We start from the raw sequence: 288,358 nt of genomic DNA on the forward strand, positions 1-288,358 counted from the left end.
CAGGGCTGCTGTCACTGGGTCTGTTCTTAGAAGGCATGCTTGGCTTAAGGAGCAAAATTTGTCAGATCATGTTAAAGCTAAATTACTGAATGCTCCCTTAAACCATGACCACCTGTTTGGCAACAAAGCAGAAGAAGTACTTAAAAAGATGGAGGAAAAAGCTAAATCTCTGCAAACTGTTAAAGATTTCCTGCAAGTACAGCCTCCCAGATTTAGTAGGCATTGGCCTTCTAAGAATTGGTCCTTTCCTGCCTCTTCCAGGCCTTCTCAGTCCAAACCCAGGAACAGCAGACCACCTAGGCTACAGTCTCAAGGTACTCACAGGTCTAAGCAGTGGGAGGCTCCCACTTCCAAAGCTGAAAGTACTAAGACACCCCCTATGGAAAACTGTCGCAATGACTTAACCTTAAACCTTCCAAGCCCTGCTCATCTGACTACTCCATTACAGGGAAAGATCACCTTGCATGCAAAAAACTGGGAACTCATTACTCAGGACAAATGGGTTTTAAATATAGTTTCCCAAGGATACAGATTACACTTTCACACCTTACCAACCCCAAATGCTTGGCCAGACCTACCCCCAAATCAGTGGGCAGAGGCTCAACAACAGATTCTTTCTCTTCTAAGTATCAGGGCTATTCAACCTGTCCCAGCAGAAAAAAAGGGGACAAGGTTTTTACTCAAGACTTTTCCTGGTACCCAGAAAAGATGGCTCCTGGTGTTCTATCCTGGACCTCTCTATTCTAAACACCTTTTTGGTAATCCCAAAATTCAAAATGCTAACTCTTCATCAGCTGCTTTATATGCTAGCAAAGATGCCTGGTTGGCAAACTTGGAATTAAAGGAAACATACCTGCACATTCCAAAAAGGGAATCTTGCAGGAAATAATTACGCTTCAGAGCAGGCTACAGGCACTATCGGTTCTCTGTACTTCCCTTTGGCTTATCTACTGCGGCCAGGGTATTCACAAAGTGCCTAGCTCCAGTCATTGCATTTTGCAGGCAAAGAAATATTCAAATATACCCATACCTGGACGATTGTCTAATTCAGACAGAAAGCCAGGACATGCTACTAAATCATCTGGCATTTGTAAATAAACTGCTAACCTCACTGGGGTACACCATAAATGAAAATAAATCTCATCTAGTACCCTGCCAACAAATTGTATTCCTGGGAGCAAGCTTGAATACAACTTCCCAGATATCTTACCTCACGCCAGAGAAACAAGTTTATTTGACAGTCTGCTTCAAACTTCTGGCCGCAAAGACCCAGCTATCTGAATATACCCAGGAAAATCCTGCAAGCCCAGGGGTTCATCGGCCTCTTGCATCCTACTAATTCAATATGCAAGACTGCATATGAGGAAACTACAATGGTATCTAAAAAGCCTATGGTGTCAACATTCTCATAACCTGGAATCAATGATTCCTATCATTCCTTGTATAAAGACAGAATTCCTTTGGTGGGCAGAGGCCTGCTACCACAACAAGGGACTGCCATTCACTCTACCCCCTGCCCCCCAAACCCTAACAACAGACACATCAGATTATGCATGGGGAACTCACTTGGCAGGGCAGTGCATTCAGGGCAAATGGAACCTGACTCAAATGCACCAGCATATCAATCAAAAAGAAATGTTAGCTGTACAGAATTCTCTGACAACCTTCAAGGACCACATTCTTCCAGGACAATTATTCATAAAAACAGACAACACCACTGTTATGTGGTACATAAACAAGCAGGGGGGGACCCACTCGTACCCTCTCTGCAAACTAGCCATGGCTCTGTGGAACACAGACTCTACCAAGTGAACCTACAAGCTCAAGTCCTGCCAGGCAAGCTAAATTCACTGGCAGATGACCTAAGCAGACATCTCATGGACCCACATGAGTGGAAATTGGAACCAAAGATATTTAACATTTTGAGAAACAAATGGGGGAACCCAGAGATATACCTGTTTGCATGACCTCACAACTACCAATTGAACAAATTCTGCACAAGGACTCCCCACAGAAGAGCTTGGAAAGTGGATGCCCTGTCCTTCACCGGGGAAAGCCTCTCAGTTTATGCCTTTCCCCCTCTGCCTCTCCTCTCGAAAGTTCTGCTAAAGATCAAACAGGACAAACCAAGGACAATACTGATTGCACCAGACTGGCTACACCAGCACTGGTACTCCATCTTGCACAGTATGTCACTGCTGGAACCATGGCACCTGCCTCAGACCCCTTCCCTGCTGTCCCAGCAGGAGGGCCAGATTCTGCACCCCCAGCTTCAAACCCTGAACCTTGCAGCCTGGCTAATTACCTGAGCTCTCCGAAAGCACCCCTCAGTAAGCAGGTGCTAGATGTCATTCTGCAGTGAAGGAGGCCTAGTACTAGAAAACCCTATGCTGAAAAGTGGAAAAGATACTGTTCCTGGAGCCAGACTCAGGGGATGGGCACAACAGTGCCCAGCTTACCGCATATTCTTCAACACTTAACAGAGATGCTCTACAAGGGCCTTTCCTTCTCAACAATTAAAATTCATGCCTCAGCCATTTCAGCACATTATAATACTGAGCCACACCTCTTCTCTCACCCCCTGCTGAAACGATTCCTCAGAGGGGCCAAAAATTTAAGACTACCCAGGAGAGCCTGGGACCTTAACTTTGTATTGGAAAAGATCACTCTACCTCATTTTGAGCCAGCTGCAACTGCAGAGTTGAAATTCCTTTCCAGGAAAACAGCCTTCCTTCTAGCCATCACTTCAGCAAGAAGAGTGTCTGAATTACAGGCCCTCATGGCAATGGAGCCCTTCATCATCTTCCATGCTGACAGGGTGTCCCTCAGGACCAATCTTTCATTTATGCCCAAGGTGGTATCCAGTGTAGCCCTTAATCAGTCCATTCATTTGCCAACCTTCTTTCCTAATCCACAGAACAAAGGAGAATGAATACTGCACTCTTTGGATGTGCACAGACAACTTAGATTTTATTTGGACAGGACTAAGCCTCTCAGAAAAACTGAACAGCTGCTGGTTGCCTTTGCTGCAGGGGTAGAGGGGAAGGCCATTTCAAATCAAACCATTTCTAAGTGGATAGGCCATTGCATTAATTTCTGCTATAAGCACCATGGAAAACCTGCCCCACAGGGGATAAGATCACATTCCACCAGGGCTACTCTACTTCTACAGCCTTTCTCAGAGGTGTCCCTACCAGGGACATCCTAGAAGCTACTACCTGAAGCTCTGTACATACCTTCACCAAACATTACCACTTGCCTATTTTTTCTAAACCCAAAGCTGGTTTTGCCACTGCAGCCTTGCAGGGCTTAATAGCTGGTCCTAATGCTCTCTAACTGCCTCCTCCCTTCCTTAGCTTTGAGAATCTACCCAAATGTAATGACTGCAACAGTGAAACACGAAGAACATAGTACAGTTGTATACACTTACTATAAATGTAGATGTTCAAGTGTATTCATGGTTGCAGTCCTAGTTAACTTCCCTCCAGCCCCCTGACTTATCATGGCTATACCTTTCTTCCATTTTGGTGTATTTCAGCTTTCTGGTGTATTTGCTTTTTGTTGGAGGTGTAACCTTATATATAATTGCTTCTCATTATGAGGGCACCTGACATCTGGGGCAAGAAAAACTGATGTAATGGCGTCGGTTGCATGCTTTATACCCCTGACGACCTGAAATCATGGAAGAAGAAACAGCATCCAACGCAGGACTCGACTTTGGTATTCAAGCCGGCTGAGGGCTACCTGCAGGCAGATAACCCAAATGTAATGACTGCAACAGTAAATATACTCAAACATCTACATTTATAGTAAGTGTACACAACTTTACTTTCTCTGATGCCCCACCCAAATTTCCCCTAGTAGCACAAGTACCACCTCGGGTCTCCACTGAAAACAGGTTACTAGCCTAGTGAGACTAACCCCATCAACAAAGGATAAAATAAAATGAATAAAAGAGGGCAATTGCCAAGTATTAAGTGTTTTTAAAGTAAAAATGATTAATGTTAGTATAACCTAACTTTTCACAGATATCCATCTGTAGGCTTTCAGACAGTTGCAGTAGTGAGCCCTACTATTTATTAGTATCATGAGTCTGAATATTTTATTTTCTTTCACCTGGAGGTTTTGAGTGTTAGAACCTGACTGCAAACATAGGAGAAGGAAAGCATATTCTATTTTTGACATCAGAGCATTTCTGACAGTGAATTGATGTAGTGAGATAAGAGGTGGGAAATTTTGTAAAAGAGCTTTAGCAGGAATAGCATTTTGCTAATAATTGTGTCTGGGCAATGTAAAAGGTAAGGTGGGGACAAGAAGCACTACAAAGCATTTTTCTGGGTGACACTTGGAATAATGTCATTATTGTTTTCTATTAATATAATTGGTAGGAGATTTCTGAGTTTATGAGGAAGCCTGCAAAGCATTACACTTGATTTATTTGAATTCATTATTAGCCTGTTGTTTGTAATCTAGCTATAGGGAGAGTGGTGTTGGTTTGCAAAGTTTTCTGCAGTATGGAATATTTTTTATTGCATTGTAACACAACTATGTCATCAGCACATATTATAAAATTAAGTTCAGGAAGTTTGTAATTGATGTAATTTATGAAAACTGAGAACATCAGTGGTCTTAGGGCAGAACCTTGAGGTAAGCCAATATTCAGAGGTACCTGAGGTTGAGTAAAACTTGTTGGTGTATACTTGGAATGTCCTGCATTGCAGAACCACCGGATGGTGTTTGGACTGAAGTTAAGTTTTTGTAATTTTCAAAGGTTTTTGTCTTATTTATGAATAATTCCACTGTGATAAGTCCTTTGTTCAAGTAAAAGAGCCATTCTGGAAGCCATGTTGTTGGTCTCAAAGAAAGCCATGGAATTTATTTATTTATTTGATATTTGGTAACCAGGAAAGTATGATAAGGTGCAGAATACCCATTTTCAGCGGAGGCCTGGGGAGCAAAGCTCCACACAAAGAATGACAAAGAAAAATGTAAAAATACAAGACATTAAACAGTGAGAAGGAAGAAAAAATGATATGCTCAAATAATGTTGATGGAGGGTATACTTTGAAAATCAATTCATAATTATTGCATGATTTGGGGAAGGGGACTTTTGTTAAGGGGATAATGACAGCATGTCAGAGAGGTGCAAGGACTATACCAGAGGTAAGTGAGAGGTTATAACTATGAATCAGAGGTCTGGCAATGTGAGAGGCGGCCATCTTTAGGAAAACAGAGGGTAATATGCTGAACTTATCCTCAGTGCTGGTATTTAACTTCAGTAGTTGCATCTAGAATACTTTGGCAGATATCTGTCTAAACAGAAAGCCAGCTGTAAGGTCAGAATACAAGGATGGTGATGTGGTCAGTGAGGGAACAGAGCTTTTAGGTTGTGGATGGTCTGAAGCAGGAATTGTCTGTATTTTAAGGTGAATGATACACTGTTGTTATCTGCGATATCTGAAACGTTTGCACATTTCCTGTTTGCAATTTGCAATTTTTTGGGAGCCCATACGGGTTTTTATTGTTTTCTAGCTAGATGGCCTTTGCTGAGGTTGTAGCCATCCTAGTTTACTTCTTTAGCATACGTTTGAAGCAAAGTTTCATCATTGGGAGTTTTGCTTCCAGATTTTACACCTTTGTTTTATTTGGTTCTTTAAGTCAGTCATCAACCAGGGACAAAACTGTCCTGTAAACCTGTGGCTGGTTAGGAGGAAGAGACCATCCTGTGTAGATCTGAGCTTGTTCATAAATCAGTCAAGGGCTATATTAGAAGCAATTTATGTATAGAGAGGGGAACCGGTCTAATGTCTAATATCAGGGGTATCCTGCTTAAATTAAAGTAGCTGTGATGATCTGAGGTGGCTTTTTGCATATTTGAAACACCACAAGAAGATTACAAGAGAGTGGTCACTAAGGTTGTTAAGAAGGATATTGATTTGAAGACATATTTGCTTTATGTTTATTAACATGAGGTCCAGAATGTTAGTGTTGTGTGTAAAAGGGTTAAGTCTTGTTGGTTGCTTAACAAATTTGTTCGGTCTGTGTAGTTGAGATTTTGCTGTAAGATGGGCCTTGCCACATTTCTGCTGAAATCTCCTAATATACTGGAATGTTTTGGTATCCCAGAGGGATGGATATTATATATGGATTATGAAAACCAGCTAATGAGGACTGGAGGAATGTAAAGTAAAGAAACAAGGAAGATAAGTATGGCCACTCAGCAGAATAGGAACATACACTCAGTTTGGACCTCTACCGTTTGCACATTTTGAAGTATTTTTCTTAGAAGGAATGTTTTATTTTTATCAGTACAAGTGTATTCCATCTGATCCTAGCCTAGGTCTGTCATCAAGTAAGCATGGTATAGCTGGCTGAAATGAAATGTGATGGGCAGAGATTCTCCTTCAGCCAAGTTTCTGTTAAAGGTATAATGCATGGCTGTTGTATAAGTAACCATGTTTCCACGGTGGTCTATTATTCATGCATGCAGTGGTGGCACAAGCATCCTTTATATATGAACATGTGGTTTAATTGTGGCTGTAGAGTTATGGGTTAAAGTCTGAGGTTCTGAAGTGGTGTGAAGATCACCATTTTTAAGACTCCTGAGTTGTATATGTGATATATCTTTACAGATAACATTTGCTAGGTGCAGCATTTTATTTGTTTTTCTTTCAACATTATTTATGTCTACTATTATTTGGTATTGGTGTGTGTTAATGTGAATGTGTAGTCTTTGAAGAGTGTTCACGGATTTATAAGATATTCAGTAGTAACATTGGCTGGTGATGTTTAGTGGTAAGATGTCTGCGAGAAGTAGACCGAATATTAATAAAGTAAATGTGGTTAATTTGGGAAATATCTATTGAAACTGGCCACATTGATTGTTAAATATAGTAGGGCAGTATAAGGTATAAGAACATGTACAGGACAGGTAGCAGGGAAAGGCTAATGTGATTGCCTGGGTAATGATATCTTGCATTTCGTTGGTTGAGAAATGGAAGGAAGTTAGAGTGTCCAGATGAGAAGGCTGCATGTCAGGAATAAATGCAATTGATTTAAAGGAAATGATACAGGGTGGGTGAAAATGGGGTTACGGTGGGGAATGAAGCAAAGCCACACATAGTGTAGTTAAGCAGAATGGGAATTGATTCTGTCAGTGTTCTTACAAAAAAAAATCTGTAAGTGGGAGAAATTTGAATTTTGCTTTGTTGAGAGTTGACTGATATAATAATTGCAGTAAAAATGCCTAAGGTACAGAGAACATTGAGTTTAGTTAAAACCTATTTCTAAGGCTTAATTAAATATTTGGGGAAGTGTCCTGGCATACCTAATTAAAGAAGTGAAAAACAAGAAGTAGAAACTGAATGCAGCTGCAGCTGTTGCACCTTAAAAGGATGCCTAAGAGGTGACAGTTGCAAGTACAAGTGGTCAGTCATCAGGATGTCAGGGAATACTACCACTTGTAAATTACTAACCAGAGCAGCGGACATGATGGGCACTTGACAGGGTGAAACATTTACAAATATATTTGCAAACTGACGACATGCTAAAGCAGCACATTTCAGACATAAATGGTTGAAAAATAAAGCATGAGAAGGACTTTTATTTGATAACGCCTACTGGTTCCATGGCAGCACACCCATATTGCTTCAAAAAGACCATTTGTGAATTCTGTACTCCTAATCCACATGGATGCATACAGCAAATGGATGGAGACAATTTTATGGCTCAACTACCTCTGAAATGACGATTGCACTATTGTGAACAGCAGGTAATATGAATGTTCTGCCAGAAGAGATCGTTAATAATCTGCTACACCGCTGTGATCAATATTTAAAATGAATGGCCTATAAATAGGATACTTGTGATAACACATTGCAGTTTAGCTCAGAACAACTCAAATCCTTGATCGGTAACTCAACTGTTGCAGAGGAATAAATCTATGCTGTACCACACTCACCCTGTGTTCAAAAAGCAGGTCCTTTCACAGAAGACAATTGTTAGGAAAGAATAAGAGTGAGTGGTCAATATTACCAGTCCTCACATGCATATACACACCTCGCACATGCATATGCATGCCTCACACAAGCATACACATACCTCACACATGTATGCCCATACCTCGCACATGCATACACATGCCTCACACAAGCATACATATACCTCACACACACATTAACATACCTCACACATACATACATATGCCATATACACGTCTACACATAGGACACACTCGCATACACATACCTCACACACACAAACACATATCTCACACTCATACACATACCTCACACACAAACACATAGGTTCATAGGTTCATAGATGGGTACTGGGCTATCTGCCCGAAGGCAGATGGCCCAGAATTTGTAATTATTGGCCGTTTGGGCGGTCTTCCATCTCTCTCAACTTTCTGATTTGAAGGCCTGCATTCACACTTGTTTCTGTCCTGTAACTCCTGGGCCTATCTCATTTGCTCACTCAAAAAAAAAAAAAATGTTATCTGCTTTTACTGTATTTGTGTTTCTTCCTACTTTATTTTGCTTTTGCATCATCTTAAAAGTACTCAATTGTATTTATTACTGCTTGGTGTAACTCATTCTAAGCCTATTAATTTAAGCACTTGGGCTTCAGACCAGTTGTTTTACATTAAGAAGGTTCGTGGTCTGCACTGTAGTGGCAGAACAGGTAGCTTACATCCTTCTAAGTTGGGAACTGCTGATTGAGGGCTCAGTGTCTGTTATTCTAAAAGTGTATTAATTCTGGTTTAAGCACTTGGGCTTCAGGCCAGTTATTTTACATTAAGAGGGTTTGTGGTCTGCACTCTTGTGGGAGGAGGGGCTGGACTCTGCCCTTCCGAGCTGGGAATTTCTGGTTAAAGGCTTATAGTGCCTGCATATTTGTACTGCTTCTTACTGAAATTGGTACACCTTGTTTGCTGTAGCATAGACTAGATCCAGGCCTGGTGAATCTAGCTTTGTTTGCATAACTTGAGCACTAATCCAGACATTCTTTAAAGTATTTAATTGTATTTATTACTGCTTGGTAGTAACTTGATTAAAGTGTAGCTATCATTCTAAGTCTTCTGGATTAAGCACTTGGGCTTCAGACCAGTTGTTTTACATTAGGAAGGTTTGTGGCCTGCACTGTGGTGGCAGGACAGGTAGCTTACATCCTTCTAAGTTGGGAACTGCTGATTGAGGGCTCAGTGTCTATTATTCTAAAAGTGTATTCATTCTGGTTTAAGCACTTGGGCTTCAGGCCAGTTATTTTACATTAAGAAGGTTTGTGGTCTGCACTCTTGCGGGAGGAGAGGCTGGACTCTGCCCTTCTGAGCTGGGAATTTCTGGTTAAAGGCTTATAGTGCCTGCATATTTGAACTGTTTCTTACTGAAATTGGTACACCTTGTTTGCTGTAGCATAGACTAGATCCAGGCTTGCTGAATCTAGCTTTGTTTGTATGCTTGTTGTTTGTTTGCTTATTATTTCCCTGAAACGCTAACTCAACCTAAAACGCGGCTTTTCAGCGCTTCTGTGGATCCCTAGTGATATCTGTATTGCTTACTGTACTTATTTCCTTTTTTCACTTGAAAGAAAGTTACTGTTTGTCATTTTTACATTTAAGTTACGGGCGGCACAGTGGTGCAGCGGTTAACATTGTCACCTCACAGCAAAAGGTTCACCGGTTCGATTCTCGGCTGGGGTGCCTTCTGTGTGAAGTTTGCATGTTCTCCCTGTGTTCGCGTGGGTTTCCTCCGGGTATTCCGGTTTCCTCCCACATTCCAAAGACATGCATCTGGAGCATTTTTCCCCGGGCCTCCACTGAAAACAGGCTCTGTGGAACCTAGTTGGACTTTCCCGGTCAACAAATGATAAATAAAAAAAAATAAAAAATAAAAAAAGTTACCTGTAATACATTGCATTTAAGTTACCTGGCACTTACTCACTAAAGCAATTATATAAGTCAGCACTAAAAAATTAAAAGCACTACACCCTCACAAACTCCCCTTGAGTACCTTGTTCCCCATTGGCCCTTTTTTTCAATTATAAAGGAATTCCCAATACTATTCTAGCATGTCCAAAAGTCAGTTGTCAATCTCCTCTCCCGTCCAGCTGGTGAATCTGGGAATCTTGAGGCAATGTTACAACTGCCTCATGTACACAGGCAACCCTCTCCCCCTCCCAACAAATTCCAACACATGTGAGAGATGCAACCATATAGCCAAACTGGAGGCTAAGCTCTCTCAACTCAGTACTGGTGTAACCAGTCAGAAGAAGAAGGAAACCACACTCACTACAATTCCAGTCTCACATAGACCTACCACGACAGCAAACCAAACACATAAACACACAAAAACATATTCGGAGGCTCTAAATAAAAATCTGCCTAAGCAGCAGAGACCTCCAAAGCAGACACCCAAGCAACCGCTACCCCAAAACAAAACACATGCAACACATAGCTCACAAAGCCAGTGTGCTGAACAGTCACAGCCCTTAAGGCTAAACAACACACCTGATACACTTGTAATAGGTGACTCTATCGTCAGGCACACTGACGTCCCGCTCACCAGGCTGAACAAAGAGAAGGTCATGGTGAGCTGCCTGTCGGGTGCTAGGATCCGCCACATAACACAAGCACTCAACTCCAAGGCAAGTACAAATATGACTCCGTCATTGTCCATGCTGGTGTGAATGACCTGAGATGTGCCTCTCTGGATTACATGAAAAGAGACATAGAGGAGCTCTCTGAGCATTTAGCCCAGGCAGGTATGACCCTGACCTTGAGTAGCATCTTACCCTCACCAAGAATGATGCCACAATATGAAGACAAGATGATCAATTTCAACAATTGGCTTAAGTATTGGTGTCATTCAAAGGGGATCCAATGCCTGTCAGCCTGGGATGACATGCTCGACAAGCCACGATGCTTCGCTAGGGATGGCTTGCACCTGTCACCCTTGGGCTTTTGGATATTGGCAAAGGCTCTTGCTACCCCCATAGTGCCTTTTTTAGGCAAGGCTCAAAAGACAAACCCACCTCCATAGGTATCACAAGGGATAAGAAACTAAGAGTAATGCTACTCAATGCACTTTATTATTCTCCTTAGCATGGAGAACATCGATATCTGTGCAGTAACAGAAACCTGGTTCAAGGCTCCCGAGAGCACCCCAGCACTACCAGGTTATACCTCATACCATGCTTTTTGGCCCCAAAACTTGGACCGAACCACAAAAGGAGGGGAGTATCAATATTTGTCAAAGATACCCACACCTCCAGGTTGGTGGCACAGCACGAAGCATCGGAGACTATCCATGTGCAACTAACAGTGGGTGAAACTGCCTTCCAGTTTATAGCCTGCTACAGACCACCCTCCCAAACCCAGGAACCCCACTCGGCCTTTCTGAGAACACTGGAAAATATGAAGGTCTCTCCAAACACCATTATATTAGGCGACTTCAACTACCCAAACATAGACTGGGAGCATTACTCTAGCTCCAACACCCTAGCCCAAAGGTTCCTAGAATTTATAAACTCAAATGCTATGGAACAACTTGTTACCACTCCCACAAGAGGGAAAACATACTGGACCTGATCATCACCAACATGGGGACTCTATGCTCCAGACCAGAAGTGTATCCCTCACTGGTAAGATCAGACCATAAACTAATCTCACTGGATATTCACATCCCGACCGCACCCTCTGCCCACAAAACCACAGTGAAAAACTTCTCTAAAGCAAATTTCACACTCCTCAAAACTGAGGTGGAATCCTTCAAAGCCCCCGGGCCTGTGGAAAATACGGCCCAGACTGCAGAATCCTTTATAAACGCATTCTATGAACACCTTCAGGAATGCATGGATCATGCAATCCCAAACAAAACCAAGACCCAATCCTCCAAAGTCTGGTGGACCCCAGCCATAAACAAACTATACAATAGAAGGAGTAATCTACTACATGATAGAGCAAAATCCCAAAAAGGGAAGGCATCTGTGATCAGTATTAGCAAAAATCTACGGGCACTCATAAAATCGTCTAAGGCCAGCTTCGAGAGATAAATTGCACAGGACACTAAGGATAATCACAAGGCTTTCTTTAGTTATGTTAGGAACCTGGGTGGGAATTCCCAGATATGCTCAGAATTAGTCCAAAATGACAAAAAATACACCAAACCCACAGACATTGCCAACATCCTAGTTGACAGGTTCAGCGCAAACTCCCCCCCCCCACCAAAAGGGCAAATATCTATCCCAGCAGAGTGCTGCCCCCCTGACATCTCAGATGCTCAGGTAAGAGCCGCCCTCTCCAAAGCAAAAAACAGCATCAATGGGACCAGACGGTGTCCCGGGCTGCATCCTACATGAACTCCAAGAAGAGCTAAACCCAAACATAAAACTACTGTTCAATCTCAGCCTTACTACAGGATATGTACCCAAAGAGTGGCGTACAGCAACAGTGGTCACTCTTCACAAAGGTGGTGCCTCAACAGATCCTGGAAACTATCGCCCCATAAGCCTGACTAGCTTGGTCTGCAAAGCTATGGAAAGGATCATCATGGACCTCATAAATAAAGATATTGGGGACCTACAGACACTGGATCCTACCCAGTTTGGCTTTGTTAAGGGCAGATCCTGTCTATTAAACCTGGTCGATTTCTTTGAAACAGTCACCAAGGCCATTGACGAGGGGAAGGTGGTCCACACAGCCTACCTGGACCTTGCAAAAGCCTTCGATACAATACCCCACTCTGGCATTATAGATAAGCTCACCAGCTTAAATATAAACCCCTATGTCACTAGATGGGTTGCAAACTGGCTCAAGGACAGAACCCACATGGTTAGAATTGCTGGAGCCATGTCAGACTCCAAACCAGTTACAAGTGGCATCCCACAAGGCTCAGTCCTGGGACCTCTCTTGTTCGGTATATATTTCTCGGAGGTACAGGCCAACATGGAAGGACTGTGGCTGACCAAGTTCGCAGATGACTGCAAACTGGGCACCATAATCGACTCTCCAGCCGACACAAGCATCCTCCAAAAGGGCCTCATAGAAACAGACAACTGGTGCCAGAGCCATGGCCTCAAGCTAAACGCCAAAAGTGTATAGTCATCCCCTTTGGCAAAAACAAAGTGCCCACAAATTACCACATAGGTGGTAATCCATTAAGTACAGAAGAAGTAATTAGGGACCTGGGGACCCAAGTTGATAGCAATCTCTCATTTGACAACCACGTGGCCAAAGTGGTTAGAAAAACTTTTTATATAGCCCACCTAATCATGAAGGGATTCACATCTAGATCAGGGGAGGTCATAGTGCCTCTTTACTCATCCCTCATCAGGCCCATAATTGAGTACAATGCTCCTTTTGGGATGTACCTTACCAGACACCTGCAGCAACTGGAAAGGCCCCAAAAGTACCTCACCAAGAGGATCAAAGGGCTCAAACAGATGCCATATGCTGCCCGGTTAAAGAAACTCCAGCTCTACTCAGTGGCATACCGCCTGCTCAGAGGCGATCTGTGCCTGACGTATAAAGCCATGTCCAACCTGGAATTAATGGACATGCTGCACCTCAGAAAATCCAAATCCCATTGAGCTACGCTTGAGAGACTTGAACCTCAGCACTGAAATAAATAGGACATGCTGGAGGGACAGATTCATAACCCAGAGGCTCCCTTCACTCTGGAATAAAATCCCAGTCCAGGTTAGGCAGAGTCCCTCATTGACTCTCTTCAAGAGGAATCTTGATGAGTGGATGGGAGATCATAGGTTTACCCCGGGTATCACTTCTGTGTCACTGTTAGACAGAGGCACAGTATACTAACCTCGAAAAAGGGCATAGCAAAATTAATTTAAAATGGGTGGCGAAAGCCAAACACACTCTGGCTAGGCTTATAAATTCCCTAAGGCAGATAGCCTAGTATGAACCTATGAACCTATTAGCCCAGCCACATTGTGCGCTATTCACCTCCCCTTTAGTAGTTCCCTAGATCCTTGTACTAGCAGCTAGTACCCTTGGCCGCTATCTAGTAGTGCTGTTGGTGTGATCCCCGGTGTGAAATTTCTGTTACCCATCCACTCATCTAGGTTCCTCTTGAAGAGTGATAGTGAGGGGCTCTGTCTTATGTAGATCGGGACCCTGTTCTATAGTAAGGGAAGTCTCTGCAAAGGGAATCTATCCCTCCAGCATGTTCTATTCATTGTTGTGCTGAGGTTTATATCCCTAGAGAGTGTAGCTCAAGTAGATTTGGTTTTGCTAAGATGGAGCATGTTCAACAATTCTGGGTTGGACATGGCTCTGTACGTTAGACAGAGATTGCCTCTGAGAAGGCGGTATGCAACAGAGAACAGTTTTAGCTTTTTCAATCATGCTGCATAGGGCAACTGTTTGAGGCCAGTAATCCTCTTGGTTAGGTACCTCTGTGGTCTCTCCAGCTGCTGGTGATGTTTAGCCAGGTACATTCCAATTGGTGCTTTGTACTCAATAATGGGTCTGATGAGGGAAGAGTAGAGGGGCACCATTACATCCTTAGATCTTGATGTGAACCCTTTCGTGATCAGATGGGTCACATACCTCACACATGCATACACATACCTCAAACACACACATTAACATACTTCACGCATGCATACATATACCATACTGTAACAGCTACAAACAAATGCAATCTGAGAGTCATGCTGCTCAACACTAGAAGTCTAAATCTCAAAATGCACTCGATCAAAGCACTTCTTAAAATGGAGAACATCAACATTTGTGCTGTAACAGAGACCTGGTTCAAGGCAGCAGAAAGCACCCCTGCGCTACCAGGCTATAACACATTCCACACCTTTTGGCCCCAGAACTTGGACCAAAGCTCCAAAGGCAGTGGTGTTTCCATATTCATAAAGGATGTGCACACCACCAGACTGGTAGCCCAACATAATGCATCAGAGATACTCCAGGTGCAGCTAACATTGGGTAAGACAGCGATTCAGGTCGTAGACTGCTATAGGTCCCCAACCATGTCCCAAGACTCACACTCCATGTTCCTAAGCACCCTGGAGAATATTAGGGTCCAACCTAACACTCTCATTTTGGATGACTTCAACTACCCCTTCATTAACTGGGAAAACTACTCATGTACCAATACACTTGCCCAACGTTTCCTGTAATTCTTGAGTATAACGTCCCATTTGGTATGTACCTCTCCAAACATCTGCACCAACTTGAAATGCCACAGAAATACCTTACAAAGAGACTCCATGGCCTCCAACACCTGTCCTATGTGGACAGGTTCAAATCACTATTACTCTACTCAGTATCATACAGGTTGCTCAGAGGTGATCTGTGTCTCACCTACAAGGCAATCTTGGACCCTGCCCTACTAGAAATGCTCCCATATCCATAAGTCTAACTCCTCACACATTACCTGTTCAAAAGGCCTGAATCTAATATGCGACATAAACAAAACCTGCTGGAGAGACAGGTTTGTCTCCCAGAGCTGCCCTGTCTCTGGAATAGAGTTTCCATACATGTCAAATAGAGTACCTTGCTGACTCTCTTCAAGCACAACCTTGCCCCAGGGTTTCCACATGTGTCCCTTAATGACAGGGGAGGGCAGGCGCTGACTGAGGTTTCTTTTTGGAATAAACTCTTGGCAAGGCTTGTAAGGGCCCCATGGCCATTAGCCTAGTAACCTCCTAGGATCCTATGATCCCAATAGTAAGTTCCTTGAAATGAAATAGCTTATTACTTTGGAAAGTGTCAAATGCATTATACTCTGTCTGAACCTTTCATTTTTACCAGTGTTCCCAAAGCATGTACACAAAAACTGAAGTTGTTAAAATGATTTAATATAATGGAGAGACAATGCAGTCCACTGTATGAACATTAAAATAAAACTTGATAACAGTGTTGCAACATACGTTCAGTTACTAGTACTCTAATGTCCCAGTATATATTTGTCTATAAGGGTCTATTGTGAAACCTTAATCCACACAGACAGTAGCTCATGGCTCATGGCTGCTAGACTGCAGGCCCCCTATTAAAAATACATTTTATGTATTTATTTTTTCATTAAAAAATAATACCAAACTCTGGGATATGGAATTCCTGCTCATGCTAATGCCCATAAGCAGAGTTCTGAGGAGTTCTGAGTTCTGTTAAAAAATAAATAAATAAATGGAATTGGCTTACTTTGTTCAGTAAGCTGTTTTCTACACAGTTTAACATTAGACCTACACCAAATACAACATAAAGTAATTACATTGTATTTCATAGGTTCATATGTAGGTACTAGGCTGTTGGCCCAAGGGCCTAATTAACCCTAGTCAACAAGGTTCCCTGGCTTACGCCACCCAAGAAAGTTATTTTTCTGTGCCACTATCGAGCAAAGCCACAAAAGTGATCCCTGGGGTGTATTTCCTATTTCCCATCCAATCATCAAGATTTTTCTTGAAGAGTAATAATAAGGAACTTTGCTTGATAAAGATGGGTAGTTTGTTCTAGAGTATAGGAAGTCTCTGGGACAGGAATTTATCCCTCCAGCATGTTTATGGTGGTGACAAGGTTTAGGTCCCTAGAGCGTGTAACTCAGAGAGATTGGGATTTCTTTAGATGTAGCATGTCCAGCAGCTCTGGGTTTGATATAGCTTTATATGTTAGGCAGAGATCACCTCGGAGTAGGTGATATGCTATGGAGTAAAGCTGGAGTTTTTTAAGATGGTCAGTGGTGGGCATCTGTTTGAGGCCAGTAATCTTCTTTGTGAGATACTTCTTTGGCCTTTCCAGATGCTGCAGATGTCTTGTGAGGTACATTCCAAAAGGGGCATTGTACTCTATAATGAGTCTAATGAGTGCCGAGTAGAGGGGAACAATTACCTCTTTTTTCCTGGATGAGAACCCTTTTGTGATGAGGTGTGCCATGTAGAAGAACTTCCTGACTACTGTGGCAATGTGATTATCAAAGGAGGGACTACTGTCCATCTGGGTCCCCAAGGTCTCTTATCACACATTCAGTGTTAAGTAGGCTGCTGCCTATGTGGTAGTTCATGGGTACAGAGTTTTTACCAAAGGGGATGACAATACACTTTTTGGCATTGAGCTTGAATCCATGGCTCTGACACCAGGCATCTGTCTCACTGAGGCCCTTCTGTAGGATGTCCACATCATTTGAGGACTCAACTATGGCTCCTAGTTTGCAGTCATCTGCAAACGTCATTAGCCAGAGGCCTTCTGTGTTAGCCTGTACTTCAGAGAAGTAGATACCAAACAGGAGAGGTACCAGGACTGAACCTTGTGGTACTCCACTTGTCACTGGTTTGAGTCAGATTTGGAGTGTGCAACCTTTACAGTGTGGGTTCTGTCAGTGAGCCATTTGGCAACCCATCTTGTGATGTAGGGACTTATACCTAGTTTAGCGAGTTTAGCTATAATTCCAGAATGGGGGATGGTGTCGAAAGCCTTGGCAAGGTCAAGGTAGGCTGTGTGAACCACCTTACCCTCATCTACAGCTTTGTTGACTGCCTCAAAGAAGTCGATCAGGTTCAGGAAGTATGATCTGCCTTTCACAAACTCGAACTAGGTAGTTCCAGAGTTTGGAGATTGCCAATGTCTTTATTTATGTGTTCCATGATGATACATTCCATGGCCTTGCAGACCATCCCATACCTCCCAACTGTCCCGAATTACTTGTTTTTTACTGAGTTTTGGGGTCCCAATAATGAGGTGCCACGATTCATGAATGGCACCCCTTCAGTTCCGATTTTTTTCATCTAGTTTTTACACTTTTTAATTTCTGTGCTTTTGGAGCTGACGTTATCACGTGCATGATGATGTCAGCTCCATCAGCCTGTTGGAATTAAGCTCAAGGGACATGCAAACATGTGCAGGAGCATGTCTGTTTGAATACTGGGACTGGGGTTGGGTCCAGAGTTCGTTATGGATTTATTTAAGATTACTACTGAGACTGCCGTTGGGTCCGTGCAGAATGCGGATTATGGAGTTGAGTTATTAAGTCATTTCAGTTTCACCCAGAACTGCAGAGTGAGCCAGCCCAAGATGATATCTGGAGCTGCTTTAAGGTACCTGTGTGTGTGTATGCGTGTGTGTGTGTGTGTGTGTGTGTGTGTGTGTGTGTGTGTGTGTGTGTGTGTGTGTGTGTGTGTGTGTAATGGTGCATGTATGTTGGTGTGTAGCACTTTGGTGTTCAGAGACGCTTTTATCTGTATACATTTGTCATGGTTTGTCCACACTGTTCCCATGGTAATGCTTAAGGACCGCAAATTACCACCTCTACATACTGTCCCCCGATAGAGGTGAAGTGATGCCTCCGTGTATCCAAGTCAAGAGAGATGACAGCGAAGGCGAAGCACAAAAGGTACAAAAGTATAATTTTCATGTCTTAAAGAGAAGTAGTTGCTATCGCAGTTCTAGCGGTACCCCAGGCAGACACAGAAGGTCCGGCATCTTGCATTTACATCTTCATGGCCGTCTTTTTGCAACTGTTGATGTGTTAGAAACCCATGGTGGCACTAATAGGGTACTGGGGTCGAGTTTACTGTTTAAGCATAATTACACATTCATTTTGTGCAAATTATTCTCATTATGATTTGCCCTTTTTCAGTTTGGTGAAGATGTTGCGCATTTGAATGGTATTATTAGCATGTGCATAACAAATCCTTCTGTGCAGGCATAAATGTCAGGTATTGTTTACTCCTTTTCTCTTGTTTTTGAGTAAGCTTTTTGCCATTAGGTAGATGAGCCACCTTCCTGAGTTTATATTTTTTGCAGACAGTCTCTTGAAGTGATGAAGTTCATAACCAAGAGCATCATTAGTCGACTTTGTCTTGCTGTCTCAGAAGCGAATTTTATTGATAAAATGTAGGTTTCTTATACATTATGCATTTATCCCCTAAAACATGAAGATTGAAAAATGGTTCAAGTGGGTACTTAAGGGGGTGGGTCCTCCATTATTGTGTGGTGGAGTAGGTATTGTAATGTGTATTTGCAAATAACTTTGCTGCCAGTACTGAACAGTTACTTAGTCGCTTTACAGTTCAGATGTGGTGTAGATATGCTCTGTCTGTTTTCAGTGGGTTTGTCATATGCCATTTTGTTGTCTTTTTGTGGTGGATAACAAACTTGTAGGTCTAGAGGTACCTAATCTTTAACCCGCCTCAGCAAACAGGCTCAGTATTGTTGCCTGTTTTTTGTTTAATTCAAGTCTAGTAACGCACTTTCTTGATGACCAGGTCTCACTGCTGCAGTAATGGTATCCGTGTGATACATCTGTAAGACTTGTCAGAAAGTATTAGAAGTTTAATGTATTAAGATTCCTTAACCATTGAGACGTGTGACAGTTTTTTTGCGACTATTATTGGTCCTTGTTGAAAACAATTTTGCCAGAGGCTTACTCTTGATGTTTTTATTTAGGAGCAATTAGCAGCTTATGTTGTGTTGTATTTAACGTATTTAGTTTTGGACAGCATTTTCCCTAGTGGCTGTGCTGTGCCTGATCTATAGCTAGATACTTTTCAAGAGTTGTTTGGTCTATTATATTTATTTTTATTGATAATCTATTCTTCTTCTTTGAATCTGCAGTATTTATTAAATTAATCCGTGTTTGTTGTGTAGTACTTTTGTTTATTGGGGAATTGTGTACCCTTTTATGATTCTTGCAATTTATAATAAATAAGAGGCTTTCTGGTTTAACTTTCAGCTGAGGTGCCTTCTGTGTGGAGTCTGCATATCCTCCCTGTGTTTGCATGGACTTTCTCCTGGTGCACCCATTTTCTTCCTCCTTTCAAATGCATGCAGAAGACAGAATTGGACGCTAACTGGCCATAAGTGTGCATATGTGTGGTATGGGAGAACTGTAGCAGTGCCAGCTGCCTGGCAGTTTGAACATTGGTTCTAGATGATTGTCACTGTTGAATTAACATCCTCCAGACCTTGTGCAAAAATAGGGAAAAATGAATGAATGTGAGTTTCAAGGGCAGAGAAGTTTTAATGCCAAGTTTATTTCCATTGTGAGACAGTATTGCATTGTTTAGCAGATACCTATTCATGTTTGTGCATTGTGCTATAAAATGTAAAAATAAATCCATATAATCATTGTAGAAGTAAAGCAGTATACACATATTAGTGTTTATGGTAAATGGGGTGAAATAGCCAGGTAATGAGACATTGGAATGGCTGCAAGGAGACTGGTGCCATATTTTGGTCGTCTGTTCTTCAGTTTGCGTTTAAAAGTTATCCCACAATCCCATTGGAGTGGGAGGGGTTATGTAATATGTATGCAAATTTTACGCTAATCAGTGTACAGATTTGTACCTATTCTTCATGGGCCTTGTCGAGATTTTTGATGATTCCAGGTTGAGAGGTATGGACCATCCCTGTCAGGCTAATAGGGCGATAGTTCCCAGGATCAGTGGTGGCTCCCCCCTTTGTGGAGTGGGATAACTGTTACTGTGTGCCATTCAGTGGGCACAAAGCCTGATGTGAGGCTACGATTGAACATGGTGCTTAGGTGGGGAGCCAGTCCATTCTGAAGTTCATGTAAAATGCAGCCTGGGATGTTGTCTGGTCCCATGGATGCTGTGTTTTTGGCTTTAGAGAGTGCAGCTTTTACCTGCATAGTGATTACAGGGTCTCTGCATTCTTCCTGTATATATATGAGCCTTTTAGGGGGTGAGAGAGTGGTAAAGTTGGCACTGAACCTATCTGTCAGGATGTTGGCAATATAAGTTGGTTCTGTAATTTTTGTGCTATTGTATTGTAACTCAGAACAGATGTGGGTGTTGCCATTGTGATTCTTGACATAGCAATAGAATGCTTTGTAGTTGTCCTTAGAATCAGTGGCAATTTTGTTTTTGCAGCTAGCTTTAGAAGATCTTATAAGGGATCTCAGCTTCTTACTGAGGCTGACCAGGGAGCTCCTCCACTCATGGAATTTTACTCTCTTTTGCAACAGTTTCTTCCTTCTGTTGTAAAGTATGTTTATGGCAGGGGACCACCAGATTGGCTTCCTTTTTTTGGAGGATAGTGTCTTGCTTCTGTTTGGGATAGCATGATCCATGCACTCGTGTAAGTGCTTATAGAGTGCATTTGTGTAGGATTCAGCAGTTGTAATTGTATTGTCCAGCTGCATAGGTGTTATGAAGTTCACCACTTTTGTCTTAAGAAGCATGAAGTTGGCTTTGGAGAAATATTTTTACCGTGGTTTCCTTAATAGGGGGTGGGATGTGGATATCTAGGGTGATTAGCTTATGGTCAGATCAGACCAACGAGGAGTTGACTTCAGGTGTGGAACACTGGTCACTCATGTCGGTAATGAATAGGTCTAGGATACTGTTGCCCCTGGTGGGGGTGTGGATAAGTTGATCCAGAATTCCAGAAAGCATTGAGTGAAGGAGTTGGTACATGAGTAGTTTTTGCAGTTAATGGTGGGGTAGTTGAAATCGCCCATTATTAGATTGTTTGGTTGAACCCTAATATTTTCCAGTATATCAAGAAAAAAGGAGTGGTAATCCTGGGGCATCATGGGGGATCTGTAGCAAGCTACAATTTGGATTGCAGTTTTGCCCAAAGTTAGTTGCACTTGGATAACCTCGAATGCATTATGCTGAGCAACTAGCCTGGAGGTGTGGGTATCCTTAATGAATATGGACACACCTCCACCTTTGGTGTTCCGGTCCAGGTTACATGGAGACTGGATATATGAAGAGTCAGCAAATTTGTATTTAATTGATGGCTATGGATAGATTCATAGGTATGTACTAAGCTATTTGCTCTCGGGCCTATATAAGCCTAGCCAAAAAGGTACCCTGGCTTTCGCCACCCAAGGAAATTATTTTCCTGTGCCCCTGTCAAGCAGAGGCACAGAAGTGATCCCCAGGGTGAATTTCCTACTTCCCATCCAATCATCAAGATTTTTTTGAAGAGTGCTAATGAGGAGCTTTGTTTGATATAGATATGTAGTTTGTTCCAGAGTATGGGAAGTCTCTGGGACAAGAATATATCCCTCCAGCATGCTCTGTTTATTGTGGTGACAAGGTTTAGGTCCCTAGAGAATGTAGCTCAGGGGGATTGGGATTTCCTTAAGTGGAGCATGTCCAACAGCTCTGGGTGTGACATAACTTTGTATGTTAGGCAGAGATCATCTCTGAGTAGGCGATATGCAACTGAGTAAAGCTGGAGTTTTTTGAGACTGGCTGTGTAGGTCATCTGTTTGAGGCCAGAAATCCTCTTTGTGAGGTATTTCTGTCGCCTTTCCAGTTGTTGTAGCTGTCTTGTGAGGTACATACCAAAAGGGACATTGTACTCTATAATGGGTCTAATGAGTGATGAGTAGAGTGGAACAATGACCTCTTTTTTCCTGGCTGAAAAATGTTTTGTGATGAGGTGTGCCACATAGAAGGATTTCCTGACTACTGCGGCAATGTGATTATCAAAGGAGAGACTACTGTCCACCTGTGTCCCAAGTTCTCTTATCATACTTTCAGTGTTACGTAGATTACCGCCTATGTGGTAGTTCATGGGTACAGAGTTTTTACCAAAGAGGGTGACAATTCACTTTTTGGCATTGAGCCTGAGGCAATGGCTTTGACACCAGGCATTTGTCTCAGTGAGGCCCTTTTGTAGGATTTCCACATTGTTAGGAGTTTCGATTATGGCTCCTAGTTTGCAGTCATCTGCAAACTTCATTAGTCAGAGACCGTCTGTGTTAGTCTGTACTTTAGAGAAGTAGATATCAAACAGGAGTGGGCCCAGGACTGAACTCTATGATACTCCACTTGTCACTGGTCTGAAGTAAGATTTGGAGTCTGCTACTTTCACAGTGTGAATTCTGTCAGTGAGCCAGTTTGCAACCCATCTTGTGACATAGGGATTTATACCTATTTTAGTGAGTTTATCTATAATTCCAGAGTGGGGGATGCTGTCAAAAGCCTTGGCGAGATCTATATAGGCAGTGTGAACCACCTTATCCTCGTCTACGTCTTTGGTGACTGCTTCAAAGAAGTCTATCAGGTTTAGGAAACATGATTTGCCTTTTACAAACCCGAACTGGATGGAGTCTAGAGTTTGGAGATTACCAATGTCTTTGTTTATAAGTTCCATGATGATACGTTCCATGGCCTTGCAGACCAGGCTCATCAGGCTAATGAGGCGGTAGTTCCCGGGTTCCATGGTGGCTCCCCCTTTGTGGAGTGGGATAACTGTCACTTTGTGCCATTCAGTGTGCACAAAGCCTGAGGTGAGGCTATGACTGAACGTGGTACTTAGGTGGGGTGCCAGTTCATTCTGTAGTTCATGTAGAACGCAGCCAGGGATGTTGTCAGGTCCCATGGATGCTGTGTTCTTGGCTTTGGAGAATGTAGTTTTTACCTGTGCAGCCATGATTACAGGAAATTTGCATTCTTCCAGTATATAGATGGGCCCTTTAGGGGGTGAGAGAGGGGTAAAGTTAGCACTGAACCTTTCTGCCAGGATGTTGGCAATATCAATTGGTTCTGTATATCTAGTGCCATTGTACTGTAACTCAGAGCAGATCTGAGTGTTGCCATTGAGATTCTTGACATAGCTATAGAATGTTTTGTGGTTGTATTTAGAATCAGTGGTGATTTTGTTATTGTAACTAGCTTTGGAGGATTTTATGAGGGATCTCAGTTTCTTACTGAAGCTGACCAGGGAGTTCCTCCAATCATGAGATTTTACTCTTTTTTGCAAAAGTTTCTTTCTTCTTTTGTAGAGTTTTTTTATGGCAGGGGAACCACCAGATTGGCTTCCTTTTTTTTGGAGGATATGATCTTGGTTCTGTTAGGGATAGCATGATCCATGCACTCGTGTAAGTGCTTATAAAGTGCATTTGTGTAGGTTTCAACAGTTGTACCTCTATTGTCTGTCTGCATGGGTGCCATGAAGTTTGCCACTTCTGTCTTAAGAAGCGTGAAGTTGGCTTTGGAGAAATTTTTGACGGTGGTTTCATTAATGGGGAGTGAGGGCTGGATGTGGATGTCTAGGGTGATTAGCTTGTGGTCAGATCTGACCAACAAGGAATTGACCTCTGGTGTGGAACACCAGTCGCCCATGTTGGTAATGACCAGGTCTAGGATACTGCTTCCCCTGGTGAGGGTGTGGATAAGGTGATCCAAGGCACTGGAATTTATGAATTCAAAAAAATGTTGAGCAAAAGAGTTGGTACATGAGTAGTTTTCCCATTCAATGGTGGGGTAGTTGAAATTGCCAATTATTAGGGTGTTGGGTTGTACCCTAATATTTTCCAGTGTATCAAGAAATAAGGAATGGGAATCCTGAGGCATGGTGGGGGATCTGTGGCAAGCTACAATTCAGACTGCGGTCTTGCCCAGAGTTAGTTGCACTTGGATAATCTCAGATACATTATGCTGAACAACTAGCCTCGAGGTGTGGATATCCTTAATGAATATGGACATGCCTCCACATTTAGTGTTTCAGTCCAGGTAAGGTGGCCGAAAGGTATGGTATGAATTATAGCGTGGTAATGCAGGGGTGCTCTCTGGAGGCTTGAATCAGGTCTCTGTCACTGCATAGATGTCAATGTTCTCCATTTTAAGGAGTGCCTCGAGTGAGTGCATTTTGAGGTTTAGACTTCTAGCATTGAGTAACATTACCCTCAGATTTTGCTTGCTTGTACTTGTTACGGTGGTGAATTTATCATTTGAACCTTGCCTAAAAAAGGCACTATAGGGGTGGCAAGAGCCTTAGCCAGTATCCGGAATTCCAAAGGCAACAGGTGCAGGCCATCTCTGGCAAAGCATCGTGGTCTGCCGATCATGTCATCCCAGGCAGACAGATACTTGATCCCCTAAGAATGACACCAGAAGCTTAGCCAATTGTTGAAGTCAATCATTTTGTCCTTGCACTGTGGTATCATTCTGGGTGATGTCAGGATGCTATTCAGGGCTAGGCTCATACCTGCCTGGGCTACAAGATCGGAGAGCTCCTCCATGTCTCTTTTTTCATGTAGTCCAGGGAGGTACATCTCAGGACATTCACACCAACATGGGCAATGACAGAGTCATATTTGTACTTGCTGTGGAGTGAAGTGAGTTTGTGCATTATGTGGTGGATCCTGGCACCCGACAGGCAGCTGAAAGTAACTTTCTCCATGTTTAGCCTGGTGATTGGAACATCAGTGTGCCTGACTATAGAGTTAATTGTTGGGTACGTTGTTATGCCTTATGGGCTGTGGTTGAGTGGCACACTGAGTCTGTGGGCTATGTGTCATTTGGGTTGTGTTGGTGTCTCTTTGCTTGAGCAGATTATTATTGAGAGCCTCTGTGATTGTAGGTATGTGTTTTGTGTTTCTATGTGTTTGCTTTGGTGGTGTAGGTTTTGAGGGAGTATGTGATGAGTGTGGTGTGGTGCAAGTGTTTAGCTTCTCCTCTTGACTGTCTAGTCCAGTCTTGGGTGAAGAGAGCATTGCTTCCAGTTTGGCTATATAAGTGCATCTCTCACAGGTTGTAGTGTTGGGTGGTAGGAGGAGAAGGTTGTCTGTGTACATGAGGCAATTGCTGCATTGCCCCAAGATGCCCAGATTCATCAGGTAGACAGGAGAAAACACCAGGAGCTGACCCTTAGACATGCCTGGATAGATGCTTATTTATTAAGTACTAAAATATGTTTTTCTCTAGACAAATGAGGAAAGTTGAGTGCTGTAGTAATTTATAGCTTATTTAGTGCTTACAATGAGTTCTGAACAAGTGGTGAGCTCAAAGAAACAGATTTGAGTGCTAAAACTAAAAAACTGGCTAGTTCTAAGGAAAAATTTGAAGACCAGACTTTATGGTGCTGGGAATGGTTTAACCCTACCTAAGCGGCAATGCATAAAGTGTATTTTTTTAATATAGCAGTAGCAATTGAGCAAACTGAGTTAAACAAATTAACCAATTAACCAATAAAAAGCTAAAAACTGAGCCCCATTCCAACAGTCTTTGATCAGACATGTTCTAACTGCACACTCCTGCCACTAGGGTGCAGGGGAACCTTCTCCAAAAAATATGTCCTGGATTAGTCCTCTAGTTATACAAACAAAACTAGTTTCAGCAGGTCTGAATCTAGTCTATGCTGCATCAAAAAGGTGTACCAATTTCAGAAAGGAACAGTTCAAATAAGCAGGCACAATAAGCCTTTAACCAGAAACACCCAGCTCAGAAGGGCAGAATCTACCCTCTCCTCCCACAAGAGTGCAAAACACACCTTCTTAATGTAAAATAACTGTCCCGTAGCCCAAGTGCTTAAACCAGAACTAATACACTTTTAGAATAACAGACACTAAGCCTTCAATCAGCAACTCCCAACTTAGAAGGATGTAAGCTACCTGTCCTGCCACAACAGTGCAGACCACAAACCTTCTTAATGTAAAACAACTGGTCTGAAGCCCAAGTGCTTAAACCAAAGGCTTAGAATAACAGTTACAATTTAATCAGGCTACTAACAAGCAGTAATAAATACAGCAGAATAAATGCAATTAAGTACTTTTAAGAACAGGCAGAAAAAGCAAAGTAATAAAGTAGGAAGAAGCACCAATACAGTAAAAGCAGATGAATAACATGCATTTTTTATATAACAAAAGAAAACGAGCAAACTGATTTAAACAAATTACCCAATTAACCAGTAAAAAAGCTCAAAACTGAGCCCTGTTCCAGCAGTCCTCAATCAGACAAGTTCTAATTGCACATTCCTTCCACTAGGGTACAGGGGAACCCTCTCCAAAAAAGATGGCCTGGATTAGTGCTCAAGTTATACAAACAAAGCTAGATTCAGCAGGCCTGAATCTAGTCTATGGTACAGCAAAAAAGGCACACCAATTTTGTAAAGAAACAATTCAAATAAGCAGGCACAATAAGCCTTTAACCAGACATTTCCAGCTCAGAAGGGTAGAATCTAGCCTATCCTCCCACAAAAGTGCAGACGACAAACCTTCTTAATGTAAAATAACTGTCCTGAAGCCCAAGTGCTTAAACCAGAACTAATAGACTTTTAGAATAACAGACACTGAGCCTTCAATCAGCAGTTCCCAACTTAGAAGGATGCACACTACCTGTCCTGCCATAACAGTGCAGACCACAAACCTTCTTAATGTAAAATAACTGGCCTGAAGCCCAAGTGCTTAAACCAGAACTAATAGACTTTTAGAATAACAGACAACTGAGCCTTCAATCAGCAACTCCCAACTTAGAAGGATGTAAGCTACCTGTCTTGCCACAACAGTGCAGACCACAAACCTTCTTAATGTAAAAGACTGGTCTGAAGCCCAAGTGCTTAAACCAAAAGGCTTAGAATAACAGTTACAATTTAATCAGGCTACTACCAAGCAGTAATAAATGCAGCTGAATAAATACAACTGAGTACTTTTAAGAAGAGGCAAAAGCAAAATACAGTAAAATAAAGTAAAATAAAGTAGGAATAAATAGAAATACAGCAAAAGCAGATGAATAATGTGCATTTTTTTTTGTTAGTAAAGTGCAAGGAGAGAGGAAGGAGGAGCAGAAGATAATTCAAGGATAAGAACCTAAGTGGGGTGGCCTTCTCAAACGTCCTCTCTGTATTAAATAGAGTGAACACTAGACTGGGAGGGGTGTCCCAGATAAAATGTACAGTAAGGGCGGGCAACTGCAAAGCCACCAGTTATAACAAAACCACAAGAATAGGGTGGGAGGGAGGTAAAAATAGTGTCAGAACAGATGAGAAACAGAAAACAATGCCAGAAAATATATAAAATAACTCAGACAGGCAAAAAAATAATTCAGTCAAGCAAAATTAAGACAAAGCAGAACTCTGAAAGGTTAAAATGCCAAGAAATATACTTATCAATCAGTGATATATTTCCAGATTGTTTGAGAATCATACTTCAGCCAGAACACCAGGAGTTCAGAACAGTGTATATGATTGAAAGTGACTGATACTGTAGTTATTTGCTGAGTTAAATGGTCATTGTTCAAGTTTGCAGAACTAATGTGTATTTCAGTGAAACAATACTTTAGTGTGGCCACTGTTTGAAACAAAGTGGTATACATTACTCTGGCTATATTTTATTACAATTAAACATCTAAGTTGTACACAATCAACAGTGGTTATAATTGCTATGTATTAGGATCATATGTGGATGAAAGTAACTGACCCTGTTGTCACTTGTGAAAGTTAGTTATTATTCTGGCTTTGTAGTACTAATGTATGTTTGTATGAAACAACACCATACTGGGAAATAAAGTGAATTACTCTATTGTGGCTATTTTAGCACAATCAGACATCTGAGGTATACAAAATCAGCTAAGTGGCTATACTTGCTAGGTAGGGATGATTTCTGTAGAAGAAAGTGACTTACACTGCTACCATTTGCTCAGTCTGTGGGCAGTATGTAATTATACCACAATCAGACATCCAAGGTATGCACAGTTAACAAATTTTGCATCACTTTCTAGAAATGGGAGTAATTGGTGAATACAAATAATTAACCATCCTGTCTTTTGCTGATTGTAAGCAATATATATATATATATATATATATATATATATATATATATATATATGTATGTATATATATATATATATATATATATATATATATATATATATATATATATATATAGGTCCACTGCATAATCTCAAATTTTGAAATACAGAATTTCAAAATCTCAAGACTATATAGCCGAAAGCCCTAAATACCAAAAGACCAGAAGTGTCACATTTAAAATCCCGATGTACGGAGATATTGAAGTAGTACTTCTGGTGTTGCGGTTTGTGGATTGATAGGTGGAATTCAGATAAGTATCTATGTGTAAGTGTGTTGGTTAGGGGCTTTAGTGTGTTAGTGTGTATTGTGACTGTGATATGTGTGTGTGTGTGTGTGTATATGAAGGACTGTAAAAGGTGTGGGTGTGAGTTTCCCTTGTGTGTCTGTTTGTGCGATCTCAGAGTTAGTATATTTAAGTAGGGGAGTGTGGGGTGCGTAGGGGGGCTTGCCCCCTGCTAATCTGTAGTGTAGGATATGTTTGATTGTGGGGGTAAGTTGTGTGTATGTGTATGTGTGTTCTGTATGTGTGTTGTATGTTCGGGATTTCGAATTTTGCGCTTCTGGTCTTTTGGCATTTAGGGCTTTTGGCTATATAGTCTCGAGATTTTGAAATTCGGTATTTCAAACTTTCAAGATTATGTAGTGAACCCATGTATATATATATATATATATATATATATATATATATATATATATAATATAGATATGATTTATGTGTTCTTAAGTTGTCATTTGCATATGAGTCTCTTTCAAAGGAGATTTAAGGAATTACACAGTGAAGTCACTGGCTTGTGGGGGACTTTTCAGGGTTTTGCCTTTGTTTTTTTGTGCGTGACGTTTTCACATGTTGTTTTGTTTTTACTTTTTTCTTGAATATTATTAGCACTATGAAAACTATTTTCTCTTTCATCTTTCAGGAATAAGAATCTTTTGCAATGAAGATTACACCCATCATTTTCTGCAGGTTGAAGGGGACATCAGGAGTCTGTGGCTATTAATATTCAGCTAATTAAAAAATCTTACCATAAAAGTCAAGGTAATAATGACAGCCAAAAAGATCTTACCCATAATTATGAGTTCAAATGTTTGTTGACATTCTACAGTGTAAAACTTTTATATAAGAGTAAATTAGAGCTAGTGTTCAGCAGAGCCCTGTAAGTACACAATTCATTAATTATCCACATGCGCATAGCCTCCCTGTTTCCTTCTACACACTTTAATCATATCCGTGAGAACATGTACATCTTCTCTCCTCTCCTGACTTGTCAACTATGAAGAGTCTGCAATGAGCCTAGCAGTAGCTGCTCTGAGAGACTGGCTATCTGACCACCTACTTTCATCTAACTCTTGGCACTGGGACCAGTAGTGCCCCTGGGCAGGAACAAAGGGGTCATAAGGCTCTCACCTAGCCCAGGGATACCAAGCTCCTACACCAAAAAATAAATGGGAAGCTGGGTTCAGCAAGAGAAACCATCAGGTAGAATCACTCAGAAGTGGAGAGGAATAAGATTAAAAAAACAGAAATTTAACATTTCCGGGTTTGACTACATGGTCTAATGGACCAAAAAAAACAATCATAGAAAAAGTTGTAAAGATGCATCAATGTTTTATTTTTATTTTATTTACTATTTGTTTACAAGGATACTCAAGTTGAGATGACATTCATTCCCATTTTTAGCAGTGGTCCAGGGAGACAAACTCCACATACACATATAAGCAAAAACATGAGAGTATAGACATATATAGATATATATATATATATATATATATATATATATATATATATATATATATATATATGTAACAGGTTTGTAAGTACAATATTAATATATTAAGTTTTAAATTTCAGTATTTATATTAGCAGTAAGCGTCAAGGTGAAATAGTTTTTGACTTGGTTGTATATTTTTTACAGTGTTAGACAACAATGTGGAACATTTTGGTATAAGTACTATAATATTTTGTGATGAATCTAAGTAAGGTCTAAACCTATTAGTACGAGAGTGGGAGGAGCAGAGGTGGAGTCTTAACAGAAAATTTTAGAGAAAAGTCAAGGTATTGGTGCAGGTGCCAGCATGTATTCCAAGTAACACAAAGTGATAGGAATGCTATACAAATACAAAAAAAGAACAAATGCATACAGCAATACAGAAAAAGCATGCAATAAGTACACTACTGAACATTAGATAGTAAAAATGTAAATGTATTTATTTATCTATGCATACATGTATTTATGTCTTGAGTACCAAGTTAGTCCTACTTGGAAGAAGCTCATTTTCAGAGGAGGCCCAGGGAGAGCTCCCTCAATTATTTATAAAATACAAAATATTCATGAATGCAACATTAGTAAGATAAAGCACTGCAGTCATTACAAAAACAATAAATCAAGAGTGCCTATCTTTCCATAGTTAATGAAAAGTCAGCATTTTCTTTGAAAAGTGGCTAATATATTTAGTTTGCACTACTTTTAAGAATTAACTACTTATTATGTCACATTAATTCTGGTGGTAGAGATAGGAGTGCTGCCTTATTCATATTAAATATAGTAAATATGTGAGTTACTAATGAATGGTAGATCCTTTGTCAGTACTAGACCCTTTTGTTAATTTTTGGATCATGCGCAAGGCATGTGCTAAGGCTTTACAAGGCATTTTACATTAGTTTATATCCTGAATTGTTTTTAGCTGCAGATTTTATGTGAGGTTGTACCTTGCTACACTGTCTCCAATGCTTTTGTCAACTTTGCTGATATTGGTTGGAGGATATTATGATTCTTCTTGGAATATACCATTTGAGGATATTTATCAGGCTGGGACACATTGAATAATATAGAACATTGATTGTGAAAATGGCATATATAGATTTCAGCATAGTTTTAAATAACATCCAGCTAAGAATGTGTAATACTCAACAGTGGTGAGGGCACACAACATGGTTTCAGACCAGGCCACAGCATCAGCGTAGCCCTCCTTTCATTCCTTGACAATATCAACCAGGCGCGTGACTCTGGTAACATTGTATCCTCCCTTTTCTTAGACTTATCCAAGGCCTTTGATACCATCTCCCACTCTTTACTACTAGAAAAGCTCTCTGACTTCTGCCTCTCTCCTTCAACCATCAACTGGTTCTCAAGCTACCTCTCAAATAGGCAACAGGCTGTTAAATGGAAGAATTCTACCTCCTCCTATTTAGACACCCTTACAGGCATTCCTCAAGGCTCAATACTGGGTCCTTTACTTCCTAACATCTTTATAAACAATTTCTATCTTTGAATTCCCAATACTAAACTCGTCCAATATGCTGATGACTGGACTATCACCTGCTCTTGTCCATCTCTCCCCTCCCTCCTGCAAGCTACTCAGGCAGCCAATTCTAGCACTAAGGCTTGGATGCATAACAATCATCTTGCCCTTAATCCATCCATATCCAAAATTATGCTATTCACCTCTACACCAAAATAGATAAAAACTCCTTCATAATAACAAGTCATAATCTGACTCCAATTGAAGTAGTCTCCCATACCAAGCTTCTCTGAGTCATTATTGATGAACAACTCAAGTTTGGTATACACCTTCAAAGTAGCATTAAAAAAATCTCACCAGAAGCTTGGTATGCTTTACCGCCACAGTTGCTTTCTGACCCCCTCCTCTAAGCTTACTCTCTCCACAACCTATCTTCTCCCCTCTCTTATGCATGGTGCTCCCATCCTTATCAATCTCCAAACCTCCCTCAAAGCTAAACTGCCATCCTGCTACAATAAAATTACAAAGTTTGCCATAGGCGCCAAATCATCGTCACATCCCTGCAACTCTCTACACTCTTTAAACTGGCTAGGGCTTCCCCACTATATCAACTATATTCAAATCGCTACCACCCACAACCTCATTTTCAAGCCCTCACACTGCCCATCTCTAGCTTCTACCTTCACTGTGCATCTTCCTGACAGATCCCTCAGATCTAACAATCAAAACCTTCTCAAAGTATACAAACCATTACGCACTCCTGGCCAACTTCTATTGTCTTACTCCCTAGCACAAAAATGGAACTCCCTTCTTCCCCACATTCAAACTACAAAATCCCCCTCTACCTTTGAAAGCCTGCTTCACTCTTAGCTCTCTACCAAATGGGAGTGCTCCTGCTCCCACCTCGCCTAATCTTCATGCCACACCTTCCACTTCCCACTCTACCTTTTACTTCCACCTTCCACTTTTCCACTCCACCTTCATCTTGTATTACTTCTACTGTCCTCCTCACTCTAACTCACCCCCCCTTTCTCACTTTCTCTCATCGCTTTTATCTCCTATTATTTCCTTTTCCATTGACTTTAACAACCTACATAAAGCATGTATCGTTACCCCAAACTAAGTTGTTGTATCACCTCCAGGGTTTTTACAGTCATAATACTCTGTAAATTTCATAAGCAACTTTATAAGCAATTGTACATTGTATTGATTCTTTAAACATTGTTTGTGTAATTGGTTTCTGTAGCTTTCTATATGTATTCACATGGAGCTTTTCTTCCCGGGCATCCATTGAAAAAGGGCTCAGTCTGGCCCAATGGACAATCCCAGTTAGCAAACTGCAAATATAAATAAATAAATAAAGTGGTGAATGTAGGATTTTACAATGGCTACAGATCTGACTATTTTGTGGTTCCTTGTATGCAGCATCCCACAGAACGTTTTGGGATATGCACAGCTTCATAAATGTTTTTCTTTCTTTTTTTTTTTTTTGCAGGTTTGACATTTTGCCTCAGTTGGTATATGGTATGCATCTTAAGAATACCAAAGAGAATATAATTAAGGGGCAATTGATTAAAGTTAGCAAGTTAACAGAGAATGAAAAAAGTGTTTTTGAAAGAAGGTACTAAATTGTGTAGCATGTTTTTGGCAAGAGGGTACCCCGAAAATATTGTGAAGCAAAGTTTAAAAGAAGTTATCAATATTAGAGAAAATAGTTCTAAAAATGAAGGAAGAATAGAAAAGAAAAAATTAAATTGAATAATAATAACATAAATAGCTTCAGGACAAGGATGGTAGTGCAATGTTCTCTAGAAGGGACAAATATTAGAAATATTGTTAGAGAAACTTGGGAAAAATGAAGTAGTTTCTCTGAGGTTAAAACTGATTTAGGGGAGGGGTCAACTTTTGTTAATAAAAGCGGAAGAAAGCTGAAAGACATTTTTCAGTCAAAGTTAGGTTATGTTCATAGGTTCATGGGTTCATAGGATTTTACTAGTCTATTAACCCGAGGGTCTTCACAAGCCAAGCTGTTAAATCCCAATATAATGCTAGATGAAAGATATCATCTCTGTGCATGTTTTTTTTCTAGTAAGGATTACCCATATCCAGGAGTGAAGCCAGAGCAATCCCTGGCAGAACTGTATGATTTCCAGTGTAAATATGAATAAAGCTAAGAAAGGAATGCAGAAATGCTATAATTGAAATTATAGCAGTATTTGAAAGTTGTACAACAGATGTAGTTATTAAAAACAGAAAAAACAATATTTCAGGGCATTTCACTTGCAAATCCAAGTTTGTAGTTTATTTAGTTATTTTGTTTATCTTGCCTTGAAAATTATGTTGGTAGGACCACAAAGGAACTGCGCCATAATATATATGCGAATGTATATGCTATTGAAACAGGGAATGTAAATAATGCATTTCAGAAGCATTACTATACAGGTAAATGCAAGGTTTCCCACAGGTTTTTGGTTCTTGACCAAGTATATGATTTCTTAAGTAGGTCTGATGCAGAAGATGAGATGGACTGGAGGGAGTGTTGCTGGTAAATCAGATTGGATGTCTGCAAACCTCCAGGGCTAAATGATAAAGAGAATTTTAAGATTTATTTAAAAAGAAGTAAGCTTAGGCATTAGTTAGTTAATTATGTAATTGATGTGAGAAGTTTAAATCATGTGGTTGTATAAAAAGGTTTGTAAGTTTTGAATACATTCAATCTGAAGAAGTATTGCTGAAGACAAAAGCACTTCCTGAATGTGTTTTTATGGTCATTAAATTTATTTGTTCTCATTATTTTTTTTGGTTGTTTTTTGGTATTGTTTTTATATATTTTATGACCAGAGAGTTCCATCTGCTGAGAGATATGGTATCAAGCTATTTATTTCTTTTGCTGTGGTACATAAATATTGTTGAAAATTAGAGTTATGTTGACTCCAATATTTCCATTATGATACTATTTCAATATCAGCTTTTAATTCTTTTATGAGGTATCCATTACTTTTCGAGTTACTGTATACAGATGAGATTATTTTAGTCCTTTTTTGTATTTATTGTAAAGTTATTATCATTATTATTTTAGGATAAAAAAACTGTTTATAATACCACCTGTTGATTCTGTGGATGGGTGCTGATTGACCAGAATAAAATTTATTCCACTTGAATGTTTGTTCAAGTTATTTCTGAATATGGAGAATTTATTTTTTTATTATTTATTTATTATTTGTTTACTGGGAAAGTCTGACTTGGAACAAAGTGAATTTTCAGCAAAGGCCCAGGGAGAAACGCTCCAGACACATGTCTTTGCAATGTAGGAGTAAACCGGAGCACCCAGAGGAAATCCACACAAACACAGGGAGAACATGCAGACTCCACACAGAAGGCACTCTAACCAAGAATTGAACTAGAGAACCTCTTGTTGTGAGGTGACAATGCTACCACTGCACCACTGTGCCATCCATCATAGAAGTGGTCATAATATTAATCATTGAGGTGTTTGTACTGTAAGCAGTAGAAAGTACATTTTCCAACTGTCTGCCTGTTTTCTGTCCTACTGGTAAGTCTTGAAACATTTTGAAGTGTCAATAGCTCAACAAATACCTCATTTGCCTTTGATACTGGAAAACCAGAAGGCTTTGGGTTCTGTTCCCACTCCTGGTGATTTGATTGCTGACACTGCACTGCAGCATTAGGAGAGTACTGCATTCCTTGAGTGTGTCATCCTTTGGATTACATGATGAACTGAGGCCCCATCTGCTAGAATTGGTGGTAGCTCAAGTGGATGAAAAACATTCCATGGCACCAATAAAAACGAGTAGGGAAATTTCTCTGATGCCCTTACCCAATTTTGTCTAGTAGTAGAAATACAACCTCAGTTCTCCCTTGAATAAAGGTCACTAGCCTAATTGGATTAATCCACTCAAAGGCTAAATAAATAAAAAAAAAATGTTAACTTGCTATTATTGTACAAGATAATGCATTTTTAATTAGTAGCTGATGGTGGATGATGCCAAAAGCTTTAGAAAAGTCTGGGAATATGGCTGCAGTTGGTTTTCCTGATTTGCAGCTGGATGTGATGCTTTGTAAAAGTTTTAAATTAGCTGCATGTGTATTGCAACCTTTTCTGTAACCTTTCTGAGTTGATCTAATCAAATTGTGTTCATTAAGAGATACTGTAAGTTGATTTTTAATGAGCATCTGAAGAGTTTTAGAAGGTGAGCTTTAAATGTTGATTGGTCTCTGGTTCTCCATGTTTTGGGAATTCCCATCTTTAAAAAGATCTCAGCCTCTTTAGAACCTTAATGTTGGGAAATAGGTCCATTTTTGATACTTAAGAGTGCTGCCTTTTAATTTATATATCACCAGGCCAAAACCAAATGCATGCAGAAGATCTAAACAAATGATCTACTATTGCTTAGTCCAATACAAAAAAAAAGAAAAAAAAACAAGAAAAGCCTATAATCTGGTATTATTTAATTTAGAAAGGTGCTTTCATCCGAAGACTTCCTATATATAAATCACATCTTCCAAAAGAAATGATGAATGAGTATATTAGTTTTGCAACAATACCACTGTCTAGTTATAACAACAAATTTAACACTTTTGAGCTACACATGCCCAAGATAATATACCTCCCTTCTTGCAGGAGGATACACTCAAATGTATCTCCAGACTAACCTCAAAGGTGAATCCAACATAGGGAATGTATTTCTGTTGTTTGAATCAGCTCAGAAAATACTGAATTATAGAGCTGCTATAAGATTTAAATGTTTAAAATAAACATTATATAGCATAACTCCACACAGTTTCAAAATATTAATTTGGAGAGTCAGAGTTGAAGTAGATGACCTACCTCTGCTATAATATGACAGAAAAGGCTATACTACTGAGGATATTTTCCATTCCTCTGAAGGACATGCAAGTGACTAACTGTTGAGTCTCCCCAAAATTAATGATACATGACAAGTATTCTAAGTACATTAACAATTCTTAACCTTGATAAAATTTAATTTGGTAATACTAAACTCTTTATTCACTTGAGGAATTATAGGAAACTAGTTAATTTCTTTAGCAAAAGTATCGGAATAGCCTGATTCCTATAAGAAATGTTACAATTAATGAGCAGTCATTCCTTATTAGTTTTTGGGGATATTTCGGATTGTCATTATGTCACCAGTTAGTTCTGTATGACAGAGATTTTGACCATATTAATACCTCAGAGGGCATGGGTTCAGATAACATAATTGGTGCTAAAGTTACTGTCTAGTAACAAGATCAAGTAATTGAGGCTGGTACATCCATTCCAGGGGACGGAAATTCCCAAAACCCATTGAGATCCTTTGTTATGTGATAATTGTCAAGCAAGTGTAAAATAAGTAAATAAGTAAATAATTCCCATCTATTTTTAACCGTAAATATAATATTAACATGACTATGCTATCAGATTAAATATTTTAAACCAAGCCTTTCACATCTGAAGCAAACAGGTTTCATTATGACATAAGATGGTCTGAACAGCTAAGGCATATTTCATGTTAGTTTATTTCTTACATCGTGATGTAAGTAATACAAACTCATATAAATATTTTTTCCTAAAGGGATCATGACATCACATTGAAGGTAGTTTCAGCGAATACAAAGAATTCAAAGGCAGTTTGACTAAACCACTTTCTCTGACAGTGGAGATTGCCTTTTCCTTCACTATTGTGTAACCTCACAGTTTGATATATAAAAATTAAGGGGGTATCCCCAACATGAAAGGGGTCTATGTTTACCCATCAAACAAAATCTTCATTGAACGGCTACCTGTCAAACACTAAACATAAAACGTCCTGTTTATTGAACAGGCATATCATCATACGTAAAATCACTGACTATTTGTAGTTGGCCAACATCGTAAATGTCCGATGATGCTGCGAAGTAAAACTAAAGAAAAACAATGTTCGTAAACACACATTCTCATGTGCACACTGCATGACATAAACTAAACAAAACCTTTAATAAATTTTCCCTTTTCCCTACTGTAGTGTGATCTCAGAGTTGGTATATTTAATTAGGAGGGTGGGGGTGCACCCCCCACATCAGGGGCTATGAGGAGAGCCCCCCACTTGGGGGTTATATAGCAGGTTTCTATACAGGACAATAATGCGGCAAATGTGTATTAATAATATCAGCCCATTAAGTGTCACATTTACTCATACTAAGGGTTCTTTCCTTCTGGTTGGCCAAGTATGATAGTTTGTTGATTTTACTTACGATTATATGCCTTTTCGAAAAACAGGGCATTTGATGTTTAGTGTTTGACAAATAGCTGTTCAATGAAGATTTCATTTGATGGTTAAACACAGACCCACAAGACAGGTGCAGAAGGGCTTGCCCCTGCAAAAAAACATTTTAATTTAATTTTTACTGAAAGTGGTTTCTGCAAACTGCTTTTGAGTTGTTTTGTGTTTGTTGAATCTGCCCTCAGAGAATCAGCATGAATCCTTTCAAACCAGCTAGAAAATAAATACAAAATTAGTTGAAAAAGACAGAATCTGAGTGATCTGCACAAACCTCTTGATCACTAGACCAATGGATTGTAGGTTATTGGGCTAAGTGTGGATGGATTGCATGAAGTTGGTGGCAAGAAAGACAATCAAAGAGATAAGAACATTTGTTTATAAAAGTATCAGTTTGGGAAATGGCTTTTTCCTGCTTAATACAATCATGGGTAAGTCCTGAGCAAATCATTCTGCTCTCCTAGTCATTGCAGGAAGATATGATGAGATGGAAATTAAATTGGATAAAAAGAGAGGGCAGCATTACTAATTCAGGATGAGATAGCCTCTTGGGAGGCTTGGTAGGTATTAAAATGCCAGTATGGAATGTTTGAATTAAGCTGGCTTTTATGCATGGGGGAGACATGTCCTAAGTACTGAGTTGAGTAAGAGTATGTGTCTCTAGCATATCTCATCAGAAGAGTTTACTTTAGGTGGTGAGCAGACCGAAGAGGGCCTTATATGTATAGGAAATAATCCATAGGTTCATAGGTGTGTACTAGGCTAATAGCCCTGAAGCATTTACAAACCTAGCCCATAGAAGAGTCCTGGCATCATGCCGCCTGATGTTTGTTCCCGGTGCCTCTATCAAGTAGAGCCACTGGAGTGATCCCCGGGGTGAACTTTCTATTACCCATCCACTCATCGAGATTTCTCTTGAAGAGGGCCAGTGACGTGCTCTTCTTAACATGTATGGAAAGTCTGTTCCAGAGCATGGGCAGTCTCTGGGTGAAAAACCTGTCCCTCCAGCATGTTCTGTTGATTGCAGTAATGAGGTTGAGGTCTCTGAAGCGTGTGGTGCGGAGGGATTGGTATTTCTTTAGATGTAGCATTTCTAACAGAGCTGGGTTAGACATGGCTTTGTAAGTCAAGCAGAGATCACCTCTAAGTAGGCGATAAGAGAGAGAATAGCTGGAGTCTTTTGAGTCTGTACGTGTAGGACATATGATTAATGCCTAGGATCCTCTTTGTGAAGTATTGCTGTAGCCTCTGCAGCTGTTGCAGGTGTCTAGTGAGGTACATGCCACATGAGGCATTATACTCAATGATTGATCTAATGAGGGAAGAGTAGAGAGAGACGATGACCTCTTTCTTCCTGGATGCAAAACTCTTGATAATGAGATGTGCCACATAGAAGGACTTTCTGATCACAGTGGCAATGTGGTAGTCAAAGGAGAGATTGCTGTCAACCTGCATCCCCAGATCTCTTATAACACCTTCAGTGTTCAGTGGGCTCCCATCAATGTGGTAATTAGTGGGACCTGAGTTTTTACCAAAGGGGATGATGCATTTTTTGGTGTTAAGCTTAAGGCCATGATTTAGACACCAGTCATTGGTCTCAGTGAGGCCTTTCTGTAGAATGTCTGCATCACTTGGGGAGTTAATAATGTCTCCCAGCTTGCAGTCATCTGTGAACTTGGTCAGCCAGAGTCCCTTTGTGTTGGCCTGGACTTCTGAGAAGTAGGTGCCGAAGAGGAGAGGACCCAAAACCAATCCCTGTGAGACTCCACCCATGACTGATTGGCAGTCTGACTTGAAATCTACTACTTTCACACTGTGTGTTCTATCTGTGAGCTAATTTGCAACCCACCTAGTGATATAGGGGTTGATGCCTAGTCTGGTAAATTTATCAATAATTCCCGAGTGAGAAATGGTATCAAAGGCCTTGGCCAAATCAAGGTAGGCTATATACACTGCATTACCTTCATCCACAGTCCTGGTGACTGACTCAAAGAAGTCAACCAGGTTGAGCAGACATGATCTTCCTTTCACAAAGCCAAATTGCATGGGGTCTAGAGTTTGGAGATTCCCTATATCCTTCTTAATCAGGTCTGTGATGATGCACTCCATAGCTTTACATATCAGACTCATCAGGCTAATGGGGCAATAATTCCTAGGGTATCTAGTCTCTCCCCCTTTATCAAGAGGGATGACTGTAACAGTGTGCCATTTGGTATGGACAAAGCCTGAGGTGAGGCTGTGACTGAACAGGGCACACATATGTGGTGCCAGTTCACTTTGTAGTTCATGTAGAACACAGCCAGGGATATTATCGGGTCCCATGGAAGCTGTATTCTTGGCCTTGGACAATGCAGCTTTAACCTGTGCTGCAGTAATGCTGGGTGGCTGGCATTCTTCTGGTATTGTGATTGGTCCTTTGGGGGGAGAGGGGTAAAGATGGCACTGAATCTGTCGGGCAGTATGTTGGCAATATCTGTTGGCTCAGTATAGGAGGTACCATTGTGCACTAACTCAGAGCAAATCTGGGTATTGCTGTGGAGGTTCTTGATATAGCTATAGAAGGCTTTGTGATTGTTTTTAGTGTCTGCCACAATTCTGCCTTTATAGCTGGCTTTGGAGGATTTGATGAGGGATCTCAACTTTTTGTTGAGGCTAATAAAGGAATTTTTCCAGTCTTGGGGCTTCACCTTTTTCTGCAACAGTTTCCTCCTTCTGTTGTAGAGTTTATTAATGGCAGGGGACCACCAGATTGGCTTCCTTTTTCTTGGGGTGAGCATCTTGGTTCTGTTGGGTTTGACTAGTTCCATGCATTTTTGTAAATGTTTGACCAGTGCATTGGTGTATGATTCGGCAGTCATGCAGCTATTTTCTATTGGCATAGGTGCCGTGAAGTTAGTCACCTCTGTTTTTAGGAGCCCAAAGTCAGCTTTGAAGAAGTTTTTCAATGTGGTTACCTTTGCCGGGGGTGTGGGTGAGATGTGGATTTCCATAGTGATTAGTTTATGGTTGGATCTGACCAGGGATGGATTCACTACTGGTATAGAGCAATAGTTGCCCATGCTAGTAATAACCAGGTCAAGGATGCTGCTTTCTCTAGTGGGGGTCAGAATGAGCTGGTCCAGGGCATTGGAAGTGACAAATTCCAGGAAGCGTTGGGCCAGTGTATTGGTGTTGAGTAGTTTAGTTGATGGAGGGTTAGTTGAAGTATCCTAGTATGAGAGTGTTGGGTTGTACCTTGATAGATTCCAGGGTGCTTAGGAATGTGGAGTGAGAGTCTAGGGACATGGTTGGGGACCTATAGCAGACTATGACCTGGATCGCCGTCATACCCAATGTTAGTTGTACCTGAAGTATCTCAGATGCATTATGCTGGGCTACTAGTTTGAAGGCGTGCATATCCTTTATGAATATGGAGACACCACGGCCTTTGGAGCTTTGGTCTATGTTTCAGGGCAGAAAGGTGTGGAATGAGTTATAGCCTGGTAGTGTAGGGGTACTTTCTGATGCTTTAAACCAGGTCTCCATTACAGCAAAAATGTCGATGTTCTCCATTTTGAGGAGTGCTTTGAGTGCATCTTGAGATTTAGACTTCTAGCATTGAGCAACATGAATCTCAGATTGCATTTATTTATAGCTGTTACTGTGGTAATTTGGTCTTTAGAACACTGCCTAAAAAGGCACTATAGGGGTGGCAAGAACCTTAGCCAGTATCTGGAAACCCAGGGTTGACAGATGCAGGCCATCTCTGGCAAAGCATCGAGGTCTTGTCAATCATGTCATCCCAAGCAGACAGATACTGGATCCCCTTGGAATGACACAAGAAACTTAGCCAATTTTGAAGTCAATCATTTTTTGTGTGTACTGCGGTATTATTCTGGGTGACGGTAGGATACTGCTCAGGGCTAGGGTCACACCTGCCTGGGGCACATAATCCAAGAGCTCCACCATGTCTCTTTTCATGTAATTCAGGGAGGTGCATCTCAGGTCATTCACACCCAGATGGACAATGACAGAGTCATACTTGTACTTGTTGTGGACTGACCTGAGTGCATGTGTTATGTGTTGGATTCTGGCACCTGATAGGCAGCTGTTACCTTCTCCTTATTCAACCTAGTGAGTGGGACATCTGTGTGCCTCACTATTGAGTCACCTATGATTAGTGTATTGGGCAAGGTGTTTAGTCTTAAGGGATTAGGTTAAGGGTCACACTGTGGAGGTGAGCTATGTGTCCTGCGGTTTGTGCGGTGTTGCGGTGATTGAGTGCATTTCTGTCTTGGAGGTCTCTGCTGTTTGGGTAAATTTCTATTGAGAGCCTCCATGAAGGTGGATGTGTGGCTTCTGTTTTTATGTGAGAACTGCAATGGTGGGTGTTCTGGAGGGCTATGTGTTCCACGTGGTGTGGTGCAGGTGTTGACCTTCTCCTCTTGACCAGTCTTGGCTGGAGACTGCATAGCTTCCAATATGGTGATATAAGTGCATCTTTCACAAAGGTCTGAGTGTTGGGAGGTAAGAGGAGAGGGTTGTCTGTGTACATGAAGCAGTTGCTACACTGCCTTAGAATGGCCAAGTGCACCAGGTTAATAGGGGAAAGCACAGGGAACTGCCCTTTAATCATGCCAGGAGAGGTGGTTGTAACTACTAAGTACTGGAGCTATTTCCTTGAAGAATGACTAGTGCTGATGGCACTTAGGTGTGCTACAATAATTGCTACAAAAACCTGTTGAAGTGCAAAACTATTAAGTTATTTGAAGTGCAAGAGAGAGAGAGAAAGAACTAGCAAGATCTAAGGGAAAAACTAAAGAGCAGACATTCTGGCACCATTAATAGTTTACCTCAGTTCGGCGCCGCTGCACAGAACTTAAACAAGCACAAACTCGCGCTAACACGGGCTTTTAAACCAGAAAGTTGAAAGGGATGGAAAAACTGCCCAAACGGACAATAAACTGCAATTTCTGGGCCAGAAACCACTCTTCTTATGGTAGATAGGCTACCAACCTAGTGCTTACCACGCCCACTGATAAACTAAAAGGCTTCCCTCCAACACAGAAAGGCTTGGGAGGCGCAGAAGTTTACAAACAATCCTGGATACAGCAAACCTGTATCTGGACTAGACTAGTTACTGGAAAGGCGGGAAACAAGCTTTGAACTTTTTTTTGTTTGTTTTTTTAACAGAAAAGCAGCTAAAACAGCAGTAAAAACATTTCAAATGCAGTCCAAGATAGCACACTTGAGTGTGTAGCAATATAAAAGCAAATACAGTTTAAATAAATGAAATGAAATTAAAAAACAACTAAAAACAAGTGCAGAAAGCAGTAAATTAGGAAAAAATTACCAGTACGTTTTCCCATGTTTAAGAAAGAATTGTACTTCTTTACCTTAATCTCCTTCATCTTTTTGAAAATTAATTATATAGCCACTGATAACCTCAATCCCACAGATAGGTCAGTTCCTCTCTCTACTCCAGTACAAGACAAAACATCTTTGTTTTCCTGCTGCAGTCTTCACTTCTGTTATTGACATAGGAACAAGCAAGTGATCACATGAGCCATGCAATGTATAACCATATACATTTTTGCATATACTCACTAAACACTTCTTGCCTTCCTTTTCAAGGACTTTACTCATTACAGCCTAGTGACGTCAGCACTTATTTCTGTGGTTAGATCCTACTGATGCCTCTAGTCTTCAAATATAGATTTCTTATATTTGCATTAATAATTCCAAAACCATGCTACATACAAGGTATTAGAATGTTTCATCTTAAAGCTTACATGATGACAAACACAACTATACTGATGTTTGACCTCTATCTAGTGTAGCTAAGGATATATTGCATATTATTTGTATAATGTTTATTTGTATTGTAATAATGCTCATATTTCTCTAAATACCTCAATGACTAAGTGATATAGACAAAACTATTTAGCCTTATATGAAAGCTCACAGCTGTGTGAAGAAAATGCTGTTAGCAGTATGAATGTCATTTAAATTATTCATTCTTCTGTTTGCCCAGCTCTAAACACCATTCTATACAGCTATGTTCCCAGTCGGTTATTACAATCCAATGACCAAAAACTCCTGTCTGTCGACAAACCTAGCAAATCTGCGGCATTATCTATAACTCCACCGTGCTGCTAAGGCCTGGGCATCCTTTCCTGTATCCATCAGGTCAATACCTTCCCTCACATCCTTTAAACCATTCTGAAAGACTTCCTAGCCAAAAATCTGTCTCTATTTTTGGTCACTTCAGGATAACCTATATCAATAAATGTGAAGAAATGACTTTTTATAACTTATACCTCCTTACTGTCCCTTTTTTACCCACTTACTTACTTCTATCAATTTCTCTCACCTGGATTTCTCTCTAAATATACTATACTCCTGCTTTTCTCTCACTTCATATTGCAATTCCTGTTTGTATTATACTAACTTACCTTTACTTTCTGTGTAAACTGCCTAAAATTTCTCTAAATATTAAATAATCGTCATATAAATTGTATCTATTCTTAATCAATGTTTACATATTATGTCTAATTTGGTATAATTATTTAAACTGTAGTTGTTTTTGTGTTATTTTTGAAGATTGTAAAATTATTGTTCTTAAAACATTTTGACATACTTTGGAGCGTTTCTTTCCAGGCCTCCACTGAAAATGGTTTCCTGTACAGTAGGACTTTCCCAGTAATCAAACATCAATGAAGGTCAATAAATACATATATAAATGCATAAATAAATGGTTGCTGAGATATTGTATGGTGTTTATATAACAATACAAAATTAATATTTACAGTGTTCATTGTGGCTTATGAAATCCTAGAATCAAATGGATGCAACCACTGTAAAGATTACTCTGTACTGAATAGTTTGCCATTTACAGTTTTATGATATCACTTAAGGTTCTAGAGATATGAGCATTTGTTTGAACTGTGAGGTAATGACTTCATTTTTTAAAGTCTAGGCCATGCCATTGGAATTTACAGTACAAACTCAAAAGAGCTTCATTGGAGGGAATGAGTTAATGAACAATTCTAACGTAATTATATTTGCTAAAATATCTTCTGCTGCATTATGTTCTTTGTAGTATCTGGGTAGTTACTGAAAAGGGTCAACAGACCAGTTCACCTACCCATTCATCAAACAGCAACCCCATGTACACAAAAATGAGAAAAGGTGTTGTGGATGGATGTATGGAAATACACAAATAATTAACTAACTAAATAAAAACGTGCATACATACATAAATAAATAAATAAATAAACCATGCTGAAAAATTGTACCTATTCATCCATTTATCAGGACGACCCTTAAAGGTAGGAAAAGTAATACGTCTCCCAGTAGTGATAACTTATTTCATAGGCTGGGAATGCTTGGAGTTAGGAATCTATCCCTCCAGCAAGTCTTGTTTATTTGTTTAGGTAGATATGGGTCACCAGTCTAGGTATTTTGGTCCAGATGACATACCTGTGGAAGCATGGAGGTGTTTAGGTGAAATGGCAGTGGAGTTTTTAACTAGATTGTTTAATGAATTTTTGGAAAGTGAGAGGATGCCTGAGGAATGGAGAAAAGTGTTTTGGTGCCGATTTTTAAGAATAAGGATGATGTGCAGAGCAGTAGTAACTACAGAGGGAATAAATTGATCAGTCACAGCATGACATTATGGGAAAGAGTAGTGGAAGCTAGGTTAAGAAGGGAGGTGATGATTAGTGATCAGCAGTATGGTTTCATGCCAGGAAGGAGCACTACAGATGCAATGTTTGCTCTGAGAGTGTTGATGGAGAAGTACAGAGAAGGTCAAAAGGAGCTGCATTGTGTTTTTGTGGACTTAGAGAAAGCATATGATGAGGTGCCTAGAGAGGAGTTGTGGTATTGTATGAGGAAGTCGGCAGTGTCAGAGAAGTATATAAGAGTGGTACAGGATATGTACGAGGGTAGTGTGACAGCAGTGAGGTCTGCGGTGGGAGTGACGGATGCGTTTAAGGTGGAGGTGGGATTACATCAAGGATCAGCTCTGAACCCTTTCTTATTTGCAATGGTGATGGACAGATTGACAGACGAGATCAGACAGGAGTCCCCATGGACTATGATGTTTGCAGATGACATTGTAATCTGTAGTGAGAGTAGGGAACAGGTGGAGGAGACCCTGGAGAGGTGGAGATATGCTCTAGAGAGAAGAGGAATGAAGGTCAGCAGGACTAAGACAGAATATATGTGTGTGAATGAGAGGGAGGGTAGAAGAATGGTGAAGATGCAGGGAGTAGAGGTGGCGAAGGTGGATGAGTTTAAATACTTGGGATCAACAGTTCAGAGTAATGGTGAATGTGGAAGAGAGTTGAAGAAGAGAGTACAGGCAGGATGGAGTGGGTAGAGAAGAGTGTCAGGAGTGATTTGTGACAGGCGAGTACCAGTAAGAGTGAAAGGGAAGGTCTACAATTTATTTTATTTTATTTATTTTACATTTGTTGACCGGGCTGGTCTAGCTGGATATATTTCCATTTTCAGTAGAGGCCCGGGTAGAAAAGCTCCAAACAGTAAAAACATGAAATACAAACAATGAAAGAATCATAATTGTTACATAGTACATAAACATAGTAGAAATAAAGTATGCATCTTTTTTTTTTTTTTTTTTTGTCAACCAGTATGTATCATTGTGATCACCAGTTCAGTTCCTCATAAGAGAAATAATGAGGAAAAAAACTTAGTATGGAATAGACAAATATGAGCACAGGCAAGGAAGGGTTAGTCTGGTTTACTGCATGGGCATAACCAGTGTATTTTAAAGTGTGTTTTGAGCTTTTGTTTAAAGAGAGGCAAAGAAGGGAGTGATGTTAGTTCTTTGGGAAGTAGGTTCCAGTCTAAGAAGGGAGTGATGTTAGTTCTTTGGGAAGTAGGTTCCAGTCTAAGAAGGAGTGATGTTAGTTCTTTGGGAAGTAGGTTCCAGTCAAAGAAGGGAGTGATGTTAGTTCTTTGGGAAGTAGGTTCCAGTCTAAGAAGGGAGTGATGTTAGTTCTTTGGGAAGTAGGTTCCAGTCTAAGAAGGGAGTGATGTTAGTTCTTTGGGAAGTAGGTTCCAGTCTAAGAAGGGAGTGATGTTAGTTCTTTGGGAAGTAGGTTCCAGTCTAAGAAGGGAGTGATGTTAGTTCTTTGGGAAGTAGGTTCCAGTCTAAGAAGGGAGTGATGTTAGTTCTTTGGGAAGTAGGTTCCAGTCTTTTCCCACAGTGTTAGAAAACAGGGAGTTTCCAGCCAAATTGTTAGTTTTTGTTATGCTAGCTAGAAGCTTGTTAGAGGAGCGTAGTATATCTAGGTTTTTATAGGGGATTATGAGATAGTATAGGAGTTCTATTAGGTTGATAAAATATCTTGTGGGCCATGGTTAGTTGGGAGATTTTTAGAAGGTTTTGAATTTCTAGCCAGCCCAGCTGCATGAGATTTAGGCAGTGGTGGGTACGGAAAGGATTACCCGTGGCAAATCTGGCGATGTTGTTATAGGCATGCTCTAGTTTGACAAGGTTATTCTTTTTGAGGTTAGTATATATGGGAGAGGCATAAAGAAGAGTAGAAATTAAATGGGAGTGTGCAATTTGGGTTTTAGCTGTTGGAGTTAAGAAGGATTTGATTCGATATAAGGAACCAATTTTCTTGTTGATAGTTTTAATGGTGTTATTTATGTGATTATCAAATGTAAGGTTGTTATCAATAGTAATTCCTAACAACTTGGTTGTGCAGTCAGGGTGTATGATAGTATCATTATTGGAAGTGATAGAGAAAGCTATTGGGGTGGACTTATTGGTTGGTGTAAAAAGAAGGAGCTTGGTTTTCTTAGCATTAAGAAGGAGACAACGTTTAGTGAACCAAGTTTCAACTGAATTGAATACTTTCTGTGTCAGGGAATGTAGTGCAGATGGTGAGCTTGCTGAACAGATTAATGCTGAATCGTCTGCATATTGAATGCAGGTGGCATTTGGGATTGTTACATGCAGGTCATTAATAAAAAGAGAGAAGTGGACCTAGAATAGAGCCCTGAGGGACTCCCAGGGTGACAGGTAGAAGAGATGATATATTATCTGCCCAAAGAACTGCTTGTTGTCTATTGGTTAGGTAGGACCCGAACCATTTAATTGCTAAAGAGTCAAGGGCAAAGGATTCAAGAATGTTGATAAGAAGGGCATGGTTAACCATGTCGAAAGCTTTGGAGAGGTCAATAAAGAGAGCAGATGAGAGGTTGTTGTTATTGCGATTTCTATTTATAACATCTGTAAAGGATAGCAGGGCTATTGGCCGATAGTTAGAGTAGTTGTTTGAGTTTCCGCCTTTGTGAAGGGGAATGATATGGGAGATTTTCCAGATGTTAGGAACATTCCCTTCCTTAATGGTTCTATTTATGAGGATGGATATAGGATAAGAAATTACTTTGGCTGCTTTTTGGAGGTATTCAGAAGGTAGCTGGTCAGCAGAAGGGGTACAGGGCTTAAGTTTTTGGATGAGTTTGAAGATAAGAGTGGTAGAGACTGGTTGTATTGAGAAAGCAGGTAGAGTACTAGGTGTGGAAGTGGCAAGGTTTGAGCTGTCTAGAGGAAGTTGTCTTGCTAGTGTTTGTATGGTTTCCGTAAAGAAGGAATTAAAGGCATTGGCTGTTTGCTGGGGGGTGTTTGGGTCTGCTGGAAGTGAGGCTGGCGTCTGAGAGTGCCCTGGGGAAAGGAGTTTATTTATACTAGACCAAAACTTCTGGGGGTTATTTTTGTGGTTTTGTTGTAGTTTATAGTTGTAGTTTTTTTTGTCGGATAGTATTGCCTTTTTTGTACTATTTCTCAGTTGCTTAAACAGTAGTTGCTCAGAAGTATTTTTGTTAGCTCTCCACTTTGCCCAGGATTTATTTCTAAGTAAGATTTTTTGTTTGGTTTCTTTGGAAAGCCAGGGGGCTGGTTTGGCTTTCATTTTGATGGTCCTTTTGGGTGCATGCTTATCAAGGATAGATAGAAATTTAGAGTTTAGATAGTCAATGGCTTGTTCAAGTGGTAGAAATTTTAAAGGGTTCCAGTCACAAGCATTTAGTTCATTTTGGAATAATGTTGGGTTGAAATGTTTGTTGGTACGTATGATTCTATAAATGGGGGGATTTGAGATATCATTTTTATGCCTAAGGATATAGGTTAAAGTATGATCACTAATATCATCGGGTAGAGTTCCAACATTGTACCTTTGTTGTTGTCTATTTATAAGAATCCAGTCTAGTATGCTCTCTTTTTTGTTTGGTTTGTTGATTCTGGTAGTGGAGGTTATAGTTTGACTGAATCCATGAAGGTTGATTAGGGAGTAGTGATTAGAGGGTAGTGAGACCAGCTATGTTATATGGGTTGGAGACAGTGGCATTGACAAAAAGGCAGGAGTCAGAGCTTGACATGTCAGAGTTGAAGATGTTAAGATTTGCACTGGGTGTGACTAGGATGGACAGGATTAGGAATAAGTATATTAAAGCCAGAGGCAAGATTACGTTAGTTTGGACATGTGCTGAGAAGGGATGCGGAGTATATTGGGAAAAAGATGCTAAGGATGAAGCTGCCAGGTAACAGGAAAAGAGGAAGGCCTAAGATAAGGTTGATGGATGTGGTGAGAGAGGATATGCAGGTGGTTGGTGTGACAGAGCAAGATGCAGAGGTCAGGAAGAAATGTAAACAGTTGATTCACTGTGGTGAACCCTAACGGGAGCAGCCGAAAGAAGAAGAAGAAGAAGTGTAGGTATTTTTAGAGCCAGTAGTATTGTGAAAATATAGCAGGCAAAATACAAACGGCAATTCATAGCTCAAAAAGTAAGACATGTCTCTTTCAATCGGCCAATAGGCTACTGCATGTAAGAAGATCTATCAAGATATTGAAATGATTAAAGGCCTTTACTTTTCTTGGTTAGAAATCTTTGGGGCATTTCTAGATGAGTGATATACTTGGATCTCTACATACCAAAGGGAACAAAATAACAGAACTTTCTGTATAACCCTTATATCAACATCATGCTTTGCTTTCCTGCAGACATTTCTAATAAAAACAAAGGATGTAACTAAAATAGCTAAGGTGTAGGAAAAAATGCCAATGAGTTATTCAAATCCTTTCAGGTATTTTATCTCTTTCCATTCATTACATTCTGTTTTAGAATGCAGACATCATTATTAATTCACTTTTGTTTCACAAAGAACTTCCTCAGATCATTTCTAAGTGTGCTAACAGTTTTCAGGTTTATAAACCCTAAGTGTGCTTTGATTGTTGTGAAGCAGGGATGGGTTAGTATTGTTATTTAAATCCAGTACCAGAGTTAAGTTAGGAAAGTTTAGTTGATTTCCAATCAGGAGTTGGAAGGGTAAAAGTTGTGGAGGTGCCCACTCAGAGCCAACATATCGTGGACTGATGGGGTTCAGAAGGGGCATGTCTTGGGGCAGTGGACTGGTACTTGAGTATAGCTTGGTGATATGTGGAGAGGGTGCTCCCTGACTTACTATTGGCTACAACTGGATGTGAGTTTACGACGGTGATAGATGGAGGGGTTGGTGGTGGTCTAATGCCCACTGTACAGTAATCCTCAGTGATTTACCAGAAAATGAAATATTTTATGAATGATAGGGCAAAAATATGAGGGAAAATCAGGCACATTTTGCAAAATCAATGATTGTTAAGAATTGTGATCTGGTTTCATGGCACTGCCTGCATGGGAGCTTATCTTCACTATGTGCCTTAAAAGAGAATCCCTAGGGATGAAAATTAGTAATGCCAAGAAATATGATTATTGAGTTCTCCACAGATATCTCTGTCGGGATTTAGGGAACACCATTTTCAGGTGCTATCTTAAGCTTCCTTGCAAAGGATCATTCATACCTTGGGAAAGCCATTTGCAAAAAATACTTTACTGTGGGCTAAAAACTCTATTAATTGTATAAAAAGTAGTTCTAGTTTTCTTTGCATGTTGAATTGTAACATTCCAGTACTGGAGTTAGTTCTATGAAAACTACTGGAACAAGATTGATATATGGCAGTTTGCCTTTGAAAGCATGAAACGCACATTGACATTCGCTCATTGCAGATTCTGCATTTTGGGTGCAGAGTGCACTATAGTGGGGATTGGGAAGTGGACCCTTTCCCCACTGTAGTGCGACCTCAGAGTTAAAATAATAAAGTAGGGGGAGTGCGGGGGGTGCAGGGGGGCTTGCCCCCTGCATTACAATATGTATTTGAAATTGTAGTTTGAAAATCAGTGAATCTGCTTTTCGATTTGTGATTTTCAAACTTCAGTGCAGTTCGGAATGACAGTTTTCGTCATTTCGGTTCGCACATAGGGTTGTTCGGCAGGTTGATTTTTAACCTTTCAAAGGTAAACCTATATGGCATGTTTGTGCAATCACAATGTAAAAACAAAAAGAATGTTATTTTACAGACCAACTTTTAAAATAACTGAACCACACAGTGCACTAAAACAATAGCTCTTTGGTAGAGAGATGTAACTGCTGAGTGTAATCCAGTAGCTCAGGAACTGGATGACCACAAACGGGAGTGCGAGTAAGTAGAAGTTGTCAGCTTACACATTTTGGGAAGGGGGACAGGAGCTTCTGGTGGTGAAGGACTGGAGCTTGCTGAAGTTGTATGCAGTGATGCATGTAATATTCAGATGCATCACTGCATGAATATGCATGTGACTTTCATATGATTGGCCAGTTGCGGTTCTGTTCCTCTTATTATTCTAGTTGCTAAATATCACTGTACTGAGTCATGCTGATCTCCTCCGCCCAAACTACTTACACTCTGCATTTCTTCCACTTATGACGGCTGCTTCTACTACAAATTGCTGACTTCCACAGAGAGAACGATTCACAAATATCAAAGAAAAAAGCCTAAAAAAATAGAAAGGCAGAAAACTTAATTTCAAATATTTTTTGCAAGGGGTGTAACTCCACCTCACCCCACTGTATATGGGCACTCCCGGATTTGTATATAACAACTTTGTGGTCACACCCACTAGAAAGAAGAATGAAATCATCCAAAAGAAGTGAATCTTTGCCTGTACACACTTAGGAAATTTACTGGCAATGATTTCCTTTGGAAAACAGTGACTGAGGTTCTGCCTTTTGGTGCTTTTTTTTTCTTGCAGGAAACTGAAGCTCAAGGAATTTCACTTCAAACAACTGTAGAAAAGCCATGAGGGCCCCAAAATAAAATCATACTCATACAGATGATGGGAAAGGAAGGTACAGAGGAATGAGGGAGGGGCTATGAGACATGGCAAAGTGGCAATCACACGGAACCCCCCAAAAAAAACCTGTCTATATGGACAGCCAACATGCATATAGATATTAAATGTATTATTTGTTCCTACACTGTTATGGTTTCATCTGTGAGTCATATGATTTCATAAAGACCATTTGTGTAACTAATGAATACTTACAGCTGATTGTATACTCTTTCACCAAATCTACTGCATCCTCATGATGCAGAGATTTCAGACCTGATTCTATTGGTTGGGTTCCATGGGTTTCCCCTTGTATGGAGGTATTAAAACCATCTCAGAAAAAAATGGAAAGTAAGATATTGTGAGATTGTGAAAATGTCCTTTCAGACAGTCCACTGTCTGGCTTTTACAAGACTTGCATATAGATTCATAGGTAAGTGCTAGGCTAGCTGCCCTTGCAGGCCATTTTAAGCCTAAACAAGTTCCCTTTCAGTGTTTAAATTAAGCTATCCCATTTGGAGTTAGATCAGTCTTACATATCACATGGTTGATAATTATATATTACCCTAGTGAGAATAACTGGCACCGTACCATAGATAATCTGAGGTGACCCATGCATGAGATAAAGTAGTATATATCTGTCGTGACTATATTTACCACTTGTAGCCTCCCTACCCCTTCCCTGTAATTTTATTTTGTTTTGAATAGCAGTTTGTTGAAACAAATATAATGCAAGTTTATTACATCACATTTTTATGGTATGCAACAAATTTTTAGTTCTTATTGTTTTTTATAAATGTAGGGTCAGTGGCAGACGTTATGGCTATAATATCAAACCAAAACAGAAATGTAGTCTTAAGAAATACAGGTTTAGACAGTCATTAATAATATTCCTGAACTAAAATAAGTGTTAAACTGGTAAGTTCAAAATATCTTGTTATTTGCAGTCTCACTAAGCTACATGATATATCAGAGTGCTAGTTGTTCAGCATGTTGGATACTTTGTTTTGAAACTGGCAGATCTGAAAACTGTGGGTTCTAGCCAGTCTCCCAGTTTCTTGTTCACTTTTTAATACTACAGTGTAGTGCAGGAAGATGGAATGGGTGCCACACTTCCAGTGCTGCCTTGAAATAAATGTTAGACTAAGTTTTTTGCTAACTCACTGGTAATAGTATGCATTGCTAAGACTTATCCTCTGAACCCTAGCCTGAAACTGCAGATCTTTAGGGTAAAAACAAGTTACTTTAGTGCAGCACAGCAAATTCTTTCATGTAAGGAATATGAGGCACAAGTTTTGCAGTGAGAGGTCTATTCCAGAATATTCTAGCCTTGCATAGGAAGCTATATATCACAATAACATAGTTTTTGCTGAATTCATTACAACTACTTTTTATAGGCTTACAGAGAGCCTTTCCTGTTTAGTTTGCAGTTCATCAGCCTGGTAGCTTGAAACTATTGCCTTTGCACATAGAAATCCTGGAAGAAGGTGCAGGTTATATTGCAGCCCACATTAAAAAGAAATTATTCCAAAATTATATCAGTCTGATGGCAGAGGGTCAGTTCTATACTTATGACTTTCTAGCAAGTCAGTAAGGGGTCTTGTGGGACATGAGTGTTTTCCTGCCATGGGTACCCATGGTGTTTGCTCCTTTCAGTAAAAAGACTGAAGCTCGGTGTTAAGTTAGCAAGCACAAACACTGAAAATGTTCAATACTGTCTTGAAATACATACATTGTGCTATTGACTGTGTGGAAAATTTCAATTCATAGTTTAAAAAATTGGCTGCATTGCAGGGACTTTTCAGGAAACAGATACCTTAGGCTAAATTATGGTAGCACACTAAAGAAAAATCATATTGCTGCTCTCAAACTTTATCTGTTCAGGGTTGATTTATAGTAGAACACAAGTACTATATAGAGTTTTGAATGCTGCAAAGATTGCGGATAAATACCACTCCTGCCTTATCCTTTTAATTTGATATCCATCACCTCACAGGGAGTTAGATAAAAAAAAAGTTATCGAGAGGCCAACTTTTAATAAATCAAGTTTCCTCATAGTGACAGCACAACTGAAAATAAGAAAAAATACTGAGCAATTAATCCCTCCACACACGCATTTAAATGCTATACCATTAAGCTGCTGTTGTTTCATAGCTCAAAAGTTCAGCAAGGTTATAACATTATTGCAGCTGCAAACTTTTATGTGGTTTAGAAAAGACAGCAGAGTGATCCCCTCTGGAGCTTACGCAATGCAGCAGATGACACACTATCTGGTTATGAGACTCATTTGTCAGGGATGGTTTGGTTTATCTGATTTTAATTAATGCAAATTGCATTTATTCACATTAAACATGTATTCTACTTGCTTATTTTAAATATATGAAATGCCAGTGAAATGCCTGTTGTGAAAGGGTGAACCGTTTAATTTATCAGAATAAAAACTGTAGAAGTTACCAATGAAGTGTCATTTTGTAAAACGCATTGAAGTGTTTAAGTAAGAAAATATCATAATTACTAATAAAAGACCCTAAAGTGCTTGAAGAATACTGGGTCTATCATTTCTCATTTGCAGTCTGTACTTTAATTATGCTTAATTTACAGAATATGAAATAATTGCTCTCTGTATTATCAGTTTTATATTACAATGCCATTATTAAGACAATTCATATTAGTAAAAAATATTTCTTCATTGAGAATTTATAATTAATCACACAGGTCAGGCCAACATAAAGCATGATTCAGATTTAGTTATTTTAGATCCATTTGAATTATACATTCTTTAAAGTACACACAATGTTAATTTAAGGATTTTGTAATATATCTGGTATCTTTGTTATCTGTGTTGGTATAGAATTTCAAATACATGAACAGAGCATCAGTGGATTTGCTAGTTAGAGTTTAAACTTATTAAGTAATTAATAACATGCCACATTTGATTAGAGTCAGTAAAGACACATAAATATTTAACTCCCAAAAAAAGTTATGCAAAAAAGATTTCTAGGAGTGCTGATGTGCTTTGGAAAAATTCCTTTGGATCTTTGAATGTTAAAGGATAAAAAATGTCAGATATGGACCTATGTACAGTGGTTACAGTTTAGTCTGATAATGTGTACCTATTGGAAATCTGCCATAAAAGAACTCCATTAAGTAGGTAAAACCATAGAACATCCACTTGTTGATCAGGGTAGCAGAGGAGAAAAAGATGGCAAAACCTACCATTTTAGCAACTTTTTTAAAGGATAGTTTTTCTTTCGGCTTTTCCCGGTTAGGGGTCGCCACAGCGGAAATCCGGTCTGCTAATGATTGGCAGTAGATTTTTTTACAGGTGCCAGCTCGATGCCCAACCTTCAACAAAGGCAAGCCCATTCTACGCATGTCCTTTGAATGCCACTCAACTGCATGGAGGACATGCAGACTCCACACAGAAGGCACTCCAGCTGAGAATCGAACAGGAGAACCTCTTGCTGTAAGGCAACAACGCTACCGCTGCACCACAACAGATCAACTTTTTTAAATGTATAAGAGCAATTGTTTAAAATCTATCCCTGATTTTGGGCCTTTGTTCGTGTACCATTATTTTTGACTTTTGTCCAGATTTCTTGCACCAAGATATTGAGAGGTATGCCCAAAAAGGATTATAGCTTCATTCTGGCCTCAGAACACTTGGGAATCCCCCAGGATGCTGGAATCTGTGTATCTGGAAAAAATGTATGTTCTGCTGTGTGATTGTGTTACCACTGTAAATCTCACAAGGATAAGTGGCACAGGGTGAAATATTATATGTAAATATCACTAAGATAAGTGGCACAGGGTGAAATATTACATGTAAATCTCATTAGGATAAGTGGCACATGGTGAAATATTACACGTAAATCTCACTAGGATAAGTGGCACATGGTGAAATATTAAATGTGAATCTCACTAGGATAAGTGGCACAGGGTGAAATATTACATGTAACTCTCACTAGAATAAGTAGCAACAGGGTAAAGTATTACATGTTAATCTCACTAGGATAAGTGCAGCAGGGTGAAATATTAAATATAAATCTTAATAGGATAAGTGCACAGGGTGAAATATTACATGTAAATCTCACTAGGATAAGTGGCACAGGGTGAAATATTACATGTAAATCTCACTAGGATAAGTGGCAGCAGCGTTAAATATTACATGTAAATCTCACTAGGATAAGTGCACAGGGTGAAATATTACATGTAAATCTCACTAGGATAAGTGGCACAGGGTGAAATATTACATGTAAATCTCACTAGGATAAGTGGTACAGGGTGAAATATTACATGCAAATCCCACTAGGATAAGTGGCACACAATGAAATACTACATGTAAATCTCACTAGGATAAGTGGCAGCAGGGTGTAAATCTCACTAGGATAAGTGGCACAGGGTGAAATATTACATGTAAATCTCACTAGGATAAGTGGCACAGGGTGAAATATTACATGTAAATCTCACTAGCATAAGTGGCAGTAGGGTGAAATATTACATGTAAATCTCACTAGGATGAGTGGCACATGGTGAAATATTACATGTAAATTTTATTAGGATAAGTGGCAGCAGGGTGAAATATTACATGTAAATCTCACTAGGATAAGTGGCACATGGTGAAATATTACATGTAAATCACACTAGGATAAGTGGCACATGGTGAAATATTACATGTAAATCTTACTAGGATACGTGGCAGCAGGGTGAAATATTACATGTAAATCTCACCACGATAAGTGGCAACAGGGTGAAATATTAATTATAAATCTCACTAGGATAAGTAGAAGCAGGGTGAAATATTACATGTAAATTTTATTAGGATAAGTGGCAGCAGGGTGAAATATTACATGTAAATCTCACTAGGATAAGTGGCACATGGTGAAATATTACATGTAAATCTCACTAGGATAGGTGGCACAGGGTTAAATATTACATGTAAATCTCACTAGGATAAGTGGCAGCAGCGTTAAATATTACATGTAAATCTCACTAGGATAAGTGGCACAGGGTGAAATATTACATGTAAATCTCAATAGGATAAGTGGTACAGGGTGAAATATTACATGCAAATCTCACTAGGATAAGTGGCACACAATGAAATACTACATGTAAATCTCACTAGGATAAGTGGCAGCAGGGTGTAAATCTCACTAGGATAAGTGGCACAGGGTGAAATATTACATGTAAATCTCACTAGGATAAGTAGCAACAGGGTAAAGTATTACATGTCAATCTCACTAGGATAAGTGCAGCAGGGTGAAATATCACATGTAAATCTCACTAGGATAAGTGGCACAGGGTGAAATATTACATGTAAATCTCACTAGGATAAGTGGTACAGGGTGAAATATTACATGCAAATCTCACTAGGATAAGTGGCACACAATGAAATACTACATGTAAATCTCACTAGGATAAGTGGCAGCAGGGTGTAAATCTCACTAGGATAAGTGACACAGGGTGAAATATTACATGTAAATCTCACTAGGATAGGTGGCACAGGGTGAAATATCACATGTAAATCTCACTAGGATAAGTGGCACAGGGTGAAATATTACATGTAAATCTCACTAGGATAAGTGGCACAGGGTGAAATATTACATGTAAATCTCACTAGCATAAGTGGCAGTAGGGTGAAATATTACATGTAAATCTCACTAGGATAAGTGGCACTGGGTGAAATATTTCATGTAAATCTTACTAGGATACGTGGCAGCAGGGTGAAATATTACATGTAAATCTCACCACGATAAGTGGCAACAGGGTGAAATATTAATTATAAATCTCTCTAGGATAAGTAGATGCAGGGTGATATTCTTAATTCCCTGCATTTCATATCAGTCAAGCAATTTATCTGATTACAATGAAGTGGACACATTTCCAATGTTGCTAGATAGTCACTACGACTGATCTCCAGTAGACCATTGAGGAGCCGAGCCCAGTTCCATAACTGCCCCAGAGTACTTACTGTCTGGTTAAGTGACTTGTAAGTAAATGAAGACCAACAGAATCAAACACTGGACTACAGAAATTAGTTTATAATCTTAATCCTCTGTGTTAACATCCATACTACATGTATAATTTATCTTTTCCTTTCTCTCCTGTATCACATATGTGTAACCAGCAGCTCAGTGTAGAATTTTAATTTGTTTGGCTTGGTCATGCTTTATAATTCCAATAACAGATCCTGAATTTACTAAGTTACCCTTAAATCCCTACTCCTACTTTTTTAACCTCTAAGACATATATCTAACTATGTTTCTCTAATATTATGTTCTTTGTACGTAAGTGTGATGTTTCTCAAATTGTATGATGTTCTTTATAACACATTTATGATTATTATTAACCAAAGGAGCTAAAGTTGTTCATCTCATCATATGTTTTGTATTTTTCTTATATTACATACGTATTCTTTGTAACGTATGGGACTTTTTTGAAGTTCTCAACTTAAGTTTCCATTTTCTTATATTATGTATAGTCTGTGGGGTTATTCCTGTTGTCTCATCGTATGTTTATAATTTCTTAGATTAAGTTTTCGTGGAGCTTTTCCCCCAGGGCATCCATTTAAAATGGGTTACTCACCCAGTTGGACTGTCCTGGTAAACTAACATAAAATAAAATAAAATAATAAATAATTGAAGGATGTATGTGGCCAGAGTAAGGGGTCACTGTCACTTCATCTTTGTTAAACTAACATTCCTTCTTTTGGCCTCAGCAATGTACAAACATGAATAAGGTTACACATTAATCTATACACAGTTTAGTAGTTGCAAACAATGACAAAGAAAAGAAATTACAATCTGATTAGTCCAATAAAATGGAGATTTAAAGCAACCATATGGGACTGCTGCCCATTAATATGTTACGTGTGACCAGGCATGCCCATATGTACATATATATACATATATATACTATGAAAAAAACGGGTCTACTTCTTTTGACCAACTCCCATTTGCCCGACACTCATTTGCCTGAGACCAAATGACTGAATTCACAATTGCCTGAAACTTCAATTGCCTGACACTTCATTTGACTGACAAGTATTATTAGCAAGAAAATGGAATATGCCTCCTTCCCCACTGTAGTTCGACCCTGGAGTTAGAATATATAGTTAGGGGGGGTGTGGGGGGCACAGCCCCCCACAAGGGGGGTGTGGGGGGTGAAGCCCCCCACTTCATTTCATATGATATTGTTAACTTTTGATGTAATGTTGCTTAGTAAAAGGAAAAGAAATTGGGGGGCTTCACCCCCACACCCCCCCCCTTACTTTTTACTACACTCCCTTGAGAGGTAGTTTATAGGTGACTCCCATTAATGGTACACGTTTATTTTCCAATGTGTTAGAGTGCTAGCCTTAGCAGTGTAGCATTACTGTAATTCAAAGTGAGCTTCTGTAGAACTTTTGGTGTGTACGCTAAGAGAATTCTATGTTAATGATGCACGTTTATTCTCCAATGTGTTAGAGTGCTAGCCTTAGCAGTGTAGCATTATTGTAATTCAAAGTGAGCTTCTGTGGAACATTTGGTGCGTACGCTAAGAGACTTCTATGTTTCTTAAGCAAAGCAATATTATCTGGTTGCTGTAGTGTACAAAAATTTGACCAACATGCAATCCTGTTAATGTGGCACTGAGAAGCCGCGTAAAGGGTATCTCACATCTCATTTTAAGAACAGTCTAAACCTAGGCTTCTCAAACTGCGCCACGTGGAGAGTCCTTAGCGACCAAACCGACTTAAGGAACTTGGAAGAACTAAAAAGCTTCTAAACCTACGATGCCCTACCTCTAAGAACCCCATTAGGAAGTACTTTATTACACTTTCTCTTCAGTTTTGACTTTATCATTTAAAGGAACTTGTCGTAATCTCCACCTTTTGTAAGACACCCCACTATATCAGTATATCTGATATGGTACTACCTTAAGGTACACGTAGAGTTTGTACAATTGTGCTCAGCCACAGCTGTTTCCCACACTATTATTTTTTCCCTAACTCACGCTACTCTAAACGTAAGAACCTTATTTAAACAGCATCTTACTAAACCTGGTCTCTGTATTGTTGTCTTCACAATAAGACCAATTTGGTGTAACTTCCACATACGTTTAGAGAACGCAGTAGCAGAGCAGTATCGGGGCTGGGATACCTGTGCAAAGTCATAATTTGGCTCTTACTTATATCTTCACCACAGATTAGCAGAGTGTCCGGAAAGTCATAATGGAATACTCTAGCCAATATAGTTTAAAAGCAGACTAAGAAATAAATGAGGAGGCGTACTTGCCTACATTTAAGATTGCATCTAGAGTAATAGGTGCTTATGGTAATCACTAACCACACCTCTGCTAGCTAATTAAATGTGAAACGTACGAACGTGGCTGATTTTTACACAAGTAGCATTTGTAAATTTCAATAAGGATAAGAGGTATATGGGAGAACACTAGGACTGCACCGCAACTAGCCAATATAGACAACAATAAAAGAAAAAATGAATGGAGAGGCTAACTCTAAACTTGAGCTTTGCCTTAGCTAAATATCCAAACCTACAGCTTCTACATTAGAATTCAAGTTTGTCCTCAATGAATTAGTGTACCATTAGACATACTGACTTTAGGTATTACTAAGTGAATTCGTTTTTACAGTACACTACCTGAAGGGTGTTCTTAAGTCTTAAACATTGATGTAAAATTTGCACCACCTTAAATCAGATACCCCATATGAGTGGTCATTTAATGTAGTATTTTTAATGCTTGAGTCTTTACTTTTCTTAAGGCTCCCACATATTTACTACGTCCAAGGTCCCTGCATTAAGTTAGAGGAATCTACTTCCCTGCAATATCCACCTAAGGTTATTGTTTCAGGTCTATGATTAAAAACATTGGGAGTGCTGTAACAATTGTAAATGTTTTGGCAGATAGCATTCATACAGGAATAATTGTATATGCTTATTTAACCATGCTATGCTTTTACAATACTTATGTTCATTAAGCACATATAGGCTTACATATATAGTTACTATCTGCATTATTTATTTATATATATAAGCTGTTAATAAAAAGTGTGGACTACATTATTAATGTAAGCTATAGTTAAGCTATAGTTATAGTTATTGCTCTATAGTGTTAGCGCTAATGATACCTTTACAGCTATCATTGTTACCTAACTGGATATTTTCCTTGTAGTTTCCTATGGTCTTGTTCCTAGCCTAGTTAGAATAATAAGATTTGACCAGAATTTTGCTGACTTACTTTTGATAAGGACTTGCTATAATACTGATTAGAGGACTTGTAAGGAGTGATGCATCTTTCTAGACAGCTTGAGAACTTGATAGCCTGAACTACATTTTTTTTACAGTTCTACGTGATTATATGCTTGTAATATTCTGTTTAATTACAATGCCTTTGATACTAAACTAAATATATTGTTTCTACTATTTTTCTCTCTCTCTTTTCCTCCTAAAACAATCCCAGCTCTCCAGTCTGAGTACACTGCTCTAGGACACAGAAACTAAAACCTGAAGAACAAGAACCCTGTCCAAACTCCCTTCAGTCTCCACAGTTGAGCAACCTATCCCTGTACTTTCTCAGTAAAGGGAGCATGAAAGGATGTGTCTAAACTATCACGGCCAGTATAGCCTATAACTTATTAAGTCTAGGTGGCTATGAAGCACTAGCCAGGAAAACCAGCAGCTTTACTCCCTCCTCATTCTGTAACCAATCTAATCTACTTTTTCCACCATTTAAAGACACTCGGAACCACTACTCCTTTTCTTGCATTAGGAACCTAAACTCCTTCCTTTTTTACCCTGCTTACAATACATTAATTTGGGCCACCAGGTGGCAGACTTGTCCCTTCCAAGACTTGAAGCCTTCTCCTGACCTGTACTATACCTTTGCTATATACTGATTATCCACAGACTTGCTATTAAACTGTAGCCCCTAACATCTATTTATTTTTATGGTTAGCTCTCATACACCCTCCAAATATCTCTATTATTTACTCTTTTAACTTTATTCCAGTATTTAGGGTTACCTACCTACTGTAATCCCTGCTTCAGGGTGTTGCTATCCTCTATAAAGAAGGGCTACAAATATCTATACTAGATCTTGGTTCTTCTTCTGAAAACAATCATTAGCACCAAACTTCAACTTAATCCCAGCAAATCCCTAAATATAATATGTATCTACTTGCCCCCTGGTAACAACATCACCACTCTGGAATGTATCCTTGCTGAACTCTCCACAAAAATTCTTCAAGAGACAATAATTCTTGGAGACTTTAATATAGACTGGAAGGACTGCTCTACCGAATCACCAACCTCCCATATTAACCTTAATGGCTTCTCACAAACAGTTAACTCCCCAACCAGAATTAATAAACCCACTAACAAAGAATCCATCATAGACTGGATTCTAATAAATAATCACCAACAACTCTATAATGTAGGGACCCTCCCTGATGAAGTGACCATTCACTCACTTACATAATCAGGCAAAGGTCGAGCTCACACACCCAACCATATATAAAACAATAAGAAGCAACAGAAACTTTAACTCCAATAACGTCCAAGCTGAACTAAAAGAATGTGATTGGTCACCTATAAAATACCTCCCACTTGACGAAGCAACAAACTACTTTATCTCAAAATTCTTAACAATCTGTAACCACCATGCACCAAAGCATTCCATCAAAATTAAATCTAAACCCACCTCATGGCTTACAAAGAAAACCAGGCAGAAAATTCAACAGAGAAATAAAGTTTGGGCACTATGGAGAATGACTAAAAACCCTGTAGACCAACAACAATTCAGGCAAAAAAGAAATGAGACTAAGAAAGCTATACTTGAAGATAAAAAAAAAACTTTTACTTCCACCTCCAACAGAACAACCAAAATAATCCAAATTCTCACAGGGGGTAATTGGCTAGGCTTAAAAATGGCCCACAGGGGCAGTTAGTCTAGTACCAATCTATGAACCTAAAGTTCTAGGCTACCATAAACAGACTACTTCAACCAGGCCAATCCACAACACCACCCCCTATAGGATCAAATTCCGACAATCCAAAGCAAACTGCTAATGCTTTTAATACCTTCTTCACTGAGACCATCCAAACACTTGCTAATCAACTAACAGCCGATAGCTCTGCCCTTCCAACTAATACTACTAACTCTCTCCCAACTCTAAACCTGCAACCTGTCCCAACTTCCCTCATCTGCAGCCTCTTAAGTAAACTAAAACCTACTACCTCCTCAGCTGACCAACTACCTGCTGAATACCTGCAAAAGGCAGCCAAAGTCATAGCTTATCCTGTATCATTGCTGATAAATAGAACCATACAAGAAAGCACTATTCCCACCATCTGGAAAATCTCCTACATTATCCCCCTACACAAGGGTGGAAACTCCAAAGAATATTCTAACTATCGCCCCATAGCACTACTTTCCCCATTAACTAAAATAATGGAAAAGTGCATCCACAGACAGTTACTAGACCACCTACTCCAGAACAATGTACTGGCTAAATCTCAACATGGCTTCGGGCTTTTCCACAGTACAACAACTTCACTCCTATCCTTCACTGACAGCATCAATAAAAACCGTAATAACAATCTTCCCTCTTCAGCACTTTTCATCGCCCTTTCAAAAGCATTCGACATGGTCAACCACCACTTACTTCTCAATATTCTAAAATCCTTCTCTCTGGACACAAAGACTATAAAATGGTTCCAGTCCTACCTTGATAATAGACAGCAGGCAGTGCTATGGGACAACAGCCTCTCATCCCATCTCCCAGTTACCCTAGGTGTTCCTCAGGGCTCTATTTTGGGCTCCCTCCTTTTCTCAATATTTATCAATGACCTCAACCTAGCTATTCCTTTAACTAACTGTGTACAATATGCAGACGATTCGACAGTAATTTGCTCAGCTAAATCTCAATCCCAGCTACAGACTCTAACTCAGACAATGTTCAATAAAACAGAAAATTGGTTTCTAGAATGCTGCCTCCTCTTGGACCCCAAAAAAAACAAACTCCTCTTCACTCCTTCCCGTAACTCACTCCCAATGAACTTTTCAGTCTTATCCAATAATGGTACACTCATATCTCCCGATCCAACAATTAAACTTCTAGGGGTAACCATTGATAACAACCTGAACTTTGAAACCCATATCAACAATACCATAAAAACTGTCAACAGGAAACTAGGCTCCCTCTATAGGATAAAACCCTTTCTCTCCCCACTAGCCAGAACCACTATTGCCTAATCCCACCTTATCTCCACACTTCTCTATGCTTCTTCCATATATACTAATTTGTCAAAAAATAACCTTAACAAGCTAGCCAACGCTTACAATAGCATTGCCAGATTTGCTACTCCTTCCTCCTTTAGGACCCATCAGTGCCATAACCTGAAACAATTAGGCTGGTTAGAGCTTCTGAATCAGATTCACTTTAAACAACTCACCATTGCGCACAAAACCCTTTTCCAACCTACCAATACCCCAATACTTGCTAGTCTCATTACCCAATATAAGAAACTTTCAACTTTACGCTCATCTAATAAACTACTTGTATCAACATGTAAATCTAATAACATGGCAGGAGATGCTCTGTTCTCAAATGCAGTTGGAAAGTATTGGAACCAACTCCCCCATGAACTTACATCACCATCTTCATTTACACTTTTTAAACTCAATCTGAAACTCTGTCTTAAAACCCATTGGTTATGTCCCTGTACAAATCCAAACTAATCTCATACTGTATCCAAATACCCTCTCTTAAGACCTAATTTCCTGCTCTATCTGTGTCTTTTTACATCAAGGCCTATCCTTGGCAAAAACATATCTTATCCTAATAGAGATAATTTAAAATATCTAGTTAAATTCTTCTGCATATAATTCTAAAGCATCCTACCTCAGGCACGCAACAAGTATTGTTTAAACTGTGAGTATTCCTGAACTGTTGAAATTTGAAGTATGTATTTGTTTAACAATTGTTTTCTAGTTACTTATGAAGTCTTGTACATAAAGTCTAAAATATCTTATCTAATGCTTGTAACATGTTTTTTTGTATAAACTGTGAAGATTCCTGAACTGTTTAATATTTGTAGTATTTAACTGTATAACAACTAGTACCTGTATGTAGTAGTCTAGTAATTTCCTGGTGCTTATCTCCCCGGGACTCTACTGAAAATGGACATAAATCCAGTTAACTATCCCGGTCAACAAATGTAAAATAAAGAAAATAAATATTTCTTGCACATCTCATAAGGATTTGCACAATAAGGAGCTTTTTAGAATGAGTCTGTGATTCAGAAATATCCCTTTTCCTGAAATGTAAATCCAATATTCTCCCTTATGCAAGTCAGACAATGTGTAGATCTTAATTAGTCAGAGGCGAGAAAGAAAATTGTTTCTTCCGGAATAATATTCCTGGCTTATGCAAATGATGTCTTGCATAGTAGAGGAACCCACTACACACACACACACACACACACACACACACACACACACACACACACACACACACACACACACACACACACTTTCCATATCTGAACCCTGCGACGTACAAAGCACAGAAGAGAGCCGTGAAAAGACTAGTTATCAATCTCAAAAGCAAATAATGTAGGACTCGTTGATCAGTACAATAACCTGTATTATATAACAAATTAACCATTGATAGATCTTTTCTACTGTCAAGAGTGCACTCAAACACAGTCATTGAAATCAACATAGCATATTTTTTCCATCATATCTCTGACAAACATTATTGCTCAAAAAGCCCAGAACATCTAAGACTGTCTAAATTAATGTCTACTGCACAGATCATTGCAAAACATGTTTACAGGTAGGGGCACTCCCGCAACACTCAAATGTTTATTGATGTAAGTACAACAAAGGAAATAAAGGGTACATTTTAAGTGTATAAAGGCAACATTTAGAGAAACAAATTTAACACCTACGTGGGAGACTTAAAACAATGAATTATAACGTTCAAGCTACTTAATTGCCTAATAATCTAAAGTTAATAATATATCCTATGAGTGGCTTCCCCACAAATGCTCAAGTTGAAATTGTTTGAACATCAGTAGCCCACAGGTAAAAAAAAGATGAATGGCATAATGCCAAACACTTTTCTCCACTGGAAATCACTGCTGGTGCCATTTCTAATTGTGTGCCAGCAAAGATTCACTTATTTAGGGAGATTTCTCCCTCCTTTGAGTTGGTATATAAGTTTCCTGCAAAAAACAAGAAAAAAATGAGTCGTTTTGCCCTTTTGGTTTTTGGCATATTTTCTTTTTTATTCTTTTGGAAAATTGACTTTCAGGAAGCCTGTGTTTCATAGCAGAACCTTATGCAGTTATTAATAATAGGTGTCAACTGGTATTTATTCATTTATTTATTTGTCAGTTTGTATATTTATGGTATATGTAAAAGACATTTTTAGCCAAAAAGACCAAAGATGCAAAACAGTTCACAGCAATATGTATATACCATGCAAGACCAGCTGGGTAACAACAGCACACATCAAAAACTCTGCTACGTATACAGATAGTGTTTAAATGATGGATGTGAATAACAAAGTTAAAACATTGTACTCAGCTTATTCTTTCTTAAGAGATGGGAAAAGTTAAACTTAAACTAGCATAAGATACTTATAGCTGGTTCATTGAAAATGTCTTACCTAATCTATACACACAATAATTTAAACATTTTGATGTTAACATGCCCATGATATGTTCTGTCATACCCTCTCACCACTTGGCCCAGCCATATGTTAGAAATTGAAAGGACGTTATGGTCTGCAACTAGAAGGAAAAGACCCCTCCCAATCTTCAATGTTAGATAAATGATCTTAATGCTGATGTATCCTATGCAACCCTGGTTTCCACATCAGCATTTCATTCAAGTACACGCACACACATGTGCGCGCACACACACACACAGACACACACACACACACAATTCTGTTACTAGCAAGTGTTAGTTTCCCACCCAGGTCTTGGCTCTTTCCCATATCACTGCCACAGTTGCCACATTATGCATAATAAATTATTTGGCACATTAAGAAGCAAACTAATATCTTGTCTGTACAGAGAATGTCTGCAGAGCTGGATTGCAACATTTATATTACCAAATACATTGCCAGATTATGTTATTCCAAGTTTTATTATACAAATTGCTACCAGCACATTTTGAAGACTACAGTGAACTTTTGAGCTGTTATTAATGGCACCTATAAACCAAATATCAGATCATATTCTTTGAAACAAATTGTGAAGTTTAATGCATATCACATCTGGAATGTTCCATTCAATCAATACAGCAAAGGATGATAGAAGCTTAATCATGCTCTAGGGAGACATTTGTGAAGACCTATCAGGGCTTCAAGTTTAAGACCATACAATCAAACTGCGTTTTAATCTCTTATTCTGCAATAATGCCTGCGATCTATTAAAAAGATAAAGTCTGCCAAAATATCTCATTATTATTGTCTAAGTTTGGAGAAATGACAACTGTGACAGTTGTTTTCCACCCAAAATGAACTTTCCAGAACCTGGAATAATTGTTTTCCTGAATGACTTTGTCACACATTGTGGCACAAATATAAAGAAACAGGCTGGCAAGACATTGTAAGGTTAATGTTTTGGATGGCTGTTACTAAGAAATACCACAAACACAGCAAACAGTATTCTCTCTTCTTAGGCACGAGTCTTGCCATCCTTACTGGAAGTAACCAGATGAAGTAATATTTAAGAGTGCCAGATACAAACATATTATCTACTTGCTACATTTTCTTATTAATTTATTTATTTATGTAGTTTGTTTAAAGGGGTAGTACACTGATCACAACAGATCATTTGCAGGGACAGCCCAGGTTGTAGGCAAGTAATAATTCCCAATAGATGTGTATGTTACAGTGTAAATAACACCCACTCATGGGGTGTTATGAGGCCTGATACCACAGGAAGAGGGCCTCTACATACCTGGAAGGGCATTACTTACACAGTAATACACTCCCTGGAGGGTATTATTGGGGTTGGAAGGGTGGCCTACTGGTTAAGGTGTTTGCCTTATAAACACAAGGTGCAGGATTTGAGTCTCACAAGAGATAATTGGCTAGGCTTAAAATGGGACACAAGGGCACTTAGTCTGTTATTAATCTATGAACCTGCTGTGCTTAAAGAATGGGCTGTCTGTAAAAGTGTTCTACTTATTTATTTTATTATTATTTTTCATATACTTTTGATCTAAAATAGTTCCTCTGCCAAATGTTTCAAACTTGCTGTAGTATATTTAAATGGTGTTGGAGGAAGTATTTTATTTCAAAAGATATCCATATATTTATTTCATTTTTTTGGTCCCTTATTCTTAAAATGTGTGGTTTGTTGCCAGTCATTAAGGATTGAAGTCACTAAATAATGACATACATTTGAGTTTCAGACTTTATTTCCTTCAAAAAATTCATGCTAACACAAATCCTGTTATTAAATCAACTTTGCAATTTTATAAGAGCAATATTTAATATCCATTCCTATTTGTGAGCCCTTGTTCCCCTTTATTTCAGGCTTTATCCAGATTTCGTGAGTTAAGAGATTGAGGGGTATGCAAACTATTAACTGCTGCTACCACTTGTCAATTGCTCTGACTGTCTCGCTCTCTCTCCCACACACATACACACATACACACAGACACACACACACACACACACACACACACACACACACACACACACACACACATACATACATCGCACCCCCCACCACACACACACACACACACACACACACACACACACACACACACATACATACACACCCCCCACACACACACACACACACACACACACACACACACACACACACACACACACACACACACACACACACACACACACACACTTCCACTTCAGAAAATGCATGATAACAGAAATCTTGTTATTCGAGCAGCATTGTAATTTTACAAGAGCAAAATCTGTTCCTATTCTTGAACTTTTATTCCCCATTTAACTTGTTGAGATTTCTTGAGCTATGAGGTTGAGAGGTATGCAGACCTATTAACTGCTGCTGCCGCTACCACTTTTCATTCACTCACACTCTTCACACACACACACACACACACACACACACACACACACACACACACACACACACACACACACACACACAATTCCGCTTTCATGCATGAAACCACACATATACACACACACAGAAACATAAACAAACATACACACACATGCACACAGACTTTTCTTTCTTTTTTATGTTTCTTTTATTTTTACAATCACTAAACAGCAAAAGCACTGCTTAGTGAGTGCAAAATAATGGCTAGATTGATCTCACTTTCACTTCCATGAGTGCATATATTCACACAACGCAGACATAAACACACACACTTTTCAATTTTTTTTTAATTTTACAATCGCTAAACAGAAAAAGCGATGCTTAGTGAATGTAAAATAGCGGTTATTAGCTTTCTTTCAATCCGCGCTCCATGGCAGCTTAATATGCTACCATGAAGTGACAAACTCATTTTTCAGTGTGCATTACCAGTAGATCAACACCCTACTGGAGAACATTCGTTCTCAAGTCAGAATGCCAATGTACAGGTCAGCCATTCTCTAATATCATTTAAAATTGTTGAAGTGCTCATTTACACCTATGTGGTATAAAGTGTCACACCTCTAGCAACCTACATACCTGCTGCATTCCATAGCTTTTCTGAAAAATAAACTTAAAATGTATAAGATAAGCAAATGTAAGTATTCCGGGAACAATAAAAGCTATTAAACTGTGCAAATAGCAATGTTATAAGTGAGAAGTATTCTTTACTGCAATAATAGTCAGTTCAATCATATTTTTTTCCATAAATACTATAATATATAGCACACAACCCCCAAGTTTTGTTTTTGTAAACTTTCATAATTTTCCATATTTTGAAAACTGTACAACCTAGTCATATATTGTTAGGACATTTTTGTTAACAAGACATAAGCTTTCACGTGACAGCAAGAAATTCATCTATAAGTGCATGTTTACTGAGATATTCACAGAACTATGAAAACATATGCTTAATTGTATAATTATCAAAACAAATAATATTTATCACAAGATGTGCTACTTACAGTGAAAATATCATAGAGTTTTCTTCAACATCTAAGATTTCATTTAATGTCACGTGAGTCACTCAGCTTTTGAAGTATTAAGTACATATTTCAATATTGCTTATGTTCATAATCACTAGCTAACAACTAACAATATTTCCAGTATAGTGTTATATAAAGTAGCACTAACATTAAATTGTCGTGTCTCCCACATTGGTATTTCACATCATATATCTCAATAACATGAAGGTATCTTAGTTATGAAAACAGAACAAATCTTGATGTTGGGAGGGTGGCCTAATGGTTAAGGTGCTTGCTTTACAAACACAAAGTGCAGGGTTTGAGTCTCACAAGGGGTAATTGGCTAAGCTTAAAATGGCTCACAAGGGCAGTTAGCTAAGTACTAACCTATGTCTCCACTGCAGGACCTCCTAGACTAACAATCTTAGTGTCATTTTGTTAATAACTCATTTCCCTTTCTAATACTGCCTATTATCAGCTGGTAAGTTACTTAGGTAAAGAGGCCATGCCCAAAAAAGTTCTGGAAACTATAAAGGAAGTAAGGGTGTGAACTGAAAGGATACAAAAAAAGGCATTATAGGCTTGAGCGAGTTATTTCATAGTACAGCTGAATGCTCTACAAAAACACAATGAAAGAAGTTGCCAAACTTTTAAATAGCATATCAACATTTAGGGAAAATACAATGGTATCTCTATAATAAAGCATTTGCTGTTGCAGATCATGAACAACTGTTTCATTTATTTATTGACATTTGATTACTGGGAAAATCTGACTGAGTAGAAATCCATTTTCAGCGGAGGCCTTGGGAGAAAAGCTCCAAATTATTACCTAACATTTTAAGAACAATAATTTTGCAGTCTTCAAAAATAAAGCAAAAACATCCATAGTTTAAATAATTATAATAAATTAAACATAATATCAAAACATTGGTTAAGAATTGATGCAAGATGTTTGCATAAATTGATCGACTGCATAAATTCAAAAGATGAATAATAGAGCTCTGATAAAACTGGAAGAAAATTAGATGGATAGTGGAAAATAAGATTTGCATGTAAAAAAGGACAATGGATGAAGCTAGGTCATGCTGGCTGCATGGTTCCCTATTAGGACAACTTTTACTTAAACATTACATAAGAGAACCTATGTAACCAGACGACACCATAGGTTCATAGGTTCATACTAGGCTATCTGCCCAAGGACATTTATAAGCCTAGCCCAGAGTTTTGTGGCTTTCGCCACCCCTTTAGTTTGAAGGATACTATGCCCATTATTTTGCTGCGCGTCTGTCAAGCAGTGACACTGAGGTAATCCCTGGGGTATATCTGCGATCTCCCATCCATTGGTCAAGATTTCTCTTGAACAAAGCCAGCGAGGTGCTCTGCCTCACATGTACCGGGATTTTGTTCCACAGCATAGGGAGTCTCTGGGTGATGAATCTGTCCCTCCAGCACATCAAAAGTATGTATACAAGCTAGGAGAAATGTTAGCTCCTTATAATCTTTATATCCTGTTATAGTCCTGGCATAATTTCTACTCTGTTTACATTCTTTAATACATTCATTATCCAGATAAGCCCACTGTCCCCAATTGTCCCTTTTCAAGAAGACTTGCTCAGACTCACACAGTAAGCAAAACTGGAGGTAAAATGAATTTACAACAGCTACAGTATTTTTAGTGAAGATAATCTAATGCAGGTGAAGACGATTTTATTGATTTTATTTTGTTTGTCCATAGAAAATAGTTTGAAGATAAATCTATATCTGTGGTGTCAGTGTCCAAAAACAGATATCCAATTTTTACCTTTTTTAGGGGTGGGTTTGGCATAATAGTTAAGATCTTTACCTCATAGACACAAGCTACAGAGTTTGGTTCTGACCCCAGGTTATTGGCTAGGTTTACAACAGCCCATCAGGACAGATAATCTAGTATTGACCTATGGAGCCAGTGATAACTTTAAGATGGCCAGCTAACATACTAACTTAGGCATCTTGAGAGACAATAAGGTTACATTTAACAAAAAAGTATGTATGCAAGCTAGGAGAAATGTTAGTTCCTTTTATTCTTTATCTCCTGTTGCATTCTTGGCATAATTTCTCCCATTTACATTATTTAATACATTCATCATCCAAGCAACACATAGCCCTTCTAAACCCACACCACCAACACCCACACATAGCAACACTAAATCTACATATGTGGAGACCCTTAATAGTAACCTGCCCAAGCAACAAGGACCTCCGAAGCTGAAACACAAACACCAATCACAACCAAAGTGTCACATAGCTCACAACATCAGTGTTCCACCCAGCAACAGCCCCTAAGGCAAGACAACGTACCCAACACTTTAGTCATAGGTGACTCTATAGTCAGGCACACTGATGTCCCACTCACCAGGCTGAACAAGGAGAAAATTACAGTCAGCTGCCTGTCTGGTGCCAGGATCAGCCACATAACGCATGCATTTAAGTCACTCCACAACAAGTACAAATATGATTCTGTCATTGTGCATGTTGGAGTGAATGACTTGAGACATACCTCCCTGGACTACATGAAAAGAGACATGGAAGAGCTCTCAGATCATGTGGCCCAGGCAGGTATGACCCTAGCCTGAGTAGCATCCTGCCTTTGCCCAGAATGATACCACAGTATAAGGACAAAATGATTGACTTCAACAACTGGCTAAGCTTCTGTCTGCCTGGGATGACATGATCGGCAGACCATGATGCTTTGCCAGAGATGGTCTGCACCTGTCGCCCCTCAGATTCAGGTTACTGGCTAAGGCTGTTGCCACCCCTATAATGCCTTTTTTAGGCAAAGTTCAAAGGACAAAACCACCACCTTAACAGGTACAAGCATGCAAAATCTGAAGGTAATGCTACTCAATGTTAGAAGTCTAAACCTCAAAATGCACTCTGTCGAGGCACTCCTAAAAATGGAGAACATCGATATCTGTGCAGTAACTGAGACCTGGTTCAAGGCTCCAGAGGGCATCCCTGCAATACCAGGCTATAACTCTTACCACACTTTTCGGCTAACAAACCAGGACCGAAACACTAAAGGTGGAGGAGTGTCCATATTCACCAAGGATATTCACAACACCAGGCTAGTTGCCCAACACAATCTGTCTGAAATTCTCCAGGTGCAACTAACACTAGGTAAGACTGCAATCCAAACTGGAGCTTGCTACAGATCCCCCACCATGCCCCAAGATTCTCACTACACCTTTCTAAACATACTGGAAAATATTAAGATACAACTAAACACCCTAATACTGGGTGATTTCAACTACCTTGCCATTAACTGGGAAAACTACTCTTGTACCAACACCTTTGCCCAATGGTTCTTGGAATTCATAAATTCCAAGGCTCTGGGTCAACTAATCCTTAGTCCCACCAGGGGCTCCAATATCCTAGACCTGGTCATTACCAACATGGGAAATCGATGCCACACACCTATGGTCACCCCCTCGTTGGTCAGGTCTGACCATAAGCTAATCACCTTTGACATCCACATGCCACCCCCCACCCCCCAGTAAGGAAACCTCTGTAAAAAAACCTCTCCAAAGCCAACTTCATGCTACTCAAGTCAGAAGTGGCAAACTTCATGACACCCATGCTGATGGGAACTGAAAGTTCAACTGCTGAATCCTACACTAAGACACTGTACGAGTAAATCCACTTGTGCATGAATTGTGGTATCCCCAATAGAACCAAGATGCTCTCCTCCAAAAAAACGAAGCCAATCTGGTGGTCTTTTGTCATAAACAAACTTTACAACAAAAGGAAGAAACTGTTGCAGAAAAGAGGAAAATCCCAGGATGCAAAAAACTCCACACCAGCCTCAGAAAGAAACTGAGATCCCTCATAAAATCCTCCAAAGCTAGTTACGAAAATAAAATTGGCAAAGATTCCAAAGACAACCACAAGGCATTCTAGAGCTATGTCAAGAATCTAAATGGCAATGCTCAGATCTGCTCTGAGCTACAACAGAATGGCATTAATTATACTGATCCCAAGGATATTGCCAATATCCTGGCAGATGAATTCAGTGCAAACTTCACTCCCCTCTCACCCCTAAAGGGCCCATCTCAATACCAAAAGATTGCAAAATTCCAGTAATAATGGCCACACAGGTAAAAAACACACTCTCCAAAGCTAAGAATAGAGCATCCATGGGACCAGACGACATCCCAGGCTGTGTACTATATGAACTACAAAATGAACTGGCACTTCACCTAAGTGTCATGTTTAATCATAGCCTCACCTCAGACTTCATGCCCACTGAGTGGTGCACAGCTACAGTTATCCCAATCCACAAGGGGGGATCCACCTTGGATCCCGGGAACTACCGCCCCATTAGTCTGACAAGCCTGATCTGCAAGGCCATAGAATGCATTATCATGGGACTTATAAACAAAGACATTGGCAAACTTCAAACACTGGAACCCAAGCATTTTGGGTTCATGAAGGGCCGATCTTGTCTTCTGAACCTGATTGACTTCTCTGAATCGGTCTCCAGAGCCATGTACAAGGGTAAGGTGGTCTACACAGCCTATCTGGACCTTGCCAAGGCCTTTGACACCATCCCACACTCTGGAACCATAGATAAATTTACTAAGCTGGGCATTAATCCCTACGTCACTCGATGGGTTGCCAGCTGGCTTACTGACATAACCCATACTGTAAAAGTAGCCGACTCCAAATCCAGCTCCAGATAAGTGGCAAGTGAAGTACCTCAGGGTTCAGTCCTGGGACCACTCTTGTTTGGCATCTGCTTCTTTGAAGTACAGGCCCACACTAAGGGACTCTGGCTAACAAAGTTCGCAGATGACTGCAAACTGGGAGCCATTATTGAATCCCCAAATGATGTGGATATTCTACAAAAGGGCCTTACAGAAACAGATGCTTGGTGCCAGAGCCACGGGCTCAAGCTCAATGGCAAGAAATGTATAGTTATCCCCTTTGGGAAAAAACATGTACCCATGAATTACCACATAGGTGGCAGTACACTAAACACTGAAAGTGTGATAAGAGACTTAAGGACACAGGTGGACAGTGGGCTCACCTTTGATAACCACATTGCCACAACAGTCAGGAAATCCTTCTATGTGGCACAACTCATCACTAAGGACTTTTCATCCAGAAAAAAGGAGGTCATTGTCCCACTGTACTCATCCCTCATTAGACCCATCATAGAATACAATGGCCCATTTGGTATGTACCTCTCAAGACATTTGCAACAACTAGAAAGGCCGCAGAAATACCTCACTAAAAGAATCACAGGCCTAAAGCAGATGCCCTATGCTGATCATCTAAAAAAACTCCAATCATCTAAAATATACTCTGTTGCATATCGTCTACTCAGAGGCGATCTCTGCTTAACATACTAGGCCATGTCAAACCCAGAGCTGTTGGACATGCTACACTTAAAGAAATCCCAATCCCTCAGAGACACATGCTCCAGGGATCTAAACCTTGTCATCATAATGAATAAAACATGCTGGAGGGATAGGTTCCTGATCCAGAGACTCCCCAGACTCTGGAATAGACTGCCCATGCTTGTCAAGCAGAGCGCCTCTTTGGCCCACTTTAAAAGGAACCTTGATGATTGGATGGGAGATAGGAAATTCACCCCGGGGATCACATCAGTCACCTTGCTAGATAGGCGTCCAGGGAAGTAAATACTGTGGGAAGAAATAGCCAGGGAATTGTTATGGCTAGACTTGTATAGGCCCTAGGACCGATAGCCTAGTACCAACCTATGAACCTATAAGCCCACTGTCCCCAATTGTCCCTTTTCAAGAAGACTTGCTCAGACTCGCACAGTAAACAACTGGAGGTGAAATGAATAAAACTGTTAACCCTTGACTACAGTATTCAGTTCACTGCCTTAGTCCTCTGCACTAACTGCCAGATGATAATCATTTATTTATTCATTCCTTCAAATTAGATGGGCCTCAATGGGAACTGAATCAGCAAACAGTCATATTCATTCATTCTGCAGTTACTTGCTTAATCTGTTTTAGGGTATTGATCAGACTAATTCTGGAATATAGTACTAATAATAGGTTCATAGGTAAATCTTAGGGTATCAGTCTTCAGGCTATTACAAGTGTAGCCAGTAATAAGAGGTCAGAACCAAACCCTCTACCTTGAATCTATCAGGTAAACACTGTAACTGTTATGTCAACCCTTCTCTCCCTTTAAACTCCTTTAAAAATATAATATTGTCAGAGCAAAATGTATACGATGATAAATGCAGTATGTAGGGTGGCTTGAAAGAAACCAGTGTCTGAAGTTAGCTTTGTGACTTAGAATCATATTTTATTAAAAAATAAATGAAGTTCAGGAAAGAAATGCAAATCGTCAAGTTCCAGCATAAATAATTCATCATTTGGGCATATTTTTTTAATAGTACTGCAAACCTTTAAACTTAGATGAAGTGTTTCTTTATAAATAGGACTCTGGCAGAGTACTTGGCAAAAATAAAATAGTATTTATAGAGGCATATAGCTAGTGGGTTACTTTTCAATCCTAGAAATATGTAGCAAAAACAAAACAAAACAAAAACTTTACCTTCTGCCCACAGACTAATGAGCCCAGACGGCTTTTCCTTTCGAGGATCAGGCCCCTTGTTTTACAAGTGTAACCTCTGGATCGCCTTCTTTCTTCCTTCTTTCTTCTTCCTTCTGGTCTGCATACATCTAGTTAAAGTCCACCCCAGATATTTCTCAGACCCAAAGGTTATAAGCCTTTTGTGCATTAGGGCACTGTGCATTAAATACCCCTCCCTGTAGCTGTCCCGGTTTACTATCATAAGTGCGAATGGCACTCCTGCGACTGTCATATATTCGAACATGGAAGGTCGTAATCGGTAATGTCGAAGGCAAAATAATCAATCTAGGAATGGTTTAACATGGGTCGAGGTAGGTGTTCAGTAATATTCCAAACTACAAACATGTCCCCTACCTCGACCCATGTTAAAACCATTCCTAGATTGATTATTTTGCCTTCGACATTACCGATTACGACCTTCCATGTTCGAATATATGACAGTCGCAGGAGTGCCGTTCGCACTTATGATAGTAAACCGCTGTCCCTCATGTGCTTTAAATACCCTTCTGTGCAGCTGTCCTACTATTGAGGTGGACTGTGATTAAATAAACACAGCTGAACTGAACTGTTGGATTGGACCATAAAACGGATCCCACAAAACCCAGGAAGTGACTTTTATTTATTTATTTTGTACTTAGACTACAGCAGTGCTGGTCACTGGTCAGCATTACATAGGTTCATAGGTAGGTACTAGGCTATCGGCCCAAGGGCCTAAGTAAGCCTAGCCAACAAGGTTCCCTGGCTTACATCACCCAAGAAAGTTATTTTCCTGTGCCCCTGTCAAGCAGAGCCACAGAAGAGATCTCCGGGGTGTATTTCCTATTTCCCATCCACTCATCAAGATGTTTCTTGAAGAGTGCTAATGAGGAACTTTGCTTGACATAGATGGGTAGCTTGTTACAGAATATAGGAAGTCTCTGGGACAGTAATCTATCCCTCCAGCATGTCCTGATTATTGTAGTGACAAGGTTTAGGTCCCTAGAGCGTGTAGCTCAGAGGGATTTGGATTTCTTATGGTGTAGCATGTCCAACAGCTCTGGGTTTATATGTTAGGCAGAGAGCTCCTCGGAGTAGGTGGTATGCTACAGAGTAAACCTGGAGTTTTTTGAGACGGTCAGTACAGGGCATCTGTTTGAGGTCAGTAATCCTCTTTGTGAGGTACTTCTGTGGCCTTTCCAGCTGCTGCAGATGTCTTGTGAGGTACATTCCAAAAGGGGTGTTGTACTCTATAATGGCTCTAATGAGTGCCTAGTAGAGGGGAACAATGACCTCTTTTTTCCTGGATGGGAACCTTTTTGTGATGAGGTGTGCCACGTAGAAGGATTTCCTGACTGCTGTGGCGATGTGATTATCAAAGGAGAGACTACTGTCCACCTGGATCCCAAGGTTTCTTATCACACATTCGGTATTATGTAGAATACCATTTATGTTGTAGTTCATGGGTACAGAGTTTTTACCAAAGGGGATGACAATGCACTTTTTGACATTCAGCTTGAGGCCATGCCTCTGACACCAGACATCTGTCTTAGTGAGGCCCTTCTGTAGGATGTCCACATCATTTGAGGACTCTACTATGGCTCCTTGTTTTCAGTCATCTGCGGATTTCGTTAGCCAGAAGCCTTCTGTGTTAGCCTGTACTTCAGAGAAGTAGATGCCAAACAGGAGAGTTCCCAGGACTGAACCCTGTGGTACTTCATTTGTCACTGGTTTGAAGTCAGATTTGGAGTCTGCAGCTTTTACAGTGTGGGTTCTGTCAGTGAGCCAGTTGGCAACCCATCTTGTGACATAGGGATTTATACCTAGTTTTGTGAGTTTAGCTATAATTCCAGAATGGGGGATGGTGTCAAAAGCCTTGGCGAGGTCAAGATAGGCTGTGTGAACCACCTTACCCTCGTCTACGGCTTTGGTGACTGCCTCAAAGAAGTTAATCAAGTTCAGAAGGCATGATTTGCCTTTCACAAACCTGAACTGGGTGGGGTCCAGAGTTTGGAGGTTACCAATGTCTTTGTTTATGAGTTCCATAATGATACATTCCATGGCCTTGCAGACCAGGCTTGTCAGGCTAATAGGGCGATAGTTCCCAGAATCAGTGGTGGCTCCCCCTTTGTGAAGTGGGATAACTGTTGCTGTGTGCCATTCAGTGGGCACAAAGCCTGACGTGAGACTATGATTGAACATAGTGCTTAGGCAGGGGCCAGTTTGTTCTAAAGTTCATGTAAAACACAGCCTGGGATGTTGTCTGGTCCCATGGATGCTGTGTTTTGGATTTTAGAGAGTGCAGCTTTTACCTGCATAGATGTGATTACATTCTTCCTATATAGATATGGGCCCTTTAGGGGGTGAAAGGGGGGTAAAGTTAGCACTGAACCTATCTGCTAGGATGTTAGTAATATCAGTTGGTTCTGTAATTATCATGCCATTGTGCTGTAACTCAGAGAAGATCTGGCTGTTGCCATTGAGATTCTTGACATAGCTATAGAATGCTTTGTGGTTGCCCTAAGAATCAGTGGTGATTTTGTTTTTGTAGCTAGCTTTGGAGGATCTTATAAGGGATTTCAGCTTCTTACTGAGGCTGACCAGGCAGCTCCTCCACTCATGGGATTTTACTCTCTTTTGCAATAGTTTCTTCCTTCTGTTGTTGACTTTGTTTATGGCAGGGGACCACCAGATTGGCTTCCTTTTTTTGGAGGACTGCGTCTTGGTTCTATTTGGGATAGCATGATCCATGCACTAGTGTAAGTGCTTATAGAGTGCATTTCTGTAGGATTCAGCAGTCGTAACTGTATTGTCCATCTGCATGGGTGTCATGAAGTTCACCACTTCTGAAGCATGAAGTTGGCTTTGGAGAAATTTTTTACTGTGGTTTCCTTAATGGTGGGTGGGGGTGGGATGCGAATATGTAGGGTGATTAGCTTATGGTCGGATCTGACCAATGAGGAGTTGATTTCAGGTGTGGAACACCGGTTGCTCATGTTGGTAATGACTAGGTCTAGGATATTGTTTCCCTGGTGGGGGTGTGGATAAGTTGATCCAGGGCACTGGAATTTATGAATTCCAAAAAGCGTTGAATGAAGGAGTTGGTACATGAGTAGTTTTCCCAGTTAATAGTGGGGTAGTTGAAATCGCCCATTCTTAGGGTGTTTGGTTGAACCCTAATATTTTCCAGTATATCAAGAAAAGAGGAGTGGGAATCCTGGGGCATGGTGGGGGATCTGTAGCAAGCTACAATTTGGATTGCAGTTTTGCCCAGAGTTAGTTGCACTTGGATAACCTCAGTTGCATTATGCTGCGCAACTAGCCTGGAGGTGTGGATATCCTTAATGAATATGGACACACCTCTGCCTTTGGTGTTCTGGTCCAGGTTAGATGGCCAAAAAGTGTGGCATGAGTTATAGCCTGGCAATGCAGGGGTGCTCTCTAGAGCCTTGAACCAGGTCTCAATCACTGCACAGATATCGATGTTCTCCATTTTAAGGAGTGCCTTGAGTGAGTGCATTTTGAGATTTAGTCTTCTAGCATTGAGTAGCATTACCTTCAGTTTTTGCTTGCCTGTTCCTATTATGGTGGTGAATTTGTCATTTGAACCTTGCCTAAAAAAGGCACTATAGGGGCAGCAAGAGCCTTAGCCAGTATCCGGAATCCCAGGGGCGACAGGTGCAGGACATCTCTGGCAAAGCATCGTGGTCTGTCGACCATGTCGTCCCAGGCAGAGAGATACTGGATCCAGTTTGATTGACACCAGAAGCTTAGCCAGTTGTTGAAGTCAATCATTTTGCCATCCATTGTCAGCCCGTTAGCACTAGGCACCCAAAAGCAGTTTACTGACTGCCTTATGTTTACTGACAACAACTTACTCATATCACAAACTAAATCTGCCTGTGAGAGGTATAAACATTTACTAAATCTAGAGGCCAGAATCTCACCAATCCATATTACCAGCACCCACTAGGTTGTCAGTACTGACACCCACCTCATATTAGCATGCCACCTGTCAATGTAAAATAATATCCTCCTGCGCTGAGGTACTTAAGAAGTCTCGCCCTAAACCACAAAGGCCCCAATATGTAAGACGAGAAAAGAAATTCCACACCTACATGCCCAGTATACATGCAAGACCATCCAGCACTAACAATGCAATAAGGGGTCATTCAGCAAGCAAACACAGATGCACCACTCACCAAGTGAGCAAGAAAAAAGTGATAGTAATCTGCCTCTCTGGTGCTAGGATTTAACAGGTCTGAAGAGCACGCTAGACTTTTCTCCCCAGGAACACATGACATGGTTGTTGCACACATGTAAGTGAATAGTTTGAGGCACACATCCTTGGATTATATGAAGAAAAAGACATGATGGAGAGCTCTGACTATGTATCTGAAATTGGTATGAAACAAGTATTGGTAATCATTTTAAATCCCCAAAATGATACCACCGTATAAACAAAAGATAATTAACTTAGTTAATGGTGTCATTTTAGGGTTGGTCCAGTAAGCCTAAGCCTGAAAGGAGATAATTGAGAGTCCTTCCTGTTTTACTGGAGATGGTCTGCATCTCTCTCCTCAGGGCTTTTGTACATTGGCCAAAAACTTTAACCATCACATTGTGCCTTTTTATGCAATGTTAGTCTCCATCTACCATTCCAGTCAGACAAAATCAGGAAGCCTGACTAAGAAATTGCAGTCATTAAAAGTCTTCCTGACCATAGAAGATTTTGTCATTCATATAATAGGTTCATAGGAGTGTAGTAGGCTAATGGCTAGAAGGGCCTTAAAACCTAGGTTCACTAGCCATGCATCCCAAATCTCTGGCAAGTTCTGGTACCCTTGATATGTCTATGTAGGGGCTTCAGACATGAAACATTTACAACCAGGAGCCTGGGAGATGAACTATTTACAGACTGCCTGAGCCCATTAGAGATAAGGTACCAAAGCAGGGATTAATTTCATGTTTCTCATCTAAATTGTCCAAATTACACTTGAACTGAATTAGGAAGAAACTCTGCTTCACATGGATGGGGAGCCTGTTATAGAGAAGGGGTAGTCTCTGGAATACATACTTGTCTCTCCAGCAGGTCCTATTTATATCACAGACAAGGTTTAAGGCTTTAGAATGGGAATAATCACACAAAAGGTGGTTCTAGTTCAAAAATGGCACACTCTACCAGGGTTCAATGCTTACAACTGACTGTGGTATAATTGGTGGTCTGTCCATATTCCAGTGAAATCCCATTACTTCAAGACCTTGAGCTCCTCTATATCATAATTACTATCAATAAGATCTCTTACTGTATTCTAGCCAACTACAGAATCCCCCATCTATGACACCCACAACCCAAAATGCATAATTAAACAAACTATTGTCCTTTTTCCATCAAATTTAACACTATTGTTTTAAAGACTTCAACTATCTATCCATAAACGCCTTATTTAAATTAATATTGTACACATCTCTTGCTCATAATAGCTTGCTGCAATCTGTTGTTTTTGCATACTATTACACACTTTGTATATTGTTAGTACCTGCTAAGGGGCTTTGTAAATATGTTTGACTCGTATCTGCTATTCTATCTGTGTTATCTGGAGCTTTTCTCCCTGTGCCTCAGCTGCAAATGGACATATATCCAGTCAGACTATCCCGGTCTACAAATGTAAAATAAATAAATAAACTGATAAGCTTTCAATGAGACAATTAGGTACATGCAGCACTTCCTAAATTTCATTAGTGCAATCTCGCTAGATCAGATACTGCACTCCCCAAGTAGGGGGGTCAACACCGGATCTGGTTCCTAGAAATATAGCTCCATTACTGTATAGAATCTACATGTCCTCCCCGCGGTTGGGTGGGCTTTCAAAAGACATGCATAAATGGGCGTGCCTTCGTTGAAGGTTGAACATCGAGCTGGCACCTCGGTGCTCGTGAAAAACTACTGCCAATCATTAGAGGACTGGAGTTCCGCTGTGGCAACCCCTAACCAGGAAAAGCCGAAAGACAACAACATGATATACACCCATAGTTACCCCATCACTTATTAAATCTGATTTCTGTTGAGGAGTATTTACCCTGAGGACCATACCAAACCAAATCCGCCCACAAATTCTAAGGTCTTCAGAGACTTTCCAAAGGTAAATTTCCTACAGTTAACTAATGACCTGATGAAATTTAAGGATCCAACTCCCCTTGAAAACCCAGTAGCAAACACTACTGCAGTTATAGAAAATTTCTTTCCATACCTTCATGCACTCAGAGACAATGACCCTTTTTGAATACAACTACACTGCTAAGTTTAGGAGTAAACCCCCTAAGGTAGAAACTTACAATAAACTAATTATATAACAAAAAGAAAAACAATTACCTTACCCTGAGAAATAAACCAAGCACCTCTCACTTCAAAAGTGAATATATAAGAGGTTAAACAAATAATATAGCCAAAAAAATAAAATCCTTCAAATATACATATGAAAGTGCCACCCCTATAAAGGATGATCATAAGCGTGTAGGTACAAATTGATTAAGCCTAGTATACTTTTTGTTCATAGGTGTATCTTCATATGTAAGCACTAGGCTAGCTGCCCTTATCAGCTATTCAGCTATTTTAAACCTAGCCAATTTCCTCCTCAAAGGGCAGAATCAAACTGTGTACCTTGTGTCTGTGAGGTAAACACCTTAGCCATTATATCAAACCACATCAGAACGTATCTCTATGAGAGGTCCAGCTGCTACATGTGTCTGAACAGATACATGCCAATGGGGGTATTATACTAAATGATTAGCCTTATGAGGGCAAAAAAAGGGCAAAATGACATCCTTAGACCTAGAAATAATCCCGTTGTTAATTAGCTGTGTTACAGAGGATTTCTTCATCACAGCAGACACATGTTGGTCAAAAGATAGATCACTGTCCACATAAGTCCTCAAATCCCAAACAATGAGGTTAACTCTCAGGGGGATATTATCAACATGGTAGTTCCCTGGAGAAGATTTTATCTATTTATTTATTTAACATTTATTTACTGGGAAAGTCCAACTTGGAACAAAGTCAATTTTCAACAGAGGCTTGGGGAGAAACACTCCAAATGTATGTCTTTGTAATGTGGGAGGAAACCGGCGCACCGGAGAAAACCCACACAAATGCAGGGAGGACATGCAGACTCTACACAGAAGACACCCCAGCTGAGAATTGAACTGGAGAACTGCTTTCTGTGAGGTGACAATGCTACCACTGCACCACTGTGCCATCCAAAAAGATGACTTCTCAAAGGAAATGATAATGCATTTTGGGGGGGGGATTTAGCATTAGTACATGATTCTGGTACCAGTTATTTGTTTGAGGCATACCATACAGCAGGATGGCTAAACCTTTTGCGGATTCAATAATTCTACCTAGCTTACTGTCATATGCAAACATGGTCAGCCAGAACCCTTTAGTATTGGCTTTAACCTACAACAAGTAGATGCCAAATGGGGCATGGGTGTGGTTAATTGTGCTTCGTACTATTTAAGATGCAGCCAGAGATATTGTCAGGACCCATTGATGCAGTACCTTTTACTTTCTATAGCAGTTTTAGGACTTGTCTTGTATGATAACTGAAGGGTAGACAGTTTCAGGTATATTACAGTACATTACAGATGAAGGTGTATGAAGCACACTGTCACCAACTCACTACTAAATCTGTTCAGCCTCAGCGTTAAAGGTGTCTTTGTGATAGAGGAAAGCCATAATAACCCCCCTTTCACAAAGGTGGACCCATTACTGATGCTGGCAACTAAAACCCAGAAGATGTATTTATTAACCTTATATGAAAATTAATAGAACACATCATTATGGAACTCATAAACAGAAATATCAGCAGCTTACAATCCTTGAACCCAATACAGTTTTGGCTTTGTAAAACCTTGACCTGCCAAATGTCTTTGATACCATTCTACATTCCAGCATTATCAGCAAACTAATCAAATTAAACATAAACCCTTATATAACCTACTGAGTATCAAACTTGATTACTAATAGAACCCAATCAATCAGGATTGGGGGATTGATCTCCTGTAAAAAGATCGTTACTAGGGGGATCCCCCAGAGATCAGTGCTGCTACTGCTTCTGTTTGGTATTTACTTTACTGAGAATAAAGCTAAAATTAAGGGTCTGAGGCTGACCAAGTCTGCAGATGTTTGTAAACTTGAAAGTATCCTCAGCTGACTAGAGTACTCTCAGATCCTCCAAGAGGGCCTGACATTTACCTTTGGTGCAAGAACCATGGCCTAAAGCTAAATGCCAAAAAGTCTAGCATTGTGTTCTTTGGGAAACATGATTGCCAATACGCAAACCACATAAGTGAGAGCCTTCACGTCTTACATGGTCATTAGGTACATGGGCACTTTTGTAGAAAATAAACTCTGCCTTGATTACTATTATATCTACTGTTGTCAAGACAGGCCTTCTGCCTGGCACTGCTAATTATCAACGGTATACCTTCTAAGTCCAAGGAGGTTATTATTTCTGTTTACTCCTCTCCCAGTACGCTGATAATAAAATATAATATTCCCTTTGGTGTGTATCTGTCCAAGTATATAATTCAACTTAAAAAACTGCAGTGCTTTCTCACCACCGAATCAAGGGCATGATAATCAGATTGTCTCAAAGTGTCATCTCTTTTGTCCGTCTTGTACAGACAACTAAGGAACTGACCTCACATGATGCAGGCTTATGTGACCTCCTACACACTTCCAAAACCAACAACATGAAACCTACTTAAAACACCTAGACCTTCACCATAACATAAACAAAACTTGCTAGCAGGATAGATGCCATTCTCAAAATTTTTTCTTCCTCTAGAACAGACTTCTTCTTCAATATCAGCAGTCCTTGCCAAATATTTAATAATGACTTTGATATGCACTATCAACATTTACACTTGGAAAGGTCAGTGTCTGCTGAACAACTTTCGTGTTTACATTTTTAGTGTAGCTCTTATAGTTAAAGAGTTATGAACATTTGTTTTCTGTATAGTATTACAAATGGATTTTCTGAAAATGAGCTCAGGCTGCACTGTCCTATGGTAGAATTAAGCAGGCAGCTTTTTCTGAGCTGCTGCGGAGTGAATGAGTTAAGCAAAGTAGCTACTTTATATTCTTTAAGCACAACCTAAATGAGTCGCTAGATAACCATAAATGCCATCCTTCATCTCTTAATCTCATCAACAAGGAATAATCAATAATTTTTTACTTTACATTCCATCATACTTCACACAGGTGTTGGTGGTACCATCTTGACTGACATCCCAACTGGGACTGTCAGTTAAGGTTTTGGCATGTTTTTAAATGTTGTAATAATTCCGTACTTTTTGAACATTAAAAGTTTAAGACCCTGACTGCCAGCCTGTCTAGTCTATGTTCCCTTCCAGCTGGACAGAAAATCATAAAGCTGACCCTTTGACAATGCACTACATAATTTCCTTTGTAACCCATTGCAAAAGAACCACAATGATTGCATTTTACAGGCATGGTTGGCAGCACACTATCTCAGTGGTGAAGATCACTTCTCATAGGTCTGGAGTTCAGTCCTGATTTCTGCTTACTGCCTGTGTGGAGTCTGTATTTTCTCCATATGTCTGCATACTTTTACTCTGGGTACTCCAGTTTTTCCCAACTCCAAAAAGCATAGCATGCTGGTTGTTTCTCTACTGCAATTTGTCCATGTGTATTTAATTTGCTCTTGTTGTTGTGGCTCAAGTAATGGCCAAAGGAGAAGGTTATAGTATAACAAAAATTGAAATGTCAGGCATTACTGGCTTAATGTTATTGAAAGATGGCTACAAACATCCTGAAAAGGTGCTGCCCCTCCCCACATCCATCTGATAAATAGAGTTTTAAGTGTCTTATAGTCCTTTTGGGGTTGTGGGGGGGGGGCTGGTTAATTGATATTACACCGACTGTTTTCTTTAAGTCTCATATTCTTACAAAATTAGATTCACATATTTATTTATTGAAAATAAGAGATATGACATTATATTGTCATCCCACATCAGACTGGGAGGCAGTGCTTGACTCTGGGCATCCTGGGGTAGGGTATTAGCATTTAAAGACATTCCTGTGGTGTGTCACTGACCACTCCACTGATGCATAGTCCAGAATCCTGAGAGCTCAGGCCATAACAAATGGCCACCAGGCAATCTATCCTGTCAGGGAAACACTGAATATCTCTCTGATGCAGCTATATGGAGCATGAACAGCATCTATGCTGTGTAGTCCTGCACAGATCAGGTACCACTGAGCCATGTCACTGCCATTGCACAGAGCTTGTCTTTGCAGTACTGCACAGATCAGGTACCACTGAGCCACATCGCTGCCCTTGCACAGAGCTTGTCTTTGCAGTGCTGCACAGATCAAGTACCACTGAGCCATGTTGCTGCCATTGCACAGAGCTTGTCTATGCAGTGATGTTCATGTTGTGTCATGCAAGTGCTTATCAGCATCTGCCAAGTCATCTCTTTCAGCACATCCTTACTGCTGTCCTGCCTAAACCATGCCATGCATTATCGCTTGTCAGTGTAGCTGCTGAAAATGCACTGTCAGATGGGCATAAGCAGCATGCATTGCCTCTGGTAAGTCCAGACCTCTCCTGTTCTGTCTGTCTTGCTGCTGATGTGTTTCAGTGTACTTGACAGTGTAACCTACCACCTGATGTTAACTAAATGTAATAAATATGCCTAATGATAATCTCCAGTGCTGTCAGGTGTCATGAACAGCCACTGACATTTATTTTTTTATTTTACTTATTTGTTGACCAGACAAGCCCACTGGACTAGAAGTCCCTTTTCATGGGCAACCTGGGAACACCATCAGATTAAGTGACTTGCAAGTCACACAGTAACCATACACTCTGTACCAAGTCTGTGCAGATGCTATTCATTCTTTTTACAGTTACATCAAAGGAAATATCAATGTTTCCCTGATGGAATGTATCACCTGCCTGCAATCTGACATTTTTAGTGGCATCTAAAATTATGTTCCATCTTGTCTGCCTACTTCTCATCATGATAACTGACTGGCATGGTTCCACACTCTGATGTTGATCAATGTGGTTGTCTGTCCATTGTGGTGCCCTGTCACCATGAGCTGCTTTATTGACTGTGGTGTGTTCAGTTTTCCCAGCTTAAAATCTATATTTTTATTTATTATTGATTATTTTTTATTTAAGTCTAACTGGGACAGAGCCCATTTTCAGCGGAGGCCCAGAGAGAAATGTTCCAGATGTATATCTTTTGGAACAAATGTTTCCAAGCACTGGGTTACACTCCTTCCCATCTCCTCTCTGAGTTAAGCATTCTATTACAACATTCAGTGAGGATAATCCTACATTATTGATATAGGTTCACAGGTTTATAAGCACTTACTAGGCTATTTATCTGGGATAATCTTAAAAACCTTAGCCTTACACTTCCATGTTTGTTTTAGCCCTCGTATTTTGCATATGACTAATTCAGACATGGGATAAACAATGATATGTTGGAATGGTTCCCTGTAGTATGGCCAAACTGCCATAATATGGAACGGCAGAGCCTCAAAGTACAGAAGATCGAACCAGCTTGTTATCAGAAAGATGGCACTTTTGGGATCAGCTGTTTGCCTTTTTCCACCATGTGGAGCAATTTTGGAGTTGGTATATATAATGTGCAAGGGATAGAGGGGTGCACAGGGACTTGCCCCCCTGCAAAAATATTGTTGTTTGTGTTACTGGCATTCAATATTCTGTACTTCAAGGTTCTACCATTCAATGTTATGGCAGTTCGGTCATATGATATAGACCTGTTGCTGCATATACATGTTCTGATACAATACCCTTAGGCATGTGAAGATTAGATTTGTACAATGCTTGTCCAGCTGTGATTCTCTGATGTACAGTCTCTCAGGTTTACTATAACAGATGGTGGATATTCTATGCCAACGCTATGTTCTTTGGAGTGGTTTGTAACCAGCAGTGAAAGCTTTCTACATTTCTTTTGCCAGCTTGTCATACTTCCATTAAAATGCAACATTTAAGAGCACTTAAAAATGTGTGGAAAACAATTATTCATTTGCTGTTTACACAACCTAAGTTTATATTTTTTAAAATAGTCTAGTTTTCATAATGCACCTATTGCACAAACATGTTCAGTTCTGAAGATAAGCATCTGATTTAAAAATATATCTCCATGGAACACACAGCATGGGAGTCCAAAAGTATTTCAAAATGAGCAGCCTGTTTAAAATGGCTCATGAAGGAAGCATATTTTTTAAATTGAAGAATGTTTAAAAAATCACAGAAGCGTCTACTTCAACTTGCAAAGGTTTCCATAGCAAATATAAATCATAGATTAGCACATGTTTCACAGCAAAGACTTGGCCTACTTATCATGTATCTGGAACGATTCCTGCCAGAAAGGCCCAACTTATTTATTGCACATCTTAAACTGCTCTTGCCAGAAGGCTTATGGCTGTGTACTAGTACAGACATATTACATATTTTAGAAGTTCCCACAGGATTCAGTTGAATTGTTTTGAAAGAACCTCTGCCTGTTTTTGTGGCGTACAGCTTTGTATAATTAAGCCAAAGAAGCCCAAAGCAACAAAGCAAGCATGTCTTTGTAAGAATTTTTAGTAAATCTACACCAACTCAATTTGTGTACTTATGTTTCTGCAGCTGAGTCTGGAAGACTTCAGATATTACTGCCATAGTGTCATTTAGCAGGTTGTTTCCACAGCATCCTACATAAGTAGTTCACACAACCAAGATGTAATATTAAGAAAAGCATTTTTTTCATCCTTATTCACTTTTTTCTTTTTAATTTCTTTAATGTTTTCTTTCCCCAGTCCCTGCTTCCAACACCTCCAAACATTGGGGGTATTACCCTCACACCCTTAAGTTATATATATACCAACTTAATGGTCACAGATGTGCTAAGGCAGGAGAAATGACCACCCACAGTAAATCATTGCCAACATGTTGTAAAACAATGCTATGACTGATGAAGACATCTTCTATAATGGCATATTATGATGATACAAGCACTGGATAATTAAACATTCCTCACTTAGCACTCAACAAACTGATTGTTCAACAATGCAATGACAGGCAAAAAACACACATAAATACATGAAAACATACTCAGAGGCTCTAAATAAAAATCTGCAAAAGCAACAGAGACCTCCAAAGCAGACATCCAAGCAACCTCCTCCCCCAACACAAACCATGAAACACATACTTCACAAAACCAGTGTGCCCCGCAATCGCAGCCCTTAAGGCAAAATAACATACCCAACATACTAGTAATAGGTGACTCTATAGTCAGGCACACTGACGTCCCACTCACTAGGCTGAATAAGGATAAGATAAGATAAGAGCTCTCTTATCACATAGCCCAGGCCGGTATGACCCTGACCCTGAGTAGCATCCTGCTTTCACCAAGAATGATACCACGGTATAAATAAAAAATTATCAGTTTCAACAATTTGCTAAGTTTCTGGTGTCATTCAAAGGGGATCCAGTGTCTGTCCACCTGGGATGACATGCTCAACAAGCCACGTTGCTTCACTAGAGACAGCTTGCACCTGTCACCCTTAGGCTTTCGAATACTGGCCAAGGCTCTTGCCACCCCCATAGTGACTTTTTTAGGCAAGGCTCAAAAGACAAACCCACCACCATAAACAGCACAAGTAACAAAAATCTGAGGGTAATGCTACTCAATGCCAGAAGTCTAAACCTCAAAATGCACACACTCGAGGCACTCCTCAGTATGGAGAAAATCGATATATGTGCAGTAACACAAACCTGGTTTAAGGCTCCAGAGAGCACCCCAGCACTACCAGGCTACAACTAATACCATACATTTCAGCCACAGAACCCGGACTGAAATACAAAAGGTGGGGGAGTATCCATATTCATCAAGGATACCCACACCTCCAAGTTAGTGGCACAGCATGATGCTTCAGAGATCATCCACATGCAACTAACAACGGGCAAAACTGCAATTCAAATTGTAGTTTGCTACAGATCACCCACCATGTCCCAGGACCCCCATTCCACATTTCTGGAAACACTGGGAAACATAAAGGTCCTACCAAACACCCTAATATTGGATGTATTTAACTACCCAAACATTTACTGGGAGAACTACTCAAGTACTAGCTCCCTTGTCCAACATTTCCTAGAATTTATAAACTCAAATGCCCTGGATCAACTGGTCAACACTCCCACCACAGGTGACAACATATTGGACCTGGTCATCACCAACATAGGCGACAGGTGTTCCACACCGGAGGTCACCCTCTCGCTTGTTAGATCTGACCATAAGCAAATCACTTTGGATATCCACATTCCGTCGTCACCCCCAGACAAGGAAACCACCATGAAAAACTTTTCAAAAGCAAACTTCACGTTACTTAAGACCGAGGTGGAAAGTTTCAAAGCCCCCATGCTAAAAGATAACACTGTCCAAGCTGCAAAATCCTTTACTAATGGATTCTACAGGCACCTACAAGATTGCATGTATCGTGCTATCCCAAGCAAAACCGACTCACTCCTCCAAGAAAAGGAAACCAGTCTGGTGGACCCCTGCCATGAACAAGCTATACAATAGAAGGAGGAAACTAGTACAGAAAAGAGTAAAACCCCAAGAAGGGAAGACATCCCTGATCAGTATCAGCAAGAAACTACGATCCCTCATAAAATCATCCAAGGCAAGCTTCGAACAAAAAATTGCCAAGGACTCCAAAGATAACCACAAGGCATTCAAGAATATAAGTGGCAAGGCTCAGATCTGCTCAGAGTTAGTGCAGAATGGCACAAAATACACTGAACCAACTGATATTGCCAACACCCTGGCAGACAGGTTCAGTGCAAACTTCACCCCCCTCTCACTCCCAAAAGGGACCATAACCATACCAGAAGAATGTAGAGCCCTTGAAATCACAGACACTCAGGTTAAAACAGCCCTCTTCAAAGCCAAAAACACAGCATCAGTGGGACCGGACGGTGTCCCAGACTGCTTCCTACATGAGCTCAAAGTCGAACTAACCCCTCACCTAAACACACTGTTCAAACAGCCTCTCCACAGGATACATATCCATAGAGTGGCTCACAGCAATGGTTATTCCATTCCACAAAGGTGGAGCCACAACAGACCCCGGGAACTATTGCCCTATAAGCCTTACTAGCTTGGTCTGCAAGGCTATGGAGTGCATCATCATGGAACTCATTAACAGAGACATTGGGAACCTCCAAACACAGGACCCTACCCAGTTTTGCTTTGTTAAGGGCAGATCATGCCTCCTAAACCTGGTGGACTTCTTTGAGACAGTTACCAAGGGTATAGATAAGGGAAAGGTGGTACACACAGCCTACCTAGACCTCGTAAAGGCCTTCAACACCATTCCCTATTCTGGTATTATAGACAAGCTCACCAGCCTGAACATAAACCCCTATGATACAAGATTCGTTGCCAATTGGCTCACGGACAGAACCCACATGGTGAGAGTTGCAGGAGCTAGGTTTGACACTAAACCGGTTACAAGTGGCATTCCCCAGGGCTCAGTCCTAGGACCCCTCCTGTTCGGCATATACTTCTTTGAGGTACAAGCAAGCACAGCAGGACTATGGCTGACCAAGTTCGCAGATGACTGCAAACTAGGGGCTATAACTGACTCTCCGGCTGACACAGACATCTTCCAAAAGGGTCTTACTGAGACAGATAACTGGTGTCAAAATCATGGCCTCAAGCTAAATTCCAAAAAGTGCATAGTCATCCCCATTGGAAAAAACAAAGTATCCATAAACTACCACATAAGTGGTAGTCTCCTAAATACGTAAAACGTAATAAAGGATCTGGGGACCCAAGTAGATAGTAATCTCTCCTTTGATAATCACATTGCCAAAGTGGTTAGAAAATCCTTCTATGTGGCCCACCTAATCACAAAAGGGTTTGCATCCAGATCAAAAGATGTCATTGTGCCTCTCTACTCATCACTCATCAGACCCATCATAGAGTACAATGCCCCATTTGGGATGTTCCTTACAAGGCACCTGCAACAGCTGGAAAGACCACAGAAGTACCTCACCAAGAGGATCACTGGCCTCAAACATATGCCCTATGCAGCTCGACTGAAGAACCTCCAGATGTACTCAGTTGCATACCGCCTACTCAGAGCTGATCTCTGCCTGACATACAAGGCCATGTCCAACCCAGAATTTATGGATATGCTCCACCTAAAGAAAACCTTATCCCCTCAAGCCATATGCTCTAGGGATATAAACCTCACCACAAAAAATAAATAGGATGTGCTGGAGGGATATATTCCTGTCCCAGAGACTTCCCATGCTTTGGAACAAGATTCCAATCTACATTAGGCAGAGCTCCTCGCTAACACTCCTCAAGAGAAACCTTAATGAGTAGATGGGAAACAGAAAGTTTACTCCGGGGATCACTTCGGTGGTACTGCTGGACAGAGGCACAGGGAACTAATCTAAGGGGGTGGCGAAAGCCAACACATTCTGGCTAGGCTTATCAATGCCTTCTGGTAGATAGCCTAGTACCTACCTATGAACCTATAAAGTCGAATTTATGAAACATAGAAAACTCAGAAGCGCGAAATTCAAACTCTCGCACACCGGAGATTTTGAATTTTGCGCTACTACTGCGCACACACACACACACACACACACACACACACACACACACACACACACACACACACACACACACACACACACCATCCTCCCCACACACAAGTACAAGTTCTCTACTACAATAAAGCAGGGGGACAAGCCCCCTTGCATCCCCACACCACCCGTACTACAAACAAACACACACACAACACCTCCACACAAGCTACATTCTGCTCGCACACACACACATCACAGCAAGAAAACACACTAACACACACCACAGCCCCTATCCAAAACCCTTACCACGTACACACACTTACTTGAATCTGTAACCACAGTGGAGCATCAGAAGTGTGAAATTCAAAACCTCCGGTATTTGAGGTTTTGAAATTCCCGCTTCTGAGCTTTCACTCTTTTCAGGATTCCACTTTATGGGTTTGAAATACTGAATTTTGACACTTCAGTATTTGGAGCTTCTAAAGTGAATCCATATCTATCTATCTATCTATATATATATATATATATATATATATATATATATGTGTGTGTGTGTGTGTGTGTGTGTGTGTGTGTGTGTGTGTGTGTGTATATAAAGAAAGAAATAGATATATACATATACATATATGGGAGCCCTGCCATTGGTTTATTTGAGTTTTAGTTGACCTCTGTTGTTGATGGTGCAGGATCGACAATTCCCCAGGCTGGGGAATATGCCCTTTACCCAGAGATTGTCTGATCTCAGAGATAGCCTATATTAATAATAAGGAATGTGGGTGATACAGCCTCCTACATGGGAGGTCCAAGGAGTCAGTCTTCTTACCAATTTAAAGTCTGAGAATAGGTTGAGATCATTTTGACCCCAAAACCTCTAATCATTCGCTTTACCAGATAAAACTGCATCTGCCAAGTACCAGCTATCCTGAGGGAAATTCAGTGGAAATCAGCTATTAGATGATTTCATTACTCTTTCTTTCCTGTATGCAGGTTGGATGACCAGTTTGCATGTCAGGACTGCTATGGACCTCCACAAGAGTTTTTTTTGGCTTTGCCCTGCCCAGGCATAGTTCACCATCTTTCGGGTCCCACCAGGTTTGCTCAACACTCCTCCTCCAGGACAGGCTGGGTGAGATGGGCCTGTGGTGTGTCCCATGCACAGGCTGGAGAGATCCCACCTCATCCAGCACATGACAGCCCTTCTCCCTAAGAATGGACTCAGTGGTGAGAGATCTGGACATTCAGATAGATAGTAATCTGAACTTTGACCATCCGGTGTCCTCAATGGTGAGGAAATCCTTCTATGTGGCTCAGTTTATAAGTAAGGGCATGACATCCAGATCTAAGGATGTCAGTATTATTGTACATGGCCCTCATCCAACCAGTAATCAAGAACAATACACCCTTTGGCATATACCTCACCAAACACATGCAACAGTTGGAGCATCCTCAGAGGTTTCTCGGCAAATAATACAATGTATAACTAACATGTCATATGTATACTGATTAAAAACCCTAGCACTGTATTTATTTTCTAACAGATTACTAAGGGGTGACCTATACATGACCTACAAGGTAGTCTCTGACCCAGACCTGATAGAAATGTTGCATATTCACAAAACTAACAGCACAAGGGTTACCCACTCCAAGGATCTAAACCTGATCTCTGAAGTGAATCGATCATGCTGGAGAGACAGATATGTGCCCCAGAGATTGCTCCTCCTCTGGAATAGGCTTCCTATCATGAGAAATAGAGACCTTCCCTGTCATTTTCAAACACAACCTGGACCAATGGATGGGAAATCACAGATTCACCCCTGACGTGGCACCTATCTCCATTATGGACAGAGGCAGTCAGTAAAAATTGTCAAAACTAACTCTTGTTATTTTTCCTCTAGGGACAGAAAATTGGGTAAAATCTGAGTAAATCTGGCTAGGATTAGAAGGGTTCTTGAGTCATTAGCCTAGTAATCTTCAATGAACCTATGAACCTATAAACAACTATGAACTCACAAACCAGTGTGAAGCAAACCATGAGATGCCAGATATACATTTGGTAAAAGCATGAGCCTGGCCATGCATGATATTATAACAAATATCTGCAAATATTGTGGAATGCCACACTGGTGTCATCGGCAGTGGCACCCTGGAATATAGTGTCTCACCTGAAATATATATCTTCATTTTTGGGGAGATTACTACACATCAGGCAAAGGTAAGTATATTTATGCATTAATAGGTCAGTCATACATTTACAAGCTAAATGCCCCTCTGGAAAATTTCCCTACCACAGTGGAGATGGACACTGTATGTGTGCCGTGTCCTAGGATCATGCACACTTTCAATGTGCCAAAAAATGCATATTTATTATAAGGCTATCTGCATTGTAGTCCACAGTCAGTTCAAGGAATTATATGCCTTCCTGTTGATTGAATATTAACTGACTTAAATATATTAATATCTTGCTACAAGAAGATAGCATGTCTTGTGATATGCAGTTCTTCTAGAAGAAAGTCTAAAAAACACCTCATGGAGGCTAGTCACTAGCCAAAATGTTTCTGTGCTACAGTGCATTCTGACAAATATCCAGATGTTATACTTCTCAGAACATGGGGTCTATATATCAGCAGAAATGGAGTAAATATATTTGAGTTAATTAATTTCTGTGGTTGGAAATACAGAAACACAAATTATACTGAAAGATTCCATGACTTCAAAATCAAGAATTCCTTCAGCGCAAGGCAAGATGGCAGAAATCTGAAAGTGATGGCTGCAGAAGTTTCACTTACTCCTAACTGTAAGTGAAATGGCCAGGAATTCTGTAAGTATACAGGGTCCCAAATTCTTGCATGCTAGTGAAGAATTTTTCTGAAATATATAACTGCCTTACTTTTCATGAAGAAAAAGAAAACAAAATAGAATCAGTAAGGCAGAACATCAATAATCATTGTGAACCTTGAGAGAACATTTATTCAACACTTCTTTGCAAGGTTACAAGGTCCTATAGAGACCTTAAAAAGTTATGTTACTCTGCTAAATAACTGAAACTGATGCAGTGAATTTGGGTAATTTTATGATTCACTAATAAGAATCAGAATATGCTGTAGTAAAAGAAGCTAAAACACGTAGAGAGAATTACAAATAGGTAAGCTGTGCTTGTGGGCCATTTTAAGCATAGCCCATTTCCCTTTGTAAGAATCAAACCCTGTATCTCTTATGTGGGAGGCAGATACCTTAACCATTAAACCAACCCCAACTCGACAAATAAATGGCCAATGTTCAAAAAAGTGTGCCAAAAATTTAATTAAAAAACAAGAAAAACACACCAATGCAGGTATTCTCTCCTCTAGTGCCTTGGCTGTAAGGCTTTAACAGAATATTAATTAATTACTTAGTGATGTATAAATATGCAGTGGGGTTGGAAATTGTATTCTGGTAAAGGCTTACAGCTGAGCCACTAGGGGAGAGAATACTGCGTTGGTGTGTTTTTCTTGTTTTGTGAAATGGGGGTTGACTTGTCTCAAAGGTCAATTGAAAGGTTTTTAATACAGACCAGTGATGGTGGAGGGGCTGCAGGCCCCTCTGATGGTTGTGAAATTTATCTTTTCATTAGAAGATATCGTGTCCTGTCCAAATGGGAAGAAAAGAGGAGAATTCCTGATTCTAATCCTTTTGCAGTGATCGGAAAGGTGACCAAGATTGCACCTACCTAAGAAGTTCAGGTACTTTTCGATAAGATCGAAAAATGTTTAAGGAGACATCTGCCTTTTTAAATTTGCAGAGTCTCCAAGGATATGTAGAGTTGAATATTACACAGAGGGGGTTAAGGGCAGTAAAAAGTCCTTCAATCACTTTTGACATCTCAGTGGAAGAAGATAAACAGTTCCATGCTAGATGGGTAGCTGCAGCTCTCAAATGTAGTTCAGAATGGGTGGCCTTTCTGATAGAAAGAGATGCACTTAAAAGGTTTAAGTAGAAGGAAGTAACCAAAAGTTTGTGTAAAGAAGTACTTCAGCAGGCTAATGTTGATAATTTGGAATAGTTTCTAAGAAATATAAATGAGAAACTGTCCACTTATGAGAAAGAGGGTATTGAAAGAAATAAACGTAAATTAATCCGTGATGTGGGTGATTATGAATGCAGTCAAGCATTCTTATTGGTCTCTAAGCAATGCAACCAAAAATGGAAAGTGAGATTCCAAAGAGGACAGGAAGTAAAACATCGTCATGATGTAAGGCAAATGGAAAGTACAGTTTCATCAACGGACTATGATAGCAAAGACTATCAAGAGTTTCCTCACTTGCCTCAAGCTCAAAATAGTAATTATTTAAATAGAACTTTTCATGACAAACATGGGCAAGGAGGGAACTGTAAATGTTTATGACAAGGAGTAGAGACCAACAGAGAGAGCCCTCACTCATATAACCGTGGTAAATAGATTTGACTATGGGGAAAATGTGGGGCATGTAAGCAATAGTTGTTTTGATGGTGTTGATCAATATGTTATGAACTTATCTGGCTATGCTTTCTCTAATTGTGAGTTAGATGTTTTAAACAAATGTTTAAAATGTGTTCCAACCTCTTTTCCTAGGTTATATGAGATGAAAATTGAAGTATTTAGATTCATTCGTAAATTACATTTGATGCACTATTTTCACGTGAATGATTTAAATGTACAATATTGCTTGCTTGATTTTAATTCTGAAATTAATGAAAGTGGGGCAAGTTTTTATTCTTGTGATTCTGATGTAGCTATCAATGCTTATAGTAAGTTTTATACAGGACAAGTACCATATAAAAGCAAGTTTATTCCCTTCAGGAATGAGACCATTCAATATTTCTCTACTTCATGAAAATATAGTATAGAAAAGGAATTTGATAAAGTTTGTAGGAAAAGAAATAATGTGTCTTATAATTTAACAAAAGAAGAATGGGAAGCCTTGTTAAAACTCAGCCGTATGAAGGATTTAATATCCAAGCCTTCTGATAAAGGGAGCAAGTTAGTTCTTCTCCATTATTCCCAATATTTATGTATGTTCTACAAACATCAAAATGATGGAAATGTATATAAGCAAACTGATTTAAATGTATATGTTAATGCATTGGACAAATATAGGGATTTATTACATAAAGGGTTAAGGTTGAATTATTTTTCTTTACATGATATACAAAATGTGTTTAATAGTAAAGATTGTAATATGGCACATTTCTTTTATCTGCCTAAGGTTCATAAGAATTTTTCTGACCCTCCAGGACGTCCAATTGTATCGGCATGTCGATACTTCACACATAATATTTCATGTTTTCTTCATAGCTTTGTAATGTTTTATGCTAAAAAGTTACCTTCTTATTTTGAAAATTCATATGATCTCATCAAAAAACTGAAAGAAATAAAATGGCAGGAAGATTGCTATTTTATAGTCTTAGAATTGGTAAGCCTGTATACTATTATTCTACATACTCATGGTCTAGAAGCAGTATTACATTTTCTAGGAGATGTTCCTAGCACACATTATATTTTAGATCTAATACTTTTTTTGTTTGCAGAACAATATTTTTGAGTTTAATGGTGTTTTGTATAAGCAATTGAAAGGTACAGCCATAGGGGCAAATTTTCCCTATATGTATGTAAACGTCTTTATGGGTTATTTTGAGAAAATCTATATATATCAGAATATTTTATATAAAGTTCATGTATTGAAATACTTTAGCTATATAGATGATCTGATTTTTGTGTGCAAGGGGACTAGAAAAGGTTAATAGTTTTGTAGAAAGTTTACATGAAAATAGGTTTAATATTTGTTTCGATGGGTTACAGGTGGGTCCACAGGTGGTTTATTTGGACATGTTACTGGAAGGTAAAAGTAATGGTCTTATTAAGACAAAGATTCATAGAAAATTTGATTATATTTTCCATGGCAGTAGTTGTCACCCTCCCCGTATAAAAGAGTCTGTTCCAAAAGGGGAATTCTTAAGGCTACAAAGATTGTATAGTAATATAAATGAATGTAAGGAAGAAATAGAAAAAAACTGCAAGGATGTTTTTTTGAGAGGTGGTTATAGTCCAGTGTTAATTAATGAAACAAAAAATAAAATTTGGGGGTATGATGGAGTTAAAGATTTTTCTAAGTCTATGAATGTGTGGGTAAGACATAGAAATGTAGAAAAAGAAGTTGATCAAAATAAGTTCTTATTTTTTTTGTTACAAAATTTCCATGTTTGCTTAGCAATTAGTAGAACTGATTAGATATTATTGGGAAATGTTAGAGAAAAATGATAGGTTAAGTTTTTTGAGAGGTAAACAGTTAAAAATTTCATATAAGAGGGGTAGGAATTTAAGGGACTTTTTGGTGCATGGTAGATTTTGTTTTGCCAGCATCTTCTATTGATGTAAGTATAAGAACTGTAGGAACTTTTCCTTGTGGTGGCTGCACAGTATTTAAATATGTGAGAGATACTTTTCCAATTATTAATGGAAAACATTTTCAAGTGCAAAATAATTTTAGTTGCAATAATGAGGGAGTTATTTATTGTATAAGGTGCCCCTGTGATAAATTTTATATTGGGGAAACTAAAAGAAGTCTTGCAACTAGAATAAAAGACCATGTAAGAGATATAAAAAAGAAAAATGAAATAAGTCCAGTTGCTTTACATTTTCATTGTATACATAAAGGTGATTTTACTGATTTTAGAGTAATAGTTTTAGAACAAATGCATTTTCCTGGTGAAGGTGTTAATAATATTACAAATGAGCTGAGAAGAAAAGAATCTGTATTATTTTTAAAGTTTGATACCTTAGTTCTAAGGACATGAATAGAGAATGTAACTGGAGATATTTTTTGTGAAATATCTCCTTAAAATAATTTGTTTAATTAATTGTAATTGTAATTCTTGTAATAATGTCTCCATATTTTTTTCTGTTCTTAGAAGACTTATTCATCTTGTGTATATCATCTTCTACTAATTTTGTAAAAGCATCCAATAATGGATGAAAATTTGGAGTTTATGTACCAGGCACCCGAAAGATAGGCCTTTCTATATTATTCATCCTGCTGCCAAATTCTAACTTCAGTTGGACATTTCGTGAGAACGTTTTAATGTCTATAATAGTAATCTTACATTTAAACAAAGGACAGCACTGAATGATTTATGTAATGATGATTCCATTATTATTAGACCAGCGGATAAAGGCGGTCCTATTGTGATCATAGACAGAGACAATTATAGACAACGTATGGTGACATTATTACAAGAAGAGAGGTTCTATTCTAGAATTAATATAAAGGAAGTGGAAAATAGAGTGTTTAAAATTTATGATATGTTAGATGATGTGCTGAAGAGTAGATATATCAATTTAGACTTATTTAAATTCTTGAGGGTGAATAATCCCTTATTACCGATTATTCAAGGACTCCCCAAAGTACACAAGTCTCTCAACAATCCCCCTGTGAGGCCCATTGTAGCAGGGAGAGGTTGAGTAACCGAGCCCTTATCAATTTATATAGAATATCATCTTAGACCAGTGGTGAATGCCAACACTCACATTTTGAAGGATAGTAAACAATTTTTATTAGAGCTTTATGATTACATGAGAAACATAACGGATGATACACCATATATTTTAGTTACATTGGATGTGAAAAGTCTTTTCACTGTTATACCCAACGACCAGGGTGTAGAGAAAATACAGATATATGTCGATACACACAACCAATGAAGCACATTTTATAGATTTATTGACCCTTTTCTTAGAAACCATATTGTATAATAATATCTTTACGTGCAATGAGGAAATATACATATAGAATGATGACGTAGCAATGGGCACTTCTTGTGCCAACAGCTACGCCAACATTGTCATGGCCAGTTGGGAAGAGGAGAAACTTTTTCCTCTAGAAAGTTATAAGGCACATGTAGGGTTTTACAGACGTTTTGTGGATGACTTGTTTTTAATTTGGACAGGCGATGAAATACATCTACATGATTTCATGTTATAGGTAAATGGTCTTACTGAGTACCTGGATTTTACAATGGAACACTCACGACACAGTATATCATTCCTAGATGTACATATTGAGAGACTGGAGAATGGTATACTGAATACAGGGATCCAAAGGAAAGCATGCTACAGAAATACATTGTTACACAGGAAGAGCATGCACCCAGGGTATGTTTTCAGGAATGTAGTGAAAGGCCAAGCCATGAGAGCATCTAGGTTAACTCCAACACAGGAGGGGTATGAACACGAGCTAGAGGACCTGAAGACAAGACTTTTAGATAGGAATTATAAAATGAATGAAATTAATACTGGTCTTGAAGAAGCCAGTTCAATACGGGCAACCAGAGCCTGTCCATACTTCTCCAGTGCAAATATTTCAATGGGTGAAGTGCTGAGAGAAGAAATAAGTGATCAGGTGAAAATTCCAATGTTTTACACCTTAGACACCAATAATTTGAGAGACATTATACAGAAACATTGGGATATTTGAACCCTAGATGAGGATATCAAAGAGATAGTAGGAGAACGACCAAGTTTCCTTTTTAAAAACAGAAGGAATTTGAAACAGATCCTGTGCCATCCAAGGATTATGGGGAAGAAAAATACTGATAACATGACATCTGGGATGAAACCCTGCAATAGATGTAATTTTTGCAATCACATAGACACCAGAACTCTTTTTATACACCCAGTTACACTACAAGAACACAATTTTTATATAAATGCAGACTCAGACAGAACATGTGGTTTACCTTGCTCGGTACACAGTCTGGGATGCATTTTATGTTGGTAAAACTGACAGGAAATTGAGAGAGAGAGAATGAGGGAACATTTTTGCCACATACGCCTTAAATCTGAACATAATACATTAGCCAGACATACACTAGAAGCGGGCGCACTTCACTGTTTTAAGTTTACTGTCATACAAGTTATTACTCCAAGTTATAGAGGAGGAGATGTAAAAAAACTTTACAGAAGGCTGTGAGACTAAATGGATCATAAAGCTTAGAGCAGATAAGAGACCGGGACTCAATGATAAAGTATCCCTCAAACCGGTCCTACAAAATAGAAGACTCAAGTCTTTTAAATAATATACCCCCCCCTTTTTTTACGCACACACACACACACACACACACACACACACACACACACACACACACACATATTTTATAAACATTTTTTACTCATACATAGATTTTATATATGTATATTTATCAGATTTATTTTGAGTTATATATATATATATATATATATATATATATATATATATATATGTATGAACTGTTATTTATTTATTCAACATATTTGGTCTGTATTTATATACAATGCATCATTCTTGAAAGTGCTTTCATTGTTTTTATATATTGCTATGATCAGCTTCTTAACAGTGAGAGATGTTTTAAGGATTGTTTTAACATGGAAGAATTTTGTAAGAACATGAATTACTATAGAAGTATTATCTCATGTAACTATATATTTAGTCATACATTTTTATAGCCCAGGAAATGATGTCAGCATGAATAATTTTACTGGATTAATGAATAATACATGAGGAGGCCTATATAAGAGAGGCTGAATGTTTGTTTACATTTATTTGGTCTGAAGAAGCCTTATAGGTGAAAGCGCTTGCCATTTTTGTTAATAAAAGTGTTTTATTCGACTACATGGTGTGATTAACAGAATTGTGTTTGCACCAGGAGATTTATACTACAACAGTGGAGAGACTTCTTACTACAGAAAGATTTTTTGTCAGCTGTGGTTTGTTCCTGTGGATGTTCTATACCTTCTACAATTTAAAAGAATTGTTAAATATGACTTTATCTAATGTTCCACAGGAGTCTGTTGCTGTTTTTGCATGTGGTCATTGTAAGGTTTGTAGTTGTGTTAAGAATATTTGGAGCAGTTGTATTAATGGTAAAGAATTTGTTTGTAGAAGTAGATTTAATTGTAATTCATGTGGTGTAGTTTATATTGTGGGTTGTGGTTGTGAAGACATTAAATGGTATATTGGGCAAACAAAAAGAGCTGCTAATGTTAGAATTATGGAACATTTGAGGGACATCCATAATAAGAATATGAAAAGTCCAGTTGCTGAACACTTTGTGAATATACACAGGGACAAGGTTGCTTCTTTTTTCTTTAGTATATTAGCAGAGCCTTTTCTGTCTAGAGGGGGAGATGTATTTAAGTTAAATGAATTAGAAAGTAAATTTATTCTAAATTATAGGACTTTATTTCCTAGGGGCCTTAATCTTGAAGTAAATTTGGTGAATTAATAAGCTTGTAAAGAAGTTAAAAATGTTAAAATATTGTAATTTTTAAGTATTAGAAATAATTCATTAATTTATTATTTAGGTTTAACATTTTTTAAATGTACTTATTTAAGATGTGTGTATTTAGTGCTTAATGTATATATGTTAGGATATGGTGTTAGCACTTTAAAAGATTTAAAAATTTAAAAATGAATTGTTTGAAGTTAATTGAGTGTAATTAGTAGGGGGTTGAACCTGTGTATAAAAGATGGCTGGTTTGCACTGTGTTTTATCCATTGAAAGCAAAAAGCCAAAGTACCAGTGTGTATTAAAAAAACTGAACAGATCTTTACAGTGTGGCTTCTGCTTCTTTGGATTATTGTTTTTTTTTTGTATAACACTACTTTAGTCTGGCTTGAAGCTTCCAAACACCTGTAATCTCATCACACATGCTTGGGAGAACAACATGAATGGCTCTCTCCTTCTCTGTGGAGGGTGTACCTGTTTTTAGTGCATAATATGATCACAACAGTAAGTATGCAGTTTGCCAAACTCATAATTTTGATTTTTTTTAACCCTTAGTCCATAGCCATATGTAAGTTATTCAGAAACTTGCTTTCACTCTTTAAAATAATAACCTATCAATACATTACCACAAGCTTTTTGCTTTCAACTGAACTGCAATGCCAAACCCAGAAAGTATTTATCATAGTTGAAACATGGTTCTTAAAGAGCTGCCTCCTATTGAATCCCAAAAAAAACAAAGCTCCTGCTCTTTACTCCTACTTGTAGGTCCACACCAATAGATTTTTCAGTCATTTCTAACAATGGTACCCTCATATACCCAGACTCTCCTACCAAACTCCTTGGGATTACAATAGACAACAACCTTAACTTCGACACTCATATTAACAACACTATAAAATCAGTTAACAGAAAAATGGGCTCCCTGTACAGAGTCAAACCCTTCCTTACATCAATGGCAAGAACTACCATTGCCCAGTTCCATCTAATTTCTACTCTACTCTATGCCTCACCAATATATACTAACCTATCCAAAAAGAATCTTCTCAAACTTGCTACCTCATAATAATATTGCCAGATTTGCTACTGGTAAACCCTTCAGAACCCATCACTGTCAGAATCTCAAACAACTCGGATGGCTTGAACTTCAAAATCAGCTTCAATTCAACCAATGTACGATTGCCCATATGATCCTTTACCAGTCAAACAATAGTCCAATGCTGTCAGACCTCATAACCCCCTATAAAAGTCTTAATGCCTTGTGTTTATCAAATAAACTCCTAGTTAACATCAAGAAGTCTCACAACATGGCAGGGGACTCTCTATTCTCAAACACAACTGGGAAAAACTGGAACCTTGTACCTAATGAACTTCCTTCCCTTCCTTCCTTACCACTATTCAAACAAAAACTTAAAACCTTCCTCAAAACACACTGGCTGTGCTCTTGTAGAAACCCTGACTAACCTATCATTACTGCTACTAATATCTTTTCTAACTGTACTCTCTCCACTAAATTAATCTTCTGTAGTGCAATGGTAAGCATGTAGTAAGAACCTGGATACTATTTTAGCCACTAGCACATGTATATATCTTGCTCTAAACTTTGTATATAGTTTTATGAAATGTACTGTTAAATGCATTGAAATATCTTCTATTTCTATTTTAGTTTTTTGTAACAAAACTTATTATCTGTTTGTATCTGTCTTGGGGCTTTTCTCCCCGGGCATCTAGTGAAAATGGACATATATCCAGCTAGACTAGCCTGTTCAATAAATGTAAAAAAAATAAAAATAAAATTCAAATTATTGAGTAAATTTCCAATTAGTTTTCTGAAAAACAAATGGTGTGATGCATATACTTAGTGGCAATCTGTCACATACAACAGACCTCTATGTGTATAGACTGTCACATACTTTTCATAGTCATTTTCAAGCAATGCTCTTTCCTAAGCACTGCTAAATCTGGTTCCAGTATGAGCACCTGAGTCACAGGCACTTAGAGACCACTGTCTCAAAGCCAGAGACATGAGCATCTTGTAGCTCATGTGCACTACTGCACACGCACAAAGTCAAATATGAGGTTGTGCAAGCAACTGCCGCACCTTACCCAAATACATTATTTGAGTTTGAGCAAGGTAAGTGCGGCAGCCATGTGGTGAGAGTTAAATGGGGTGAGGGTAAATATTTTGATTTTACGCAGTGACTGTAAGGGGATTTAGGTTTATTTTAGGGAGTAAGAGAAAAGTGTTTAAGGTTAAGGAGTGTGAGGGAAGTTTAGGGTTAGGGAAGGGGAGATGAGTTTTAAGGTTGCAAAGCTGCAGATTAGTGATTGGATGGAGGAATGAGGGTTAGAGTTAGGGCCCTGCCAGGGCTATACCATTTCACAGGGTCAGTGGTTGGGACAGTTAAGTACTTAAGGACGTTCAGGGTAATGAAAGTTAGTGCACCTGCATTTTTGAGCAAGTGACATTGGGAAAGTATGTTATGCACAACTAGTAAGCGAGCACTTGTAATAGACCTACTGAAGTTACCTTAGAAAACACATGTCAACCATTAGAATTACTATCAATTCTTTCACTCAAGGGAGAAAAAAATGTTCATTGTTTTTGTTAATTTATAATCATCATAAGCCTGGTAGTTTGCACAGAGAGATAACTCTTTGGGCTGTTAACAAGTTACTTCCCGTGCAACAGAGTTTTATTTCCTCAGTCTTCATTTGCCTGTTGTGTGACCATAAGCCAGTCACTCATCCTAACTGTGCAAGTGGCAACTAGAAATTTGGGCTAGGCTGCTTAATAGTCTCTTAAACCACATCACTAATAATGTTCAATGAACTTAAAGGGTCTAGGACTCTGGTAATACAGTGCATTATACTGCTACATCTGTTATGTAACCTGTGGAGTTTTTCTCCCTAGGCCTCCACTAAAAATGGAATCTAACACAGTCAGTCTAACCACTTATATACTAAATACATAAATAAATGAATTTACATCCACAAAACAAAAGAAAGTATGCAAATAAAAAAATATTGGATGACTTTTCCACAGGTTTTTCCAGGCAAGATATAGTGGATTATGATCAAGCCATTGACCATAATTAGTTTATTATGTGCTCAAGCCCTACCTTTGAGAGGATTTCTGTCTATACACACTGAGCTGAGTGGAGGAGGGGCACTGACTGCAAGTATGATCTGTTCTTTTGCTTATTCTTACTAGTTATTGCTTATTTTAGCTATTTATAGCACATTTTTATTGTCTGATGCATACATTTTACTGTATTTTATTGCTATAAACTAACCTGCATGGTTGTACTAAAATTGTCTGCCCAGGGGCTGTTAAATCACATTTGTTACTGTCACACTGTTTGTAAAGCTTTTTTAGCTAGCTTCACTGTGTGAAAGGTATTAACTGGAATTTTTCTCCATTTGTTATGCATCTGTGTGTTTGTTCTGATTTCCTGCCAAGGAGTGTATCATATAACTGATTTGCTTGCGGTTAAAAGCATTCTCTAGTGTTTCCTTGCTCCTTTATCTGTTTAAAACTGTCATTTAATGCCTAACTGCTATTTTTCTGCTGTGATAAACATTTCTGTAGTGTTTTCTGCCTAAAATAGTGTAGCTAGTAGCTGTAGTACAGCCCAGTTCAGGTTTGCTGCCTCTGGAGCCTGGTTGTTTGTTTGCAGTGTTTGTTCTGAGCAGATGTTCCAGGCCATCTTGGCTTAGCAGAAGCCTTTCTTCATTTTAGTGAGAGTAATTGTTGTTGATTGGCTACTGGATGTGGCTGGTAAAGATTGGCTGGTCTAGGGCTTGGAGTAAGCACTCGTTGGTTCTTTTGAGCTTTTTTAAAGTTGTTTCAGGTTGTACCTTCTGCAAGTTAAGCCCTACCTTTGAGAGGATTTCTGTCTATACACACTGAGCTGAGCGAAGGAGGGGCACTAACCACAACTCTGATCTGTGATATATAACAATAAGTATTCTGTTTTTTTTTTTGCTTATTTTTACTAGTTATTCCTTATTCTAGCCATTTATAGCACTTTTTTATTGTCTGCTGCATACTTTTTACTGTATTTTATTGCTATAAACTAATCTGCACAGTTGTACTAAAACTGGCTGCTCGGGGTCTGTTAAATCATGTTTGTTACTGTCACACTGTTTGTAAAGCTTTTTTAGCTAGTTTCACTGTGTGAAAGGTATTAACTGGAAATGTTCTCCATTTGTTAAGCATATGTTTGTGTGTTCTGATTTCCTGCCAAGGAGTGTATCATATAACTGATTTGTTTGCAGTTAAAAGCATTCTCTATAGTCTCCTTGCTCCTTTATCTGTTTAAAGCTTTTATTTAGTGGCTCACTGCTGTTTTTCTGCTGTGATAAATATTTATGTTGTGTTTTCTGCCTAAAATAGTGTAGCTAGTCACTGTAGCACAGCCCAGTTCAGGTTTGCTGCTTCTGGGGTCTGGTTGCTTGCAGTGTTTGTTTGCTCTGAGCACATGTTCCAAGACATCTTGACTTAGCAGAAGCCTTTCTTCATTTTAGTGAGAGTAATTGTTGTTGACTGGCTACTGGCTGGTAAAGGTTGACTGGTGTAAGGCTTGAAGTAAGCACTCATTGATTCTTTTGAGCTTTTTTAAAGTTGTTTCAGGTTATACCTTCTGGTAATTAAGCCCTACCTTTGAGAGGAGTTCTGTCTATACACATTGAGCTGAGCAGAAAAGGGGCACTGACCACAACTCTGATCTGTGACATATAACAATAAATATCCTGTTTTTAGCTTATTTTTACTAGTTATTGTTTATTCTAGCCATTTATAGCACTTTATATCATCTGCTGCATATTTTTTAATGTGTTTTATTGCTATAAGCTAATCTGCATGGTTGTACTAAAACTGTCTGCCCAAGGCCTGTTACACTGTTTGTAAAGTTTTTTTTAGCTGGTTTCACTGTGTGAAAGGTAATTAACTGGAAAATTTCTCCATTTATTAAGCATCTGTTTGTTTGTTCTGATTTCCTGCCAAGGAGTGTATCACATACTTGATTTTTTTGTAGTTAAAAGCATTCTCTAGAATCTCCTCATTCCTTTATCTGTTTAAAACTTTCATTTAGTAGCTCACTGCTGTTTTTCTGCTGTGATAAACATTTCTGTAGTGTTTTCTGTCCAAAATAGTGTAGCTAGTAGCTGTAGCATAGTTTCTCAACCCCCCACCCTATTGGTGCCGTGTTCTTATACTTGGTGGCTTTGCAGTTGCCCGCCCCTACTGTAAATTTGATCTGGGACACTCCTCCCAGTCTAGTGTCATTAGTTCATTCTACCTAATACAGAGAGAACATTTGAGAAGGTCAACCCCTTAGTTTCTTATCCATGAATTATCTTCTATTCCTCCTTTCTCCCTTTCCACTTTACTTAAAAAAAGCTTTATTCAGCTGCTTGCTGCTTTTAGACTATTTGTGTTTCCTCCTCCAACTCTATTATGTCATCTTGTTTTTTCTGCTACTTGTTCTCTAAAGTGTTCAGTTGCATATTCTCTGCTGTATTTACTACTGCTGTTTTAGTTTGTTTAAATTTTAAGTGTTATTTAATCCTGTGGATCCAGTTTTGACATCCTGCAGACTACAACAGCAACAGGAAGGAGAAAGAGATACTCTAAGTGCCTCCATTTTGTTTTTTTCATAATTTACTGCTCTCTGCACTTGCTTTTTGTCATTTTTAATTTATTTGCATTTATTTAAACTTTATTTGCCTTAACATTGCTCCACACTCAAGTGCACAAGCTTGTACTACATTTAAAGTATTTTTGCTAATGTTTTAACTGCTTTTCTGCAAAAAAAAAGTTCTAAGTTTGTTTCCCATCTTTCCTGTAACTAGTCTAGCCCAGATATAGAGTTGCTTATCCAGGACTGTTTTATAAGTTTCATAGCCCCTCAGACCTTTCTTTGTTGGAGGGAAGCCTTCTAGCTTATCAGTGAGATTGGTAAGCACTAGGTAGCCTACCTACCACAAGAGGTGTGGTTTCTGACCCAGAAATTGTAGTTTATTGGCTGTTTGGGTAGTTATTCCATCTCTTTCAACTTTCTAGTTTAAAATCCTATGTTTGCACACCACGCAGCGGGCAATCAGCTGAGGTAAACTATTGCCAGTGCCAGAAAGTCTGCTCTTCAATTTTTCCCTTAGAACATGTTTGTTCTTTTACTTCTTGCACTTCAATTAGCTTAATCAGCTAGAACTTTAACAAGCTTTTGTAGCATTTATTGTAGCACACTTAGGTGCTAGCAGCACTAGCTGTTCCTACGCAGTAGCAGCACCAGTACTTATTAGTTATGACCACCCCTCCTGGTATAATTGTAGGACAATTTCCTGTGCTTTCTCCTGCTAACCTGGTGCACTTGGGCATTTTGAGACAGTGTGGCAACTGTCTAATGTACGCAGACAACCCTCTCATCTTACCCCCCAGCACTCATACCTGTGAGAGATGCACTTATATCACCAAAATGGAAGCAGTGCACGCTCCAACCAAGACTGGACTAGCTGGTCAAGAGGAAAAGGTGAACACCTGAAACTCACTACATAGAACACACAGCCCTTCAAAACACCAACCATCACAACCCACACATAGAAAAACAAACCATGCACCCACCTTCGCGGAGGATCTCAATAAAAATTTACCCAAACAACAGAAACCTTCGAGACAGAAATGCACTCGACCACCACAACACAACATCAACCCCAAAACACATAGCTCACCACCACAGTGTGCTCCTCAACCTAAGCCCTTAAGGTAAAACACTTTGCCCAATGTACTAATCATAGGTGACTCAATTGTGAGGCACACTGGTGTCCCACTCACTAGGTTGAACAAGGAGAATGTGACAGTCAGTTGTATATCAGGTGCCAGGATACACCACATAGCACATGCACTCCGGTCACTCCACAACAAGTACAAGTATGACTCAGTCATTGTCCATGTGGGTGTGAATGACCTGAGACATACCTTCCTGGACTACATAAAAAGAGATGTGCTGCAACTCTCTGATTATGTGGCCCAAACAGGTATGACCCTAGCCCTGAGAAGTATTCTACCGTCATCCAGAATGATACCACAGTACGAGCAGAAAATGATTGACTTCAACACGTTTTTGGTGTTATTCTAAGGGGATCCAGTATCTGTCTGCCTGGCATGACATGATCAACAGACCTCAATGCTTTGCCAGAGATGGCCTGCATCTGTCACCCCTGGGATTCCAGGTACTGGCTAAGGCTGTTGCCACCCCTATAGTGTCTTTTTAGGCAGTGTTCCAAAGACCAAAATTCCACCATAACAGCTACAAACAAATGCAGTCTGAGGGTCATGCTGCTCAATACTAGAAGTATGTGAGGGTCATGCTGCTCAATACTAGAAGTATCTGAGGGTCATGCTGCTCAATACTAGAAGTATCTGAAGGTCATGCTGCTCAATACTAGAAGTATCTGAGAGTCATGCTGCTCAATACTAGAAGTAGCTGAGGGTCATGCTGCTCAATACTAGAAGTATCTGAGGGTCATGCTGCTCAATACTAGAAGTCGGGTGCTAGGATCCGCCACATAACGCAAGCACTCAGGTCACTCCAAAGCAAATACAAATATGACTCAGTCATTGTACATGCCGGTGTGAATGACCTGAGACGTACCTCCCTGGACTACATGAAAAGAGACATAGAGGAGCTCTCTGATCATGTAGCCCAGGCTGGTATGACCCTGACCTTGAGCAGCATCTTACCCTCACCTAGAATGATGTCACAGTACAAAGACAAAATGATCGATTTTAACAATTGGCTAAAATTTTGGTGTCATTCAAAGGGGATCCAGTGTCTGTCAGCCTGGGATGTCATGCTCGACAAGCAACGTTGCTTCGCTAGGGACGGCTTGCACCTGTCACCACTGGGCTTTTGGATATTGGCAAAGGCTTTTGCCACCCCTATAGTGCCTTTTTTAGGCAAGGCTCAAAAGTCAAACCCACCCCCATAGACAGCACAAGGAACAAGAAACTAAGGGTAATGCTGCTAAATGCCAGATGTCTTAACCTCAAGATGCACGCACTCGAAGCTCTCCTCAGTATGGAGAACATCGATATCTGTGCAGTGACAGAAACCTGGTTCAAAGCTCCAGAGAGCACTCCAGCACTACCAGGCTATACCTCATATCATGCTTTTCGGTCCCAAAACCCAGACCGAACCACAAAAGGAGGGGAAGTTTCCATATTTATCAAGGATATCCACACCTCCAGGTTAGTGGCATTGCACGAAGTATCAGAGACCATCCATGTGCAACTAACAGTGGGCAAGACAGCTTTTCAGTTTATAGCATCCTACAGACCAACCTCTCAAAGTCAGGAATCCCACTCAGCTTTCCTGAAAACATTGGAGAACATGAAGATCTCTCCGAACACCATTATATTGGGCGACTTCAACTACCCAAACATTGACTGGGAGCACTACTCAAGCCCCAGCACCTTAGCCCAAAGGTTCCTGGAAATTATAAACTCAAATGCTATGGAACAACTAGTCACCACTCCCACAAGAGGGGATAACATACTAGACCTGATCATTACCAACATGGGGACTGTATGCTCCACACCAGAAGTATATCCCTCATTGGTAAGATCAGACCATAAATTAATTTCACTGGATGTCCACATCCCGACCCCACCCCCAGCCCAGAAAACCACAGTGAAAAACTTTTCAAAAGCAAACTTCTCACTTCTCAAAACCGAAGTGGAATCCTTCAAGGCCCCAGAGCCAGTGGAAACTACGGCCCAAACTGCAGAATCCTATATAAACGCATTCTATGGACATCTCCAGGAATGCATGGATCATGCTATCCCAAACAAAACCAAGACCCAATCATCCAAAGGCAGGCATCCAGTCTGGTGGACCCCTGCCATAAATAAACTGTACAACAGAAGGAGGAAGCTACTACATGATAGAGCAAAATCCCTAATAGGGAAGGCATCTCTGATCAGTACTAGCAAAAAATTACGATCCCTCATAAAATCCTCCAAGGCCAGCTTCGAGAGAAAAATTGCACAGGACATCAAAGACAATCATAAGGCTTTTTTCAGTTATGTTAGAAACCTGGGATGCAACTCCCAGACTTGTTCTGAGTTGATTCTAAACGACAAAAAATACACTGAAACCACAGACATCGCCATTATCCTGGCAGACAGGTTCAGTGCAAACGTCTCCACCCCTCCCCCCCAAAAGAGCAAGTATCTATCCTGGCAGAGGGCTGCCTCCCAAACATCTCAGATGCTCAGGTGGGCTACCCTCTCCAAAGCAAAAAACACTGCTTCCATGGGACCAGATGGCATCCCAGGTTGCGTCCTACATGAACTCCAAGAGGAACTAATCCCTCAAATAAAACAGCTATACAATCTCAGCCTCACTACAGGATATGTGCCCACAGAATGGCGTACAGCAACAGTGGTCCCACTCCACAAAGGTGGAGCCTCTATCGACCCTGGAAACTATCGCCCCATAAGCCTGACTAGCTTAGTCTGCAAGGCTATGGAGAGGATCATCATGGAGCTCATAAACAAAGACATTGGGGACCTACAGACACTAGATCCCACCCAGTTCGGCTTTGTCAAGGGCAGATCCTGCCTTTTGAACCTGGTTGACTTCTTCAAAACAGTCACCAAAGCCATAGATGAAGGGAAGGTAGTCCACACAGCCTATCTGGACCTTGCAAAGGCATTTGACACAATACCCCACTCGGGCATCATAGATAAGCTATCCAGCTTAAATATAAACCCCTATGTCACAAGATGGGTCGCAAACTGGCTCAAAGACAGAACCCACAGAGTGAGAGTTGCTGGAGCCATATCAGACTCTAAACCGGTCACAAGTGTCGTCCCACAGGGTTCTGTCCTGGGACCACTCTTGTTCGGTATATACTTTTCCGAGGTACAGGCAAACGTGGGAGGACTATGGCTCACCAAGCTCGCAGATGACTGCAAACTGGGCGCCATAATCAACTCTGCAGCTGACACAAACATCCTTCAAAAAGGTCTCACAGAGACAGATAACTGGTGCCAGCGCCATGGTTTAAAGCTAAATGCCAAAAAATGTATAGTCATACCCTTTGGCAAAAACAATGTGCCCACAAATTACCACATAGGCAGAAACCCATTAAGTACAGAGAAAGTTATTAGGGACCTGGGGACCCAAGTTGATAGCAATCTCTCCTTGAAAACCACATTGCCAAAGTGGTTAGAAAGACCTTCTACATAGCACACCTCATCACGAGGGGTTTCACATCTAGATCAAGAGAGGTAATCGTGCCCCTTTATTCATCCCTCATCAGGCCCATCATAGAATACAATGCCCCTTTTGGGATGTATCTTACCCGACACCTGCAGCAATTAGAAAGACCCCAAAAGTATCTCACCAAGAGGATCAAAGGTCTCAAAGAGATGCCATATGCTGCTCGGTTAAAAAAACTCCAGCTCTACTCAGTTGCATACCGCCTACTTCAAGGCGATCTATGCCTGACATACAAAGCTATGTCAAATCCAGAATTAATGGACATGCTCCACCTCAGTAAATCTAAATCCCTTAGAGCCACACACTCGAAGGACTTGAACCTCAGCACAGAAATAAATAGAACTTGCTGGAGGAACAGTTTCATAACCCAGAGGCTCCCTTCGCTCTGGAATAGAATTCCAGTTCATGTGAGGCAGAGCACCTCACTGAATCTCTTCAAGAAGAATCTCGATAGGTGGATGGGGGATCGTATGTTTGTCCCAGGGATTACTCCCGTGTCACTATTAGACAGAGGCACAGTAAACTAAACCTTAAAAAGGGCACAGAATACTAAAATCAAGGGGTGGCGTAAGCCATACAGAATCGGTCTAGGCTTATAATTGCCCTAGGGCAGATAGCCTAGTAAGAACCGAACCTATGAACCTATAAGTATCTGAGGGTCATGCTGCTCAATACTAGAAGTATCTGAGGGTCATGCTGCTCAATACTAGAATTATCTGAGGGTCATGCTGCTCAATACTAGAAATCTAAATCTCAAGATGCACTCACTGGAAGCTCTCCTCAAAATGGAGAATGTCAACATCTGTGCTGTAATGGAGACCTGGTTTAAAGAGGCAGAAAGCACCCCTGCGCTCCCAGGCTACATACATACTCATTCCATACCTTTCAGCCCCAGAATATGGCTGGATGCTCCAAAGGCAGTGGTGTCTCCATATTCTTAAAGGATATGCACATCTCTAGACTGGTAGCCCAGCATAATGCATCCAAGATACTTCAGATACAACTAACACTGGGTAAGATGGCAATACAAGTCATAGCCTGCTACAAAACCCTTCAATCCAAGTTCCTAAGCACCCTAGAATCTATCAAGGTCCAACCCAATATTCTCATACTGGGTGACTTCCACTACCCTTCTATCAACTGGTAAAACTATTCAATTACCAATGTACAGGCCCAACACTTTCTGGAATTTATCAGTTCCAATGCCCTGAGCCAGCTCATTCTGACCTCTACTAGAGGAAGCAACATCCTTGACCTGGTTATCACCAACATGGGAGACCATTGCTCCACACCTATAGTCAATTCCTCCCTGGTTAAATTTGACCACAAACTGATCACCATGGAATCTCCATCTTACCTACACCCCCCGCTAAGGTGACCACCCTGAAAAACCTCTCTAAGCCAACTTTGGGCTCCTAAAAACTCCTAAAAACTGGCTAACTTCTCTGCACCCAAGTCAATGGAAAATAGCTGCATGACTGCCGAATCATACACCAGTGCACTGTGCAAGTATGTACACAAATGCATGGACCTTACCATACCAGATAGAACTAAGACGCTCTCCTCCAAAAAAGGAAGACAATCTGGTCCCCAGCCATCAATAAACTCTACAACAGAAGGAAGAAACGGTTTCAGAAAAAAATGAAGTCACAAGACTGGAAAACCTTCCTTATCAGTCTCAACAAAAAGCTGAGGTCCCTTATCAGATCCTCTAAAGCCAGCTATGAAGGCAGAATTGCAGCTGACACCAAAAGCAACCACAAAGCCTTCTATAGCTATATCAAAAACCTCCAAGGCAATACCTAGATTTGCTTTGAGTTATTGCACAATGGCACCTCCTATAATGAGCCAACAGCTATAGCCAACATACTGGCCAACTTTACCTCTCTCTCCCCCTAAGGGCCCTAGCACAATACCAGATGAAAGCCTGGTACCCAGCATTTCTGCAGCACAGGTAAAAGCTGCATTGTCAAAAGCCATGGGACCTGATAATATCCCAGGCTGCATCTTATATGAGCTACAAAATGAACTGGCACCATATCTGTATGCCCTGTTCAATCACAGCCTTACCTCAGGCTATGTCCCTAATGAATGGTGCACTGCTACAGTCATCCTGCTCCATACAGGGGAAGCAACTACAGACCCTGGGAACTATCACCCCATTAACTGATGAGTCTGGTATGTAAAGAGGGTAAGGCAGTGCATACAGCCTACCTCAACCTGGCCAAGGCCTTTGATACCATTCCCCACTTAGGTATCATTGATAAACTCACCAAACTAGGCATCAATCCTTACATCACTAGGTGGGTTGCAAATTGGCTCACAGACAGATCCCACAGAGTGAAAATTGCAGATTCCAAGTCAGACTGTCGATCAGTCATGAGTGGAGTCCTACAGGGCTCAATCCTGGGCCCTCTCCTGTTTAGCATCTACTTCTCAGAAGTCCAGGCCAACACAGAAGGACTCTGGCTGACCAAGTTTGCTGATAACTGCAAGCTAGGAGTCATTATCAACTCCCCAAGTGATGCAGACATCCTACAAAAGGGAGTCTCTAAGACCAATGACTGGTGTCAAAACCATGGCCTGAAGCTTAACTCCAAAAATGCATTATCATCCTCTTTGGAAAAAAACTCAGTTCCCACAAATTACCATGTTGATGGGAGCCCAATGAACACTGATGGGGCCATAAGAGATCTGAGCACCCAGGTTGACAGCCACCTCAACTTCGACCACCACCTTGCCACAGTGGTCAGAAAGTCCTTCTATGTCCCACATCTTATAACCAAAGGTTTTGCACCCAGGAAGAAATAAGTCATCATCCTTCTCTACTCATCCCTCATTAGACCAATCATCAACTATAACGCCCCATTTGGCATGTACCTGACCAGACACCTATAACAGCTGGAGAGGCCACAAAACTACCTCACAAAAAGGATCCTATGCCTTAAACACATGTCCTATATGGACAGACTCAAAAAAACTCAGTCTTATCATCTACTTAGAGGTGATCTCTGCTTGACTTATAGAGCCATGTCTGACACAGCCCTACTTGAAATGCTACACCTAAAGAAAGACAACTCCCCAACCCCACATGCTCCAGAGATCACAACCTCATTACCAATATTAACAGAACATGCTGGAGGGACAGGTTCTTCTCCCATAGACTGCATATACTCTGGAATAAGCTTCCCATTCATGTCAAGCAGAGCACCTCGCTGGGCTTCTTCAAGAGAAATCTTGACGAGTGGATGGGTAACAGAAAGTTCACTCCAGGGATTACTCCAGTTGCCTTACTGGACAGGGACACTGTGAACTAACATTGGGTGGCAAGGTGCCTGGGCAATTTTTTTGGTCTTGGCTTGTAAAGGCTCCAAGGCCATTAATCTAGTACACACATATGAACCTATAAGTAATGGAGTTCAAGAAATATATCTCAAGAGCAAAGTTAAAGAGATGCTATTTTGTATTAGTTTCAAGAGCACATAAAATCAGTTTATGTTCAGAAACCTAGTCATACTTTTTTGTAATGCATGGAGAGTTTCAGCTTCCCTAATGTACTATAACTTAAAAAGTGTAAGAATGCAAACTATCTAACAGCTTTAAAAGTTGTAACACACTTCACACTGCCATACAAATGGCAGCAAGAAGCAAATCAATAAACAGCATGTATTTTGGTCAGGCAGGAACAGTGTTGTGCTAGTTACTTATAAAAGTAATAAGTTACTATTACTAGTTACTTTTCAGTGAAAGTAATATATTACTATTACTTATTACTTTTCTAAAAGAGTAATATATTACTATTACTAGTTACTAACTAAAGTAACAAGTTACTCTTGAGTTACTTTGATATAAGTATAATCTATTGTTATATTACATGTCACATTACAATCCACCAACATCACTCAGTAAACACAATCTCTGTAGAAGTAAAATCCATCCAAATAATTCCACATTAAATTACACATCTGTATCTAATGAAAAGGTTGCTACTGGCAAAACAACTTTACATTTCAGTGCTTCATCTACAAATTCAATGCCTACTACCCTTGAAGAATTAATTGCTTGCTACATTAAAAGAAATTGGTAAGCTGGTAATACTGCAATAGGAAATTACTTACAAACTGACAACAAGTTCATAGTTACTAGGCATCTCACACAAAGGACACACTCGAGTGTAGAATCCCTATCCCCCTTAAAATGCACCAAATAATCAGCAATCAAAAGGGCACTGCAATATCAGCACTCCATCTACATGGTTTGGGAGTAGAATCCACAGCTTTCTGCACTGAAGGCAATTATGCTGCTAACACTGCTTTCAAATTCTACAGCACAAACAGTGACTGCCATTTGCTAAACAAAACGGTTACATGCACATTGAAAACAGACTTAGTATGAGCAGCAGTAAACTTATCTTCCATTGAAACTCCTAATTTCATGAAATGAAATGAAACTCATAATCTCTTAAAAATGCACTGAAACTCATAATTCTGGGAAAATGTGCTAAAACACAAACTTACAGTCATGTCAGCAGTCTGGTAGTCCATGTACAGGGTTCAGGCTCTTGTCTCCTGTAACCAATAGTGTCAAGCCTGATCAAGTTAATTGACTAATCTGCCCCCCTCTCCAACTAGGGCATTACATACCATAGCTCCATACCTCTCATCCTCTTAGCATAAGAAATCTGAACAAAGTGCAAAATAATGGGGGGACAAAGGCCCCAAAATAGGGACAGATTTTAAATGTTACTATTATAGACTTAGACATTTGCTAAAATAACATTTGTCTTGGCATGCATTTTCTAAAAGAAATTGAAACTCAAATGTTTGACATTATTTAACTATTTCAGTCCTCAGTGATTTGCCGGAAAACCAAAATGTTAAGGAATAATCCAAAATATAAGGCAAAAATCTGGACATTTGAGAGGTATGTATACTCCTCAACCTTTTAGTGCAAGAAATCTGGACAAAATCTGAAATAATGGGAATATAATGGCCCAAAATAGGGATACTTTTTAAATATTGCTTTTTTAACTTAGAAAGTTACTAAATAACAGGATTTGTATTAGTATTTTCTGAAGGATATGAAGTCTGAATCTCACATATGTCATTATTTAGTGACTTCAGTCCTCCATGATTTGCCAGAAAACCACAAATTTTATGACAATCCAACCAAAGCTATGAGGCTAAATCTGGACAGTTGAGAGACACACACACACACACACACACATATATATATATATATATATATATATATATATATATATATATATATATGGATCTAGGCCGTTTACTCGACTGAGCAAATGTCCGAATCCATAAAACCCGAACACACTTTAACAAAAGCGCTTTTATCGAAAAAGCGCTTTTGTTAAAGCGTGTGACAAAATAAAAAAAAAACCCACTACATTTACATTTTAGCAGGGGGGGCTTTGCCCACCTGCAGCCCCCATGTGGGGGGCTGTGCCCCCACCCCCCCTACTTTAATATTCTCCCTCCTAGACCGCACTACAGTGGGGAAAAGGGAAATCTCCCTTACCCGCACCGTAGTACAGCCTCGGCAACAGGCATACTTACGCGGAAGTGCTACTTTGGTGAAAAGCACTTTCGTGTAAGTATGCCCAGCCGTTTGGATTTCGGTCATTTGCTCAGTTGAGCAAACGTCCTAGATCCATATATACACACACACAAATACATACATACATACACACATATACATATACACACCCTCACATTCTTACTTACCTTCTCTTTCAATGGAATGGCTATTTTAAATTCCATGTGAATGTGAGGAACATGTTAACATCCAAGTTGGCACACATGTAATGCACACAGTGTTCTTAAAAGAGAAGATGCTGCCACCATGGAGTAAAGATGCCGTGGGTATTTTTTGTCCTGCAAGATCTCACATACAAAAAAGTCTCAATTTGGGCATTTGAAAAGCTAGCAGCATCAAGTAGTGTAAATAGTTGTGTAACAACCTTTTACTGCTAGAGGCAGGTTCAAAGCAAAAAAATAAGGGATAAAAGTCTCATAACAGGGAAACATTTTAAATAACAGTTTTACTGACTTTAAAATATTACAGAATAAGAAGAGATGAATTAGCCGAATAGCTGTTGGTCATTATCCGTCATTGTGTACAGCTGTCCACCTTTTACAATCAACAATTTTAAGACAGTCTACAATTCTAAAGCAAAATCAGAAGCCGTAAAGTAATACACTGATAATAAAATTGGCAACCATTCATACAAAGTCCTATATTATAAACAGTACCTCTAAAACTTAGAAGAGACAAATTATACCCAGTCTTGTAACATGCCTTGGCAGTGCTGTCTCAGCCAGCCTCTCCTAGCTATTATGTTCGATTGATAGTGCTTGTGACCAATAGACTGAGAGATAGTTTGGGTTGTTTCTTTGAATGTGGTGGTGGGGATATTAGATACAATCGGGAGACTGTGAGTTCTAGCCTGGCATTCAGGAAGTTAGGAGGAATGTATCATTGTTGACATGTAGGGCCGTTTTCACCATATGGAGGTAAATATGAAAATGGACAATTGGTATTGTTAACTGTATTTTATTACTTGTGGATTGTGTCTCCTTGGAGGTCAATTCTTTTGGAGATGCAATGGGACTTTAATTTCTAGGCATATTCATAGTGATAAGAGGTCCCCAGTAATATTGGAGAGCTAACGATTGACATACTATCTGTAAAGGTGCAGCATTTTGCTTTAAGTATGCTAAAATCAATAGTGTACAGCAAGGAGGTGTTCTTAAGGATGCACAGTTCTAGCTAACGCAGGGTTGTGTATTACAAAGAGCAGTGTATCATACAGGAAACCTGGAAGGGGCAGAAATACTCAGCAGCAAAGACCCCCTTTTTTTTTGGTCACTCGATATCTGCCCTGGCAGGCCTCCCAACTTGTGATTTTGCAAAGTAATGCAAAAGTAACTAGTTACTAGTTACTAAAAAAAGTAATATATTACTATTACTTCATTACTGTTTTGAAAAAGTAATGTGTTATATTACTAGTTACTCAAAGTTGTAATATGTTACAGTAACATATTACTTTTGTAATGAGTTACTGCCATCACTGGGCAGGAATACCATGACTACTTTCCTGACTCCCACCTATGACTTTCTTTATAACATGGACAGAGGTAACCTAACTGGAGCAATCTTTATTGACCTAACTCAGTCATTTGATACAGTTGACCACTCCATTCTACTGTACCTCCTTCTTGATACTGGAATCAGTCTCCAAGCTCCCCATTGGTTCAGAAACTTTCAAACTGACAGTTCATTTCAAATTGCAAGACAATAACATTAGGCATCTTACAAGGTTTAGCCCTAGTCCAACAACTCTTTTTTTATTTTCAATAGGCTATCCCTCAATACACCACAGGTGCAATTCCTCTTATATACAGATGACACAGTGGTATACAGAAGTAGTCCCTCACACCAGAATATTCAAACCAAACTGCAAACTGACTTCCACAATATGAACACCAGGCTTAACAGAAAAAAAACATTTAATCCTCAATAGCAAAAAAACAAAATCTATAATTTTTGGAACCAACAAAACTTAAAAAAAATGCCCTCTCACCTTCCACATAAGCAACTTCTCTAACAACCTTCTCAAAATGACTTCCTTCAAATACCTAGTCATCTGGCTTGACCAGTCCCTCAGCTTTCATGAATACATGTATTCACAGTCTCACAATCCAGTTAACTGCTTTTTAGAGCAAACAAATTCTCACATTTTCTTTCCACACCTGCCAGGGCAGCTATTGGGGTGTTTTGCTAGCCCAGTTAGAATATGAACTTCCTCTTTTTGTATTCTCCTCAAATAAATCACTTTCACTCTTCAAACTGGGTCTATATCACTTAGTCAAATCACAAATCAGTAAACCCCTATTCATCAAACAGCTTTTGAATGAAACCACTAATCATCGAATGGAGTTTTCAGCAAATTTTTTCCTAGGGCAAACCAGTGGTTGGCCACCATCTGGAATTTGCCCATTTCCCCATTATAGTGTGATCTCGGAGTTGATATATTTAGTTAGGGGAGGTGGGGGCACAGCCCCCCCCCACATTGGAGGGTGAGGGGGCATATCCCCCCACTTGGGTAGGTGTTAAGTTTTCTGATTTTGTTCATGGTCACTAGGGTGGCCTACTGTTGGTTTGCCATAGGAAACATTTCAATGATTAGTAGCTTAGATAAACAGGTGTTTGATGAATGGAGTTTCACTGATTTGTGATTCGACTAAGTGATATAGACCCCTTCAAACTATCTCAATTAAAATCTATAGTTTCATTGCCAATTCAGCTATAATGAATTCCACTGCCATAACCTCATCAACACCAAATGTTTTCCAGTGCAAGCCAGACCTAGCCTTCTCTTAGGCTTTATCTTCTTCAAACTAATCAACATAGACTCATCATCCCCATAAGATTCCTCAGGACCACTTCATCCTACAGCATTTATAGCCAATTCAACAACTGGCCTGACTTTACAAATAGCTAGAGCCAGATTATTATGTACTGAACACAGCTTCTCTATCCTGGGACTTAAATTATGGCAATCCCTCCCTCCTGATTTTACTGATTCCTTAGACAACACCAAGTTTCGACCTCAACTGAAACAGTTTCTTCAAAACCAAAGCAAAAGTAAAAGCATAAATTCCAGACACATTAATAGTCCCAACTACAGCATCTTTACCTGGAAACATGCATCTTGCCCACTTCTGGTACTTGGAGACCCCTACTCTGTAAATATGCACATATACTTCAACTCAAATTACTTCTCATTAATTATAGTGACAAATAGCAGTTGGACTCTTCTTGATTCCTATATCAGATTTATTAACTCTGTTTTAACACTATGTTTGTCTTTTCGGCTTTTCCCGGTTAGGGGTCGCCACAGCGGAACCCCAGTCCACTAATGACTGGCAGTAGATTTTTATGGTACCAAGTTGCCAGCCTGACACCCAACCTTCAGCTAAGGCATGCCCATTCACAGGCCACTTGACCGCGGGGAGGACATGCAGACTCCACACAGAAGGCACTCCAGCCGAGAATCGAACAGGAGAACCTTTGTGCTGTGAGGTAACAATGCTACCGCTGTACCACCATGTCTTAACTTTATTTTAACACTATAAATGTTGAAATTACTTGATTCGGTGTGTCTCTGTTTTGCTGTCTTTACAACTTGATTGTTCACTTATGTAATCCAAGCTGAATCTGAAACTGCTCAGCAATAATTAGTGCTTTATCCAGGTCACCAAATGTAAAATAAAATTTAAAAAAACACAAAATGTATTACAGCTTCTATGCCTATCAGTAGGTTTCTAATAATGTTCTAATATGAATAGAGCCAAGGGCTTGCTGATAACATAGTTTCACTCATAAACAGCCTGCTATAACAGGCATGTTATTCTGAGGTGCTTAAAGATCATGTACAAATTTAATAAATTAAAGTAGCCTCAGTAGTTGTTTACCTTGGCTGCCTTTATGTCATTTAAGTTTGTATTCTCACTTTTCTTTTTAAAGAAGATATTTTCCAAAAAATGTCCTTCATAGCTATAACATGCTCTGCCTTCAATCATCACTCAGCAGGAAGTTTTATTTCCTTGATGACATGCTGTCAATCAGATGAGAAAGGTGTACAGAGAGAAGATTTTCAGATTGAGATAGTTTTACTTGCATTTTTTGTTTAATTTTCAATGTTAAGATTAAATACACGTTGTTGATTATTTGATCTTCAACCCCTGATGCATTATGCATTCTTTTTATGTAGAAATAAATGTGAAGGTTGCTTTGTTTCACTGTCACATGAGCACAGCACATGCAACACAAGGTCTGCAACTGTTAATTGTCTTAATCTTACCTTTCATCTGTCCATGATTTTTGCACTGTAAACTTTCATTTTTCGAGTAAATCACTGAGGAATACACTTGGACACTAATGCTAGATATTACAGATTCATAGTTTATAATTCATTTTGGTGAAAAAAAATGCATGCTAATGCAAACCTGTTCCATTAATAAACGGACATGCTGCACTCAACCTGTGTGCAGCAGTAACATATTTATTTACTTGCAAAAAAACAGAGGAAGGAGACCCAGCCTAGTAGCGCAGGAAGTGCAGGAAACGATCCAGCTTTGCATCATCAAAGTGACAAGCATGATGATGATTCAAAGGCAAGAAGTAGCCCCCTCGTAAATGGGTGGAGAGACAGAGTTTGTGAGCAGAAAATAACAGTAAAATGAAACAGCAGAGTATCCAGTAAACTGAATTTAGCAGGAAACCATCCTGCCATCCCATAAGAAAGAGAAAGACTGCAGATAACGTGCAAAAACTAATTGCACATGATCTGGACCTCATTACAACTATGTAATTTTTTTTCTTCTTTTCAGTGTATAATTGTCATGCTTCCTGTGTTACAAGAGCTTTCTCCTGCAAGATCAGAATAACATAAGAAAGAAACACAAATTACATTTATTTACCCAACATCACCCACAACTGCATGGAAAAGACAGTAGATTTATTGATAAACGTCATAGGATTTGAGTAGTGAATGAAAAAGGGAGGAATTGCTTCACAACAAAGAATTGCAAATAAAAAAGAACAACCAGAAAGCATTGAAAACTGAATGTTAGTTTACCAGAAGACGTCAGATGAAAACATGATCTCTGCTGGTTAATGCGGACGGTCAAGGCTACGAGCTTTTAATGAGCTGCAGCTTATTATCTGGAGTGTGAGCCCTCTGTCCCCATTTGTCTACTGTGTGACTCTGACAAAGTCAAACCAGCAATCATATTGTGCTGAGCCTAAAACAAGATCTATGTGGATCAGTCAGCAAAAATGTCAAGAGACTAGTTCTCCAAATAATCAGAAGGGAAGAAATTAAGAGAGGATATAAAACTGACAAGGGAAATTACAGAAGCAAAAGTGCTTCTCACTTGCATTATTCTTAAAAGGAAGAAATTAATTTTCCTTTTGGATCCAGACCAAGTGTTATTGAAAATATAAAGAGGCTTCCAAGGTCGGATGGTCACTTGGAAAGATGATACCAAGAGGGGGAAAAAGTTATTCCATAGGTAGTTGTTAAGCATGCATTCCAAGAGGTGAGTAGCCAACTCCAGTTTCCCAGGAGCACTGTCTGGTTAAGTGACTTTTCAGAACCACACATTAGGTAAATAGTGGCTAAGGGAATCAAACCCTGGACAATAGGATACAGCTCATTAACAACTCATAAACTTAATTCTTTACAGTAACAGCCAGACTGCAGGTGACCCCACTATACTTCTTATAAGGATGTGAGTTTTGGATATTGCAGGAAGAAGAATAAATCATAACAAATCACTAAGGGGGCATTTATTAGAATGCTCATCATTATAGTGGGACTATATGAGTTGTTATTTTTGATCTGACTGGAAGTTTTATATATCCCTGGGCAGAGCCTGAAAATGGTCCAGTAGGATCAGTGCTTTACCTTGTTCAACAAAAACAAATAAATAAGACTATTGTTGGGCTACAACTAAATTAACTACACTTCATGATCAATCTGTCAAGGCATGAAGAGAACGGGGGAAGGACATATGAGGGAGAAAGGAGAAATACATTTAAAAAGAGGGAAATCATGTGAAAGGCAAGTGTTTTAATTTGTTACAATAATCAGCAATATAAACCAAAGCTTTTTCTCTCTGACTATATTTCTGTGTACTGTTTTGCACATAATAATAACACAGTTTGATAAAATATAAACTGATAGTATATTTGAATGTTTATATTTATTTCTTTTAAAGGAACATGTAGGTGGTATTCATAGTCATTACACAAACGTGTAAGGTAAACGTTGTGGTTCAAATGTAGGCATGGCTAAAGCATGATTCATGGAGGCCACGTATACATACACACAATGGCCACAAAAGAACATATGCAAGTAAAGTAATAATGAGATGGTTATAAATGATATAAAATGAGTTATGCTAATTAGTTGTGTGACAAAAGGAGATACTGCCAGCAGAGCTAGCTGGAATTCTGGAAATAATTATATGTCATTTGTGAATATCAAACTAAGTTATATAAGATGCTTGTCTTATAAATGTATCTTCTCCATCCTCTTAGCCTTTCTTTTTCCTTCTTCTTCCACTCTATCCCCTTATTTTTCACCTCCTCTCCTTTTGCCTTTGTCACTTGAACTACTTAAGCCACTTTATACTTACCTGTGACTACTGCTTTTGCCTCTGGATTTTCCTCCTCATCACTGATTGACTCCGGGAAATCTTTTACTTACCTGCTCCAACCCGCTCCGTTCGCCCTTCGGGCTCACTCCGCTCCTCTACCCTACCCCCAATTCCCAACCACCCCCCTGGTCCTAACTATATACTTCTATTACCACGCCCACTCCCTATTCTTCCCCCTATCACAATCTCCTGCCACTTTACAACCACACCCCCACCTCTACTACTTCCTACTTTAATTTATCTCAGGTTTAGCTCCACCCTCTTCCCCACCCTACCTTGTACCACTATATAGCATAGCTGTATCTCTACAACCTCCTTTTACTTTAAGTAACTCAAATCTCCCTCCAACCTACCACACTTAACACTTACTCCCTTTTCCTCCTTCCCTTATACTTCCATATTACTTTCCACCTTCTTCCCTCATACCTCCATATTCAGTCTTTCCCTCCACTGACTTATACTGCTTCCATTTACAACCTAATGGACCAAACACGCAAATCAGTTTATACATACCTTCTTCTCCTAACTACATCTCTTGCAGCTCTTACTATACCTTATACACTAACCTCTTTTGAACCTTTCTCTTTTCTAGAACACTTTTCCAACCAACAAACTCTCCCTACTTCCCTTAGACATACACTCCAACATAGTAATATAACCTGTACTTCTACATACCTACTTCCAAAGTACCATAGATCAACCCATATAACCTACTTCCTTGTCAAACAATCCACTCTCAATATCTACAAAATTCTAAAGTGTATTCAATACCCTCAAAAACATCCTCTAATAGCCGGCCATATTCATCCTAACCCAGGTCCCTATACTCATACACTCAACCTCCCAAATAACTCAACGACACCCATCAACACTACCCCAAATAGGGCATCAAACTCCTTGCTGATAGCACACCTTAACATCCGTAGCATTAACAATAAAATTACCTACCTTCACGCACTCTTACAAGTGCATTCCTTTGACATTCTCTGCATCACAGAGACATGGTTAAAACCCACTACCCTCAACCAGGAAATCATCCCTCCAGGGTTCAATATCCTAAGAAATGACCGAAAAACCAAAAAAGGTGGTGGAGTAGCCATTTTGTACAAATCAGGACTCCAAGTTAGCACCTTCGACTTGCCCCTACCAACAGCTAATAATGCTGAAACCCTTACTGCCAAGCTTCAAATTAACAACTCCAAATCTATCTATGTTATTTGCATATATCTCCCCCCAGGAAATAATATTAATACACTTGAAAACATACTTAATCACCTCTCTACAAACCTACCTCAGGAAACCATTGTCCTAGGAGACTTTAATATAGACTGGATTACCTGCTCTTTGCCCAATCCCACCAATCACATAAATCTTCACGGTTTCTCTCAAATAATTACCATTCCTACCAGAATCCATAAACCAAGTAATAAAGCAACCACCTTAGACTGGATCCTTCTCAATAGCCATCATAATACTTATAAACCAGGAACCCTTCCAGACGATATTAGTGACCATATGATTACCTATATTATTAAGCAAAAAATTCATTGTTCTAATTATAATAATGTTACAACCTTCCACTCCAAAAAATTCTTCAATCCTCAGCCCTTCCAAAATGAACTCAAAGCATGTGATTGGTCTCCCATGTTACACCTTAAACTAGATGATGCAGTAACCTATTTCAATACAAAATTCCTTCATATCCTCAACTCCCATGCCCCACTTCGTTCCTCCCGCATAAGGACCAAAATTGCCCCCTGGCTTACAAAACAAACTAGGCAAAAGATCCTCCTCAGAAATAAAATTTGGAACAAATGGAGAGCCTCTAAAAGTCCATCAGATCATCAAACAATTAAGAAATGCCACCAAGAAAGACATTCTCAGGGACAAAAAAGACTATTACTTTCAACTCCTACAAACCCATAAAGAACAACCCCAGAAATTCTGGTCAGGCATTAACAAACTTCTTCAACCAGGTCATTCTAAAACTCCTTCACCTTCCGGATTCAACCAAAATAACTCTGACCAGATTCCAGATGCTTTCAATAAATATTTTACTGAAGCCATTCTAACCTTTGCCAATTCTATACCACCAAGCACCTCTTCACCTCTAAACACCCCTAATACTACAACTCCTACCTTTCACATACAACCTGTCCCTACATCCCAAATTTCCAAACTCCTCCAAAAACTTAAACCCTGCACCCCTTCTGCTGACTGCCTTCCAGCAGAATACCTGCAAATAGCAGCTAAAGCCATTGCCTACCCCATCTCCATCCTTATAAACAGAACAATTTCAGAAAGTAAAATCCCTTCCATATGGAAAGTATCCCACATCATCCCCCTACACAAAGGTGGTACATCTACTGAGCTCTCAAATTTTAGGCCTATAGCCTTACTCTCACAAATTGCCAAAATAATGGAGAAATGCATACACAGACAACTACTTGACCACCTTATCCATAATAACATCTTGCCAACTGCCAACATGGCTTTAGACCATTCCATAGCACAGCTACCACTCTACTATCCTTTACTGACTCTATAAACAAAAATCGTAACAACAATACTTTCTCTTCTGCTCTATTTATTGACCTTTCAAAGGTCTTCGACACGGTGAACCACAACTTACTCATTGAAATCCTAAAAGCCCAATCACTTGACTCACAATCTCTACTATGGTTTAAATCCTATCTTGAAAACAGACAGCAGGCAGTCCATTGGAATAATACCCTTTCTTCTTCCCTCCCTGTGAACATCGGAGTACCTCAAGGCTCCATTTTAGGTCCTCTTCTCTTTTCATTATTCATTAACAATCTACATACCAAAATTCCTCAAGCCACTTGCATTCAATATGCTGATGACTCAACATTAATTTGCTCTGCCAAGTCCATTAACTCTCTCCAATTCCAGACCCAAACAGTATTAAACAGTGTTGAAAATTGGTTCATGCAACACTGCCTCCTTCTGAACCCTAAAAAAACAAAAGTGCTTCTCTTTGCTCCTACTCTTAAGTCACCTCTACCAAATTTCATAATAACCTCTAACAATGGCACAAATATAGTCCCTGACACCACAACCCGTTTACTGGGTGTTACAATTGACAACACCCTTAGCTTTGATGACCATATTAACTCAACACTAAAAACTGTCAACAAAAAACTAGGCTCCCTCTACAGACTCAAACCCTTCCTTACCCCCCCAGCAAGAATTACTATTGCACAGACCCACCTATCTTCCACCCTGTTCTATACTTCTGCAATTTATACTAATCTGTCTAGAAATAACATTACTAAACTTTCCACCTGTTATAATAATATAGCCAGATTTGCTACCAGTTCCCCCTATAGAACACACCACTGTCACAACCTCAAACAACTGTGATGGCTACAACTGGATAATAAATTACTCTATCAGCAACTTATCACCCAAAAAATACTCTATCACCCTAATAATACCCCAATCCTTACTAATCTAATCACCCCCTACAAAAATCTCCCTACACTTCGCTCAGCTAACAAATTTCTAGTTTCTTCTGTCAAATCTAACAACAAAGCAGGGGACTCACTCTTCACCAACACAGTGGGAAAAAGCTGGAATCAACTCCCTAGTGAACTTTCCTCTCTTGCTTCCACTCAGCTATATAAAAAGCATCTTAAATAATATCTAAAGAACCGTTGGCTTTGTCCCTGCTCCAACCCTGATTGATTAGATCCAATATACAAGAATTACACCAGAACCTGGTTCCTATTGTTCTTTCCTTTATCGCATCTACTCCCACCTGATAGAATTAACTTTAACCATCATCTAATAACTCACTGCTCTCTCCCTTATATAACCCTCTCTGACCTCTAAACCTCTTTTCTACTCTCTCAACTCTTCTCTTCTCCACTACTTTAACATAAAAAAAAAAAAACACACAATGTTATATTTTTTGGAATTATTTTTTTATAAGTATCTCATCCTCAAATTAAACAATGTGTTTTTAAATAGATGTAATTTTTTACTGCATATTGTAAACTTGTCTCTGCTACTGGTTGGAACTTTTCTCCCTGGGCCTCTACTGAAAATGGACATATATCCAGATAGACTAGCGCAGTCAACAAATGTAAATAAATAAGTAAATAATAAATAGAACTGTATGTCATGTGTATATCAAACTGCTCTCTACAGATGTTTGTGTTGAAAAAGTATTTGTAAAGTGCTTGTGTTTAAAATGTATCCACAGTGTGCCCTATTGGAAGAGAAAAGAAATGCACATGCACTAATGTAACTGTTTAAATGTATATGTTAGCAGAGGAAACCCGAGGGTTAATCTCAGTCCAGCAAACTTTAGAAAAATATTTGAAATTAAATCACTTTATAGGCTAGGCCAAGAGGCTATCTGACAGGTTTCAATGCAGCTAGAGACACAATGTCTGTACTAGGAAGCTTTTTGCATTGTCTTTTGGGTGAACTAATTGCTACATTGGAAACATGAAAGAATGCAATTGTTTTATGACTTCCAGTACCTGCCAAAGATCTGAGCAAAAGCCCTTGTCTATGTATTCTTACAGGTAGATGCTAAATACTGCCAGCTTCCAGCAGTGGGGGTTTTGCCTGAGAACTAGAAGTCAGATGACAAGAAGCGATTTCATTCTGCAAGCTATCTTAGCAGTAATATTTTAGATGTTATTTTGAGATGTCTCTTAGTGAGACAGGGCATTCTGCATTCTGTACTGGACCTGACAACAAGAAGAACTATTCACCACATCTGCCTTGCTCTATTAGTAAGTTACTAAAATATAGTAATTCTCTTAGATACCAGTCAGGAATATACTGAAGCTTAGTTTAGATATTTTTCTTTATTTGTGTGAGCCTGTACTGCAGTGTTATTTTAAATACTTCCTGTGGTTTTGAACTGATGTCACTGTGACTATATATTTTTTATTGTCTTGTTATTTTATTATTTATTATTAAATATATTTAAACCTTTCATTGTAGCTGATGTGTGTAGAGATATTTAACTTTTGAGAGTACTCACATATTTATTTGGTGGCATTGTGTGGGCCACTCCTAATAGCCTTGCTTTTGGTTAAATTACCATTTCTATTAATATTAACATTACACAGTAAGACTGGGCACCCTTTATTAAGGGCCTTAAAGTAGCTGATAAGGAGGGACTGCTGGCAGTGGTAACTACCTTATAGTCTGGGCAGAAATGAAGCACTGGTTGGACAGAGAAGGTGCTGGAGGTCTTGGTTTGCACACTCATCTGAGATCTCAACTCTATAGGTGTGCCAGTGGGGAGTCTTACTGGGGATCTGGAGAAAGAGTGAGAAACTAGCCCTGGACTGACTGTGGTCTCTGTGTGCTCTTAAGAGAAATTGCAGTTGATGTAGAGAGCTGCATCTGGAAATACTGTGTGTGTACCTGTTATCCTCCCAGTGAACATCCCCCCACAGGTGCCAGTGGCAAGCATTAAGGCTCCTTGATTACTAGCCACAGGTGGGATATCCATGTCACATATTGTTTGACAGTGGTGGGTTGTCACAAGTTGTCTTCCTGCTTGTTTGTGATTCATAGTCATAATTTGACACATTTTCGTGCTGTCCATAGATATGTTTTAAAAGGTGAGATCATGCCTTTTCTGTCTGCTTTGAAATTGGTCAACATGCGTTCTCTAACTACCTGCTACTTCCCCTTCTGAGCTGCTTGTTTTGGCCAGTGGTGCTTGCTGGCCAAGACTGTAGAGATATAGACAGAGAATAACTCATCATAATTTTGATAATCAGGAAATCCTTGATAGAGTGAGTGTAGACAGGGATATTGTAAGTGTCTTGGTGAGCATGTACGGTCCTTGATACAGCTATTGGAGAAATGCATGGCTCTCCTATCTCAGCATATGCTAAGGTATGTATAGTCTTCGCTATACTTGCCATAGGGACCTTCCAGGAAACAGACTGGGGATGCTTTGAATGAGGATACATCAGCAATTCCTAGATGTAGTCTTGACTCGTGGATCAGTATATCTATTTCCCAGTGTCACATCAAGACTGGGCTATGAGTACCTTCTATGGGGATGGTGTATTTTCCTGACATCTGGTCCACAGCAGCAGCATTACCACAATAGGAAGGTCTACTATTCTATCAACTGCCAGATTGTCTGTGATGTACTGGTGTGCATCACCAATGCGTTTACTTAACATCTCCACAGTGCACACAATTCCCTTATCTAGCATACTAGCTCACCCTAACATCTCTTCCTGCAAAGTAGGATGCCCAGTGGTCTTCTTGTTGGTAAGTGGAGATTTTCTTTTATCATATAATTAGCTATTCATTGTAAAATGTTTTGCTTAATATTAAACCAGTTTTCTTTGTTTTAACTCCCTACCCTTCTTTTTTTTCTGTTTTTCAGGTCATGCAGGACATAAACTTGAGCCATGGCTCATAACATCAGTGCAAAATCCAAGTGGAGTTGTGAAAGATAATTTTAATACAGCCCTGTCCCAAACTCATATTGTCAGTAAGGGGGTATTTGGTATGCAGAAAGTCAGTTGCAGATGCCTGAATGGGTCTGGGTACACCCTTCAGTATGACCCAGCTACCGCATCAGGATGTTTACTGCAGTGTTACATTTTGCACAACATAATCATAACAGCAGATTTCAATGGGCATGTTGGTGAAGGGAACAGAATGGATGAGGAAGTGATGGGTAGGTGTGGTGTTAAGCAAAGGAATGCAGAAGGTCAGATGGTAGTGGATTTTGTGAAAAGGATGGGCATGGCTGTGATGAATACGTATTTTAACAAGAGGGAGGAGCATAGGGTGACATACAAGAGTGGAGGAAGATGCACACAGGTGGATTATATCTTATGTAGAAGGGCCAGCCTGAAGGAGATTGGAGACTGTAAAGTGGTGGCAGGGGAAAGTGTAGATAGGCAGCATAGGATGGTGGTTTGTAGATGACATTGGTGATCAAGAAAAGGAGGATGAGTGTGAGGGCAGCACCAAGGATCAAATGGCGGAAATTGAAAAAGGGTAATTGTGGGGTGATATTCAGGGAAGAGTTAAGACAGGTACTGGATGGTAGTGAAGAGTTACCGAATAGCTGGGTAACTACAGCAGAGCTAGTAAGAGAGATGGCTAGAAAGGTGCTTGGTGTGACATCTGGACAGAGGAAGGAGGACAAAGAGACCTGGTGGTGGAATGAGGAAGTACAGGAGAGTATACAGAGAAAGAGGTTGGCGAAGAAGAAGTGGGATTGTCAAAGAGATGAAGAAAGTAGACAGGAGTATAAGGAGATAAGGTGTATGACAAAGAGAGAGGTAGCGAAGGCTAAGGATAAGGCATATGAAGGGTTGTATGAGAGATTGAACACTAAAGAGGGAGAAAAGGACCTGTACTGATTGGCTAGACAGAGGGACCGAGCTAGGAAAGATGTGCAGCAGGTAAGGGTGATAAAGGATAATGAGGGAAACGTACTCACAAGCGAGGAGAGTGTGTTGAGCAGATGGAAAGAGTACTTTGAGGGGTTGATGAATGAAGAGAATGAGAGGGAGAGAAGGTTGGATGATGTGCAGATAGTGAATCATGAAGTGCAGTGGATTAGCAAGGAGGAAGTAAGGACAGCTATGAAAAGGATGAAGAATGGAAAGGCTGTTGGTCCAGACGACATACCTGTGGAAGCATGGAGGTGTTTAGGTGAAATGGCAGTGGAGTTTTTAACTAGATTGTTTAATGAAATCTTGGAAAGTGAGAGGATGCCTGAGGAATGGAGAAAACGGGTTTTGGTACCGATTTTTAAGAATAAGGGTGATGTGCAAAGCTGTAGTAACTACAGAGAGATTAAACTGATCAGTCACAGCATGAAGTTATGGGAAAGAGTAGTGGAAGCTAGGTTAAGAAGGGATGTGATGATTAGTGAGCAGCAGTATGGTTTCATGCCAAGGGCGGCCACGGTGGTGCAGTGGTTAGCATTGCCGCCTCACAGCAAGAGGTTCTTCGGTGATCCTCAGCTGGGGTGCCTGCTGTCACCGGAGAGTCTGCCTCCCTGTGTCGCGTGGGGTTTCCTCTCCTGGGGCTCGGTTTCCTCCCACATCCCAAAGACATGCTGCAGGTGATTGGAAATTGGCTAGTGGTATAGGCCCTGAGGTGTGGTGTGAGTGTGCCTTCTGGAGAAAGGCGCCGCTGGCAACTCGAACACACGTAAACTCCCTGCCATTTCAATAATGATCCAGGGTGAGCTATGTGGCCCCTAAACCGGGATAAAGCCGAAAGAAGAAGAAGAAGAAGAAGTATGGTTTCATGCCAGGAAAGAGCACTACAGATGCGATGTTTGCTCTGAGAGTGTTGATGGAGAAATATAGAGAATGTCAGAAGGAGTTGTATTGTGTCTTTGTAGACTTGGAGAAAGCATATGATAGGGTGCCTAGAGAGGAGTTGTGGTATTGTATGAGGAAGTCAGAAGTGGCAGAGAAGTATGTAAGAGTTGTACAGGATATGTACTAGGGTAGTGTGACAATGGCAAAGTCTGCAGTGGGAGTTACAGATACATTTAAGATGGAGCTGGGATTACATCAAGGATCAGCTCTGAGCCCTTTCTTATTTGCAATGGTGATGGACAGGTTGATGGACGATATCAGACAGGAGTCCCCATGGACTATGATGTTTGCAGATGCCATTGTGAGCTGTAGTGAGAATAGGGAACAGGTGGAGGAGGCCCTGGAGAGGTGGAGATATGCTCTAGAGAGAAGAGCAATGAAGGTCAGCAGGACTAAGACAGAATATATGTGTGTGAATGAGAGGAAGGATAGAGGAAGGGTGAGGATGCATGGAGTAGAGGTGGCAAAGGTGGATGAGTTTAAGTACTTGGGATCAACAGTTCAGAGTAATGGTGAGTGTGGAAGAGAGGTGAAAAAGAGAGTACAGGCAGGATGGAGTGGGTGGAGAAGAGTGTCAGGAGTGATTTGCGACAGACGAGTACCATTAAGAGTGAAAGGGAAGGCCTACAATTGGGTAGTGAGACCAGCTATGTTATATGGGTTGGAGACACTGCCATTGACAAAAAGGCAGGAGTCAGAGCTTGACATGTCAGAGTTGAAGATGTTAAGATTTGCACTGGGTGTGACTAGGACGGACAGGATTAGGAATAAGTATATTAGAGGGTCAGCCCAGGTTGGAAGGTTTGGAGACAAAGCCAGAGAGGCAAGATTACGTTGGTTTGGACATGTGCTGAGGAGGGATGCAGAGTATATTGGGAAAAAGATGCTAAGGATGAAGCTGCCAGGTAACAGGAAAAGAGGAAGGCCTAAGATAAGGTTTATGGATGTGGTGAGAGAGGACATGCAGGTGGTCGGTGTGACAGAGCAAGATGCAGAGGACAGGAAGAAATGGAAACAGTTGATCTGCTGTGGTGACCCCTAACGGGAGCAGCCGAAAGAAGAAGAAGAATCATGTGCTGCCCTGGTAGTGAAGTGATCCATGCTGTCATTTCAGCTCCCAGTTCCAGTCCTACTTTGATTAATGATGAACAGCTGACAGCATTAGTAAGGGACTCCATGTGTCAGGCTTGTGCACGGCATGTGGCTGTGCAGGTATGGAGGCAGCGCCTACCCAGATTTATGGACCCGGACATTTTTATGAAAACACATAGTGTATAACTGATCCATGCAATGCTATGTGTGAGCTATGCGGAGTGGTTCATGGGCTACAGTCACTGTTCAAATATTTTCTTTTATCTTTAAATATTTTGTATTTCAGGACAACTACTCATATATATGTTTATAAAAATTATACCTGAATGCTGAATGACACAAGTTCACTGATGTCATATGACATCATATAAGTACCATGCGTCATATAAGGAATATTTACAATTTTAAGTGTTTTTCATTTAACGTGAGTTCATACCTTGCCCTAGAATGGAAAACATATATCATGTTTTCATTTATTATGCAATGTTTTTGCAGTTTTAAGTATGGCGTATTAGAAATTATTCACTTTCCTCTATTAAGATACTGTACATCAGATTATTTAATTATGCATAAACACCAAGTTGCATCTTCAGATTAGAAATCCTCATTTATGCAGTGATGAGGGTAAAGTTGCAACAGTGCCAGTGAAGACGGCAGGATACTCATGTAATATTATTTCCAGGTTTGTGTTATTCTCTTAATAGTGTGTAATATTTGTTTTACGTTCTGTGTAATTGTCAACTGTGCCATTTCTGAACTGAAACCTTAATGGTCTTAAACAATGCAACTTCCATCCTATGCCCTACACCTTTTTTTCCAGAACTTTACTTAACTGTAAGCAGAATCATTACAAAAGTGAAATGCATACACATGCAAAGACTATTACTGCAGGGTTACGTTGTGCACACAGGTTTTCCGCAGTTAATTTTTTAACACATTTCATTTGAAGTTAAACATTGAGCTCAATGTATTGAAAAGCATGGTATTGAAATGTTACATTCCATATTGTCAATGCCAGAAATGTCTAGTCTGTCTCAGTGTAGGTCAAAATCAAGTGCGCCCTACATGACGTCTCCAAAAAATAGGGTGTCTGAAGGTGCATGTGCTCTTCGGAAGAAGCTGTCATGCAAGCTGGATGGTAACATGCTGAAATAATGAGACCTACTCGATGACGGTGATCCTATAGACATTGATCTCAGAGTGGTGAAGGACACAGAGTTTGAATGAGATGTTCTGATACATGTAGATGAATGCTGATGTGGCTTGCATGAATCCTGTTGTGTTAGGTCAACCCTACTGTTTCCATTATTTTCTTGAGAAGTACTTGTACTGTGATTTGATATACCCCCACATGTGTAGTGAGTACCCTGTCCCCATCCTTGTCCATGTCCATCAGCGAATCTGATTTGAGTCCAGTAGGTCCTAACTACTGTATACATGGAGGTAGAGTTGGTTGCTGTGTGTGCCACCTTACTGCACAAAAGTGTGCCCACATCATTATCCCTACTGTCTAACATTTGCATATAGTGATGTAAATTATCACTTACACCCTACAGTGATCTGACCATTTCCAGCTGACCCTTTGTGGCAGTGGTCTGAGACTGAACAATGTCACGGCACATTTGCTGTTAGGCAGATAATGCTTTACATTTTTCTTGCAGTAGCTATGATATGTGCCTGTGTCTGCCACCCCTTTTAACAGATGTCACAGAACACAATGTTACCTCTGCATTTGTGCCATCATCTTGGAGTTCCTGTGGTTGTGGGGACACTGGTGTTAAGGATCATTGGTTATCTCTCTGCACAACCTGTAATGTAATGTCCCCAGCTACCTGACTTTGTGTCCCAGTGTGACTTCCTTCAGAGTTATGTACCTGCTGTAGGGTATATGATCCTGCCATTCGTGACTGTGTGAAACCTTCATTAGGTTGCCCCATAAATATAATCATATTATTTCATCAGTCGTTCTACTGCTGCCATCTTCTAAATTTACGGGAGTAGTGGAACGGCTCACTTCTGTTACTGACCCTGTAAAGAATGAATTGGCTATATTACTAGTCAGACAGTGGGGTACAATACTTTGTGCTTTGTATGGAGACATAGAGGTACTACTCAGACAGTGGGGTACAATACTCTGTGCTTTGTAAGGAGACATGGAGGTACTACTTAGACAGTGGGGTACACTACTTTATGCTTTGTATGGAGGTATGGAGGTACTACTCAGACAGTGGGGTACAGTACTTTATGCTTTGTATGGAGGTATGGAGGTACTACTCAGACAGTGGGGTACAGTACTTTATGCTTTGTATGGAGGTATGGAGGTACTACTCAGACAGTGGGGTACAGTACTTTATGCTTTGTATGGAGGTATGGAGGTACTACTCAGACAGTGGGGTACAGTACTTTATGCTATGTAAGGAGACATGGAGGTACAATGCAGACAGTGGAGTACACTACTTTGTGCCTTGTAAGGAGACATGGATGTACTACTTGGACTTTGCAGTACACAATTGTATGCTTTGTAAGGAGACAGGGACAACAATTATTATGCACGGTCTCTTCAATGTCATGATGTACAGAAGTGGAGGGTTCACCATTTAATAGTAAATGTCATGTGTAATTTACAATCATTTAAACAGAACAGACATTTTCTTTATGTAAATATGTTATGGATGCCAAGCTAACTTTCCTGAGTAGATGTCCGTGAATGCTGCTAACATCGGTACCTCCCAGTGTTCACACCACAAGTGATTATGCCCTTGTTATTGTGATCACTGTCACAGTCACCCCTTTGAATGGACAGGAGGTACTCCTAATTGTGTGTTAAAAGCATAAGTATTTGAGGTCTCCCCTCAGGAATGCTCCAGGCAATTCCATTCTGCCTTGTCTTTGCTCTGGCATGTCCTACCATATCATTGAGCCATGTCTTGCACTGCATTGACGGGCAGTTCCTTCTACCTGCAGCATTTATATCCATAACCATTTGATTCCAGGCCTCTGCTCTCTCAGCTTAGTTGGATCCCACTTTTCAAAAAGGACATTTGCCAAATTTCTTAAGGGCAGCCATAAGGGTGCGAGTCTCCTCATGGCTAAAATTGTAATTTCTCTGTACGTTTCCCCTGCTGCTGCATTTGTCATGTACCAGAAAGTAATATAGTGAAGCCTGATCCATTCATCAGCCAAAGAATACACTAATAAAAACATGCCTGCTTTCTTCACACATAAATAAAAGATCTGCCTTCAAAAGCATTTATGATGACACAGCACCTATATTTGCATACACATAGGGCAAGTCCCATATCACCCAGTTAAATTTGTCTTTTATTAACCTGCACTGCACTGCATCGTCCACAAATACAGAGGACTACTGAAAACACTTCTCATGACACCACCATCTTATTACATTGCTGATATTGTAGACATCATTCCCCTACTAGTTCTCTGCATGTAAACTGCCATCATTTTTGATTCATAATTGAAAGTCAAAAATGCCGCAGTACACTAGCATGTATCCTGACAATACAGTACTTTAATAGAAACACAGAAACATCAGACTTCACTCACTTCAAATCTATATATCTTTATCTGTAAATGCTAAAAAGAAAAAAAATTTTGCAAACATTTGTCTTTCACATTGTCATCACTATTAGCATGAATCAACTGTATCTGACAATCAAATCAATGGAAAATACAAATGTCCCATTAATAACTGCTGTATTAATTGAATACATATAGCTTACAAATTATTTTATAGTTTTTATTGCTATTTTATTTTTTGTGTTAATCATCATGCTTTCCCAAAACACTTGTCACCTAATTCAACTGATTGCAACTAAATATAGCAGCATTAAACTTATTCACATAAAAAAGGCACATTTGCACATTTATATGCAAATTAGGCCAAGTTACTCTTAGGTTCATAGGTAGGTACTAGGCTGTAGGTACTAGGGCCTATATAAGCCTAGCCAAAATGGTACCCTGGCTTTCACCACCCAAGAAAACTATTTTCCTGTGCCCCTGTCGAGCAGATCCACAGAGGTGATCCCCAGGGTGAATTTCCTATTTCCCACCCAATCATCAAGATTTTTCTTGAAGAGTGCTAATGAGGAGCTTTGTTTGATATAGATAGGTAGTTTGTTCCAGAGTATGGGAAGTCTCTGGGACAGGAATCTATCCCTCCAGCATGTTCTGTTTATTGTGGTGACAAGGTTTGGGTCCCTAGAGCATGTAGCTCGGATGGATTGAGATTTCTTTAAGTGGAGCATGTCCAACAGCTCTGAGTTTGACATAGCTTTGTATGTTAGGCAGAGATCGCCTCTGAGTAGGCGATATGTGACAGAGTAAAGCTGGAGTTTTTTGAGACGGTCTGCATAGGGCATCTGTTTGAGGCCAGTAATGCTCTTTGTGAGGTATTTCTGTGGCCTTTCCAGTTGTTGTAGATGTCTTGTGAGGTATATACCAAAAGGGGTGTTATACTCTATAATGGGTATAATGAGTGATGAGTAGAGGGGAACAATGACTTCTTTTTTCCTGGATGACAAACTTTTTGTGATGAGGTATGCCACGTAGAAGGATTTCCTGACTACTGTGGCGATGTGATTATCAAAGGTGAGACTACTGCCCACTTGTATCCCAAGGTCTTATCAATATAAATCCCAGTATTATGTGAGTATGTATCTCAACAGATTCATGGGAGTAGACCTCAGGTAGTTGTGGATGCGCTGTGCTGTGTGGCACTGATCCAAGCTTTCCACAGAAACATGCAAACAAGCCTAAGATATTTTCAGTTTCCCTAAGTGTAGAAAAGGAATATTGTAGTCAACAACATTTAAGTTTGTATAATTGTGGTAGTCAACAACAGTTAAATTTGTATAATTGTGATTCCTAATCCACATCCATCCTGTATACAGTGACATACTTCATCACCTCAAAACACTCAGTAGTTCATATTACTGGGTGATGACATCAACTGGAAGATTTATTTTGTGAAGTCACATAAAAATACTGACATAACACTAAAAAAGGCAAGCTTAAAATGATTTATGCATGGTTTTCAAGTTTTTTTTTTTCAAATAAATATACCAACATTATGGCACAAAATGGTAAGAACATGAAAAACTATTCCTTTAAAATCATATCTATGTGACAAAGAAAACTTGGCAATAATAGCAATTCCATGTCTAATGTCCCTACATAATAGCTGGGTTGTGTTATGCTGATGTCACACCCCAGAGGCTGTGATTCCATTGCTGTGAACCACAGCCCTCTATTTATACTATTCATTTTGTTACTGACACTTTGAAAGATGGCAGCAGCTCTGAAGGCATGAGGATGAGCACCATGCTGGTCTGATAAGGACTTGAAAATCATGGTCTACCTCTTGATGGAGTCATACCTGGACAAAACTGAAACAGCAATACTGAGCCCAGAGTGGAAAAAAATTGACATCTGGCAAGAGTTGGGTGAGCACCTTTCATCTCTGACAGGAATCACCCACTCTGGGCCGCAGTGCCAGCACACATATGATGACCTACAGAGGCATAAGCCTGGCCAGCTGGCTTACTGGGTAGAACACATGGCAAGAAGGCCAGAATTCTATAGTAAGTAATTTTACATTTTTTGAAACCTTATCAGAAATAGGATAAAAAAAATACTAAATAAATACTGCATGCATATAGATAAATGCAAGAAGAAATATGTGTTCATGCAACTATGTTAGGCATATTATGACTAGGGCCAATAGCCTAGTAACTACCTATGAACCTGTGTAAAAATATTTCATCCAAAGTTTGACTTTCAGTCAACATGTCTGCAAACATAAGTACATCTGGATACACATATGGCATGTTTATATAAATACATGCTTTTGTATAAAAATACAAATATATATGCTTAAGTGCTAATATATGTTTATGTGTGTGTGTGTGTGTGTGTGTGTGTGTGTGTGTGTGTGTGTGTGTGTGTGTGTGTGTGTGTGTGTGTTTGTGTGTATGTATATATATATATATATATATATATATATATATATATATATATATATTATATATGTCTATATAGATAGACATATACATCTGTACACAAACACACAATAAAATCAACCAATTAAAAACGATATGAATAAATAATTAAGTAAATATCTCCAATTTATGTCCATATTCAGACCAATAGGAATGAATATCCTTTACATTAAAATACATACACTTAACTTATATGTATTAATTCTTGAACAAATGATTTTCCAATGATTTAATTTGCAATTGTAATAATATTGGGACAAGTAATAAGATAAGATTTCTATCGTGTTTCAAAATAAAATGGTCTCCTAATGGGCTTTCTGCTCTGGCTAGTCTAAGATCCCTTAAATGTTCATTAAGCCTATCACAGAAAATTATTTTATTGTCCCCAGTGTAAAAGTATTTATTTATTTATTACATTTGATAACAAGGTAATTGAGCTGATCCTCAGACCTTTTTCAGCCATGACATGGGTCCATAAGGCAACAAGTGAAGTAACAGTATGAATGTAAATAGTGGCACAAATAGCAAGATATGTTGTGAAGTTATAGTACCAATCTACTCAGTCCTTATCATGCCCATCATTGAGTACAATGCCCCCACTGACATGTACCTAATCAAGGTACTTGCAAAAGGTGTAATGTCCACAAAGGTTCATCATCAGAAGAATCCAGAGTATGAATGTCCTGTCCTACACAGATCGCTTTAAGGCCCTATCTCCGCACTCAGTCTCCTACAGGTTACTGAGAGGTGATCTGCACCTGCTATATAAGGCATTCTTAGATCCAGCTCTGATGGATCAGTTGCACATCCCCAAGACAAACTACACCAAGAATACCAGATCCATGGACCTGAACTTTGCCTGCAACATAAACAGAACATGTTGGAGAGACTGAAATGTATCTTAAAGAATCACAGCGCTATGAAATAAGCTTGCAATCCAAGTTCATAGGTTCATAGTTTCATAGTTGTTTACTAGGCTAACAACCACAAGGGCCATTTTAAGCCTAGCCATGCATCCCATATCTCTGACAAGTTCTGGTACCCTTAAAAACTGTAAGCAGGGGCTTGGGAGATTAAATTTTTACAAGCAGTGACCTAGGAGATGAACCATTTACAGGTTGCCAGTGTCCATTAGAGATACAGGTGCCAAGCCAGGGATGAATTTGTTGTTTCCCATACAGTTGTCCAAGTTACACTTGAATTGGGTTAGGGAGGAACTCTGGTAACCAAAGGGAGGAAGAACAGCAAAGTCCTCTGTAGAAAACACTCCTTTATTGAATAAAACTACAATAGTTAAGCGCTTTCATCCCTCTCATAAGGACGTCTTCAGAACAACACCATCAAGATTTCCCAGCATTCATATACATCTAACAATAAACCAATTAATACCTGTTAATTGCATTATTTAAAATTTACATTGTTAACAATTAAAAGAACCATACCCTTGTACTCATACTATATATATATATATATATATATATATATATATATATATATATATATATATATATATATATATATATATATATTATACAATAATGTTATTGAACTTTGTAACCTTGTTGAACAATAATGTTAACCCAAAATGTGATTCATTTAAAAAAAAAACAATTCAAATTCACCATTTCATTTATACCTGGAAAACTAGTGGCATCCAGAGTCAGTTGCCATTTTAATTGACAAACATCTAAAAACTCATTTAGTAAAACTTAAATAAATGGCCTACATTTTCCATAAGATGCCTACTAAAAGCATGTGTATTCTTACCATGCCTTATGTCTAATAGATGCTCATAAATCCTGTTGCTAAACCGTCTACAAGTTTTTCTTATGTAGAATGCTGGACACAGGGAACATTTTGCAATATAAACTACATTTTTGGTTTGACAATTACAGTGACCTCTTATGAATATTTTCTTACCATTTAGTTTAAAAATATCACCCGTAATAAATATAACAATGTAAATTTTAAATAATGCAATTAACAGGTATTAATTGGTTTATTGCTAGATGTATATGAATGCTGGAAAATCTTGATGGTACTGTTCTGAAGAAGTCCCTATGTGAGGGATGAAAGTGCTTAACTATTGTGTTTTTATTCAATAAAGGAGTGTTTTCTACAGAGGACTTAGCTGTTCTTCCTCCCTTTGGTTACCTGGTTTGTGGATATTTTCAGTTGATTGTTTGTGCTGTAGGGAGGAACTCTGCTTTATATGGATGAGGGGACTGTTCCTGAGAAGGGGTAGTCTCTTGGATATATACCTGTCTCTCCAGCAGGTCCTGTTTATATCACAGGCAATGTTAAGTCTTCAGAATGGATCATTCTGGTGCTGTTTATTTTGCAGGTATACAGGAGGTCCATCAGAAAGAGTTCCGACAATGCCCTGTATGCCAGGCATAGATCACCTCTGAACACCCTGTAGGAGACAGAATACAGGGCCCTGTATTCTTTTAGTGAGAAACCTCTGTGAATGTTCCAATTGATGGATATGCCTGATTAGGTACATACCAAAGGGGCAAAACCAAACACAATAAAACTGGAATGGAACAACTCCGAGGTGCCAGTTAAAATACTTTATTCAACCAAAACTTGATTAAGCACTTTCGTTGGTGTATATCAAGGACTTCCTCAGAATCAAGTAAACATTAATTGTAGTGCATTTAAAAAACCCTCTCTCAAGTCACATGTCTTATTGCAACCAATGAAACATTTGCAAGTGATATGTTTACTTTAAGTCAATATAACACAATAAACCATGTCTGCATCATGAAAAAATATATAAAATAATGATAAATAATAAAAATAATAGACATAAAATGTGATATGTTCACCTCTAGGCAAAATAATATTCAAATAATTCATATTACATAAGACCTTAACCTTAAAACACTAGCTATGGAACTATTTTCATTAAGACCAGGTGGGGCCAAGAAATTAAATCTAATATGCCACCTTAATTCACAAGCTATTAAATCCTCCCAAGCCCCCTCCCCTTGCATATCCTTTTAAACAATATCCAGACCAAAAAGTCTAAAACAATGTGATGGGGAAGCTGAAATATGCTTGTTTAAAGCATTACATTCCCTTTTGTTTTTAATATCAAGATATGTATGTATAGATATATATATATATATATATATATATATATATATATATATATATATATATATATATATATATATATATATATATACGCTCTCTAAAGCATCTCTGGGTTTTCCCCATATAGAGTGCATCACATTGGTGGCATATCGCTACATAAATAACACTCACAGCGTTACAAGTGCAATAAAACTTGCTTTTACTCAAGGTACCGTTCACCGTTAATTCCTTATTTTCAAAAATAAACTTACACTGTGAACAACTGAGTGTATTGTATCATGGTCATCTCAAATGACTCCAGATACTGTTTTAAACTTTTTCTTTCCTTATAAGTAATATGTAGGTGTTCCCCCATTAAACAATATGTACTCTCAAAGAAGTCCACCAGGATGCCTAGGCATGACCACCACTTGACAAAACCAAACTAGGTTCAGTCCTGTGTCTGTAGGTTTACTAAGTCATTATTGATCATTTCCACAATAATTTTTTCCATGGCTTTGCATATGAGACTAGTGAGATGTATAGGTATGTAGTTTCCAAGATCTATAGATGGCCCACCTTTGTGCAAAAGGATGACTGCTGATGTTCTCCATTCATGAGGCATGAAGCCTGTTTGGAGACTACAGTTAAATAGCAATTCCAGAGGTCCTGATAGATCATGTTTCATGCTATTTAGAAGGCATCCTGGGATAGTGTCTGGGTCCATTGATGCAGTGTTCTTATCCTTAGAGAGAGCATTGAGGACCTGTTTCCTAGTGACAGCAGTGAAGTAGAGTTCATCCCTTACCCTATTCAAACAAAATTGATCATTGGATGGAAAGTCACAGATTCACCCCTGGTCTGGCCCTGTGTCTCTGATGGACAAAGATCAACATTAAGAAAATTAATTTCCTAAATAACATACCCCACAACATAGGTTCATACATTCATAGCTGAATACTAGACTAACTGCCCTGAAGTTCCATTTTAAGCCTAGCCAATAACCCATGGTGAAAATCAAACATTGTATATTTTGCCTATGAGGCAAAGACTTTAAGTTCATAGGTATGCTGCCATTGTGGGCCATTTTATGCCTAGCCAATTTCTCTCAGAGATGAGACTCAAACTCTATACCTTATGTGTGAGAGGTAAATACCTTAACCATTAATGGATTTAAAGGGATATTTTAGAGTTGCACAGTTAAGGCGCATAAACATAACTCAAGCAAAATGTTATGATTCAAAGTGGAAAGGGATGATGAAGCAGGAGGAAATTCAAGAAATGAGAGAGTGGAATTTTGGATGCAGATCCTTGAGGAGAATAAACTAACAAAGCATACAATCTTCCAACCCTTAGCTGCTTTCTTACTAACATACCTCACCATACAGGTGTCCAAGGTAGTTATGGACAAAACTGGTTTGTGTTGCATCGCTAGTCTTATAAAAGCCCTGGTGGTCACTAGCCTTCTATGAACCTATAAGAATTTCTAAAATGATAAACAAATGCCAACTCACAGGGAGACATTAATACATGCATGAACAACTTGTTCTAAACACGAGTGAACGGATCACATAATACTCCATGTAACACAAAGTACATGTCTCACTCCATTCATTTGTAATCTGGATGAGTGGATGGGTAACTGCAAGTTCTCCCCTGGACTGACACCCTTGTCATTTATGGATGGGGTAACATGTACACGCCTGCCTGGCCCTGGGTTATTCATACTCATTACACAACATGCTCTGGATTAATTATACTCAGAATACTAGGGCTAGAAAATTGTTGGGACTGCATTGATAGGTTTCTAAAGATCTTCATGGGTCATTAGCTTTGTAAGTACCTATGAACCTATGAATACATTTTACACCTTTAATATATAGAAAATCTGACACAACATTAAAGCAACTCTTGAATTTTGAACAGTAACAGTCAAACTGTGATCCAAATTATATGTAAGATTATCATGAAGTAACATAACTGGTAAGTTACATCCCCTCATCACTAATACACAAAAATGCTCACCTTCCCCCTTCCCAAATACCCAACTCGCCAGTCCCAAATAACTATGTCCCTATTAGACCCAGATACATTTGTCCTAAATCAAGGCACTATCACTATACTTTACTCAGAATCTGGAAACTCATAACCAGGTTAAAAAAAGCCTCATTGTGGATGGCAACATTCACCTAAACCCTGGCCCATCCCCACCTGCTGACCCTAATCCCCCCTCTAACTCCCCTATCAAAATAGAATCATCAAATAAACCCCCAGACTCCTTGTTGGCCTGCCATCTAAACATCAAAAGCATAAATAACAAAATCTAGCACCTACATGCCCTCTTGGCTGTTCATTCACGCAATATACTTTGCCTCACAGAAACGTGGCTAAAGCCTGCTACCAAGGACAATGAAGTCCTGCCACCAGGGTGCAATATGCACAGACTGGATCGTACCTCCAGAAAGGGCGGTGGCATAGCAATACTTTATAAGTCCACCTTATCTGTCACCTTGGACACCCAACAACCACCCCAATTCAATAATGCCGAAATTATCTCAAAGCTACATATTAATAACCACAAAAGCATTTATTTATTTATTTATTTTATTTATTTCAGTTTGATTACCGGGGAAGTCCACTGGGCCACGAGGTACCCATTTTCAGTGGAGGCCCGGGGAGAAAAGCTCCAAAGGCAGTACAATCAAGGTTACAAATGAAAGATAAAAATATAATACAGGTACAATAGAAGTGTCTCGTATTAATTATACATAGTAAGAACAGTGCAACAAACTAAAATAACGTTTTAAAGTTCTAAAAATGTTCTAAAAACAATCTAAAAGATTCTAAAGAAAAAATGTTCTAAAAATGATCTAGAATTTTTTTTTTTTTTTTGTGCAATGTTTTCCTCTGTACAGTCAACTGAGAGGTAGCTTAGACATTTTGGGAGTTAGAAATGAAATCAGAGAGCAGATATGAGAGAGGGTAATTTATGTAGGGTGAAAGCAAGAACATTTCCATTTGGATGATAGGTATGAGTGGAATTGGGTCTTGAAAAATTCTGTGTTAGGTATAGTCCTAAGTGAAGGAGGCAGAGAGTTCCATTTTTTGCCAAGAGAGTAGGATAGTAGTAGCTGGGCAGCAGAATGTTTTGGTCTGTGAATGGAGATTAGGTTTTGGTGTTCTGATCTCAATGATCGGCTAGGGATGTAAGGGGGAAGGATGCTGGATAAAGCAGGGCATTTTTCAGGGTAGAATATTAATTTATGAGCGGTTGTTAGTTGGAAATAGTTGAGGTGGTTAGGGAGCTCTAACCAGTTTAGAGATTAAAGGGTAAGGCAATGGTGGGTTGAGGTTTTGGATTTAGTGGCAAATTTAGAGATTTTATTATAGCAAGCTTCAAGTTTAGAGGTGAGGGATGCCGATAGATTAGTTAGTAGAGGGGCACCATAAAGGAGAGAGGGAAGGAGGTAGGAAGTAGCTAAGGTGTGCCTAGTGGAGTTTGAAAGCAATTGGTTGTTCCTGTAGAGCATGCCCAACTTTTGGTGTTTTTTTTTATGTTTTGTTGTATGTGGAGATCAAATTTGAGGAGCTCATCAATGATAATGCCAAGGAGTTTTGCGGAAGGGACTACTTCTATGGGAGCATTGGTTTGGCTTAGGATGTTGAAAGTGTTTTTGTCAAAAGAGGAAGCCTTGGTAGGGGAAAAAATAAGTATTTTAGATTTGTTGGAGTTGAGGGAAAGATGGTTATTGTGCATCCAGTTTTCTGTAGTGGAAAAAGCTTTTTGTGTTTTGGACAGAAGTTCAGAAAAATTGGGGGCGGCGCAAACTAAGGTAGAGTCATCAGCGTATTGGATGACTGTAGTGTCAGGGAGGGCAGTGTGAAGGTTATTTCTGAAGATGTTGAAGAGTATGGGACCGAGGCTGGAACCCTGAGGAACTCTGGTAGGAGTAGGTAAGAAGGAAGAGGTACAGTCCTTCCATCTGACAGCTTGAGATCTATCAGAAAGGTAACTGGAGAACCAGGAAAGAGTACCTGGGGAGAGATTAAGGTAGGAGAGATGAGAGAGAAGGTGTGTGTGGGATATGGTGTCAAAGGCTTTTGAAAGATCTAATAGAACAGTGGATACAAGTAAACCAGAATTGCAGGCTTGATTAACTGTTTCTAAGAAGGAGATTAGGGCAGTTATGGTGCTGTGGCCGGGGCGGAAGGTGTGTTGGGTGGGAGTAAGTAGCTGATTATGCGTTAAGTAGGGTAAAAGTTGGTGGTGGACGCATTTTTCTAGAATTTTAGATAAAGGAGAGAGTAGGGCTATGGGGTGGAAGTTAGAAATAGAGGTATTTTTACCTCCTTTGTGAAGTGGTAGAATGTAGGCAGAGCACCAGAGTTTGGGTATATATGACTCTTTTAAGGATCGGTTGATCAGGATGCTAATAGGGAGAGCAATCCCTTCGGCTGCGTGTTTGAGGAAGGAGGGTGGAATGTTGTCAGGGGCGTTAGAGCATGGCTTTAGTTTAGATAGCAGCTTTTTTATAAACATTGTGGAGACTGGTTTGAGACGGAACATAGAGGGGCTGTTATTTGGAGAGTCTAGGAAATTGGATGTACTGTTGTTGGGAAATGTTTTGGTTAGCTTAGTTATAGAATCAGTAAAGAAAGTATTGAAGCGAGAACTTAGTTCTTTGTTGGATAAATTGTCAGGGCAGGGGTTACTTCTTGACCCAGGATGGAGAAGAGAGTTAACAGATTTCCAGAAAAGTTTCGAGTTGTTATTATTATTGGTCTGAAATTTATTGTAGTAGTTTTTTTTTGTCTGTGGAAATTAATTTTTTTACCTGGTTGCGGAGTTGGGTATAATGGAGCTTAGCAGAAGGAAGTTTAGTTTTCTGAAAAAGCTTCCAGGATTTGTCTCTAAGATGCATGGTATGTTTAGTCTCTGGTCAGCCAAGGAGCAGAATTGGCTTTGATTCGTTTGTATCTTAGGGGGGCTAGCGAGTTAAGAGTATTGAGGAAGAAAGAGTTGAAATGCTCAACAGCATTGTCAGGGGAGAGAGTGTTAAGGAATTGCCAATTAATTTGCTTGAAAATGTTGGAGAAGTATGTGGGGTTGAAGTTGCTAAGGTTACGAGTTTGGATGTAGTTATGTTTGTATTGGGAGGTGTTGGCTGAGCGATGAATGAAAGCAGGAAGATGGTCACTAAAGGAGTCAGGGATAGTGCCAGAGAGAGAGATTTCGTTTGGGTTGGAAACTAAAATCCAGTCTATGATAGAACCTGGGGGGTGGGTTTTGTTAGGTCGGGTTGTGGAGTGAATTACTTGGGAGAAGTTGAAGAGATTGATGTCTAAGGAGGAGGAAGGGGTGGTGATTTTGTTCCAGTCAATGTTGACGTCACCCAGAATAAAAGTTTCATATTTTATTTCAGATGAGGCCCAGTGGAGAATATTCTCAAGAGTGGAGATATTATCACCTGGGGAGATGTATAAGGAGATGAAGCAGATATTTTTGTGTTTATTGAGTCGTAGGAGACTTGCGGTTAATTCAGTATTTTTGAATTGAGGGATTGGGATTTGGAGGGGGACAATGGAGGGAAGGTTAGAGTAGATTATGGCAGATCCACCACCTTTTTTGTTTAGTCGGTCAGTCCTGAGGATATTGAAGCCAGGAGGTAGGATTTCTGAATCAGAGATATGAGATTTTATCCAGGTTTCGGAGATGGCTAATATGTCTGGTTGGTTGTGACTGATCCAAGCGTGGACATGGTGAATTTTGTTGTTAAGGCTCTGGGCATTGATAGTGAAGATCTTGAGGGTGTTTAGAGAGGAAGTTGGTGAAGAAGGAGGCTTAGGTGAGGAAATGTTGGTGGGGAAGGAGAGAGGGATGTTAGTCCTGGGGTAGGGGCCAGGGTTGGGATGAATGTCTCCAGATAGGGCAAGGAAATTACAAGAGATGACTTTAAGCTTTTTAAGTCTGGAGTGGAGGAAGTTAAATGGGGTGAGTGGAGGTATGAGAGAGAAACTTTTGGTAGTGGTGGAGAGTAATTTGGGATGGAAAATGTGCAGAAGGTTTGTTTGGATAAGGGAGGGGGAAATGGAGTGGAAGTGAGAGAGTAGAAGAGGATGTGGGTGAGTGGAGATGATTGAATGAGTAGAAGGTAGGTATTGTGGAGCTTTTAAGGTGTAAGAAGTAGTGTGATGGAGACGAATTAGAAAGATGAGGAGACAGAAAGGGAGTCTGACAGTAAAGAGGATTTGGGAGGGCATGTTTGGAGTGGGTGGGGTATGGAAGTGAGAAATTAAGAAAGGAGGGATGAATTAGTAGTGGAGAGAAAGGTAGAGGGGGTGGAGGGGAGGTATGAAGGTTGAGTGGAGTGGGAGAGGGGAGGAGACAGAGGAAGGAGAAAGGGCAGGAGTAATAGTGGGTGGGGAGCTAAGAGGGGTGTAGAGATTGGTTAATTGAAGAAGGAAATTGAGGGAGGAGGGAAAGACTGTGATTGGTTATGGAAAATGGTGGGAGGAGATAGAGAGGTATAAATGTAGAGGTGCTGGGGGCAGGTGAGATTTGGGGGCAGGGTAGGGGAGCGGAGTGAGTCCGTAGGGCGAACAGAGCGGGAAGAGCCCGAGGAGGAGAAGTGAGGAGGACAATCAGTAAAGAGAGAGTATTCAGAAGGTAAGTTTAGCAGAGATGAGAATAGGTAAGGTAAGAGATGCAGGGAGTGTGAGTGGGTAGTGAGATGTACAGAGAAGTGGGGTTAGAGAGTAGATGCAAGGAGAATAACTAGGAGAGAGGGAACAGACTTCAGAGAAGGGATACCGGAGGGCTGTATATAAGGGAAGAGAGGCTAGGATACCTGGATAGTAGAGAGGGAAAGAGCAGGGGGAAGGATGTTAGAGGGCTGAAATGGGGGAGATAAGGGAGGAGAGGGTAAAGTAGAGGGGATAATAAAGAAGGTAGGGAGCGCCACCTAGAGGCCAGGTAGTCAGAAACAGTGGAGATCCCAGGGGGAGAACAGGCAAGGGGAGAAAGGTAATGGAGGATCAGGAGAGGGGGTAAGGAAATACGAGGAGAGCTACAAGTAGCAGAGAAGGGGATAGAGAATAAGGGGAGAACTAGTGGAGCAAGCAGTAAGAAGTGGTGGTAGTACTAGCAGTAGGGAGGGGAGGTAGTGGCTGCTGGCAGACTGGCAGGGAAGTGTCAGCGACCTAGTAGAGATCAACTTAATTAGCTGCAGAGGGTTACAAAGGTACACATACTTTCTGGAATCCTTGTTGAAGTAGGAACTCAGGGAGCAGAGGTCTTAAAGTTTTGGAGTAGGAGTCCGTTTAGTCAGTTCTTGCCCTGTGAGATCAGGAGGGTGTTATTAGGAGGTAAGGCTGGGTGGCAGGTGCCCAAGCTACAAAAACAGGAGAAGGAAGAGAGGTTGTGAGCAGCAGTGAAGGCAATTCAAAGGTACACAGGAAGACAGTTTCAGGCATACATAGACTAATTGCTAACAAAATAAAATGTCTGTAGCAGCTAGAAAACAAATAGTAAACAATGGTTACACTCTACAGAATTTCACTGAAACAGCTATGTAGCTATGTATATAAGAAATAAAACAAAGTAAGTTACACTCATAAAAAAAAAAAAATAATCACTGTAAGCAGATAACACAGGTAAATAACAGAGACCCTCAGTTCTGTTTGTGTCGAGGAATAAAGTAGTAGTGCATCCAGCAAGGATTGAGGTAGAGGAAGGTCCCAAACAGTTAAAAATTATGCTACACAAGTTGCACACAGTCATTTAGACGCTATATAGGATGGAGTACTGTGTGAATAGCACGGCTTAGTTAAACTAGGGAAGCCCCAACTGTTCAGAGCACAGCCTAGGCTACTCTTGGCAAACAAGCGTTCAGGCGACAACACTTTGAGTTCAGTGCTACTACCTCAAGGGATTAGTTGATGTAAAACATAAGCCCCAGGCCGATAGTTAAATATAATACATAAGCCCCAGGTCAAATGCAGCACGTTAGGGTTAAGAAGTGCGCATACAATATTGCTAATCCAGTATGCTTATATAGATAACATAAGGACCCAGTGCGACTTGCACAGATTTAGTTACACTATCATTAAAGCAGGTTGGGAAATGTAAAAAATAACATAGTTTTTAAACAATCTTAAACAGAGAACATAAAACCCCTTAGCGGCTAGCACTGTTTCAGTTAAAACTAACAGCTAACAGTAAACAGGCAGGAAAAACTGTGAGACATAGTTAACAAACACTCTTACAGAGATTGCATAAGAACCGTCAGCGACTAACACAGTTATAGTAAAACCTATTGGCTAGCATATAGAACAATTAAGAAACTGTAAAACATATGTAGAATCGCTTTAGTAAATAAGCGACTACAAACAAGAGATTCCTTTGCAGATAGGACGCCCGGTACGCGGGAAACGCGCAGACTATAAGGCGTGTACAATCAGGAGAAAAACAAGTACAATGTCATTGTATGTGTCTAGATTCCTCCAGGGAAAAACACAGACACCCTTGAAGATTTCTTAAGCTGGCTGTCTAATAACCACCCAAAAGAAACCATTGTTCTTGGGGATTTCAACATTGACTGGAATGCCTGTTCCTCTAAATCCCCCACAACCTATGTAAACCTCCATGGGTTTACCCAAACCATATCCTTACCCACTAGGTCAAGTAAATCACAAAATAAAGACAGTACCCTGGATTGGGTACTCGTCAACAACTCCCCACAACTCTATACACCAGGCACCCTACCCGATAATCTAAGTGATCACTGTCTCACCTATATATTCAAGCTTAAGGTAAACTTCTGCTACCAACCCACCTATAGATCTATAAGAAGCAACAAAAACTTTGATCTCAATAAGTTTAACAATGAACTAAAGCCATGTAACTGGTCAGCCCTAAAAAAACCTTTCCATAAATGAAGCGGTCACATACTTTAATGCCAAATTCCTCGCAGTTCTTGACTGTCATGCCCCTAGTCGTACTATTAGAACCGAGGTCAATGTTGCACCATGGCTTACTAAAGATACAAAATCCAAAGTCACACTCACGAATAAATCTTGAGCCACCTATCACACAATGAAAACCCTACCTGACCAACTTAAATTTAGGCAGCTAGGCAATGACGCCAAAAAATCCATAATTTTACCACCAAAAGCAAGTGCACCACAATAAACCACAGAAATTCTGGGCAGGAATAAACACACTCCTCCACCCAGGCCAAACCACCACCCCACCCTCTGCCTCCAAACAAAAATCCGCAGAAGATATTGCTAACACCTTTAACACCTTTTTCACTGAAACTATCCAATCTTTGGCCAGCCAACTCACTCCCAGCAGTTCTAATCCAAATGTAGCCAATACCAATACCAATACATCCTTCAGTTTCCAGCTAGTGTCCACTCAACTCATTAAGGCCCTACTTAGGAAACTAAGACCCACCACCCTGGCTGCTGACCACCTCCCTGCAGACTACTTACAAAAGGCTGCAGATGCAATTGCTTACCCCATCTCAATCCTAATCAACTGTACCATATCAGAAGTTTCCATCCCTGCCATATGAAAAATCTCACATGTCATACCTCTTCTTAAGGGAGGCAATTCCACCGAACTGTCTAACTACAGGCCCATAGCTATTTTGTCACCACTAGCTAAAATTATGGAGAGGTGTGTACATATTCAGCTCATGAAATTTGTCACAGAGAACAAACTACTGTCTAACTCTCAACATGGCTTTAGGCAAAATCACAGCACTACGCCAGCCCTCCGCTGTTTTACTAACGTTATAAACCAAAACGGTAACAATAACAAACTAACCTCCACACTCTTTCTAGACCTTTCCAAGGCCCTTGACATGGTCAGTCACAAAATGCTAATCAACACCTTGAAGGCCTTCACCTTAAACAATTAGCCGCTCCAATAGTTTGATTCCTACCTATAAGGCAGGCAACAGGTGGTCCTGTGGCAGGGTAAACTATCCTCATGACTCCTCGTCAGGCTAGGAGTCCCCCAGGGTTCAATACTAGGTCCCCTTCTCTTCTCCATCTTTATAAATGATTTTAGCACAGTCATACCAGAGGCTACTTGCATTCAATATGCAGATGACTCCTCCTTGATTTGTTCTGCCACCTCCCCAGCAAATCTTTCCACATTAACGCAAAACACCTTTAACTTGGTGGAAAAATGGCTATTAAACCATCTAATCCTAAACCCCAACAAAAGTAAGATACTTCTCTTCGGCCCTACACATAGGACCACCCCACCACTCTTCAACATAACAGCTAGAAATGGGACCACCATCTCCCCAGAAACTCAAACTAAACTCTTGGGTGTCACAATTGATAACAATCTCAGGTTCGACATGCACATTAATCAAACTATAAAAACCATCAGTAAAAAAACTTGGCTCTCTCTATAGGATCAAATCTTTCCTCATCCCACCCACAAGAATTGCAATCACCCGCTCCCATCTACTATCTACCCTTCTCTATGCCTCTCCTCTTTTCTCTTACCTGAGCAAAACTGATCTCAATAAATTATCATCTTGTTACAACCATATCGCCAGATTTGCTACTGGCTCACCCTACCAAACCCACCATTGCTACAACCTAAATCTTCTAGGCTGGCTGGAACTACCTCACCTTCTACAGCTCAACCAGCTCATAGTTACCCACAAAATCTTCTACCAGCCAGAAAATACCCCTGCTCTAAAAAACATGATCTACCCCTACAGTAACAATTGACCACTCCGCTCCTCTACCAAACTCCTAGTGCTAACAGTCAAATCCAACCACTCTGCTGGTGACTCACTCTTTGACAACTCTGTCGGAAAGATTTGGAACTAACTACCAGCTGATCTGACTCAAGAGCCTTCACCAATCTTATTCAAAAACAAACTTAAGAATTACCTGAAATCGCACTGGCTATTTGCCTGTACCAACCCTGACTAGTGTCCTGTCCATCTCATATGCCTCTCCTCTACAAATTTCCTTTCTTTGGCAACCCCCCTCCATATCATGAAGGGTAAACTGTATGTAATGTTACTCAATGTATTTTATTCCTGAAGGTAATATGTTGTTACTACCTGTATATACATACTCACAATGCTTTGTAAGTCACAAGTGTCATGTGATTGTTTGTATTGCTCTATCTGTAACCTGTGTGCAATTGCCATTCACTAATAATTCTAATAATTGTAATGTGTGCATGTACCTTGGAGCTTTCCTCCCCGGGCCTCTGCTGAAAATGGACATACATCCAGTCGGACCATCCCGGTTAACAAATGTAAAATAAATAAAAGAAAAGAAAGAAAGAAATAGGTGGAATTTGTAAAATCATCTTAGATAAAAAGAATCCTCTAACAAAATAGGACAAGTATCGTTCACAATAAATATTATTCTATCCGACAGTACATCATAGTCTGTAACAAAAAAATAACTTTCTCTTAAAGTGTCCGAGATCATTAGCTCCTTTTACTTGTTTCAATACCCAAATATACAACAGATCTATTTAAAGATTCCATTTTAGACATCTAAGATACGTTAGTGAATATTCATCCAATTCATTAAAACAACACTTACATTTAATAAACATATCCAATTACAAACCCATCTAGCTGTAAGCTTTTCATCATAATGTAACAAAGAAATGAAATGAAAAGGATGATAGCTAGATGCATCAAAATACTCTAACACATCAGAAGTTTTACAAAATAATTTACAAAGAACCATAACTTTGGAAGTAATAAAAAAGTAACATCCAACACCCTAAACTACTACTATTCAAATAACTAGCAAAAATAAAGCAATCCCATTATTATTAGACAGTGTTATAACACAGGTGGCCAAATCTTTGTCCACTTACATAAAAAAATCAACCATTTAAAATATAATTAGAACAACATTTAGAACTATATATATATATATATATATATATATATATATATATGTATATAATAATAATAATAAATTATGAAAGACAGTCATTCTTCTGAACTATTAACTGCACATACAAGATGTTTGAACTCAGACATCACAGCCTAGGCAAAGAAGAGGAGGGGGGGGGGTTAAAGTAGCAAGTGAATGACCGGCACAGAGGTTACTGAGAAATGTACTGTTTGCCTATTTCTGTATACATTTCTATTTAATCTCTTGATATATATATTCCAAAAAAATGTGTTAAGTAATAACTGAAAATGTTTCTTTGTTTCAATTACTCTGTAAGTATAAATGCAGAACTACTTGATACACAAAAATAATAAAGGAAATAACAGGCTTTCAGGGCGCAGTTGTAGCACAATCAATATCAGTCATACATTTCAAATGTATCACCATTTGTTAGGTTGCACCAGCTTATCTGTTAAGTGTCAGTAGACTGCAAATGTAAAAATCACCAATACTTGATATCAATATACTTACTGATTGTTCACAGTTTTCCAGTACCATTTCCTGAATAAAGATTTAATAAATACAAGAAATCACTGTTAATAAAGAATGCACTGATATATGATATTACAAGTCCATTTATTGTCTCCATTTCTTTGTTTGTCTCATCCCCTCTCTTTTTCTTATTTTAATTATGCATTAGTTTGTCTTTCTTTTTTTCTCTCCCATTTCTGTTTATTTTTCTACAGGTCCCGAATCCTTAAGAGCAGGCCAACCATGTTACTCCCAGGTCAGGGAATGTCAGCCTCTGCCCATCCATGGACATTCTCACAGGGTTTGGGTGGTGTCACTGGTCCTGTAGGTACCCTGGTATGGTGCAGCCTAGAAAAGCCCACAGAACATGGGCTTCAGGACATGGTTGAAGATGTGATGGAGCAGGTATTAGAGAGACATCTTCAGCCAGTCCAGCATGCTCTTCAGGAGGCTTGAGACTCACTGCCCTTGTTTGCACCAACCACTGCACCAAAATAGGCCTTCATTCCCTCAACATTGGGGTCCTCCAGTGCAACACCATCAGGCAGCATAAATGCTTGAAGTCTTCAACTCTCTCCTTCCCTAATCCTATTTCCTATACCCTCTAACCTGTTTCTTACCCAAACTACTGTCTTACATAAAAATTTAGAAAATTAAGAAGTCTATCTTCCACCAAAAATATAGCATCCCATCTCTCCCACCTCCTGCGGCACAGCACTCATGATATGTTCCTTCTGTGTTTCTTTCTTATGTCTCCCCTCTTTTCAGTACTTCCAGTCTTCCTTTTCTACTCTTTCAGAGTGTCCACGTAAGGATACCCTTATATAAATCTTGTAAAATCCTTTTATAGTTTTTAAAAAGTTAAAAATAGCTGAGTTTCACGCTAATTGCCTTAAATACTTCTAATGTGGTTCTGCATAGCTGTGTTCATCCATAATAACCAAATACTTCAGATATTATATGAGCATGTTACGTTTTCACATATATTTCACATATACTTCAGCAATAACCCATGAGTGAGTCTGGGTATATCAGGATTTACTCAGGGTTGGCATGCTTTGATCGTGAGGGTGAAGACCAAGTGATTAAACAAAGCCAACCATGGGTACATCCCGATATACCCATACCCATAGTGGATTCTTGTTATTATACAATGACATTATTTAAGAAAAAAATCACTTACCTTGTCTTTCTATAATGGTGATGTAGTGTTTTTCTGCATTCTTCCTTGTTTACTTATGTACTGCGCATGCATATGGGACTACAGACTTGCACAGTACATCGGTATAGTGCAGGAGAAACGATTGTTGTTTTTTTTTCCCCTCTGTCGAGATTTCACAAAGTATAGCACAGAAATAGAAGGAAAATCAAAATCAGGCACATCTCTATTATTTTTGAGAATGTACCGGATTTTTCTTCTGTTTTGCATTGTCCCGCAGCATATTCCAATAGAAAGTCTGACCACTCAGTGGTATTTCATTCTATTGGTATATGCTCGATTTACAACAGGCACATTGATTGAGCTGCCCAATTAACATGCTCATTTTTGAATACAAATGAACTGTCATTGTATAATTAAAGGTAAACTTTACCAACTTTATGCATTTTACGACTGTGTGCTTTCTCATTGCCATAGTCATTACAAATAACCTGTGATTACTTTATTTGTATATAGGTGCATAGGTTCATAGCTGTTTACTAGGCTAACAACCACAAGAGAACTGAATAAAAAATAAAAAAATATATCACAAACAACAGATACTGTGGAGACTGACTAGTTAAAAATACAGAAACGACTAAGCACTTTCACCATATAACATTCTCGCTTCTTCAGGGTCGTAAAAACCAAGTTGAAACATTCAGTTTAAATATCCAAGTACTAGTGCATCAACCAATCAAAGCATTCAAACATAATACCATTAAGCCATCCTATCTCATACATCTTCGTTAACCAATAAAACAATGAATCAGAACATTATTCAGTTACATTGTTTGTTGCCATCCGGCAGTTGTCAGTTATTAACAACCACAAGGGCCTCTTTAAGCCTAGTCATGCATCCTAAATATCTGACAAGTTCTGGAACCCTTGATAAGTGTAAGCAGGTTCTTTGAAGATGAAACATTTACAAGCAGGGGCATGGGAGATGAAACATTTACAAGCTGTGTCCATTAGACACACATGTACCAAACTAGGGATGAATTTCCTGTTCTCCATCCAATTGTCCAAGTTACACTTGAACTGGATTAGGGAGGAACTCTGCTTCACATGGATGGGGAACCTGTTCCAGAGAAGGGGTAGTCTCTGAATACATGCCTGTCTCTTCAGCGTGTCCTATTTATATCTCAGGCAAGGTTTATTTCTTTAGAACAGGTAATTCTGGTACTGTTTGTTTTGCAGATATGCAGGAGGTTCATCAGAGTAGAGTCTGACAATGCCCTGTATGCCAGGCATAGATTTCCTGTCAACAGCCTGTAGGAGACAGAATACAGGGATTAGGCCTTAAGGTGGCGGCATAAGATATGTTACTTACGTCCTGTAAGCCTGCGGCCATGCTTTATTAATATTTTTGTGGTGATATATATCGTGTGTGTGTGTGTGTGTGTGTGTGTGTGTGTGTGTGTGTGTGTGTGTGTGTGTGTGTGTGTGTGTGTGTGTGTGTGTGTGTGTGTGTGTGTGTGTGTGTGTGTGTGTGTGTGTGTGTGTGTGTGTGTGTGTGTGTGTGTGTGTGTTTTCATATACTACATTGGTCTTATGTAGTTCAGAAATGTGGAAGAGAAATTTAGAAAATGGATTAGAGCAATGTATGATGACCCAAAAATAGATATTCTAGAGAAAAGAGATGTAATCGTGGAAATCAGTGGAGGAGAATTCATAAAGGTAGTGTGACATATACATCTGCATGTACATGTCACAGTAATATTTTTGAATTCAGAGAAAGCTCTAACAATGTGTTGCATGGTAATCTAGCATGAAGTCGTGAGTTGTGCAATGGTTGGCTCCATGGCTTTGCTGTATGCCAATGAGATAGCCATAAGAGAGGCACATGCTAATTAGCCATGTGCTTGCTCTCTCTCTCTGTCTCTCTCTCTCTCTCTCTTCAGGAACTGCCTCCAGGAAAGCATTTATGCACCATGCAATTCATGAAATTGTTCAGATATGAAAATCAGTATGTCCAGTCATAACATGTCGAGGTAGTAAACATGACCTGAACAAAAGGCCATGTTTAACCAATACTGTGTGTGTGTGTGTGTGTGTGTGTGTGTGTGTGTGTGTGTGTGTGTGTGTGTGTGTGTGTGTGTGTGTGTGTGTGTGTGTGTGTGTGTGTGTGTGTGTGTGTGTGTGTGTGTGTGTGTGTGTGTGTGTGTGTGTGTGTGTGTGTGTGTGTGTGTGTGTGTGTGTGAGAGAGAGAGAGTCAGAATGAGTTGGGGCACACACCCCTAAACTAATAAGTATAAAAATTGGGTGAGGTGAACTCCTAGCATTCAGGGAGTTTTCTAAATTCTTATGCCCTAACAGCACATACTGCTATTATAGGGATTGAGGTGGGGGAATCCAATAGCTGCCCTTGTACCTTAACAGCACTTCAGCTAGTATGGGAACATGTCTGCAACAGTAAACTACTGTGATATGTGGATCAGCTCTGGTCTGCACATTGTGAAAATTATCTGTGATTCAAACACATGCAAATTAGCTGAAAGAGAGGTCTTTCTCATTGTGGCTAAAGTGCCTCTCAATTGTAAAATAATGTCTCATGGGATCATTGCCTTTTTAGTGTGAGCCATACAGTTCACTTTAAGCCCTTTATTGAATCTCCAGAAAAGTATTCAGAAGACCTTTCCAAGGATATCTTCTAGTCATTTGTTTAATTATTTTAATAATGGAATAATTAGCCATACAAGTTAAAGAAGAGCTTCTAATAAAAGAGTAAGGCATGGATTATTTGCAGATGTTGTATCTAACTAAGTACATTTACTTAATTTATTTAATTTATTTTTATTTTATTTAATATTTCTTTACAGGGAAAGTCTAACTTGGAATGAGTCAATTTTCAGCTGAGGCCAGGGAAGAAATGCTCCAGACACATGGCTTTGTAGAGACAAATTTAAACCTTTGTAGTTGTATCAAATATTACAAAAGATGCAGTCCTATGTGTTTTATCAGTTAGTGCAAATATTCATGACTAACATGGAAAGAAAAGAAAAAATGATAGTGAAAACAGGATAAAGCAGCGGAATATGTGACTGTAGAAGAATAAAAGAGCATTTGATTCACCGTGTTAAGGACTGATAGCTGGAAATTATATGAATAACACCAATAAAAAATATTAACCGAACAGCAGTCAAATTAAGGAGAATTTGGTCAAACTAAAGTTTCAATACAAGCACAACAGCAGATAGACAAAAAAACAAAACACGTGGACATATAAAACTAAAACTAAAAAAAATAGCATTCCAGTTGAAGACGAATCAATTTTCAAATTTTATTAAGGAATCTCTAACTAACATACCCCCCACATAACTTTTTTATCAACCTCCAAATAAACATACCCTTCCTAACAAACATACCCCCATTCAACTAAGATACAAATTTTACAAGGGGATGCAATTGGGTTGTGTTGCATGGCTAGGATTAAAAAGCCCTTGTGGTCATTAGCCTAGTATATACCTATGAACCTATGAACTTTTACGTATATATTTGATAGATTTCATCTGAATGAACAGCAGGTAGAATAAATGCAGCCAAAACAATATTTTACCCCATAATTATCTATGTGATTACACATTTGCTAATTTCTCAAAACCATGAGGGAATATTTAAAACTCAGAAGATATAGATGGCAACCATGGAGAAAGAATAACTCAAGAGTAAATTACGTATAAGAAAACACCATGGGAGATAAAGTATTAAACAGTTCTGTATTGATCATATGTCCATTGCTGTGTGCTACTCTGACTTTAAGGACCTGCTCGTATTCTTGCAGAAAAATTATCTTCCAACTTTACTCATCCCACTCTACCCTCTGTCCCCTTCATTCTTCTTCACACATACCTTCCTGAGATCAAGTTTGAACCAAGTCCTTTTAGCACTTTCCATAAATGAGGACATTACTTCATTGGGTCATGATAATAACCATATATGTCTGCTTACAAGTTTAAAGTTCCACTTAGCAAAACACCTCATCAGCTCTTCAACCTAAATCTCTCCAATGGTTATACCCCCCCCCCCCAAAGTATGAAGACTAGCAGTCAAGGTATCCTTGCATAATGCTGGTCCCTGTACCGAACTTGGAATAATACTATTTATAAGGCTACAAAAGATACTATAGCTGAACTAATAAACAATGATATAGGTGACCTTGTATCCATGCATACCAACTAATTTGGTTTGTAAAAGCCAGGTCATACTTGCACATCCTTGTTGAGTTCATTGTAAAGGTTACTGTGGCCATGGATAAGGGGCTACACAGTCCACACCGCTGATATGGACCTTGTGTAAGCATTTGATACTTTTCTCCCATGCTGAGATTGTTCACAAACTCTCCCAACTTAGCAGTAATTCATACATAGTTCACAGGATTAGTAATTGGTTGTTTGACAAATGCTATTAGGTTCTGGGGCATTTGCTGTAGACACAAACATGTCACCAGTGCTGACCCACAGGGCTGTGTCCTAGGTCCTTTCCTCTTTGGCATGCATTTATGTGACAAAAGTTGATATGAAGGGGCTATGGCTAACCACGTCTGCTGACTGCACAATGGTGACAGTTATCAAATCCCATTCTGATACTAATTTTCTCCAGCAAGGGCTGGACCAAACAAATGCCTGGTTTATTATTCATGATTCATGATTACTCTCTACACTAAGAAATGCATCCGAATTTGCTTGGATATGTCTAACATCTTATAACATAATAATAATGTTTGTGACGACTGGGGAGAGATGGGCGAAGGCTGCCAGCCTAGTCAAATAGAACTTGATAAATAATTCTGTCAACTGTATAAATAAATGTAAAATACAGGCTTGTGTTTTTAAATGAAAGAAAACACTGTAAAATGTGAACTCCAAGATTGTTGCAACATTGCCATCTGCTTTAAGGAAAACCAAGCCAAGTATTTCAAATGTGTCTTTTTAAGTTGAAAAGATCTTATGAATCTCTTTAATGTTTTACAATTCGGCTCCAGTGCAACTGGATGAAGGTTTCATGCCCATTGTTTTAAGGCTAAAGTTTATGACCAGAATTTAGATGTGGAAGGTGCTTTATTGCTCTAGTTTCTGTTAGAATATACATGTGAAATGTCTTCTATTGTTGTAAGTTTCTGTGCAGGTGTTAGATTGCTAAATAATGCAGTTTGTTTGCCTGGGAAAACCTAAGTGTCAATAATGATGTAATTTGGGGAGGGACCCAGCAAACATGTTTGTTAGTAATGTTTAAAATACTATTTCTCACAAGAGACAGGAAGCATTTTGACTTTGGACATCTAACTTATCAGCACTCTGCCTTGTGTTCACATGTAAGTTTTAGCACTGTGATTTCTTGTAGGAATAGTTAAAGCTAGTAAAGATTAATTAGTTATTTTTCTTTGAGATCAGACCTGTCCTGCTGTATTATTTTGATAATACGTGAGATGGGATAAGAAAGTTTCTGGGAAACACAATGATGCACTACCTTGATCAACAAGCATGCATTTCATACAGTGGAAATATTGGTTTATAAGCACATGTGAGCTACACATTGAATTGGGAATGCTCATAGCATATTCCTGCCCTCAGTAGACTGATCAGAAAAGTCATGAATAATAAAATGTATACCAAGGTTAGTCAGGAGAACCAAATGTTTGAGACCAAGGAAATGAAAGGTATCATATAGGAAAAAGTGGTACTATCAGTCATGTTAAATAAAATGTTAACACAGAGGCACAGTTGGAAAAGTGGTACTATCAGTCACGTTAAATAAAATGTTAACACAGGGGCACAGTTATGACCTATGCCAACAGACTGTGGTGTTACCAGTCCACAAAAGGGGGAAGGTTCACAGCAGATAATTTTAGACTATTCAGCCAGCGCAGTACTCTATGTATAAATCATGCAAAGAGTCACAACTGACATTATCAAAAAATGATGCAGAAGAGCACTCACTCTAAGATATAAAATGGTAAGTTTTCTTTAGAAGGATCTTGTCTTTTGAATTTTGCTGTACTGTTTAAAGAGGTAACAACAGTACTAGAGGTCTGACAGTGTCTGCTGTGTATCTTAATCCTTCTAATGCAGTAAACTTTAGGGAATATCTGCAAGGTTTACAACATTAAATGCTACCTTACACAGAATTCAACAGGTAAAACACTGGTCAAGTGACCAGACCTAACACTTTATGGTGGTAGGTGTTACCAGTCTTCCACCATGGCTGATCAGTGGTGTCCTACAGGGCTCTGTACTTGGGACACTGTGGACAATACCTTTTAGAATATTTTCCTAACTTATAGCTGTGAGAAATGGGCTATGAATATCTAAAAATGCTGATAACTGCATTCTGAGAAACATGCTGAAGTCCTGCAGGATGGTGTATAAATAAATATATAACTAGCAACGATCTTGCCTTAAATACCAGCAAACATAGCATCACAAGACATACTATCATTACAATATAAATGGTTAAATCATAAAACATGACAGCATCATCATCATCATCAAAGATCTAGAATCAAGACAGCAGTTTAACTTCAGACAAGTTTAACTTCATCCTCACTGAAGTAAGAAATGCTCTCTAACATACCACTGCCTAAAAATTGATAAACGTTTGCCTCTTGAAGTTGTACTTACAAACAGAGATAACTAAATGAGGGAGTCCAGTAGCATTACCTAATAACATCCCGATTTTTTTCTGGGGTCATGCAAAAAAAAACTTGGATTAAGCTCCCTGTTCTGTTAATCACGTGTGAATGTCCATCATTCAGCATATTACCTTAGTGATGATAGTAACTGAAAATTAACCGAATGATTCATTTGTTCAGTTCATTGAATAATTGCAGTAAACTCTCAGTTAACCAGAACTCAAGCAATCAGAACTCTCAAGTAACCAGAAAAAAAAAAAAAAACTTAAGAAATAACAGTGCAATTTTCATGTGTTGCACTTTCTCCCCCCACCCCCCAAAAAGAACATACCTTACATTTTTACAGTTTTAAAAAGGAAGATAGGAATCAATTCAGTCTCTCCCCAAACTAAGAACAAGTCAACCCAAACAAATACTATAGGGTACAGTATTAGTCAGGCTTATTTTAATAGTAACTCTCAAGCAACCAGAAACTGCAGTTATCCGCTATCTACCAATCCCCATGGGTGCCTGTTAACTGAGAGTTTACTGTATGTCACTTTAGCTCTCCCTATTTCAAAATGTGTGTTTTTTTTATATATATCTAGGATAATTAGATCATGCCTGTAATAAAAGAGACTGGGGCAAGTTCTGGGATAGTTCTAAAGTTCTTGATGCCAGACTCAGATGCAGGGATCACATCTGGCATATCTACAACTTGACAGGTTCCTCTATTGTTTTTTTTTCAGATGTGCAGGTCAAGAAGGAAAGCCCCTAGTAAATAAATTAAGTTAAAGTCATATACTTGCGTTGAAGCAAACACAAAAATTATAGGGTACAGTTAACTTTCATGATGGTAGAAAAAAGAAACTCAAACTGCTAACCTAACCCTGCCCCTGTACCTAATCCTACCCATTACCTTAGAAAAACTTTTTCCATAACACTATCACTGCAGAAGACACAAAGACACACCACAGGTATGAAGACACTTGGCAAACATTAATGTTATCCCCAAACTATCCTTTACTCTAATCCCACCCCACAAACACTCACATAACACAAAATCTCTCCCCTTACCTTGTTCTTATTCTAACATTAACCTGCAAACACTCACACACTCACTCACCTAACTCTAATGCTAAAATGTTTTTTTTTTGGTATATCTAGATGTTTTTCCATTAACAACAGAAGCCCCATTTACCTGCCACAAACTGCCTTCTTCCATCAGCAACTGCAATATTTGAATAACAGTGCATTCAATAAAATGTGCAATTGAGTTTTACATTGACAGAATTTCATTACTGGCCTCAGCCAGCTGACCATATTTGAAGATGCATACAAATAGGTTTAAATATGTCTATACTTCTATATATTCTTCTATATATTCATATATATGGATCTAGGACGTTTGCTTGTGTGAACAAATGACCGAAAACTAAACGGCCAGGCATACTTACGCGAAAGTGCTTTTCACAGAAGAAGCACTTTCGCATAAGTATGCCTGTTACCGAGGCTATACTACGGTGCGGGTAAGGGAAATTTCACTTTTCCCCACTGTAATGCAGTCTCAGAGGGAGAATATTAAAGTGGGGGAGGTGTGGGGGGGCACAGCCCCCCACATGGGGGGTGCATGAGAGCAAAGCCCCCCTTCTAAAATGTAGTGTTTTATTTTTTTTTTTGTAACATGCTTTAACGAAAGCACTTTTTCGATAAAAACACTTTTGTTAAAGTGTGTTCGGTTATTATGGATTCAGGTGTTTGCTCACTCAAGCAAACATCCTAAATCTATATATATATATATATATATATATATATATATAGTTTCACTTCATATACTTGAAATGCTGAAATCTCAAATTTCAGCATTTCGAGTGCATGAATAGCGAAAGTGCAGAAGCGTGAATGCAAATATGTCAAATCCGTGCTTATGCAGTAACGCTACATTACAGGAAGTGTTTTCTTGGAAAATTTGTGTTCGGACTTACAGGTGAGTGAGTGTATGTGAGCGTTTTTGTAACTGATGTGTATGTGTGTGTGTGTGTGTGTGTGTGTGTGTGTGTGTGTGTGTGTGTGTGCGCGTGTGTGTGTGTGTGTGAGACCCTGTGTCTTTAAGAATTGGGTATATAAATGTATGCATTGCAAGGGGCTGTATTATTCCACTGAGGATGCCAGGGGGAGAAACCGGTTTGGAGTTTTTTGTTGCTGTTCATAGGTAGGTACTAGGCTAATGGCCCTGGGGCCTATACAAGCCCAGCCAAAAAGGTACCCTGGCTTTTGCCACCCAAGAAAATTATTTTCCTGTGCCACTGTAAAGCAGAGCCACAGTTTCAGTAATGTATATAATATAGTGGAGCTGGACTATCGTTTTAGTGTGTTTTATATATATATATATATATATATATATATATATATATATATATATATATATATATATATATATATGTCAATATCAAGGTGCAGGTACTCCACGACTATCGAAGCCAACCATCAACCAAAAAAGCAAAAATCAATAAAAAATTTTTATACTTGAACAGCAAAAGAACTTTATTCCATGGGTTGTTAGCGCTTTCACGTCTACTCTGGACGCTTCTTCAGACTTTAATAAAACACTTCATCACTTCTGTATTTAAACACTTATCAATTAAACAGTTAACCAATGAAAGCCTTTGTACGAATACATAATTATAAAAGTTAGAAACTTCTAAATAGATAAAAAGTCAGAAACTTATATTGTAAAAATTAAAACTTCAAAATTCAACATTGACATTAAAATGGATGTAGTAATAGATTATAACTGTTATTAACATTTCAGATGGCAAATAGCATATAAATATTTAAAAATACAAGAGCATATAAAAACAGCATGTAATAAAACATTTCAAGTGTATGAAACTACTGAAAAACTTCTAAAAATACATATTCCTACTAACACCAAGAAACATGAAAAAGTCAAAGGTATAGCAATAAATAACTGCTAATGCTTAACATGACGACTGACTAGAAAGGGTTTCAAAGTAACCCTCTCATTGAGGCCAGGTCCTTCATCTGCTTTCATTCTGATGATCCATTTACATTCTTCCCTTTCAGTGAAGTTACTTACATTGCCTAATCTCAATGTGGTGTGTATCAATTCAATAACTAAGAACTCAAAGGTGTGTGTGGGTGCCTTGTGATAGAACATGTCTAGCCAGTGCGTTCCTGTCATTCTCCCTGTTGATTGCATATAAATGCTCTCTAACCCTTTCCCTCAACGTTCTATTCGTCATACCGACATAGAAAGCCTGGCATTTGGTGCAGATGGCTAAATAAACTATGTTCCTTGTCCTACAGTCTGCATAATGATCGAATTTATATAGCACACCTGTGTCCCGGTGCCTAAAGTTATTCCTGCCCAGTACGTATTTGCACTGATTGCAACTGCGACATGGAAAGGTACCCATTCTAACAGTGAGTGGTTGATCTTGAAGTCGCCTTTCATAACATAACATGTTCCTTAAAGATCTAGTATTCTTGTAGGAAAAACTGGGGTGAGGACCTACAAGTGCTCTAAGCCTATCATCCAACTGTAGGATACCCTAGTTTTAATTTTTACAATATAAGTTTCTGACTTTTTATCTATTTAGAAGTTTCTGACTTTTTATAGTTATGTATTCGTACAAAGGCTTTCATTGGTTAACTGTTTAATTGATAAGTGTTTAAATACAGAAGTGATGAAGTGTTTTATTAAAGTCTGAAGAAGCGTCCAGAGTAGACGTGAAAGCGCTAACAACCCATGGAATAAAGTTCTTTTGCTGTTCAAGTATAAAATTTTTTTATTGATTTTTGCTTTTTTGGTTGATGGTTGGCTTCGATAGTCGTGGAGTACCTGCACCTTGATATTGACATTTTTTTGTTTGGGGGCATAGCAGGTACCTTACCCTGAGAGATCTCTGTTTTTTTATCATATATATATATATATGGTTTCACTTCATATACTCGAAATGCTGAAATCTCGAATTTCAGCATTTCGGGTGCATAAAGTCGAAACCATCACAACACCGAAATCCCACAAAGTCGAAATCACAAACCCGAACATACATACACTACACCACACACAAACCACAACACCTATACCACAAAAAACATAAACACAACAAAACACCACACATACACATACCTACACTAAACATAATCAGGGGGCCAAGCCCCTCTGCACCCCCCACACCCCCCTACTTATATATACTAACTCCAAGAGCACACAAACAGAGAAAAAAAAAACTCAAACACACACATTCTACAGTCCCTCTCGCGCGCGCACACACACACACACACACACACACACACACACACACACACACACACACACACACACACACACACACATCACTTACAAAAACATTCACATACACTCACTCACCTGTAAGTCCGAACACAAACATCCCAAGCAAACATTTCCCATAGCGTATAATATAGTGGTGCTGGACTATCGTTTTGGTGTGTTACATGTTGGTACAGTCCGAGCACACAGTGGTCCTACGTGCACCAGAAACTTGTTCGGATTATATATATATATATCTGTATATATATATATATATATATATATATATATATATATATATATATATATATATATATATCTGTAGATATATATATATATATATATATATATATATATATATATATATATACACAAATATACACAAATATATACAAATATATATAATGTAAATATATATATATATATATATATATATATATATATATGTATATATCTGTATATATGTATCTATATATATATATATATATATAGATATATATATATATATATATATCCAAACATATACACACACAATGTAAATATATATATATATATATATATATATATATATATATATATATATATATATATATATATATATATATATATATGTATCTCTCTCTCTCTCTCTCTCTCTCTATATATATATATATATATATATATATATATATATATATATATATATATGTATATATATATATAAAGTGTTTCATAATATGGTATTCAAGGTGATAGGGTCAAGGTTTTAGGTGTCCACTCTTTTACTATACTTCTCTGATGTATTCCATTAGATGTCCTCCAATCATTCCTCCAGTTTGGGCCACATCTGCAGGTGAAGAACATTAAACTGGTGCCTCACTTGGACATCCAACCAGTAGATGCCCATCCAATGATGTGATACGGGGTTCTTGCAATGTCCTCCCACACATCAGTCATGGGGGGCAGAGGCACAGCTAAGTTGGGACATAGCAGACAGCCACCCTCGGTGCAAGAGATCAGAGCGAGCAATCTTCAGTACAGGCATTCATTTTCTGAATCCTGATACTGCATTTAACAAAACATTTTAGAGCACCATGTGGGGGTCTAGTGCAGTACCAGCATTCAGAAATGAGTGTCAATAATGCATTTTCATAGGTTCATAGGTGTGTACTAGGCTAATGGCCCTGGTGCCTTTACAAGCCTAGCCCATAGGATTACCCTGGCATCGTGCCACCCAACCTTAGTTCCCAGTGTCTCTGTTGAGTAGAGCCACTGGAGTGATCCCTGGGGTGAATTTTCTATATCCCATCTACTCATCAAGATTTCTCTTGAAGAGGGCCAGTGAGGTGCTCTGCTTGACATGTATGAGAAGTCTATTGCATAGCCTGGGCAATCTCTAGGTTATGAACTTGTCCCTTCAGCATGTTCTGTTGATTGTGGTAATGAGGTTGAGGTCTCTGGAGCATGTGGTGAGGAGGGATTGGGATTTCTTTAGATGTAGCATTTCTACCAGAGATGGATCAGATATGGCTTTGTAAGTCAAGCAGAGATTGCCTCTAAGTAGGCGATATGAGACAGAGAATAGTTGGAGTTTTTTTAGTCTGTCCATGTAGGACAAGTGTTTATGGCCTAGGATCATCTTTGTGAGGTACTTTTTCAGCCTCTCCAGTTGTTGCAGGTGTCTAGTGAGGTACATGCCAAATGGGGCATTGTAGTCGATGATTGGCCTAATGAGGGAAGAGAACAGGGAGACAATAACCTCTTTCTTCCTGGATGCAAAACCCTTAGTAATGAGATGAGCCACATACGATTTACTGACCACAGTGGCAATGTGGTGGTCAAAAGAGAGGTTCCTGTCAACCTGTGTTCCCAGATCTCTTACCATCGATGTGGTAATTCATGGGAACCAGGTTTTTCCCAAAGGGGATGACGACACATTTTTTGACATTGAGCTTAAGGCCATTTTTCTGACACCAGTCGTCGGTCTCAGTGAGGCCTTTCTGTAGGATGTCAACATCACTTGGGGAGTTAATAATAGCTCCCAACTTGCAATTGTCTGTGAACTTTGTCAGCCAGAGTCCCTTCATGTTGGCCTGGACTTCAGAGAAGTAGATACCAAGCAGGAGAGGACCCAGGACCGAACCCTGTGGGACTCCACATGTGACAGGTCGGCAGTCTGACTTGGAGTCAGCTACTTTCACACTGTTGGTTCCACCTGTGAGCCAGTTTGCAACCCACATAGTGATATAGGAGTTGATGTCTAGCTTAGTAAGTTTTTCTATGATTCCTGAGTGGGGAATGGTACCAAAGGCCTTGGCTAGATCAAGGTAGGCTGTATGAGCCACTTTGCCTTCATCCAAAGCGCTGGTGACTGACTCATAGAAGTTGACCAAGTTGAGCAGGCATGATTTACCTTTCACAAAACCAAACTGTGTGGGAAACTGAGTTTTGAGGTTCCCTATATCCTTGTTTATTAGGTCCATGATGATGCATTCCATAGCTTTGCATATCAGACTCGTCAGGCTAATGGGGCGATAGTTCCCAGGGTCTGTAATTGCACCTCCTTTGTGGAGAGGGATGAGTGTAGCAGTGTGCCATTTGGTAGGGACAAAGCCTGAGGTGAGGCTGTGATTGAACAGGGCACACAGGTGAGATGCCAGTTCACTCTGTAGTTCATGCAGCACACAGCCAGGGATATTGTCAGGTCCCATAGAAGCTGCATTCTTAGCCTTGGACAGCACTGCTTTAACCTGTACAGCAGTAATACTAGGTGCCTGGCAATCTACTGGTATTGTGACTGGTCCTTTGGGGGGGGGGGTAAAGTTGGCACTGAATCTGCCGGCCAGTATATTGGCAATATCTGTTGGCTCGGTATAGGAGGTACCATTCTGCAGTAGCTTAGAGCAAATCGGGGTATTGCCATGGAGATTCTTTACATAACTATAGAAGGCCTCATGGTTGTCTTTACTATCTGCTGCAATTCTGTTTTCATAGCTAGCTTTACAGGATTTCATGAGGGATCTCAACTTCTTGTTGAGGCTGATAAGGGAGTTTTTTCCAGTCCTGGGACTTCACCTTATACAGCATCAGTTTCCTCCTTCTGTTGTAGAGTTTGTTTATGGCTGGGGACCACCAGATTGGCTTCATTTTTTTGGAGGGGAGCATCTCGGTTCTAATGGGTATGGCAAGATCCGTGCATTTGTGTACATGCTCGTACAGTGCATTGGTGTATGATTCGGTGGTCATACAACTATTCTCTGTTTGCATGGGTGCCGTGAAGTTAGCCACCTCTGTTTTTAGGAGCCCAAAGTTAGCTTTGGAGAAGTTTTTCATGGTGATTACCTTTGCTGGGGGGTGGGGGGAGTGGGAGTAATGTGGATTTCCAAGGTGATTAGTTTGTGGTCGGATCTAATCAGGGAGGAGTTGACTATTGGTGTAGAACAATGGTCGCCGATGTTAATAATGACCAGGTCAAGGATGTTGCTACCTCTAGTGGAGGTAAGAACGAGCTGGTCCAGGGCATTGGAATTAATGAATTCCAGGAAACATTGGGCAAGTGTATTGGTACATGAGTAGTTTTCCCAGTTAATGGAGGGGTAGTTGAAGTCGCCCGATATGGGAGTGTTAGGTTGGACCCTAATATTCTCCAGGATGCTCAGGAATGTGGAGTGTGAGTCTTGGGACATGGTTGGGGACCTATTGCAGGCTACAACCTGAATCACTGTCTTGCTCAATGTTAGCTACACCTGAAGTATCTCAGATGTGTTATGTTGGGCTTCTGTTAGGAATGAAACACTTTGGGCTCTATCTGCTGCATTTAACTTTAGCAAGCTGTTTGTTACATTTACAGCAACTGGTTTGTTACAGTTTATTGAAGAGAAAGGCCTCTTTATTATTTTTTATTTATCCTCAACATAAAACTGAGGAGAGTGCCAGATTGGGGAACACCCCAGGGCACCAGAAGAAATAGCTAGGGCTTTCAAGGGTAGGTCTTTCCTGGAGCCCTTTACTGTAGCTTCATATCCAGCACAGACATGAAGAATGACCAAGATCTCCTGCTCAGTCCAGATGACTACTCAGGCTTGGCCCAAATGTCAGACAATCATTGTTCTACCACACAGTAGCACAAATGTCATCCATTCTAACTGTAAATTAGAACAACTTTAACAGATTACCCCTTTTTGAATTGTGTGTGATCCAAACATGAGCATTCCTTGTGAAGTTCACTTGACTGCCCTGCATTACTCATAAGTAACATTCACCACTTGGTCATATTAAGGTAAAATTACATATACAGCTACCTGGATTCTAGAGTTATGTCAATGGGCATTTATTGTGGTGGCCCTACAGAACTGGATGCTGTGCGTGGTTTTTGTACACTAAGTGACCGTACCTCACTGTGCTATTAACAGGTAGGGGAGATTCCTCAACATTCCTTGCGAAATACCCTCAGTAATGCCCAACCTAACATATCCCCCCATATGACATCTAAAATTCTCCTAGCTAACATACCTGTCTTAATAAAGTCTGTAATACATATGGACATAATTGGGTTGTATTGCATGGCTAGGCTTATGTCTCTTGCGGTCATTAGCCTAGTGTATACCTATGAATCTATGAAGCTATGATGTAAAAGACAGTTAAAAGGTGACTGCCTTTCCCAGTTTTTGGTATATTGCTATTTGTATGGGATTAAGTAATACAGAAGTAATGAATTATTGAAACTTGATAAGTGTCACGTCCATTTATTAATTTACATTTATATGTGCATGCTCCTCATGAGTATCCATATCTAATCACAGATCTGTATAATATTTGCAAACTTATGTGACTTGCTGCTTGTACAAACTTGTTTGACTGTCTGCCTTTAGTGGTCCTTCCATATTATTGTTACCATCTGTCATTAGCATAAAGCCACTAATACATTGTAAACAGACTGAAGCAAAACTTTTTATTGTTCAGAATAGATTAGCAGCACACAGTGAAGTCTAACATAGACTGACAAGACTAACATGGTAGACAGCTACAGCCAGTTGTACATGAAATAACATTCTGGAAAATTCCTTCCAATAGTATACATTTTCTCATGACCTGATCCACACAGTTACACAAAAAGGCTGTATCCATTATGGAACATAGAACAGAACAAGGTCATTCCTTTGTTTCATAACAAAGCAGTACTATTGCTTGCAGCATACAGTTGCTGTAAACATGTTGCTGGTCTGAAAAACAAAAATCCATTTTGTCAGTTGTAATTTCTGAAATAATTCATTTTGACACACGTATTTTTTTGATATTTCAGGATAGATATAACAGTCATGAAGCATGGAGTGGCTATTGTATACAAACTCACCAGACATTCACATCTACTTTAGGACATGTGAATAATTGTCAGACCAGCTGCTTTACACGGGTGTTTGTATTACTCTCTGCAGGGATGAGCACTTTACCATTTAGTTCCATGAGCTATGCTATGACAGCTTGCATGGGCCTAGGGTGGTTGCTACCCACTGGAAATGTAGTATGGTAGAAGTATGCAGTATGAAATATTTGGACGGGCAGTGGTGCAGCGGTAGCATTCTCGCCTTGCAGCAAGAGGTTCTCCAGTTCAATTCTTGGCTGGAGTGCCTTCTGTGTTGAGTCTGCATGTCCTCCCTGCATTCGTGTGGGTTTCCTCTGGGTGTTCCAGTTCCTCCCACATTACAAAAACATGTGTGTGTGGAGCGTTTCTCCCCAGGCCTCTGCTGAAAATTGGCTTCATTCCAAGTCAGACTTTCCCGGTTAACAAATGTTAAATAGATAAAATAAAAAAAAATGCTGTTCCAACCATTTCCCCATTTGTAGCTAGTCCACCATAATAATGCTATTTATTTTATTTATTTTTATTTATTTATTTATTTAAATTTGTTGACCAGGAGTGTCATTGTGCTATGCATGATACATGTGCTTCATATACATAATCACCACTGTTGCTTGTTTAGATCTCCTTTTACAGGTTCAACATTGGGTATTTATAGTAATTTGTTCAAAACCATACCATTTGCTGTTGAGGTGTGTTGTTCCTGGCTTATTTTGGACACTAATAGGTACATTGCTGTACTATACTACACTACTATTTTGGTATAACATGACTACACTATGTGACATGTAACTATACTGTGTGACGTGACTACACTGTGCTGCAAGTTTTACAACACTGTTTGGTTATCCTTGCTATTACTGTAACATAGTAGTAAACATTCAGTGATGGCCATTTGACCTCAAGTAGCTTTAATGGCCTCAGGCCTCCTGGTGTGTGTGTCAGTGTGTGTGGTTGTTGTATGCTGTTCACATATTAACAAATGCACAATGTAAGTTTTGTTGGATGTGCACATTCACTCCACATCTCCCTGTCAGACTGTATTGTTCATCCTATTCTTATGCTGGCTTTCATTGCAAGTTTGCAAAGGGACTTAACATTCTCAAAGAGTAGGACCCCATCTGCTGTCCTGTGTATATATGGCCATTGTTGACAGGGTGGTCAGTGTACTGTTAAATATGTCAGATGTCTGACCTTCAATAGTTGGCATAGAGGATTAAGGAGCTGTAACCAAGCTGTTTCCTGTAGTCCAGAGGTACAAGGTTTGATTCCCTCAGCTTCAATTACCTAACTGTGTGACTCTGAACAATTCACTTAACCAGACACCACTCCATGGCTGAGTGTGAAAAAATACATGGAGATCAGTGCTCTACCCTGGAAAACAAACATAAATAAATAAATAACACCACAAGGGAAAAGTAAATGCTGCTGGAGGCTCTCCATCAGCATGGTGGGGAATCGGCGAAGGGCTATGGAACAGATGGTTGGGCAATGTGAGCCATATACGCACTTTAGGGGGTCATTTAAAAACTATGCTGGCTTGCTGGTGAATTGTCAGTGGCATGACAGACCACACTGAGTGGCATGCATGGAGGATAGAACAGCAGAAGGAGGCCACATGTGGTGGATCTCTTCCATCTCCACTGTAGAGCAAAGGAATTCCTTGTGACACCATGAAGGCAGGGTGGTGACTGGTGCATTATCACAGGTGGCATTGAAACTGGCGACCCACTGCTTACAGGTGTGATATTCTGGGTGATATGTACAGGTGGTACACAGAGATTGTCTATCTGTCACAGGTGAGTTGGCTGTGCATTCATCTGTGCATCTGATGATGACTGATTATGTCAACTGCATGCACTCCTATATTTGTATCTATTACAGTAGTCATGGCTTTATCATCAGTGGTGGCTCTATGTACTTTTTCTTGTCATGGGGGCCACAGTGGGTAGCTGGTGGGGCATGTAGAGCATGTGAAAAAAACACTATGCCAATAAAGTATAGAATATATGATATATGGTAACAGCTCACCCATAATCCACTGCTAAAAATGAAAGACCATTGCCCTATTAAAAAAGTGAAAGCCATGATCTTACAAATCCTGGCACTGTTCACAACACATAAAAATATACTAATTTGCCATTCTCAAGGATAGTGGCTTGGATTAAGTGTAACAAGTCGAGCATGTGGCTACCAGTACTACAGAGATGTGAAAATGTCATGCAAAGAGACATAAAAATAACACACAAAATGACGTGGACTTGTCAAGTGAAAAGATATTATTAACCAAATTCACAAACAAAAAGCTGGACGCATTTTGTTCTATGCTGCATTGAAAGGAAACTATTTTAAAACAAACATAGTACATTTTGTTAGTATTCAACACAAAACACATATCTTCCCACTGCAACACTTGACGAATAGCAAAGTTGTTTACGTGTCTGTTAAATGTTCTTTGTACTAGAAGCAAGAGTGGCCAGTTAACAGCTATGGGACTGCAATGATAGTCAGGACACCTCAAGAAGAATGTGGGAGAGGGTCTGTCAGCACTTGGATTTAAAACTGGAAGCCTTAGGACACGCAGTTCAGCTAGTTTATTTTGTTGAGCATTTACAACTACTGTTAAAGATGTTAGACCTGCTTTCACAAAACAGGAGTAATTTGAGCAAAAAAGTGAGAATCAAAATAGGTTCCAGAAGCTGTGCAAGATGCCTCCGCCATTCTATTTACAAGGAAGTTAAAAAATGATTTTCTTATGCTTAGCATGACTTGAATAAAGGGGGCGTGAAGTGAATTCTGGGAGAAACCCCCCCCCCCCAAGATCACTTTATAGTAGCAAATGTTGCTTCATTAATCTTGTCTGAGTATATTGATGTAATGAAATGACTGAGATATAGTGGCAATTATTATTTATCTATGTATTTACTACTTTGTGTTGACTAGTTAGTCCTGCTATACCAATGGCCTCCTTTCAGGGGAGACCCAAGGTGGTATTCAAATTGACTAGGGGAAATTTGGCCAGGACACTGGTGAACTTCCCCTATTCTTTTTAATAATTGTCATATGATCTTTTACATCCATCTGAGCAACACCAAATCAAGCAGATGGAGCAGCAGTTTGAAGTTCTATCCATATGATGGCAAACCCAGGAGTGCAGCACCCCCCTTATGCTCTACTGCTGTGTCAGTACTGGAAAATGAATCCAAGTGCCTAGTGTGGGAATGGAACCCACATGTTTTTGTACACAAGGGGAGTGTGCTACCTGTTCGGCTACTGAGCTTGCAAATAAATGTGTTAGTTTTCCAGCCCCCTCCAAGGAAAACAGCACTTATAAGTAAAAAAACTGTGCCAAGCAAATGGAACAATATGAGCCACCTAGTAGTCTATTTCTGGTTTGTTGAAATAACATCAATATAAATAATATAGATCCGAATGCTTTGAGGTAGCACCCTACCTCTCAATTTTTGTGGTCAAGAATTCTGGTCCAGACAAATACAGACACACGTGAGCATGCGCGCGCACGCACACACACACACACACACACACACACACACACACACACACACACACACATGCACGCACACACACATACACACACACACACACACACACACACACACACACACACACACACACACACACGATACATACAATAAGAAAATTATTCTCATATTCTCTCTTAGTATCTCGGGTTACAAATCCTCAGTGATAAACTACTTTTGCATTTCTCTATATTTCCATTATTATTACTTTATTCTACCCACTACATTGATCTTTGACTCACAAACATGCACACCCACCACCCATATACATACACATTCACGCACACACACACACACACACACACACATACATCAGTTACAGCCACTTGTATGACTGTATACCTCAGATAGTTACTTCAGATAAAGCAAATGACTAATTTCATAAATATTGAAGCAGAAATGTATCTCAGCTCACTAATTTCAGAACCATACTTTACAACCTCCCTTTGCCCTTGTAATGTCTTAGTTAAGAATCAGAAACAAGGAACAAAATCAGGACAAGATTTTAAATATTTCTTGTATAAATGTTGGGACAATCACAAGGTTTGCATTATCAAGCTTTTCTGAAGTATACAAAATCTGAAACTCACACGCTTGACATTTAGTAACTGTAATCCACAGCAATATGCCAGAAGCCACACATTTTACAAGGAACAGAACAATATACCTCTCAAGTTCTTTGTTGAATAATTCTGGACAAAGTCAAAAATAATGGGGGACACATTTAAAATATTATTATTTTCTGTGTTTGCCAGCCAGAATAACCCATCGAGCAAATTGTCCTTACTAAGTTGACCTGAAAGCAATTTCTGGTTAAGTGACTTGCTCAAAGTTACAAAGAAGGCAAACTGATGTAGAGAAGAGAGCACCTGGAAGTATACAACCAATCAAAATAATAGCACCAGGAAGCATACAACCAATCAAAATAATAGCACCAGGAAGAATACAACCAATCAAAATAATGATAAAAATACAAACATTTTGATCAATACACAGAGCTTTCCAGCACAAGGCTCTTTCTCAACATAAACACAAACAGCTAAGAATCATGGACCCTTAGAACAAATTGTATGAATTATTCATTTAATGAAAGACAATCAATATAATCAGCTAATAGCACACAACCCAAACTTATTGCAGTTATATTATTATATCTTACTTGTTATTGCATTTTAAATATAATTATTTCATCTTATTAGATTTTATTTTATTAGATTTATTAGATTTCAGCTTTAATTGTGGTTTACTGCTAATTGCAATAGTAGTATATTAATGGCAACAGCAGCATTTAATCCAGGTATATGATCAGCTTGAAGCAATGAAATGCATTTATATTGCGTGGATGAAAAATTATGCCACTTCTTCGTGAAGACGATAATCTCTGTGTCACTCTAAACTTAAAAACATGACTACTTTCAATAGGAAAATAAACATTATTAGAAACTTCTAATATCTGATGAATGTGCAGAAATACATTCTTTTAACTTCCTACTGCTTTTCCCTTCATAAAATGCAGCACATTTGCTATATATATCACAAAAAAAAGTCCTGTACCTTTGACTATCGAAAACAGTTCATTTATACAAGTGTCAGACAACTCCAAATAATTTCAAATGTAAACAAAGCAATGAGTTTTGTTTGGATGTGCATTCTATGAACAATAAGAATTAACAAACTGCAATTACTGACTGACAGTAATCCTCAGTGATTTACTAGGAAGATGTTTTATTTTATTTTATTTATCCGTTGTTGACCAGGTTAGTCTCACTAGGCTTGCTGGCACTTTCAGGGGAGACCCAAAGTGGTATTTCATACTCCTAGGGGAAATTTAGCAATGGCATCAGGAAACATCCTCTAATTTTTATGATAGGTGGTGTGGGATCTTTTAACTCCACCTAAGCTACCACCAATTCAAACAGACTGGATCTCTGTTTAACATCTCATCCAAAGGACAACACACTCATGAGTGTAGTACCCTCCGCCCTTATACTGTACTGCCAGTAATCCATCTATCTGGTGTGGGAATAGAATCTTCAGCATTCTGCACTAAAGGTAAGGATGATATCTTATTGCCCCTCTGACACTAATGGAGTTGATGAGGGAAAGGGCAGAAATATGAAGACAAATCAGTCATGTTCTGCAAAATCGGAGATAGATAATAGGCAAACTAATGTAATTCACTTTAGAAGATACTAGAACATTTTACGTGTATTTTCTAAAAGTTTGAACAATAAAAGCTATGAAACTGTAGTAATTCACATTACTGACGGATTCTAAACCTTAATAAATTTTAACCCCCGGTGATTTTTTCAGAAAATGAAGACACAGATGAAGATCTGGCAGTTACTGTAAAAGATCGGGCTTCAAACTCTTGGCAAGCTGCTCTCTGTAGTCAGAGGAATAGGGTTTAATTCTTTCTACTTCCTTTTTCCTACTGTGTGACTGTTCATAAGTTGCTTAACCAGCCATCTCCTGGATTGTCCCTTTAACTGGTTTAAAATATATCAAAACAAAAATATATGGCATATATAAGAGGCAAACTACTCATGTGCAGCTTCTGAACAATAAGAAAAAAGTCAGATCCTGCTCAAATGGGGACCCAGGCAGAGTAATGGACCAAACCCCCAAAAGCATACCAATATCCCATTACTCAGCTGTCTCTCCCCAGTTACCATTAAACTCCACTGAATCCTGTTACTGTGTATACTGTTTTTTTCTTTACTTTTACAATGATCACAGATATTTGGATTTATTATAAAATTTTTAATGACACTTTTGAAGTAAAACACTGACAGACATTAAATGCACAATGCAAAACAACATCACAATGAAAACAAACACCATGAGCAACAGTAAACTTCTTTTGTTTGAAACTCACATTCATTGAAAATGCATTCAAGTACAGCAGACATGCAGGAATTCAAAGTCAAATAGTGTATGGTGAAGCACTAATTAGGGGCTATCTGAAGAGTGCAGGAGTTCAAAAGGCAGATGAGTAATGAATTTGCTAACAGCTAGGGACAGCCAACTGGACACACTTGCCTTTCTTCAGGGGCAGCCCAGGAGCACTATGGGGTAAAATAGGTTTATAGGTTCATAGGCTGGTACTATACAAGCCTAGCCATAATAATTCCCTGGCTATTTCTTCCTACACTATTTACTTCCCTGGACCCCTGTCTAGCAGAGCGACTGACGTGATCCCCGGGGTGAATTTCCTTTCTCCCATCCAATCGTCAAGGTTCCTTTTGAAGAGGGCCAAAGAGGCACTCTGCTTGACATGTATGGGCAATCTATTCCAGATTCTGGAGAGTCTCTGGGTCAGGAACCTATCCCTCCAGCATGTTTTGTTTATTGTGATGACAGGGTTTAGATCCCTGGAGCATGTGGCTCTGAGGGATTGGGATTTCTTTAAGTGTAGCATGTCCAACAGCTCTGGGTTTGACACGGCCTTGTATGTTAAGCAAAGATTGCCTCTGAGTAGACGATGTGCGACAGACTATAGCTGGAGTTTTTTAAGGCGGTCATAATAGGGCATCTGCTTTAAGCCTGTGATTCTTTTAGTGAGGTATTTCTGCGGCCTTTCCTGTTGTTGCAGATGTCTTGCGAGGTACATACCAAATGGGGCGTTGTATTCTATAATGGGTCTAATGAGGGATGAGTACAGTGGGACAATAACCTCCTTTTTTCTGGATGAAAAGTCCCTTAGTGATGAGGTGTGCCACATAGAAGGATTTCCTGACTGTTGTGGTGATGTGGTTATAGAAGGTGAGACCACTGTCTACCTGTGTCCCTAAGTCTCTTATCACACTTTCGGTGTTTAGTGTACTGCCACCTATATGGTAATTCATGGATACATGTTTTTTCCTAAAGGGGATAACTATACATTTCTTGGCACTTAGATTGAGCCTACTGCTCTGACACCAGGCATCTGTTTCTGTAAGGCCCTTTTGTAGAGTATCCACATAATTTGGGGTATCAGTAATGGCTCCCAGTTTGCAGTCATCTGCGAACTTTGTTAGCCAAAGTCCCTTAGTGTTGGCCTGTACTTCAGAGAAGTAGATGCCAAACAAGAGCGGTCCCTGGACTGAACCCTGAGGTACTCCACTTGTCACTTGTCTGAAGCTGGATTTGAAGTCGGCTACTTTTACAGTGTGGGTTCTATCAGTAAGCCAGTTAGCAACCCATTGGGTGACGTAGGGATTAATGCCCAACTTAGTAAGTTTATCTATGATTCCAGAGTGGCGGATGGTGTCAAAGGCCTTGGCAAGGTCTAGATAGGCTGTGTGGACCACCTTACCCTTGTCCATGGCTCTGGAGACTGATTTGAAGAAGTCAATCATGTTCAGGAGACAAGATCAGCCCTTCACGAACCCAAACTGGGCGGGGTCCAGTGTTTGAAGGTTGCCAATGTCTTTGTTTATAAGTTCCATGATAATACGCTCCATGGCCTTGCAGATAAGGCTCACCAGACTGATGGGACGGTAGTTTGTGGGATCCAATAATAACTTAGTCATATTCATATTTAAAAACATCGACTGAGGGAATCAAACGCTGTCCTACAGGAACAGCCTCATGAACAGCTCATAATCTTCACTCATCTGCTGCAAATCCAAGCACACTGTATTTCACACCACTGTGCTAGCAAAACAAAACAAAATCAAAAACAAGTTAAATTAAAAATGCACTCATAGTTAATATTTTCACATTAAACTCATAGACATCATGCTTTGTAGTTTATTCGCAGATAAATAAGCATATTGTCAATATTCAGCTAAACAAGGAAACCAAAGATTGTACTTCCATTACACCATAACTATGCTGGGATGCAGGATACACACACACACACACGACTATCAATTACAGCCTCTTGTACAACTGTGTACATTCAAATGTTTATTGCAATAAAATGAATGACAAATACATAAATAATGATTGTATTATCCCTCTTCATAAAGATGGCATCTCTGCTGATGTTTCGTCTTTTCTGCCTATTGAAATAGGATCACTTCTCTCAAAATGGTGAAAGTTGTATTCATAAGCAACCCTTCCACTATCTTCTACAAGAACAGCTTTTAACAACCACCCAATGTGGTTTCTGCCCAACACACAGTATGACCACTGCCCTCTTATCATTCACTGGCACCATAAACACATAAAAGAACTCAGACAAACCTGTTTCCTCCTTATTGCTTGACCTGTCAAAAGTCTTTGATACAGTTTCTTACCTTAAACTCATGTAAAAACTGTCTCAACTTGAAATATCCCTTCTATATTACTGTGGTTCAGTGGCTATTTAAATGACATACTCCAGTCTGTAAAATAGCAGACTACTCTCTTTCCCTACCTGCAAGTCTCCACTGGGGTGCCCCAAAGCTCTATCCTTGGTCCCCTACTCTTTAATATCTTTATCAATGACTCCATAGGTCCAGCCTCTCTTATACAATATGCTGATGCTTCAATGTTTACATGTGCATCTAATAACTTGCCTCATCTCCTCCATATAATCCAAGAAGCTTTTTCCTCAGTTGACAAATGGCTCCATAATGCCCAGTTACTACTCAACCCTAAAAAGAAAAAGTTACTGCTATTTTCCCAATATCACACATTCCTGCTAAAGTGAATTTCAAAATCTTTTCACTAAACAAAACTGAAATTGAAGTAGTCTCTCATACAAAATTATTGGCACGATTATAGATAATAACCTTAAGTTTGGTCTGCATGTTCTAAATAACATAAAAAAAGACTTACCAAAAATTAGGAATGGTCTACAGGCATAAAGACTTCCTTAGCAACAAGAACAAAGCACTCTTGCCACTACCTACCTACCTTCAAACCTCTCAACTCTCCAGATTTTTGCAGAATGTCCAAATTGTTGTCTCATATTTTTGGTCTGTTCCTCATGTAATTTAGAGTTTTCTGGCAAATCACTGAGGATGAAAGTCACTAAATAATGATATACATTTGAGTTTCAGATTTCATATCCTTCAGAAAATGCATGCTAACACAAATTATAATATTCTATCAACTTTATAAGTTTATAAGATTAATACTCAAAATCTGTCCCTATTTTTGGGCCTTTGTCTCCTCATTATATTAGGCTTTGTTCAGATTTCTTGTGCTAAGAAGTTGAGAGGTATGCCTACCTTCTCTCATCTCTATCTTATATGGTGCATCCATCCTAACTAACCTTCAGGCTACAGTTAAAAATAAGTTGGAGGCATGCTATGATAAGGTAGCAAAATTTGCCACCAACAAATAATACAGCAGCCACCACTGTATTGCCTTTAAGGCTTTGAACTGGCATAAACTGCTTCACCACTTAGATTACATACAGTTTATCTCCATATACAACATAATTCACAAAACCAATGGCTTTCCTGATTTCACTACTGTTCTCCATTCCTACCACCCTAATAGACTACTTTGATCTAATGAACAACATCTTCTCAGCGTATATTAACCCCACAAATCCTCTGGCCAAAGTCTGTACTCCTACTCTGTCACAAAAAAATGTAATTCAATCCCTGTGCGAATCTGATCTACCTCTAACCTCTCCAACTTCAAGCAGCTACTAAAAGACCACCTAAATAATACCTGTCTCTGCTCCTGCACTACCCCAGGCTGAACTAGTCCCTCTAGAATTAGTAAAGTCTTTCTCTTAGATAAAGGACAGACACATTTTTGCACAGGCTATATTGTCCAGTTATCTCCATTCCAAAGAGTGTACGTAAGTGTGTTTAATGTCATCTCTGTGAACGGCAACTTGTGAATACTTTAACTATAGATAATGTTGTTTCTCAACTTCTTATATCTGACCAAGTATTTGCACTATGTGTCTATAGGTTCCCAATGGATGAAATTAAGTTGAATTTTTTACATAGTTAATATGGCAGTCTTCTTTATTAGGCTTTGTAATAATTTGATTTAACTGTAACCATATTATGCCAATGTGGAGATTTTCTCCCCAGGCCTCCACTGAAAATGGGATATAATCCCAGTCATACTTTCCTGGTAAACAAATGTCAAACAAATAAAAAAATAAGAAAGTGTATTTCAGCTCACTGCTGTGAGAACCATACAGTGCATTCCATTGCACTCCTCCCATGCCCTTCCAAACTCTTAGCCCAAGAATCAGACACAAAGACCCAACAATAAGGAACAGGTTTTAAATCTTCTGTTACATACCGAAAACATTACATTTTCAAGCATTTTCTGAAGGACACAGCCTGAAACTCACTTGTTTGACATTGGGTGACTGTTTGTAATACAGAGCATTTTTTTGCCAAAAAGCCACAAAGTTTACAAAGAAAAGATCAAAATAATTTTCATTTTCTCTGCTCAAGAATTCTGAACACAGCCCAAAATAATTTTAGAAGGGAGGCCACAATTGCTAACTAGTAAACCCACTGGGGAAAGTTTCTTTTTTCAAGCTGACCCAGGAGTACTGTCTGAGTGACTTACTCTCAGCCACAAAATGTAATTCATTAATATCTCAGCGCCTCAAATGCCAAATCACTGCCAAAAAAGCAAAGGGTGGTCTGGCAACTGGTGTGGAGGCATGGGTTTCAGAACCATAGGGTGAAGGGGAGCAATAGCCCCCTCACTTTCAACATCTGCTCATTGTGCCCCAAAACCGCTGCCAATGTAACAACCACATGGAAACATTTGTATTGGTGTTCTGAGGTAGCAGCAAGTTCAGGCAGCTCGAAAAAGATGCTTTGAGTAATAAATTGCCTTTTTCCTGCTACTTGGGCTTGTGCTTATCATAGAAATGCCTCTGTGGGTCTTTTTGAGGCATTCTTATCAAATTCTTTCCTCAAGAATTTTGGACAAAGCCAAAAATAACAAGAATGAAGCCTCAAAACTAGGAACAATTTTAACTATTACTTATTTATTTAAAATTTTAACAGAACAAGTTTGGCAGAAACCTGCATTTTCTAAACAATGAAAGTATGCAACTTTAATGTCTGGCATTAGTGACTGGCTAAAACTTTAATGTATGGCATTAGTGACTGGCTGCAACTTTAATGGCTGGCATTAGTGACTGGCTGCAACTTTAATGGCTGGCATTAGTGACTGGATGTAATCATCTGCTACCTCTCAACTTTTGCTTCAGAATTCTGGACAAAGCCAAAAATAATGAGGGGATAAAATGAGAAAATCAGGGAGAAGTTTTAGAATATTGCTCGTTTAAACTTAGAAAGATGCTAGAATAACAGGTTTTGCACTAACGTGCATTTTTCTGAAGGATATGAAGTCTCAGACTCAACAGTTTCATTATTTAGTGAGCAACATCCTCAGTAGTTTGCAAAAAAAAAATACAAATTTTATGAGAAACACAGCAAAAATATAAGGCAATAATCTTGGCATTTTGTGAAATTCTGTAGAGTTGAGAGGTATGATCCTGAGCGATTTACCAGAAAATCAAACATTTTATGAGAGTCAGGGGAAAAATATGAGGTAAAATCAAGAATATTCAGCAAAATTGTAGACAGTCTCTTATTTATTGATTGTTTACCAGGTAAGCGGGCTGGTCTGTTGACCCCTTTCAATCACAACCTGGGATCAAGAGCAATAAAGACTACAATTTACATAAGTACAATAAGATATTACATCCACACAACTACTTTGTACAGTTGAGAGGTTTGTTCCACAAGTAAAGTTTAATTTCCATATGTCAAAGGAAAAAACTTCAAAGACCAATTCACGTAAGGTTCAAGCAAGACACCCTTTATTAACTTGCAGCAAGGAGACAAAGCATGCTGGCATAATGGTTTGTCTGAACATTAATGATTAGTATGGTATTTTTATACAGTTCTTTCCATGTCACACAGAAATGTTACTTCTATTGCTGACGTAGTTAGACACAGCTTTCTGTATTGTTCTACAGAAAATGTTAATAGGCTAATTGCTGACTAGTTGAGAATAACTGCTGATTTACAAAATATTTGAGAAAAACAATCTGGCCTTGGGGTTTATTTTAGCCCACCACAAACTTTCAATTCTTCAATTGTGTAGCTCTAATATATGTGTTACATTTTGCCTAGATTCAAGGTACATTTCTAGCTTAGGTACAAGTAATGCTGACTACGGTTTATACTTTCAAGCATCCATTGTGTTCTTTATCAAAGCTTCTAGCAGCTGTGTACTTTCTCATGGCATAAGCAGAAAATCAATAACTCTTTGTTAAGTCTCATGACACTAGTAGAAATGAAATACTTCTTATTATTTTCATGACCTTAGCAGAAATCAAATGCTTCTTGTTAAGTTTCTAATAGGTGTGCAGATTCATGCAGTGTGAACAGAATAAATGTATTAACCCTTTTAAACCTCGAATGCACTAAGCATGCATATTACTAATACATATTTTTCTAACATTTCCCCCTTTTAATACTTTTATTCTACTTTCAAAATAAGCATAAACAGTTTTTTTCTTCCCCTAACCTCTTCCTACTCAGGATTTGCAGTTAAGGGAGTCATTCAGTTTAAACTTATGAAAGCATTTTCAATTTTTCAACAATTCTTCAAGTTCAGCACCTTGGTATAAGGTTTCTGAAACTGACATGTCTATAAAGTCTTTAATCAGTCTTTTCATGCAGGGGATGCAGCAGCACACAGATACCACCAGCAGGATCATTCCTACACAGATGGCAATCAGGATGTTCATTAGGATACTGCCCCACCCCCAAACAATCTCTGGAAAAAGACCGTCAATGGATTTGGTCCTGGCTTGGTCATAGCCGACACCTGCTGAATTACCTCAAGGTGATTGTCTATCTCGTGTTTGTGGTCAGGAATATACGAACAGCACTCCTCCTGGATTAAAGCGCAAGTACCTCCTCTCACCGCTAGGGTGAAGTCAAGAGCCATGCGGTTTTGAAGCACTACAGTTCTCATGGCAGTCAGTTCATCAGTGACCAATTCTAAGGCAGAAAAGGTTGCATTGCTCATTATTTCGAGAAGTTTAGACAGTTTTCTCAGTTCCCAGATTGATTTCGTTGCTCCATATGCTGGCAGTACACCTGCCCACGTGATGATGGTATCACCCAAGTCCATATGTGACAGTCCATTTTTCCCTAGGCCCACAGCATGATGGTTTTTCCAGCCCACATTGATTTGCCCCACTGGGTTGACAGGCTTCTTGATTTCTTGTCGAACATTCCGAATTTTCCCCTGAGGTAAAACTGCTGTGTGTCGTATGGCCGGAACCAGGTACCCTAAATAACAACTGCCAGACAAATTCTCAGGTAACCACTTATATGCTTTCCTACCACATACAAAGTAGCAATCTTCTACTTTGGTAGTAACTTTACTATGTCCTGGCTCTGGATGAAACATTTTTTTGTCAACTATAATCAGTTGTTTATAGAGGTCAGCATTATGTTTTACTTCATCAGTTGTCCTATGCATCAGTTCAAAAAATGAATCATAGCTTGTGTTGCAATAGGAACCTGTGTTGTCAGTTTTATTGTAGCATCTATAGGGAACAGTGACATTGCAATTGCTCCAACCCACCTGAACTGTATCATTTTTGTAAAAACACACAGTCCCCTTCTGTCGAACAGACAAGTGCAATGCTACTTTATCTTGTGATGTGACATCTGATGTATCATAGACTAAGTTTTCCCAGGTCTTGTTGGCTCCTAGGGGGACTGAAGTTAACAATAACCCCCCCGTATGCTGTTGGCAAAGCTGTGCAAATCCAGCAGTTCGAAACATTGAAGGTCTCAGCATACACATATTTGATTGCCTGGTAAGTGTTGAAGTTTGGGTGCCACTCTACGTGCAACTCTCCACGCTTATTCAGTTCAGTTTGTGTGGCTGGGGAAAGGAATGGCCACAACAAAAAGATTAGTATCACTAGTACAGTCAACAGGATGATTATGCAATACTTCTGAGGAAACGGTTGCTCTGCATTCCTGTTTTCTCCGACTCTTCCGAGTAGGTGTATTTGGATTTTTCTGGATTCCATCATTTTTGCTTTTGACATGTGATCTTACTCTCTGCCCTAATAGGACCTTCAGCACCGATAGTTTCTTCACTGGGGTTGAGATGGATCAGTCCTATTGATCTGACCCCCCTTTGTAGCCAGACTTTGTGCTGAGGGCCCCAATGGAGAGGTAAGATTTTTGTCCAGTTCAAAGTTTTTAACTAGTTTGCAGTGCGTCAGGTGGATCCACGAAGCTCGCTCTGCTATCTTGACTGCAGTGGGTGTCGAAAGAAGCACCTGGTATGGCCCTTCCCACCTTGGTGACAACCAATTCTTCTTTATAACTTTTATCCACACCCAGTCTCCAGGTGTCACTGCCACTTCTGATGTCTCGGTTTGTTTTCCATCTGAAACAGAATTTGACTGCAACAGATGTTTAGAATTCATTAACTTCCTCATATATTCAGCTAGTGTAAAATCAGCTTCCTGGTCTGAGGACATGAGACGTTTCCACTGGGGTGTATAATAAGCACTTCCAAATAGTTTTTCAAAAGGAGTCAATCCTTTTGCAGTCGGAACAGTTCTCATGCTCAACAGTGCCAGGGGCAAACAATACAGCCAATTCTTTCCTGTCTCAGCTATTAACTTTCTCAATTTGTTTTTTAATATACCATTATGCCTTTCAACTAGCCCTGCAGATTGCGGATAGTATGCACAATGATTTTTTAAAGAAATACCAAAATGCTTACTTAACTGCTGTATGGTTTGGTTTACAAAGTGTGTACCATTGTCACTGTAGATCCTTTCCGGAATGCCGAATCTAGGGATGATTTCTTTGACAAGTACTTTTGCACCATGGCTGCATCTGGATTTTTGGTTGGAAAGGCTTCCACTCATCTGGAAAACATATCTACAATGACAAGACAATACTTCTTATTTTCACATTTGTTCAATTCTATGAAATCCATACAGATAGTGTGAAATGGATATGGTGGTGTAGGGAAACTCCCTTGCTTGGGCTTTAACGCCCCTTGTGCATGATGTTTGTTGCAAATCTGACACGTCAAACAAAATTTTTTAGAGTAGTTTGTAAATCCGTACGTTGTGAACACCTGGTTCACCAGCTGTACCATCCCCCCTGTTGAGACATGGCATTGCCCATGGCTCAACAAAGCTGCATATCTAAACAAATTAGATGGTAGTATCGGTTTCCCTTCTTTAGAGATGTACAGCCCCTTTTCGAGAATTGCTCCTCGTTTTACTCATCTTTGTTTTTCAGCTTGCGTAGTGAGTGTATGCATTGTTTTTAACATTTCTAAGTCTAAAATCTCAGAGGGTTGTAGTTCCTCATTTAAAAGAAATACTTCTGTGGCTGCTTGTTTTGTAGCTGTATCAGCTCTTGCATTACCTTTTGAAATCCTATCTTGTTGCTTGGTGTGAGCTGTGCATTTACAAATGGCTACTTTCTGAGGTAATTGAATAGATTCTAAAAGATCTAAAATAAACTGTGCATGATTTATAGGTTTGCTAGTAGATGTTATCATTCCTCGGTTTTTCCACTGTTGCGCAAAAACATGTACAGTAGAAAAAGCGTACTGGCTGTCAGTAAAAATGTTTACACATTTACCCTTTGCTAAGATACATGCCCGTGTCAAGGCAATCAATTCTGCTGCCTGTGCAGATAAGTTGTGTGGTAAAGGTTTTGCTTCTATAATCTTAGTGTCAGAAACTACTGCATATCCTACTAGGTTCTGTCCTGCAGGACCCCTTTTGCAAGAACCATCCATGTAGTGTGTCACCTCGGGCATCATCCAAGGAGACAGCCGTGAGATCTTTTCCAGGTAGTATCTTTTGCTCAATTACCTGCAGGCAGCGGTGCGGTGTGCCATCTGCAGGGGTCGGGAGCAGAGTAGAAGGGTTCAAAGTCGTGCATCGCTCAATTGTCATGTGAGGTTGGCTCAACAATATAGTCATACAGGAAAGATGCCTAGCAGGGGAAAGATATGCCACCTTTTCTTGTAGTAAAATAATCACGACTGCATGAGGCACTCTCAAAGTGAGAGGGTGGAATAAGACTACTGAGGCCGAAGCCTGTACTGCTATTGCAGCTGCAATTACTGCTTGTACACGGTGGGGTAAGGACCGTGCCACTGGGTCTAGTTGTGATGAATAGTAAGCAATGGGGTGTTGCTTATCCCCATGCTGTTGTGTTAACACTGATGTCATATAACCTTGCTTACAATCTACAGTTTAGTAAAAACGTTTATGGTAGTTTGGTAATCCTAGAGCTAATGAGGACGCTATTAACTGTTTTAGTTTGCAGAAAGCAGATTCTGCCTCTGGTGTCCATTGTAACAAATTCTGTGCTGCCACAGACTTCTTATATATAAGGTCAGTTAGCGGTGCAGATTCCAAAGCATAGTTTGGAATCCAGCTGCGGCAAAAATTAGTTGTACCCAGGAAAGACATCATTTCCTTCTTGGTAGTGGGTTTTGGTGCTTGCAAAATTGCTACTTTTCGGTCCTCATCTAATGTTCTACCTTCCTTGGATATTACATATCCCAGGTATTTGACTTGTTTTTTCCAAAGCTGCAGTTTATTTTTATTTACCTTATGTCCTTCAGCGGCTAAAAATCGTAATAGCGCTATGGTATCTTCTCTACAATCTTGCTGGGTGGGGGCCGCCAGCAAGATGTCATCAACATAAAGTAAAATCTGACTGCCTCTTGGTGGGGTGAATCCCGGCAAGTTGCTTGCCATTTCTTATGAGAATATTGTTGGACTTTCACAATATCCCTGTGGTATTCGCGTATATGTATACCTTTTCCCCTGAGATGTGAATGCAAACCAATACTGGCTATCAGGGTGTATTGGTATCGAAAAGAACGTATTGCTGATGTCTACTACAGAAAAATACTTCTGTTGAGGTTTTAAATCATTCAACAGGGTGTGTGGGTCTGGCACTGTAGATGCCCTTGGTATTACTGCATCATTTACAGCTTGTAAATCCTGGACCATACGCCATTCTCCATTTGCTTTTTTAGCTGGAAATAAGGGTGTGTTACATGGTGAATCAGGAGATTCTACTAGTATCCCTCCTTTAAGTAAGGCTGCTATAATAGACTTTATCCCTGCCTCTGCATCTTTTCTTAAGGGATACTGTCTTTTTTGTGGTCTAAATGCTGACTTTGGCGTGATAGTAACCGGTCCCGCTGTACGAATAAGTCCTACATCTGACTTTCCTGTTGCCCAGAGAGTTTCTGGCATATTCTGTAAAGCATTCTCTTCCTCCTTTAATAGGAGTGCTAATCAGCTGTCCTCGCTAGACTGCAAGTGCACAGCTGGGTGGGTCTGAGTTATCCAATTCAACGTCTGTATTTGTATTCCCTGCTCTGACAGTTCTAATTCTGTCTGTTTTTCCCATCTCGTGACTTTTTCTCCTACGTCTGCCCATTCTATATTTTTGTTCTTGGTTAAGCTAACATGTGGTAATCGATTAGATTTATAAAGTGTAAAGAACTCCTGGGGCAATGAACAGCTGGCTACACTGTTCCCTTCTGTGTCCCAGTACAGATTACATAATATCAATCTGTTTGCATGATTTTTAAACAATTCTTGCTCATATTCCTTATCAGGTCCTGGTGTGTTACAATAATACAGGGTACAGTGCAACAGGTGTTGCTTATCAATGTCAAGGGAGGGGAACTTGCTGATGGCTACATTCATTAATTCTTCGGTCACAGTCCCTGGACCAGTCGTAACCAAGTCCTGGCTGTACCAATAAAACATTTCACCCTCCGATTGCATTACAAAGGTATCAATTTGTTGCTGTGCTTCCATACCCTGCATGGTTGGGTCTACTGCTATACCAAATAGTTGCATGAGGTCTCTGCCCAAGAGGTTTACTGGGCATTTTGCAGAAACAACAATTTTGCTTTTCTGAGTCAATCCTGAAACTGGATCAGTTATTGCAATATTTCGGGAGAAGGACTCTCGATACAGTTGTCCATTAGCTGCTTTTACCAGTATGTAATCAGGTGACTCCGTGTTTTCTGGCAGTTTGGAGGGAAGTATCAGGGTTCGTGATGCCCCTGAGTCACACAAGAATTTGACTTCCCTCCCTTCTACCAAGGGTGTAACTTCTGGTTTCGTGTCTGCTAAATAGAGCTCCAAGCTCAATAAAGCTAGGTCTAATGTTTCATTTTCTTCATTATCACTAACTTCTTGCACTTCCTGTATCTCTTCTGTCACATCCTCTACTTCCTCTATCACATTCTCATTTGTCCTTTCTTCGCTATCCCCTTCTAGTGATTCCTGACTACCATATAGTCAGTCCTCACCCTCTTTGTCTTCTGTTGTTGCCTTCTTATTTTTCCTGCAATCCTTTGCCAAGTGTCCCTTTTTACCGCATTTAAAACATCCACCCCTTTTCTTTCGCCCTTCAAAGTCCTCTGATCGTTGATCATTTTGTTTGTTTCCCTGTACATTTTTCTTGCCCTTTTTCCCAGACTGTACAACATAAACTTCTGCTCCATCTTCTACAGAAAATACTTGAGCTTTCTTTTTCTTTTTGCTATTAAAATGCCTTTCGGCATGCCTAGCATATTCAAGTAATGACTGTAACCTGCTTGTACAATGGTCTACCATGTGTTTTGTAATAAAACTGCTTATAGGTGCAATACTGCCCTTTAAAAATGCATTCTTTAACTGCTGTTCATATGGGGAATCTTGTATTTGATCTTCAGGAACCTGCATTCCACAGTGGTTATTAAAACATTCTAATAGTCTGGCATAATACCGGTCAATAGTTTCACCTTTTTGTTGGATGCATTGATTAATGCAAGTCCAGTCTGCCCTAGGCTTCCATTTTTTCGAGATGCAGTCTGTAAGACCTTTTACTCTGTTGTCTAATTCTGCACTGCTATGTGGGAGGGGTCTTTGTGCAGCGTCACGGGGATTCCAGTTGCCACTAATCATATGCCAATCTGGCCCCTCAGTTTGTCTGACTACTTTTTCTACCTCTTCTCCATTTAGGTTATAACTCAGCCTCATTCCTTGTAAATCTTCTGAGAATTTTCTAAAATTAACTTTTGGATGGGGAATTCCCTCAGTGGCTTTTTGGATATCTTCCGGAGTCCAAGGTCTATACACTAAAATAGTTGGGTCCTGATTGTCCTGACCTGCCTGAGGGTTGGGTACTTCTATTAGTGGGCATATTTCTTCTTCACTCATAGATCATGAATTCTTAACCATTTGATATAACTCGATGCCTTCATTTGAGTTACCTGCCTTTGTTCGAGACCTGGTCCCAATGGGATCTCTAATAAATGGTTTTACTTTTACAATGTCTCTATTTTCAATGACGACAGGATATCATGGGTGTGGACTAACTTGTTCACTTGCTTTATATTCTGGTAAGGGAGGCGGAGGGGACGATGCTATTACTAAGTTATTGTCCTCCTTATCTAAAAACATTGTTTTTGAATTGTTGTTCTTTTGTTCCCTGCGGTTTACTTCCTCAATCCACCTGTGCGCCTGAGGAATTCCTAATTTACATTGCTTTTTTACCTGACCTTTGGAATCAGTTTTGAGCTGTTTTACAAGTTTGATAAGCGAGGATTTTTCTAATTTTCCATCGAATTCATATTTATTAGCCCATTTTGAATAATATTTAATATTGTCAGCGCGCTGCGATTGCATGTATTTTGCGTCTTCTATTAACGGCAGATTTTGGGGTCTTTTTGTGCAATTATTACCCATTTTGTTCTACCCTTTTGATCGTTACGTAACTTCTCTTATTTTTAATGTGGTACCACGGATTTTGTTATACTCTCTTCAGAATGACTGCCTACTTATTCTGTTTCTCCTGATCTATGACAAGACAGTAATCTTTTCTGTCCCTGACTTGTAAGAAAAATACAGTCCTGACAAAAACAATACAAATCTAGTTCCTGATCTAAAACAGAAAACAGAAAAAAGTAGATTCACCTTACCTGAGCCTACGTGATTGATCACCTGATTCGTGGAGACCCGTCCTTCAGTCGCAGATCAGAAAGTGGCTGGCCTCTTTTGAACGACAATTCAGTCAGAGGGCTTTTCAAATAAGAAGAACCAATTTGTTTTTTTCCCCATACGGTTTCAACCACCTGGCCCATCTGATCCGAGGTGAAGAGAGGGTTCCGGTCCGAAGGACCAATCTGTCAAAGGAAAAAACTTCAAAGACCAATTCATGTAAGGTTCAAGCAAGGCACCCTTTATTAACTTGCAGCAAGGAGACAAGGCATGCTGGCATAATGGTTTGTCTGAACATTAATGATTAGTATGGTATTTTTATACAGTTCTTTCCATGTCACACAGAAATGTTACTTCTATTGCTGACATAGTTAGACACAGCTTTCTGTATTGTTCTACAGAAAATGTTACTAGACTAATTGCTGACTAGTTGAGAATAACTGCTGATTTACAAAACATTTGATAAAAACAACCTGGCCTTGGGGCTTATTTTAGCCCACCACAAACTTTCAATTCTTCAATTGTGCAGTTCTAATATATGTGTTACATTTTGCCTAGATTCAAGGTACATTTCTAGCTTAGGTACAAGTAATGCTGACTACGGTTTATACTTTCAAGCATCCATTGTGTTCTTTATCAAAGCTTCTAGCAGCCGTGTACTTTCTCATGGCATAAGCAGAAAATCAATAACTCTTTGTTAAGTCTCATGGCACTAGTAGAAATGAAATACTTCTTATTATTTTCATGACCTTAGCAGAAATCAAATGCTTCTTGTTAAGTTTCTAATAGCTGTGCAGATTCATGCAGTGTGAACAGAATACATGTATTAACCATTTTAAACCTCGAATGCACTAAGCATGCATATTACTAATACATATTTTTCTAACATTTCTATAAGTTGTCAGAAACCTGCATTTTTATTGCCTTTCACCCACTGAGTACCAGGATAGATAGACTTTGGCTTTGCTGTCTAATAGTCTGTTTTTAAGCAGAATTTTTCACAGAGGTATTTTTCACTGGAGCTAGACTGACTTCCAAGGCAGTAATCATATTACTGTATTTAACTATTCATTTTAACTATTCATTCATTCTCTGACACACTTTATGCTACTCATAGGATCATAGGAAGTTACTAGGCTATTGGCCCTGAGGCCCTTACAAGCCTAGCCTAGAATTTAGCCCATGTTCCAACAAGTCAGCACCTGATGCCCCTGTCCAAGAGGGACACAGGTGGAATCTCAGGGTGTATTTTTTGTTCCCCATCCAGTTATCCAGGTTGCACTTAAAGATGATTAATGAGGTAGCTCTGCTTGAAGTGGTGAGGGAGTATATTCCACAGAAGGGGGAGTCTCTGGGGCACAAATCTGTCCCACCAACAAGCCCTATTGATGTCACAGACCAGGTTGAGGTCGCACATGTGGGTTATTCAAGTGTAGCTTGACTTGCGGATAAGCAGCAGTTCCATTAGGGCAGGGTCAGAGATTGCTTTGGATGCCAGACTGAAGTCACCTTTTAGGAGTTTGCATGCGACTGAGTAGAGGGACAGGACCTTTAGCCTGTCTGTGTAGGGTAGATGTTTGAGGTCCTGGATTCTCTGGGTGAGGAACCCCTGTGATCTCTCCAGCTGCTGCATGTGCTTTGTGAGGTACATGCTAATAAAGGCATTGTACTCAGTAATGGGTCTTGTAAGGGAAGATCTTGTAAATTATTCTGTTTCTCTCTGATATTGTAATCTCCCACAATTTATTAATCTTTTTCCCAATATGTTATATGGTACTGTATTGTACGGTAATTTCCATAAATTCTTGTAAAATACTGTGATTCGTAATGTGTCTGTGCAGCTTTTCTCCCAGGGTCTCCACTGAAAATGGGCTCCTAACCCAGTCAGATTTTCCTGGTCAATAAATAAATAAATAAATGTCTGCAGCTTACAAGGTGTGGGCTCCATCTTTCCGCCAGTTTGCTATTCACCTTACCACATATTTATCTATTTTTAAAGAAATTAGATTTAGTATGACATCAGCATAGGGAATGGTATTGCTTCGGGTCAAGATACACTATATGCACTGCATGGTCACAATTTACAGCCTCTGTAACCCTTTAAAAGAAGTTTATCAAATGAAATAGACAGGATCTTTCCTTTACATAACCAAAGACATGCATCTGGAGCCTTTCTCCCCAGGCTTCCACTGAAAATTGGCTTCGTTCCAAGTCGGACTTTCCTGGTAAACAAATGTTAAATAAATAAACAAATAAATAAAAATAAATAAACTGTTGGGGTCAAGTCTAAAAAGAGTCTTACTATCACCGTTTATGAGATTAGTTATAATGCACCCACTGATTTTGCAGATGACACTTGTAAGGCTGACAGGACTTTAATTATTCAGGTCATTTGTAAGGTCACCTGTATGGAGGAGCATCTCGACTGCAGTGAGCCACTCAAGAGGGACAAGGCCAATAGTTAAACTTAAGTTATATAGTTTGAGGGATGTGTCTGTGTGGGCATGTTTATCACTATTTATTATGCAGGCTGGTGGGAGGGTGGCATAATGGTTAAGCTGTTTACCTTACAAGCACAAGGGTCAGGTTTTGATTCTCACATGGGATAATTGGTTAGGCTTAAAATGGCTCAGAAGGGCAGTTAGCCTAGTACTAACCTATGAACCTATATGTAGCAGAAAATAAAGATGCAATCAAAAGGATTGTTGTATACCAGAAATCTAACAAAACCAAGCATCTTGCATGCTTTTTTTTTTTATTTAGTTGTTAGAGTGTTATAAAATGTTTTATGGAGAGTAGCAGTTGTTGATATGCTGTGTGATTCACTGAAATGGGGCAGTCTCTGGCAGTACTTAACATTTTGACTCTGTCCCTTGCTGAAATGGAACCCTAGGAAAAAGACCCTGTGGTCCCATACCTATCCACTGCCCCCACCCCTGCATACCTCCAGTGTACTCTCGACTTGCCCTATCCTGGCCTTGCCACACCATTCAGATTCTTTTTTCTTGTTTTCTCATACTTCGTTTTAGTCTCCAGATCTGCATTCTTTCAATATATCCTAACCGGTTGATATTGCATAAAAATAAACGAGCAGGAAATAATAAAATGAAGCCAAAGGTCGCAGGTCCACAAAAGCCATTGCCTGTAGATGCTCTGAGTTGCACTTGAGAGCTTCTCTTTTTTCATATCTTTTGATCTAAAGATGGCCTACACAAAAATTGTAGCTAAATAAACAAGAAATGTATTCTTATTCTTCATTTTCTTCCTGCGTCCTTTCACCACTCCTTAAAGGGGAAAGACTGGAGTGTAACACCATGGGGGGAGTAACAGGATTAATCTGATAGGCTGGAGTGCTGACTGGGCCTCAGAAGTCATGAGGTTCTGGATATCGTGAGTTACTTTGCTGTGCTTTTTCCCATAGCTCTCAACCTTCCATGTCCAAAATGAGGAACACTAGCCCTCATAATGTGGAACAAATGGACAAAATGTGGAACACATACTAATGGCTTACTAACAACTTCAACTAGGAAGGTCATAGGATGGTTACAATATGCTGGTTTTACTTATAAAGAACATTGTTTAATGAATTAATATGATTCATTTCTATTTACAATGGATTTCACTTACAAAAATTCCTAACACTGAATGTGTGACAAGAGTCTTTCAATGTGGAACTTTGAGGGAACTCTGAGGAACATGAACTTTTTAAGACCCCAAATGAGGTATGTTCCTCGTAATGAGGTAGACTTGAGAGGTATGCTTTTTCCCCAGCCTTTTGTTCCAGTTATGGCCTGGACAAAAATCATAGCTAAGTAAAGAAATTCAGTCCTATTTTTCCTTTTAAGAAAGAAAATAAGTTGAGCCCACAGCTTAATGATCAAAGTTGACAAAAAATAGTTCCCAATAAAATGAGACTATAAATGCTTGCAAAGCTACATGAATTACATCTTAGAAAAGTCTCTGTCTCCCCCTCAAAAGAAAAAAAAAACATAGTCATCTTCTATGTATCCCTCTGACATTAGATTGGGATGAAAATGAATGAATAAATGGCCTCACTCATATATTTCAAGTTGCTGCTGTCACAAATCATACAATTTGCCTCCTTACCCCACCCCCAAAAGACGGCTACTGTCTGTGTATCCATCTGACATCCAGAATATAGTAACATATTATAAATGTTTGATCTCAGATATATAGTCACAATATGCCTCCTTATCCTACCCCCCAAACTTAACTGCCTGTATTCTCTTCTAATGTGTGATTGTAAGAAAAGTGAAAAAAATTATCATAATCATGTATTCTGTCCTGTAGCTCCTAGACAGAACACTGCTCCTGCACAAGCTATAGTGACCTTGTGTGCATACCTGTGAGGTCTGATTGTGTGAAAAGGTAAAGAAAGAATGATCACACTGTTACAAATGGTATACATGCATTTGCACGAATGACTGATGTGCGAACGCGAACGTGTCAACAGCAGAACCCCAGGATCACGGAACGTCGAATCTGCGGATGTCGAACCCAAGATTACCGAATGCCAGCCAGGCTTCTTCCCCCCCTCTCGACCCATGGTCGCACTTGTTGCAGCGGTTCTGCAATCAGGAATTTTGAATTCGACATTGCGCGCGACATTCCGAGCATTCGAGCGTATGAGATTCGACATTATGACAGATCGACCTTCGGTCGCACGACCAAATGCATGTAAACCGTTACAAACCCATAGTAACCTTTTATGCATACCCCTGTGGTTTAATTGTGAAGAAAACAAGAGAAATACTGAACATATTTTCCCCAGTCCCAATCAAGTTATAATGGCATTCTGTACATACCTCTGAAGTAGGGCTGTGAGAGGAATTTAAGACAATAATAATCTCACAGTTTTCAGCCCTCACTACCACCTGTCATAAGCTATAACAACTTTCTGTGCACACCTTTGAGCAGGAACCAATGTAGAATAGGTGGGTCCAAGAAAGAAGCCCTCACCAAGTCTGTGTTAAAATCCACCTCTACAAATTGAGTTGTGAATGCTGCCAGGATATAGATATTCTGTGATGCATTTTATGTCTTGTTTTTGAAAGATAATGACTTGTAGTATATGGATCACTATGATTATGGTCTGAATTTGTCAAAAATGCATGCTTATTATGCACCATTCTTACATCAGAATGGTTCTTAATAAGCTTTTAAGTACTTCTTACTGCTGTTATGCTGTTATGTCACACACTAGAGGATAAACTGCAGTCATTGGCCACAACAAATGAGCAGTGGGAAGTTATTAAACAATTCAGTTAGACTATCTTTTAAAGTCTGACTGAAAGGTTTAAAACTCTAAATGAAATGCTTGACAGCCTCCCTTCGCTGTTCTGTGGCAGTTGCTCTCTGTGTGGCAACATTATATGTCTTCTAGCACTAACACACTTTTTTCCCCCTCTAACTGCTGAGTATGTGGCTACTGGATCACATACCATGTCGGTGCAAAATTAACTTCATTTATAATTTTCTATGAAATTTCTGTGAAGCCATTCCAAAAGTAATGCATATCTGTGCTACACTCATCTTGTGTCACATATATGCTTCTGTTATGGTTATAGTCAGCTGAAAAGACTGCCCTTAAATCACTAAAAGCCCCTATTGCCTTCCGTCCCTCCAGCCTTCAGCAGTTAACCGAAGCCCTGTGTGGAGAATTAATTCCATAACTGATTGGTATGGGGTTTGACACTTATACTGAAGAAGTCTCTTAATGAGAAACCACTACGTAACTGGGGCATTACACACACACACACACACACACACACACACACACACACACACACACACACACACACACACACACACACTCAGTGAAGAAAAGAAATGTCTCACTCTTTTGAATGCATATTAAGATTAGTGCAGCACTGCTAACTTAAAATGAAGGAGGGAAGCATATTCAAAATGCCCGTGCTGATGGGGCAGGTGTAAGAATGTGCACTTGTGTGACAAGTAGGTCAGCTGGGAGTGAGTTGTTTACTGGGTCACTCAAAGGGGTACACTCTTTCACAAGGCACGTGCCCCCTAGTGTCACTACTGTTTATCATCCTGATCTGAATTAATTTACAGCACCCTCACACCCTATAGAAGCTGGGAATCCTGATGGCCATAAGTATATATGCCTTTCTGCTTGCCTTGCATTTGCATGAATTACATCAAAATGATTATTTGTTTAATGATGGAGCATGCTTGTATTTATACTATCCGTAGCTGCTCCTGGGGGATGTCCTCTCCATCCTCATTTACTGACCTTGAAATAGTGTGTGATGCTGAAGACTCACAAAACACAGCCAAGGACACACAGTATACTGTGAAAGGGGTGTGTGTGCAGAGGTACGCATGAACTGCGGTGTCACAACACAACCCAGCACCCATTCCTATTGTCAGCCAACTGGAAACCAGTGGCAGTGCTGTAGTGTCATGTATGGCAAACACAGCCATGGGGCCAGTGATAGTAGTCCCCACCCTTGCTAGGACATATGGTCAGTGGGCAGGGATAGTCCACAGAGGTAACAATGAACATACAGATTGTGGGCATGGACTTATATCCATGAGTCTGCACCTCCTGATCTAGTCTAATGAATGGGCTCAATAATGCATCCATTCATCCCATAATCCCCTGGACTGGCCACTGACCATATCACACACAAGGTATGTGTGTCTTGAATGGTACCATACAAAGCTCAAGGACTGTGTTGGACTGTATGTGGATGCTCTGGTGGGTATTTCAGAGTACCTGCAGTGGACCATGTTGGTACAAGTTCTGAGTCAAGGTATTACATTTGCCATGTGTGACCTTACGGCACTGTGGCAAGATTCCCTGTGGGTAGGAGTCTGCATTGCCATGACTGTGATGCCCATGGCAAACAGACCATTGCCCAGCCTGCACATAGATTCATAGTTGTGTACTACGCTAATGGCCCTGGAGCCTTTATAAGCCTAGCCTATAGAAGTGCCCTGGCATTGTGCCACCCGACATTAGTTCCTATTGCCTCTATTAAGTAAAGCCACTGAAGTGATCCCAGGGTGAACCTTCTATTTCCCATCCACTCACCAAGATTTCTCTTGAAGAGGGCCAGTGAGGTGCTCTGCTTGACATGTATGGAAAGTCTATTCCAGAGCATGGGCAGTCTCTGGGTTATAAACCTGTCCCTCCAGCATATTCTGTTGATTGTGGTAATGAGGTTGAGATGTCTGGAGCATGTGGTGTTGAGGGATTGGGATTTCTTTAGCATTTCTAACAGAGCTGGCTCAGACATGGCTTTGTAAATCAAGCAAAGATCACCTCTTAGTAGACGATATGAGATAGAGAATAGCTGGAGTTTTTTGAGTCTGTCCATGTAGAACATGTGTGTAAGGCATAGAATGCTCTTCGTGAGGTACTTTTGTGGCCTCTCCAGCTGTTGCAGGCGTCTAGTGAGGTACATGCTAAATGGGGCATTATACTCTATGATTGGTTTAATGAAGGAAGAGTAGAGAGAAATGATGGCCTCTTTCTTCCTGGATGCAAAACCCTTGGTAATAAGATGTGCCACATAGAAGGACTTTCTGACCACAGTGGCAATGTGGTGGTCGAAGGAGAGGTTGCTGTCAACCTGTGTCCCTAGATCTCTTATAACACCTTCAGTGTTCAGTGGGCTCCCATTGATGTGGTAATTAGTGGGAACTGAAGGGGATGACGATGGATTTTTTGGCACTAAGCTTAAGGCCATGGTTTCGACACAAGTCATTGGTCTGGGTAAAGGCCTTTCTGTAGGATGTCTGCATCACTTGAGGAGTTAATAATGGCTCCCAGCTTGCAGTCATCTGTGAACTTGGTCAGCCAGAGTCCCTCCGTGTTGGCCTGGATTTCTGAAAAGTAGATACCAAACAGGAGAGGACCCAGGACCGATCCCTGTGGGACTCCATTTGTGACTGGTCGGCAGTCTGACTTGGAGTTTGCTTCTTTCACACTGTTGGTTATATCTTTGAGCCAATTTGCAACCCACCATATGATATAGGGGTTGATGCCTAGTTTGGTAAGGTTATCAATAATTCCTGAGTGAAGAATGGTATCAAAGCCCTTGGCCAGATCGAGGTAGGCTGTATGAACTGGCTTACCCTCATCCACAGCTCTGGTGACTGACTCAGAGAAGTCAAACAGGTTGAGCAGGCATGATCTCCCTTTCACAAAACCAAATTGAGTGGGATCTAGAGTTTAGAGATATCTTTGTTAATTAGGTCCATGATGATGCACTCCATAGCCTTGCATAGGTTTATAGGTACATAGGTGTGTACTAGGCTAATGGCCCTGGAGCCTTTTACAAGCCTAGCCCATAGGATTACCCTGGCATCATGCCACGTGACCTTAGTTCCCAGAGCCTTTGTCTAGTAGAGCCCCTGGAGTGATCCCCAGGGTGAATTTCATATACATATCAGACTTGTCCGGCTAATGGGGTGATAATTTCTAGGGTCTGTAGTCACTCCTCCTTTATGGAGAAAGATGACTGCAGCCATGCACCATTTGGTAGGGACAAAGCCTGAGGTGAGGCTGTGAGTGAATAGGGCACACAGATGTGGTGCCAGTTCACTTTGTAATCCATGTAGACCACAGCCAGGGATATTGTCAGCTCCCATGGAAGCTGTATTCTTGGCCTTAGACAATGTAGCTTTAACCTGTGCTGCAGTAATGCTGGGTGCATGGCATTCTTCCGGTATTGAGATTGTTCCTTTAGGGGGGAGAGAGAGGGGTAAAGTTGGCACTGAATCTGTCAGCCAGTGTGTTGGCAATATCTGTTGGCTCAGTATAGAAGGTACCATTGTGCAGTAACTCAGAGCAAATCTGAGTATTGCCATGGAAATTCTTGATATAACTATAGAATGCTGTGTAGTTGTTTTTAGTGTCTGCCATAATTTTGCCTTCATAGCTGGCTTTGGAGGTTTTGATGAGGGGATCTCATCATTTTGTTGAGGCTAATAAGGGAATTTTTCCAGTCCTGGGACTTCAACTTTTTATGCTTCCTTCTGTTGTAGAGTTTATTAATGGCAGGGGGCCACCAGAATGGCTTCTGTATTTTGGAGGAGAGTGTCTTGGTTCTGTTGGGTATGGCTAGTTCAATGCATTTATGTACATACTCATACAGTGCATTGGTGTATTATTTGGCAGTCATGCATCTATTTTCCATTGACATGGATGCCATAAAGTTAGCCACCTCTGTTTGTAGGAGTCCAAAGTCAGCTTTATAGAAGTGTTTCATGGTGGATACTTTTGCGGGGGGTGTGGGTGTGATATGGATTTAAATGGTGATTAGTTTCTGGTCAGATTTAACCAGGGAGGAATTGACTATTGGTGTAGAGCAATGGTTTCCCATGTTAGTAATAACCAGGTCAAGGATGTTGCTTCCTCTAGTGGGGGTAAGAATGAGCCGGTCCAGGGCATTGGAACTGATGAATTCCAGTAAGCGTTTGGCCAGTGCATTGGTGCATGAGTATTTTTCCCAGTTGATGGAGGAGTCATCTAGTAAAAGAGTGTTGGGTTGGATCTAAATAGTGTCTGGGGTGCTTAGGAATGTGGAGTGAGAGTCTTGGGACATGGTTGGGGACCTATAGCAGGCTGTGACCTGAATCGACATCTTTCCCCAATGTTAGTTGTACCTGGAGTATCTCAGATGCATAATGCTGGGCCACTAGTCTGGAGGTGTGCATATCCTTTATGAATATGGAGACACCACCACCTTTGGCACTTCAGTCCATGTTCTGGAGCCGAAAGGTGTGGAATGAGTTATAGTTTGGAAGTGCAGGGGTGCTTTCTGCTGCTTTAAACCAAATCTCCTTTACAGCACAAATGTCAATGTTCTCCATTTTGAGGAGTGCTTTGAGCTAATGCATCTTGAGATTTAGACTTCTAGCATTGAGCAGCATGACCCTCGGATTGAATTTATTTATAGCTGTTACGGTGGTAATTTGTTCTTTGGAACACCGCCTAAAAATGCACTATAGGGGTGGCAAGAGCCTTAGCCAGTACCCGGAAATCCAGGGGTGACAGAGGCAGGCCATCTCTGACAAAGCATCAAGGTCTGTCAGTCATGTCATCCCAAACAGACAGATACTGGATCCCCTTAGAATGACACCAGAAACTTAGCCAGTTGTTGAAGTCAACCATTTTCTGTTTGTACTGCAGTATCATTCTGGGCGACGTTAGGATGCTGCTCAGGGCTAGGGTCATACCTGCCTGGGCCACATAATCCCAGAGCTCCACCATGTCTCTCTTCATGTAGTCCAGGGAGGTGTGTCTCAGGTCATTCACACCCACATGGACAATGACAGAGTCATACATGTACTTGTTGTAGAGTGATCTAAGTGAGTTTGTTATGTGTTGGATTCTGGCACCTGATAGACAGCTGAATGTTACCTTCTCCTTATTCACCCTAGTGAATAGGACATCAGTGTGCCTCACTATTGAGTCACCTATGATTATTGTATTGGGCACTGTAGGCAGCAGTGATACCCCTGAACAGCCTGGTGGTATTCACCTACCACACATGCCTGAAATGTGGGTACTACACCTATCTGATGCCACCAGGTGTGCATCACTCACATCAGCTTAGCTGTTAATCTCCTGCGGGTATGTGCACTGCAGCATATATATTGTATGTATGAAGTTCACTACTATTGTGGCAACATGCTTCACATCTGAATGCCATGCAGACATCCAGTGTACCTGTATTAGTGAACCACACTCAAACTTCTGTGGTATTTCTTTCATATCAAACATGAATAATCAAATGTCAATAAATAAATATGCTCAGTCATACTGCAGCAGCCTGTGTCGCCCATGCCATAGCGGCACCTCACCTGTTTACTCCTGATCTACTGGTGGTACATGTGGTTGTTCACCAAGTGGTTATTGGGTAGCTCACTGACTGCATGTGCTAGCAGTCCACTATGTCTGCTGTTAATGTATGTTGTACAACACAGCACACACAGTAACTAACTGCACAGCCTTTCCTGCTAGATACTGCATCACACCCTCAAAGGTGTCAAAACACCAGAATTAGGCAATCAGCTTCCAAATACTCTCTTAATGACACTCCTTGTCACACTGTGTGTTCAACTGTATGCATCCCCAGGAGGCATATATGGATTCTCTACAGGTGTCAAGATCCTTGACTTCAGTGGATAATCACCATCACCTGTTTGTCTGTGCTGCAGATTATATTGCTGCCAATTACACAATTAGACATGCATATATTTGTAAAACTCTATACATAGCTACAAAGTGCACTTCCACAAACTTTTCTTCACTGTCTATCTGAGTTGGACTTTTTTCATATTCTGTCGACAGATTTTGGTGACCTTCAATTGTTACAATTCTTAATTTGTTTATCTGTAGTGTCAGGGAATTGGGCGCAGTTCTGTTTCTGTCACTATTTTACTGCACCACTTCTGGTTAGCACTGTGAAGATTGGGGAAAGATGGGCGAAGGATGCCAGCCTAGTCAAATAGAATTTGATACATAATTCTATCATTTGTATAAATAAATGTAAAATACAGGCTTGTGTTTTTAAATGAAAGAAAACACTGTAAAATGTGAACTTCAAGATTGTTGCAACATTGCCATCTGCTGTAAGGAAAATCAAGCCAAGCATTTCAAATGTTCTTTGAAGTTACAATTATCTAAAAAATGGTGCTGAAGCGACTGGCTGAACACATTCTTTCTATTCTCTTAATTTAAGGAATAATTGTTAGAGTATACATGTGAAATGTCTTTTATTGTTGTAGTTTTCTGAGCAAGTGTTAGCTTGCTAAATAATGCAGTTTGTGGCCTGGGAACTCCAGACTAAGTGTCAAAATGATGTAACTTGGGAGGGCCTTAGCAGAGCTGTTTGTTAGTGTTTTAAAAACTATTGTTCAGTGAGTGACTGAAAGCATTTGACTTGGACCATCAGCCCAGCACTGCTTATTATGCTCTTTATGTATGTAAGTAGGATTATAGCATTGTGTTTTCTCTTAAGATTAGCTAAAGATTAGAAAGTCAGATTAAGTGTTTTTCTTTGACATCAGACCTGTCCTACTGTATTATTTTAAGTTTCTGTGTGATCTCTGAACTCTTAGATATCTCTGCGGTGTAGTAGTATTGTCTTGTGTTGTAATTATTTATTATTAAATATTTTAAAAACCTTTACCTGTGGCTGGTTTGTATAGAGAAGTAGACTCTAGAGTACATTGCATATTTATAGAGTTCATTGTAATAGGCCACTCTAAAACAAGCCTTATACTGAATAGTCACATACCAATTGGATAATAATATTGCACAGTAATAATTGGACACCTTTTTAAGGGCCTTTGGGTAGCTGATAATATTAGCTGGTGGTGGCAGAAATTACTACCATATAGTCTGGGTAAAGGGGGCACAGCTGGAGAATCTGTGTCAGTCTTTCCCAGGAGTGTCTGTGAAGTTGTATAAATACTTATCTCAAAGTATGTGGTGTGTTCACTACCTGGGCAGGGGCATGAAGCACTGGGGAGACAGAGAGGGTACTAGAGGTTATCTTGCCAGCTAGGCTGAGATCTGGACCCTATAGCTGTACCAGTGGGGAGTCTTACGGGGGACGTGGAGAGCAAGGGAGTAACCAGCCCCAGACTGACTGTGATCTCTGTGTGCACTTAAGGGAAATTGCACTTTACTGTGTGTATTAGTTATCCTTCCCTCTTCTAGGAGACAACCTCCCTGGTGTTAGTGGTGAGGATTGAAGCTCCTTGATTGCTGGGCCAGGGCACGGTTGTCACATAGTGGTTGGCAGTGGTTGGGATAAGATATCCTCACATCTGTTTGGCAGTGGTATGGGTAGAGTGAATCCTGTAGCTTATGTACAGTGATCTCTGAAAGTGTTTTGTACTCTAAATCAGCCACACAGAGTATACTCAGAGTTCAGATCACAATTGTTTTATTTCCTTTGTTAGCTTAGTTAGTCAGGTTGAGCAGGCAGCATGTCAGCTCAGGAATATGGAAAGCTGACAAGGAGCCAGCTGGTGGAGATGTGCCAGGCTAGGGGACTGGTGCATGGAAACCTGACTGAGGCAGACCTGATTTCAGCCATGGTTACCACTGCATCAGAAAACAGCATCCAGGAGGACAGTCAGGCTAGCAGCTGAGATACAATATCCTTGGAGAATGGATAGCTCAACCTTTCTGCAAAGGAGAATCAGACTGGCAGTGGAGATACAATATTCTCGAAGAATGGACAGCTCAACCTTTCTGCAGTGGACTTAAAAATCCAGCTGGAGTTAAAGAGACTTGAGTTGGAGGCCAGGCATTTGGAGATAGAAGCCAAAGAAAAGGAGCATCAGAGGAAGCATGAGAGGGAAATGCTGACTCTTCCCCAGAGTCATGGAAGTAATGAGGAGTAACTGGACCCCAGAAGCACAACAGGTCAGTAAATTTCTTCCGCAATTTAAAGAGGGGGATAATTTTGACAGTTTCATTCATATGTTTGAAAGGGTATGCAAACAGTATAGTGTTGACCAAAGGCTCTGGGTACAGTTCCTGACCCCCTTATTCCATGAGAAAGATGTAACTTTTCTTCCAAAAATGCCTGACTCTGTTTGTTTTGATTATACTGCTGTAAAAAAATGTCTTTTAGAATGTTTTAAGCTAACACCTGAAATGTATAGGAAAACGTTTTGTGAGCATAGACGCAAGGCAGATGAAAATGTGTGTAAATATGTTGTTGAACTGAGAACTTATTTTCATAGCTGGGTGAGTGGATGTCAGGTCACCACTTTTGAAGGGCTGGCAGACCTGTTGGTGAGGGAACAAGCCCTTAGAACTTTGCCTGAGGACATGAGGATCTGCTTAGCTGATAGACAATGTGCTACTTCAGATGAGTTGGGGAAGAAGGGAGACCTATACCTGGCCAGCAGGGCAACTCTGCACAGGAAGGGGACTCCCAGTACTGCTCATGGGTCTAAAGGAACCCATGGTGGGCAGCACAGACTGCCCCAACAGAATCCACTAGTAGCAGGAGAAGCCACTAGTCCAGGTACACGTCCAGGACCTAGGGTGAAATGTTTTGAATGCAACCAGTGGGGCCATGTGGCATACAGATGTCCACAGAGTCAAGGTGGGGAACCAAAGGTGAAGGAGCCAGTAAGAGGGAAAGACAAAATGCCAATAGTAGGTTGTCTTGAGACAACAGGGGTATGAAACTACCATCCTGCAGATGTCCTGAGAGGGAAGGATTTGGATGAGGCAGTACTATATACTTATGTAGTTACACGCAGTGAGGCTAGGAGACAAGCATGTAAGTCTGGTAGCCTGGGGGAGACCCAGACAGACTGCATACTTGCAGCCAGGATTGCTGAGGTGGTTACTTCAGGGAGGAGGCTACTCTGTAGCAATGAGACTGAAGGTGAGCCACAGCTGTTTGTGGGTACTGATGTTCCCTTGGACAGGGTAACTGCAAAGTTAGAGGTGAGTAGTAGTACCCTGGCTGACAGTGAGGCACTACTGTCAGAGGATGCCAGACTTCCAGTGGAAGGGGAGCTGGGAAGGGTTTCAAGGAAAGAGTTGAGACAGGCTCAGCTCTCAGACTCTACATTGCAAAGCCTGAGGCAGGTAGCTAGGGAGGCACATGATTCTCAAGGGAAGGGGGAATCTGTATACTGGGACAAAGGATTACTATGCAGAGGGTGGATCCTTGAGGGAGGGCTAGAAGGTGATAGAGTACAGCAGTTGGTAGTGACTAGAGATTACTGTCTGGAGCTTCTAGCCATAGCCCATGATATTTCTTTTGCAGGTAATATGGGCATAAAATGTACAAAGAGGCATATTACGTAGAACTTCTATTGGCCTGGAATTTCCAGAGATGTAACAAGGTACTGCAGGACCTGTGAGCAGTGCCAAAAGGTAGGCAAGGCAAGAGACAAGGTGAGAGCTCCTTTGATGCCTTTGCCTGTGATTGAGGAGCCATTTCAGAGGGTAGCTATGGATATTGTGGGTCCTCTGAGTACCCCAAGTTCCACTGGGAAAAGGTATATTCTAGTGGTAGTGGATTATGCTACACGATACCCTGAGGCAGTGACTTTGTCCTCCATTGAGGCAGAGAAGGTGGCACATGCTTTGTTAGAGATTTTCAGCAGGGTAGGTTTCCCAAAAGAAATACTGCCTGACCAAGGTGCTAATTTCATGTTAGACCTGCTGGCTTGTCTGTGGAAGTCCTGTGGGGTGAAGCACATGAAGACCACCCCTACCATCCCCAGACTAATGGTCTTGTTGAGAGGTTAAACTCTACAATCAAGTCCATGCTACAGGCATTTGCAGATCTGTTTAAGAGGGAGTGGGACAAATATTTGCCCCACCTGTTCTTTGCTTACAGAAAGGTTCCCCAAGAATCCACAGGTTTTTCACCCTTTGAGTTGCTGTATGGGCATAGGGTGAGGGGACCTCTAGATTTAATTTGAGATGAGTGGGAAGGTGAGTGTGAGTCTCACAAGGAGTCTGTTGTGGCATACATCCTAACCCTCAGGACAAGGCTCAGGAAACTCATGGGCTTGGCCCAGGAGAACCTAGCAGAAGCCCAAAAACAGAAAAAGTGTGGTATGACAGGAATGCTCGAGCTAGAGAATATGCTGTGGGGCAGCAGGTAATGGTTCTCATTCCTGTCAGACACAACAAGCTGCAAGCAGCTTGGGAGGGACCCTACAAGGTGGTAAGAAAGATAAATTATGTTGACTATATGGTGGAAGTGCTAAGCAGATGGCAGGGGCACAAATTGTACCATGTTAACATGATGAAGCCTTACCATGATAGAGAGGCCCTTGTGCTGAGCATTTGCAGTGGATTAGAGGAGGAGTCGGAGGGTGATCTGGGGACTGCTCTCCTCAGTGAGGCTCGGGCTGACACCTCGGTGAAAGGGGTAGCAATATCCCAGCAGCTATTTCCTACCCAGGTTCGAGAAATCCGAGCAGTGTTGCAGGAATTTGGGGACGTGTTCACTGGGAAACCAGGGTGCACCCACCTGGTGCAGCACCAGGTGGATACTGGACCCCAAAGGCCTATTAGGCAGGCCCCTTACAGGGTGCCTGAGGGAGTCAAACAGACTCTGAGGGAAGAGGTACAGAAGATGTTGGAAGTAGGGGTGATTTAAGAGTCCAACAGTCCCTGGGCCTCACCAGTGGTGTTGGTGCCAAAGAATGATGGCAGCACCAACTTCTGTGTGGATTACAGGAAATTAAATAATTACACAGAGTCAGATGCTTACCCCATGCCTAGGACAGATGAGGCCCTAGAGCAGCTGGATGGGCTAAGTATCTTACAACTATTGATCTTACCAAGGGTTACTGGCAGGTGCCCTTGACTCCCAGTGCTAGAGATAAGTCAGCCTTTGTGACTCCTTTTGGCTTGTATGAGTTCACAAAGATGCCCTTTGGGATGAACAATGCCCCAGCAACTTTCCAGAGGCTGGTGGATAATATTCTAGTAGAGCAGGAGGGTTTGCCCTTGCTTACCTAGATGATATTGCCATCTACAGCCATTCCTGGCAAGAGCACCTTCAGCATGTCAGGGAGGTGCTGGGCAGACTACAGAGAGCAGGGTTGACCATTAAGCCGAGCAAATGTCGGGTGGGTATGGTAGAGGTCTCCTACTTAGGACATAGAGTGGTGAGTGGTAAGATAAGGCCAGAACCTGCCAAAGTGGAAGCTATTCAGGCATGGCCTGCACCTGTTACCAAGAAGCAGGCGAGGGCATTCTTAGGGACAGCAGGGTACTACAGAAAGTTCATCTCTAGTTATAGTACCATAGCTGCTCTCCTCACAGGACTAACAAGGAAGAACAGGCCAGATAAGGTAGTGTGGGCCCCATCATGTGAGCAGGCATTTCAGAAGATTAAATATGCTTTGGGAAGACCCCCTGTGTTAGCCAGTCCAGATTACAGCAAAGAATTTGTTGTACAGGTGGATGCTTTGAACCATGGGGTGGGGGCTGTACTTAGCCAGATATCTTCAGAGGGGGAAGAGCACCCAGTAGTTTATCTCAGTCATAGGCTCCAACCCAGGGAGGAATGCTATGCAGCTGTAGAAAAGGAATGTCTAGCTATAGTGTGAGCATTGCATAAATTTCAGCCTTGTCTGTATGGAAGAAAATTCACTGTAATGACAGATCACAACCCTCTAATATGGTTAAACAGAGCCAGTCAGCAAAATGCCAAATTGCTAAGATGGATCCTGGGGTTGCAAGCATATGATATGTCAGTGCTGCACCGCAGTGGGATTAGCAATACCAATGCAGACGAGCTCTCAAGACAGGAAATGGGGTGAGGTACCCTCAGACAGACCTAAACCTCTCAAGTGGCATTTCTCAAGGGTCTCTTGAAAAACTAGCTTGAGTTTTCCAGGGGGGAAGAGATGTGAAGATTGAGGAAAGATGGGCGAAGGCTGCCAGCCTAGTCAAATAGAATTTGATACATAATTCTATCATTTGTATAAATAAATGTAAAATACAGGCTTGTGTTTTTAAATGAAAGAAAACACTGTAAAATGTGAACTTCAAGATTGTTGCAACATTGCCATCTGCTGTAAGGAAAATCAAGCCAAGCATTTCAAATGTTCTTTGAAGTTACAATTATCTAAAAAATGGTGCCGAAGCAACTGGCTGAACACATTCTTTCTATTCTCTTAATTTAAGGAATAATTGTTAGAGTATACATGCGAAATGTCTTTTATTGTTGTAGTTTCCTTAGCAGGTGTTAGCTTGCTAAATAATGCAGTTTGTAGACTGGGAGCTCCAGACTAAGTATCAAAATGATGTAATTTGGGAGGGCCTTAACAGAGCTGTTTGTTAGTGTTTAAAAAACGATTGTTCAGTGAGAGACTGAAAGCATTTGTCATGGACCATCAAGTTACCCAGCATTGCTTATTATGCTCTTTATGTAAGTAAATAGGATTATAGCACTGTGCTTTCTCTTAAGATTAGCTAAAGATTAGAAAGTCAGATTAAGTGTTTTTTTTTACATCAGACCTGTCCTACTGTATTATTTTAAGTTTCTGTGTGATCTCTGAACTCTTAGATATTTCTGTGGTGTAGTAGATTGGCTTGTGTTTTAATTATTTATTATTAAATATTTTAAAAACCTTTACATGTGGCTGGTTTGTATAGAGAAGTAGGCTCTAGAGTACATTGCATATTTATAGAGTTCATTGGAATAGGCCACTCTAAAATAAGCCTTAGACTGAATAGTCACATTACCAATTGGATAATAATATTGCACAGTAATAATTGGACACCCTTTTAAGGGCCTTTGGGTAGCTGATAATATTAGCTAGTGGTGTCAGAAATTACTACTGTATAGTCTGGGTAAAGGGGCACAGGTGGAGAATATGTGTCAGCCTTTCCCAGGAGTGTCTGTGAACTTGTATAAAAACTTATCTCAAAGTGTGTGTGGTGTGTCAGCTACCTGGCATGGGGCACAAAGCACTGGTGGGACAGAGAGGGTACTGGAGGTTAGCTTGCCAGCTAGGCTGAGATCTGGACCCTATAACTGTGCCAGTGGGGGTTTTATTGGGGACCTGGAGAGCAAGTGTGCACTTAAGGGAAATTGTACTTTACTGTGTGTATTAGTTATCCTTTCCTCTTCTAGGAGAAGACCTCCCTAGTGTTAGTGGTGAGGACTGAGGCTCCCTGATTGCTGGGCCAGGGCACTGTCATCACAAGCACATGTACCTATTAGCTACTTTTCTGGAATCACCAATGCTGTCTGGCTTATCTGATGTTCAGCATTCTGCAATGTGCACAACTTTCTTTTGGAAACCAGTCCTATATGCCAGCTTGTTGTGACCAGCTGAGTATTTACTTTAGTATTTAATATCTATTCCTTCTTTAAAATAATAAACAAATCTTATTTTCCTTGTTTGTAGAAGTCTGTCTTTCTTTTCTTTATGTCAGTAATCATCTGTTTTCAAGATATATCTGGAGTTCCTAGGTGTAAAAGTTGTTGGCTTCTATATGAAATTGGGATATGTTTTATAATCCAGAGTTCAAATTTTGAATGGTTTATCGACTGTTCCTAACAGACTGGACTCCTGAGGTTTTGTATACATTGTCTTGACAGATATAATCTTTTCCTGAGATTTATGCTATCCATTTTTTTTCCTGTAGCTATGGGAAAGAAAAAAGCTAATGATGGTAAAAACCTCGAGAACAACAAATAGTATTTATGCTGTGAAGTTGTTCCCAGCTGAAGTCTACTAAATCTTATAGTGCATTTCTTTTCTTGGAGCCGGTAGTGCACATTAAATAAGCCTCTATAAAAATCTAAAACAGATGTTACAAATAACGTTACATATATAAGTCACATATGTCACATTCTTCCCAGATCCCACTGATACCATCAGCAGTGAAATTGGAGCAGGATTTACTAGAAAGCCTTGAGGCCACCTGTAGGAAGATTGTTTTTATTTTTTCATGCTTCATTTTTTCCCTTTAATTTTTGCAATGCTGATCATCCTGAAAGTAAAAGAATATTATTTCCCATGCTTGCTTTAAATCTGCAGTGTTTATGAGTCACAAGAACATACTTTAAACGCAGCTATCTGTGCCTGTTAAGACGAATGCTGACAGATCTGCACAGTTTATAAAGATAATTGTTTAGGATATGCTGGATGCAGATTTACTATAAATTATTCAAGTGTGAGGTACTGCCAATGCACTGGAAATAAGCTCAGTAACAGTTTGATTCCTTCTTGTTCTAGCTGCATACAGGCTTCATAGGCAGTTAGTACCTATTGCTCCAAAGCACTGCCTGGCTATGTGACTAGTTAGTACCTATTGCTCCAAAGCACTGCCTGGCTATGTGACTAGTTAGTACCTATTGCTCCAAAGCATTGTCTGGTTATGTGACTAGTTAGTACCTATTGCTCCAAAGCATTGTCTGGTTATGTGACTTGTTAGTACCTATTGCTCCAAAGCACTGCCTGGTTATGTGACTAGTTAGTACCTATTGCTCCAGAGCACTGGCTGGTTATGTGACTAGTTAGTACCTATTGCTACAAAGCATTGTCTGGTTATGTGACTTGCTCAAGGTCACACTGTAGGTAAATGAAGGCTGGGCGAATCAAACTCTCCACCACAAGAAGTAGCTCATTAGCAGCTCATACCTCATCTCTTTCACCTCTGCACTAACTGCCAGCCAAAGGCATGACTAAGAAAGTCATTGCTGCAATTTGTACATAAGAGCCTAGTGGGTCTAAACCAGTTCACAAAGTAATAAATTAAAAGTGAAACATAAAAAACAAACAGCGAAAGATAAGTAATGTGTAAGGACATGAATTAAGAGCAGGTTTGCATTTCAATGATCTTTCTCTTCAAACAGTTCATTGCATAACTCAGAAAGAAAATTAGACCTCTCAGTTGCTCAAAAATTGATTTTCCTGCAATAAATCAATGAAACCTAAATTTAAGAGTAGAGTGATAAAGAAGATTGGTTTCTCTTACTGTATGAGATGTTTCATATATATAAGGACTGTGAGAGACCTTAACTCTCCAGCCTAACAACATTATTTTTCAGGTCATCAAAGCTAATCATTTGAAGGAATCATGGTGACCTAGAATTTGTACCATGAGCAATGAATGGAGTAATAGTTGTCCTGATTTCCACAGAGGTTTTATCTCACATGTCAAGTGCATCAGTTACACACCCATGTAGCTGTTCTTTTGGAAACTACCAGGTCACGTTATAATGCAATGTTCCTTCTCGAAGTTGCTGAAAAATTACAATGGAACAGGATAAGTAATGTACAAAAACAAGTGATCCGTAAGCAAGTGTAAAAAGCTCTCAGTAGAACTGATGTATGAAATGGTGATACACATTGTTCCTATGTTGACCATTATGAATGCAGCCTCTGCACAGCCTGGACCTGTGTCTAGGCTGCAGTAAGAAATGTGTATACCATTATGGACAGGAAGAGATGTTCAAAATTCGGACACGTCCAAGTTTATTATACTGCTCATTTACTAAGTACTTTACAATTTAAACAATAACTTGAATAATGTATTACAACAATGACTTTCCAAAAAATTAAGAACAATAATAATGATTGCAACAAATATGATAGAGAAGATTCTCACCATTATAAAAATGTAGCATGCAATAACTAGCAGACTGGAACTGCTTCATTAATAAAAACAATGCTGTTTTATTACTACTGAGCCTAAAAAACATAACTGGGCATAAATTAAAATTCCTTGCAAACATAGACATTAACAAAATATGCCCAGTATTTAGTTATTCAGTGCTGTAAAAATGATATCAAACAGTCACAACAATCTTATAAACTTTTCACAATGGCCGATCTAAAACAACAGCCATGACTTCAAAAGCCCTTACAGGTTTTAATCTCACTGCCCACCATCCACAAACTATAGAATGCACACCAATCAGATGCCAAGAACAAATAAAGGCTCTGCCCAGCTGTTAAAACATTCAGATATACCAGTGAGAACAGTCTGAGAACCCTTCAGCAACCGTTCTACAACTCCAGTACCCTGACCTAAGATAATAGTCCAGCTTCCAGCAACACAACAGCACCGCTCAGTCCACTCCAAACCATCCTAGTGTAGCAGTATAGGGGTACAAAGGCCAGCAATGAGCAGCTGACTAGCAAAATAAGACCAAGTTCCCTACACAGCCTTAGCCAAATGAACAGCAGAAATGTATATGGAGAACCATTGCAGCAAATTCCAAAACAAAAGTGTAGTACGCTCCACAGTCTGGCAGCCACCTCCCACCAGTGTGGAGAGTGGTACTACCTCAAATGGTGAAAATGCTGGCATGCATATGGCCACATCACACACCATTGTTCTGTATCATGGTATTGTTGCTGCCCATAGTAGGCAAGCTAGGGTCCATGAATTTGTGCTTTATAGCTGATAAAACAAGTGCAGGAGTGTTGTGTTTTCTGACCAAGTTGCAGAGTTGCAGTTAATACCATAAACAACTGTATCATAGGATCACAGGATCATAGGAGGTTACTAGGCAATTGGCCATAAGGCCTCTAAAAGCCTAGTCATGTTATACCCTTATTCCCTTATGGATCAAGATATATAGTCTATGTTTGCACGTGAATCAAAGATCAACTATGGCTGCCCCTGTCTAAGAGGGACATAGGTGAAACCCCCAGTGTAAATTTATGGTTTCCAATCCAATTGTCCAGGCTACGCTTAAATAGGGTCATTGAGGAGCTCTGTGTTACATGATCTGGGAGTTTGTTCCAGAGGAGTGGCAACCTCTGGGAGACATATCTGTCTGTCCAGCATTTCCTGTTAATATCGCAGGCTAGTTAAGATCACTAGCTTGACTGAATCTTGTCCCATTGGATTTGTGGATGTGCAGCAGCTTCATCAAGGCAGTGTCTGAGACTGCTCTGTAGTCCAGGTACAAGTCACCTCTAAGCAGTCTATATGATACTGAGTAAAGTGACAGGGTCTTCAGTCTGTCTGTGTATTTCATGTGTTGCAGGCACTGAATTTTCTTGGTGAGAAACCTATGAGGGCTCTCCAGTTGCTGCAGATGTCTGGTGAGGTACAAACAGAAGGGAGCATTGTACTCTATTATTGGTCTGATGCGAGTCGGGTGAAGGGGAGTTATAAACTCCTTAACTTTGGATGCTATACACTTGCTTAGGAGGTGTGCAACATAGAAGGCCTTTCTTACTACTGTGGACACCCGATAATCAAAATTAAGGCTGCTATCAATGTGCATTCCTAAATCTCTCACCACTGGGTTTGTACTTGGGGGGGTATATTATTAACGTTGCAATTAGCAGGGGTTTCTCTTTTGCTGAAGTGGATGATAATGCAATTTTTTGCCTTAATTTAAGCCCGTGGCTTTGACACCAATCATTTGTATGCGTAAGCCCATTCTCTGGTATGTTGACATCTTTGGGGGATTCGATGATTGCACCCAGTCTGCAGTCATTAGCAAACTTGGTAAGCCATAGGCCATCTATTTTCACCTGGACTTCTGAAAAATAGATACCAAACAGTAGGGGGCCTAGCACAGATCCCTGTGGAACACCACTGGCAACAAGTCTGCTAGTAGAGTTGGCATCCCCAATTTAATGTGTTCTGTTTGTGAGCCAGTTAGCAACCCATCTAGTGACATAAGGGTTGCTCTCCACCTGGGTGAGTTTCTCAATGATGCTTTAGTGAGGGGTCATGTCAAAGGCTTTGGCTAGGTTGAGATAGGCAGTGTGAACTGTTTTACCTTCTTCCAGAGCCTTGGTGATATTCCCGAAGAAGTCCATCAGGTTTAGCAGGCAAGATCTGGCCTTAACAAAGCCAGACTGGGTTGGGTCAAGAGTTTTAAGGGCGCCTATCTGGGTTGGGTCAAGAGTTTGAATGTCACATATCCTTGTTGATAAGGTCCATAATGATTCTGTCCATGGCTTTGCAGATAAGGCTGGTTAGGCTTATGGGTCTATAGTTCCCAGGGTCAGTTGAGAGACTCCCTTTGTGCAAGGGGATTATGGTTGCTGTTTTGCACTCACCTGGGACAAAGACAGTGCTTAGACTGAGACTGAAGAGTGTGCTCAGCAGTTCCACTAACTCCTTTTTTAGACAATTTAATATGAAGCCTGGGATGTTGTCCAGTCCCATAGATGCTGTATGTTTTGCCTTGGAGAGTGTGGCTATGACCTGCTTTCTGGAGATGCTAGGCAGAGGACTGTTGACAGGTATGTTATGGGGTATGATTATTTGGGACAGGGGGATGAAGTTTTTGCCAAACCTGTCCACTAGCACATTGGCGATGTCCTCAGGTTCAGTATAAGTGTTACCATCCACAGCTAGTTCAGCACAAAGCTGGGCCTTCCCATTTAGATTTCGGATGTAGCTAAAAAATGCTTCATGATTTTTCTTAGCTAGTGATACTAATTTAGTTTTGTAATTAGCTTTAGAGTCCTTTACAAGATGTCTAATCTGCGTGTTTATGCTTTGGAGGGAGTTCTTCTTTTGCTGGGACCGTTCGCTGTTGTTTTTTGACAGCAGTTTCTTTCTCTTATTATATAACCTATTTATGTTGGATGTCCACCAGGGTGGCTTATTGTTTTGTGAGGATCTTGATTTGATCTGTTCTGGTACAGCTGAGTCTATATATTTATATAGATGTTTATACAGGACATTTGTGTACACCTTAGTATAGGAGTCATTACTGTCAGTATTGGCAGAGGCTCTGAAACTATTGATGCCATCTCAGTAGGCTATAATTTGCTTTGGAGAAATTTTTTAACCTTTTTGCTCTTGAGGATAGGTCAGGTACTATCATTACTTCAAGCGAGAGTGATTTATGATCGGACTTTACCAGGGAGGGCCCCATACATGGCATGGTGCAGCGATCCCCCATTTTGGTAGAACTATGTCAAGGATGTTAGAGCCCCTTGTGAGGATGCTGACTATCTGTTCCAGAGCATTTGTGTTAACAAAGTCCAGGAACCTTTGGGCAAGTGTATTTGTGCTCATATATGTTATCCAATCAAAGGAAGGATAGTTATAGTCACCCATGACCAGGGTATTTGTCTGTATTGAGAGTGACTCAAGTAGGTCCAGTTAGGCTGAGTGGTTTTCCTGGTTCATGGTGGGGGACCTATAGCTAACAGTGACATGGAGTGGAGTCCTTCCTACAGTTAGTTGGACTTGGAGGAATTCTAGGGAGTTGTACTGTTTAACCAGTCTAGAGGTGTATTTGTCTTTAATGGAGATGGATTCTCCTCCTCTCTTATTTTTTTCATGTTTGTTAAGTGGTCTGAACATGTGGAAGCCATTATAGCCCTGCATGACTGGGGTACTCTCTGAGGTCTTGAACTATGTCTCTGTGACTGCGCAGGCATCATCAGCATCTTCCAGGGTGAGAAGAGCTTCAAATGATTGCAGTTTCTGATTTAGACTCCTAGCATTAAGCAGCATAACCCTGAGTTTGCTTCTGGAGGATATTTTTACGCTGGAAATTTTGTTCTTATGACATTGCCTAAAAAAGGCACTATGGGAGAGGCAAGTACCTTTGCCAGCAATCTAAAGCCTAGAGGTAACAGGTGAAGACCTTCTCTGCAAAGCAGCATGGTCTGACGACCATATCATCCCAGGCTGTCAGATACTGGATCCCCCTGGACTGACACCAGAAGCTAGGCCAATTGTTGAAGTCAGTCATTTTTTGTTTGTATTCTGACATCATCCTGGGTGAGGCAAGGATGCTGCTTAGGGCTAGAGACGTACGTGCCTGGGACACATAATCTGAAAGCTCCATCATGTCTCTGTTTATATAGTCCAGTGAGATACATCTCAAGTCATTCACTCCAACATGAACAATGACAGAGTCATAACAGAAGTTGTTGTTGAGAGACTTGAGTGCGTGCATGATTTGAAGGACCCTGGCACCAGACAGGCAGCTGACAGTGACCTTCTCCCTGTCCAGCTTAGTGAGGGGTACATCTGTGTGTCTCACTATGAAGTCACCTATGACATTTGGTTTAGATTACGTTCTGCCTTAGGGGCTTATTTGGTGAGATACTGATGCATGTGTTATTATGTGTAGTGGGTGCTGTTGGGATTGTATTATGTGCAGAAGTTTTGCGTTTGGGAGGTGTTTGCTCTTTTGGTATATTTCTAGTGAGTACCTCCACATATGTGGGTTTGTGAGTTGTGTGTTTGGTATGTGTGGGAGCTGGAGTGTGGGTGCTGACAACCTGCTTGGTATTTGGTTTGTTACAAGACAGAGAGGGCATTGATTCCACATTCATAGTATATATACAGCTCTCACATATTATATTTGCATGTTTTAGGAGTAGCAGGTTGTCTGTATACATGAGGCAATTGCTACATTGCCTCAGGATGTCCTTGTCAATCAGTCTGGCTGGAGAAATGGTGGGAAGCTGACCTTCTATTATGTCAGGTGTATTCTGTAATAAGTGGTGGAGGGTGGGCTAGATGGACTAGGTTCTATTGTAGAACTAGTAAAATATTTTAATCTATGGTTGATTTAGGGGTAGGAACCTGCACCAGCACCTCAAAAAGCACAGCTGGGTTGACCTCTGGGCAGCAGTGTGCAACTGCATTGCACACCGAGAAGCAAGGAAGGAAGCTTAGGATGGTTCCCTAGCAGTTATCTAGGGAAATGTTGACTTTTTTAGCATTTGCGTCTATACATGGCAGTGCTAATCCTCATTGCATGGTGGGCAGCTACATGCAAATGCTGTGTTTAAATATCAGCTAAGTAAAACAGTTTTCAAACAATCCAACCAATAGGAAAGCCCAAAACTTAGCCTTGTTCCAACAATCCCCAACTCAGATGGGTCACTGACTACACTCTTCTGCCACAAAGGTGCAGAGGACCCTCTGAATATAAGATGGCTGGCTTTAGTGCTCAGAAAAATGCCAAACAGTCTAGATACAGAAAGTCTCAATCTAGCCTATGCTATAAATTGTTCAAGTACTGTAAATAGGCAGTGCAGAAAATAGTCACAAACAATAAAAAACAGTTTAACATAGGCAGAAAAACAGTTGCAAACAGTTTAAAAGTGCAAAGAAAGTTATAAAAAATACTTATTTTTCAGTAGAATTCACAGGATGCCTCGAATTTCATTCAGATTGACTTCAGATCTCTGGCTAAGGACACCAAACTCTGAGCAGCTCTGGTAAACTGAACACAAACCCCAACAAATGCTGCATCATGGCTCTGGCCATGTATCTCATGTATCCCACCTGAAGAAGGAAAACAAATGCAACTGTTTTATGGATCCTGGATGAGATAGCCTTGCTTTATTCCTCATTTATTTGTTTAACCGTAGCTTCTGTCCTTTGGGTGAGACATTAAACTGAGACCCACCTACCTGGTGGTAGCTCCCATGCACTTACCGAAAATAGTTGGAGAAGGTCCACAGAGCTCTTCCTCTAGTCATTATGAATTCCACCTTAGGGCTCCCGCTAAAGAGCTCATTGGCCTTGTGGGACTAACCCAGTCATCAAAACGTAAATAAATAAATAAAAGTAAATTAAGACGGTGTAACACAAAATAGCCTAACACAAATGAAGATAATTCATGCCTGTACTACACAAATTACACATAACTTCAGTGTACAAAGCTCTTGCTTGTTTAACAATGTGTAAGATGTAGTAAATACTGGAGGTTCCATTTCATATGTACAACTATATTACTAATTACAATAACTTAATGGTTCTTTTCCGTTAATGGGGCAACAGCTGTTTTTGCCTCATTACAGGTTTTGTCGTAAGGGAAGTTGTCCTTCATTGCCAATATTAGCAGAAATATCCAGTATCAAAAGAATCAACAGAACTGCAAATGAGACAGCATACAATTTTGGGAAAAATTGGGTTTTACGTTTTGTTTAAGCTTAGGCTTCCGGTTTCGCCTTCCACAGCCTACAAATATAATTGTTTGTCGCGAAAAATTCATATATTGCTATGATGACATAGCTGTGAAGTTGCCATCACCAAAACAGGGGTGCAGTACGTCTCACGACATGGGAAAAAAAGCTATGGGCAAAAAGTGGGACGCGTTTTTTAAAAATGTTATCGGGGCAACAAGTATTTCCTGGTTTGGTCTAGTTTTCAGAGGACATATACCTCAGAACTCTTGTTGATTTCAGCTCAAACCCCTCTCCATTCCCTAGAACTGGCGGTTTTAAGAGAAAGTGTGGTGTATCGCATTTCATAAATAATGGCAAGCATTGCAGTTATACACTCGCTTTTTCTCCGAATAATGCATGGTAATTCGCTTCCTATTAAACCCTGTTGGCATGCATTATTCCGTGTAAGACAAGTCTGGTAAATGAAATGATTGCCATCATTTATTAAATGTGATAGACCACACATACTAAATTTCACATCAAAATAACTGCGTGCGGTACCCATTTCAGCAACAGCTGAACGATCAACGTTATAATGAGCAGTCGAATTCCAAACGCTCATTATGACTGTTGCCCCGATAACGTAAAAGTACCAACTTAATAATGACCAGCTATGTTTAAACATCTTTATTAAATCACATTTTAAACAATGGCATAGGTACAGATACATTAATAGAATAGAAAAACAAATCATAATAATATTTATTCATGCTTATTTTCATGCCTTCAACATGCATGTTTTCTTTTTAACAATTATTATTCACTTCAACGTTATATAGATTACTCATTTCCTGCCTTCTCTTAAATCTCACTTCTCCTCCTGAGCATACTCCTGCATGTATTGTTCCAGCAAACTGCATTTAATTATATGTTATCTATTTTCTCTCTTTTCAAACCTCTTGCCTCTAGTTCTTATATATCATTTACAATGTTAAGTAGTTTCATTATCATTGGTTTAGATTTTCATTTCTGTAATTATTTTTTTGGTAGCAAAAAATATTAAACATAGTAAGGCCATACTATGGCTATGCAGTTTAGATCCTATGTTCCAGAGTCAGAAGATCCTATGCCACAGTTTCCTTTAGATACAATGATTTGTTCCCCCAACATAAAAAAAAAGAAAAAAACATGTTCCTAATTGACTTTTTCTTCCCCATCACAGCTCCAGCATTTGCTATCTACATGATGAAAAATCCTCTGCAGAATAATGACCAAATATGCTAAGATTATGCATAATCATCTAGGCGTATAATTGTATAGCTGTAATCTGAATATATGCTTTCTACATGTAATTAATTTGACAGATTATACTGCATATATACAATTATTTGTCATGCCTGTAATCATCATCCTGTGATGAATCTGATATATTGTTTATTGTGATACATTAGTATTATTGTTTACTGCAATGAATTCAGTAAATTATATATTATGGCCAAGTGTCTTACCTTTCAGCCTTTTAGCCTAATTCATGGCTAAAAAGGGCCAACTGATCAGTTCACTAACTTGGTCAATAAATGTTACACAAATCTTCTTCATTTAGCTGTTCCTGTTAGGGGTCGCTACAGCGTATCATCTGTTTCCATTTCTTCCTGTCCTCTGCATTTTGCTCCATCACACCAACTACCAGTATGTCCTCTCTCAGCACATCCATAAACCTTATCTTAGGCCTTCCTCTTTTCCTGTTACCTGGAAGCTCCAGCCTTAGCATCCTTTTCCCAATATACCCAGCATCCCTCCTCAGCACATGTCCAAACCAACACAATCTCACTTCTCTGGCTTTGTCACCAAACTGTCCAACATGAGCTGACCCTCTAATATACTGATCTCTAATCCTGTCCATCCTCATCACACCCACTGCAAATCTTAACATCTTTAACTCTACATTTCCAACCCATATAACATAACTGGTCTCACTACCCTTTTGTAGACTTTCACTTTCACTCTTACTGGTACCCGTCTATCACAAATCACTCCTGAAACTCTTCTGCACCCATTCCACCTGGCTCCCACTCTCTTCTTCACCTCTCCTCCACACTCATCATTACTCTGAACTGTTGTTCCCTAGTATTTAAACTCATCTGCCTTCGCTAACTCTACTCCCTGCATCCTCACCATTCCTCTATCCTCCCTCTCATTCACATGCATATATTCTGTCTTAGTCCAGCTGACCTTCATTCCTCAACTCTCTGGAGCATATCTCCACCTCTTTAGGGTCTCCTCAACCTGTTTCCTACTTTCACTATGGATCACAGTATCATCGGCAAACATCATAGTCCACAGGGACTGCTGTCTGATCTTGTCTGTTAACCTGTCCATCACCACTGCAAATAAGAAAGGGCTCAGAGCTGATCCTTCATGTAATCCCACCTCTACATTAAATGCATCCGTCACTCCTACCACAGACCTCACCACTGTCACACTACCTTTGGACATATCCTGTACCACTCTAAAATACTTCTCTGCCACTCCCGGCTTCCTCATACAATACCACAACTCCTCTCTATGCACCTTGTCATATGCCTTCTCTAAGTCCACAAAGACACAATGCAACTCCTTGTGACCTTCTCTACACTTCTCCATCAACACTCTCAGAGCAAATATTGCATCTGTAGTGCTCATTCCCAACATGAAACCAAACTGCTGCTCACTAATCATCACCTCCCTTCTTAACCTAGCTTCCACTACTCTTTCCCATAACTTCATGCTGTGGTTGATCAGTTTTATCTCTCTGCGGTTATTACAGCTCTGCACATCATCCTTATTCTTAAAAATTGGTAACAAAACACTTCTTCTCCACTCCTCAGGCATCCTGTCACTTTCCAGGATTTCATGAAATAATCTGGTTAAAAGCTCCACTGCCATTTCTCCTAAGCACCTCCATGCTCCCACAGGTATGTCATCTGGACCAACAGCCTTTACATTCTTCATCCTCTTCATAGCTGTCCTTACTTCCTCCTTGAAATCCATTGCACATCCTGATTTGCTATCCTGACATCATTCAATCTACTCTGTCTCTGTCTCCATCTCTCTCATTCTCTTCATTCATCAGCCCCTCAAAGTACTCTTCCCATCTGCTCAACACACTCTCCTCACTTGTGAGTACATTTCCCTCATTATACTTTATCACCCTTACCTGTTGCAAATCTTTGCCAGCTCGGTCCATCTGTCTAGCCATTCGGTACAGATTCCCTTCTCCCTCCTTAATGTCCAACCTTTCATACAACTCACCATGCACCTTATCATTGGCCTTTGCCACTTCTCTCTTCACCATACACCTCATCTCCTTATACTCCTGTCTACTTTCATCACCTCTCTGACAATCCAACTTCTTCTTTGCCAACCTCTTTCTTTGTATATTCCTCTGTACTTCCTCATTCCATCACCAGGTCTCCTTGTCCTCCTTCCTCTGTCCAGATGTCACACCAAGTACCTTTCTAGCTGTCTGCCTTACCAGCTCTGGTGTAGTTACCCAGCTATTCAGTAACTCTTCACTGCCACCCAATGCCTCTCTTAACTCTTCCCTAAACTCCACCTCATAATCACCCTTTTTCAACTTCCACCATTTGATCCTTGGCACTGCCCTCAGACTCCTCCTATTCTTCTTGATCATCAATATCATCCTACAAACCACCATCCTATGCTGCCTAACTACACTTTCTGCTGTCACCACTTTACAGTCTCTAGTCTCCTTCAGTCTACCAAATGTTACACAAATACGTAAATAAAATAAGCCTTCTTTACTACACTGGGCGCTTCGAGTACTTGGGCCATGGAAAGGACCTGTATCTTCTCATAATCTTCTTATTCAGGTGTGGTACTTGGGAATGGTAATTTCATGATGTACACTGCAGTTCCTGTAAGACATATTATTCCAAGTGTAACATCTGGGTTATCAAGCTTTCTCACTTCAGTGGTATTCTCTTTCTAACTATAAAATATTCTGTAATATATAACTGTACTTAAGTTCTGTATGCTTTCATGTGCTTCCAGGCTTGTAGATTTACTCTGTGTTGGTGTGAAATGAAATGAAATACATTACTGTGGCCATTTTTTTTTATCACATTCAGATATCTGAGATGGGCACATTCAATAAACTAGCAATAATTACAGAATATAGGATGTGTCTGTGTATTAAAGTAACTGCTCTTACTATCATTTGAGCAAGTGAAAACAAACATTAATGTGGCTTTGCAAGAGTAGAGCAGTGTACATTTGTGTGAATCTATGTAAAATAGTTTACTGTGGCCATTTTTTCTTTTTTTAACAAATGACATTTGAGGTTTGCATAGCTGATAAAGTGGTTGTAGTGTATGGGACAGGGGCTAAAGCCATACAATGCGCTGTTTTTATTGAAGTCGGGTGGAAAAAAATCATTGCCATGGGGGGGGGGGTTTATTTGTGTGCGTGTGTGTGTGTGTGTGTGTGTGTGTGTGTGTGTGTGTGTGTGTGTGTGTGTGTGTGTGTGTGTGCGTGTGTGTAAGGTAGGTGTTACACTACATTTAACAAAAACAAATTGGTCATATGTTTCTTCACTTTTCATTACAAACATCAGCAATGAACACTTTAAATGGGTATTTTTTGTGTTGTGGGCAGCATGTGTGCTTAATAGCAACTAATCACTGGTACAGTGGTACAGTAATCAGCATTGGATCTTACAGCATGTCGCTATTTTGTTTAGTTCTTGGTTGTGGTTCTTTATATGTGAAGGATATATGTCCTTCATGTCTTTGTGTGCATTTTCCATGTGTTCTATTTTCCTCAACCACACCAAAGTCATGCCAAATGTAAACTGGCAATTATCCTATTTGCTTGCAGTAGTCATGCATTGTGAGAGTGAGTGTGTGTGTGTGTGTGTGTGTGTGTGTGTGTGTGTGTGTGTGTGTGTGTGTGTGTGTGTGTGTGTGTGTGTGAGCGTGTGTGTGTGCGTGTGCATGTGTGCATGCATTTGTGTGTTTCAGTGGAGAAAAATAAGCAAATGGTCAATTGGAAGGTATGTAAGGGGGAAAATATTAAAAATAAACTAGCATATAAGTAAATACATCTATGCTAATTACTATACACTATGTAACATTCACTAAGCTTTAATGAGGATCAGTTTTTTAGCTGAGGGCTAGAGTGCAATCTTTGTTTATATGAGCTGCTGGTCATGGGAAGAGATATATGATTTAGGTTGTCAATTGAATTTTATGTTGAAAAGTACTTCTTTTATAGGGCTAGATTTGTTTAATGGGGTTGAGAAGTTTAGAGAGAGTGTAGTACATTCAAATTTTAGGAAAGGGCACCATGTGAGTGGCGACTTATAAAAATGAGTATGACGTGACAGTGTTCACTGTGCAGTAATTGACTTACTGGGTAGTTCTTTAGTTCTGTATTAACTCAATAATCAAGAGTTATATTTGTGTGCATACTGTATATACATGTGTTGGCAAAGAGCCTTGAGTTTTATTAGGGAATGGAATGAGTACAAATTGTGCTATCTGGTTGTATTTTTCCTTCTTCCTTGTGTCTAAAATCAAGTTTGTTGTTAGAGGAGTGGTTTGTGTAAAGTGAGGTATGACACTGCTTGTTATGGATGGTGTGGGTGGGTGATTCAGTAGGTAGGATATGGGTATTCTAGATTTCTTGTTTTATTAACTGGAAAAGTGTGCAAGGTTGTATTATATCTGTAGATGGGTGTGGCTGGGAATATTCAGTCTTGTCAGTGAGGATTGTGAGGAAAACTATCATAATTGTTTAAGATGGCTGAATGAGATTAAGAATCCTGTCTGCTGGGAGTGTCAGTGGTTGATCCTTAGGGATGCAATTGATGATTCTTTGAATCTGGGTACAGATGTTCAGCAAGGCATATAGGGGTGTAAAAGTAAATAGCTGGGAGAGTTTCAGTTAGTAAACTGGAATGTAGGGGAATTTATATTCCTAACAAGAGGCAAAGGGTTATGTCTAGATTGTTGAAAGAATGAATATATTTGGCAATGCTGTAAGAAATAAAGACATAAGGGAGGGATGTAGAAACATTGCAGAAAGTAGGTTATTAGTAGTTAGCAGTGAGTTGTTCAAAAGAGGGGAGACAGGAGTAAGGATTTTGATTAGGCAAAGGATAGGCTGAGCTTGTAAAACCATTTGTTGGGGGTGGGGAGATGAGCTGTTTGCAACTGCATAAGGAAGGAAGTGGGATAGTGGTGACAGCTTTGTATGATCCAAACGAAACTGCTTCAGCAGCTGATTGGACATAGCAAGGGCTTTAAGTGTAGAGGGGGACCAAGTGGTGTTAGCCGGGGATTTTAATTTGGTAAAAGACACAGAGCTTGACAGCTTTAAGGTGAAATACGATTCCATTCAGAGGTTCATAAGTTCATAGGTATATAGGTATTTACTAGGCTATTGATCTGTGAGGATCTTAAAAAGCCTAGGCCAATGTTCTCATGGTAGTTTTTAGCCCTGATGTTTTGTGTATGAATAACCCAAATAGGACAGAACAAGGAACTGTTGGAATAATTACTTGTTGCTTGTATCCATGAGGGCATGGGTGCTAAACGACGGGTGAATGTGCAGTATCCCATCTATTCATCCAAATCACATTTCAATAGAGTAAGAGAAGTACTTTGCTTTATGTGGAAATGGAAGCTAGTTACACAGAAGAAGTATTTTCTGTGATGCATACCCCTTCCTCCAATGTGTTCTAGTTATGTTGCAAAAGAGATTGAGACCCCTTGAGTGCATGTTCATGTTACCATTGGACTTGTAAATATGTAAAAGGTCTGAAAGTACAGGGTCTTTGAGGCTGTATACATGAGGCAGATGTTGCTTCTAAGTAGCCTGTATGATACCAAGAAGAAGAAGGCTTTCAGACATTCTGCATAATTTTTGTGAATTAGTTCCTTGATTTTTTTAATGAGAAAGAGTTGTGGTTACCACAGTTTTGACATATGTTTAGTCATGCACAAACCAAATGAGTCAGTAAATGTAATATTCCACCAGATGAGAACTCAGTACAGAGGAATTATTACATCCCTGGACCTGGATGCCGTGCCTTTATATGGCTTCCTTACAATAGTGGATATGTGGTATTATCGACATAGGTTCCTAAGTAACCAATGGCAGGAGCAACATTCAGCGGTGTGTTGGCAATATGATAACAAGAGAAGTTCTGCTTGCCAAAGGATATGACTATACATTTCTTGGCATTTAGTTTTAGTGCATGGTTTTGATACCAGCAAATTGTTTGAGCAAGGCCATCTTGGTGGACTTTCATGTTCTCTGGGGAGTTTCAATACATGCATTGTCAGTGGTGCAAAAGGCAACACACTTGCCTTTGGTAATGGAAGATCAGAAGGCTGTGGGCTCTTTTCCCACTCCAGGTGACTTTACTGCAGGCACTGCAGTGCAGCATTGGAGGGGATGCTGCACTCCTGAGAGTCATCCTTTGGACAAGACGTTAAACCAAAGCCCCATCTGCTTGAGTTGGTGGTAGCCCAGGTGTTTGTAAAAGATTCCATGGCACCTATTGAAAAGAGTAGGAGAAGTTCTGTGATACTCTGGCCAAATTCCCCCTAGTAGTACAAATACCACCTTGGGTCTAACCTATAAAGAGGCTTCTAGCCTTGTGGGACTAGCCTGGTCAACAAAGGATAGATACATAAATAAATAAATCAATAAAATGCAAAACAGTCAGAGATAAGAAGCAGTTTATTTTTACAAAAGACAGGTGTAAGCACATGAGCAGATTAAATGGGCTGCAGGTGAATTAGTGCAGGAGAGGAAGGTGAAGTACAGATTCTGGACAGAAATGCTTCAGATAATGTGGTGGTTGTAATGAGCTGATACCCTGACGAAGGAGAAGTACATGCTTTTGGTAAACATTGGGTAAATAAAGGGATGCGATGGGAATAGTGTTAATAGGCTGAGGTGACTGGAGCAACCACTTCAGGTGCAAGGTGTTTGGAGGGGGCAGTTAGGAGATGCCGATTGACTGTTAGAGCATACTGATGAATTTCAATATGACTTTTTAGAACTGCATACTAAAGTTCTTGAGCACCTCATGTGTGTTACCTCTCAACTGTCCAGATTTTTGCAGAATGTCCAGATTTTTGCCTCATATTTTTGGTCAGTTTCTCATAAAATTACAGTTTTCTGGCAAATAAATTGCAAATCATTGTGGATCAGTCAGAAAATAATGAAAGACGTTTGATTTTCATACTTCAAACCCTTCAGAAAATTCAAGCTAATGCAAAGCCTGCTCATCTCAAAGTTTGTAGGAGAAAGATTTAAATATCGTCCCTATTGTTTGATCTTTGCCCCCCCCCCCCCATTTTTACGGCTTCGTCCAGATTTCTTGCACTAAGAGGTTGAGAGGTGTATATGTGCTATAATTCATAGCAAGTCACTACTTACTACACTTTTAAAACAAAAGCAGTTTTTTCTCCTTTTCTCCTCAAGTTGAGGGGAGTGGAGAAACAGATGTAACTGGTGACATGTTTGTGCCAAGTGATGCGATAAGCCAATTCTCAAAAACACAAGCTGTTTTTTTTTGTCTTAGAATGAAATAACATTTGACAAAACAAATGTAAACATATATATAAGAGAGAGAATGTATATTTCAGTGTATTATCAAACTGCAAATGGAAATAACATTGAATAAAGTCAAAGACATTATCTTACATTGAAAAGTAAAATTTCAGGACCTAAAAAAAAATGAACAACTTTTTTTTTGGCAGGGAGCAAGAGCTCCTGCACCCCCACACCCCCTGCTACCTATACTTACCAACAAAGTGGGCTAAGAGCAAATTACCTTACCCTACTGTACTGGAATCTCATAGAAAAGGCTGCCAGCAAAACTCCATATAGAAGAATGTAAGCTCACATGAGCATTTGCTCTTCTTTACAGGTCAGAAAACCCTTCTGTTATATGAGAACTATTCGGGCCTGTAACTATATATATATATATATATATATATATATATATATATATATATATAGTTCTAGCAGCATATCTTGAGTATTTTTTGATCAAGTCACAAAATATTGATAAAAAACACTGAAGGAAAAAATTAGCACAAACTCCTAAAAAAGTTTTAAGGATATTCATGTAGAGGGGCAAGATAATTTTCCTTGTTCTGTTGCAATCACTGTTTTGTGATTCAAAATTTTTATTAATATTTTGTGACTCAGTCAAAAACATATACTGACATGTAATATAAACATGTATACATATAAAAAGATGGGTGCATTTTAGGTTCTCATGGTCACAGCTGATGGAAAGTTGTTAGGTGTGTCTTGATCTGGCGAAAGGAATAATGATGTCACTACCACTACTGATAATAGTGTGAATGTGTAATAATGTGACTACCACTACTGATAATAGTGTGAATGTGTAATGATGTCACTACCACTACTGATAATAGTGTGAATGTGTAATGATGTCACTACCACTACTGATAATAGTGTGAATGTGTAATGATGTCACTACAACTACTGATAATAGTGTGAATGTGTAATGATGTCACTACCACTACTGATAATAGGGTGAATGTGTAATGATGTGACTACCACTACTGATAATAGTGTTAATGTGTAATAATGTTACTACCACTACTGATAATAGTGTGAATGTGTAATGATGTCACTACCACTACTGATAATAGCGTGAATGTGTAATAATATGACTACCAATACTGATAATAGTGTGAATGTGTAATGATGTCACTACCACTACTGATAATAGTGTGAATGTATAATGACGTGACTACCACTACTTAGTATAAATGTGCAATAATATGACTACCGCTACTCATAATAGTGGAATGTGTAATAAAGTGACTACCACTACTGATAATAGTGTGAATGTGTAATGATGTGACCACCACTACTGATAATAGTGTGAATGAGTAATGATGTGACCACTGCTACTGATAATAATGCGAATGTGTAATGATGTGACTACCACTACTGATAATAGTGTGAATGTGTAATGATGTCACTACCACTACTGATAATAGTGTGAATGTGTAATGACGTGACTACCACTACTTAGCATAAATGTGTAATAATATGACTACCGCTACTCATAATAGTGGAATGTGTAATAATGTGACTACCACTACTTATAATAGTGTGAATGTGTAATGATGTGACCACCACTACTGATAATAGTGTGAATGTGTAATGATGTCACTACCACTACTGATAATAGTGTTAATGTGCAATGATGTCCCTACCACTACTGATAATAGTGTGAATGCGTTATGACTACCACTACTGATAATAGTGTGAATGTGTAATGATGGCACTACCACTACTGATAATAGTGTCAATGTGTAATGATGTGACTACCACTACTGATAATAGTGTGAATGTGTAATGATGTCACTACCACTACTGATAATAGTGTGAATGTGTAATGATGTGACTACCAATACTGATATTAGTGTGAATGTGTAATGATGTGAATACCACTACTGATAATAGTGTGAATGTGTAATAATATGACTACCAATACTGATAATAGTGTGAATGTGTAATGATGTCACTACCACTACTGATAATAGTGTGAATGTGTAATGATGTGACTACCACTACTGATAATAGTGTGAATGTGTAATGATGTGAATACCACTACTGATAATAGTGTGAATGTGTAATAATGTGACTACCACTACTGATAATAGTGTGAATGTGTAATGATGTCAGTACCACTACTGATAATAGTGTGAATGTGTAATGATGTCACTACCACTACTGATAATAGTGTGAATGTGTAATGATGTGACTACCACTACTGATAATAGTGTGAATGTGTAATGATGTCACTACCACTGCTGATAATAGTGTGAATGTGTAATAATATGACTACCACTACTGATAATAGTGTGAATGTGTAATGATGTCACTACCACTACTGATAATAGTGTGAATGTGTAATGATGTGACTACCACTACTGATAATAATGTGAATGTGTAATGATGTCACTACCACTAATGATAATAGTGTGAATGTGTAATGATGTGACTACCGCTACTGATAATAGTGTGAATGTGTAATGAAGTCACTACCACTACTGATAATAGTGTGAATGTGTAATGATGTGACTACCACTACTGATCATAGTGTGAATGTGTAATGATGTCACTACCACTACTGATAATAGTGTGAATGTGTAATGATGTGACTACCACTACTGATAATAGTGTGAATGTGTAATGATGTGAATACCACTACTGATAATAGTGTGAATATGTAATGATATGACTACCAATACTGATAATAGTGTGAATAGGTAATGATGTCAATACCACTACTGATAACAGTGTGAATGTGTAATGATGTCACTACCACTACTGATAATAGTGTGAATGTGGAATGATGTGACTACCACTACTGATAATAGTGTGAATGTGTAATGATGTGAATATCACTACTGATAATAGTGTGAATGTGTAATGATGTCACTACCACTACTGATAATAGTGTGAATGTGTAATGATGTCACTAGCACTACTGATAATAGTGTGAATGTGTAATAATATGACTACCACTACTTATAATAGTGTGAATGTGTAATGATGTCACTACCACTACTGATAATAGTGTGAATGTATAAAGATGTGACTACCACTACTGATAATAGTGTGAATGTGTAATGATGTCACTACCACTACTGATAATAGTGTGAATGTGTAATGATGTGACTACCACTACTGATAATAGTGTAAATGTGTAATGATGTGACCACCACTACTGATAATAGTGTGAATGTGTAATAATATGACTACCAATAATAGTGTGAATGTGTAATGATGTCACCACTACTGATAATAGTGTGAATGTGTAATGATGTGACTACCACTACTGATAATAGTGTGAATGTGTAATGATGTGAATACTACTACTGATAATGGTGTGAATGTGTAATAATATGACTACCACTACTGATAATAGTGTGAATGTGTAATGATGTCACTACCACTACTGATAATAGTGTGAATGTGTAATAATGTCACTATCACTACTGATAATAGTGTGAATGTGTAATAATATGACTACCACTACTGATAATAGTGTGAATGTGTAATGATGTCACTACCACTACTGATAATAGTGTGAATGTGTAATGATGTGACTGCCACTACTGATAATACTATGAATGTGTAATGATGTGACTACCACTACTGATAATAGTGTGAATGCATAATGATGTGACTACCACTACAGGTAATAGTTTAACTGTGTAATGATGTGACTACCATTACTGATAATAGTGTGAATGTGTAATGATGTGACCACAGCTAATGATAATACTGTGAATGTGTAATGATGTGACTACCACTACTGATATTAGTGTGAATATGTAATGCTGTGACTACAGCTACTAGTAATACTGTGAATGTGTAATGATGTCACTACCACTACTGATAATAGTGTGAATGTGTAATGATGTGAATACCACTACTGATAATAGTGTGAATGTGTAATGATGTGACTACCGCTACTAGTAATACTGTGAATGTGTAATGATGTCACTACCACTACTGATAATAGTGTGAATGGGTAATGATGTGAATACCACTCTGATAATAGTGTGAATGTGTAATAATATGACTACCACTACTGATAATAGTGTGAATGTGTAATGATGTCACTACCACGCCTGATAATAGTGTGAATGTGTAATGATGTGACTACCTCTACTGATAATAGTGTGAATGTGCAATGATGTAAATATCACTACTGATAATAGTGTGAATGTGTAATAATGTGACTACCACTACTGATAATAGTGTGAATGTGTAATGATGTCACTAGCACTACTGATAATAGTGTGAATGTGTAATAATATGACTACCACTACTTATAATAGTGTGAATGTGTAATGATGTCACTACCACTACTGATAATAGTGTGAATGTATAATGATGTGACTACCACTACTGATAATAGTGTGAATGTGTAATGATGTCACTACCACTACTGATAATAGTGTGAATGTGTAATGATGTGACTACCACTACTGATAATAGTGTGAATGTGTAATGATGTGACTACCACTACTGATAATAGTGTGAATGTGTAATAATATGACTACCAATACTGATAATAGTGTGAATGTGTAATGATGTCACCACTACTGATAATAGTGTGAATGTGTAATGATGTGACTACCACTACTGATAATAGTGTGAATGTGTAATGATGTGAATACCACTACTGATAATGGTGTGAATGTGTAATAATGTGACTACCACTACTGATAATAGTGTGAATGTGTAATGATGTCACTACCACTACTGATAATAGTGTGAATGTGTAATGATGTCACTACCACTACTGATAATAGTGTGAATGTGTAATAATATGACTACCACTACTGATAATAGTGTGAATGTGTAATGATGTCACTACCACTACTGATAATAGTGTGAATGTGTAATTATGTCACTATCACTACTGATAATAGTGTGAATGTGTAATAATATGACTACCACTACTGATAATAGTGTGAATGTGTAATGATGTCACTACCACTACTGATAATAGTGTGAATGTGTAATGATGTGACTGCCACTACTGATAATACTATGAATGTGTAATGATGTGACTACCACTACTGATAATAGTGTGAATGCATAATGATGTGACTACCACTACAGGTAATAGTTTAACTATGCAATGATGTGACTACCATTACTGATAATAGTGTGAATGTGTAATGATGTGACCACAGCTAATGATAATACTGTGAATGTGTAATGATGTGACTACCGCTACTGATAATACTGTGTATGTGTAATGATGTGAATACCACTACTGATAATAGTGTGAATGTGTAATGATGTCACTACCACTACTGATAATAGTGTGAATATGTAATAATGTGACTACCAATACTGTAATAATGTGAATGTGTAATAATGTGACCACTGCTACTGATAATAGTATAAATGTGTAATGATTTCACTACTACTACTGATAATAGTGTGAACGTGTAATGATGTAACTACCACTACTGATAATAATGTCAATGTGTAATGATGTGACTACCGCTACTGATAATAGTGTGAATGTGTAATAATATGACTACTGCTACTGACAATAATGTGAATGTGTATTGATGTGACTACCGCTACTGATAATAATGTGAATGTGTAATGATCCTTTTGAACTTGGTCGACATTTTGAAACAGTCACTAAAGCCATTGATGAGGGTAAGGCAGTTCACACAGCCTACCTTGACCTTGCAAAAGCCTTCGACACAATACCACACTCGGGCATCATAGACAAACTCACCAGCTAAAATGTAAACCCATATGTCACAAGATGGGTTGCAAACTGGCTCAAGGACAGAACCCACATGGTCAGAGTTGCTGGAGCCATGTCAGACATTAAGCCGGTCACAAGCGGTGTCTCACAGGGCTCAGTCCTGGGACACCTCTTGTTCGGCATTTATTTTTCCGAGGTGCAGGCAAACATAGGAGGATTGTGGCTGACAAAGTTTGCAGATGACTGCAAACTGGGCGCCATAATTGATACTCCAGCAGACACAAGCATCCTTCAGAGAGGCCTCATAGAAATGGATAATTGGTGCCAGAGCCATGGCCTTAAGCTGAACACCAAAAAATGTATAGTCATACCCTTTGGGAAAAACAAGGTACCCACAAATTACCACATAGGTGGTAATCCATTAAACTGGAAGAGGTAATCAGGGACCTAGGGACCCAAGTTGACAGTAACCTCTCATTTGACACTCACATTGCCAAAGTGGTTAGGAAGACCTTTTATATTGCCCACCTTATCATGAAGGGATTCACATCTAGATCAAGGGAGGTCATTGTGCCCCTGTACTCTTCTCTTATCAGGCCAATGATTGAGTACAATGCCCCATTTGGGATGTATCTTACCCGACACCTGCAGCAGTTGGAAAGACCCCAAATGTTCCTCACCAAGAGGATAAAGGGTCTCAAACATATGTCATATGCTGCCCGGCTGAAGAAACTCCAGCTCTATTCAGTTGCATACCGCCTACTCAGAGGTGATCTTTGCCTGACGTACAAGGCCATGTCCAATCCGGAATTAATGGACATGCTCCACCTCAAAAAATCCAAATCCACCAGAGCCACGAGAGCAAGAGACTTGAACCTCAACACAGAAATAAATAGGACGTGCTGGAGGGACAGATTCATAACCCAGAGGCTCCCTACACTCTGGAACAGAATCCCAGTCCATGTTAGGCAGAGCCCCTCACTAACTCTATTCAAGAGAAATCTTGACGAGTGGATGGGAGAGCATAGGTTTACCCCGGGGGTCATCTCTGTGTCACTACTAGACAGAGGCACAGTTAACTAAACCCTAAATGGGCATAGTATTCTCATCCTAAGGGGTGGTGTAAGCCACACACACTCTGGCTAGGCTTATAAATGCCCTAGGGCAGATAGCCTAGTACAAACCTATGAACCTATGAACCTATGTGACTACCACTACTGCTAATAGTGTAAATATGTATTGATGTGACTTCCACTACTGCTAATAGTGGGAATGTGTAATAATATGACTACCACTACTGATAATAGTGTAAATATGTAATAATATGACTACTGCTACTGATAATAGTGTGAATGTGTAATGATGTGACTACCACTACTGATAATAGTGTGAATGTGTAATGATGTGACTACCGCTACTGATAATAGTGCGAATGTGCAATGATGTGACTACCACTACTGATAATAGTAAAAATGTGTAATAATATGACCACCACTACTGATAATACTGTGAATGTGTAATGATGTGACCACTGCTACTGATAATAGTGTGAATGTGTAATAATGTGACAACCACTACTGATAATAGTGTGAATGTGTAATAATATGACTACTGCTACTGATACTAGTGTAAATGTGTAATGATGTGACTACCACTACTGACAATAGTGAAAATGTGTAATGATGTGACAACCACTACTAATAATAGTGTGAATGTGTAATGATGTCACCACTGCTACTGATAATAGTGTGAATGTGTAATAATGTGACTACCACTACTGATAATAGTGTGAATGTGTAATAATATGACTACTGCTACTGATAATAGCGTAAATGTGTAATGATGTGACTACCACTACTGATAATAGTGTGAATGTGTATTAATATGACTACTGCTACTGATAATAGTGCAAATGTGTAATGATGTGACTACCACTACTAATAATAGTGTGAATGTGTAATGATGTGACTACCACTACTGATAATAGAGTGAATGTGTAATGATGTGACTACCATTACTGATAATAGTGTGAATGTGTAATGATGTGACTACCACGTCTGATAATAGTAAAAATGTGTAATAATGTGACTACCACAACTAATAATACTGTGAATGTGTAATGATGTGACTACTGCTACTGATAATAGTGTGAATGTGTAATGATGTGACCACCACTACTGACAATAGTCTGAATGTGTAATGATGTAACTACCTGTGATAATAGTGTGAATGTGTAATAATGTAACCACTGCTACTGATAATAGTGTGTATGTGTAATGATATGACCACTGCAACTGATAATAGTGTGAATGTGCAATAATATGACTACCACTACTGATAATAGAGTGAATGCGTAATGATGTGACTACCACTACTGATAATTGTGTGAATGTGTAATGATGTGACTACCACTACTGATAATAGTGTGAATATGGAATAATATGAATACCACTTCAGATAATAGTGTGAATGTGTAATATTGTGACTACCACTACTGAAAATAGTATGAATGTGTAATGATGTGACTACCGCTACTGATAATAGTGTAAATGTGCAATGATGTGACTACCACTGCTGACAATAGTGTGAATTTGTAATGATGTGACTACCGCTACTGCTAATAGTATGAATGTTTAATGATGTGACTACCACTACTGATAATAGTGTGAATGTGTAATGATGTGACTACCACTACTGATAATAATGTGAATGTGTAATGATGTGACTACCACTACTGACAGTGTGAATGTGTAATGATGTGACTACCTCTACAGATAACAGTGTTAATGTGTACTGATGTGACTACCACTACTAATACTGTGAATGTGTAATAATGTGACTACCACTACTGATATAATGGTGAATGCGTAATGATGTGACTACCACTACTGATAATACTGTGAATGTGTAATGATGTGACCACTGCTACTGATAATAGTGTGAATGTGTAATGATGTCACTACCATGACTGATAATAGTGTGAATGTGTAATGGTGTCACTACCACTACTGATAATAATGTGAATGTGTAATAATATGACTACCACTACTGATAATAGTGTGAATGTGTAATGATGTCACTACCACTACTGATAATAGTGTGAATGTGTAATGATGTCACTACCACTACTGATAATAGTGTGAATGTGTAATGATGTGACTACCATTACGGATAATAGTGTGAATGTATAATGATGTGAATACCACTACTGATAATAGTGTGAATGTGTAATAATATGACTACCAATACTGATAATAGTGTGAATGTGTAATGATGTCACTACCACTACTGATAATAGTGTGAATGTGTAATGATGTGAATACCACTACTGATAATAGTGTGAATGTGTAATGATGTCACTACCACTACTGATAATAGTGTGAATGTGTAATAATATGACTACCACTACTGATAATTGTGTGAATGTGTAATGATGTCACTACCACTACTGATAATAGTGTGAATGTGTAATGATGTCACTACCACTACTGATAATAGTGTGAATGTGTAATAATATGACTACCACTACTGATAATAGTGTGAATGTGTAATGATGTCACTACCACTACTGATAATAGTGTGAATGTGTAATGATGTGACTACCACTACTGATAATACTATGAATGTGTAATGATGTGACTACCATTACTGATAATAGTGTGAATGCATAAAGATGTGACTACCACTACTGATAATAGTGTAACTGTGTAATGCTGTGGCTACCATTACTGATAATAGTGTGAATGTGTAATGATGTGACCACAGCTACTAATAATACTGTGAATGTGTAATGATGTGACTACCACTACTGATATTAGTGTGAATATGTAATGATGTGACTACCGCTACTAGTAATACTGTGAATGTGTAATGATGTCACTACCACTACTGATAATAGTGTGAATGTGTAATGACGTGAATACCACTACTGATAATAGTGTGGATGTGTAATAATATGACTACCACTACCGATAATAGTGTGAATATGTAATGATGTCTCTACCACTACTGATAATAGTGTGAATGTGTAATGATGTGACTACCACTACTGATAATAGTGTGAATGTGTAATGATGTGACCACAGCTACTGATAATAGTGTGAATGTGTAATTATGTCACTAACACTACTGATAATAGTGTGAATGTGTAATGATGTCACTACCACTACTGATAATAGTGTGAATGTGTAATAATATGACTACCACTACTGATAATAGTGTGAATGTGTAATGATGTCACTACCATTACTGATAATAGTGTGAATGTGTAATGATGTCACTACCACTACTGATAATACTGTGAATGTGTAATGATGTGAATACCACTACTGATAATAGTGTGAATGTGTAATGATGTCACTACCACTACTGATAATAGTGTGAATGTGTAATAATGTGACCACTGCTACTGATAATAATGTGAATGTGTAATGATGTGACTACCGCTACTGATAATAGTGTGAATGTGTAATAATATGACTACCACTACCGATAATAGTGTGAATGTGTCATGATGTCACTACCACTACTGATAATAGTGTGAATGTGTAATGATATGACTACCACTACTGATAATAGTGTGAATGTGTAATGATGTGAATACCGCTACTGATAATAGTGTGAATGTGTAATAATGTGACTACCACTACTGATAATAGTGTGAATGTATAATTATGTCACTACCACTACTGATAATAGTGTGAATGTGTAATGATTTCACTACCACCTCTGATAATAGTGTGAATGTGTAATAATATGACTACCACTACTGATAATAGTGTGAATGTGTAATGATGTCACTACCACTACTGATAATAGTGTGAATGTGTAATGATGTCACTACCACTACTGATAATAGTGTGAACGTGTAATGATGTGACTACCACTACTGATAATAATGTGAATGTGTAATTATGTGACTACTGCTACTGATAATAGTGTGAATGTGTAATAATATGACTACCACTACTGATAATAGAGTGAATGCGTAATGATGTGACTACCACTACTGATAATTGTGTGAATGTGTAATGATGTGACTACCACTACTGATAATAGTGTGAATATGGAATAATATGACTACCACTTCAGATAATAGTGTGAATGTGTAATGCTGTCACTACCACTACTGATAATAGTGTGAATGTGTAATGATGTGAATACCACTACTGATAATAGTGTGAATGTGTAATGATGTGAATACCACTACTGATAATAGTGTGAATGTGTAATGATGTCACTACCACTACTGATAATAGTGTGAATATGTAATAATGTGACTACCAATACTGATAATAATGTGAATGTGTAATAATGTGACCACTGCTACTGATAATAGTATAAATGTGTAATGATTTCACTACTACTACTGATAATAGTGTGAACGTGTAATGATGTGACTACCACTACTGATAATAATGTCAATGTGTAATGATGTGACTACCGCTACTGATAATAGTGTGAATGTGTAATAATATGACTACTGCTACTGACAATAATGTGAATGTGTATTGATGTGACTACCGCTACTGATAATAATGTGAATGTGTAATGATCCTTTTGAACTTGGTCGACTTTTTTGAAACAGTCACTAAAGCCATTGATGAGGGTAAGGCAGTTCACACAGCCTACCTTGACCTTGCAAAAGCCTTCGACACAATACCACACTCGGGCATCATAGACAAACTCACCAGCTTAAATGTAAACCCATATGTCACAAGATGGGTTGCAAACTGGCTCAAGGACAGAACCCACATGGTCAGAGTTGCTGGAGCCATGTCAGACTCTAAGCCGGTCACAAGTGGTGTCCCACAGGGCTCAGTGCTGGGACCCCTCTTGTTCGGCATTTATTTTTCTGAGGTGCAGGCAAACATAGGAGGATTGTGGCTGACAAAGTTCGCAGATGACTGCAAACTGGGCACCATAATTGATACTCCAGCAGACACAAGCATCCTTCAGAGAGGCCTCATAGAAACGAATAATTGGTGCCAGAGCCATGGCCTTAAGCTGAATGCCAAAAAATGTATAGTCATACCCTTTGGGAAAAACAAGGTACCCACAAATTGCCACATAGGTGGTAATCCATTAAGTACGGAAGAGGTAATCAGGGACCTAGGGACCCAAGTTGACAGTAACCTCTCATTTGACACTCACATTGCCAAAGTGGTTAGGAAGACCTTTCATATTGCCCACCTTATCATGAAGGGATTCACATCTAGATCAAGGGAGGTCATTGTGCCCCTGTACCCTTCTCTTATCAGGCCAATGATTGAGTACAATGCCCCATTTGGGATGTATCTTACCCGACACCTGCAGCAGTTGGAAAGACCCCAAAATTTCCTCACCAAGAGGATAAAGGGTCTCAAACATATGTCATATGCTGCCCGGCTGAAGAAACTCCAGCTCTATTCAGTCGCATACCGCCTACTCAGTGGTGATCTGTGCCTGACGTACAAGGCCATGTCCAATCCGGAATTAATGGACATGCTCCACCTCAAAAAATCCAAATCCACCAGTGCCACGAGAGCAAGTGACTTGAACCTCAACACAGAAATAAATAGGACATGCTGGAGGGACAGATTCATAACCCAGAGGCTCCCTACACTCTGGAACAGAATCCCAGTCCATGTTAGGCAGAGCCCCTCACTAACTCTATTCAAGAGAAATCTTGATGAGTGGATGGGAGAGCATAGGTTTACCCCGGGGGTCATCTCTGTGTCACTACTAGACAAAGGCACAGTTAACTAAACCCTAAATGGGCGTAGTATTCTCATCCTAAGGGGTGGTGTAAGCCACACACACTCTGGCTAGGCTTATAGCCAGGCTACTGATAATCGTGTGAATGTGTAATGATGTCACTACCACTACTGATAATACTGTGAATGTGTAATGATGTGAATACCACTACTGATAATAGTGTGAATGTGTAATGATGTCACTAGCACTACTGATTATAGTGTGAATATGTAATAATGTGACTACCACTACTGATAATAATGTGAATGTGTAATAATGTGACCACTGCTACTGATAATAATGTGAATGTGTAATTATGTGACTACCGCTACTGATAATAGTGTGAATGTGTAATTATGTGACTACCGCTACTGATAATAGTGTGAATGTGTAATAATATGACTACCACTACCGATAATAATGTGAATGTGTAATGATGTCACTACCACTACTGATAATAGTGTGAATGTGTAATGATGTGACTACCACTACTGATAATAGTGTGAATGTGTAATGATGTGAATACTGCTACTGATAATATTGTGAATGTGTAATAATGTGACTACCACTACTGATAATAGTGTGAATGTGTAATAATATGACTACCACTACTGATAATACTGTGAATGTGCAATGATGTCACTACCACTACTGATAATAGTGTGAATGTGTAATGATGTCCCTACCACTACTGATAATAGTGTGAACGTGTAATGATGTGACTACCACTACTGATAATAATGTGAATGTGTAATGATGTGACTACCGCTACTGATAATAGTGTGAATGTGTAACAATATGACTACCACTACTGATAATAGAGTGAATGCATAATGATGTGACTACCACTACTGATAATTGTGTGAATGTGTAATGATGTGACTACCACTACTGATAATAGTGTGAATATGGAATAATATGACTACCACTTCAGATAATAGTGTGAATGTGTAATAATGTGACTACCACTACTGAAAATAGTATGAATGTGTAATGATGTGACTACTGCTACTGATAATACTGTGAACGTGTAATGATGTGACTACCGCTACTGATAATATTGTGAATGTGTAATGATGCGACTTCCACTACTGATAATAGTATGAATGTGTAATGATGTGAATACCACTACTGATAATAGTGTGAATGTGTAATGATGTGACTACAACTACTGATAATAGAGTGAATGTGTAATGATGTGACTACCGCTACTGATAATAGTGTAAATGTGCAATTATGTGACTACCACTGCTGACAATAGTGTGAATTTGTAATGATGTGACTACCGCTACTGCTAATAGTATGAATGTGTAATGATGTGACTACCACTACTGATAATAGTGTGAATGTGTAATGATGTGACTACCACTACTGATAATAATGTGAATGTGTAATGATGTGACTACCACTACTGACAGTGTGAATGTGTAATGATGTGACTACCTCTACAGATAATAGTGTTAATGTGTACTGATGTGACTACCACTACTAATACTGTGAATGTGTAATAGTGTGACTACCACTACTGATATAATTGTGAATGTGTAATGATGTGACTACCACTACTGATAATTGTCTGAATGTATAATAATGTAACTACCTCTACTGATAATAGTGCAAATGTGTAATAATGTAACCACCGCTACTGATAATAGTGTGAATGTGTAATGATGTGACTACCACTACTGATAATACCGTGAATGTGTAATGATGTGACCACTGCTACTGATAATAGTGTGAATATGTAATAATGTGACAACCACTACTGATAATAGTGTGAATGTGTAATATGACTACTGCTACTGATACTAGTGTGAATGTGTAATGATGTGACTACCACTACTGATAATAGTGTAAATGTGTAATGATGTGACAACCACTACTAATAATAGTGTGAATGTGTAATGATGTGACCACTGCTACTGATAATAGGGTGAATTTGTAATAATGTGACTACCACTACTGATAATAGTGTGAATGTGTAATAATATGACTACTGCTACTGATAATAGTGTGAATGTGTACTGATGTGACTACCACTACTGATAATAGTGTAAATGTGTAATGATGTGACTACCACTACTGATAATAGTGTGAATGTGTATTAATATGACTACTGCTACTGATAATAGTGTAAATGTGTAATGATGTGACTACCCCTACTAATAATAGTGTGAATGTGTAATGATGTGACTACCGCTACTGATAATAGAGGGAATGTGTAATGATGTGACTACCATTACTAATAATAGTGTGAATGTGTAATGATGTGACTACCACGTCTGATAATAGTAAAAATGTGTAATAATGTGACCACCACTACTAATAATACTGTGAATGTGTAATGATGTGAATACCACTAATGATAATAGTGTGAATGTGATATGATGTGACTACAACTACTGATAATAGAGTGAATGTGTAATGATGTGACTAAAGCTACTGATAATAGTGTAAATGTGCAATGATGTGACTACCACTGCTGACAATAGTGTGAATTTGTAATGATGTGACTACCGCTACTGCTAATAGTATGAATGTGTAATGATGTGACTACTGCTACTGATAATATTGTAAATGTGTAATGATGTGACTACCACTATTGATAATAGTATGAATGTGTAATGATGTGAATACCACTACTGATAATAGTGTGAATGTGTAATGATGTGACTACAACTACTGATAATAGAGTGAATGTGTAATGATGTGACTAAAGCTACTGATAATAGTGTAAATCTGCAATGATGTGACTACCACTGCTGACAATAGTGTGAATTTGTAATGATGTGACTACCGCTCCTGCTAATAGTATGAATGTGTAAGGATGTGACTACCACTACTGATAGTGTGAATGTGTAATGATGTGACTACCACTACTGATAATAATGTGAATGTGTAACGATGTGACTACCACTACTGACAGTGTGAATGTGTAATGATGTGACTACCACTACTGATAGTGTGAATGTGTAATGATGTGACTACCTCTACTGATAATAGTGTTAATGTGTACTGATGTGACTACCACTACTAATACTGTGAATGTGTAATAATGTGACTACCACTACTGATATAATTGTGAATGTGTAATGATGTGACTACCACTACTGATAATTGTGTGAATGTATAATAATGTAACTACCTGTACTGATAATAGTATAAATGTGTAATAATGTGACCATCGCTACTGATAATAGTGTGAATGTGTAATGATGTGACTACCACTACTGATAATAGTGTGAATGTGTAGTGATGTCACTACCGCTACTGATAATACTGTGAATGTGTAATGACGTGACTACTACTACTGATAATAGTGTGAATGTGTAATGATGTGACTACCACTACGGATAATAGTGTGAATGTGTAATAATGTGACCACTGTTCCTGATAATCGTGTGAATGTGTAATGCTATGACCACCGCTACTGATAATAGTGTGAATGTGTAATGATGTGACTATCACTACTAAGAGTGTGAATGTGTAATGATGTGACTAAGACTACTGATAATATTATAAATGTGTAATGATGTGACTACCAAGCTTTCTGTGTTGGAGGGAAATCTTCTAGCTGATCAGTGGAAGTGGTAAGCACTAGGTAACCTATCTACCACATAAGGAGTGGTTCTGGTCCAGAAATTGTAGTTATTCGCCGTTTGGGCAATTTTGCTATCTCTATCAACTTTCTGATTTAAAAGCCCACATTTGCACTTGTTTCCCCCTTTCCTGTAACTAGTTTAGTCCAGATACAGATTCTTAGTTTTAGCAGTAGAATTTGCTTATTCGTAACCAGCACTTGTTCAGAAATTGTAAGCACTAAATAACCTACTAATTACTATTGCACTCAACTTTCCTTATTACCTAGAGGAAAACAGTTTTGGTACTTACTTTCCTCATTTGCTTAGAGAAAAACAGCTCTTGTACTCACTTTCCTCACTTATCTAGAGGAAAATAGTTTTTTATTCAGGCATGTCCAAGGGTCAGCTCTCAGTGTTCTCTCCCATCTATTTGATGAATCTGAGCATCTTGGGGCAATGTAGAAATTGCTTCATGTACACAGACAACCCTCTCCTCCTACCACCCAACACTACAAGCTGTGGGAGATGCACTTATCTAGCCAAACTGGAGGTAAAGCTCTCTCCAATCAAGAATGAACTTGACAGTCAAGAGGAGAAGGTAAACACTTGCACCAGACCACACTCATCACATAGTCTCACTAAATTTACACCACCAAAATCCACACATAGAAACACAAAAACATTTGTGGAAGCTCTCAATAATAATCTGCTCAAGCAACAGAGACCTCCAAAGCAGAAATGCAAGTAACCTCCACCCCCAACACAACCCAAATGGCACACAGCCCACAGACTCAGTGTGCCACTCAACCACAGCCAATAAGGCAAAACAACGTACCCAACACACTAGTCATAGGTGACTCTATAGTCAGGCACACTGATGTCCCACTCATCAGGCTAAACAAGGAGAAGGTTACTGTCAGCTGCCTGTCGGGTGCCAGGATCTGCCACATAACCCACGCACTCAGGTCACTCCACAACAAGTACAAATATGACTCTGTCATTGTCCATGTTGGTGTGAACGACCTGAGATGTACCTCCCTGGAGTACATGAAAAGAGACATGGAAGAGCTCTCTGATCTTGTAGCCCAGGCAGGTATGACCCTAGCCCTGAGTAGCATTCTGCCATCTTCGAGAATGATGCTGCAGAACAAGGACAAAATGATTGACTTCCACAATTGGCTAAGCTTCTGGAGCCATTCTAGAGGGATCCAAAATCTGTCTACCTGGGATGACATGGTCGACAGACCACGATGCTTTGCCAGAGATGGCCTGCACCTGTCACCCCTTAGATTCCGAATACTGGCTAAGGTTCTTGCTGCCCCTATAGTGCCTTTTTTAGGCAAGGTTCAAATAACAAATTCACCACCATAACAGGAACAGGCAAGCAAAAGCTGAGGGTAATGCTACTCAATGCTAAAAGTCTAAATCTTAAAATGTACTCACTCGAGGCAATCCTTAAAATGGAGAACATCGATATCTGTGCAGTGACTCAGACCTGGTTCAAGGCTCCAGAGAGCACCTCTGCACTAACAGGCTATAACTCATACCACACTTTTCAGCCATGTAACCTGGACCGGAACACCAAAGGTGGAGGTGTGTCCATATTCATTAAGGATATCCACACCTCCAGGCTAGTTGCTCAGTATAATGTAGCCGAGGTATTCCAAGTGCAACCAACTCTGGGCAAAACTGCAATCCAAATTGTAGCTTGCTACAGATCACCTACCATGCCCCAGGATTCCAACTCCTCTTTTCTTGATGTACAGAAAAATATCAGGGTTCAACCAAACACCCTAATAATGGGCGATTTCAACTACCCCACCATTAATTGGAAAACTACTCATGTACCAACTCCTTTGCTCAACGCTTTCTGGAATTCATAAACTCCAATGCCCTGGATCAACTTATCCACACCCCCACCAGGTGCAACAATATCCTAGATCTAGTCATTACCAACATGAGTGACTGGTGTTCCACACCTGAAGTCAATGCCTCATTGGTCCGATCCGACCATAAGCTAATTACCCTAGATAGCCACATCCTGCCCCCCCCCCCCCCCCAAGGAAACCATGGTAAAAAAATTTCTCCAAAGCCAACTTCATGCTTCTTAAGACAGAACTGGTGAACATCATGACACCCATGCAGATGGACAATACAGTTACGACTACTGAATCCTACACAATTGCACTTTATAAGCACTTACATGAGTGCATGGATCGTGCTATCCCAAACAGAACCAATACGCTATCCTCCAAAAAAAGGAAGCCAATCTGGTGGTCCCCTGCCATAAACAAACTGTACAACAGAAGGAAGAAACTTTTGCAAAAGAGACTAAAATCCCATGAGTGGAGGAGCTCCCTGGTCAGCCTCAGTAAGAAGCTGCAATCCCTGATAAAATCTTCCAAAGTTAGTTATGAAAACAAAATCACCACTGATTCTAAAGACAACCACAAAGCATTCTATAGCTATGTCAAGAATCTCAATGGCAACACTCAGATCTTCTCTGAGTTACAGCACAATGGCACTAAATATACAGACCCAACTGATATTGCCAACATCCTGGCAGATAGGTTCAGTGCTAACTTTACCCCCCTCTCACCCCCTAAAGAGCCCATCTCTATACTGGAAGAATGCAAAGTTCCTCTAATCATGGCTGCACAGGTAAAAACCACACTCTCCAAAGCCAAAAACACAGCATCCATGGGATCAGACAACATCCCAGGTTGCATTCTACATGAACTACAGAACGAACTGGCACCCCACCTAAGTACCATGTTCAGTCATAGCCTCACCTCAGGCTTTGTGCCTGCTGAATGGTGCACAGCAACGGTTATCCCTCTCCACAAGGGGGGAGCCACCACCGACCCTGGGAACTACCGCCCATTAGCCTGATGAGCCTGGTCTGCAAGGCCATGGAACGTATCATCATGGAACTTATAAACAAAGACATTGGTAATCGCCAAATTCTGGACCCAACCCAGTTCAGGTTTGTAAAAGGCAGATCATGTCTCCTAAACCTGATAGACATCTTTGATGCAGTCCCCAAAGCTGTAGACAAGGGTAAGGTGGTTCACACAGACTATCTAGATCTTGTCAAGGCTTTTGACACCATCCCCCACTCTGGAATTATAGATAAACTCACTAAACTAGGTATAAATCCCTGTGTCACAAGATGGGTTGGCAACTGGCTCACTGACAGAACCTACACTGTGAAAGTAGCAGACTCCAAATCTGATTTCAGACCAGTGACAAGTGGAGTACAGGGTTCAGTCATGGGTCCACTCCTGTTTGGTATCTACTTCTCTGAAGTACAGGCTAACACAGAAGGTCTTTGGCTAACAAAGTTCGCAGATGACTGCAAACTAGGCGTCATAATCGAAACTCCTAACGATGTGGACATCCTACAAAAGGGCCTCACTGAGACAGATGCCTGGTGTCAAAGCCATGGCCTCAAGCTCAATGTCAAAAAGTGCATTGTCATCGCCTTTGGTAAAAACTCTGTACCCATGAACTACAACATAGGCGGTAGTATACTTAACACCGAAAGTCTGATAAGAGACCTTGGGACACAGGTGGACAGTAGTCACTCCTTTGATAATCACATCGCCACAGTAGTCAGGAAATCCGTCTTTGTGGCACACCTCATCACAAAAGGTTTCTCATCCAGAAAAAAAGAGGTTATTGTTCCCCTCTACTCATCACTCATTAGACCCATTATAGAGTACAACGCCCCTTTTGGTTTGTACCTCACAAGACATCTACAACAACTGGAAAAGCCACAGAAATACCTCACAAAGAGGATTACCGGCCTCAAACAGATGCCCTATGCAGACAGTCTCAAAAAAATCCAGCTTTACTCCGTCGCATATCGCCTACTCAGAGGTGATCTCTGCCTAACATACAAAGCTATGTCAAACCCAGAGCTGTTGGACATGCTTCACTTAAAGAAATCCCAATTCCACCAAGCTCCACACTCTAGGGACCTAAACCTTGTCACCACAATAAAGAGAACATGCCGGAAGGATAGATTCCTGTCCCAGAGACTTCCCATACTCTGGAATAAACTACCAATCTATATCAAACAAAGCTCCTCATTAGCACTCTTCAAGAAAAATCTTGATGATTGGATGGGAAATAGGAAATTCACCCCGGGGATCACCTCTGTGGCTCTGCTCGACAGTGGCACAGGAAAATAATTTTCTTGGGTGGCAAAAGCCAGGGTACCTTTTTGGCTGGGATTGTATAGGCCCCAGGGCTGATAGCCTAGTATCTACCTATGAACCTACCTATGAACCACTACTGATAATAGTGTGAATGTGTAATGATGTGACCACCACTAATGATGATAGTGTGAATGTGTAATAATGTAACTACCACTACTGATAAAAGTGTGAATGTGTTAATAATGTGAATACCACTACTGATAAGAGTGTGAAATTGTAATAATGTGACTACCACTACTGATAATGGTGTAAATGTGTAATGGTGTGACTACCACTGCGGATAATAGTGTGAATGTGTAATAATGTGACTACCACTACTGATAATAGCATGAATGTGTAATCGTATGAAAACCACAACTGATAATCATGTAAATGTGTAATAATGTGAATATCACTACTGATAATCATGTGAATGTGTAACAATGTGACCACCGCTACTGATAATAGTGTGAATGTATAATAATGTGACTACCACTACTGATAATAGTGTGAATGTGTAATGATGTGACTACCGCTACTGATAATAGTGTGAATGTGTAATGATGTGACTACCACTGCTGATAATACTGTGAATGTGTAATGATGTGACTACCGCTACTGATAATATTGTGAATGTGTAATGATGCGACTCCCGCTACTGATAATGCTGCCAATGTGTAATTATGTGACTACCACTAATGCTAATAGTGTAAATGTGTAATGATGTGACTACCACTACTGATAATAGTGTGAATGTCTAGTGATGTGACTACTGCTACTATTAATAGTGTGAATGTGTAATGTTGTGACTACCACTACTGCTAATAGTGTGAATGTGTAATTATGTGACTGCTGCTACTGATAATAGTGTAAATGTGAAATGATGTGACTACCACTACTGATAATAGTGTGAATGTGCAATGATGTGACCACCGCTACTGATAATAGTGTGAATGCGTAATAATGTGACCACCACTACTGATAATAGTGTGAATGTGTAATAATGTGAATACCACTACTGATAATAGTGTGAATGTGAAATGATGTGACTACCTCTACTGATAACAATGTAAATGTGTAATGATGTGACTACCACTACTGACAATAGTGTGAAAGTGTAATAATGTGACTACCACTACTGATAATAGCACAAATATGTAATAATATGACTACCACTACTGATAATTGTGTGAATGTGCAATAATGTGACTATCACTACTGATAATCGTGTGATTGTGTAATAATGTGACCACCGCTACTGATAATAGTGTTAATGTGTAGTGATGTGACTACCACTACTGATAATAGTGTGATTGTGTAATGATGTGACTACCCCTACTGATAATAGTGTGAATGTGTAATAATGTGACTACCACTACTTAAAATAGTGTGAATGTGTAATAATGTGACTACCACTACTGATAACACTGTGAATGTGTAATGATGTGACTACCACTACTGATAATACTGTGAATGTGTAATGATGCGACTACCACTAGTGATAATGGTGTAAATGTGTAATGATGTGACTACCATTACTAATAATAGTGTGAATGTGTAGTGATGTGACTACCACTACTAATAATAGTGTGAATGTTTAAGGATGTTACTACCACTACTGATAATAGTGTGAATGTGTAATGATGTGACCACTGCTACTGATAATTGTATGAATGTGTAATGATGTGACTACCACTACTGATAATACTGTGAATGTGTAATGATGTGACTACCACTACTGGTAATACTGTGAATGTGTAATGATGCAACTACCACTACTGATAATGGTGTAAATGTGTAATGATTGACTACCACTACTGATAATAGTGTGAATGTATAATAATCTGACTACCACTACTGATAACAGCATTAATGTGTAATGTGTAATAATATGACTACCACTACTGATAATCCTGTGAAAGTGTAATAATGTCACCACCTCTACTGATAATAGTGTGAATGTGTAAAGATGTGACTATCACTACTGATAATAGTGTGAATGTGTAATGATGTGACTACCACTACTGGTAATAGTGTGAATGTATAATGATGTGACTACCGCTACTGATAATAGTGTGACTGTATAATAATGTGACTACCAGTACTGATAATAGTATGAATTTTAATAGTGTGACTACCACTACTGATAATGGTATGAATGTGTAATGATGTGACTACCACCACTGATAATACTGTGAATGTGTAATGCTGTGACTCTCGCTACTGATAATACTGTGAATGTGTAATGATGCGACTACCACTACTGATAATAGTGTGAATGAATAATAATGTGACTACCACTACTGATAATAGTGTGAATATGTAATGATGTGACTACCTCTACTGAAAATAGTGTAAATGTGTAATGATGTGACCATGGCTACTGATAATAGTTTGAATGTGTAATGATGTGACTACCACTACTGATAATAGTATAAATGTGTAATGATGTGACTACCCTACTGATAATAGTGTGAATGTGTAATGGTGTGACTACCACTACTGATAATACTGTGAATGTGTAATGATGTGACTACCACTACTGGTAATACTGTGAATGTGTAATGATGCAACTACCACTACTGATAATGGTGTAAATGTGTAATGATTGACTACCACTACTGATAATAGTGTGAATGTATAATAATCTGACTACCACTACTGATAACAGCATTAATGTGTAATGTGTAATAATATGACTACCACTACTGATAATCCTGTGAAAGTGTAATAATGTCACCACCTCTACTGATAATAGTGTGAATGTGTAAAGATGTGACTATCACTACTGATAATAGTATGAATGTGTAATGATGTGACTACCACTACTGGTAATAGTGTGAATGTATAATGATGTGACTACCGCTACTGATAATAGTGTGACTGTATAATAATGTGACTACCAGTACTGATAATAGTATGAATTTCAATAGTGTGACTACCACTACTGATAATGGTGTGAATGTGTAATGATGTGACTACCACCACTGATAATACTGTGAATGTGTAATGCTGTGACTCTCGCTACTGATAATACTGTGAATGTGTAATGATGCGACTACCACTACTGATAATAGTGTGAATGAATAATAATGTGACTACCACTACTGATAATAGTGTGAATATGTAATGATGTGACTACCTCTACTGAAAATAGTGTAAATGTGTAATGATGTGACCATGGCTACTGATAATAGTTTGAATGTGTAATGATGTGACTACCACTACTGATAATAGTATAAATGTGTAATGATGTGACTACCCTACTGATAATAGTGTGAATGTGTAATGGTGTGACTACCACTACTGATACTAATATGAATGTGTAATGATGTGACCACTGCTACTGATAATTGTGCAAATATGTAATGATATGACTACCGCTACAGCTAATAGTGCGAATGTGTAATGATATGACTGCCGCTACTGATAATTGTGTGAATGTGTAATGATATGACTACCACTACTGATAATAGTGTGAATGTGTAATGTTGTGACTACCGCTACTGCTAATAGTGTGAATGTGTAATAATGTGACTAACGCTACTGATAATAATGTGAATGTGTAATGCTGTGACCACCGCTACTAATAATAGCATGAATGTGTAATGATGTGACTACCACTACTAATAATACTGTGAATGTGTAATGATATAACTACCACTACTGATAATAGTGCAAATGTGTAATGATGTGACTACCACTACTGATAATAGTGTGAATTTGTAATGATGTGACCACCACTACTGATAATAATGTGAATGTGTAATAATGTGACTACCACTACTGATAATACTGTGAATGTGTAATGATGTGATTACCACTACTGATAATAGTGCAAATGTGTAATGATGTGACTACCACTACTGATAATAGTGTGAATTTGTAATGATGTGACCACCACTACTGATAATAATGTGAATGTGTAATAATGTGACTACCACTACTGATAATACTGTGAATGTGTAATGATGTGACTACCACTATTGATAACAGTGTAAATGTGTAATTATGTGACTGTCACTACTGATAATACTGTGAACGTGTAATGATGTGACTACCGCTACTGATAATATTGTGAATGTGTAATGATGCAACTACCGCTACTGATAATGCTGCCAATGTGTAATTATGTGACTACCTCTACTGTTAATAGTGTAAATGTGTAATGGCGTGACTACCACTACTGATAATAGTGTGAATGTGCAATGATGTGACCACCACTCCTGATAATACTGTGAATGTGTAAGGATGTGACTCTCACTACTAATAATACTGTGAATGTGTAATGATGCGACTACCACTACTGATAACAGTGTGAATAAATAATAATGTGACTACCACTACTGATAATGGTGTAAATGTGTAATGATGTGGCTACCACTGCTGACAATAGTGTGAATGTGTAATAATGTGACTACCACTACTGATAATAGCACGAATGTGTAATAATATGACTACCACTACTGATAATCATGTTAATGTGTAATGATGTGACTACCACTACTGATAATAGTGTGATCGTGTAATGATGTGACTACCCCTACTGATAATAGTGTGAATGTGTAATAATGTGACTACCACTACTGAAAATAGTGTGAATGTGTAATGATGTGACTACTATTACTGATAATGGTTTGAATGTGTAATGATGTGACTACCACTACTGATAATAGTGTGATCGTGTAATGATGTGACTACCCCCACTGATAATAGTGTGAATGTGTAATAATGTGATTACCACTACTGAAAATAGTGTGAATGTGTAATAATGTGACTACCACTACTGATACTACTGATAATGCAGTGAATGTGTAATGATGCGACTACCACTAGTGATAATGGTGTAAATGTGTAATGATGTGACTACCATTACTGATAATAGTGTGAATGTGTAATGATGCGACTACCACTACTAATAATCGTGTGAATGTGTAAGGATGTTACTGCCACTACTGATAATAGTGTGAATGTGTAATGATGTGACCACCGCTACTGATAATTGTATGAATGTGTAATGATGTGACTACCACTCTTGGTAATACTGTGAATGCGTAATGATGTGACTACCGCTACTGATAATGGTGTGAATGTGTAATGATTGACTACCACTACTGATAATCGTGTGAATTTGTAATAATGTGACTACCATTACTGATGATAGTGTGAATGTGTAATAATGTGGCTACCACTAGTGATAATAGCATTAATGTGTAATGTGTAATAATATGACTATCACTACTGATAATCCTGAGAAAGTGTAATAATATGACCACCCCTACTGATAATAGTGTGAATGTGTAAAGATATGACTATCACTACTGATAATAGTGTGAATGTGTAATGATGTGACTACCACTACTGATAATACTGTGAATGCGTAATGACATGACTACCACTACTGGTAATAGTGTGAATGTGTAATGATGTGACTACCGCTACTGATAATAATGTGAATGTATAATAATGTGACTACCACTACTGATAATAGTATGAATTTTAATAACGTGACTACCGCTACTGATAATAGTGTGAATGTGTAATGATGCGACTACCACTACTGATAATAGTGTGAATGTGTAATGATGTGACTACTGCTACTAAAAATAGAGTAATTGTGTAATGATGTGACCACCGCTACTGATAATAGTTTAAATGTGTAATGATGTGACTACCGGTACTGATAATAGTGTAATTCTGTAATGATGTGACTACCACTACTGATAATAGTGTGAATGTGTAATGGTGTGACCACCACTACTGATAATAGTGTGAATATGTAATGATGTGACCACTCCTACTGATAATAGTGCGAATGTGTAATGATATGACTATCGCTACTGCTAATAGTGCAAATGTGTAATGATATGACTGCCGCTACTGATAATAGTGTGAATGTGTAATGATACGACTACCGCTACTGATAATAATATGAATGTGTAATGATGTGACCGCCGTTACAGATAACAGCATGAATTTGTAATGATGTGACTGCTGCTACTGATAATAGTGTAAATGTGTAATAATGTGACTACCACTACTGATAATAGTGTGAATGTGTAATGGTGTGACCACCACTACTGATAATAGTGTGAATATGTAATGATGTGACCACTCCTACTGATAATAGTGTGAATGTGTAATGTTGTGACTACCGCTACTGCTAATAGTATGAATGTGTAATGATGTGACTACCGCTACTGATAATAATATGAATGTGTAATGATGTGACCGCCGTTACAGATAACAGCATGAATTTGTAATGATGTGACTGCTGCTACTGATAATAGTGTAAATGTGTAATAATGTGACTACCACTACTGATAATACTGTGAATGTGTATTGATGTAACTACCACTACTGATAATAGTGCAAATGTGTAATGATGTGACTACCACTACTGATAATAGTGTGAATGCTTAATGATGTGACTACCACTACTGGTAATAGTGTAACTGTGTAATGATGTGACTACCATTACTGATAATAGTGTGAATGTGTAATGATGTGACCACCGCTACTGATAATAGTGTGAATGTGCAATAATCTGATCACCACTACTGATAATAGTGTGAATGTGTAATGATATGACTACTGCTACTGATAATATTGTGAATGTATAACGATGTGTCTACCACTACTAATAACAGGATAAATGTGTAATGATGTGACTACCAGTACTGATAATATTGTGAATGTGTAATGATGTGTCTAACACTACTGGTATTAGTGTAAATGTGTAATGATGTGACTACCACTACTGATAATAGTGTGAATGTGTAATGATGTGACCACCGCTACTGATAATAGTGTGAATGTGTAATAATGTGACCACCACTACTGATAATAGTGTGAAGGTGTAATGATATGACTACCAATACTCATAATAGTGTGAGTGTATAATGACGTGACTACCACTACTTAGTATAAATGTGTAATAATATGACTACCACTACTCATAATAGTGGAATGTGTAATAATGTGACTACCACTACTGATAATAGTGTGAATGTGTAATGATGTGACTACCACTACTGATAATGATGTAAATGTGTAACGATGTGACTACCACTACTGATAATAGTGTGAATGTGTAATAATGTGACTACTGCTACTGATGATCGTGTAAATGAGTAATGATATGACTACCACTACTGATAATAGCACGAGTTTGTAATGATATGACTACCACTACTGGTAATAGCATGAATGTGTAATGATCTGACTGCTGCTACTGATAATCATGTGAATGTGTAATGATGTGACTACCACTACTAATAATAGTGTAAATGTGTAATGATGTGACTACCACTACTGATTAAATAGTGTGAATGTGTAATGATGTGACTACCACTACTAATAATAGTGTAAATGTGTAATGATGTGACTACCAATACTGATTAAATAGTTTGAATGTGTAATGATATGACTACCGCTACTGATAATAGTGTAAATGTGTAATGATGTGACTACCGCTACTGATAATAGTAAGAATGTGTCTTGTGCTATTTACTCCTCTTATGAAATTAAGTTTCTTTATAAAAGTTTGGCATTTGTATCTAATTTCTATGCTTCTGAGAGTACAACTATTTCTGAAATGAAGGGGTTTTGTTGAATATTAAATTTAAAATACTGGTAGGCTACCCTTACCAGTGTGCCCAGTAGATTAGACAGTTTCACAGTTCATAAGTCCACATTTCCACCACCTTACTAGTCAATAGTTTCACTATTTGAGAACAAGGTATTAAAATATTTATACATAGAATGATGCAGTATTTAAACAGTCTTTGTAGTAATATGATACATGCATAATTACACACTCTTTTGGGTGTAGGTACAAGCATTCATACTGTAATAACCCCAAACTGATGAGGGGGTTGTTGTGGTGGTTTTGGATGCTAATTATTATAATGGACAGGTACAGAAAGAATTGAATTATTCTGTTTACTACATGAAAATGTATTTGGATCCTGTAGCTGACTTCCAAATTAAACTGAAAAACTGGGTGAATTGATTTGCCAAGAGTATCATCAGCTGACAATTAATGAATGAATTGCTGGTAACTGTACCAAAACCTCAAAAACATATGTTTTATCCAAGATACACAAATCAATAACTCCATCTCCAAGATGTTTTGTTACATTTGGGCAGGGTTATGTACTGAAGCTGTTTCTATGCATTTAGAGAACATGTAAAACATTTTTTACAAATTATTCTTACACATTTAAGAGATGCAATTCATTTTCTAAACTTGTTGGAAGGTGCACAAATCCCCATGTTTGCCTACAGTCTTAAAAGGCATGTTCAGTCATTATACACCAGCACCCCATGTGGGAGTATTGAAGCAGTCACATATTGGCTTAACAAAACTAATTTATATAGGTCGAACATTAATGATTTATTTATAACATTATTGGGTTTGACCTTGAATATAAATGCCTTTACAACTGAAGGAAGTTGCTATAGGGCTGAAGGGGTAAATTTTGCACCCTTTTATGCCAGTTTATTTATGGGTCTTCTGGAGGAGACAGTAATTTTACAGATTCACTTTCAAATACTACAGTTATTATTATGGAAGAGCCTTCTGGATGACCGTTGAACACTCTAGCCCAATGACCTTTCATTTTGCATAATTTTGTTATTTCCTTAACGACAAATTGAATATTATATTTACAGTCAAACATAGTTTACAAATGATAGAATTTCTGCATGTTTGTGTTAGTAAAATATCAAATGGCTCACTAATTACTACTTTGTACAGAAAACCATTTACTAAGAACTCTCTCATTTTCATTAATAATGGTAATCAAAATCATAATATCTTTGATTGAAATGCATTTGTGGTAGGGAGGATGAGTCTGAAAAGCTTGTCCAGCACATTATGTTGCAAAACTATTAGAATGTTGACAGAAAGAATTTATGAACACACTTATGCAATTAAAAAGGTGAACTTGAAAAACAATTTAGCGATGCATACCACTGTATGCATCAATTTTAATTACTTTACTTTTTGGTGATTGAGCAACCCCATAATGATGATAGACAACATGATTTTAATATATTTTTTAAATTTATGAACTTTATTGGCAATATATGTTAGGGGTGATGTTTAGCCCCAAAGAAACTTGATATTAGATTTTAAGACGGGAGTTCTAAAGAACATGACACATGCAGGGGCTAAACAACTTGTCACAAAATTCATCTGAACTTTTGAAATATAAACAACATTACAATAATACTGTGTTTACTAATAAAGCCAGATTTATTATTATTAAGGGGACAATAATTTTAAGATTAAGCAGACTACTAACAAATGTTGGTACCTTTTATTAATTTCTTGATACTTTCTTATACCCTACATGTGTTTTTGGTTTCAGTACAGGCAGAACCATTGGACAAAGTTTGGGTTGGTATAAGAAACCATTTAACAATTCATCCCATTGTATGTGGGTATGTAACACTATGCACTTTACTTCAGATAATACCACAAAAATGTTTGAGATTAGACATCTCATATCCTGTATGATATCATGGCTTGTATACATGGTCGTATATAGTTATAGCACATTATGTTTCAATCAGACATCTGGGCCATGGAAACACAGTATATCAGCAATAGAAACTGTAATAGGGAAAGTAGTCCTTCACCAAGGACGTGAGAACACATGCGGGTGCATTGTTCTTGCTTATAGATCTATTGACAAACTCATTACTGAATAATTCCATACTAGTGAATAGTATGCAGTTTTAGATAAAAAAAGAAACATTTTGGATTGCCTCATTAGATACAGTATGTCCTCCAGTAATGAATGAGATGTCCTGAGTTATTTTATCATCTAGCATTATTAACTGTTAAATATAGTTCTTACAGTTTTATACAGCAATATAATTGTATAACAATAGATAGCCATTATAATTTTCTTTATAGAAGTGTGGTTATTTAATAGTTTATAAATATACTGTTTTTGGAAGCTGGAAATCACTGTTGAAGTGATTTCATTGTAAACTGCTTAATCTGAACATTGAAGTTTGACAAAGCAATGCAATTTATGTGTTATCTGATTTAGCATTTGTATTTATATATATTTATAGGAAGGTAAAGTGCAGACTTATTTATTTAAGCAGTAATCCATGACTGTGTGTGGGTATATCAGGATTTACTCACTGATGGCATGGCTTGATCACAAGGGCGAACCTTTCTTAAATAATGTGGTTGTGTACCAGCACTTTAGATTCCTTCCATGTTGTCTTCTCTTTGCTAGTGTACTGCACATGCATATGAGACTTATGTTCCCACACTTCCACAGTGAGAACATCATCACAAGAGAAGCAATGGAGAAAGGAGCATTTCATTTTTATATTTACTATTTAAAAAGGGAAATAGAAATTTTAAAAGTGACATTGGACAATTTTGAGGAAAATCACATGAATTTCTGTTTCTTTAGTTTTGTAGAATGTACCTGATTTTTCTCATATTTTATGTCTCAGTATACAGTGTTGTTATCCAGTGTAAACTCTGGCCATTCAGTGGTACATTAGTGGTCCCACATTTTATGTTGGTATATACAAATTAAACAAAAACTCCAGCAAACCACAGTATAAACTACACAAAATAAATGGTTAAAACTATAGACGAAACACCACCACAAAGTGATTTAGTTCTTTCATTCCAGTTTAATCAAGAACTTCATCAGAAATACAGTTAAAATGACCATCTTACCATCTATATAAATGTTCCCACCAAACAAGTGATCAACTATAATTAATCAACGTCTTCTTTCAAAACACAATGCTGCAAAACACAATTTAAAGCAACATAAATCATAAACTGGGGCTAAACATCATCCCTGAAGTGCATTGCCAATAAAGTTTATAAATCTCTAAAAAAAGTGTTAAAACGACATCTCCTACCATCATTGTGGGGATGATCAATCAACAAAAAAGTAAACTTCTTAAAACTGATATATACAGTGGTGTGTTCTACGAAATCATTTTTCAAGTTTAACTTTTTGATTGCATAAGGGTTTTTGTACATTCTTTCTCACACTGTTCTAATTGTTTTGCAACACAATATGGACAAGCTATACAGACATCCAGATAAACTAACATCCTAGATTGGCTGGATAAATTACCTTTTATACCAAAGATCCTATTATTATTACTTACATGAAAAATGTAATCTGTGTTAATGTATAGACATTGCTTACAGCACCACAAGGTTGTGTACATCCTTTTTTCTTAAAGTATATTACGTTATATACACTTCTTTCTGAAAGCTTTTTTAAACTAGTTCCTTTTAAAAAAAAACACCTTGAGACGTATTTCCAACACTCTTGTCAGTTCTTTGTTACCCAGCAGTACCTTCCAGTTATCAATAATAATATTGAGGGTCTCCTTCACATCACTAGAATAAGTGATTAAAAAAACTATTTCTTCACATCTACTCTCCATAATTCATTGTTAATATTATGTCAGTCTGAGCTGGCTAAAATCACAATAACTTAGTTACCCTGTATTTCCAAATGTTTTGGCTTATAAGATCCAAGTTCCTGGAAAATCCCTTTTTAAAAACATTTGTGTTCAGTTAGTGCATTCCTCTCTCAAAATATTATTATTGGATGTTACTGTAGCTATCCTAACAAATTGTCCCTTTGCAATATTTTTCTTGACAAATAGGTTCATAGGTTCATAGATTAGTACTAGGCTAACTGCCCTTGTGGGCTATTTTAAGCCTAGCCAATTACCCCATGTGAGAATCAAACCCTGCACCTTGGGTCTCTAAGGTAAACACCTTAACCATTGTGCCAGCCTCCCACCCCTAAAATAAAGGGTGGGCACTAGAAAAGTGAAGATACTGGTTAACTAAGGTACTCTTCCTGAATACTTTGGAATCCAAAGTGCCCCATTTGGTTTTATTGATAATTACATCCAAGTCATTGATACTAGAATCATGCATATGCTGTGTGAATTTACAGGAAGCCATAGTCATTTTCAAGCATCGTATGAACCCCAAAACCTCTTCCTGGTCTTCCCTGACCAAAAAAAATAAAGGTTGTCTATAAAACAAGTATAAAAAGTATATGTAGGTGAAAATAAACATTGTTAAGCATGAATTGAATTTAAACTTGATCTAACACAAAATTGGCATAAGTTGGTGTTATCAATGCACCCATTGCCACTCCTTTAATATGATGATAAATTTTCTGATCAAACAGAAAAAAATGTGTTTTCTAAAACCATAGCTAATAAAATATAAATGTTATTGATTTCTACACTTGTCAGATCTGAGTATGAATTAAGAAAATGAGGAATAGGAAATGTACACCAGGCCTGCCACCCATGTCCCTTATGGACAGAGGTAACTTATAAATGCCTGCTCATCAATGTTCTATTTTGATAAAATACATCATTATTATTTCAAGAAAACTTAACTAGACTTATAAAGGCCCCCTGAGTCATTAGCCTAATACCAATCTTTGAATCTGTGAAAACGATCTTTCATATTCCATACCCTTATCATTTGGAATATTATTTTTTTCAACTATTTTCAACTACACTCCATTGAATTTTGTCTTGTAATCCTTTCAGTAGCACTAGCGATTGCTTTGTTAAGCAATCGGATATTTGTGGTGCCTTTTGGTTGAGCTCTGCATCGGTACTGAGAGCTGCACTGTATCCCCCCCCCCATGACTTCCAAGTTATTCTTACATTTTTTTCTCTTCCCCTACCATAGTGTTTAAATTAGGCTGCATGTAAACTTATTTTAAGTCTATCTAGTAGAGTATCTCCCTAGTTTATATTCTCCTAATTTCTGCCTGCTTCTTTTGACTTTTGTATTTCTCCTAATTTCTCCCTGTTCCTTTTGACTGTAGAACTCACTCATATTTTACTTACCTATCCTCCTTTTCTCAAGTTTCCCTGATACCTACTGAGTAAATCTTAACATAATAAAAAGAAAATATAAAACAGAAAAACCTACTCTCTGGCTGTAGCTCTATCCCAGCTTCAGAGTCTCAGTCACTGATTATTTTTTCTGAACAATCACTCCTGCTTGGCTCTACCCACTCCATTCACCCTGCGGGCTCACTCGCCACCCCTACCCTACCCCCAAATCCCACCCCATCTGTACTTTTATACATCCCTAAACTCCTCCCCACCCTACTCCAATCCAATCACAATTAGCCTCAACCAAACTCCACCCACCTATTAAACCTCACATTCACCAAGCACTCTACAACCCCTCCTACAATGCTCTACTTATCTGCGGTCACAATTTCTCCATTAGCCCTACTAATCTCTCTCTCCTGTCTGACCTATCTCACACAGTTTCCCAACCCTTACCATATCTCACTTACACACCACCAATGCTTCATACCATCATCCTCACCCCCTCTTACTCATCCATCTCACATGAACTCTTCAGTTCCAACACTACATATCTATTCAAACCTAAGCTACTCCACTCCCCACCCCCCTACACTCATCTCCTAAATGTCATATCAAAAAATCACTAGTCTCATTCCACCCATACTATCCATCCCAACCACACTACTGCACTGTACTCCTCCACCCATTCTCTCTCTCACTTGCCGGCAACATCCACCCTAATCCCAGACCCACCTCTAACATTAATGTCTCCAAACCCTCCCCTCCACCCACAAAAGCTAAGTCCATTCACCTCACTATACTTAATGTTCAAAGCCTTAGAAACAAAATCCCTAACCTCCATGCCTGGCTCTCCCATAACCACCCTGACATAACTGCCATTTCTGATACCTGGCTCAAATCCTACATAAAAGATCATGAAATCCTACCACCAAGTTACCAAATCATTTGCAATGACAGAGCCCACAAAAAAGGAGGTGGAGTAGCTATAATCTACTCATCTTTCCATACCATAACTCCCTACAGCTATAAAATTCCAACCTTTCCCAATGCTGAAATTACAATAGGCTTATTAAAAATAAACAACCACAAATCCACATGTATCGCTGCCCTCTATATCCCCAGGTGATGACATCAAAACACTTGAGAATCCTATCCTGGTTCTCCTACCACATAAATAATGAAACCTATATCCTTGGTGATACCAACATCAACTGGACCACTATTAACTCTGATGCCCCTTCCCACACTATCAACCTATACAATTTCTCCCAACTAATTCATTCACCAACCAGACAAAATTAAAATGGTACCTCTGGAACCATCATTGACTGGATCCTAACAACTCATCCAAATCTAATCACCAAAGCTGGAATAATACCAGATCCTCTCAGCAATAACTTACTTGTCTTTGCCAACTGGCTCCCATCTCTGATACAAAAACAGCAGCATTACATTCAAACCCGCAACCTCTCCTCTTTCAGTCCCCAAACTTTCTCAGAATGCCTAAAGTGCATAGACTGGTCCCCTCTAAAAACCCTCCCACTAGATGATACCGTATCCTACTTTAACCATTCATTCCTGACCCTCCTCAACCAGCAAGCCCCCCCTGAGAACTAAACGCATCAAAACCAATCCTGCCCATGGTTATCAAAAGAAACTAAACTAGCCATGCAACAAAGGGACAAAAAAATGGAAACAGCATAAAAAACATAAAAACCCAAACTCCTTCTTAGAATTTAAGCATCTCCAAAACTCCACAAAAAAAGCTAATAACTAAAGATCGCAAAGCTTACTACTCCAAACTCCAGTCCTTGCCCTCAACAAACACCAAAACATTCTGGGACTCCATCTCATCAGTTCTGCACCCTGGTGATAAAGAAAACCCCTGTCCTGATCCCACCCTCTCTGACCTTGACACAGCCTCCCAGTTCAACTCTTTCTTCATAGACTGCATAGCCAAACTATCCACCTCCTTCCCACCCCCAACCCCAGCCCCTCCCACCCCAACCACCACCCCGATCACCTACCCCTCTCCATACCCTTCTGCCTTACTCCCATGCCCACAAGCACTATAAAAAGACTTCTCCTCAAACTTAAACCCTGTTGCAATGCACCTGACAATCTTCCACCTACCTTCCTCAAACTATCTGCACACAGCATTGGCTACCCCATCTCTGTTCTTATAAATAGATCCATAGAAGAATCATACATCCCTTCCATGGTGCCATGCCTACATTATCCCCCTAGACAAAGGTGGCAAGAATACTGACACCACCAACTTCAGGCCAATTGCCATCCTTTCCCCTCTTTCTAAAATTCTAGAGAAAACCATCCAAGTACAACTAATGACACACCTAACCCAAAACAATCTCCTCTCCCCTACCCAACACGGCTTCCGCTCTGGCCATTCCACCATGACTGCCCTTCTTTCCTTTCTGGAAACCATCAACATTGAATGAGACTCAGGCAAATTTGAATCTACTCGATTCCTAGATTTGTCAAAAGCCTTTGAAACCATCTCCCACAGCTTACTCATATTCCCAACTTTCCATCCTACATCTCTCTCCCTCCACCATAGCCTGGTTTTCCTGCTACCTGTCCAACCACCAACAAGCTGTCCAATGGAAAACTTCAACCTCCTCCTTCCTCTCTACACTCATAGGCATCCCTCAAGGTTCCATTCATGGCCCTCTACTCTTTAACCTGATTATTAACAACTTTCGCCACTCCATCCCAGAGTCATCTGTCATCCAATATGCAGATGACTCAACTATCATCTGCTCAGGCTTCACACCCTCTGAGCTCCTTGCAAAAACCCAATTAGCCTTCTCCACAACTGAAACCTGGATGCAATCCAACCACTTAGCTCTAAATGCAAATAAAACCAAAATAATGATCTTTTCCCCTACCAAAAGCTCTACTATTGACAAAATCTCATTCACTGTACAGAGCCAGAACAACACCCCCCTGGAAATCATTCCCAGCACCAAGCTTCTTGGCATCATCATTGATGATGAACTAAAATTTGATATCCACATCCACTCCGCAATGACAAAAACCCACCAAAAGATAGGTCTCCTCTACAGACACAACTGCTTCCTCAGCCCCTCTACCCATCAAACTCTGGAATCCACCTTCTTGTTCCCCTCCCTGATGTATGTTGCCCCTCTGTTCACAAATCTCCACCTCGGCTTATGATCCAAACTTGAATCCTGCTACCAAAAGATCTGCAAATTTGCAACCAATTCAAAAAAACTCATTCCACCACTGCCAATTCCTCCTCACCCTCAGTTGGCTTGAACTACCCAACTACCTCACTTACCTACAACTCACCATTGCCCACAAGCTCATTTTTAAACCCACAAACTTCCCATCTCTTATTACATCCTTAAAACCCTAAATACCCAACCCCCAACTCAATCCACAAACCAAAATCTCCTTCAGGTCCACAAACCAGCACGACCTCCTGGCCACCTACTACTGTCCTACTCCTTAGTCAAGCAGTGGAGCACCCCCCCCCCCCATCTTTGCAACTTTCCAAACCATACCAATTTCAAATCTCAGCTATTCTCTCATCTATCAGCTAAATGGGAATACCCATGTCACGCTCCAACATAAACCCCTCTCCACCCCATCTCTTTCTACCCTGCACTGAAATCATTACCATTTACCAATTCTATTGTTTCATCTCAACCTAAAACAGTCCCGCCCTACATGGGACTGATTTTCTCTTTGCTATCTAATGTACTATACTTTCCATAATCCAATTTTCTAGCACTCTCTCCATGCAAAATGGTACACCTAACCTGCAAAGGGCAAGTAGCTACTTGTTTAATGTTTACTTACAAAGAGCTTATTTGACAAAAATGTCTTTTTCAGCAAATGTTCAGTTTACCCAACCTCCAAAAGGGCTAGTAACCTTCTGTTTAAATGTTAACTCACTAGAAGCCCCCATCAGCCTAAATCAGGGGATTCTCCTGCAGACCCCTCCACCTTCACAACACCTCTACACAGATGTATCAGATCTGGGTTGGGGAGCCATTCTGGAAAGCAACAGCAGCCAGAACAAGGTTCAGGGGGAGTGGTCCACCCAGCGACAAAGGGATCACATCCATATGAAAGAACTGAGGGCCCTTCTCTTGGCTCTACAGGCCTTTCAACAGATTCATCTACCAGGTACCTTGAAGATAATCACAGAAAATATGACTGTTCTGTGGTATGTCAACAAGCAGGGAGGGACAAGGTCCTATCCACTTTGCACCTTGGCAATTCAAATTTGGTCCCTAGCAGCGAAACTACACATACACATGCAAGCTGTATACATTCCCTCAGCAGAGAATGTGATGGCAGACACCCTCAGCAGAACCACAGCACTCTCTCAAATGGATGCTTCACAGGAAGGTGTTTTTGGATCTTATTCACAGGTGGTGTATTCCACAGGCAGAGCTGTTTGCCTCCTCCCAGTACAGACAGATGCCTCGGTTTTGCATGAGAAACCTACATCCACAATCTTGGAAGGTGGACACCTTCTCCTTTTCATGGGCAGGGATGTTTCCTTATGCTAGTACCAGGAGACATTATGTATCTAAATGGAAAATATTCTCCAGTGGTGTCTCAAGAACAAATAAGACCCCTTTCTTGCTCCAGGACCCATGGTCCTTTTTTATTTGTGTGAGCTACTACATTCAGGACTGATGTACACCTCTGTAAAAGTGCATTTGTCAGCCATCTCCACCTGCCTTCCTTTGGTACCTCCTTTGGCACCCAGGATAGAAGTAAAACTCTTCTTAAAAGGGGGGGTCCATATCAGACCCCCCCCCCCGTATAGGCCTATCCCTCCATCCTGGGATCTTAATTTTGTTATAGAAAAACTCACATTACCTCCATTTGAAGCAGTCCATTCAGCATCTCGTAAACTATGTACTTGGAAAACAGTCTTGCTGGTGACTCTTACATCTGCCAGGAAGGTCTCTGAAATCCAGGCTCTTATGTCCACTCTGCCTTATGTTAACTTCCATAGAGACAGGGTCTCCCTCAGGACCAGTCCTTTCTTCATGCCTAAGGTGGTTAATAAGCTTTCCTTGAATCATACCATTAATCTACCTGTTTTTTCCCCCTCATCCCCAAAACTCCTCAGGAAGGACCTTGCATTCCCTGAATGTTCATAGACAACTGAGGTATTACCTGGAGAAGACTAAATCCATTAGAAAGTCTGACCAGCTTTTCGTCTCCTTCCACCCTAGAGTCTTAGGGGAAGGCAGTGTCAAAACAGACAATCATCTCATGGATTTCTAAGGCAATCTCGTTTTGCTATTCCTTTCATGAAAAATAATTGAACTCCAATATGAGAGCTCATTCTACTAGGGCAGCTGCATCTTCAGCAGCCTTTTTTAGGGGTGTTGACTATGCTTCCACTCTGGAAGCAGCCACTTGGTCTTCTGTACATATGTTCACCAAGCATTACAAACTAGACTTAATTTCTAGAACCAGGGCTGGGTTTGCCAGGTCAGATTTGCAGGGCCTCATCACCCCTTTCCCCTAACTTACCTCACAGGCTCCTACCTAAAGCTTTGGTACTCTCCCTACTGTTAAGGATACTGCAACATGAGAATAGAAGGACATAGAATAGTTGTGTAAGAACTTACCATAACCTTAGATGTCCTTCTCTTCCATATTGCAATATTCAATCCCCCCCTCCTACCCTCTCTTTTCCTTGTTTATCATTTTCCTTTTTGGGGGTTTTGGTTCCTTGCTTCCAATAGGGTGCAACAACAGCTGCAACATAGCTCTAAAGGTTTAGATACCTCCTTGACTGGTGGTATGTGTGGGTCTGGAAAGCTTCCTATCTTCTAGCATCCCAGGGGTACTACTGTATATAGCAGCCAGTTCTGAGTCGGGTACTTGCAGACGTCACATACATAGCTGACATCGATTTATGGCTCTGGCATGCTATGTCACATGTACCCCTTGTGAAAAGGCAATTTAAACAAACTACAAACAAAAAACCACAGTGGAAGCCGTAGTAACTGTAAATCAGGCAGAGCACGGATTTATTTGATAGAAGTTAGCGCTTTCGGTAGGGAAGTTTTCCCCACCTTCCTCAGACTAAGACATTATACAAACACTTCTCCAACATTTAAATAGTGAAATTTAAAAAATTAATTAATTTTATTAAACAATTAGTTAACAAACTTCAATCATCCAATCAAGCCAGTGTTACCAAATTTTCCTTATGATATATAAAATACTAAAAAGCTTGAAAACATTTTAAATAACATTTTAAATGCACTTTAAAAACCTTTTCCTGTGCTTTACATAAATGAATTAAATATCATATTTCAAATCTATAAGTAAATATTCTATTCTGATGCAAGATGTTATATTATGTATTTATATATTTATATTTAAATTTATATTTATATATTATGCATTTTAATTTCATTAGACAGCAGCAACTAGTTAAACCAAAGCTTAGTTTGATTCTTAAAACAAACAGTGGACTAATATTTAAAATTTAAACTTCAAATTTAATGAAATGATAAAATATTAAAATATCAGAATATTAAAATATTAAAATTATTAAACTATTAGATTCTACCTCTTCAAGGCTTTAAGCTTTAATATGCATTTGATTGATACTACTTCATTTAATCCTGGTGGTGTATAGGATGATGTACGAATCTGCCAAGCCACCTCTTGTTCCTCTAATTGTAATTGCCATGGACCCCCTCTGATCTGCGGTTGTACCTGATGTAATATTGTAAACTCAAAGGTATGACTGGGGTTTTGGCAAACATGTTTTGCCAGTGCATTGTTTGTGTCCCCATTATTCATAGCATATACATGTTCATATACCCTCTTCTTGAATGGTCTATCGGTCTTGCCGATGTAAAATGCAGGGCAATGCCTGCATAGAGCCACATAGACCACCCCTTTGGAGTTGCAATTAAATTTTCCTTTGATTAAATAATCATTGCCCATTATTTTAATGGATTTTCCCACCACCATATGTCTGCAATGGGAACACATTCCACATTTAGACATCCCTAGTTGTTTCTCATGTGTTTTCTCTTTGCTACTTTCCAAGAGTTCTTTTAAATTGTTCCCTCGTTTATAAGTAAAATTTGGCTTCTCCCCAAAAGTTTTTATAAGTTGCTGGTCATCAGCAAATAATTTCCAATTCTTGGAAATAATATTCCTGATGGACTTAAAGTCAACACAATATGTAAATAAGAAAGAAATATTAGAATGTTCTTTCCTACTATTAGGAATAGCTTGCATTTTACCTCCCCTTAATAAAGGTTGAAAATGGCCTGTTTCTCTCTTGTATAGAACTTCTCGTTTAATTTGATCTACAAGCACATGGGGATACCCTCTCATGAGAAACATAGATTGAATTTTGTCACATTCACCCACAAAGTCACATTGTTTGGACACCATTCTGGCCGCACGGACAAATTGTCCTTTGACAACACTTCTCTTTTGGTGCAGGGGATGCGAGCTGGTGAAATGCAAATAAGTGTTAGAAAACGTTGGTTTCCTAAAAATGGTTGACTTAAACTTATTAGCTTCATTATCCTTGCTAATTTTAACATCCAGGAAAGTAATCTCTTCAATTCCCGTAGAGTATGTAAACTCAAGAAATTGGGTCATTTTTGATATGCTCTCGATGAAATTTGGTATAACATCAAATGGCCCCCTCCATAGAAAGAACATGTCATCCTGGTATCTGGTGTACCAGGTGACATGTTCCTGATACAGGGAGTTTAAAATGTTTTCAAGCTTTTTATTATTTTATATATCATAAGGAAAATTTGGTAACACTGGCTTGATTGGATGATTGAAGTTTGTTAACTAATTGTTTAATTAAATTAATTAATTTTTTTAATTTCACTATTTAAATGTTGGAGAAGTGTTTGTATAATGTCTTAGTCTGAGGAAGGTGGGGAAAACTTCCCTACCAAAAGTGCTAACTTCTATCAAATAAATCCGTGCTCTGCCTGATTTACAGTTACTACGGCTTCCACTGTGGTTTTTTGTTTGTAGTTTGTTTAAATTGCCTTTTCAAAAGTTAGTCATGTTGAGTGGAAGTAGTGACAACGATCTAGGCAGCGAGCATCATCGGACCGCTTCTCAAGTGCTGTTTTCGCAAACTGAAACCCAGGAGAGACCGGAAGGGAATCAGTTGCAAACAGCACCACCAGTTTCTAGTTCACTGGGGGACCTAACGGTTCTAGTGAACTTACTTATGGTCAAAATAGATAATTTATCACAGAGGGTCGAGGAGCTAACACCAAACGAAACTCGCTCGGACCCTATTGCACCAGGGATTAATTTAGGAACCGTGAATACCGCTAACACCATCGCATGAAGGCATATTGTGCCTGTATTTTCTAATGGAGCAACAAACCAACAAAGACAGCAGCACATCGAGAACGGAACTAGCAGGGGCATTCTAAATTCGAATGTACCTGCACCTGACAATACAAACGTGGATTCTGCAGCTATACCCACTTTATCAGCAGTGCTTGCAAACAGGGATTTTTTTGCTACTAATGGCGTGGCAATCATGAATACACAGCAAGAGAGGGTGAGTACCTTTTCGGACAATTTGAATGTTTTTGATACCAAACTGTTCCGATGCAGGAAATTACAATTGGAGGTGTCTTACCTTCGTGAATGCATCATAAAGGGACTAGTACCCTGCAGGGTTGATTAATAATTCTGTGTTTCATAAGGAATTGCTAAGCCTATTTGATAGGCAGGGAATTGAATTTATGGAAGCTCTAATAAACTTTTATAATATTGAAATCAACATGTTGCAAGAAGATTTAATCAAATTGGAAACTTCACTACAACAACATACAGATTTTCTAAGATATCACTATGATTATCTTAGAATTTTATCCAGTATTGAAGCCTCCATTACTAAAATGTTATCAAATAAGAAACGTAAAATAGAACGAGACGTTTTAGATTACAAAAATTTTAAAGCGTATCCCCCTCCCCCTCCTGGACAGGTTGCGGCTTGGAGGGTTCCCCAAATGAATGAAAATCATGGGACTGTTCATGAGGATGAATCTTATGAAAATGTGAATGAGAATGATGGCCCAGCTATTCGCAGAAGTGAACGAATAAGAAACTATACTAATAACAATAATAATAATTTTAATCGTAGAAACAACAACAATGCAAATGAAGACTTTTCTCCATCTGATGAACAGGTCTTCAATGAAAATAATGGGGAAAACTTGCAGGATTTTCACAGGCCCTCGACAGTGAGGAACACCACGTCGAACAATGGGCAGAACAATCGGAGGGGCAATCAGAGGAGGAGGAGAGGCAACCAACGGAGACGTTAGAGCATCAGTTAAATAATGCTAGTGCTGAAGCTCTGCCTTCCGAAAATGGACCTAGTATTTTATATAACGAAAAAGGAGATTTTAAAATTTATAATTACACAATACTGACTGTTGAGCCTGATTTAGTTGACTTCTTCGCTAAAGGCTTGTCATTTATTCCAGATAGAAGATGCAACTTAGTGAAAACGATGATTGATCTTAAATTATTTGCCCGAAAGCTAAATTTAGCATGTACATTTGGCAATATGCCTTCTCTGGTTAATACACACAGGATCTCTAGTGTGTTTAATCCCCCTCTGAATCCAACTCTACACATTTTTGAAAAACTATGTGAATTGGACTTGAGGGCAATGGCTTCTAGTAATCCATATTCCATCAGGGGGCCAAATCATATATCTCGAAATGTAAGGAATGAGGAGCTGGCTTTTATCAAACTATTGAATGATTGCAAAGTGAGGGTTATGGCGCCTGACAAAGGCGGGGGACTGATATTCATGGATGAATATTTGTATGAAAGCCAAATGTTGGATTATTTGGAGTCAGACATTTATATACCCTCCAGCATCAAAGAGATAAACGTGGCCTATAATGGAATTAAGAATATTTTGGAAGACTTGCTGGTGGAAGAAAGCATTGATCATGATTTATATCTTTATTTATCCATGCCAGCACCTAAAATCCCCACCTTATTTGGCACACCCAAAATACATAAAGACCTGGTGAATCCCCCTTTCAGACCAATAGTTGATGGGAGGGGGTCTATAACTTATGCATGCGCTAAGGTGGTGGACAGTCTATTAAAGCCATTATTAGAACGAGAAAGCCATATCTGCAGGGACTTATGGAGTTTCCTCTCAAACATCAGCAAAATCCCATATGAACCAACTTTGATCTTTTTAGTAGTTGATATCAAGGACTTATATACAGTTATCCCACATGAATTAGGGATAACATGGACAGTTGACTTTATGCTCAGCAAGGGGGCATCAAATGATCAAATGCGGCTGGTTGAAACTTTATTGGATGTCATTTTAAAAAATAATTTTCTGGTGTTTAAGAACAGATTTTTCCTACAAACCACTGGCATCACCATGGGGTCACCGTGTGGCTGCACTTTTGCCAATAGTGTATTGGCCTATTGGGAATCTGAGTTGCTTTTTAAAAATGCCCTGTATCAGGAACATGTCACCTGGTATACCAGATACCAGGATGACATGTTCTTTTTATGGAGGGGGCCATTTGATGTTATACCAAACTTCATCGAGAGCATATCAAAAATGACCCAATTCTTGAGTTTACATACTCTACGGGAACTGAAGAGATCACTTTCCTGGATGTTAAAATTAGCAAGGATAATGAAGCTAATAAGTTTAAGTCAACCATTTTTAGGAAACCAACGTTTTCTAACACTTATTTGCATTTCACCAGCTCGCATCCCCTGCACCAAAAGAGAAGTGTTGTCAAAGGACAATTTGTCCGTGCGGCCAGAATGGTGTCCAAACAATGTGACTTTGTGGGTGAATGTGACAAAATTCAATCTATGTTTCTCATGAGAGGGTATCCCCATGTGCTTGTAGATCAAATTAAATGAGAAGTTCTATACAAGAGAGAAACAGGCCATTTTCAACCTTTATTAAGGGGAGGTAAAATGCAAGCTATTCCTAATAGTAGGAAAGAACATTCTAATATTTTTTTCTTATTTACATATTGTGTTGACTTTAAGTCCATCAGGAATATTATTTCCAAGAATTGGAAATTATTTGCTGATGACCAGCAACTTATAAAAACTTTTGGGGAGAAGCCAAATTTTACTTATAAACGAGGGAACAATTTAAAAGAACTCTTGGAAAGTAGCAAAGAGAAAACACATGAGAAACAACTAGGGATGTCTAAATGTGGAATGTGTTCCCATTGCAGACATATGGTGGTGGGAAAATCCATTAAAATAATGGGCAATGATTATTTAATCAAAGGAAAATTTAATTGCAACTCTAAAGGAGTGGTCTATGTGGCTCTATGCAGGCATTGTCCTGCATTTTACATCGGGAAGACCGATAGACCATTCAAGAAGAGGGTATATGAACATGTATATGCTATGAATAATGGGGACACAAACAATGCACTGGCAAAACATGTTTGCCAAAACCCCAGTCATACCTTTGAGTTTACAATATTACATCAGGTACAACCGCAGATCAGAGGGGGTCCATGGCAATTACAATTAGAGGAACAAGAGGTGGCTTGGCAGATTCGTACATCATCCTATACACCACCAGGATTAAATGAAGTAGTATCAATCAAATGCATATTAAAGCTTAAAGCCTTGAAGAGGTAGAATCTAATAGTTTAATAATTTTAATATTTTAATATTCTGATATTTTAATATTTTATCATTTCATTAAATTTGAAGTTTAAATTTCAAATATTAGTCCACTGTTTGTTTTAAGAATCAAACTAAGCTTTGGTTTAACTAGTTGCTGCTGTCTAATGAAATTAAAATGCATAATATATAAATATAAATTTAAATATAAATATATAAATACATAATATAACATCTTGCATCAGAATAGAATATTTACTTATAGATTTGAAATATGATATTTAATTCATTTATGTAAAGCACAGGAAAAGGTTTTTAAAGTGCATTTAAAATGTTATTTAAAATGTTTTCAAGCTTTTTAGTATTTTATATATCATAAGGAAAATTTGGTAACACTGGCTTGATTGGATGATTGAAGTTTGTTAACTAATCGTTTAATTAAATTAATTATTTTTTTTAATTTCACTATTTAAATGTTGGAGAAGTGTTTGTATAATGTCTTAGTCTGAGGAAGGTGGGGAAAACTTCCCTACCGAAAGCGTTAACTTCTATCAAATAAATCCGTGCTCTGCCTGATTTACAGTTACTACGGCTTCCACTGTGGTTTTTTGTTTTTACATGTACCCCTTGTGCCTATACTTGGTATACTGGCCGGATGTCCAGTGCTGCAGGCAGTGACCTCCCTACTGTTATGAGTACTGCAACATGCAAGAGAAGAACATCTAAGGTTATAGTATGTTCTTATACAACTATTCTTTAGATGTGTATCTCCCTTATACACTTTCAGTTATTGGTCAAAGTACAATTATTTACTGAAATATCTTTCTCGTGTCCATGTTTGAACTACATGAGAACAAACTCATTACATCCGAGTGACACTTCCAGGTGCATCTGCAGTTAGCTCCTACTGACACCTCTAAGTGTCAAATATTGCTTATTCATATTTGCATCAATAATTCCAAAACCATGCTATTTAGAAGGTTTTAAAAAAGTTCTTCTTAAAACTTACACAATGGCAGACTCAACTGCATTAATATTTTACCTCTGTCTAGTGCGGATAAATAGATATTAACTCTCGTTTATGATATTTATATAGATATAGTTCTTGTATTAGTCTAAAGATCTCAACATCCAAGTAACATAGACAGAACTCCTCAGTCTTATACGAAAGCTCTCAGCTAGATGAATAAAATGCTGCTGACAGTATGTGTATAACTTGAGTGCTTGCTGAGATATTGTAAATTGTTTACAAAATATTACAAATGTATTAGTTACTGTTTTTACTGTGACTTACAAAATTCGGTTTAAGATCTGGAACCTAAAGAATAGTACCACTATAAAAATAGTTTGTGTCAAAGAGTTTGTTCTTTATACCTCTTTCATAGCCCCTATGGTTTCAGAGGTATGAACATTTGTTTGAAATGTGAGGACATAATTAGATTCTGTCAAAAGGCTTAAGCCCCGCCCATTGGAAGTTACAGTCCAAATTTCCTGAGCTCCATTGGAGAGAATCAGTTAAATGGCCATTGAGCTACTAGTGCACCAAAATATGCTTCTCATTTTGGTACAAGTATGTAGGATTTCTGTAGGCCTGAAGTTATTTTGCTCAGTGGATTCCCACTTTGTCCAGAGATATGATGCATATTTTTTTTCTAGATTGCCGGAACATATCTTTCCCTTATACAGCAATTTATTAGAATTTTAATGGCATGGCCATACAGTAACAGACATTTTTCATCAAAAAAAAAAAACAAATTCCTGACCAAATGCTAAGAGTGGCCTCTGTTAACTTGAAAGTAATAAAAGTTTAGTTTTTTTTTTTGAATGATGGAGTCACCTGCTTTTTTTCAAAATAGCTTTTAACTCTATCAGCACCTAGTTATCAAGTTCATTAGGAGCTGGGAGAATTGCTGATGTTCTTCAATTAGTTCATTGGTTCATAGGTGGTCACTAGTCTATTGACCTGAAGGTCTTTATAAGCCTAGCAGTGTGTACCTAGTATAATACTAGAGAAACCCAATATAAGGATCATGCCTAAACACGAGATCTTAGTTATCAACAACTGCCCATATCTAGGAGGGTCATAGGTGAAATCCCTGATAAGAACTTACAGTTTCCCATCCAGTCATCCAGGCTATGCTTAACAGGGTCATAAAAGGTCTCTGTTTGAAGTGAATGGTAGCATATTCCAGAGGCATGGCAATCTGTGAGAGACATATCTGTCTCTCCAGAAGGTCCTATTTATGTCACAGCCAGGTTAAGTTCCCTGGAGCGGGTGACCCTTGTCCCATCTGATTTGTAGATGTGCAGCATTTCCATTAGGTGTGGGTCTGAGATTGCTCTTGTAGGCCAGGCACAAGTCTTCTCTAAGTAGTCTGTATGCCACTGAGTCTAGTAACATTGTCTTCAGTCTGTCAATGTATGACATGTGCTGGAGACCCTGAATTTTCTTGGTTAGAAATCGCTGAGGTCTCTGAAGTTGTTGCAGGTGCCTAGTAAGGTACATACCAAAGGGAGCATTGTACTCAATTATTGGCCTGATGAGGGTCGAGTACAAGGGAGTTATGACCTCTTTTGCTCTTGAGGCAATGCCTTTGCTAATGAGATGTATAGGTTCATAGGTTCATACTAGGCTATCTGCCCTGGGGCATTTATAAGCCTAGCCCGATTGGCTTACGCCACCCCTTGATTTGAGTATACTGTGCCCTTTTTAAAGTTTAGTTTACTGTGCCTCTGTCTAATAGTGACACGGAAGTAATCCCTGGGACAAACCTACGATACCCCATCCACTCATCAAGATTCTTCTTGAAGAGAGTCAGTGAGGTATAGGTTCATAGTGTAATGTAGAATGCCTTCCTTTCCACAATAGACGCATGGTGGTCAAAGTTTAGGCTGCAGTGAACTTGCATTCCCAGGTCTCTAATTACTGAGTTGTTACTTATGGTAGTATTACTAATTACTGAGTTGTTACTTATGGTAGTATTACTAATTACTAATTACTGAGTTGTTACTTATGGTAGTATTACTAAACCATCCCATTCAAGGCCACGGTAAAGCAGCTCCACGGCAGTTTGCCTTTGGATGGGTTGCTTTGTTCCAGAGGTTTCTTGGTGTGAAATGTATTATTTATTTTATTTTATTTTACATTTGTTGACCGGGATAGTCCGACCGGATGCATGTCCATTTTCAGCAGAGGCCCGGGGAGAAAAGCTCCAAGAGTAAGCAGATACAGCATTACATAATACCAGCATTACATATTACAAACAGACTATTTACAGAGATTACATAAGTAAGCAAGTTAAACAAGTTCCACAGGTTAGAGTTCATCCTGAGGGCAAGTCAGGATTAAATTAAATTACACAGTAAACTAGTTAACAGATTTTTTACACATTCTAGAGAGAGTTAGCCAGGCTTGATACATTGACATAGCCAGTTAAGTGACAAATGTTGTTTGAGTCTAGTTTTAAATTGGCCTAAGGTGGAAAGTAAGGTAATATCAGCTGGAAGAGAGTTCCAGGATCTACTTACAGAGTTTGCAAAGAGAGAGTCACCGGCTGTGTTATTAATTTTGCTAGTCTGAATTAGTAGTTTGTTGGGGGATCAAAGCAGTCTAGGATTGTTATAGGGGGTGATAATATTTCTAAGTGCAGGAGCATTGTCCGGATTATAGAGGATTTTATAGGCCATTATCAGTTGGTTATACTGGATTAGGCTGGGTACTTCAAGCCACCCAAACTGATTTAGATGGATGCAATGATGTCTCCTAAAAGGCAGCCCAGTGGCAAACCTGGCAATGTGGTTGTAGCAAATTGAGAGTTTGTTAAGGACAGTCTTGTTTAAATTCGAGAGTAGAGGGGATGCATACAGAAGGGTTGAAAGAAGGTGAGAGCGAGCTATGGCAATTTTAGCTGGAGGGGTTAGGAAGGCTTTTATTCTGTAAAGTGGCCCTAGTTTTTTATTGATGGTTTTGATAGTTTGGTTAACATGTAGGTCGAATTTTAGATTATTGTCTATGATGACACCTAATAGTTTTGTAGAAAGGTCAGGGGAGATTATTGTGCCATCATTTGAATTTATGGTGAAGGTGAAAGCGGTAGACCTATGTGTTGGTGAAAATAACAGCATTTTAGTTTTTTTGGGATTTAGGATCAGACAATGTTCAGAAAGCCAGTTTTCTATTGTATTAAAGGTGGTCTGGGTAGCTGACCATAACTCTACTGGAGATGTGGCTGAACAAATCAGAGTAGAGTCATCAGCATATTAGATACAGCTGACTTTTGGGATGACAGTATAAAAGTCGTTAATGAAGCTGGAGAACAGCAAGGGCCCTAGTACAGAGCCTTGTGGTACTCCAAGGGTGTTAGGTAGAAGGTTAGAGAGTTTGTTCTGCCAGAGGACAGCCTGCTGTTGACCATTCAGGTAAGACTGAAACCATTGAAGGGCTCTAGTATCTAGACAGAATGTTTGCAGGGTGTGGATTAAAAGTTGGTGATCAACCATATCGCATGCCTTGGAAAGATCCAAGAAGAGGGCTGAGGATATATAATTATTGTTGCGATTATGGTTTATGGTGTTGGTAAAGGCTAGCAGGGCTGAAGTAGTGCTGTGATGAGGATGGAAGCCATGCTGAGTGTCTGCCATAAGGTGATTCTGGATTAGGGGGTGCCTGAGTTTCTATGAATACATTTTTCCATAATCTTTGCAAGTGGAGAGAGTATAGCTATTGGCCTATAATTGGAGAATTCAGTAGAGCTGCCTCCTTTGTGAAGTGGGATTACATAGGATATTTTCCAGATGGTGGGAATTTTAGCTTCTACTATGGTTCGATTGATTAGTATTGAGACGGGGTAAGCAATAGCATCAGCTGATTTTTGTAGGTACTCGGCAGGGAGTTGATCAGCAGAAAGTGTAGTGGGTTTTCATTTTTTGATCAAGGTACGGATAATTGAAGTGGCGACTGGTTGGAAGCTGAATGCGAGTAGGTTTCTAGGGGTGCTACTTACAGGACCAGGGGAACTAGGAGGTAGTTGGCTAGCTAGGGCTTGAATTGTCTCAGTAAAGAATCGGTTAAAACTGTCAGAAACATCTTCAGGGGTTTTATCAATAGTAGCAGCAGGGATTGGGGTTGAAGTTTGTCCAGGATGTAGTAGATTATTTAAACCTGCCCAAACCTTCTGAGGGTTATTGTGATTTACTGTCTGTAAATTACAGTAGTATTGTTTTTTGTCTTGTAAAATTGATTTTTTGGTTTCTTTCCTGGATTGCCTGTATTTAATGTGATTTTGATGGTCTTTAGAAGAATGCCATAAAGCCCATGCTTTGTTTCTAAGGGTAATTTTGAGTTTAGACTCTTTAGAAAGCCATGGCGCAGTTTTTTCCTTGGTTCTCTTTGAACAAACAGGTGCATGCAAATCAAGGATCTCAAGGAATTTGTTGTTAAAGTATGCTACTGCTTCCTCTAAGGGGAGGTGTTTTAGAATAGACCAATTACATGAGTTTAGTTCTTATTGGAATTTGGCAGAGTCAAAGTTTATATTGTTTCTAACCTTTCTGAGTAAGGGTTGCTGGGAATTAATGGTTTTGTGCTTAATTACATATGTGAGAAGGTGATCGCTTAGGCCATCAAGGAGGGTGCCAGAGGTGTAAAGTTGGGGGTGACTATTTATAAGTACCCAGTCAAGTATGCTTTCTTTTTGGTTGGGTTTACCTATCCTGGTAGGGGTGGATATAATTTGTGTAAATGCATGCAGGTTAATATGGGTGGTTGGGGATTCTGAGGAACAGGTGCCCCAGTCTATGTTAAAGTCTCCAAGTAGTAGGGTTTCATAGGGGTAGTGACATGATAGCCAGTGCAGGATATCTTCAAGTGCAGATATATTGTTACCTGGGGGAATGTACATACAGATGATATTAATACATTTATTTTTATTAAGTTGCAATTTGGTGGCAAGAATCTCTGAGTTATTAATCTGAGGTGGTTGTATTACATCTATGGTGACATTCAACTCAGATTTATAAAGTACAGCTACCCCACCCCCCTTCCTCGAAGCACGATCCAGTCTGTGTATGTTGTACCCAGGTGGTAACACTTCATTGTCTTTAGTGTTAGGTTTTAACCAGGTTTCAGATAAACAGAGAATCTCAGGGGAGTGGACATCCAGAAGTGCATGCAATTCATGTACCTTGTTATTAATGCTTCTAATATTGAGATGACAGGTAGGAGAGAATTAGTTGGCCTATTAATTGTAGGTTTGTATCTTAGATTACAAGTAGAGGGGGTATGTGTATCTGAAGTGGGTGGGCCAGGGTTGGGGTGAATATCACCACCAAGTATTAGGTTGAGTCTATACTTGGTGATGAACTTCAGGAATTTGTTTATTAGTTTGTGGTAGTGTTTGGATCTAGAGCTAATGTGCCTGGGGTTGAGATGTTGATAGACTGAACAAGATGTTGGATAGGATCTGGTACTGTAAGTATGATTGAAGGTGGAAGGATTTACAGCTGGGGTGATAGTATGGCCTTTTGGGACCTGAAATCCCGTGAGAAACTAGTTTTCATACAAGGTAAGGAGGTATGGTGCAAACAAGAGGGGTAGTAAAGAGGAGTATATCATTATCTGTGATTCAGCTAGTGAGTTAAGGAACTGTTTTACCTGGTGATGCAACACCAGAAGATAGAGTGGTGAGGTAAAGGTACTAGAAGGGGGATGGGAGAATGCCAGATGAAAGCTAATAGGTGCTATTAAAATGTAGGTAGAAAAATGGGGGTGGGTGGAATTATCCCAGATGAAAGCAGATAGGATCTAGAAAGTGGGGGAGTGACTATAGTGCTTTAAATTTAGAGGTACTGGGGGTGGGAGAGAATTGGGGGCAGGGAGGGGAGCAAAGAGAGCCCGAGCGTAGCGAGGGTGAACGTAGCGAAGCTATTACAGTTTACAAGGTTTCCTAAGGTGTCCTAAAGCTTTAAGGTAAGTATTATAGCTCTTAATGTAAGAGTCAATTTACTTAAGTTACAGGGGAAGGAGGCAAACACTCAAGTAGAAAATAAGAGCCCTATGGCTGACCAAAATGGTGACCTGCTTAATTACAAAGCACTGTAAGTGAAAGCTTAACAAATGCTTTTTGTGTGCAACCTACTCTGTTTAAATGCTGAGAGAAACTGATTGCAGTCCTGTAGACACCGTTCTGTGGGGAACTGTAGAGTTCAATCTTTTTAAATGCTGAGAGAAATTGATTGCAGTTATTATTAAAAGATAGTGTGCAAGGATATTATTTTTACAGAAGGGGATGATAATGCATTTTTTAGCACTGAGTTTTTCACTTATTTAAGACCCTTCCTCGATACATTCTGCTTTACACCCTCAACTCTAAATCTTTGTTTACTGTGAACAAATGCAAGTCAGCAAAATGTATTTGTTGACTTCTGTGTCAGTGCATCAAAATTAGCTTAAAGCCTGGTACTCTGCTAAGAAAAGGTTCTGAAAATTAAAAAAAAAACAGTACAATAGACTTAGTACATGTAAATGCATTCTGTCCTACATTCATCACTATCACTGTGGAAGATACAACTGAGTTTTCCATGTAGGTAGACTATCACATATATCAGCTTTTTTTATTTCAAAATTAAACAACATGCTATCATCAGCAATTTCCTAATTGTTGATTCACAGTTTTCCCCAATGGGGGAGCATTCACCCTCGTTAGGGTGTTCCTGTGTGCTTTGGATTGTATATGGATTCATTGTCTGCAGTCACTGTCCACTGCCTGTGCAGACCCAGCATCTATTCTGATACAGCCAAAACTATCACAGACACCTCTGTTGTCATCCTTGAAGACAGTGGCACTCAGGGGCCATGGTAAGGTGTTTTCTATTGCAAGATAAAAGAACAGTAATTTTACATTCCCTTAAAAATGATGCTATGTTCTTGACAGTGGCAGCCTTGTTGTTAAATTAAAGTTTGCATGACATTGTGGAATATCAGGTTAAAACAAATACAAATTAAGCTTTGCAGCTGGCATGCACACCCAGTTTGTTTAATGCAGAGTCTGTAAATGGATTTTGGCCTGCGCTACAGAAGTGCTTACACAGTGACAACACCTGCTTATTCTGATAGTATATGTCACTGCATGCAGAAATGTTAGAAAGTGTTTGCAGGCTATGGGTCCATGGCCTTAAGCTTAATGCCACAAAATATGTCATCATCCCCTTTGGGAAAAATAGATTTTCCACTAATTACCACATTGATGGGAGCCCACTGAACACTGAAGGCGTTATAAGAGATGTGGGGAGACAGGTTGACAGCAACCTCTCCTTCGACCACCACATTGCCACTGTGGTCAGAAAGTCCTTCTATGTGCCACATCTCATTACCAAGGGTTTTGCATCCAGGAAGAAAGAGGTCATCATCTCTCTCTACTCTTCCCTCATTAGGGCAATCATCAAGTATAATGCCCCATTTCACATGTACCTCACTAGACACATGCACCAGCTGGAAAGGCCACACAAATACCTCACAAAGAGGATCCTAGGCCTTAAACACATGTCCTACAGGGACAGACACAAAAAAACTCCAGCTATTCTCTGTCTCATATTGTCTACTAATAGGATATCTCTGCTTTACTTACAAAGCCACGTATGACCCAGCTCTGTTAGAAATGCTACATCTAAAGAAATCCCAAGCCCTCAGCACCACATGCTCCAGAGACCTCAACCTCATTAACACAATCAGCAGAACATGGTGGAGGGACAGGTTCATAACCCAGAGACTGTCAATGCTCTGGAATAGATTTCCCATACATGTCAAACAGAGCACCTCACAGGCCCTCTTCAAGAGAAATATTGATGAGTGGGTGGGAAATAGAAAGTTCACCCCAGGGATCACTCCAGTGGCTCTATTTGATAGAGGCACTAGGAATTAACGTCAGGTGGTACAATGCCAGAGGACTTCTATGGGCTAGGCTTGTAAAGGATCCAGGGCCATTAGCTTAGTACAAACCTATGAAACTATGTACATTCAGAAACACATAAAACCACCCTGAAGTGAGTTAATGCAGGTATAGTCCAGATCCACCCATGGCTAGATTTTTAAGGTGAACAGTTTTAATTTTATTTTCAAATTTGTATTTTATTTTGATTTTATTTTCAAAACTGAAGCATTGTGCAACTTCTCCCTAAAGAAAAATGGCCTGTCACTCATTCCTTGTATATTACCTTGACAGGCTTCAGAAACCCATATCTGCATGACCTTATTAAATATGAACATTATACTGAGCTTGCACATGTGAGCCTCTGAGATGTTAATCTTCCCAACTGCAGCTCTGGGAACGTCTCTGTTATTTTTCAATGCATATTCCTGGACCACCTGTTTTTCTATTGCTGTTTGTGTGTCCGCTGTCAGGCCAGTCACATTAATAGATGGCTCTCTCATTATCTTTGCTGTTACTCTTCCCCCAGGTCAGATACCGCAGACTTACATCTTGATTAAATACTAGCCCTTGTGACTTACTTGTACTTCCTATCATGTGACCAATCTGATGGGAACCCAGATAAAAATCTTTTTCTATTTATGTATATATGTTTAGAGTAGGGGCGGGCACTGTAGTTGACCACCCCTACTCTAAATTTGATCTTGGACACTCCTCCCGGTCTAGTGTCATTAGCTCATTCTATCTAATACAGGGAGAAGATCTGAGAAGGCCGACCCACTTAGTTTCTTTCCTTCTGTTCCTCCTTTCTCCCTTTCTTACAAAAAAAAAAATGCCTGAATCTCCTTGTGTTCTGATTGTGCTTCTCAAGCATTTTGGAAATATAGAGTATATTTTGCTGCATTTATTAAAACTGTATTTGCCTTCATATTGCTACAACTGAAGTGCTCTAGGTTGCACTGCATCTGAATTGTTTTAGTGTTATTTTAGCTGCTTTTCTGTATATATAGACTTTTCTGTATATGTAGACTAGCTACTTATTCTACTGTATTACTGCTCTTAAATCGTTTTTCAGTTGTGCACTTGCCTTGCTTCATTTAAAAAGTTTTAAATTGCTAATTTTGTAGAGTTTTAATTGCATTTACTGTTTAGGGCTACACACTCAAGTGTGTTAGCCTTTTCTGTGTTTATTTACTGTATTATTGCATTGTTTAGCCTGTTTTAACAAAAACAAAAAAAAAAAACAAATAAAAAAAAAATAATATCTTGTTTGCTTGTTTCCCACCTTTCCTAGCCAGTCCAGATCCCAGGCTTTGATGGTTTCAGGACTTTATTTTCTGTGTTCAGAGCTATCCAGACCTTGCTGTGGTAGAGGGAAGTCCTACTGCTTACCAATGAGTATGGTGAGCATTGTACTGCCTATCTAACACTAGAGGAGTGGTTTCCAGCTCTGAAATTGTAGTTTTTATTAGCCTTTTTGGATTGATTTCTATCCCTTTTAACTTTCTGGTTTAAAAACACGTGTGTTTGCACATTTTTTGCATCATGCAGAACCACAGGGCTATGGTTAAACTATTCCAGGTGCCAGAAAGTCTGCTCTTCAAATTTTCCCTTAGAACTAGCTGGTTTCTCAGTAGTAGCACTAAAATCTGAACCCCTGTGACTAGCACTTGCTCTAGAACCTACTAGAAAGTACTAGAAAGCCTTAAACTGATACAAGCATTTAACTCTCATTGTTAATAAGAAGAAATTAATCATAGGCACTAAACAGCCTATAATTGCAAAGTACCTTGCAAAGGTAAGGGAAAACAGCTCTTGTACTTTACAAAAAAGCACCTAAACAGGCATGTCCAAGGGTCAGCTTCTGGTGGGGGCAATGCAGCAACTGCCTCATGTACACAGACAACCCTCTCCTCCTACCACCCAACACTACAACCTGCGAGAGTTGCACTTACATAGCAAAATGGGAAGCAAAGCTCGTTCCAGCCAAGATTGTGCTAGACAGTCAAGAGGAGAAGGTTAAAACCTGCACTGCACCTCAAGTAACACATAGCCCTTCAAAACCAACACCATCAACACCCACACATAGCAACACTAAACCCACATATGCAGAGGCCCTTAACATTAACCTGCCCAAGCAACAAGGACCTCTGAAGCTGAAATGCAAACAAACACCAGTCATAACCAAAGTGACACATAGCTCACAACACGAGTGTGCCACCCAACAACAGCCCCTAAGGCAAGACAACGTACCCAACACTTTAGTCATAGGTGGCTCTATAGTCAGGCACACTGATGACATACTCACCAGGCAGAACAAGGAGAAAATTACAGTCAACTGCCTGTTGGGTGCCAGGATCTGCCACATAATGCATGCACTCAAGACACTCCACAACAAGTACAAATATGACTCTGTCATTGTCCATGTTGGAGTGAATGACTTGAGACGTACCTCCCTGAACTACATGAAAAGAGACATGGAAGAGCTCTCGGATCATGTGGCCCAAGCAGGTATGATCCTAGCCCTGAGTAGCATTCTGCCTTCACCCAGAATGATACCACAGTATAAGAACAAAATGACTGACTTCAACAATTGGCTAAGCTTCTGGTGTCATTCAAAGGGGATCCAGTATCTGTCTGCCTGGGACGACATGATCGACAAACCACAATGCTTTGCCAGAGATGGTCTGCACCTGTCACCCCAGGGATTCAGGTTACTGGGTAAAGCTCTTACCACCCCTATAGTGTCTTTTTTAGGCAAGGTTCAAAGGACAAAACTACCACCGTAACAGATACAAGCTTGCAAAAATCTGAAAGTAATGCTACTCAGTGCTAGAAGTCTAAACCTCAAAATGCACTCTCTCGAGGCACTCCTAAAAATTGAGAACATAGATATCTGTGCAGTAACTGAGACCTGGTTCAAGGCTCCAGAGAATACCCCTGCAATACCAGGCTACAACTCTTACCACACTTTTCGGCCACCAAACCAAGACCGAAACATTAAAGGTGGAGGAGTGTCCATATTCACCAAGGATATTCACACCTCCAGGCTAGTTGCCCAGCACAATGCATCTGAAATTCTCCAGCTGCAACTAACACTAGGTAAGACTGCAATCCAAATTGTAGCTTGCTACAGATCCCCCACCATGCCCCAGGATTCTCACTACACCTTTCTAAACATACTGGAAAATATTAAGATACAACCAAACACGTTAATACTGGCTGATTTCAACTACCCTGCCATTAACTGGGAAAAATACTCGGGTACCAACACCTTTTCCCAATGGTTCTTGTAATTCATAAATTCCAGTGCCCTGGATCAAGTAATCCATTGTC

Source organism: Protopterus annectens, chromosome 2.part1 (assembly GCF_019279795.1).
Source record: "Protopterus annectens isolate FY-2018-M chromosome 2.part1, PAN1.0, whole genome shotgun sequence".
NCBI lineage: Eukaryota > Metazoa > Chordata > Ceratodontiformes > Protopteridae > Protopterus > Protopterus annectens.